The 288358-nt window shown below is 40.1% G+C and overlaps 14 protein-coding genes across 21 annotated transcripts in view; 8 read left to right on the top strand and 6 right to left on the bottom strand.

The window, feature by feature from the left end:
• The first annotated feature begins 10781 nt into the window (after positions 1-10781).
• LOC112844102 (uncharacterized protein KIAA0754-like) lies at positions 10782-12877 on the top strand. Its single transcript, XM_025903632.1, has 4 exons — positions 10782-10838; positions 10963-11144; positions 11315-11475; positions 11584-12877. Exons 1-4 carry the CDS (start codon positions 10782-10784, stop codon positions 12855-12857), a joined length of 1674 nt encoding a protein of 557 aa, XP_025759417.1. The 3' UTR covers positions 12858-12877.
• Positions 12878-14020: 1143 nt separating this feature from the next.
• Positions 14021-15030, top strand: LOC100701726 (olfactory receptor 2B6-like). Its single transcript, XM_013271397.3, has one exon. It carries the CDS (start codon positions 14086-14088, stop codon positions 15028-15030), a length of 945 nt encoding a protein of 314 aa, XP_013126851.2. The 5' UTR covers positions 14021-14085.
• Positions 15031-16718: 1688 nt separating this feature from the next.
• On the top strand, positions 16719-17806 carry LOC112844101 (olfactory receptor 142-like). The gene has a single exon (XM_025903631.1). It carries the CDS (start codon positions 16835-16837, stop codon positions 17804-17806), a length of 972 nt encoding a protein of 323 aa, XP_025759416.1. The 5' UTR covers positions 16719-16834.
• An 11837-nt stretch (positions 17807-29643) lies between these two features.
• Positions 29644-30906, top strand: LOC100702264 (olfactory receptor 142-like). The gene has a single exon (XM_013271398.3). The coding sequence runs from the start codon at positions 29725-29727 to the stop codon at positions 30667-30669; it is 945 nt and encodes a 314-aa protein (XP_013126852.2). The 5' UTR covers positions 29644-29724; the 3' UTR covers positions 30670-30906.
• Positions 30907-33658: 2752 nt separating this feature from the next.
• Positions 33659-34895, top strand: LOC100702533 (olfactory receptor 142-like). The gene is made up of 2 exons (XM_003445395.2): positions 33659-34567; positions 34884-34895. The coding sequence occupies exons 1-2, from the start codon at positions 33659-33661 to the stop codon at positions 34893-34895; spliced, it is 921 nt and encodes a 306-aa protein (XP_003445443.2).
• Positions 34896-37358: 2463 nt separating this feature from the next.
• Positions 37359-38288, top strand: LOC100702801 (olfactory receptor 6N1-like). Its single transcript, XM_013271399.1, has one exon. The coding sequence runs from the start codon at positions 37359-37361 to the stop codon at positions 38286-38288; it is 930 nt and encodes a 309-aa protein (XP_013126853.1).
• Positions 38289-42757: 4469 nt separating this feature from the next.
• Positions 42758-43899, top strand: LOC100703067 (olfactory receptor 6N1-like). The gene has a single exon (XM_003445397.3). The coding sequence runs from the start codon at positions 42897-42899 to the stop codon at positions 43824-43826; it is 930 nt and encodes a 309-aa protein (XP_003445445.1). The 5' UTR covers positions 42758-42896; the 3' UTR covers positions 43827-43899.
• A 624-nt stretch (positions 43900-44523) lies between these two features.
• Positions 44524-49809, bottom strand: LOC102082496 (GTPase IMAP family member 8). Its single transcript, XM_005451989.4, has 5 exons — positions 49622-49809; positions 48646-49362; positions 45863-47203; positions 45716-45777; positions 44524-45044 (listed from the first exon to the last, which is right to left on the bottom strand). Exons 1-5 carry the CDS (start codon positions 49659-49661, stop codon positions 44853-44855), a joined length of 2352 nt encoding a protein of 783 aa, XP_005452046.2. The 5' UTR covers positions 49662-49809; the 3' UTR covers positions 44524-44852.
• Positions 49810-51211: 1402 nt separating this feature from the next.
• Positions 51212-53165, bottom strand: LOC100701638 (olfactory receptor 142). The gene has a single exon (XM_005451992.4). It carries the CDS (start codon positions 53088-53090, stop codon positions 52155-52157), a length of 936 nt encoding a protein of 311 aa, XP_005452049.3. The 5' UTR covers positions 53091-53165; the 3' UTR covers positions 51212-52154.
• Positions 53166-56216: 3051 nt separating this feature from the next.
• On the bottom strand, positions 56217-76668 carry agpat3 (1-acylglycerol-3-phosphate O-acyltransferase 3). Of its 4 annotated transcripts, none has more exons than XM_003445320.5 (10): positions 76376-76668; positions 64493-64550; positions 64089-64317; positions 63264-63433; positions 62993-63154; positions 61371-61524; positions 61174-61276; positions 59994-60069; positions 59129-59327; positions 56217-58829 (listed from the first exon to the last, which is right to left on the bottom strand). In XM_003445320.5, the coding sequence occupies exons 3-10, from the start codon at positions 64264-64266 to the stop codon at positions 58738-58740; spliced, it is 1134 nt and encodes a 377-aa protein (XP_003445368.1). In that variant the 5' UTR covers positions 64267-64317; positions 64493-64550; positions 76376-76668; the 3' UTR covers positions 56217-58737. The 4 variants fall into 4 exon arrangements, with proteins under 4 accessions (XP_003445368.1, XP_013126894.1, XP_019208597.1 ...); XM_013271440.3 differs by lacking the exon at positions 76376-76668 and adding an exon at positions 75788-75883; XM_019353052.2 differs by lacking the exon at positions 76376-76668 and adding an exon at positions 75538-75633.
• Positions 76669-78830: 2162 nt separating this feature from the next.
• Positions 78831-90904, bottom strand: LOC100702179 (pyridoxal kinase). Its single transcript, XM_003445321.5, has 11 exons — positions 90640-90904; positions 89615-89669; positions 82965-83069; positions 81998-82081; positions 81886-81920; positions 81592-81677; positions 81374-81419; positions 81162-81273; positions 80903-81039; positions 80744-80810; positions 78831-80481 (listed from the first exon to the last, which is right to left on the bottom strand). The coding sequence occupies exons 1-11, from the start codon at positions 90718-90720 to the stop codon at positions 80354-80356; spliced, it is 936 nt and encodes a 311-aa protein (XP_003445369.1). The 5' UTR covers positions 90721-90904; the 3' UTR covers positions 78831-80353.
• A 6977-nt stretch (positions 90905-97881) lies between these two features.
• On the top strand, positions 97882-107751 carry chpfa (chondroitin polymerizing factor a). Its single transcript, XM_003445322.5, has 4 exons — positions 97882-98654; positions 102082-102646; positions 104239-104421; positions 104584-107751. Exons 1-4 carry the CDS (start codon positions 98365-98367, stop codon positions 105844-105846), a joined length of 2301 nt encoding a protein of 766 aa, XP_003445370.1. The 5' UTR covers positions 97882-98364; the 3' UTR covers positions 105847-107751.
• Positions 107752-107923: 172 nt separating this feature from the next.
• On the bottom strand, positions 107924-233236 carry asic4a (acid-sensing (proton-gated) ion channel family member 4a). 4 transcript variants are annotated; one of them, XM_025904056.1, is made up of 12 exons: positions 233113-233236; positions 230741-230905; positions 127596-127712; positions 127282-127426; positions 126767-126894; positions 126483-126636; positions 121780-121833; positions 118041-118194; positions 115593-115684; positions 115329-115408; positions 114624-114734; positions 107924-112976 (listed from the first exon to the last, which is right to left on the bottom strand). In XM_025904056.1, the coding sequence occupies exons 2-12, from the start codon at positions 230867-230869 to the stop codon at positions 112815-112817; spliced, it is 1326 nt and encodes a 441-aa protein (XP_025759841.1). In that variant the 5' UTR covers positions 230870-230905; positions 233113-233236; the 3' UTR covers positions 107924-112814. The 4 variants fall into 4 exon arrangements, 3 of the variants coding, with proteins under 3 accessions (XP_025759841.1, XP_003445446.1, XP_025759840.1); XM_025904055.1 differs by lacking the exons at positions 127596-127712; positions 230741-230905; positions 233113-233236 and adding exons at positions 114877-114910; positions 204348-204923 and having other exon boundaries at positions 112834-112976; XM_003445398.5 differs by lacking the exons at positions 127596-127712; positions 230741-230905; positions 233113-233236 and adding an exon at positions 204348-205331.
• A 37419-nt stretch (positions 233237-270655) lies between these two features.
• The window catches only part of LOC109197485 (serine/threonine-protein kinase pim-1), a 44169-nt gene continuing 26466 nt past the window's right edge, over positions 270656-288358 (bottom strand). The window contains exons 11-13 of one of the 2 annotated variants that reach the window (XR_003216921.1): positions 282275-282348; positions 271811-272001; positions 270656-271645 (exon numbers count right to left, since the gene is read on the bottom strand). The gene's annotated coding sequence lies outside the window, so the exon portion shown is untranslated. The remainder of the gene's footprint in view (positions 271646-271810; positions 272002-282274; positions 282349-288358) is intronic. The other variant, XR_003216922.1, reaches the window with a different exon arrangement.

The raw sequence follows: 288358 nt of genomic DNA, 5'->3' as shown, positions 1-288358 counted from the left end.
GAGAAGTGGGGGCAGGCAGGCAAAGAACAGAAACCTAACAAATGGCAAATCACAACAGAATACATACTCGGAATGAACAAAAGCATAAGGAAACACAAAACACTGAGTCGGCAGGCTGACATAATGTGCATAATGTAAGAAGTTTCATTCTATTAGGATTTAATGAGAATGAATTTCAGAGTACCTCTCTTCTCAGTGACTTTACTGTGATACTGTGTGATTTTGTTTTTCAATATCTCTGTTGTGCTGCTCATTGTCTTGGATGAAAACCTGCATGAACCTATGTACATTTTACTAAGTAGCTTTTGCATTAATGCACTTTATGGGTCCACAGGTTTCTACCCAAAATTCCTTTCAGATTTACTGTCGCCTTCTCAGACAATCTCCCATGAAGGGTGCCTTTTACAAGCTTTTATCATGTATTTATTTGTGTGCTGCAATTCATCCATTTTAGCTGTTATGGCCTTTGACAGGTATCTGGCTATATGTCTGTACTACCACTCTTTCATGACTAAGAGGAGGCTCTCTCAGCTGGTGTGTTTCTCCTGGCTAACACCTTTCTGCGTTTTTGCCATCAATGTTGTGCTTACAGCAAGACTCAAGTTATGCGGTATAAACATACAGAGAGTCTTATGTCTAAATTGGTTAATTGTTAAACTTGCTTGTCCTGAAGCTGACACTTTTTCAAACAACATCACAGTTATCATTTATGTTTCTCATGGCTTTTTTATTATTTGGACTTACACCCATCTTATTAAAACATGCACAAAGTCCAGAGAGGACAGGGTAAAGTTTATGCAGACCTGTGTGCCCCATCTGACCTCTTTGATCACATTTCTGTCTGTAGTTGTTTTTCAGTTTGTGTACATGCAATTTGACTCCACAGATTTGCCTCAAAGCCTCCAAAACTTCATCGCTACTGAATTTGTGATCATCCCTCCAATTATGAATCCTCTCATATATGGATTCAAACTCACCAAAATACGAAACAGGATTTTGGGTTTTGTTTGTTTTAAAAGAAAATGAAACACCTTCAGAGTTAAGAGTTTCAAAAATAAAAAGACAGCTAAAATTTACAAAAATGTACATTATTTTGTTGAATTTGACTGATAAGAGCGGGCCTCGCAAAACCAGCTAACAATGCAACATATCTTATAGAATTTTTTTACATATTATATGTGTGAATACAATAGATTTTTGTTTTTTTACTTTTTGCTTTTTCAAATTCAAATATTTCACATTTGAAATGTTGGTGCATTTCTAGTTTGCTTGTTTAAATTTACTTGTTATGTATATTAAAAGCTTAGGTTTAGTGTGGTCAATTCTTTCAGTGTTAGCTTTTGTATTAATAATATTTTGTAAAGGTTTTTATCAAGAGGAGAGATGCAACACCATTTGACCTTTAGAACTGAAGAAGCTTCTCGGATGAGAGGTGAAACATCTTCAAGCAACTTAAAGAAGTCCAGACGCTTTTCTTTCCAAGCTCCTTAGACTACGATGACCTGGATGACTGAGAACCTTCACAAACATTACTTACAAACCAGGGTTTATAGGGTAACACTAGGGTTTATCTATGTATTCCCTTATTTAAATAAGTGTCTGTGTGTGTTTTATTGCTCTCATTTTATATAAAATGGAGATGTGATGTATTAGATGCAGAAAGGGTTTCGAATCGTTTGAGCGCATAGCAACAGCCCTGCACTGGCCTCAGGATGCATGGGCCGTCCTGCTGCAGTTCAAGCTGGTGGGCAAGGCACAGGAAGTTTGTTCCTCGTTGTTCACTGAGTGCAGTTTGGATTATGACAAACGTAAAAGTGCTATCCTGGTAGCCTACGAACTAGTCCCCGAGGCTTATAGGCAGCGATTTCGGGAGTTGAAAAAGGTGCAGAGTCAATTCTACCTGGATTTCACGAGGCAAAAGTGTGTCCTCTTTGACCGATGGTGTATGGCCTGTAAAGCTGCAGGCCTAGTTTCAGAACGGGAGTTAATTGTCATTGAGCAATTTAAAAACTGCATCTCCGAGTGGATGGCAGTATATCCACGTTGCAGCAGGCTGCGACACTGGCTGACGAGTTCGCACTCGTCCATAAAGCCAGTGTCGTTAAGCATGAGCGACGCGACTCCCTAGCGAACGCTAGCGGTGACCCGGCTGACCAAGACACGAGGGGAGAGGAACCTGTGCCTCGTCCCAGGTCAGACCAGAAATGTTTTTACTGTTTTAAAGCTGGTCATTTAATGGTGGACTGCAAGGCCAACAGGCGAAGGCAGCCAGCCTCAACACCACGTAAGCCAAAAGGGATGGGGCTGATTAAAATCGCGTGCCCTGTTAATAGACCCCCTAGCACTGAGTCTCCTGATGAATGTTTTAAACCCTTCATTTTTAAAGGGGCGATGTCACTCTCTGGTGAGCCTAAAGATGACATGACTATCTTACGCGACACAGGCGCCAGTGCACTTGTCTTTGACGAGAAGACTTCCAGTGGCACTGACGTTATTGTGAGAGGCGTTGGAGTGACCTATGTGCCCTGTTCATACCTGGTCACATGCCCATCGGCAGGGAGAAGTGGTTGACTTCTCAGAGAAAAGGATGTGATGCCCTGCGTGGAGGAGGCGGGTCATGATGCCAAGGAACTGGCTGGAGAGGTAGCTTAGCCTGCTCCTGAACCTGCAGCCCCAGCCTCTCCTCATGCGGAAGGCCCTTATGGTTGCTCAGAAAGAGGACCCATCATTAACCAAATGTTTTGCCGCCGTGGATGAGAGTGATGGTCCAACAGGAGACAGGAAGCAGACATTTTTTGTGTGTGATGGGTTGCTGATGCGCAGGTGGACCCCAAAGCCTGGGGAGGACTGGAGTGTAGTCCAACAGATAGTGGTCCCGGCTATTTTGCATCAGCATGTGCTACAATTAGCCCATGATCCTTCATGGAAAGGACATCTGGGGATTACACTTCTTCTGGCCGGCAATGAAGGCAGATGTGGTGCGGTATTGTAATACCTGTCACACGTGTCAGCTGGCAGGCAAACCAAACCAAAAAGTGCCCCCCGCCCCACTATGTCCAATACCTGCCGTTGGTGAGCCATTTGAACACGTTTTGGTGGATTGTGTTGGTCCGTTGCCAAGAACGCGGGCAGGAAATCAGTTTTTATTGACTATAATGTGCTTATCCACGCGGTTCACCGAAGCGATTCCTCTGCGGAGGATCACCATGGCAAACATTACTAATGCACTGTTCAAATTTTTTACCACCTTTGGTCTCCCGAAAACAGTACAAACAGATCAGGGAACTAACTTCTTATCCCAAGCGTTTAAACTGACTTTAATCTCCCTTGGGATTTCTTATTCTGTGTCCAGTGCTTACCACCCAGAGTCGCAGGGTGCACTTGAGCGTTGGCACCAAATGCTTAAGGCAATGCTGAAAAAGTACTGCCATGACACGGGCAGGAGTTGGGATGAGGATGTCCCCTTTGTGCTGTTTGCGATACGCGATGCTAAGCAGGGCTCCTTGGGGTTTAGCCCAGCTGCCCTTGTGTTTGGCTGCGATGTGCGGGGACCATTGAAGGTGCTGAAAGAGGGTTTCCTTGGCGGGGGTGTTCCAAAAACTGACATGACAGATTTTGTGAAGACATGTAGGGATCGATGGCAGCATGCTACCTCACTAGCAAAAGAGGCCCTGTGTACATCCCAGGGAAGCATGAAGAAGTGGTATGACAGGAAGGCCGTGAAAAGACATTTTCAGCCTGGAGACAAAGTCCTCATGCTGCTACTGGTGCCCAGTTCTGCCCTTTTGGCACATTTTGCGGGACACTATGTCATAGTGAGGAAGGTGTCCAAGACAGATTATGTTATTAGCACCCCGGAATGCAGGCGGAAAACTTGCCTATGCCATATTAACATGTTGAAACCCTACCATGATAGGGAAACTCATTAGACTGTTGCCGACACAGCAACCCCCAGTTCTGTCCCTGCCGCCATGTTGAGCGTAGAGGCAAGGGCTGGCAACAATCTGCGTATACTTACTGAGGGACAAAAGTGTGGCCGATTGGCGAATTCGGCTTATTTAACGTTTATATTAACGATCCATTTGTCTCATCTTTCCCCTTCACAGTGCAGAGATGTGCTTGGCCTACTGCACTCTTACCCTTCTCTCTTTGGGGATGTGCCCTCAAATACTAGTGTCTGTGAACATGATATTAATCTTGGCGACACAACCCCAATCAAACAGCATGCATACCGCTGCCCCATGGGAAAGCGCAAGGTGATGAAGAAGGAAGTCAGTTATTGAGTGGAGAATGGTTTGTCACGACCCAGCCACAGCCCTTGGAGTTCCCCGTGTTTGCTTACGCCCAAGTCTGATGGAACCCCCCTTTTCTACACCGACTACCGGAAGGTAAATGCGGTGAAAGTCTTTGATAAGATAAGATAAGATGGCCTTTATTAGTCCCACAGGTGGGAAATTTGTTTTGTTACAGCAAAAGTGCAAAGTTATGTAGCAGAAATTAGAAAACACTGGAATGCAATAAAATAAAATAAAATAAAATAAAATGAAATACTATGTACAACAGAATAAAATAGAATAGAATAATATATACAATAGAATAAAATAGAAATACAAATACTATATACAACTGAGTAGGAAAATACAAAAACACAACTTCGTCAGAAGAAGAATTGCACATATAGCAGTCTTATTGCACATGTGTGGGTTTGTGTGTTTGATCAGCTGCAAAAGTCTTTATTGTAGAGTCTGACAGCAGTGGGGAGGAAAGACCTGCGAAATCTCTCCGTCCCACACCGTGGGTGCCGCAGTCTCCCACTGAAGGAGCTGCTCAGTGCCTTCACAGTCTCATGCATGGGGTGGGAGATGTTGTCCATCAGGGATGACAGCTTAGCCACCATTCTCCTGTCACTCACCACCTCCACTGGGTCCAGAGGGCCTCCCAGAACAGAGCTGGCCCTTCGGATCAGCCTGTTCAGTCTCTTCCTGTCCCCAGCAGAGATGCTGCCTCCCCAGCAGACCACACCATAAAAAATGGCTGAGGCCACCACAGAGTCATAGAAGGTCTTCAGGAGTGGGCCCTCCACTCCAAACGACCTGAGTCTCCGCAGCAGGTACAGCCTGCTCTGCCCTTTCCTGTAGAGGGCGTCTGAGTTATGAGTCCAGTCCAGTTTGTTGTTCAGATGAACACCAAGGTACCTGTAGCTGTCCACAGCCTTGATGTCCATACCTTGGATGTTCAGTGGTTGCAGTGGAGGATGCTTGTGCCTGCGGAAGTCTACCACCAGCTCCTTGGTTTTACTGGCATTGATCTGGAGGTAGTTCAGCTGGCACCAGTCCACAAAGTCCTGAGTCAGTCCTCTGTACTCCTTGTCGTCCCCATCAGTGATGAGGCCGACTATTGCAGAGTCATCAGAGAACTTCTGCAGGAAGCACTGGGTGGAGTTGTGGGAGAAGTCTGCAGTGTAGATGGTAAAGAGGAACGGAGCCAGAACCGTTCCCTGTGGGGCCCCCGTACTGCAGACGACCCTGTCCGACACACAGCCCTGAGTCCTCACATACTGTGGTCGGTCGGTGAGGTAGTCCAAAATCCAGGTAGTGAGGTGATGGTCCACTCCAGAGTTCTCCAGCTTGTCCTTCAGAACCGAGGGAAGAATGGTGTTAAAGGCACTGGAGAAATCAAAGAACGTGATTCTCACAGTGCTCCCAGCGGTCTCCAGGTGAGCGAGGGAACGATGTAGGAGATGAATGACGGCATCATCCGCTCCAATGCCAGGCTGGTAGGCAAACTGAAGTGGGTCCAGTGATGAGCTCACAAGGCGCCGAAGCTGAGCCAGGACCAGCCGCTCCAGGGTCTTCATCAGGTGGGATGTCAGAGCCACCGGTCTGTAGCTGTTGAGGTCCTTGGGGCGTGAAGTCTTTGGCACTGGAACAACACAGGAAGTTTTCCAGAGCTGTGGGACTCTTCCCAGCCTCAGGCTCAGGTTGAAGAGGTGCTCCATCACCCCACACAGTTGGTCCGCGCAGGACCTGACGACCCTCGAGCTGATGCCATCTGGACCCGCTGCCTTCTTGGCTTTAATCCTCCTCAGTTCCCTCCGAACCTGGGTGGTTGAGAGAGACAGGCTGGAGCCTTGTGTTGAGTGTGTATAGGGCTTTGGAGCGTGATGTCACTGGAGGTGGGCCACGCCCCCTTCCGCCATGACAGTAGGCTAGACACAGGATTCAGCTTCAGCTATGGTTCGTACGTGTTGTGTTATCAGTTGCAACGTTTGATCACACGATCGTGAAGGCAAGAAGCTGGATAATGGGCTCTCTTTTCATCGTTTTTCAACCTGGAGGCAACGTGAGGGATCCCATGTATCCGATATTACTAAACAAAGACGTCAGGCTTGCATTGCAGCGGTGAGACGAGCGGATCGAGTTCTGTGCAATCCCCAGCTTTTTGTTGGTTGGGTCTCTGCATCTTCTTTCCGGTGAGTTCTAAATTAATTCATATCACTATTAAAATGCTTTTAGTGTTATTTTCAATGTGCTGAGGTCATAGATAATGAGATAAAACATCCTAATGTGTGATGCTGCAGATTGAACCACGTCATGTCATCATGTCGACTGAGTAGCTTATGATTTAGCATTATTGCAGGCAAAGCAGCATATGAAATGGATGTAACAAATCCAGACTGGGCACCAACACTGCTCATGGGCCTCTAAAAACATACTAAATTGCTCTCATTGTACACTAATCCGCACATAACTTCCAGATGAATCACACACCTGTCATGTGCACTAATTTTATCTTACAGGCTTTTATGCAGCTGCAGAGTCTGAAGGTGTGCCCCGTGCAGAAGTAATCGATGAAGATCTGACAGAAGAACAACAACAAAATTACAGTGTCATAGCTGTGGACAGCAGTTGTGTTGGACAAGTGGAGGTTGAGGTACCACCTGTAAATGTGGACAGTGGTGATCGGACAGACAGCATCACAGAAGCTAAAGGGCAGACGAAGCATTGTGTGTGCAATGAACAGGGCAGAGCAGAAATAAACACAACACTGCTTGATAAGATTGTTAAGGTTTGCTGTGTTTTGGTGAATATGTGCCCCAGTGTGGTTGTCAAACCAGCGCCAAATGAAACTTGCTCTTGTTGAGTATTCATAAAGCTGTTGTGTTGCATGTGTAGTTCATTGTAAATAATTGTACTTTGTGTGAAGTAGTTTCAATAAAACAGAAAAGAATAGTATACATGTTTTTTTTTTTATTCTTGATCTTATCACATGTACTTAGCAAGTACATAAAAATGAAATGCAAACTATTTACATGGCAACACACAGCTGGCATCAATCTTGAACCACAAAATGAAACATTACAGGCTATTTAGAGCAGCACGTTGTTTGGAGAAGTATTTCCCAACAAGTTCAAGAAGACACACTTTAAGAAAGAAGTCTTGTGCTTGCTTTAAACGTGGTTCCCAGAAATCCACATCAGGGAAGATGCATATGACAGGTCTCTCTGTGTCCACACAACGAGGTCACAGTGCAGTTTCATTCAGTCGTTGTGAGTGCAGTACCTGAAACACACAAAAACCACTTTTAATAAAAGGTCTGTAATGAACCAAGGCTAATATAGATGGGTTGGCTGTACGTGCAAATCAAAAACTGTAACAAGGAAGTTGTTTAGAAAGTTATCATGTTCAAACCGACTTACCTTTGTCTTAACGACAACGTACAGTTGTCGCAGCGTGGAGGCATAAAGATGGACAAATCTTGCACCCAGCCGTTCGTGAATTGGATGTGGGCCTCCAGGGTAGGTCGTCTGGGTTTCCACTCCGCTTCCTTATTTCATACGGGTCCACATTACCGATGCACGCAATTTTTTGAAAGTACCGTCTCTTGGCGTCTGGGCGCAATCGGTCGCGATACAGCCCTTTGTCTGTGGAGTCAGCGCATACACAGCAAACCAGTTTAAGAATTATGCTTATTATTATTAATAAGAACCTTCAGACTCTGCAGCTGCATAATAAAAGCCTGTAAGATAAAATTAGTGCACATGACAGGTGTGTGATTCATCTGGAAGTTATGTGCGGATTAGTGTACAATGAGAGCAATTTAGTATGTTTTTAGAGGCCCATGAGCAGTGTTGATGCCCAGTCTGGATTTGTTACATCCATTTCATATGCTGCTTTGCCTGCAATAATGCTAAATCATAAGCTACTCAGTCGACATGATGACATGACGTGGTTCTGCAGCATCACACATTAGCATGTTTTATCTCATTATCTATGACCTCAGCACATTGAAAATAACACTAAAAGCATTTTAATAGTGATATGAATTAATTTAGAACTCACCGGAAAGAAGATACGGAGACCAAACCAACAAAAAGCTGGGGATTGCACAGAACTCGATCCGCTCGTCTCACCGCTGCAATGCAAGCCTGACGTCTTTGTTTAGTAATATCGGATACATGGGATCCCTCACATTGCCTCCAGGATGGAAAACGATGAAAAGAGAGCCCATTATCCAGCTTCTTGCCTTCACGATCGTGTGATCAAACGTTGCAACTGATAATACAACACGTACGAACCATAGCTGAAGCTGAATCCTGTGTCTAGCCTACTGTCATGGCGGAAAGGGGGCGTGGCCCACCTCCAGTGACGTCAACTCCAAAGCCCTATTGGATGCTGTTGTTGGGGGTGGGGAGGAGTGAGCAGGGTGAATAGAGGAGGTGTGAAGTGTCTGAGGTGTCAGAGGTGGAACAGCAGCAGTGGGGGTGGGTAAGTCTGCAGCCGATGTTGGAGACTGCCTCATGGCTGAATCAAATCTGTTGAAGAAATGATTCAGTTCATTTGCCCACCTCACATCCCTCCCAGGCAGAGAGTTCTGATGTTTGTGGCCTGAGATCGTTCTGAGGCCTCTCCAGACTTCACCAACGTTATTTTGCTGAAGCTGGTTATCCATCTTCTGCCTGTAGCTGTCCTTCCCATTTCTTATCAGTCCCCTCAGCTCTCTCTGCACCCTTTTCAACTCCTCTTTGTCTCTGGATTTGAAGGCCCTCCTCTTCTGCTTGAGGACGGCTTTAATTTCTGGGGTAATCCAAGGTTTGTTGTTGGACAAACACCGCACAGTCCTGGTAGGTACGGTGTTATCCACACAGAAATTAATATAGTCAGTAATGCATGTAGTAAGGCTGTCGATGTCCTCTCCGTGGTCGTCACAGATCACCTCCCACACAGTGGACTCAAAACAATCCTTAAGAGCCTCTTCGCTCTCCTCCGACCATCTCTGCACTGTGCGGGTGGCTGGTGGCTCCCTGCGCACTAAGGGCTCATACACAGGGACAAGGTGCACCAGGTTGTGATCAGATCTGCCCAGGGGAGGGAGAGGTGATGAACTGTATGCTTCTTTACCACTTCCTCGTATGGAGGATTGCATTGACAATATAGGTCCTGCCAAATACATTTCCAAACTGGACCTTCTTGAGGGGTATTGGCAGGTGCCTTTGATGCCCAGGGCCTCCAACATTTCCGCATTCGTAACGCCCGACCATTACATGCAGTACACGGTGATCGCTTTTAGCATGAAAAACTTTTAGGGTCTCAGCTGGTGTGTTTTCTCCTGCCTAACCTAACACTTTTTTCCATTTTCTCCATCGATGTTCTGCTAATTTGGTCATGATAGAAATTCTCATCATTCCTCCAGTTATGAATCCTCTCTATATATAATTCAGGATTCACACAGTGGCTGAGTGCTGCTTTAAAACGGTCTTCTTTCCTCAGAGGGTGCTGGTAAAAAAGAATAAAGGCCTATTAGTACTAAACACATAGACCATGTATTTTATGTAAATACAAAAAGAAATAGAAATAGAAAAAGAAATAGAACAGAATGTTTTCACCATTCTCTACTTTTATGGTCGCCACATATGGACCACAAAAAAACAACACATTTATATACGTGTGGTCAAGTTAAGAAACAATTTTTTGTGGTTAGTGTTTACTTTATAGCTTCATTTCAATACAATTCCATTCAGTTTATTTTTATGGCACTAGTTCACAACTTAAGTTAACTCAAGGCAGTGTATGTTGCAAGATAATCACCCTATAATATTTGAGAGATTGTCACGTTCCTGGGTCTGTGGACCCAGCGTTTTGAGTTTTAGTTTATTTTGATGTTTATGGTTTATTTTTTAGTTCATTAGGTTATCTAAGCTCATTTGTTTATTTAGATTCCCCTTGTGTCTTCTACCCCTGTGTTTTAGTCTCCTTTTGCCCTTTGTGTTTCACGCTGCGTGTCTTATGTTGTCAAGGTTATATTGTCTTGTCTGCGTCTCATGTTTCCTGTTTTATTTTGAAAGTCTATGTCCTATGTCAGTGCAGTCAGCTTTGCTTCCTTTGTCTCATTATGTCAGACCAGTGTCAGCTGTTTCCCCGTGTGTTTCCACTTCCCCTAATCAGCCTTGTGTGTATTTAGTCTGTGTGTTTCTGTTCATTGTTTGTCAGGTCGTCTGTTGTCCACGCCATGTTTCTCATGCCCTGCCATGCCATGCGTCCAAGTTTCTTACCTAGATTTTTCTTAATGTTTGTTTAGATTTCCCAGTTTAGGTTTGTGTTAATTTTGCTTCAGTTTGCCTTGCCTTTTGTTTGTACCTTTTACCAGCCTTATTAAATGGCTTGCTTTTTGTTAACATTCACGTTTTGCTCCCTGTTCCTTGGAGTCTGCATTTTGGGTCCTTTTGTGCAATTCATATAGTCTGCCCCCGCCAGACTGTGACAGAATGACCTGACCAGACAATGGACCCAGCAGCTCACAATCCTTCCGCTGAGCTCCAGGAGGACATGATCTACACGGTAGAATTTCTCTGCCAGGAGTGGTTTGCGCTGCCATTTAAGGAATACCAGGAGGAGCTAGCTCTCCGCTTACAACGGATGATCTCTGGACTCCCCTGGTTATTTGGCATGCTCCACCCTTTAGTCCAGGACTTCCTTGTTTCTACTGTGCATGTCTGCCCTGAGCAGCCACTCCTGTGTGAAGAGCCGGAGGATTTTCAGCCGAGTCCGCTGGAGGATTTGCGGGCCGACTCGTCTCCTCCCTCTTCTAGGAGAAAGCGGCATTCACGCCACCATCGCTCCACAGCAGCTGAGCAGACCACTTTTGTGAGTAAAAGTGACTGTTTGCCACAATCTGATTCAAAACCTTCTGTCATTTCATCCACGGTTAGTCATGCTGCTCACGAGTCAGCTTATTCTGAAACTGCCTTTGCAAACCTACCTACTCCTGTGACCACTCCTGAACTCCGCTCTCCACCACCTGTCCCGGCTCCCAGGGTGAGGCCAGCCAGGACACAGCCTACCTCCGCATCCGTACCTACTCCTCGGGTGGGGGCGGCTCGTGTCCGGCAGGTGCCTGCACCCATTCCTGTGTCCGCTGAAGGCTCAGGCGAGCCTATCCAGCCCCTGTCCTTGTGTTCTGTAGGCTCAGAGTTAGGTGAGCAACCACTACCACAATCACTACAACCTCTCATTTTTTCCATAGTTCAGTCTGTTGCTCAGTTATTAGCCAAGTCATGTGTTCCATCATCAGTTTTGTCTCCAGGTCAGGCTTCAGTTTTGTCACCCGTACCCCTTTCATTAGCCCAATCATCTGCACAACCAACCGCTCAACAGTCTGCTCAGCACTCCGCGGCTCCCACGCTGCCGCCTGTTCCAGCTGGAGGGCCCGAGGAGGCCGTCCAGCCTCATGCCTCGTCAGCTGGAGGGCCCGAGGAGGCCGTCCAGCCTCATGCCTCGTCAGCTGGAGGGCCCGAGGAGGCCGTCCAGCCTCATGCCTCGTCAGCTGGAGGGCCCGAGGAGGCCGTCCAGCGTCCTGCCACGCCAGCTGGAGGTTCAGCCGAGCCCGTCCAGCATCCTGCCACGCCAGCTGGAGGTTCAGCCGAGCCCGTCCAGCGTCCTGCCACACCAGCTGGAGGTTCAGCTGAGCCCGTCCAGCATCCTGCCACACCTGCTGCAGCGCCACCACCTGGTCCACCACCTGCGGCTTCCACGCCGTCGCCTGCAGTGCCATCCGCCATATTTAAGCTGGCTAAACGATTTGGACTTAGTGCTTCAGAGCTGATGGATCAAGTTAAGTTTTGTGTTCCACAGCCACTCATGTTTGAATCAACTCACCATGCTTTCTTGCCAGTGTCTACGGAAACTGTTCATGTGACACCTCAAAAGACTGTTTTTTCTGAGCCACCTCCTCTGCCTCCTTGTGTTCCTGCTCCTAGGGCAGCTTGGACCCAGCGTACCCCTGCACCCGTATCAGTTCCTCGGGTGAGGGAGGCTGAGGTCCAGCTGGTCCGTGCTCCGGTTCCCAGGCCGGCTGAGGCTCTGTCAGTTTCTGCACCCGTACCAGCTCCTCGGGTGAGAACGGCAGCTGCCCAGCTGTTGCCGGTGCCTGTCCCGGCTTCCAGGGTGAGGGGGGCTGTGAACCAGTCCACCCCTGCACCCATGCCGGTCCCCAGGGTAAGGTCAGCCAGGATACAGCCCATCTCCACACCCGTACCTACTCCTCGGGTGGGAGCGGCTAGTGTCCGGCAGGTGCCTGCACCCGTTCTTGTTCCTGCTGGAGGCCCAGGAGAGCCCCTCCAGGGACATGTCTCATCAGCTGGAGGGCCCGCGGAGCCCGTCCAGCCTCATGCCACTGCTTCAGCTGGAGGGCCCGCGGAGCCCGTCCAGCCTCATGCCACTGCTTCAGCTGGAGGGCCCGAGGAGCCCGTCCAGCCGCCACCTGCGGCTCCATCGCCTGCAGCGCCTACGCCGTCGCCTGGTCCAGCTTCAGCTTCGCCCTCGCCTGGTCCCGCCACACCTGGTCCTGCCTCGACCTAGCCAGAGGTCGTCGCTACGCCTGGTCCTGTCTCACCTGCCAAGCCACATCCAGCGCTCCCTACGTCCGCCGCCAAGCCACGTTCACATCCACCATGGCTGTTTCCGGGTCCTGTCAAAACAACCTGTCCACGGAGACCCACCAAACCACCCGTGGGGTCACATCCACATCCACACTACCGTAGACCGTCCGGCAAGCCACCCGAGTGGTCTTGTCTACGCCATCGACCACCAGCCAAGCCGCCCAACAGGTCTCGTCCACGCCCACATCGCCGCCGGCCGCCAGCCGAGCCGCCCGACAGGTCTCGTCCACATCGCCGCCGGCCACGAGCCAAGCCGCCCAAGTGTGGCCAGCCATACCTGCTTCACCACTGCCACCTCCCACGTGGTCGGCCCCCTGAACCATTGAACTATGAACTGCTATGCTGTTGACCTCCAGGACGGCCCCCCGAACTAATGAACTATGGACTTTTGCTCCATCATCCTCCAGGTCGGCCACCTGAACTGCTTCGCCATGACCTCCTGTTCTACCGAGATTGGGGCCGCCCTCCTGAATTATGTTCTTGGACTCCTTTGCATTTGTGTTTGGACTGAGTGCTTCAGATTCTTTGTTTTTTGTGGTTTTGTTTCCAATAATCAGGTGATCCCCTCTGAGCCAGCACTTAAGCCAGGCCTTCTGCTCAGCTATTGGTCATTTGCATTCATTTCATGGTTCAAAATTTGAATGCATATAATAATTCCTGTGAAATTTTAGCTTCTTATATCAAATAGTTATCAACATCTTTTTTGAAAAGTGGTCCATCAGCGTGCTTTCTTGCACATTGAAATCAGCTTTCCAACACAATTGCTAAGATACAAACAAAACGAACAAATAATCGATTAAACACAAATTCACAAATATACTTTTTTTACTTTTAGTAGAAACAATATACACTAATAACTTTAACCATTCTCTTGATTTTATTACATGCATAATTTCTTTTTTAATGCATAATTTATAATTATGCATTAAAAATAAATTTATTTTTATGTAAATCTTTGATTATTTATTTCTCATTTTGTTTTTCTATATCCATACACCAACAAAGGCTGAATTCCCAAATGTTTGTTTTGTTGCTGTGTCAAAGTCTATAACTAATGGGAGGTGTAAAAGGAGTGCAGACATTTGTCAGGTACAGATGCAGCAGCTCTGTGCTCTGTATGCTCACATGTTGTTACGCTAAAAAGGTAAATGTGCTCTCTGATCATGGCTAATCAGTCTATTGAAAGAAGTTTCATTCTATTAGGATTTAATGAGACGATGAATTTTAGAGTACCCCTCTTCTTACTCACTTTACTGTATTATTGTGTGATTTTATTTTTCAATATCTCTCTTGTGCTGCTCATTGTCTTGGATACAAACCTGCATGAACCTATGTACATTTTCCTGAGCAGCTTTTGCATTAATGCACTTTATGGGTCCACAGGTTTCTACCCAAAATTCCTTTCAGACTTACTGTCATCTTTTCATGGCATCTCATATGAAGGATGCTTGCTACAAGCTTTTATCATGTACTCATTTGCCAGCTGTGACTTGACCATTTTAGCTGTCATGGCCTTTGACAGATATCTGGCTATATGTCGACCTCTGCACTACCACTCTTTAATGACTAAGAGGAGGCTCTCACAGCTGGTGTGTTTCTCCTGGCTGACACCTTTCTGCATTTTCTCCATCAATGTCATATTAACAACAAGACTCAGGTTATGTGGTTTAAACATACAGAGAGTCTTATGTGTAAATTGGTTAATTGTTAAACTTGCTTGTCCTGAAGCTGACACCTTTTCAAACAACATTAGTTCATATTTGACAATTATTTTTTATATATCTCATGGCTTTTTTATAATGTGGACTTACATGCATCTTATTAAAACATGTGTGAGGTCCAGAGAGGATAGGGTAAAGTTTATGCAGACCTGTGTGCCCCATCTGATCTCTTTGATCACATTACTAGTGGTAATGATTTTTGATTCGATGTACTTGCGCTTTGGCTCCAGAGATTTACCTCAAAGCCTCCAAAACTTCATCACTATTGAATTTCTCATCATCCCTCCAGTTATGAATCCTCTCATTTATGGTTTTAAACTCACCAAAATACGAAACAGAATCTTGAGTTTAATTTATTTGAAAAGAAAATGATTTCCATTAAGGTTAGAGTTCTTTATTTAAAATTATTCAAAAACATTCAAAACAGATGCAGCAATATAAATATTCTTTCTGAAGCCACTTGATTCAGAAACATTTAGACAACCAGTTGTCTAAGGCAAACATTTATTTGGATAAATGTTTGGATAGATTATTTTTGCTAATATTTTTTCTTTTGAGGTATGACATGTCATATTTGCTCAATCCAACATGAAACTGGCATTTTTTTTTTCATTTTTTTGAATAAGATTTTCATTTTTAAAAGGATTCCACATCATTTTTGGAATATCGTTGTAAAATTCATCTATATACCATTCAGAAATCTTCACAAATTGACATTTCATTATATTGCCTTGCTGTGTCCTTATGTTCGAGATTAACTAAGTTATGTGCACACACACACACACACACACACACACAAACATACATAGGACATGAAAGATTACCTCCTGTTAAGTGCCTTGAGGTGACTGTTGTTGTGATCTGGTGTTATATAAATAAAATTGAAGGGAATTGAATTCTTACTGACTTACTTTTTTGGCAGAATTTTTTGTTTTTAAATTTATATGTACATTTCTTTCTGTACATTGACAAATTAATCAGTCCATAATTCTGCACTGTTTGAAATCTGATCCTGTACCCTCATTTCGTAACATAATGTAGTACTTACTGATATGAGTTTTGCTTAGCATATCAAGCATAAAATTGTTTTTATTTCATATTTAAGTATTTGAATCCCATTGTATAAAATTACTTTTAAAAAAACAATGCAATAGTAGTATTTTAATACTTTCTACCTCTTGTCTCTTCTGCTCCTTATCCTTCTAACCAACTCTCTGCTTTATCATATCTTCTTTCTAATAGCAGACCCTCTAAAGTCAAAGTAAAATTTATTCCATAGCACGTTGAAAACAATAGCTGTTGACCAATCTAAAATAATCAAATGACAAAAAAAAACACATGACAAGATGACAGAATTTAAGAAAGGAAGCATAAAAACAGCCACAGCAAAGGCCCGATCTCCTCTGTACTTTAATCTAGACCTCAGGAAAGCTAGGAGCATTTGGTCTGCAGACCTCAGTGATCTTGAAGTGTACAAATTAAAAATATCAGAAAGGTACTAGCCCGATAACCCTTGGAATACCTTAAGAACAATCAATAAGCTAAATCAAGCTTCAGAATCTGTTTGTTTTTTGTTTTTTTTAAGAAAAAGAAAATCAAACCTTTTTGAGTAGAGTCAGAAATTTACTTTATGAGCTATTCTGATTAAGCAACAGCAAAGCATGGATCCATCCTGCTTTCTACCAGCTGTTTAGGCCTTTGTTGAGAATCCATTCTCATATCTAGCTGCAGAAAAAATTATTTATTACTCAAATTCTCTGCTTGAATATGATATATTTATTCATGAATTCTTTTCTTAGGGAACTGATTAAAAAATTTTTTTTAATTTATTTGTTGTTGTCGTTGTTTTTTTTTTTAACCTTCCTTATACGTCTCTTTTTTGCTTTCATTCTTCCGGGTTTTTTTGGGGGGGGGGGGAGTCTTAAAAAGTTAATATAAACACTTAATGTGGGTTAACTGATTAACTGATTTGTTATATTATATTATATTATATTATGTTGAAGAAACTTTTGCCATCATCAATTCTGTAACTTTTTAGTCCTTAGAGGTCAAATTCCCTGGTGTGTGTCTGTGTGTTTTATTAACAGGAGGCGTAGAGGAAGAGCAGATATTGTTAGGGATGTAGATACAGCAGCTCTGTGCTCTGTACACTTACGTTGTTACACAAAGAAGGTTGATGTGCTTTCTAATCATGGATAATGTGTCTAATGTAAGAAGTTTCATTCTGGTGGGATTTAATGAGACAACGAATTACAGAGTACCCCTCTTGTTAGCCACCTTACTGTATTACTGTGTGATTTTAATTATCAATATCGCTCTTATACTGATTATTGTCTTGGATGAAAACCTGCATGAACCTATGTACATTTTACTGAGCAGCTTCTGCATTAATGCACTTTATGGGTCCACAGGTTTCTACCCAAAATTCCTTTTAGATTTACTGTCGTCTTCTCACAGAATCTCATATGAAGGTTGTCTTTTACAAGCTTTTATCATGTACTCATTTGCCTGTAGTGATTTGTCCATTTTAGCTGTTATGGCCTTTGACAGGTATCTGGCTATATGTCGACCTCTGCACTACCACTCTTTTATGACTAAGAGGAGGCTCTCTCAGCTGGTGTGTTTCTCCTGGCTAACACCTTTCTGTATTTTCTTTTTGAATATCCTGATAACGTCAAGACTGAAGTTATGTGATATAAAGATTCAGAGAGTCTTGTGTCTAAACTGGTTAATTATTAAACTTGCTTGTCCTGAAGCTGACACCTTTAGAAAAAACATCAGTGCATATGTAACATTTATTGCTTATCTGTCTCATTGGCTTTTTATAGTTTGGACTTACATGCATCTTATTAAAACATGTGTGAGGTCCAGAGAGGACAGGGTAAAGTTTATGCAGACCTGTGTGCCCCATCTGATCTCTTTGATGACTTTCCTTTTTGTTTTAGTTTTTGATCCAGTGTACATGATATTTGGCTCTACACGTTTACCTCAAAGCCTCCAAAACTTCATCACTATTGAATTTCTCATCATCCCTCCAGTTATGAATCCTCTCATATATGGATTTAAACTCACCAAAATACGAAACAGAATTTTGGGTTTAGTTTGTTTTAAAAGAAAATCAATCCCTTCAAAATTAAGAGTTTCTTAACTACAAAATGAAAATAGAGCAAAATGAAATTTAAAAATTGTACATTATTCTCTTGTACATGACAACAAATGGAGGACTCATAACATCAACTATAAATGCATCATCTTAAAATTACTTTTAAATAGAGTTAAACATGTTTTATAGATAAAATATAGATCAGAGTTATCATGGTTTTATATTTGTCATTTTTATTTCTTAATTTTCACTTCTTTAATTCTAGTTTAGGGGTTTTTTTCAGTTTGCTTATTTTAGTTTCAGTTTAGTTATTAAGTATTCCAAAGGCTTAGGTTTAGGTCTGTTTTTAAGTTCAGTGTTTTTCTATTCTATAACGTGATGGAGCTTGTTAAAGAGAAAACATTTGTGTTTGCATATAAAAATCCATGTACCAACACAAACACAGCTGTTTTTGAAGGTTAGGCAACCGAACCTAAGTAAACAGCATTATTGTTTAGTTAAATTTGACCAGACTATCAAAGATCTAAAGACAATTAATGCATTTTTTTCAGAGGTAAACTAAAATACATTTCCACATCTGGTTTCAGATTTAATCCAGGTAGTCTTATCGTTTGAGCTTAAGGTGTCTTAATGCCATATCTCTAACACGTTGCATTAAGATGTAAATTGGTAAACTTATTGTCTTTTACAGTAAACAGAATTATGTTTCTCAAGCATAAGAGTCATATTTTCATCTTTGTTTAAGCATAAAATGTGAGTGACGTGTTTATTGTGGCTCAAATACTAGTTTAGCAGCTTTTTGGGTGCCTCTGTTGTCTTGCTCATTGTACACTTATATCACAAAGGTAATTCAGAAAATATAACTGACATGATGTATATATTTAAAAAAATATCAGTTTCACAGTTTGCAAAATAATTCAAAGATAGAGGAAGAAAGAAGTGATTGCTTAGTAGGTTATGGATTCACATGGCTGCTGCTTTAAAACTTCTCCATGCACCTTGGAAGCAGGTGAAGTTGTGCCAGGATTTTTTGCTGTGCTGCTTTAAAACTGCCTTCTTTCCACAGAGCTGCTTTTAAAAAAATAAAGTACAATACTATATACACAGCAAGTGTGTTTGTGTTTATGAGTTGGCACCACAGATTGTATAAGGTTCAGGGGTGTAAGCACAGAATTCTGGGCCCTATGTATAAACAGTCTCTATGCGATGTGTGGAAGGAAGGAAGAGAGGACCCAAACGCAGGACTCACAGGCTGGTGAAGAATGTGGACAGTGTTTTTTGTGAAGCCAGGATGAACAGAACATGAGAAGATGGACTGACTGACAGACTAATTGAATGAATGAATGAATGAATGGTTGGCTGGCTGACTGAACTCAAAACATACAGGAGGAACAGACAGAATGACAAGACCGGGAACTGAGGGCATAAATACACAGGATGATGATGATGTTGATGATGATTAGAAGCAGGTGAGAACACAGCTAAGTCTGACTAATAACACAGAGGAAGTAGTAATAAACAGGGTACATATGGAAAATCAACAGAACATGAACAAACTGAAAACATGTGAGTGAAGTTCCCTTTCAGTCGATTCACACGGTACAACACATAAGTATGGATATCACGCCCTCACGTGTCCTGGCTGAAGAAACCTTTATTCACGCCTTTAAGGCAGATGACATGCGTGTGATGACATGCGTGTGATGACATGCGCACGGCCCCGCCTGCACATATAGCCGCACATCCACCGCCCAGTTGGTGTGTAGGCTGCCCGCGGAGCGCTAATTTCAAGTTTTTCCTGTGCAGTGTTTCGCTTTGCGTTTTGGAATGGACTCCAAACCGAAGCGAGCAAAGCAGAAATCTTCTGTTCGCCCCTGTCCTCAGGGATGTGGTTTCTGTTTGCACAACAGCGACCAGCACGATGCCTGCCCTGTCTGCCTGGGGATTGTCCACGCTAGGAGAGCGTTGACGGAGCCCGAAGCCTGTGCGTTTTGTCGCCAGCTCCGGTGCTCGACCCTGGAAAGACGGGTGACGTTTGTGGAAAAAGTGCTGGGACGCTCGGCTGTCGCACGGCATGACCCTCTCCTTTCCGAGTCTGGAGCCCCGGCTTCGTCCGAGTCCGAAGACGAGGATTTTCTGGTCGATGTCCCCGCAATTAGCTGGGCTGACCACATGGAATATGTTGACGGGTTAGCCGATGACGAGCCAGAACCATGCAGGAGCGCTGACGGGCATCAGCCTGGGTTGAAGCCCGCCAGCGCTCCCCAGGAAGACGATGACGTGCTGGACATCGGCCTGGACATCCATGGTTTGTCGGAGGATGAGCAGGAGAGCTCATTGTCGGCCCAATGTGCCGCTGCTGCTGCGCCGGTCGGCCACGATGACACCTCTCTTTTTTCCCTGTTTCGCCGCGCTGCTGAGAAGCTGCAGGTGGACTGGCCCTCTCATCCGCCAGCTCAGAAGCCATCGCGGATCGCGGGTTTTTTCCTCCCACCTGAGCCCGCAACGGCCAAAAACTGCCTTCCCATGTTCCCAGACTTTCTCTGCAAGCTAACAGCATCATGGGACAAACCTCTGTCTACCCGCGTCACTGTGCCCGGCTATGGACAGTACATGGAGTTGGACGGCGCCGAGGGGGCTGGCTTAGCTAACCCACCCCCTATGGAGCTGTCTCTGGCTGCTTATCTGGCCCCGTCCCATAACCATGGTGTCGGCGGCCCCGCAACTCTGCCGTCCAAGCACTGCAGATTCTCTGCTTCGCAGCTGGAGAAGATTTATCAGGCTCAGGCCGGCACTGCTCGCGCCATGAGCTCCGTCACCATGCTCCAGACGTACCAGGCAATGTGCCTGGCGGAGCTCGGATCACTGGTTCCTGATGACAGCCCTTTGGCACCTCTTCTTAATGAGGTCAGAGTCGCCACAGATTACATCCTCCGTGCGTCTCGCTGTGCAGCGCTCTCCCTGGGCAGAGGGATGGCTTCGACAGTAGTGGCGCAGAGGCACCTGTGGCTGACCCTCTCTGACGTCCCGGATAGGGACAGAGCTGTATATCTGGACGCACCAGTGTCTGCGGCTGGGTTATTCGGTCATTCACTTGAAGCCATTCAGGCTAGATTCAATCTGAGGAAGAAGCAGACGGAAGCTCTGCGCGACATCATCCCCAGACGTCAGCCGAAGCCCACCCCGCAGCTAGCTCTCACAGGCCCGCCGCTCCTCTGCCGACTGGCAAGAGACTGGCGCCCACTGCTGAAGTGGGTGCACCGCCAGCGAGAGCACATCCTCCGGCCCGAGCTCCACGCCAGTCGGCCTGGAGCAAAGGCCCACCCTCGGGCCCCCGGCGGGATCCGACGCCCAGGAGGAAGAAGCCTCAGCCCTCCTAGCTGTGGTTTCGAGTGGAAAAGGGGTCCAGCAGCAGGGAGACGCTGCTTTTACCCCTCTGTTGCCGCCCAAGAGGTGCCGCTTAAGTTCTGTTCAGGTTGTCAGCCCCAGAAGGCGCTGCACTTTCCTAACACAGTCTCCCAAGCACAAAACCCCTGCACACAAAATGCCTCAGGTAACTCCCTGTTCAGGTGTGTTAAATGTTCAGGTGACCACATCAAGTGTTCCCGCTGTTTTTCATTGTTGTGCCCCAGAAAAGGTGCCTCCAACAAAATGTATGAATGTACATGTTCCCATGTTACAATCAATAAAGAGTGTTGTTTATTCTCAAACAATCACAAATGCTCAGCCTGCGGGCAGAATGAGCCAGGTCAGGCAGGTGATGCAGTCCCCTGCAGACACACTGGGGGGCGACAATGCCCCGCCGACGGTGCTGCAGGTCAGGTGGCTGGCTGCTCACTTCCCCCTCTCGGTGGGTGCTGCGAACCGTTGCCATGGGTTACCAGTTGCAGTTCCAGGTCAAGCCGCCTCGTTTCCAAGGAGTCATAAACGCGACTGTCAACACCGAGGCGGCCATGATACTCAGAGAGGAAATAAAGGCGCTATTGCAGAAAAGAGCAATACGAGTGGTCCCCGCTTCGGAGACAGACAAAGGTTGGTACAGCCGCTATTTTGTTGTTCCGAAAAGAGGGGGAGGGCTTTGTCCCATCCTCGACCTGCGAGACTTGAACACGTATCTACGTACGTACAGGTTCAAGATGCTAACACTCAGACAGCTCTTGAATGCAGTCGGCCCGGGAGATTGGTTTGCGACAATTGATCTAACAGATGCTTATTTTCATGTGGCTATACACCCGAAACACAGGCAGTTTCTGAGGGCGTAGCCTACGAATACCTAGTGCTGCCGTTCAGGCTGTCGCTCGCTCTTCGCACCTTTACAAAATGTGCCGAAGCAGCGCTAGCGCCCCTCAGAGAGAGAGGCATCCGCATCTTAGCCTACCTAGACGACTGGGCTCTCGTAGCTTGCTCCAGAGAGCAGGCGGAGACACAGCTGTCACTGGTTCTGTCACACATTCAGACACTGGGGTTCTCTGTGAACTTTCAAAAGAGCTCGCTAATCCCGAGTCAGCAGATTTCTTTCCTCGGTTTGGAAATATGCTCGCTTTCCAGCCGCGCACGTTTGTCGGAGCACAGAGTGGCCGCGTTGCATCGCTGCCTCGCTCAGTTTCAGCTGGGACGCAGACTGCGTTTCCAGACGATATTACACTTGTTGGGCATGATGGCATCTATGATCGCCGTAGTGCCACTGGGACTGTTAAAAATGAGAGCGTTTCAACGCTGGACTCTCTCTCACCGCCTGTGTGCATCGCGTCACCTCCGGAGGAGGCTGCCGGTAACCGCGTCTTGCATGCTAGCTCTCCGTCCTTGGAGGGAGCCCAGGCTGCTGCATCAGGGCTCTCGGATTGGGAGGGTGTTGTTTCGCAAGGTGGTGTCCACAGATTAGGGATGGTTATTGATAAGATTTTAACGATTCCGATTCCATTTTCGATTCTGTTTAACGATTCGATTCTTTATCGATTCTCTTATCGATTCTTGTTTTTAAAAAGGAGAACACTAAGGTCGATTAGCTTAGAACTGTTTTATATCTTCTCTTTCAACAAGATAGAAATTTAGGAGTAACATGGCCTTACAAACCCAACAGTGAGATCTTAAGAGATCCACAGCCTACAGCTCTTCAATGGGGTGTCACAGGGTCCCCGGGGAAAATTGTAAACGTAAAATAATAAAATAAATATTCTTCTGTAGCAATAACAAAGTATAACATAAATTATTCTGTAGCAATTACACAAGAATATCCAGTAATGTCCCTGCCTACAATTAAACACATTCACTTACCATCTGCTGTGGCAAATGGCTGCAAGGTTTTGACCACAAACTAGTCAATGCTCGGTGATATTCGGGCCTGAAAAGAGATGCTACCGGTAGACTGCAGCGACAACTGCCAGCGAGCGCCAGCCAGACTCTGTCTGTCTGTCTCATCATGGTCACCTAAATGCACAATGGCAGGTTTTGTAATAAAGCAGATCGCGCTAACATAATATGCACTGTTAGTTGATTATTTACCTGCCGCATTAACGGGAGATGACGTGCAAACGTTACCGCTGCTGCTGCTGGGTTGAGATTCACGAGTCCGGAGCGGAATTAAAGACATTCATTTAAGTTCATCGCGTGTTTTGTGAGCAAATGCTTTTGCATATTCGTAGTGTTTCCTCCCTTAATGAAATATCCACTTTGCAAGTATTGCAAGTTGCCCTGTTGTCATCCGTTCTCGTAAAATATAAACAAACTTTTAAGCATTTGAGCTGCTTAGGCGCCGTGTTTCCTGCCAGGTACGCTCCGCAACGTGGTGACGTCATTCGGGGCGACTGGAATCGATAAGGGAATCGTTTGCAAAAATGGCAAACGATTCCAAGGAATTGAAACAGTGGGAACCGGTTCTCAACAAGAACCGGTTTTCGATACCCATCCCTACCACAGATGCTTCCCTAAGAGGGTGGGGAGCGCTGTGCGAGGGTGCATCAGTGAGAGGGATCTGGTCCGCAGCCCAGCGCCAGCTGCACATCAACCACTTAGAGCTGTTAGCAGTGTTCTTAGCTCTAAAGCATTTCCGTCCAGTCCTGGAGGGCCAGCATGTCTTAGTCAGGACAGACAATTCAACAGTGGTGTCTTACATAAACAGGCAGGGAGGAACACGCTCTCTTCCCCTGTTGAAGCTGTCTCGCTCTCTGCTGTTATGGTGCAGTGTTCATTTTCTGTCTCTGAGAGCCACCCATGTCCCGGGCCACCTGAACCTGGGGCCGGACCTTCTCTCCAGGGGGGGTCCTCTGGTGAGAGAATGGAGGTTACACCCTTTAATAGTGGCTCAGATTTGGGATCTATTTGGCAAGGCGCAAATAGATCTTTTTGCTTCCAGGGTAAATACTCACTGCCCCCTGTTCTTCTCCATAATCGACCACAATGCACCCTTGGGCTTGGACGCGCTAGCGCACCAATGGCCAGACGTGCTCCTGTATGCCAGGGGTGCCCAATCCCAGTCCTCGAGAGCTACCGTCCTACAGCTTTTAGATGCATCCTTGGTCAGACACACCTGAATCAAATGAATGGCTTGTTATCAGGCCTTTGCCAAACTTGGTGGCATACAGAAGAGGTAATCAAACCATTTGATTCGGCTGTGTTGGAGTAGGGATGCATCTAAAAGCTGCAGGACAGTAGCTCTTGAGGACTGGGATTGGGCACCCCCTGCTGTATGCATTTCCCCCCAGTGGAAATGATATCTCCAGTTCTAGAGAGAGTGCGTCAGCATTCCCTCTCTCTGATTCTAGTGGCCCCTTGGTGGCCCACAAGGTCGTGGTATGCAGAGATAATCAGCCTGCTAGCAGCGAGTCCTTGGCAGCTTCCTCTCTCAGGTGGGAGGAGAAGTGTTTCATCCGCGCCCAGATCTGTGGTGCCTTCATGCTTACCTGCTGAGAGGCTAAACTTGATTGCTAAGGGTTTGCCACCTAGTGTGATAGCGACAATTCAGAGCGCTAGGGCCTCATCTACTAGAGGCTTGTACGCTTACAAATGGCGAGCAATGGTGCCAGGACCGCCACACTCTCCCATTTCAGTGCTCTATTGTGGATGTTTTGACATTCCTGCAGGAGCTGCTGGATAAGGGCCTTTCATTTTCGACAATTAAGGTTTATTTAGCAGCTATATCTGCTTGTCATATTGGCTTTGACGGGGTGATACCAGGTGCACATCCCCTCGCCATACGTTTTCTGAAAGGGGTTCGCCGGCTGAGACCCGTGCTTAAGTCCAGTGTCCCTGCTTGGGACTTGTCTTTGGTGCTGGAGGCCCTTTGTAGCCCCCCGTTTGAACCCATCGAGTCTGTGGATATGAAATTTCTTTCATATAAGACTGCATTACTTCTCGCTTTGGCTTCGGCAAAGCGAGTGGGTGACCTTCATGCGCTGTCCGTGCATCCCGCCTGCACACAGTTTTCTCGTGATGGCCACAAGGTCGTATTGCGTCCAAATGCTGCCTATTTTCCCAAGATCATGCCTGCATCTTATAGCTCAATGGAGTTTGAGTTGCTGAGCTTTTGCTCCCCTCCTTTTGCATCTGAGGAGCAGAGGAGGATGCATTCTCTTTGTCCAGTGCGTGTGCTACGCACCTACATTGAACGCACTCTGAATGTGCGTTTATGTGACCAGCTGTTTGTCTGCTTCGCCAATCCAAATAGAGGTAGATCTCTATCCAAACAGAGGCTGTCCCACTGGATTATAGAAGCTATCTCACTGGCATACGGCACCAGAGGTCTTGCTTTGCCCCACGGGGTGAGAGCTCATTCCACCAGGGTGATGGCAACCTCATGGGCTCTTTTTAAAGGGGTGCCTGTAGCTGATATTTGTGCGGCAGCTAGTTGGGCATCACCGCACACTTTTGTGCAGTTTTATCGGTTGGACGTTACAGCCCCTTCGGTGGCTCATACTGTCCTTTCTGCTGGGTCTACCACTCGCTAAGGTAGTGGTGGCCCGATTCCGGTTCGGTGGCTGCTCTGCGGGGCGTGTATATATGTCCCATACTTATGTGTTGTACCGAGTGAATCGACTGAAAGGGAACGAATAGTTATGTCTATAACTTCTGTTCCCTGAAGGAGAGGAACGAGGTACAACACAAGGTGGCCCCACTGAGCAGTTTGGCTCGGTGAAGAGCGGCTATCGAACTGAGGGATGACTGTGATGACAGCGACTATATGTGCAGGCGGGGCCGTGCGCGTGTCATCACACGTCATCTGCCTTAAAGGCGTGAATAAAGGTTTCTTCAGCCAGGACACGCGAGGACGTGATATCCATACTTACGTGTTGTACCTCGTTCCTCTCCTTCAGGGAACAGAAGTTATAGACATAACTATTCGTTAGTGCCCCCACCTTCTTCAAATCCAACAAAAGTGATGTCAAACATTTGCGCTACGTTTGTGCTGCAAAGGTTTTCGTTTGTGCCGCACAAAGGCTCCAAACAGCCTGTACAACTGTGAATCTTACATGTGCCAGTCTAATAATAGCCCTAGGTGACCTTGGCAACAGAAGTATGACTCTTGCAATCAATCAGTACAGCTGTCAGTGTCACCCTTTCAGGTGACATTGAAAGTTACCTAAGATTCACAGTTCTACAGGCTGTTTGGAGGCTTTGAGTGTCAGATATGCTTCAGAATGGAGTATTTTATCTTTATACAACTTGCTGGTGATAGCCCACATGCTAATGTAATGTTATGTGCAAGTTGAGCATTTTAGCACCTCCTAGTGGTTGGCTTGGAGACTGCGATCAGGTGAATTTTTCTGTGGCTTGGGTTGCTTTCCCTCCTATTGGATATTTAGGGTCACATGAGTGGGGGTATTGGGAAATGCACAATGAGGTGTACCAGAAGTCTCTCTGTTTAATCCTTCAGCATTCATCTGTGTTAAGCCATGGAGAAGCTTTTTTGTAAGTTTGAATTGTGTTTCATCTTTATGGATAGTAAGTGATACATATTTTCTTGTTTTGATGCATATTTGTATTTATTTGTATTTTTCTGTAGTCTCACAAGTTCTGGAAAAGCACTGTAGCAATATATATTGGTGAAGACAAACAAGTAAACAGCCCTCAACTTTATTTTCACGTCTAAGTCATTATTCAACGCTTTCAGTGCCTACTGCATATTGTAGCGGGTCAGGGCTGTTTGGGTTTTGTTGACAGCTGTGTTCTGTTGTTTGAGGCGGCAGCATTATGTTGCCAGTTAGTGCTGCACCGAGCAGTTGGGCTAGCGGCAGTGTTCTCCTGTTGAATGCAAATAAACGGCTGTGCTCCCTGGCTAACTCTGCGGGAAGCAAGACCAAACGATACCTCTGTCTCCTCCTTGTCTGAGCTCACCACATTGGTGTCAGAAGTGGGATAGCTCACCCTCGCCGTAATGGAGAGAGACATCCAGAGGCTGGAGCAAGCCGTCGAGGACAGCATTCGCTGCTTGGTAAGCTGGCGAATGAAGAGAGAGGAAGCAAGCAGCCATGTAAGTCCCCCGACGGGTCCCGACGGCGCGAGCGCACCGAGGCAGCAGCCCGTCGCGACAGACGCTAGGACAGTGCTTCATGGGCCACCTCTGTCGACCGATGCGCCGAGCCCCCAACAGCGAGCAGTGATGCCTACAACACCAGCTAAGGTACCGAAATACAACGGGCTAACCCCGCTAGAGTCCTACCTCTCACAAGTCCGGCTAGCCACAAGGCATAGTGGCTGGAGTGACGAAGAGGCTGCTACACACCTAGCGGTAGCATTGGAAGGAGGTGCACTGCAGGTACTCCTTGACTTAGCCCCACGGGGTCTACCATTTCCCTAATACGACCTGGTGTGCTCCCTGGAACGTCCGGGCCACTTGTGATGGGTTGGTCACCCACCGACAACCAGCTGATGACGGTGACGGGGCAGAGAACTGACATGCGGGGGAAGAATCCATTGTGGAGCCGAGTGAAGGATCTGGAGCTGGTGCACGACTTCTGGCTTGCTGACATTCAAGACCAGTGCATCATCGGCCTTGATCTGCTGACCCGCTGGGGGGCCTGCGTTGACACCGCAAAGAGACTCTGGCCCTCCAGTGCAGTCAAAAGCAGGGAACGGGGGGGAACAGAGACAGACAAACCAGGCGTCAGGCAGCTGCCGCTCAACAGACTTTGGGCGCCGGTGGCTTTGGATCATTTCTACTCCCCTCAGCCCCAGCCTCTCAGCCCGACAAACCTCCCTTGACCGCGACAACCGAGGCTGTTGATGACCTGTGGCAGCGCAGCTGCGTAGGTCTCAAGGTTGACCAGCGCCAGTGGTTGAGGTGCCAATATGTTTAGCTATCTGTCACTTCGTGTAGACCCACGCACGCAGAGGACAGAATAGCTAATGTCAGCAATTTTGTTAATATTAGCATTTTAGCTAACTTTGACTTAAAGGCTACAGTTCACATACTATTAGGTTAATGTTCATTAGCATGCTAGTGGTAGCCCACATGCTACCGTTAGCAATTTTTAGCTTTTATCCTGCTGTTACCACACTAGATGGAGTAATGTAATGTTATGGAACATGGTAGTTAGTGATCTACCTCTAGCAACCTCTAGCATATTGGCTAAAAGACTTTATCTAATTAAAGCCTATTCATAAACAGATTACCTTTAACCCACACAAGACTTCACTCACATACTGAAACCACTGCGTCCTGACAATATGTACAGGGCCCAAAATTCAGAATTGTTCCTTTTGTGATTCATATTTCTGACACATATTGGTTTTTATTTAATAAATGTCCATAAGTCTATACAATTTGAAATTTCCCCATTTTGTAACATACTGTAGTCCACAATTACTCTTTGGTTAGATGAGTTTTGCTTGGAGTATTAAGCTTAGGAGTGTGTCATTTTTTTCATTTTTATATATTGATGATGTCCATAATATAAAAACTTTTTTAAAAAATTGAATCTTTGTTTTGTAACACTTTTCTAACATCTTGTCTTCTAGTTATCCTTGCCTTTCAGCCTTCATTTTCATCAGTCTCTTCCTGATCTATCACATTTTCTTACTCACTATCTGCTACAAAGACAGACCCTCTGCAAGATTGGAAAACACAGGACTGATATTTGTCACTTAACCTGTTTGCTCATACTGTTTTCTATTGGTTTAATACAAAGAAATAGAGGCCAAATCAGATCATCAATGATTAAAATTCAAAGATTTTATTTTTAAAGCGTCGCCCTTTACTTTACGCACACACATACGAAACTATGCAGTGCTCTTCTTCATATGTGCCGACCACAAAAAAATAACACATTTATAGATGTGTGGTCAAGTAAAGAAACAATTTTGTGGTTAGTGTTTATTTTTTAGCTTCATTTCAATACAATTCCATTCAGTTTTATTTTTATGGCACCAGTTCATAACTAAAGTTATGTTGCAGTGTATGTTGCAAGATAAACACCCCATAATTTTAGAAAGATACCCCCAATAATCAGGTGATCCCCTCTGAGCCAACACTTATACAGAACTTCTGCTCAGCTATGGCTCATTTGCATTCATTTCATAGTACAAAATTTGAATCCATATAAAAATTGATGTGAAATTTTAGCTTCTTATATCAAATAGTTATCAACATCTTTATTTGAAAAGTGGACCGTCATCCTGCTTTCTTACCATTTTTCTTGCATGCTGAAATCAGCTTTCCAACACAACTTTTTGTGCTTTGAGTAAGAACAACATACACTAATAACTTTAACCATTCTCTTGATTTTATTACATGTATAATTTCTTTTCTATGCACATTTTTGATTATCTGTTTCTGGAAACTGAGAAGCTACTTTTTTTTTTTGATTGTTGTTTTTTATATCCATAAACGAACAAGGGTTAAATTCCCAAATGGTTTTTTTTGTTGCTATCATTAATGGGAGGTGTAAAGGGACAGCAGACACCAGTCAGGTACAGATGCAGCAGCTCTGTGCTCTATATGCTCACATGCTGTTATTCTAAAAAGGTAAATGTGCTCTCTAATCATGGCTAATCAGTCCAATGAAAGAAGTTTCATTCTGTCAGGATTTAATGAGACAATGAATTTCAGAATTCCCCTCTTCTTGTGCACATTACTTTATTACTCTATGATTTTGTTCTTCAGTATTTCTGTTGTGCTGCTCATTGTCTTTGATGCAAACCTGCATGAACCTATGTACATTTTTCTGAGTAGCTTTTGCATTAATGCACTTTATGGGTCCACAGGTTTCTACCCAAAATTCCTTTCAGATTTACTGTCGTCTTCCCAGAGAATCTCATATGAAGGGTGCCTTTTACAAGCTTTTATCATGTACTCATTTGTCTGTAGTGATTTGTCCATTTTAGCTGTTATGGCCTTTGACAGGTATCTGGCTATATGTCGACCTCTGCACTACCACTCTTTCATGACTAAGAGGAGGCTCTCTCAGCTGGTGTGTTTCTCCTGGCTGACACCTTTCTGCATTTTCTCCATCAATGTCATATTAACAACAAGACTCAGGTTATGTGGAATAAACATTCAGAGAGTCTTATGTCTAAACTGGTTAATTGTTAAACTTGCTTGTCCTGAAGCTGATACCTTTTCAAACAACATTAGTTCATATGTAATACTTGTTGTTTATCTGTCTCATTGGCTTTTTATAATGTGGACTTACATGCATCTTATTAAAACATGTGTGAGGTCCAGAGAGGATAGGGTAAAGTTTATGCAGACCTGTGTGCCCCATCTGATCTCTTTGATCACATTACTAGTGGTAATGATTTTTGATTCGATGTACTTGCGCTTTGGCTCCAGAGATTTACCTCAAAGCCTCCAAAACTTCATCACTATTGAATTTCTCATCATCCCTCCAGTTATGAATCCTCTCATTTATGGATTTAAACTCACCAAAATACGAAACAGGATTTTGAGCTTAATTTATTTGAAAAGGAAATGACTTCCATTAAGGCTGGAGTTCTTTATTTAAAATTATTAAAAAATATTAACAATAGATGCAACAATATAAATACTTTTTCTGAAGCCACTTGATTCAGAAACATTTGGACAACCAGCTGTTTAAGGCAAACATTGGTTTGGTTTAGACTAATTTTACTAACACTTTCTGTTTAGTTAGTTTTTGTTAATTTATGTTGTAATTTATGTTAGGTCAGTCTGTCTTGTCTCTGCTAGCCAGCTAACTAGGTCTCTTAGTTAGCTAGTTTAGTGTTTTCTGTTAATTTATGTTGTAAATTTATGTTGCATGTAGCACCTTGGTTCTGGAGGAACGTTGTTTCGTTTTAACTGTATATGGTTGAAGTGACAATAAAGCCAACTTGACTTGACTTGTTTTTTGTGTATGAAAAAGGAAAGTAGTATATATATTACAATAAAGGTCTGAATATATAGAATGAAACTTGAATATACAGAATGAATTCAAGTTTCATTCCACCTATATTCATCTTTTATTGTAATGTATATGTAATATTTTCCTAAATGTCATTCCTGGCCATTATGTATGCGTACATATATGTATGTACACACATACATTTTTAGCAGATTTTTTTGTTTTTAAATTTATATGTACATTTTTCTCTGTACATTGACAAATTAATTGGTCCATAATTCTGCACTGTTTTAAATCTGATCACATACCCTCATTTCTTAACATACTGTAGTATTTACTAGTTAATAGATATGAGTTTTGCTTAGCATATCAAGCATAAAATAGTTTTTTTTTTTCAAATTTAAGTATTTGAATCCCATAGTATAAAATTACTAAAAAAAAAAAAACTAAAAAAAAAACCCAAACTCAATGCAATAATAGTATTTTAACACTTTCTAACTCTTCTGTCTGCTACTCCTTCCTCTCCTCATCCTTCTAACCAACCCTTGCTCTATCATATCTTCTTTCTAATTGCAGACCCTTTGAAGTCAAAGTAAAATGTATTTCTATAGCACATTTAAAACAATAGCTGTTGACCAAAGTCTAAAATGTAAAATAATCTAAAATAATCAATTGACAAAAAAAAACACATGACAAGATGACATAATTTAAGAGAGGAAAAATAGAAAGAGATAACCTGAGTAAGAAATACTACAAAAAAAAGTAATCTTCTGATTTAAAATTCTGCTTTTAAAGACAGAAAATAAAAGTGGGTTTTCAAACTAGTTTTGAAAATGTCTAATGTTGGGCAGATCCTGATGTGAAAGGGCAGTTTGTTCACAGTTTAGGAGCAGCCACAGCAAAGGCCCGATCTCCTCTGTGCTTTAATCTGGACCTCGGGAAAGCTAGGAGCAATTGGTCTGCAGACCTCAGTGATCTTGAAATGTACAAATTAAAAATATCAGAAAGGTACTAGGGCGATAACCCTTGGAATACTGTACCTTAAAAACAATTAAAAAGCTAAATCAAACTTCTAATATAATTCTGCTGTAATATACTATTTCTGTCAAGATTCGGCTGTGTGCAGGCAGGAGTTGGACCCAAAATCCAGACTCTCAAACACGAGGGATGAACTCAAAACCACAGCTTTATTTGCTGGCAAGGCAAAAAAAAGGCATACAATGCAACACAAAACTAAACTGGGAAAAGATTAACCAAAACGCAAGGAGACACAGGGAACCACAGGGTTTAAATAGACTGGGGAATAACGAGGGGAATGAGACACAGAAGGGGAGCACAGCTGGGAGAAATCAGACATCACGACTCCCAGGGGAAGTAAGACTTAATACACTGACATAAGACAAGCACCTTCACAATAAAACAGGAAATACACAGAGATGCAGACTGGGAAGAGAGAGAGAGAGAATACATGAAGGAATACACGAAGGCACCAGAACTAACACCACAATATAAGCACAGACACATAGAGGGCGACTATACGAGGGAAACCTATAAAATACTCAGGGAACTCTACAGAATACAAGAAACCTAAACAAGCACACTATGGAATAAAACTAAGATAAGAAAGAGAACCCTAAACATCAGATAACAATACTAAGACACAAAGACACAAAGAACTCAAAACGCTGGGTCGAGAGACCCAGGATCCTGACAGTTTCCAACCTTTTTGGTACAAAGATAAATCAGAGGTCAAACCAGATCATTAAGGACCTATTAATTATAAATATTTTTTAATATAGAATTCAATTATTTTAATCATTTTGAAAAATTAAAAACCTTCCCTGAAAAGATGGTACTTCCTTTTTTGACATATGCATTTAACAACTAAAAACACACATTTTCAGATGTGTGGTAAAAAAATAAGTTTAGCATAACATGAATGTGAGTGGAAGGAGAAACTCTATTTAAACAAGAGGAGACCTTTGGCAGAACCAGGCTCAATCTTGTGTCATAACTGCTCAGAGAGCGCAAAGTGGGAATAATTTAGCATCTAAAAACATCTGGGTGCTGTCCAGCTGTTCACTCTGGAGACTTGGTGAAAGTTGTCTGGCTCTTGGTCTGGGAGGTTCCTGTGGCCTACTCATAGGTCCAGCAGCCACTTGTCATTAGTATTGTGTGACAAAGGATTCTCCCAGATGTTCCCAGTTTGAGAGTACATTGGTTGATTTCTCTATACAAAAAGAAAGGAGGAAATTTTCAGAGGAGATTCAGAAAGAAATCCTGCTCACAACCTTGTTTTAAATAATATGATTAAATAATGTAGTAGTAGCAGCAGCCTATTACAGCAGAGACAGTGTTAAATCGATGAAAACGGTTTTTTTTGTTTTGTTTTGTTTTTTTCAGAGAAGGGTTCCATGGTCAATTCTACATTTTTTTTTTTCTTAGATCAGTAGAGGTTGAATTCCCAAAAGTGAGTTTTGTTGTTGAGTCAAAAGCAATAATTAACAGAGGATGTAGAGCGAGAGCAGACATTGTTCAGGATGCAGATGCAGCAGCTCTGTGCTCTGTACACTCACATGTTGTTGGATTAAGAAGGTAGATCATGGATAATGTTTCTAATATAAGAAGTTTCATTCTGTCAGGATTTAATGAGACAGTTAATTTCAGAGTGCCCCTCTTCTCACTCACTTTACTGTATTATTGTGTGATTTTGTTTTTCAATATCTCTCTTATACTGCTCATTGTCCTTGATGCAAACCTGCATGAACCTATGTACATTTTACTCTGTATATTTTGCATTAATGCAATTTATGGGTCCACAGGTTTCTACCCCAAATTCCTTTCAGATTTACTGTCGTCTTCTCACAGAATCTCATATGAAGGGTGTCTTTTACAAGCTTTTATCATGTACTCATTTGCCTGTAGTGATTTGTCCATTTTAGCCGTCATGGCCTTTGACAGGTATCTGGCTATATGTCGACCTCTGCACTACCACTCTTTCATGACTAAGAGGAGGCTCTCTCAGCTGGTGTGTTTCTCTTGGCTAACACCTTTCTGTATTTTCTCCATTAATATCCTGATAACAACAAGACTAAAGTTATGTGGTTTAAACATTCAGAGAGTCTTATGTCTAAATTGGTTAATTGTTAAACTTGCTTGTCCTGCAGACAAAACCTTTCCAAACAATATCAGTTCATATGTAATACTTGTCGTTTATCTGTCTCATTGGCTTTTTATAATTTGGACTTACATGCATCTTATTAAAACATGTGTGAGGTCCAGAGATGACAGGTTAAAGTTTATGCAGACCTGTGTGCCCCACCTGACCTCTCTGATCATATTTCTCATTGTAATGGCTTTTGATCCTGCGTACGTGGAATTTGGCTCCAGAGATTTGTCTCAAACCCTCCAAAATCTTTTTTCCATTGAATTTCTTATCATCCCTCCAGTTATGAACCCTCTCATTTATGGATTCAAAATCACCAAAATACGAAACAGGATTTTGGGTTTAGTTTGTTTTAAAAGACAACGAATCTCGTCAAGGTTCACATTGTTATTCAGAAATAAATCAGAGGAACTCTGGAAAATGTGTATTACTGTCTTAGACCTGATAAATATCACAAGATAAAGTAACAGTGGAACATCTTACAGTTTGTTTATTTCTACATGTATCAGTGAACATATGGAACAGAGACTTATTAAATTTCTATTAACTTCCAGTTCACTTGATCCAGTTTCGTTTTTATAAAGGCTTAGGTTTAGTTTGATTGTTTGTTCCTTTGTTAATTTTTTTGTTATAATAATAATGTGTTTTGGTGTCTGTGAAGGGGAAAATGTGAAAAAATAGATGCATGATTACAAATGTTGACAACACAATCTCAGTAAACTATACGATTTCTCACAAATTTGACCAAAGTGTTGAAAATTTGTAGACATTTTATGTATATTTTCATATTTAAGGGAAGCTAAAATGTATTTTCACATCTAGTTTCAGTGACATGGATATATGTACACTTCCCAAATACTTTCTGAAGTTAAGGTTTCCTCTGTGTTGAAACACAGTTCAGTAAAGCTGAACTGAAGGTCAAAATACAAAACATAAAAGATAAATAGTAAAAAGGATTTAAAAACTAAATAAAATTAGACAAGCAGTAAAGAGGATAAAAAAAACAACACTAGACAACAATTGGAGTCAATTTTTAAAGAGAGGAAGCGAGTTTAAACAGATGGCTTTTGAGTTTTGACTTGAACACCGGAAGAGAGCGAGAATTCCTGATATCAGGAGGGAGCGGAGCGGCTGTATAGAGGAAAGAAGTAGAAAGTACAATATCAGTTTTACATTTCAAAAAATAATTTAGAGCTAGAGAGAATAAAAACTGACTGCTTTATAAATTTGGAGTTTAAGCATTTGAACACATCTTTAAAACTTTCTTCTCTCCAAAGAGGGTGCTGTTAAAGAAAAATATAGACCAGCAAGTGATAAATACACAGAAACTATGTTTTTTTTTGCCTTGACACCACAGACTGCCTAGCACAGAAGTCTAGACTCGTACATAAGGAGCCTCTGTAACGCCCCACTCTCTCTCAGGCATCTTTTTATATTACTTTTTTTTTTTAAACAAACAACTGTATACAATAATTTGTAGTGGTCATTAGAGGAGCTAAAAATGGACAGTTTATATACAAAATTCAATAAAAATATATGATATGTCCATAAATCTGCACAGTTTTCATCTGTTATTTTTCAACATATTATATTGTACATTTATTTTTGGGTTAGATGAGTTTCACTTTGAGTATCAAACTTAAGAGCGATTTATTTATTTATTTATTCATTCATTTATTTATTTTAATATTTAGGAATCCCATAGCATAAAAAAGCTGTAATCAGTTACATAAGCCTTTTCTAACATGTTCTGTCCTCTGCTCATTAGTGGTGTGCAATACTGCATATTTTGGTATCGATCTGATACCAAGTAAATACGGGCCAGTATCGCTGATACCGATACTGATACCGATAATTTTCAATAAATAAGGTGGATGCGTCATTGAATTGCTGAATCTCAATTAATTTTCATGATCTCAGGTGTTTTTTGTGATGTTTCCATTTTATAATTAAATTAAAAAAAATGCTTATAGAAAATGAATATTATTATTATTTTAGAAATTATAATACAAAAATTACAATTAAAATTCTCAACAACAAAAACAACAACTGGTGAAAATATAAATAATATGTAAACAACTTTTAAAAAAAGTGTCCCCCAAAGCATCTAAGTCACATCACGTGACAGCACAACATCTGAACACCAGGGGGGGAGGGAGAGCAAAGTGTGCCTGCTCTGCGCTAACACAGGAGCTGCGAGTCCAGCGCCCTGGCTGTATCGCCTTTGCGAAAGCACAACATTGCAAACAAGAGCAGAACTTAAAGTAAAGAATCGATCTCACCAGGCTAGTATCGATCCAATACCGATGCCAACTTTGTATCATAACAATCAATTTTTGAATCGATCCGCTCACCACTACTGCTCATTTTTCCCACCTCTCTCAGGCCAGTCTTCATTTTCTAGCACTCTTCACTTCTGTCCTTCTCTGTCATATCTTCTTGCTCATTATCTGCTACAAAGACCCTCTACAAGAAAGGGCAATGTGGGATCTACACATGATCATTCCATGCTAAAAGCAGTGCCAACATACAGAGAGTGAGCCAAAAATGAAAAGCAGTGGACCAGTGACTGGGTCACAAGTGGTCAAGGCTCACTGATGCACATTTAGAGCAAAGGCCCATGTGGTGTGATACTACCGATGAAGTACTGTAGCTTAAACTGGTGAAGTTCTAATAACATAATAATGATATATATTAATTCAACAATAATTCCCCTTTTGCCCTGTGGGCGGTTTTTATCATTCAAGCTTGGATCCTCTGCCAGAGGCCTTTGAGCTTGAGAGTCCTGCAAATTATCTTTGCTGTTCCTAGGTCTGTACTCTTTTGCACAGAGATTTGGAGTGTTGTTCCTGGGATGTGCTGGAGCCACTTACCCAATTGGAGTGCTAGGTGCAGTGATTCCCAAGCTAGCTGAGTGGCTCCAGCAGATCCCAGGAATAGACTGCCCTAACTGTTTTTTTCCAGGCTAAATTCCCAGGTGTTTATTTTGTTGTTGAATCAAAGGCAATAATTAACAGGAGGTGGAGGGGAAGACCAGACATTGTTCAGGATGTAGATGCAACAGCTCTATGCTCTGTACGCTCACACTAAGCTGGTATCCGTTGTTACACTACGAAGGTAGATGTGCTCTCTGATCATGGATAATCAGTCTAATGTAAGAAGTTTCATTCTGTCAGGATTTAATGAGACAGTTAATTTCAGAGTACCTCTCTTCTCATTTACTTTACTGTGTTACTGTGTGATTTTGTTCATCAATATCTCTCTTGTGCTGCTCATTGTCTTGGATGCAAACCTGCATGAACCTATGTACATTTTACTGAGTAGCTTTTGCATTAATGCAGTTTATGGGACCACAGGTTTCTACCCAAAATTCCTTTCAGATTTACTGTCGTCTTCTCAGACAATCTCATATGAAGGGTGCCTTTTACAAGCTTTTATCATGTACTCATTTGGCTGCTGTGATTTGTCCATTTTAGCTGTTATGGCCTTTGACAGGTATCTGGCTATATGTCGACCTCTGCACTACCACTCTTTCATGACTAAGAGGAGGCTCTCACAGCTGGTGTGTTTCTCTTGGCTAACACCTTTATGCACTTTCTCCATCAATATCGTGCTAACATCAAAACTCAGGTTATGTGGAATAAACATTCAAAGAGTCTTATGTCTAAACTGGTTAATTGTTAAACTTGCTTGTCCTGAAGCTGATACTTTTTCAAACAACATCAGCGCATATGTAATATTTATCTTCTATGTGTCTCATGGCTTTTTCATAATGTGGACTTACATGCATCTTATAAAAACATGTGTGAGGTCCAGAGATGACAGGTTAAAGTTTATGCAGACCTGTGTGCCACATCTGATCTCTTTGATCACATTTCTGTCTGTAATTGTTTTTCAGTATGTGTACCTGCGACTTGACTCCACAGATTTATCTCAAAGTCTTCAAAACTTCATTGCCATTGAATTTCTCATCATTCCTCCCGTTATGAATCCTCTTGTATATGGATTTAAGCTCGCCAAAATACGAAACAGGATTTTTACTTTAGTTCATTATAAAACAAAATGACTCCAGTCAAAGTACAGAGTTTCTTATTTCAAAAGAAGAATGCCATTTAAAAATATATTATTGTATATATTTTGTTGTACCTCACTGATAAGAGCAGGCCTTACACGCTCAAGTAACAATGCAGCATCTTAGCGTCTTTGGTTTCTTTGGTAACTGTGTTCCATATATCCACACATACAAAGGTTTTTTGTTTTGTTTTTTTACCATTTTTTAATTTTAACAATTCATTTTTAAATAATTGCAATAACTTTGATGTGGATATGTACACTTCTCTGTGTTTCTCTGTGTAATACGGTTATTGTAGTATTATAACACAGGAATTTCTACAGACAAACATTTTAAGGTTCAACAAAAAACAGCAGATTTTCAAACCTTTTATCTTTTCAGATTTTTAAAGCAAGCAAAAGACATAATTATTACTTTCCTTTATAACTTCTGTATTAACATATATGCATATAACATAAAATTGGCATTGAAAATTTTCTCTGTGCATTTAAAACTTCACGACATTGTTACGGAATATAAATTCACTTTTAACATTATAAGAGACTCCGAGCCACATCTTGACCGATTCATTTATGTGCTTCCTATCAGTGGCGGTCCTAGCCTGTTTGGCGCCCTGGGCGAACACGCCCTCTGGCGCGCCCCCCACCACCACCACCACACACACACACACACACACACACACACACACATAAAACATATTGAGGATTACACATTAACATAAAACTGTTGTCGGAACCATACTGAATTTCGCCAGAGAAACACACACACACACACACACATATGAAGAGAGAGAGAGTATGCATTGTATGCAAACGGCTACCAAACAGCCATCATAATTTGTCATACAATGAGAACAGGACAAATCAACAATTGACAATGACTAATTAATATTAAAATCTGTAACATAATGTATTGTTTGGAGTTTAGTCTGTTACTGTTACTATTTTTACCATTTCTTCTTGGAGCAACTGTAACCCACATTATTTCCTTAGGGATTAATAAAGTATTCTGATTCTGATTGTTTCAGGATGACCTGCCATTATCCAATGACACATCTGCTTACCTGTATCTTTTGCTCATTTCTCCTTCTCTTCTTTTCTATTGTTTATAAACTGAGCACCTGATGGCTTTGAACTTTTCTTGTCCATCTTCCACTGGTTTTAATTTTCCACTCCAGTACAAATCCCCCAACCCGAGGATCACCACGACATAACCTAATAGACCTACACCTTAGTTCACAGATTCACTTTGTCTAAGGTGTATTTCTGGGATTTCACACAACCCAGGATTCAAATCATGAATACATAATGGGCTTGGATTTACAACATTATGAATGAAATGTGCTCTATTTGGAAGCAGCAGGGCTCTCCTCCCCTTTCGACAGATTGTGAGACTTTAAATCATCAAACTGTAAATTATAAATTTTAAATTGTCATTGATCCCTTTACCCCTAGTCCTAAAGTGTATATTTATTTTCTTACTCTTCTTATATTTATTGTTTGTTTTCTTGCTCTGCTGTAACTGGAGCCTGGTCGTCTCTCTATATACTGGACTGTATGTAGCGGAGATGACAATAAAGTTTACTTTGACTTCAGCAGCGAGCAGGCGCACCGAGGGCTCGCGCTCACTTTTCGTGTATAGAATTTCGAAAAAACATCGGTGCAAATTATAAGTCTGTATCATTATGTCTGGTGATTTCGTGTTTGTTGGTTTGTTTTTATTTTGTTTTATTTTGCGAGTTGGTTATTAGATGCTGCTCCAGCCAGCCAGAGAATCGTCCGCCGCCCCACCCTCTCCTCCCTGTGCCGCAAGCAGCAGGCGCACCTCGCAAACGGAGGGCGCCCTTACTCCCAGCAAATAGGCGATAGAAAACCGTTCGGTGCCTACGACTTTCCCAATATGCGCTGGCTGATGTCGGGGCAGCATGAGTACGAGCAATTTTTTGTTTTGTTTTGGGGTTTTTTTTGCCGATGCCCGTGATGCCGCCCCCCACCACGATGCCGCCCGTGTCGCCCGTATCAAAAACCGCTACTGCTCCCTATCGTCACAAACATGAAACCATAAAATGTAAGTAGGATAGGGATTGATTTGAAAAGCTAAAATCTCAAAAAAGGCGACTTGTATGAATGACTACTGTATGCTGTGTGAGCTTTTTATGTACTTCTGTAACTTTGCTCACACTGATATCAAAAAGCTATCTTAGATAAATATACCTGACATCTAGAGCTAAAGATAGAACAATATTTTCTATGAATTTGGAATTCACACAGTGGGTGGCTGCTGCTTTAAAAGCTGCTTTCCTTTTTTTCAGATAGGGTGCTGTTGCAGAAGGATATAGGCCTATAGCACGAAATCCTATAGCCAAGTAGCCAGTATAGTATACAGGAACATCTGCACTGAGTATGGCCTGAAGGTGCAAAGGTTAAACATGAAGCCAGCAGGCAGAACAGTGGTAAAATGGTAAATGGCCTGTATTTATATAGCGCCTTCTAGTCCCTAAGGACCCCAAAGCGCTTTACATATCCAGTCATTCACCCATTCACACACACATTCTACGTTGTAGCCACAGCCACCCTGGGGCGCACTGACAGAGGCGAGGCTGCCGGACACTGGCGCCACCGGGCCCTCTGACCACCACCAGTAGGCAACGGGTGAAGTGTCTTGCCCAAGGACACAACGACCAAGACTGTCCAAGCCGGGGCTCGAACCGGCAACCTTCCGATTACAAGGCGAACTCCCAACTCTTGAGCCACGATCACCCCTACCAGTGTGTGGTAGGGGTGGGAGAGGTCACGTATGTGTTTGTTTGCTGTGGTCAGGCATCATCCCAGATGTGGGGAAGTGGAGTCCCAACAGTATTCTCTGCTGTCCCCACCACTATATTCAGGAACTGCCAGTGTAAAGCAAAGCGGGCTCTTGACCAATCAGAGATGCATGTGGTCAAAATCATCTCTATACTACTTCAAAAGAGAGTAGTAGGGATGGGAAAGGTGACCTTTCCTTAATTGGGGCAAAAGACTCTCATTTACAAGAGCTCCACTGTGCAGTGAACAGGACAGGTCTATCTGTACGCCCAGGAGCTTTGTGCTGCTCGCCATCTTCACTGTGGTGTTATTGATAAGAAGTGTTATGTGATTGTGCTGGCTCATGCTCATCTCCTTTTTTTTATTCAATATTTAGTGTTAAGGTGTTATTACAGTTCTGCAGTTGGTTCACCTGCTCACTTATTCATTGATGTCCTGGATGAGACTCACTACTGCTGTGTCATCAGTGTTTTTGTTTTTTTTATTTTATATTCTTTACTTTTGTGTGAATCCTCATGCTCCGTCTGCCTGTCACTTTGCTGCTGGAACACGTCAATTTCCCTAATGAGGGACAATAAATGATTATTCTATTCTATTCTATTCTATCAGCATTCTTCACAATTTTGTTAGTGGGCCTCCTCAGGACCAGGACACCTTAACCACTGTACACTAGTGGTGCAACGGATCAAAAATCTCACGGTTAGGATCGGATCACGGTTTTAAGTCACGGATCGGATCAATTTTCGGATCAGCAAAAAAAGAAAAAAAGACAAAATTTTAACATTTACTTATTAACTTATTTAAGTATTTTTTGCCTATTAAAAACATTCAACTCAAGACTCATTCCACGCAATTATATAAAAACAAATTAAGTATAGGGCAGTCCGGGGCTTTGTATCTACCAATGAGCGGTCACGGTCACGTAGCTTTCCGTTGACCTGGAGGTCCACCCATTTGTAGCTAGGGCAACAGAAGATGCCTGGGACAGTTCAGCCATAACTTTAAACTTCCTGCTCATACATGCCTGGGTACGATCTTGTGACTGAAGTGGACGCGCAACGGGATATCATAGCGTGGCTCAAGCACGTTCATCATAGTTTAAACCCCTTGTTTTGCACAAGGGAATACGGCCTCCCATCTGCAGCTAAACACCCCAGTAGCTTTTGTAATAGCTTTAGCCCGGTTGGATTGGGGAGCAAAGGGCTGCTTAAATGCCGCAAAGTCCTCTGCTCCTCCACTTGGACCGCTAGCGCTGGCCATAACTTGACAGACTGACCACGCGCACCATACACATACTTTTTTTCCTTCTTTTTCGAATCTTCGGATCACGTGCGTCCCGAACCGTGGAGTGGGATCGGTTCGGATTACGGATCAACCGTGATCCGTTGCACCACTACTGTACACTGCAAAAATCTAATTTATAAAACACTGCAGGCCAGACATCTAGAGTTAACAGAATATAATTTTTACAAATGACAAAATAATTCATAGTTGGAAAAAATATAACTTAACAAGTTAACAATTCACGAATTCTTAAAGTGTCCCAATATCAAAAACACTCAATTATTGAAACTGAATGCAAATTTTTTATACCTAAAGAAACGAGTTGTTAGAGGACCGCCAATCTGAGTTTGAATTCCCAGCTGTCATGCTGTCATCATCAAAGCGTTTATTAATAGACGATGCTGAATGAGAGCGGAGTGAGAATACACAGCACAGTGTAGCTGCTCACTCTGCATTTTGAACACTCGACAGGTATAATCTGAACATTTGAAATTGTGAGTATTGCTCTTTGATTATGGATAATGTTTCTGTTGTGAGAATTTTCACTCTCTCTGGATTTAATGAGACAATGAATATCAGACTTACCATCTTCTCACTCACGTTAATGTATTACTGTATGATCATATTAATCAATATGTCTCTCGTTGTGATCATTGTCTTGGATGAAAACCTGCATGAACCTATGTACATTTTACTGAGCAGTTTCTGCATTAATGCACTTTATGGGACCACAGGTTTCTACCCAAAATTCCTGTTAGATCTGCTTTCGTCTTCTCAAGAAATCTCATATGAAGGGTGCCTTTTACAAGCTTTGATCATGTACTCATTTGCTTGCTGTGATTTGTCCATTTTAGCTGTCATGGCCTTTGACAGGTATTTGGCTATATGTCGACCTCTGCACTACCACTCTTTCATGACTAAGAGGAGGCTCTCGCAGCTAATGTGTTTCTCCTGGCTAACTCCTTTATGCATTATCTCCATCAGTATTCTGCTAACATCAAGACTGACCTTATGCAGATCAAAAGTTGAGAAGGTCTTTTGTGTGAACTGGGTAATTGTTAAACTTGCGTGCTCTGACACAGACACCCTTTTAAATAGTGTTGTTTCATATGCAACAATTATCATTTATATGTCACATGGGTTTTTCATAATGTGGACATACATGCATCTTATTAAAACATCTGTAAGGTCCAAAGAGGACAGGGCGAAGTTTATGCAGACCTGTGTGCCCCATCTGACTTCTTTGATCACATTTTTGATTGTAATAGTTTTTGATTTGATGTACATGCGATTTGGCTCTGCAGATTTACCCCAAAGCCTCCAAAACTTCATCGCTATTGAATTTCTCGTCATCCCTCCAGTTATGAATCCCCTCATTTATGGATTTAAACTCACCAAAATACGAAATAAAATTCTGAGTTTTGTTTACCGTAAACAAAAATAACCACTTTAATAAAGTTTAATCACTCAATGTTTTTCTCATTATTTCTTTGTCCATAGACAGTGAGAAAACAGGGTGCAACTTCATGTTTCAGTATTTTGTCAGGGATACATCCCTGAGCCCCATCATTTATCCAGGAAAATAATGGGGATTTGTTTCAGCTCATTTTTAACTTTTATTCATTTTTATTGAAATTATTTGTTGTTATATGAAGTACAAGTTGTTTTTCTGCAGCTTTATGTAAAGCAAATTGAAAATAGACACACAAACACACATGTGGAATGTAGGAGAATTAAAAAACAACTGTCTTTAACTGACGTTTTTTTTGTGTCATAGCATAAATAGAAAGGAAAAGGGTTTGAGGAACTATTTTACTATTTTATTTTAAAATGTTCTTGGAAAAACATTTTTTCCATCAATAGGATTTTTGTCAGGCATGTGTCAAAGATCAAGTTTCCTTATTAGAAGCACGAACCCCCACACGATACCAAACAACTTCATAAACACCTGAACGAGTTTCTAATATTATAATGTTATTATGACAACACCTCTGATTGTGTAAATAACAAAAAGATAATAATAAAAATAATAATGAAAAGATAATAGTCTAGATGGCATAAAAAACCTGTGTGAATCTTATTTACAAGATGTATGTATGTATATTATACTTCTCTAGTGTTTTTTTATTTTACCAGCTATTTTTTATTTTACCAGCTATTTCCGTACAGAGGACATATATTCAAACTACCAGTGATTCAAAGCCGAAATAAAGCACAAAAACTGTTGTGATGTGAGTATAATTTTGCATCTAGTTACTCAGTTGTTGTTAACATTTAGCAGATAAAAGTGTACAGCTGACATTATTTCCATTGTGGTATTAAAAAAATCAAATACATACACTTTGGGTTACTGAGTTTCAAGTACAGAACACAAAAGCAGTAGAAGCCAAGACCATATTGAGCCTGTACACTAAACATAGTCATATAATAGATCTCAGGTCTCTGGAATCAGGTCCTCCAGGGATCTAATTTATTGGACCAATAAGCTGCCCAGGAGAGCCCCAGCTGCAGCCCAGCCAGCTGACCTGGCATTCATCCCTGTGCCCACCCTGGATGAGGCCACAAAGGCTCCTGCTGCTGCTCCGAGAGCTGCGCCTCCAGCTCTGAGCCATGATGAAGTCAAGCCTGCTTCATGTCTGCTCGCTGGGTTTGCAGACTCTTTCTGTAGGAAGAAATAAAGGACTGTACTAGGCCATCTTTCAGTTATTTAATACACTGTGTGTTGTATTCCAGTACAGTATGTTAGCATACTTTATTTTTGCACAAATAAGTAAGTTGTAGCATTGGAGTAAACACACTTAAATGGATTTGGGCAGTAGTTTGGGAAAATGGAAAAATGGAAAAACAGCTAATCTAAAAAATCCTGATGAGAGTGCATCTGAGAAAAATTCTGGATCTGTATAATATTCCTGAAACTTTAAATAACTTTTTCAAGTAAGTGATGTGAATTTAGTGAAATAGTGAAATTAGTGGAGTCAGATACCTCAACCCAGCGTGTAATATTTACATAATTTACTTCTGGTTGATTGCCATTAAATTAGGGAGACACAGTGAATTAATCCTTATCGTGATTCCAAAGAATTGTCATACATGTTCCACTCTGATGCTTCAAATGATGCACAAATAAATAAATCAAACTGATGTGTTATGGATATAAATGAGGCTGAGATTTTCTATTGCACCGCATACATGAAAAACTAAGAATCTATTTTAGACAAGCTGTAAAGACCTTTGAGTTCACATAGAAGAAACTTTTTCAGCACTTAGTCTTATCTAGAGCGTTTTGTGTGTTCATCATGGTCGGACTGGCCTCTCAACTCCATTTTTACTCACCTTGTGCTGGACATTGGCACCGCCGTCCGGCACGTCCAGGCTCTTCTGCTCTGCTTCTGGAACTTAATGAGTGACATTTCAACATCGGTCTTACAGAGTATACTCATCATCCTGTAACCACACTCAGGATCACTTTCTCATACTCACGGTGGTTGATGACATGTCGATGATGATTTGAAGGTATTGTGAATGCCCATTTTGGTCTTCTGCTAAATTCCTCCAGAGACTTTAGGTCTGTCACAGTTTTGCCATGATCACCTTTATTAAAGTGCACAGTGTTCATCTTATTTGTCCCGACAGTTTCCGTCTCTTTGAAGTGCCTCTGCATCCTACTGATCATCACTTTCAATATTTTCTTTGCATCTTCATTTTCTTTTTTCAGCTGTTCAGTCATCTCTTTGAGCTCCATCACTTCTTGCCTGTGATCCATCAGCATTTGCTCCATGTCTTTTTCTTTCTTTACACACATTTTCTTTAAGCCTGCAATTTCTTGCTCTTGCTCCTTCATCTTTTCCTCAGGCTGCTCTTTGTCCCCTCCACTCCTTTGCTTTGTAGACTTTATGAAATGTCTTTTCACTACACTCAGCTCTTTTATCACCCTGTCTTTTTCCATTATGTCCTTCTTGAGTTGAGTGTTTTCAGTGTTTAGAATGCTTATCTTTTCTTCATAATGTGTCTTTAACCACTTCTTCTCATCTTCTGTTGTCACCTTCAAAGCCTGAACCTGTCCATCTTTCTCTTTAGCGATCTTGATCATATCTTCTACTGTTCTTTCTCCCTCCTCAACTGTTTTTCTCAGGACATTATTCTCTGCTTTAACCTTCTTAAGTTGCCTCGCAGTCTTTTTGGAGCTCTTTTCCAGCTTTTTGTTGCTTTCCTGGAGATTCATGAAACTCTGTACCAAATATCTGGCATCATTCTCCACCACTGTCTCCTCAATCTTCTCCAATAGTGCTCTAACCTGGATGTCTCTGACCCTGTTTAAGTTATCAAAAACATGATATCTGTTTCCACATTTGTCCACAAGCTGCTGCAGAGCTGGCCATCTTTCAATGTGCTCCTCAATGGGAGTGACTCCCAGTTTGTCTCCCCATGTGAACAACACAATACTTCGCATCCACACCCAGAGACCAAGCAAGCTTAAGTGTTCCTCCACTCTAATTCTGTCAGTTTCAGTGAAGGACTCATCGGCACGTATAACCACCAGGACAGCATGAGGAGTAGGAGCCCACGGGGATGCACCGCTAGTAATTAGATCCTGTACTTCCCATGGAGTGTCCTTGGAACAGTATCGTCCATGCCATCCTGGAGTGTCCACAACAGTTATTCGCGGTTTGCCAGCACCACCCTCCCTCTCAGTGACCTGTGATGTTGACTGTCCCACAGCAAAGACTTCACCACCAAGAAGAGTGTTTCCAGCTGAGCTCTTCCCAGCCTGCTTCGGTCCCACCAGCAGAATTCGAAGTGCTGAAATTTGAGGAAATTCTCCTGTATTGCAGAAATGCAAGATTTAGGTAATGATGTTAGCTTTGCAAATTTATATTTATAATTTAATACAATCATCCCGGACATCCTCATCACCAAACTGGTCACTCTTGGCCTCCCTCCTCTCACATGTGCCTGGATAAAAGACTTTCTCACAAACCGGCCCCAGACTGTAAGACTCGGCCCTCATCTCTCCTCCACTCGCACACTGAGCACCGGCTCCCCACAGGGCTGTGTGCTGAGCCCCCTCCTGTATTCTCTCTACACCCACAACTGCAGTTCAACCCACAACAACAATCTCATCATCAAGTTTGCTGATGACACCACGGTAGTCGGACTCATCTCAAAGGGAGACGAGGCAACCTACAGAGAGGAAGTCCTGAAGCTGGCAGCATGGTGTTCAGAAAACAACCTGGCACTAAGAAAACCAAAGAGCTCATTGTTGACTTCAGGAGACACAGCACTGACTTAGCCCCCCTTTACATCAACGGGGAGTGTGTGGAGAGGGTCCACACCTTCCGGTTCCTTGGTGTCCTCATCTCTGCTGACATCTCCTGGACAGACAACATCTCAGCATTCGTCAAGAAGGCCCAACAGCGGTTGCACTTCCTGAAAGTCCTCAGGAAGTACAAGCTGAACTCCAACCTGCTGCTGACCTTCTACCACTCATCCATTGAGAGCCTGCTAACCTACTGCATCACAGTATGGTACGGCAGCTGCACCAAGGCGGCTAGAGTGAGGCTTCAGAGTGTGGTCAAGACAGCACAAAAGATCATCGGCTGCCCTCTCCCCTCCCTGATGGACATTTATTCCTCCCGCTGCCTCAGCAGAGCAGCAAACATCATCAAGGACAGCTCCCACCCTGGTTTCAACATGTTCAGCCTGCTTCCCTCAGGGAAGTGCTACAGGTGCATCAGCACAAAAACCCACAGACTCAAAAACAGTTTCTTCCCCAAAGCCATAACCACCCTGAACTCACACATGCACCGATAACACAGCCAAGGAGGCTCCTTGGGCCAAGGAGAAATTAGTCCAGGTAATTTATCATATTACAAACATTAATATTGTAATATTATAAAAATGACTGTACCTGGTCTAATTTTCTGAGCTTCACAAGTAATAACATCACAGTTTGTGGTGGGTGGATGATTAGTCTGTTGAATGCAAGTGTTGATATGTGTAAATAAATATCACTGAATCTCTGAGTGCTAATGATTGTATTTTTTTCCCTTTCCACTAATTACATTATGCCTCTCAGGTGGTGAAGATGGCAGTTATGGGCCTGGGATGGGGGTATAATTTTAATCATTTTTATTTCTTTTTCTTTTTTCTACTTTTTTTCACATTTTGTTTTGGTCCCTTTAAACTGTCCTGTAGGTGGGGGAAAGGTCAAATATTATTATGTCTTGGAAAAAAATATGATAGGTGCATAAAGTGATGCTTACCAAGTAGAAATCTGAGGGTTCTTTTGACCATTTGCACATTCATTCGCCTTAAAGTCGCCCTCTCCACCACTTTTTTCCTTTGGCTCTCTGTTATCCTGGTCAGTTCGTCATTTCTAGTCACATAACCAACTCCTCCTGCTTTTATGTTTTCTTCAACCACTGCATCAATCTTCTCCAAAAGTTCTTTAACCTGAGTGGGATCATCTTCTCCCCAAGTGCTTGTATCTAAAAGGTGGTATCTATACATGCATTTGTCCAAAAGGGTTTTCAGAAACTCGTATTTTGCAATGTAACTCTCCACAGACATCCCTCTCAGCCGCTCATATCTCGTGAATATCACTATTGTGTTCCTCCACAGGGTGTCATTTAACTGCTCCAGAGGTCCCTCTACTGTCCATTCCCGACCTCTGTGCGAGCTGATCGGTATAACCATGAGGAAAACATGAGGTCCCGGTGGACACATGGCCACGCAGGCTGCTGTGTTCATATTTACCAGGCCGGGGTCTTGGACAGAATAGTGAATCCATCTTTCAGGGGTACTGACCACAACCACTTTAAGTCCATTGTCAAGAATAGTTTGTCTCTTAACACACATCTTCACGTCTCTGCTGGTGTCAAACATCTGACGGCCGAGGATAGTGTTTCCTGTCAAACTCTTCTCCAGCCAGTCGTGTCCCAAGAGCACAATCCTGAGCTCCTGGAGAATGTGTTTGTTCTCTGCCAGCAGAGAGGACAACATGTCACTGAATTACCACAACTCTGGCATGCAAGCAGCTGATGTGAGACGATGCCCTCCCAGTGGTTTCACAACTTCCCTCTGAGCTACGCAAAATGCTGAAATTCTCTTAACTGCAATGGAATATTTACAGAATAAAAAATAGAACTAATTGGATTTAATATACTAAAATCAATCAGCCTCGCAAATGTTGTATAGACACATTTAAGACTTATATAAAAGTATAAGTCGGGAACATACCTTTATGGTGTCTGTGAGCCATTAAAACTTTGTCATCCATCTTTTAAAATATCACTTTAAAGATGATTCACTACAGTTAAAAACCCTGTTTTCCCAAAAACAAAGTGAAGTGGAAAAACATCGTCCAGTCCCAGTGTCAGCCTGAGCTTTAATGTTTGACTCAGCTCTCTGTCTGATGAAAGGTCAAAGTCCAGCCTGTACCACTCTGCTACTGGAAGATATCATCTAATTAGCTCACACAGGTAACATTTCTGTAAGAGTATAATTACATCAAGGAGCCAAGGAAGCCAAGGCCTAAGTTCAGTGAGTGTATTTGAGGATCGTTTCTGTGTTCTTACACAGTAGTAAGTTAAACATGCTGTCAGTCCTCCAAAAAAGGTCCAAACTACTGAGGGAAGAACTCTTTTTAAGAAGTCTGTGTATGCACAGAGGTCTGTATATGTACTTTATATGTACTTTATATGTACATGTCTGCAGAATCCCAAGGTCCTGTATACATAATATATTGCATACAAAAGCCAATATGTGAGCAATTCCAGTAATCTAATGTTTACCGAAGCATATTCTAGCATTTGATTGATTACTGTGAGATAATCATTGCTGTAATTTAGCAAAATCAATACATTAAATAGAGTGTTTAATTGAAACTTGGTAAAGGGCAGTATTGTAGTGTCTCCTTGTATGTTTTCGGGTCAATTCATTTTCAAATCTGAAATCTAAAACTGTTAAAATCCATTAAACACCCTTGCTTCCTGAGTAAACACCAGATAAACCTTGTTTTATTACCTTTGCTTTACTGATGATTGAGTGGATCAGCTCTTCTGACCCAGCCCGCCCTGATATTCACGACAATGCTGTTAGGACCAGGGTGAATCATTTTGGCACTCTAGTTAAGATTTTGTTCTAAACTAAGAAACGTGAATTTTGTCTTGACGCAGAGTGTCAGTGTTCTCCAACAGTTTAACTGTCGTCTACTTACATCTTCTGCTATTCACTGCTTTCCATTTATGTTTGCTGTATATTGCACTGAGTAGATTAGACAAGAGTACTTCACTTTTTCCCTCTCCCTCATCTTCTGAGACCTTACGCCTTAGCCAATCCTCTCTCTCGCTCTCTCTTTCTCTCTCTCTCTCTGTCTGGCCTACCTTGTCATTAGAAGACCACTAAGGCAAAAAGTAAGTGGATGTTAAAAGTTAGCTTACACAAGCTGCCAAGCAACCACATCAGGAGCAGCTTGAAACTTTATGCAGCATTGTTTGATAAAAGTCAAAGCCAAAATTTTCATTTTAACTAGTTCGTCTTACTGAGATGTTTCATTGGTATGTGATGTGTCTGAGGCTGAGAGACCACAGGGCCATGAAAAACATGATTATTAGGCTGCAACAATATTTTTAACATAAGCTACTAAACAACAGTTAGCTATTGTAGTTCATGAGATTAGTGTCCAGAAAATGCATAGTTTTGCCAGTGGACCCTCACTTTTGGTTTTACTCTTAAGCTCCATTCTGTTTTTCAGTAAACCTGAAAAACACACATATAAATGCAAGTATAAGTGTTATCATAGTTTTTTTTTTTTTTTTTATTGTTTGTTTCAAATATTCAATTTAAAGTGCATAACAAATTGATTAGACCACACCCAATGTAAGGTTTAACTGATTAGATTTTTGTTATAAGTGTACAATGTAACAAGGCTACAGAAGTACCCAAAGATTTGAATGAACTAATATTCGAACCACAGAAAACACAATAATTATGACTCTAAACAACATTATCAGCTAAAATTACTTTGATTTGAACAGCATTGTACTTCCTACCACTCTACTGTAAACAGCAACACAAATTTACATCGTAATGAATGTGACAATTAGAGTCAGACACAATTACACCTTAAACTCAAATAATAAGACAGACAGGATTAAAGATGAAAAATAAATGAAGGCTCATCTATCAGTCCACTGGCCTATCTAGTTCAGGGTTGCAAGGGACTGGATTCCATGCTGTATAATTTAAAATGGATCAATAGTTAATAATAGCATAATACATTTTTTTAAATGTGCAAAGAATTTTGGATGCACTTTTTAAAAATTCTGTGAAAAAATGTATTTAAGTGACAAGAGATGATCTTTTAGCATGATAATGATCTATAAGAGCATGTCAGTGCTTACTATTGCTCTGGGATGAGCCATAGGCTTTGCTGACTGAAACATGGAGCAAATATTAACCACAGACACTGTTTTATTTATTTATCTATTACCATTTATCTACAAAGTGCATAAATTTAAAAAAAAAAAAGAAGTAAAAAGTAGAAAACAAAAACTAAAACTAAAAATACAAAACTCAATGTCACATTTCCTGAGAAAACAGAACATGGAACATTATCAATTGATCTTTGTCAAAAACAGTAAAACATAGTAAGACTTGTCCTTATAAGTCATCTATAACAGAGTAGCTCACATGGTGCATTCTTTACTGCATTTTACTTTCTTTCTTTCTTGTTTTTAAGTAAACTAAGTTTGATGTAAGTTAGGTTCTTTTAAGATTTAAGTAAAGTCATGATTCTGTTTCGTATTTTGGTGAGTTTGAATCCATACATGAGAGGGTTCATAAAAGGTGGGATGATGAGAATTTCAACTGTAATGAAGTTTTTGAGACTTTCAGAAAAACCGGTGTACTCAAATTGCACATATATCGACTGAAAACCCATCACAACTATAAATGTGATCAAAGAGGTCAGGTGGGGCAGGCAGGTCTGCATAAACTTTTCTCTGTCCTCTCTGGACCTCGCACATGTTTTAATGAGATGTGTGTAAGTCCACATTATAAAAAAACCATGAGACACATAAATGATAACTGTTGCATATGCTGTGATGTTGTTTGTAAAGGTTTCAGCTTCAGGACAAGCAAGTTTAACAATTAACCAGTTTACACATAAGACTCTCCGAATGTTTATACCACATAACTTCAGTCTTGATGTTAGCAGGACATTGATGGCAAAAATACATAAAGGTGTTAGCCAGGAGAAACATACCAGCTGTGAGAGCCTCCTGTTAGTCATAAAAGAGTGGTAGTGCAGAGGTCGACATATAGCCAGATACCTGTCAAAGGCCATGACAGCTAAAATGGACAAATCACAGCAGACAAATGAATATATGACAAAAGCTTGTAAAAGGCACCCTTCATATGAGATTCTCTGAGAAGACGACAGTAAATCTGAAAGGAATTTTGGGTAGAAACCTGTGGTCCCATAAATTGCGTTAATGCAAAAGCTACTTAGTAAAATGTACATAGGTTCATGCAGGTTTTCATCCAAGAAAATAAGCAGCACAAGAGAGATATTGATAAATAAAATCATGCAGTAATACAGTAAAGTGAATGTGAAGAGGGGTACTCTGAAATTCATTGTCTCATTAAATCCTGACAGAATGAAACTTCTTACATTAGACACATTATCCATGATCAGAGAACACATCTACCTTCTTAGTGTAACAACATGTGAGTGTACAGAGCACAGAGCTGCTGTATCTACACCCCTAACAATATCTGCTCTTCCTCTACGCCTCCTGTTAATTATTGCCTTTGGCTCAACAACAAAAAACACACAGCTGGGAATTCAATGTCCGTTGGTTGGGGTGGGGGTGGGGGTGGGGGGGGGGGGACTAGTGAAAGTTTTCCTTCTCTTTGCTGTTTATATTTTCCCATGTAATTGGATTCGCTTTAAGAAGTTTCACAACAACATCGGAACTGATTGACAGCTTCAGATAAAACCTACCAATATTTACAAAATTATAAACATGAAAGTTTCATTTTCTATGTTTCCATGCTAATAAAAATAAAAATTTATTTATTCAAACTCAAAACTGAAATTATTAAAGAAATACTTTTGCCAGAAGCCAAAAATGTCCACAAATGACGAAAAACTTGAGACGGTCGTGAACCTTTCAAGGAGTGGCCAGTTGACCAAAATTACCCCAAGGGCGCAGCGAAGACCGCAAAAGACCCAAGAACAACATCCAAGGAACTGCAGGCCTCACTTGCTTCAGTTAATGTCAGTAAGAAAGAGTTTGGGCAAAAATGTGTTCCAAGATGAAAACCACTGTTGAGCAAAAGGAAAATGAAGGCTTGTCTCAGTTTTGCCAGAAAACATCTTGATGATCCCCAAGACTTTTAGAAAAATAACTTTGTGGACTGATGGGGCAGAAGCTGAACTTTTTGGAGGGTGCATGTCCGATTACATCCAGAAAAAGACCATCATACCAACAGTAAAATATGGTGGTGGTAGTGTGATGGTCTGGGGCTGTTTTGCTGCCTCAGGACCTAAATGAAGGTAAACTGAACAATGAATTCTGCTGTCTACCAAAGCAAGACAATAATCCAAAACACACCAGCAAGTTTACCTCCGAATGGCTTAAGATAAACAAAATGTTGAAATTGGAATGTCCCACTTGAAGTCCTGACCTGAATCTGACTGAGATGCTTGACACATCAACAAATGAGTTGATCTGAGAGGACCTACAAAGTTATTTGAGGGTTTATCTTTAAAAGTGACAGGTTAAATAATAAAAACAGTCGTATTTGTAATATTGAGGTGGGTAGTTGATTAGTGTATTGCATGCAAATGTAGAAATGTGTAGTGCAGAGTGCTAATGATTGAAAATTATTTCCTTTACACTAATTTCATTATGATTCTCTTGTCAGCTGGTGACTTGGGGTGTTCTAATTTAAATCCTTCTCATTTTTTCATTTTTTCCTACATTTGGAATGATTTTCACATTTTGTTTTGGTCCATCCTGTGGGTGGAGGAAAATTCAATTATAATGTCTGGGTTAAAAAAATGGTAGGTACATTCAATGATTCTTACCCAGTAGAAATCTGAGGGTTCTTTTGACCATTTGCACATTCATTTGCCTTAAAGTCGCCCTCTCCACAACATTTTTTTCCCCCTTTGCGTCTATGTTATCATGATCAGTTTATCATTTCTAGTCATAACCAACTCCTGCTGCTTTTGTTTTCATTAATCTTCCCCAAAGGTTGTTCGACCTGAGTGTGATCGTCTTCTCCCCAAATGTTTGTATCTAAAAGGTGGTATCTATACATGCATTTGTCCTAAAGGGTTTTCAGAAACTCATATTTTGCAATGTAACTCTCCACAGACATCCCTCTCAGCCACTCAAATCTTGTGAATATTACTACAGTATTGTGTTCCTCCACAGGGTGTCATTTAACTGCTCCAGAGATCCCTCTACTTCCATTCCCAACCTCTGTCCGAGCTGATCGGTATAACCATGAGGTCCTGGTGGGCACATGGCCACGCAGGCTGCTGTGTTCATATTTACTGGCCTGGAGTCTTGAACAGAATAGTGAATCCATCTTTCAGGGGTGCTGACCACAACCACTTTACCAAGTCTGTTATCAAGACTAGTTTGTTACATCTTCACATCTCTGCTGGTGTCAACCATCTTTCAGTCAAGGATGGTGTTCAGTCATTTCCCAAGAGGACAATCCTAAGCTCCTGGAGACTGTTTGTTCTCTACCAGCACAGAGTACAACATGTCATTCATGTTAACACACATCTTCACGTCGCTGCTGGTGTCAAACATATTTTTTATCAGATTTGTAAAATTGCAAAAACAATTTATTAGTCTTGCCCTCTCAGAGATGTCTTTGAAATGTTTTAAAACAAGACAACTTTTAACAAAAGCAAAAATGACACTTTCAGCTTTGCTTCCTCAGAAACCCATTTTTATTAATTATTCAGATGCAGAGTTAATGCCACAGCTGTTGTATTGCCAGTCTGTAAGAGTCCCTGAGTCAGAATTAACTCGATTCAGTGACTGTGCAATATCGCACATCATGCAAAAAAGTAACTGACTACAGTAAGAAACAATGATTAATTACAAATTGTGAAAAATGCTTTGTAAGCATCCACTGTGAGTACAGCGTTCCATCTGTGGTTTAATTAGAAGTGAGGCATCACTGATGTCATTTACAGCTCCAGAGTGTTTAGTGTGACCTTTGCAGATAATTTTGTAAACTGCACCCAGGACAGCTGGGTTTGAATCTTCATCTGCTGTAGCAATTTCTTCACAGTTTAGTAAGCTAAACTTGTGGTGCATCTATACCTTTTCTAAAGCTGAGCATCTCACAGTCATCATTTACATTATGTACATATTTATACAGACTCGATATCCCGTCACACCTTGGACATCCGATTGTTAATGTGTCATTCAAAAGGTCTAAAGAGCAGCTAAATACATCTCTACAATATCTAAAGGTGAGCATGACATTCATCATTTGTGTTATATACATATGTTCAGTTTACACAATCCTAACATTATGTCACACTTGTGTGACTTAATACTGCATGTCAAATGAAAATTGTGGATGTGTTATGATGAATTACGGTGGATGGATGCCTGTGTGAAAGTTCTTATGGAGAAGTGATGGAAGGAGGAAATGGTTAAATCAGATCCCTGTGTGGACTCTAGTGGACCCCTCCCGTCATCTATGGTGTCAAAACTGAGTTCCTTTCACCTGAAGTGCTGCATGCACAGAGAAACTCACACAAATCCAAATAAGTCAAAGGAGTAGGAGTTGCTTTGTGATTAAATCCTTTAATATTCTCAAGTGTTTGAAATTGAAGAAAACATAAAAACAGCTGTAGAAAACAAAAGCTGAGGCGAGAGGTTCCACTAACTGGATTATCTTTGAGATTTCAGATAATCGTGCAGCTAATCTAAAGTGTTGTAAATTTTAACGTCACATTTGATGGTATTTAGGAATTAAGAAAATGGGGAGGGAAAAAAGACATTTGTAATATTTCTTTACTGAATAATAAAAAAAGCATCCAGTGTTAAACGTTTTTGCAAATACTGGTTTGCACTTCTCAGCAGCGTCTTCTGCTTTAGAATCTGATTCATACTAAATAAGAGGATTTGATGGGCTGAATTTCTATCTGGTTGTTGGTTTTGATTTGATGGAAAATAGAAGAGACAAGTGAGGATCCTAAAGCTTTTACAAATATTTAAAGTAATCTCAAAGTATCTCTGTGTAAAAATGTGGATTAATTAAAAACAGGTTTCCTCACAAGATCTGACTACATCCATGCCAACCTCCCAGCTCTACTAGTACATATGTTTATGTAATTAAAAAAAAACTTTCAGTCCTTCACTACCACAGCGGTTAGCGTCTATGTTTTCACACAAAAACATAAGCAGCACTAATTAAGGCTTGCATGAAATCTGTAGTTAACTAAACAAAAAAAAAGGTAGGTATAGGACATTTAGCTGCTGAGAAAAAATAAAAAATAAAAGAGCAAACAAAACCGAAGGTAGGATAAACACTACATGTGGCACGGGAAGGGAAGGAGAGCTCACAACATAAAAATACCCCCTCCCCATCTTTTTCTACCATTAGCTTTTATGTTGGACCTTGAAACATGGCTCAAAAACTGTACTTTACTGTACTGTAGCAGCCAACAGATAATCTGAGATATAACTACAAGCAGTCACGTTTGGGATGCTAAAATCCAAAACTGTATGTGCTTAAGCAGCTGTCTTTAACTGCTGTACACAGGATGCCTTTAAAAAAAAACAAACAAACCAAAAAAAAAAAAAACTTTCAGAGGCGAAAACTGGATTTTAAGTTGTTTACTCAGTTTGGGGGATCAAACCAAACAAATGCATGCTGCTCCACCATGCATCACTGTAATGGGAGGGAGGGAGAGAGGGTGGAGAGGCAAGTGAGATGTTGGTGCTTGTTTTAAAGGGGTGGCGGATAAGCAATCCCTTGCCTGAGCAAGCCTGACTTAAGGCAAAGGTTAAAATATCAATACTACAGTCTAAATATCAGGAGAGCAAATCAATATGCTTTCAGATGTGTGGCTACATGTTGGTGACCTTTTCCTGGATTCTGGCTCCACTGACAGGTGAGTCATGACTGATAATCGGCGTGGGTGGCATGCTGAACTTCGCCAGTGTTTGGTTCAATTAACATCACATTTAGGAAGTCAATTGAAAATGAATGAGAACATGTATGCAAGATAGTAAATGTAAAAAGACAGAAAACAAAAACTGAAACGTGTCTGTGGGTTTGGGTTCTGAGGGGTACAAATGAGACCTGTAACAGATGGTAGGTATCCTTGATAAGGACAGTTTTCACATTCAGAGCCCTTGATGTAAGTTTGACACCAGCCTTTCCAAACCAGGATGTAAAAGGGCATCATCAGAACATCATGATCACAGCACTAAGATGAAACAGGGAAACGGACTAAAAATGATGTGGAATTTTGATTCTCCGCCCACGCACATCTGTTGCTATCCCAGTACAGTCAAGGTGAACTGTATCGCACTGTTTGTGTCAAAATAATTACAAATTACAGGGGGAAAAAAGCCTTTTCGCCTTCACTGTACTGGTATAGCCGTGCTCAAAGGCATATAAGAACCATAAGTATGTGGCTGGTTATATACAGCTAAAAATGGTAAATTCTACATGATTTTGGGTGTAGTTGACCCTGTTAAGGAAAACCAGGCTGGGCCTCAAGGCACCGATTCCCATTACAAGTCCCACTCAGTGAGAAAAGGGAGGGAGACGTCCTGTATGTTACACACTGCTGTTGTGGAAATGCGCCTCCGCTGGGATGGAGGTTAAGATTAGAAATATGTATCGACTCGTGTTCTGTGGACAAAAAAGAAACAGCGTGTCACCCACTACCCATTGGCTGATGACTGTGACAGGAAAAGGAGGTAGGAAGTGGTAGTCCATGTGACCTCAGACATGTTAGAAGCTTAATGTTGGGTGTTACTGAGATTTAATGGGATCTGGATTGGGGGGGGAGGTGGTGGCTAACTGGATTTAGAAAGATGCAGGGGAATACAGTGCTGCATCTCCCCCTCGTTATAATCTGTGATACACCAGAGAGCTTGGACCCCAGACCCTCTATACTCCCTCACCCTAGTGCCACTAGAAATGTTAGCTCTGGCCTCTATAATGTTTTCACAGCTGGGACTCCTCCCCAGCCTACCAACTGACTCGACAGTAGGAGGAGAATGGAGTTGGGTTGGGGTGAGACACCGCAGGGTGGCCAACAGAAACGGCCATTCACAGGAGGGAGTGACACTTTAGTTTTGTTTCTTGGCCTCTTGGTCGCCGTAACTGGAACCTGTTTTCTTCACCTCAGTGACCCCTATGAGGCGGCGGATCGCTATAGAGGCTGTAGAGAGAACAAAGAAGAGGGGGGGGGGGGGGGACACAACAGGTCAGAAAAAAAACCTCAAGAGCTTTAAATGAAACAAGCTACATCAGTTTTCATTCTGGGCAGGTGACAGGTTGAATTATACATCCATGACTGACCAACTTCAAACAGTCAAATACCCAAAACCACAGGAGCTAAAGAACTTAGACTTTACGCTTTTTGGAAGTATAATTAATGTCAAAAAAGAACCTTGAAAAGTGCAAAATACTAACAGGACATGAGCGCCAAACTGTCTCAAAAGGTAAGGTTTGACCTACCTACGATGAGGAAGAGTATAAAGCCAATAATGAGGAGAGGGGAGCCACTGACGGCCACTCCGCAGGCAAAATTGATGAGTGGTGAAAGCAGCAGTGTTGCCCAAAACAGGAAGTTGAGCAGCGTCCACGGCCTGCGCGGTGGGATAATTGTGGGTCCCGGGAACTTGCCTTCCTTATTGTACATTTCTTGTAAAGCATCCTGGGAGTTGGGAAAGATAGCGATTACCTTTGTGCTTAATGTGATTTGAAACGACAGGAACTGCTGATAAATTTGACATCTGATTAAAAATAAAATAAAGATCAGGATACAAATTCTAGGAGAAAATAAAAAACAAATGGACCCTAGTCATGTTGTGAGAGCAGTGTGTTGATATGGTATATAGTTCTAAGGGTCGTCACCACCTGTGTTTTTGACATACAAAGTAAGAGAGCAGTTTTTCACCACCATCTTCAAAACGCCTACTGAGGTAATGTCTCTTGGAAGGATGGAGTTTACCTCGCTTTAGTACAGTCTGAGACGAGTTCTCATGACCCAACACCTAATTAAGATACTTTAGTTTATCCTTTAATTTGTCACCTGCTCAGTATCCACAGGTTATGGTGTCTGAGTGTACCTCCTGTAGCTTAATGACGTTAACAAGTTCAAGAGTTGTTAACGTTTGGGTGGAAAAAATTAGATTGGACTTGATATCAAATTAGAGAAAAAAAACTTGTCAGTGAATTCTTTCAGCAACAATGGGAAGTGGAAGGAAAATTTCCATGACACTGGGTACTAACCCCCTTCCCCCCATATCGTCAAAACAACAAAGCTGCTACCCAAATTAACAGTGATCTGGCATTTTAGGAGTCTTTAATGTCAGATTACCTTCTCCTGGTACAGTTTGTGTAGCCAGTTGGCACACTCCTGCTCATCATCTGGTATATCCTCCACAGAAAACCGCCTGGATGTAAAACAGCAAATAACCATTGGAAGCAGATACAGTTTACCTTCAGTGTCTCAATATTTGGAAACAGGCACATAATGAATAAAGTAATGAATGAGACGATATCCTGCAGCTAGAGTCAGCCACTTCAAAAAAGACCTTGCTAATTTATGCAGCATTTTGCGGAGGAATGGACAAAGCAAAAAGTATTAAATTGAACTGAAATAGAGAAGCAGGAGACAAAAATATGTAGAGTGCTGTGACCTTTACAGTCCATCAGATTTCATTGGAAAGATACACTAGATTATTGATGGCACAAAAAATGTGTTTGTTTTCCAGTTGTTTCTTTTCCACCTGTTAATTATTTTGCTCATTTGCTCGTGATTGTGGTTGATGGAATGACAGGCAGCTAATGTGTGTCTAAAGGCCACTACACATTCAGCACAACAAAAAGCAAACCACAATCATAGCCAGCCGCACCAAAATAATCACTGTTGAGATAAATCCACATAAACAGCACTCAGGCACTTTTTAAACAACCCTATCAGGTTAATTCAAAAACTTAAACATATTTGCTGAGCAGTCTCACACACACACACACACACACACACACACACGCACGAACGAGAGGGAGAGAGAGAGAGAAAAAAACACCTCAAAGACATTTGGTCTGTAGTAGCAGCTTCTTGCCACCAGGTGCCTCCCTCTTCCCAAACACAATTCCCTCTGATACATGAACATTATCATACTAAGTGATTTCAGGTCACTAAAATACCCAGTATTTTTACCCGTCTTCAGTCAACAGACCTTGAAACTAAAAACAAAGTGTCCTCCACCCTCCTGCTTTCAGCTTTATTTAAGTAAAATCACACTAGTGCTCCAATCTGTGTCTATAACAAGCGCCGAGCTCAGGGGAGCACCCTGGCCATTAAAGCTAATGTCCTGGAGCCTAGCCAGTCTCGGTGCCTCTTTGATTATTACAGGACAAAATGCAGTTGGGAGGAGGCCAAAATGCTTAAAACTCATTTATTCTAGTTTACTTGAAGAAACAGCTGAGAGTGCAGTGCCTTATTACAAAAAGCGATTGTTCAAAAGTAGAGAGCAGGCATCAGTGGTCCTTACCTTACAGACATATCAGCTTTGTACTTCTTCCCATTGACAATGCCCAGGAGGGTGGGAGTCTGGTTGTCTTTGAAATTCAGAGTCACATCATACACAGCAGTTACTGTTGAGAGAAAGAAGAGCAGGCTGTAAGCAAAATACAAAATAAAAGAAATGCTCTGAATATTGTTTTTGTGTGACTTGTGCGTGAATGCCACCTGTGCCCTTAAGACACTGCAGTGTGGTGGTGAATCCTTTGGTTCGGGGTAATAGGTGATATTTGAGCTTGGGCAGGCCTTTACTCTCTGCAACCTGCATACTGATTTGGTGCTTTTTCTCTGTAAAGCGGGTGCCCTCGCAGTACAGCAGAAACTGTAGAGAGAAAGGAGGAAGAGTTGTGTTAAAAAACACACACACACACACACACACACACACACACACACGTTTAACAAAAAAACAAAATGGGAAAAAAAAAAATCTCCAGCTTAAGGTGACCTCTTTTATCCTGACCCATCCACTACCCTACTTCTGTTAGCTGAAGTACAAATCAAGGTCAACTCAATTTAACAGTACGCTAAAATACAGTCAACTCAGGATACCCATTTGTGCCATCAACTTGTTGTGTCAGTCTGGGTTTTCTGAATCTATCCATTAAAAAGGTGCAGTTTTTGGCACAAGATAAACATCATAGCTAACAGCAAACTATAATCTTGAAGGTGCAGATTTGTTACTGCAGCCAGTATTTCAGTAGATGCAGTTGAAAACATTAGATCTTTACAAGTTTATAGACTTGTCAATAGCATTCCTCCTTAATGAAGGCAGGCGCAGACCTGACTGGAATTACTACATTGTGTAAGACAATTTTCTTTCAGCTGCAACCCTGACGGTGTTAAACAGTGTGACGATCCAGTGAAAAACAAAGATAATTAATACTTTTTGGCTGATTTGCAAATCTTATTTCACATCAAGTATTATGTAGCTATACAAAGGCATATCGAACAACAAAAGTAATTTGAAGATGAAACAAGGAAGGCATTTGTTTCCTCAACTTTATCGCTAATTCGTGGTCGTTAGGGAAGCCACAGAGTGGCTCTGCACAAGCAGGACCTTCGGCATTTACCAAAACCACCCAAACCCTGGAAATACAGAAAAAAAAAAAAAAAAAAAACGTGGAATTCCTTGCTAAACCCAAATCCTGCTTTTTACTCTAGGCCTAAGCTGTCACCAGGTAAAACATGATGGATGTGCACGTTTTTATTTATTTATTTTAAAGACAAAAGAGGCATTTTGTGGCCTGAAGCATAATGAATGCCTATTCAGTCTGTTTACGCACAGTGGATACTTGTGTTCATGATGTCTGACAGAAAAAAACCAAACATACAAACTCATGTTGAGGCACTTCAAATAACGCTGCTGTACTCAGAACTATTTGTGTATCACTGCCAAGATAAATTCAGTAGAAAGAGAAACTGGGGCAAAGGGCAGAAACTACAGCATCAGATAGATTATAGATCATTCTCTTTAAAAGTCTAAAAGTGTTTTGTTATGTATGTTCCATCTTATCTTAGTTTGGCTGTGCAGTGATTACTCAATTTGCAGGTGATAGTTGATGCTACAACTGGTTTAACTTAAATGAATACACCACCTTGTCTGAACTGTTAGAATTGCAACTCCCATGTATCTTGAAATCAGCAGCAATCCACTGCAACTCCAAGAGGATATTTCACAATCATGATTGAGCAACTGGGTTGCAATTGAGACACAAGTAGTTGTCTGTAAGATGAACTTTTACACCTAAACCACAGTCCAGGTGACGCACAAACAGTGTGACTGTACCTACCCACATATATTCAGGATAGTCTTTGAGCCTGTCTAGGCCTTTGAAGACAGTGTTTCGGTCCTCTTCCCACTTTCTTTTGCAGAAAACAATTTCTAGAAAGTACCACGTCCAGCCAATTAGAGGGACCTTCAGGAGCTCATGTTTGGCTAGCACTTTCGAACTCTAAAGAAGGAGGAAAGACATTTTTATACAACTCGGAGTTCTCACACTTAAGACAAAAGCAAATAATGTTGATAAATGTTAATCATTACAAGTCTGGTGCTCAACTGACCCCTAAAATGCCATATCTTTCACACATGGTCCATCCACACAGAAAGTCAATCTCAAAGTTGTGGTTGAGGATGATGATGACATGCTCCTTGCCAAACTTGTCCACCGTAGCCTGATCGGTGTATAGGGTGCATTCTGTGCCCGACCACCACTCCAGCAGCATCACCAGCTCTGCACAGTGACAATGACGCAGCAGGAACATTAGAAAGTTAGAGGAGAAAATTCATCACTTAGAGCATCTTCAGTGTAAACAACACATTAATGTACTAAATGGAAGTATTTGTGTTACATTATATTTATATTAATCCCTCAAAACAGTCTCTACCAACCCTGCAGAGAATTATCAGCAAATCTTTGTGCGTTTAGGATTTGTGTAATTTTAGATAATTACTCTGGAGCAAATTTAATGTCTGTCATAGGGTTAATAAAAGCAGCTGAAGTCATTAGCAGCAAAAAGCTTACTCTAGTAAGCAGCTGACAGACAATTTTAATGAGTAACTGGTGAAAATTGTGGAGGCTGTAGCTGCTTAGGACTCATTTAATTTAGCTAAAAGGAGACTGGATATAAAGCCCTTCTACACAGAAAGTGTTTCAAAAATTCAAGTGGAAAATGCAGCTGAAACCCTTTCTATGTAGGCACAGCATAATATCCAACAGATGGCCCAAACGCAGCTCATTGTATGTGCCACTATTGCCAGATTTGTAATTATTTGCAATCTGTGAATTTCAGAATCAACACTTGACACCTTTCTTGTTTACATATTTAAAGGAAAATTTGCATTTCTACATAAACCTGCAGCAACACACGAGAATCATCTATACTCACGGCTCCAGAGGGAGTAGGAGAGCCGGCAGTTGATTCTGCGATAGAGCTGCCTGTTGATCGGCCAGAGGATGCAGGTGCACAGCTGAATGAAGTTTATAATGAGGCCGCTCACCACAAACACAAAGCCCATCAGCAACTGCAAGATGAACAGGCTCTTCAGGTAGGCCAGCAGAGCCATGGCTGAGGAGCCTGGAGGGCTGAGTGGGCTCCTCTATACACTACGATCAACCTGAGGAGGGAGAAGAAAAAGAAGGTGAGCACAGCGATTGCAAAAGAAAAAAAGACATGCAGGGTACTAAATAAGGAACAGATCAGTGTAAACACAAGGATATCAGGTGTTTGTGTCAGGTGATCCTCAGGCAAACATGCTTTAAGATGTTCAAAAGGGCAATAGTGACTCTTACCACGGTGGAGTCCTTTTACAAGCCCCGTTTACACGGCCCTTCTGCCAGCACCACAGACCTGTGAACAACAGCAGAGGAGAGGCTCAGGCAACAGTGATGGGAGTCAGGCTAGACTGCAGAGCCATTACAGCAGACTTTAATAAATGTATAGTGCCCGTTTCAAACAGGGTGAATTATATTAGCTAATAACATAAGTTCTTCAGTGTGGGTGAAAGGCATATCAAAAGGGGAAGGCTATGAAACCTGGCTGACCAAACTGGGTATTTACAGACAAGTTTCAACATTGGGTGTAGCTTCAAAAACTGCATCTACGCGGATGTTGTATGTATCACAGAGCTTGTACAGTATGCAAATACGCATGCGAAACACTTTAGGACAAGTCTTGCAAAGCAATGTGTCACTATTCACACATAACTGATGTCAGAGATGACCTGATATCATCATCATCATCGTCGTCCTGATTTTATTTGTGTAGCCCTCAAATTTCAAAATTTTAGACCGGAAGCTTAAATGCAAAACAAATATTTCAACAGAGAACATCTTAAAAAAAATGTTCTAAACAAATATAACTGAACTGACAGCTTCAAATATCTTCTTCTATGGAGAATCAAATAAAAATGATAAAGTAGTTAGCATTTTGAAAACATCATCAACCTTGAACATCATTTAAGTTTACGAGCCAAGAGCCCAGACAGAGGCCCGGGTTACTGAGTCCTGTCTGGGCTTGTGAGTTACTTGTAGCTTCTCCCTTTTCCTCCAGTAGATGAAGTGGGAACATCTGATTGCCCCAAGGTCAGGGCATGATAGTTAGCTCTGAGCTGCTACTGTGAATGCAAGTCTTTATGAATACACATAACCAGTTGATGAAAATGAATTGAACTCAGTATTATTCACACAAGATGTAAATACATTAATCTGTGTGCTACCAGATGTTGTTGTCTTACATAGCGCTTTTCTACTCTGAGCACTTAAAGCGCTTTACACAACTTGCCTCATTCACCTAGTCACACAAGCACTTTTGTGCTTTCTAGCATTCACACAGTCACACTCTGAGAACAACTTAGGGTTAGTATCTTGCACAAGGATATTTGGCATGCAGACTGGAGCAGGGATCAAACAACCGACCTTGCAATCCTCTACCTCCAGTGCTACCTCATATAAAGCAAGTTAAATTAAATGTAAACATATAAAACTAAATAAAACTAACACAACTTTCTAAAGATACAATGGAAAACAATTGAATAAATAATTCCAGTGTATAACTGAAGTTAATCAGGAATCAACTAGTGAACTTGAAGGAATTAATTCAGCAGAAGTAAAAGTAAAACTCTTCTCATTATGAAAACTAAAGTTGTTTTTTTTTCACAAACATAACTATTTGTGCCAGCAACATCCACATGAGTATTCAGTTGCACAAACTAACATAACTGTGTCAGAAAACAAGCAAAAAGGGAAGCTGTGTACTGTCTGCCTGCATGCTGAACAAGGGACAAGCAAACACTGTGTGCTTGGTGAGCGTCCAAATGACACAACAGTCTTCAACCACAGTCTTCAACATGTTATCCAAAACGACTTGTTTCTTGTTCCCGTTAAATACACACAGCATGTGTAACCAGTACCGATCCTTCACAAATAACGTAGACTGAAGACAACATGTGAATCAGTTAAGAGGGCTAACAAACTATATTCTAAATTGAGTACTTCATCAATTACAACAAATTATCAACTGTAATAAAAGAGGCAAAATTATGAAGTAACCCAATCTACTGCATTAACCCCCTTCCAAGACTGCAACAGACTTCTTCAATGACCGTCACAGTGAACAGCAATCCAACCACTTTTTCACACAACCGTATTGCGGACACAAACCTAGATTACAGTGTGTAGGCAACAAGTCTTATCTGTTGCACTCACTCTCTCACACACTGCAACCATATATATAAATTTAACAGTCTGGGTGTAAAGAAAATGAAATCTTAAATGCACACCTGCAGAAGTTTGGTTCAGTCCCGTCAGACCATCAAAATAAACGTGCTTACAAATCTCTGGACATGAAATCACGCTAAACTGTTGAAACACTGTCCTGATACCACCTGAATGCTTTGACAGTTTTTCCAAGCATGCACTGCTAACTTTGCATTATGTTACAGAAGTGACCTTTGGTCATGCATACAGCATGAGAGGGAGGGTGAAGTTAAATACTGCACATTTGTCTTATGGCTGAGATGGGTTGAGAAACACTGTAGTTAATGAGGAAGTCCAGAATAAGTCACCACGAAGCATTAATAGCAACTACACAAGTAGTCTATAATAGGCTTACTGATAAACTGCAATTCAAGCTTTAAGTTTATACCTTGCCTGTGAGTGTCAGTCAAATTAGAAGCACGAAAGAGGATTTTTTTATACGATTATTCTTTATGTCTCCGTTTTAACTTCTACCTGATAATTTTATAATTGAACAAATTAAAGCACAGTGTTTTTTTTATGTGAAAATAGTGAGTCCATGTTAAAAAAAAAAACACAAACTAAAAAACTAGGTTTACAAGCCAAATCAGTACGACTTTTGTTAATATTTTTACAGCTAAACGCCTTAACCTTTTCTTGGAAGATTTAACTTTGCACACTGATAGCAGCTGATTGTAATGTTTGGCCACAAGCTGCCGATGGAGAAGTTCCCCAACCTTAATTTGTGTTGGCAACCTGCAGCGACTATGAGTGTGTGTCTGCGTTTTAGCTCAGGCGAGTTACTTCTACACACATTGTGAACTTTGTCCCAGTTTTACTCCACACACAGCAGATGTTCCCCATGCAGCACTGGAATCAAACTGAGTCACCAAAAAACTTTCACTCAACTGCAACTAGGGCTGGGCCATATTATACCGTTCACGGTAATACTGGTACAATGTTAGGCAACGATAAGAAAATGAAATATCGCGATAGAATATGGGTAAAACGCGCATGCGCAGTGCCTTTGTTTTCATACGCACACGGCCGATTGTTGAGTGAAACGGATGAACCAGAATTGGTTTGTAAAAATGGTGCAACTTCAGTGATGTGGAACTGGTTTGGTGTTTGTCCATCAGATACACAACAAAGCACATTTTTTTTGTAGAACATGCAAGCGGGCCGTCGTTATTGCCGTATTTGTCGGACTAAGGTGCTCGTAAATCTGGGAGTAACCTGGGTCCTAAACTCCGTCCGCTTAAGGTCCCAAAGTCAAACACACAGCATCACTGAGAGTTAAAAACTGTCTAAATTCTTTCATCTTTAATAAAACGAAAAGCATTGCTGCTTTACCAGGTGTTTAACATCCTGGTATCCATGAAAACAGAATTTATTACATTTAACGGAGTTAGAAGTTAGCAGGAAGCTAGCGGAAGTTAGGTAACTAGCAAAACTAGCGAGCTAAGCATGATATAGCATGTTCTGACTGAGAGATTTCTGAAAAAGTTCAAACTTACAGCTCTTCTATCACTTCCAACATAAATGAAGACAGGAAACTAAACAGCAGTGACGTTTGTAGGGTTACTGAAGTTGGGCTAGCTGATATATAATGATGTGCTATGTGATCGCTAGCGACACAGCTATGTTAGCATAACATAAACAGTGAAGCTGGAGGATGAACGCTAACTTTTTTCCACTCGATAAAAGTTAACGCGAGGGTTCCTGGTGGTTAGGGACAAATGCAATCGCATGGCAGGATGCTGTAAACGGACCAAACTTCAGTCAGGAGAACAACTTTGATAATCCATCCACAATACGAGGTTAGTCATTAATATACTGCAACAACACGGGAATAGAGCAGCTGTGATAGAATACAGCATTAATGAATCAATGGTACAGAAGTGGAGGAAGCAAGAAGAATGAGTTGAATAAAGTTTGATTTATCTGACTGCTTTGTTTCGCTTAATGTGCCTTATAATCCTGTGCACCTTATGGTCCGAAAAATACATATTTGGCTTTTTTATTTGGCACGCTGCAGTTTAATGTTGCAAAGCACCTCTTTTTAACTTCAGTGGATATTATACATGGTTATGCTCAGGATATGTCAGCCCATTTCTACAGGAAATGCCTTTTGGTTAAACTTTCAGCAAGGAATTTGCATTTGCACTGTTAAATTTTTATATAGCTTTAATGCATATAAAAAAAACAGCTGCTTGTTTAAGTGAAAATAAATGAATGGGGTTTTTTTGCGCTAGTAAAGTTGTGGAGTTGTATTTTGTCTCGCATCAATTATATCGTCAGTTATATTGTTATCGCAAATTTTCAAATGTATATCATGATAAATATTTTTAGCCATATCGCCCTGCTCTAACTGCAACTCTCGGCCATGATTCACAGGACAAACTCAATTTTACACACCAGCAATCAAAAGGCACACAGCACATTTAAGAATTAACTGGCCAAAGAAAGAAAAAAATAAAAGTAAACTCCCTACCTTTTTCTCATGAGCAGATCTTTTTAAAGCTAAACGTGTGAAACTGTATAATTTACACATTTACTTGAGAATTCACTTGCATACAGTTTTTATTTAACATTTTTATGGAGCCAATATATTGGTTAAACATTGGTAGCCACTAAGTGTTTTTCTATTGTGTTATTTTAATTTTGTGCCAGTTAAATGTTCAAAGATGGTATAAGGGAAACTTTTAACTGTTCATCATCACTAAAAAAAAAAAAAAAAAAAAAATATCTTACTTCGCTTCTACAAATATGTTATGTTATAAAGGAGATCACTCGAAACATGCCAGTAAACAAGACATTTACTGTTGACACATTTTCTACATTTTTTTCAAACACCTTTGTGCAGTGAAATTTCTTTTTCAAACAACACCATGATCATACAGTGTTCTCTGTATTACATGTTCTCTGGGAACACTGTATTCAGTGAGAAATCTGCAGAAATCTACAGATGACATGCACCTCACTGGAAATGTAACTACAAGTTAGATCAACACAGCTCACTATTGTGAGCGGAACCACCAATTCATTCTGTACATTTCTAGCTATTTTTCCACTGCAGATTTACATTCATCAGTGAAAATGTCTCTATATACAGTATAATAATCATAGCATCAATATAAGACCTCACAAAGGTCAGCATGATTCTTGGAGGGAGATTTCTAAAAGTACTAGAATGGATGTGAAACAATGTACAAAGAAGTGGAAACATTTGAGACAAATACATTTGAAAAAGAGAAAGTCACAGCACTTTATTTATCTATCATAGCTAGCACTGGATATAAAACACCAGGACACTGCCGCAAGGTAATTAACATCAGCCACATAGGTTACATTGTAGGTTCTATAAAGGCCTGAAGTCTAAATCAGGCATTACAGACAGGATGACTATGAGTCCTCTACAACATATATGTTCACTCCATTTGGACTTTTTTCTGTTGGCTACTGTAATGTATTGGTACTGCAATAAAACCATGGCAAGGCAACTCATTCTGTCAGGTGAACCGGCCAAGTGCCTGATTGGATCAGCATTCGATGTCAGCTATTTGGGTAAGTAGTTCAGTGTTAAGACTACTGCTTTAATGCTCACATTCACCCTTTCCCTCAATAGGATGAGAATCTCAACAATACTGAGCTTAAAACACCAACATAGATTTAAGTCAAACAAAACTTTTTTGTGCAAAAACCAAACATACTAACATAGAAATACTCTGGAAATTGAACTTGGTGTCATACAAGACATCCAGAAAAACACAGGAAAAACAGCTGGTGGATGTCCAGCTCCCTGAGGGTGATGGACCCACCTGTAAGCCCACACAACCTGGAGGAAAGATTAGTACTGCTGACTGTGTTAAAGCTGCTTAAGGCTGGACAGCTGCTGCTGCTCTGCATCACCTGAATATAACTTCTATACCAACAAATACCAGCTGCTTGCTAGAAGTCTTTAAAATGAGAAAAGTACATTTAGAGACACTAGTTAAATTATGGAAAAGTTCAACCACATCTTGGCAGGAACTGCTCCTCTATCAAAGCATTTTAATTATAAAAACTTACTTTGGCTTTCAAACGTCTGTGCTCCACTTACAGCAGGGAACAGCCGAATGATGCCTAGGCTGGACTTCAACAGCTACTAGTCTCTAGCAAACACCTGGGTTTTTCCTGGCACTATATTTGCCTTTGGTGGGTGAAGTAACCACAACTGATCTGACCTGACAGAAGTCTGTGCACTGCCTGTTATTTTTTGGCTATCTGATAAACATTTTAAGGTTGAGGAAAAAAAGCCCCACATTTGCTAACAATATTCCTTTGGTGGAAGGCCAAAACCTTTTTGGCGGTCACCAAAATATACCTAAAAATGGTAGGATGCATATTAAGTTGTACCATTGTAGCATATTAACATCTTAATATGCTGGGGAAACAGGACACAACACTTGTCTCACATTTAACTTACCAGTAGAGATAGTAGGCCATTGCCATGAACACCATCGCCCCACAAATCCCAGTGAAGATCATGACTGCACTCTGGTTCAGCATTTTGGCTTCTGGTATTCCACCAGTTCACAGCCAGAAAAAATATATACTAAAAACAAAACAAAGAAAAGGCCTGCAGATAGCAGAGGATAGTCACAAGCTGCCCTGCTTTGTCGCCATAATAATCCCACAGAAGGGAAGAGGGAGATTATGATGATGACAGCGAGAACACAGTCAGATCCCAAGAACCTGTTGGAGGAACTGCCTAATCAGCACAAGAGTTTACCAAGGACCAATGAACTCGCCCATGAACTCAAGAGTTATTAAAAAGCATAAATCTTCATTTAAATCAGCATAAAGTAAACACCTCAATGAATTGTTATCAGATTCGGCTAAACAATGCTAGAAGGAAGTCTAGAAAGACAGATAGCTCACTTCAGAAAGGAAGGAGTCACACATACTGTTTGCAGTGTCTTACAAGCATTCCCATCCTCTAATCCTGTGGATCAGATTAGTGCTGATTAGCAGGCTATGGGCACCCTGGATATGTCACATTCAATTAACATTAACAAAGAGAAGGCCCAGTCTCTGCCCAACCATAGTGAAGTAAAGAGAATAGCATCTGTTACGCTAAAGTAACCAATCATAATTTATTGTATTGTGATTCACCTTGCCATAAGCTGCCTGTTAGTAACATCTTGCATCATGAAAGTGATGGGTTCAAAGAAATGATCAGCAATATCCTTGAAAAAACTCTTCATGTGATATCTAGTCATGTTTTCTTATTGGTGCAAGCAAGGTTTTTTACTGGCTAAAGATGGACCCTTCAGAGGATAACTATATGTGTTACCACAATTTGCCAATGAGCCCGAGTTACCTTACTTAACAGACATCTATGAATTTTCTGGTATTTTTTGGTCATTTTGTTAAACAAATCAATATATATTTCAGCTTGAATAACTGAAATTCCACTTAATAAAACTAGTCAACTAGTTAAGTATATTTATTACAGCCCTAGTGGGTATTCTTTGATGGAAGCACAAAATTCTTTGATGGGATCTCTAACAAATGACCACAAAGCCTGAATCAGAATTCAGATTATTGGCATGCCCTGAGGTTACAGGTCCATCCAAAAAAAATGCACATAATCACCTATTGCTTATGTTGTTTCAAACAGTGAAACGTCAGCAATAAGTTACTGCTGTAACAACCAATCTCAGGCTCGAATCGGTCAACAGTAATAAGGTGGTAGTAACAACAGACAGTTTTCAAAGATGGATGCAGTTAATATTGCAACATGCTTAGTAAAAACCTGTTGATCACAAGTCATACGAAAATAATAATATCATGGACAATCCTTCTTTCTGAGACTTAGCATGAAAAACCTCTAAACTGCACTCATATAAAATAAAACATTTAGTCAATTCTGTCTACACAATGGCAAGTCTGCCCACCTGCCAAAGCTGGTTGCCCATTAATTTCATATTCAACTCTAACCTGAATATAGAGATATTATATGCGATGCCAGCATCTTCTTTCTTTGACAGTACCTTGGGTAAGGAAAGGATTTACTACAGATCTCCATTACTCACCCACACAAAGATAGCACACAGGGCTAGCGGGCAAGTTACCAAAAGGCTTTGGATCCTTGCACACAGTTAATGTTAATGTGGTCCTGACAAACTAGCAGACAGAGGCATAAATAAACTGTCAAGTGATAGCTGAAGCGAGTAGGTTGACATTACAGTACAGTTCTAGGGTCTTACCACCGGGTGTTAAAGCCAAATACCAACGGAGATAAAAATACATGGTGATAGCTGGACAATGAAGGTCATTCATATTTCAAAGCATGAAGAGCTCTCAATCCCTGCACAGCACTACTGAGTGTGTTTTAAAGCCACAACACTTACTACACCAGAGACAAATGTAATTCTTGGCAGCGAAAAGAACACTTAAAGCGCATTTAGTTTCTTTGATTATGAGCATGCACGCACAGGAAAGAGCATATGCTGGAATAATGATAAAAATAATAATAATACAGCAAGGAAGATTTAAAGGTGAACTCAACCTGCTGTATTTGCCAAAAATGTGGCTCCAAATGTGAACCTGCCAACTGAGCTCATTATCATATTAGCATATTTATACTGGTTTGTTTATGTGTGAAAAAAATAAATAAAAAAAAAACTCTCATCCTACTAATGTGTATTGGCTGTGTAGCCATGTGGGACCATTTAAAACTATGAAAATAAAGCAATCTCACCTTTGCATGGTGTCAGTATTACAATAATCACAGCAAGCTTTATGGAAATCTAGTCAAATATTTTATGCAAAGCTTCTAGATAAGGGTTTATCACTGAGGTTAGATGAAAAGCTGGCTGATGTAAAGAGCCTTGGATCATTTAAACATTAGGTCCTTCAACAAAAGACCATTTAAAGGTGGGAATATTATGCTGCTACTCCCCTTACTGTTCTGTATAAGACTACAAAGGTTAACAAAAAGAGGGTCAACTAGTAAGAGCAGGGGGAGTTATGTGAAATTCTTAGACAGTTTGAGTATGAATGCACTAGGCTGAATCTGAATGCAGGTAATGAATTCTACAAAAGTTTGGCATTGTTCACCCTGATGACACTGCTTAGATAAAGTCTTAACACATGTCTCAAAGTCCGATAGGACAATACTATGCTTGATTACTAGATAAAGGAGATCAATAGGTTACGACTTGTAAACGAGCAAGTCACGGCACTTTGGTCCAACAGCTGGTTCAATTATTAATTGCATACATACGTCAACGATGCCTTTAGGTAGATACTTCAGTATGTCCACCAGTGTAGCACTATTTTATTGTATATCCCACTCTGTTTAAACTATGAAAAGGCTGATTTTATTTTTAACTTTAGTGAGAATACACTTAACAGGTAAATGTGCCGGATGCAGCCATTTTGGATATTAACCTGCCAGCTCCCTAGCACAAAGTCCGATGTGATGTCCAACGGCTCTGATGTGGAGATATCGTGCTGGTTTTTTTGAGCATTGACTGTAGCAGTGGGCAGAGCTATATTTTACCTAGCTACCCCAGCCTTCTTTTATTGACTTACTGTCGTTATCTTTGGTAGGATTCATGGATTTCTCCCTTTTGTTTCTTTGTACCATTGTCTTAAATCCTAGGAACTAGTGTTTTTACCCTTTTTTAAAATCCACCTTTCCCCCCAATGAAATCAAATTGAGTCTGGCATTCACCTCCTGCACCATCTAAACAAAAAGCAACACTGCCTCCATTAAAAAGGAAGAAACTCATTACATTTTAGTGCAGAACTAATGATTCTTTTTGAAAAAATTTCTATAGCATGACACTGGTGCTTGTAGAAGATACACTTTTACTGCATTGTCAGCGTGTTGGGGATCATTGGTCATGCTGATAAATTACACTGTGGATTATCAGATGCTTTCCATGTGATACTGCATGGTGGATCAAAGACCTGATGGGACTTTTCTGCATTCATAACGCCATCTATTTTGGCACGATTTCCAACACAACTGGCTGACATGGAGCCCTAAACCACGACATCTTCCACCGTGTTTTACACATGTCTACAGACACTTATTGTTGCATCTCTCTCATTGACTCCTCTTTACATATTGACGACACCCTTCCCCTAAGACCATTTCAGATAAAGCTTCAATGAACAGTAAATGGCTCAACTCGTGTCCTTTGTAAGAGACCTTTCCTGTTTTTTTTTTTGTCTTTTGTTTTTTTTAAGGACATGACCTTCAGACCTATTCATCTGCTGTCTTCTATTTTTTTTTTTTATCCTGACACATCTTCTGTAAACTTCTTTATGAATGTTTTCAGCTAATAGCCGTTTTGGAATCAACTTGTTGGTGTGAAAATTCTAGGTCCATGTAAGCCTGTCAAACAATTATTTTTGACGTTTTTGTAGAATCAACTAAACAAGTGCAACTTGTTCTAGTAACAAAGTGCCTAAAGATACTACTTAAAATTGTTATACAAAACAACTTAGTACAATAAACAACACTGGTTCTTCCCCAGGCTTAGGTTCCTTTTTTTTCTTCTTCTTTTTTTAATTCATAAATGATTTGTGTCAGTGTCAAGGTACTTATAAAGCAAAAACAAAAAATAGCATTCCTCTGAAAATCATCAGGTACAAGGACTGGACTGAAAATGAGTGGGGGGAAAAAAGCAGTCAATGTCCAAAGAAAAACTGAAAGACCTGGAGCACTATTGCTCTTTAAAAACATAAATGGCAGCTCAAGACTTATATAGGATTCATTGATCTTGTAAAATTACTAAAAAATGAATAGCAGCAGTGATCCAGTCTACATATCCTCCTCTCAAGGTCAATTAAAGGCATGCATAAAAACCAACAAGTGGCCCTATATGGCAGTGTGAAGCAGTGTGTGCACACTTTACCATTCAATATTCAATATAAAAAAGTGAAGCTTTATTAACGGACTTCCTTTTTGCCCTTCTGGTTTTACTCTTAGTATGAGACCAAGCTGTCTCTTGCACCAAGCAACAACAGTCACATTTTCAACACTGGTTAAAAAAAAAAAAAATCCCCGTTCTGGTATAAAAATGCTGGGAGTTACTTGCCTGTCACGCACTGCTCGTCCAGCTGGTTAAAAGTGATGTTCAAGAATAAAGTTAGCACGGGTTAAAAGAGCCGCAGACTTCAATGAACTTTAGTAACCTCAAGAGTCGTACGAGATCTGTACGCAGGTCAACTCGGAGCCAGCTGGCGCATACGACGTAAAGCGTGACAGAGCGGGGGTGCTGTACTGCAACAGTTAACTACGAAAAATGAACCCAGTCATAGTTTACCATGAATTCTAGCATATCATACCTTAGTGTCCAAATTTTGCAGCCCTACTGTATCTGAATGCAAATGCTGAAGATGACTCTATGCACCAAATGCGGCATGGCTGGGCTGATAAATGCTCAGAGACCAACTAGCCAGCAGGTCCCTTCAATCCCACCGCTGACACGGTTTATCTTTTGTCACACATGGCTCGGCTGCGGCCGTTAAGCTAGCTGCTCTGTGAAGTCAAAGTTGCAGGCGCACACACACACACACACACACACACACACACTTCCCTCAGAAGAAGACATTAAAGAAAAAAGCCACCCCATCTGTCTCAGCTACTGCCAGTAGAGATAGTAAATGTGTGAACACTGGTTCGAATAAATGAGCCGAGCAGCACAGGAAAGACAGGTGCTAACGGTACAAGCTAGCATGCTATATAAGCAACATCCACAGCGAGGCTAAAAAATGTTTTCAGGCGACAGGGTGGCGTCTGTTAGATTGACTCTTTAGCTGCTAATCACTGCCAACTTTTCCCCCATATACCCCCCATCCTTTGTTAATAGGTACCCGTTATTATCTTAGCCAGCTAGTTAGCCAGTTCCCGTTAGCAGCCAGTGTCAGCCTTACCTGAAGATTATTCGCTGGGGACTCGGTGGGTTTAGTTACACTTTTACGCTGCTTTCCGGCCTTCTGGGGGCGTAAAATGAGCCTGTCAACAAACGCTGACCTACTCCGTCCGTTTCCAGAGACGCAATAAAAGTGACTTGAGGCAATAGGATTTGCAGGAGCTCTATTGTTTGTCGGTTAAAGCCCCACATTTCCTCCAAACCCATCTGAAGGTGGCCTGTCCTACATCCGGTCCAGCCCCTCATTCATTTTCACAGAGATGCACAAAAATACACAAAAACATGCACAGACGTACAGCAGCGCACTCCCGCCGCTGCTGCAAGTTTAATTACAGGTAAGAGCAGATAAAGGCCTATAATGTCTGTTTTTATTGATTTTCTGCTACCATTTGCAAAGACATGTTTACTCCATACAGCGCAGCAGACTAGTGCAGGGATTTCTTGTCCAATCAAATTTAGGTTTTTACCCCCTTAAATTTTCGGTTTCAGGAAGAAAATCCGAATCATCAGTTTTTAAAAAATTGATATCATACTGTAACATCAAAATAAAAGAAAGTCACTGTTTTTAAACTCATTGTTTTTTTTAACATGATTACTATTACTAACTGCCTACATTATTACATATCAGCCCTATACTCACAGTACATCTTAGTTGACTTTACAATTTTGTCCCATATCTAGCTTTTAGACACCGTCTTTTATCTAAAATTCTACCATTTTTTGGCCTTGCATGCAAAATACTACAAGAAGCTTCGTTTTTTCAGCAATTTTATTCACGTCCAGATTCCCGCTTTGCAGTGTCATGTCACCGGTTTATTCATTTCCTGAGCAAGTGTACATGCTCGATTAACTTTAAGCCTCTTTAGCCCTCTGCTGGTGCATACCCATACCTGCAGCTACTCCGCACTTCTGTGGGGATCTAAACCTTCTGTCTCACAGAAATGTCTGGAATAGTTAATATCATTTTCTTATTTTTAATTTTTCAGATTAATTTCAGTGTAAGTGTGCTCATAGCTGTTAAGTATTTTACAGTCATAGCTTCAGTATTAGTTTTAACTGTGGGGTCTTTATCAGGACAAGCTTAATAAACAGATGCACCAGAGTCCTTGTTGCATTGATAAAATGAATCAAATTCATCTACAAGCTGCCTTCTGTTTGCATTTATGTCAGCGTCCCAAAAATGGTTATCACACCTTGTTTTAGCCAGCTTTAGTCTGTACCTTCACATTTAAGTTCTCTGGTGTATACTGGCCTCGAATAAGAACTCGTTTTCTTTGTTGCTGTGATCAGGTTACGGACATGTTGGCCTGTGTGGTTATCTGGGCTAATGCTGGCTATTCATACTGTGGATTAGTGACAAAACACAGCCCTGTCACCCGGCCCTAATCACACAATATAGTAAGCACCTGCCAAGACCTGCTGACGTCTTTGCCTTTGTTCTTCCTTTCATATTCCGTTATTTCTTTTCATATTAAAATGTGTTCTCGTTGGAGCACATGGATAAGATCCAGTTCAACTGTGGTACCTGATTTAAGCTGGTGAGCAATTACCTCTCCATAATGGCTCCAGTATCCTCCTGTACTTAGACTTAACAGAGAAAAACTACACTCACTGGCCACTTTATCAGGTACGTCTGTTTAATTGGTCATTAACATTAATAAGAAATCAGCCATTTAAATGGCACCTGCTTAATGCATTTAGCCACGTGGACATGATCAAGACGACCTGCTGAAGTTCAAACTCTGCATCAGAAGGGGGGAGAAAGGTGTTTTTAGTGATTTTGAGCATAGCACAGTTGTTGGTTCCGGATGGGTTGGTCTGAGTATTTCAGAATACACTGATCTGCTGAGATTTACCGAAACAACCATCTCCACAGTTCACAAAGAATCGTCTGAAAAATGAGTGGCTGTTCAAAGCTCAAATCATTTCAAACTGGTTTCTTGAACACGACAGGGAGCTCACTTTGCAGTAACCAGATCTCAGTTCTCTTAGAACACTTAGCTTGAAACCCAATAGACAAAAAATAAATAAATAAATTAACACAAATGAGGCACAATTTCAATAAAAAGATTATTTTAATTGTTAATGTATTGCTCTATAACAGAGCAGCAGCTCAAGGTTTGGCACTTGACTTTCTAACATTATGTGCGAGAATCAGATATAAGCACACAAAAACATTCACAACCACTGTTTTGCTTTCCTAACCTTGTTAAGGCTACAGTACAACGTGGTCTCTCATAGACACTCTTCTAGAGATATGACAACAGTCATAAAAGAAAACAGTGACCATTAGTAAATATATTAAAGATCATCTGTGCAAATACCTCAATTTGAGATGCTTAAGACATGAATCTACCATGTTACACACCTGCAAGAAAGCATTGCATAATTAAAAAAAGGAGGTGACAAACTTCATTTTTAGGAAAATTGATTAAAAGAATATTTTTGACATCAGCTATTACGATTATCGTTAAAGTTGCAAGTTTTCTAAAATAGCAGAGTTGGAATAAAATGAGAACAAGACTACAACCTACTGAAACACATTTCAGCACTTATCCACTCGATCTATAAGGTGGCAACACTTGTCTTGAAATGAAGTGCATTTTAAGCACATTGCATGCATTCTTAACAGTTAAAAATCATTTTATAGTGGATTAACCCAGCATCTTTTAATGTTATCACAGATAGTCTATTGATGTGCTTATAATGCCTTGTGAGCGACATACTTGTAGTGATGTTCTAGTCTCAAAACAAGTAGACAAATGGCCATGCATGTAACACTGGTTTTGTGCGTTTTCTGTTCAGCTTAATAAATTATTTTCACTACCTTGAAATGATTCTTCAATATGAACATGAGCCCCTTTCAGACATGCATGTCTTTAGATTAATCTGCTGCAATAGCTTCATGGCTAAACACAAATGTGTATCCCATTATCCTTCCCATTTCTATAGCTTCCTGCATTTTGCCTATTTTAATATTGGTTGTTGTCACTTGTTGCACTTTTTACTTAAATGAAGAAACTTGGGGTGAGGACAAAGCTATTAAAACAGACTTTTTTCTCCTCAATATTGCCAGTTGCTTAAAGAAAGTCAATGGGTTTCTCTGTATAATTCTGTGGGTCTAATCGGTACAATACAGAGTGCCCTGAGCAGACTGTTGTTGTGAATCGCTGCTAGGTAAATAAAAATCTTTGCACCAGTTACCTTTACAAATCGCTTTGAACTTGGCATAGTTATGAATGTTTGCAGTCACATTAACGGACAGGTCTGTTAGACCAGAACTGGGCATGCCTCTCGTGCATCTCAGTGGGTCTCTCAACTCACCAGAGGACGACATAAAAAGCAGTAACATGTACATATTAATATTGTATCTAATCAACCATTTTAAATTTGCAATGAGATTAAAACATTCCCACATGATGCATTTTCACTATTCCAGAAGAGAGAGCTCTTTCATGTCTAAGAGGGGCAGCGTGAAGCTTTCTCACCAGACCCACAAATATCGTGTTCGTACCGTAGCTGTGTCTGTCACAGTCCCGAGTATGTCTGAATTCAATTGTTAGGGACATTAACTTAAAATTAACCCATGCCAGAATGCCACAATGCAATCAGCCGAGAGGCTGATGAAGCCAGTAATGTTACGCATCCTGTGTCTGAAAAGGGTTCAAAACTGGCTGATGTGTTGTTTTTGATCTGAATCAAAGGCAGATGTTGTCTTCGCTAGCCACAGAACAGACACGTATGGCAGTTATTTCAGTGTCTGTGAGCAGAACACAAACAGAAATCCTGCTGACCGCTCACGAACAAAATAAAAACAGTAGTAACGCCCCCCCCCCAAACCCCCCTCCCCGTCCCCCCAGTGATTCTGTAAGGCAGAGACACGTGACAGTCTTTGATGTGAAAATCCTATGTTTGTCTGGCGGACCGCCCAGATTTCTACCAGCTTAAAGTGAAAAGTTCACAGAGAACATTACAGTCTTCACTGTGAAGACTTTTGTAAAACCTTGGCTTCCACTACAATGGTAGGATTCTCAATGTCTGCTTTGCTCTGAACCATCCTCAGCTCCAGTTGTGCAGGGGTAGGCCTTTTCCCGGGGCCAGCCATTTCTGAAAAAAAGGGAGACATTTAAGGGAAACAAACAAACAAACAGGTTTTTGCCCTGTGGTGAACTAAACAACCAAGAACTCAAAGGATAGCCTCGTGACTGTGTATAACCTATTTGTTTCAAAATATAAAAAGCTTTCACTAAATATCTAACCTAAACCTATTAACAACACAAGCAAAAAGTGCTCCAGTAAACAAAGTTGAAGACAAAGTTGAAAAACCTGAAGACACACTGAAGTCACTGGATACACACACAAACCCTACCATTGGCATAAGTAATGGTCCTCTTAATGACATGGTGCATGACAGAAACAGTCTTCTCACAGGCAGTCTGTTAAAAAGGAAGATTAGTTTAGCTATGACTCATTTACTGAGCAAGATATATTATCTGCATTTGACTGAAAACACTTATGTGTTGCTGACCTTCAGGTCCTTGGGGTGATGATGAGTCCAGGCTAACATCATGGCAGCAAAAAGGTCTCCTGTTCCCACAAATACAGCATCGACTTTGGGGATGTCCATGCAGATTTTCTGATCTGTGTTGGTCCCATCTGGTTTCTCTGCAGTGGCGACGACAAACACAGCCGTTATCCTAATTTTATAGGTTACTCTGTTGATCCTACACGAGGACTGCATCCCCACATTTTATAGTCATTTTGACAAAGTCAGCCTGATACTTTACTTATTTTTTGGCTTCCAAGAGCCACCAGGAACTGGTCCCCTTGTTTCGATGGAAGGTCTGTACTAGTGAGGACCACGGTCTCTGGACCCATTTTATGAAGCAGGTCCATCACCTGCAGAACAGATAAAAATCCCATTTTCTCAAACTTTGTCATTCATGATGCCAAAAATTAAATCTAAACACAGCCAAACAAAAATGTTTCTGATATTCACCTCAATAGCATCTTCCTCGGTGTTAATTTTCCTCCCAGTTAAGAGCCTATGAAAAAAAAAAATGTCACAAAAAAGCAACACTGCTTGCCATGTTGCATCTTTTAATTAGTTTTTACAGCATATTTTTAAGCTTCTGTAAAAATAAAAAAAATAAAAAAGATGCAAAGGATCATTATTCTTTAATTCTTCGATGTAAAAACTGTTTAAAATGCGCTCACTCTGCTTCAAATTGGTTTGGAGTCAGGATGTCAGCCAAAGGCACTACTTTGTTCTTGTAGACTGGCAGCAGGTTCTCTGGAACATACTGAAACAAGCAACAACAACAACAACAACAAAATACATAAATCTGATTTCCCAACCTGTTTACAAGTAACAAATGGAAATTGTTATACTGTCCAAAATGACTAAACAAATCCTACACTGTAATTCAAGAGTGCACTGAAGAGCACAAAAAGAACACAACATTGTTCATTAAACTGTCAGCAGCTGGATGTGTGTGGATAACTGCTTACCATAGCACCCTGGTCTCCCATAACAGGATCACAAACTGGAAAGAAGAAATTTAAAAAATGAGGCTTAAAAAAAGGTCACTTTTTAAAATGGAAAATCCAATCTGACACTCACCGTACACCAAGCTGGGATTGGCCTTCTTCAGCTCCTTAATAATATCAACCACCGTCTCCAGGAAGGAGATGTCCCTGCTGTATCCTTTAGGAAGAAATTTTGGGTTAACCTGAACTGCAGCATTGCTACACACACACACACACACACACACACAATTTCTAGTTTCTGAGCTTCCTAAAGTTTGGTATGAGATTTTTGGACCTCGGTCACACAGACAACAACCACTGGTCATAAGGTAAAAACCCGTTGTTGGTGACATCTGCTGTGTAAGTGAACTGTAAGCTGATCTAAAGTCCCAGTAATGAAGGCCATTGAGGCCAAAGACCAAGTCTGTACTAATGAGGACCGCAGTCTCTGGAACCATTTTATGAAGCAAGTGCATCACCTGGAGAATAGAAAAAAAATCACATTTTCTGAAGCTTTGTTAATCCTGATGCCAAAAATTAAATACAAATGCAGCAAAACGTGAAAGTGAATCCCAATTTTTCTGATATTCACCTCAACAGAATCTACCTCTTCCTGGTGACTGCCAGGTTCTAGAGAAAACTCACAGCTAGGTTGGCAAGTGATTGCTGGAGGTTGCTAGTGCAAAATTGGTCACAAAAAGGTATATGCTGTTGCACCAAAAAGGTACTTTGGTTGCTAGTAGAGTGCTGTAGTTGCTAATAGCTTGCTTGGATGTCACTACTTGTCTGTAGTTTTCGCTACGACTGAGTGCAAATGGGAAGTATTTGCAGACAAGATGGCATTTTTCCATGCAAACAGTGGGTGACCATGGCAAGCTTCTATCAACCAAAGCGATCACAAGGAGGCTCCTCCCCTCTCTGACCCCTCAGTGATAAAGTCTACCTCCATCAGGTGTGCTGTAACCCAATGTCCCACCCAGCCTTATCAGATCAATGCCGCCCACAATAAACTTAAGATTTTTGTATGAATAATACTGAAAGGAGACACTCCTTAAACTCACCTGTGAGGATGTAGTCATAGTGGTTCACATTGTTGAGCTTAATGCCCTCATAGAGCACATTCAATTCTTCTGCTGTCAGTACTTGCCCCTTCCAGTGGGCGTAGCCTGGGCAGAGATAAAAAATAAATAAATAAAACAGATGAAATTTTTCCATTGCTAATCTGATTTGATTTGGTTAACTCTCTTATTTCAAGGATGTTTTGTGTCAAAGTCTAAAACCATGATTTTAGACCTTTTGAGGATAAATGAGGAAGGAGGACACACATTTGCACTACTTAACCTAATAGAAGGGCTCATATATTGCATTAGCCCTACTGTGTATAAATCAACTTAGCAGACATTGCCATCCTTTCTCTGTTTTTCCATCGACCTAATTCCCTCTGCTGAGGTCCCTCTCCCCTTTGTACTTAGCAGGGCCTCCGCAGCTACTGAATGGAAAGCTTGTATCCTGGCTGCCAGCTCTCCTTTCTTTTCCCTCTTTCACCATTAAACTAGAATAAACCCTAAAAAGCTGTTCTGACTACAAATGACTGCACACAAAATGGACACACAAACACTCCTGTATACCAGAGGAAAAAATATAAGAGCTCACACAGAGCCCAAACTTGAACACGAGCCAGCGAGTTAGCCTCCTGCAGAGAGGACTTAACAGAAAGCTCACAGCAAAGCAGAAGCTTGTGCTGTGGTTGGGGGCGCTTCCACTGAAAGTGGAACATTTCAGAATTTTAATCTTTAAACATACCGGAAATAAACAAGATGAAGGGTCACATTCAGAGTATGCTCGTATGCTCAAAACTCATCAGCTTCCCATTTGTATTGGTTCAAGTGATTTCTGTGTAGGCCGCCGCCTCCTGCAGAGAAAAGCGCATTCTTTGCATACTTCAACACATGAACCCCAACTAATAATCCCATCATCTCCGCAGGTGTGTTGATTAGGGGGGAAAAATGCCAACAAACTAAATGTGGGGCAAAGGTTATAGCTGTATGGGGTAATTTACTAATGCTGAGGAGTAAACTGAAACCTTCAGAAATTTCAACGACAAAAAACAACAAAAAACCAAAAAAAAACAAAAGCCATGTAGGTTACAGGTTTTGCAACTACCCTGGCTTGTTGCGATAGGATGCAACTGTCATCAGACTCATGTATCATGTAACACGTCCAATATCTGTCCAAATTGTCTTCCGTCTCCTCCTCAGCCCCATGATTCATGTGGAGAGTCACATGTACCCTGTTTAACTTGCTTTATCCCTCATCGTTTTCCCTTCATGCATAATTGAAAATTAACTTGCATAACCTCTCTGAGCATCGGCTTCCACGAGCTTCACTTGTGTTACATGTAGCTGGTTTCCTGCTTTTTTCCAGCATATTCTTTTCTTTGTGATAGCTTTCATTGTAATCTGCTGAAGTCTGCACCGCTTGTGACATTATGGCTACTCCTGGTTCAGTTATCTTAGGCAGCAAAAAATTGTGACAGGTTTTGCTGCAGTGTTTGTCCTGCAGTGCTGACTTTTAAAAAAAATATGGCAACTCTAGCCTTGAGCCCACTAGTGTAACTGCCATATTTTTTTTCTTAATGGCATTTTCACTGTCTGATTGTGTGACTATTGCACAATATACTTGTGAGAACATGCATGTATTCACAAATAGATTTTTTTTAAAGGTAAATGAAAAGACAGTGGTTGAAAAAACACACCAGTTGCTTAAGAATCACTCGCTTGAAGTAATCTCCAAGATCAGTAGTGATTGCAAGCAAGTAAACATTGACTTGGGATGCCTGTGGCTCAGGAGGAAAAGTGGGTCATCCACTAATTGGAGGGTTAAGGGTTTGATCATTGGCTGCTTCAGTCTACATCCCAAAGTGTCCTTGGGCAAGATACCGAACCCCAAGTTGGTCTGATGCATCCACCAGAGTGCCAGTGTTTGACAAAAAACACTTAAGTGTATGAGTCAGCCATGTCATATAAAGTGCTTTGAGTGCTCCAGTAGAAAAGTGCTCTATAAGAATCAGTCCATTTACTTTCCATTGCTGAGATTTCTACCATAGCAGCAGGAATGCTCACATTTTTGCTTTTGGGTCAGACAAGTAAAAATCGTTTTAATCTGTCAATCAAAAAGATTTTTTGATTGATTTTTGATTTCATCTAGCTGCTTAGAGGAGTCTTTGAGGATTCTACGGATACTATATGAACAACAATACATTCTGATTTTTCGAACTGTGTCTTCTTGATAGCCCTAATTTCTGTAAAAAAATTACAATTCTTATGTACAATTTATGTAAGCTTGAAAATCAGTCAATCGCAGTTTGAACGCTCTTAGGCAGCTGTCTTGTAATTTAAGTAGTCTTCAGGAATAGTCTTCCAAGCTTCTTGAAGGACATTCAAAGCCCTTCCTTGGATGCTTGCTGCCTTTTGTTCTGAATTTTCATTCATCACACCATAAGACCCATCGCCACTGATCTTCAGTCAAGTTATTGGGTAATTTGGTAATTTGACAGTGACCCTTCCACTGAGACCATTTAGTACACGGATCAACTGAAGGTCCAGATGAATCTCTCGAGTCCTGTGTCAGGTTATTGCTGGGTGTTTTTTATTTTTTAAGGCCACGGCTTTCAGATGCTGTTCAGCTGTTCAGCTTTTTTGTTTTTCCAAGACCTGCGAGTTCTCAAATTTTTTTAAGGGCACACTGTTCCTGTTAAAAAGGAGTTTTTCCTTCTCACTGTCACCAAGTGCTTGCTCATATGGGGTTGTCTGATTGTTGGTGTTACAATATAAAGTGACTTGATGAGACTGCTGATGTGAATTAGCGCTAAATAAAAACAAAAATGATTGAATTGATATGTCCATCTCTTTATCTGTTTATTAAGTGCCCAAACAGACAAAAACGGTCTGAAAATGGTCAGGTACAAGGAATGAACATGAGTGAAAAAGCAGCTAGTGCCCTTTGAAAAACTTTTTAAAAAAATCTTAAGAAACTTAAAGAACCGCTGCTCAAAACATATTTGTCAAAAAATGACAAGAAAATCTGGCTCATTGGAAGCAAAATATAAAGAAAATAGAGTGTGCCTCAAGACTTTTGTACAGTACTGCAAAAAAGAGAAAATATTTGCAGAAAATATTTGTGATTTAATATATAAGGAATACAGACTGGGGCTACCAGATATTAAGCCAATACAATGATTAGGTTTCTGGGAGAGTCCTGGTAGAAGTAAGGCCTGTGGGCAGTTATTTTGAACCTGCTCTCTAACTGAACAGTGGGAGAGACAGAAGACTATTTAAAAGTTTTGTTTTTGTCCCAAAATAAGGTTGAAAAGTTTCACCTGTGCACACTGTAAGTTGCACAACATTATAGCTTCACAAACGGCTTGTTGTTGAGTGCCAACTAGACTGAGAAGTACCATGTTTATTTACATGACTGATACAGTAAGCCAAGAAAAACAATAAGTAAAAGATATGTCAGCCGTTAAAACTGCTGTGAATCTCTACCGTCTGCATTCACCAACATGTTCCCTGTTAGGACTGTCAATCAAGCCTCTTTGGTGAGAGGAGTGAAACAACCGTCGTCTTTGCCTTTGTGAAATTCTCCCACAGACTCAGATTCAGGACTCCGAGTGCTGTGTCTCTCCTTTGTAATGCCTGCTGTGTTAACCAGCAGCAGTGATTCCTTTAAGCTCTTAGCTGTTACTTTGGAAATCCTTTTAGTGCACTGAACAGTGTCCATTTGGTCTCTGGACTGGAGATATCTGTATGATAATCAACATCTATATGGTCATCTTTACAATGATCTTCTAGATAATGCTAAACAGTCTGCAGGTACTTTAATTCCTTTCCATCCTAAATCTATTTCTGCTATCTAAATAGAACATCTTTGAAGTTTGTATACTCCACTAGTTTGTGTAGTCCACTATCTGGACTACTGCATGGACATAAAATTCCTGTCCTACAGTAATTTAACCAGAATACAAATAGTTGACAGCCAGTTGAATCGAGTCCCCTAAAGTTGTGGTCGTTGGTCAAAGACTTATTCAGACCGATGGCAACATGCTGACAATTTATCTGCATTTATAAATGTTACAGCAATTATTTACAGACCTTCAACAATCTCTCTGAGAGTGACTGGAGTCAGTCCAAGTCAGACTTCAACTGTTTGCAGAAAGGTTGCCTCCCGTCAGGAAACCTGTGCAATCCCCTTGTGATCGGAAGTGGCTCTGCAACAAGCTCAAGCTCTGGGCAACCACTTAGTCACCCAAAGTTGCAATCGGTTACATAATGTATAAAAATTGATTGCAATCAACAGGCAGACACAGATTTTACTTTTGCAGATTCAAGAAGTGTTTGTTTTATCAGCAAATTTTGGTTTTGTTTTAGTTCATCTTTAGACTAAAACATTGATTGGTTTTGGTAATTTATCTAAATTCTTTTAGTTTAGTTTCTCAGTCAACTAAAAAGTATAAAATTACAGTATCCTAAATCTGATTCCACATGTCAGCACTTCTCCTCCCAAGCGTTGACATTTTGTGGCACTTTATGACAAACAGGAAGCATGAAAGTTACCGTATTTTTCGGACCATAAGGTGCACCAGATTATAAGGCGCACTGTCGATGAACAGGTCTATTTTCATACATAAGGCGCACTGGATTATAAGGCGCAATAAGCAAAACAAAGCAGTCAGATAAGTCAAACTTTACTCAACTCATTCTTCTCTTAATGTAAAGCTAACATAGCTGTGTTGCTAGCGATCACGTAGCACATCATTATATACCAGCTAGTCCAAGTTCAGTAACCCTACAAACATCACTGCTGTTTAGTTTTCTGTCTTCATTTATCTTGGAAGTGATAGCAGAGCTGTAAGTTTTAATTTTTCCAGAAATCACTCAGTCAGAAGATGGTATAACATGTTTAGGTGGAAACTAGCGAGCTAACTTCCTGCTAACTTCTAACCCCTGTTAAATTTAATAAATTCTGTTTTCATGGATGTCTGGATGTTAAACTTAATTGTTACACCTGGTAAAGCAGCAACACTGCTTGATGGACCATTTTATTAAAGATGAAAGAATTTAGACAGTTTTTAACTCTCAGTGATGTCGCAGTGTTCGTTTGACTTTGGGACCTGAAGTTGACAGAGCTTTGGACCCAGATTACTCTGCGAGGCTCCTGACTACAGTAGCCATAATGCTCCGAAAATCCATCAAGCAGTGTGGCTTCGTAGCTTACCAAAGTCGTACTAAAACATTTTTTGACAGATTTTTGAGCGCCGTGTACCACATAAAATCGGTTCGAGGTCAGTAAGCACAACCAGAAGAAGGCACACAGGATTATAAGGCGCACTCAATTTTTGAGAAAATTAAAGGGTGCAGAAAATGCGGTAGTTGAACCCCCCCTGCAATGCTGTTTGTCAGGAGCAGATCAAATTGTGGATGTCCTTGCTTCATCTCTGTTTGGATCACTTCCAAAGTTGTCTCGCCTTTCATCACAGCTTAATTAGTTCTGATTGGATCTCATCTCTTGAAAACATTTTCATGTTGTTGACGAAAGTGTCGATACATTTCATCAAAGTTTTTGTCCTCGTGCCTTAGTTTTTATTTATATATCGTCTTGTTTTTGTAAGGAAAACAAAGATTGTTGTCTAAAACTACTGGTGAACGAAATTAAAACTGGATGCAAGGAAGTTGCTGTTCTATTTTCACTCGTGTGACTGAGCCATTCACTTGTTTGGAATTAGGAGGTAGCTTTGCGAAGATAAGTACTTTGGATGGTTTTTCGGTTGAGATGATTTAATGGAAGGTTACTCGCCAAATGTTATCTCAGGATAGTGATGCATGAGATGAGCCCTGTTGTTTGTCAGAGATTTAATAAAATATTGATATTTGTGTCCCTATGCCAATACAATATCTCCAAACAGAATACTCACAACAATCTTGTATCAATTTTTACCCCAACCTTACACAATATACAGGTAAAGGATTATAATCAGATGTAATAAGCTATCTCTATCATACAGCACCGTCACATGGATGTGCTCAGAGTTTAGATTTATCTGCCTCCTCTCAGCTGAGTAACCTGAGAGGTGAAGAAGCCGATTCTTAGAAAAACATTAACTTCTCTAGTTAAACACAGTCCCTGAGTCTCCCCCTCTAAACCTGGCTGATGGTCACAGTGACTGTCTTTCACTGAGTCGCATATAGCAATCATACAGAGTTCATCAAAGGGGTTCTGTACTAACAAGCCAAAGTACACAGAGAGAGATAATTCCCCTGTACAGCTAGCAAAAGAGTCCCAATGCATGCGTGCAAAGAAGTCTTCTTTTAATCTTTTGACCAACCAAAAAAAGTTGCATGTATCCTTAAATGAACCTAAAATGTGCATAAATTCACCTACTCTGTTAAACTTAAGCTGTTATATTTTAACCAACTATGGCAAACTGGATACAAGCGACCTAACTGGATGAGAACGGACGATTGTTTTTCCGCCCTTACAAAAGCTCTCAATAAATGATTTCCATATCTGATCCATGTAATATAGCAGCAGTGACAAAAGTTAATGGTCCAGCCAACCAGCATAAAAAGGCTGAGTTGTTACACAAGTAGAAGGAGGAGTCAATCGACTTTATGATAGCAGCACTTTGCTGCTCCATTAAAATCACTCAGCCGACCTGTGTGATTGGAGAACTGCACCGAGTTGATGGAGTCCACTTCAAAGCCCAGCACCTGGGAAGAGAGACATGAAGCAGCTGTTAAAACAGAGAACAATGGGCTCCGTATTGCACTCTGTCTAAAAGAATCACACTGCACTGCAGGAACAGGACGCCGAAGGTGAACCACTGTGAGAACTGGTCAACATTCAGTTTCAAAGTTTCTGCGCCCCGCCCCCCCCTTTTCTGACAGCTTCAACAGTTTTTCAATTTCACAAAATCGCATGTAGAACTTTTGCATAATTTCGTTTCTAAATAGCTCCTTTTGTGGACTGTAAACTCCAGTTATCAAACTTGTTTGAGATAAGGAGAACAATAAAGTGGATTATAATGTAAGATGATATTACTCAACCACAACTAAATAAGTTACCAGTGAATTCTGATCATTTTCAAGGATGCACTGTTGTAAGTGGCAAACACAGAAATTAACCAGTGAAAGTGAAGGAGATTATCTGTTTCGTCTGATCAATTTTGTTAAGAAAGACTTCGATTTCAAATAACTCCTATTTATTCATATTTCTAATAAATAACAAAAATTAACTTGATTTATTTTCAAATATCAATATAGATGGCATACATTTCCCCAGCGTGTTAAATTAGATTTTTTTTTTTTTTTTTTAAAGATGAATATTGGGACGCTATAATGTGATGTAATCACTGACAATGAGTGATATACTAGTAACAATGAGAATCATGCTAGAATATTTAAGCTCCAGTTTAACTAATATTAAACAGCATTTGCTATTGCAGTTTTAGGTTTACAGTCGTTCAGTGGGATTAAAGGGTGGAAAATGGAAAAAGGGCCTTTGATGTTTCTCAGAAAAGGTTACAAAATCTCATAAATCAGGAAGTGTCGCTGTGGACCGGCTCGATTTTCTCCGTTTTCGTTACAAGTTTGATGCTGTTTCCCTCCCAATCTCTCTCTCTTTGGACTACAGAGGGTTGTTTGAAACTACCACCTGAATGTCAGATCCGGTTCTTCTTACCTGCAGCGGGAATGTTGCCGACTTGTTCCCAACGTATCCCCTGACAACGTGACTCTGAATGGACAACACGCGACACTCCATTATAGCCGACCTGGGTTTAAAAAAACACCTGACTGATTCACTTTACCCTAAAGCAGTATTAAAGATCAGGGCAGCCTGAAGCAAGCTGAAACTTAGCATGTGGGGAATACGTCCAGCTTTGAAGGACAGCAGCTGTGCTGTCGAGTCACATTTACGGCTTTTTTTTTCTTCAGGCAGCTAGAAGGACTCCTAAGTGGAGCATTCACAGACTCACCAGGAATATAGGAAAACTGGGTTACAAACACAAAAGGGGTTCCCGTTGTTGATTGAAGTTTATCAGTGATTATTTTTTTGTGTGTGACAGGAAAACACCTTTTCCACAAAATACACGATCAACATAGACATAGATATATTTTAAGACAACTGAAACAGCCACACACAGGCAAAACAATACATTTATTTCACAATCTCCAAAGAACATTAATTATATTAATATATACTGCTGGTTGAAAGCCTACTTAAATTTTGTTTAAAACTTTCAAGAATACAAAAAGAGCCCAGAAAATGCTTGTTTAAAACATGTAACATATATGTTCAACACATGGTTGAGTGATATATGAGAAAAATGAATAGTTTTCACTGTCATTTCACTATATTATTATTGTAGGATGTATAATTTGAAAATAGCTTTTGGTTTGAATAATTATGGATAAACTAACCCCCCCCGCTTCTTTAGTTTCAATCAATAACCAATAGCACACAACTATGGAGCAGTGCAGGCTCTCCAGATACCTGTGAAACCAAACAGCTTTCATACTGTGTCTTGTACTGAGCCAGAGAGTCCTGTGATTTAAGTTTCAACTACAGTTTCAACTAAAAAGCTGACTTCTGTGGATGATTTCAGCAGCACATAGGAAATATGTAAGGCCTGACTGCCAGCTAGTGCCTTCTTCTGTAACCAGACACCATAAATATACAGACATTATTCTGTCACCTGTTAAGTTAATTTTTATTTATTTGTTAGTCCTTACAGAGAGTATAAAAGTTGGACATAGCTTCCGAGTCTGTAAAGTTAAGCCAATGTAGCATTTATTTAAATGGCCAGCAGGGGTTCATCCAGGGGGTTCCTCTGGATGAAAAAAAAGACTTGTGGGAAAGCAACCCTGAGCTCCAACATCTTCAACAATCATCCTGACTGCCTGTGAGAAGTGTTTTCTTAGGGTTTGTTTTCAGTTGTCAAAATAAATATTTAAAAAACAAAACAAAAAAGCCCATAAGACTAAATGTGCTGTCCTTTCTAAAAAGACAGCATTCATTAAGTTATCAAAGGTGGATTTTGACCAATTGCAACAGTCCACCAGAGGATTTAGTAACATCAACAAGCAGTTGTTGATCTCTCTCATATCACATCACTGTACTTGCACTTAATAACAAAACAATGTACTTCAATAATATGCCTCACAACTGTTTTTGACTGTTCACTGTAAACTGCAGACTGCTAATTTGCAACGTTTTTTCATTTAAACTTTTCAATTTTGATTTTTCAATTTAATTTCATACTTGATTCCTTTCAGTTTTATTCTCATATCTGTGAAAGGCTTTGCTAACCATAAAAAAGCTTGATCTTGCAGCAGAAAGTATTCAGTGTGTTCTTTATACTCTATATCAGTGATTTCTAAGGTCTTCACATACGCAGAGTCGAAATTAATGACAAATGTTCAAGGACAAGCTGAATTTGTGAGTGAGATACTGCTTTGGAGACTCAGTATTGCCTGGTGACACAATAACCTTACACCTGGCAATTCTATATTTCAGACTGGCTCACTTTCCAATGTAGTTGTAACTAATGTAATCATGCAGACTCCATTCTGGGTCATGACATGACTCATCTAACAAAGCTGGGTACTTTAAACACAGGCAGCTGTGCTATGACAATATCAGCTACTTCCACAGCTGAGGGAGTTATTGTGACGGTGAGGAAGGTCAGTGTTATCGTGTACAGACTGTGAACTGATTATTAAAACCTTGAGTAATGAAGATTCTCAGGAATGAGCACACAATCTTAATTCTCAACGATAAAGCACTTCAGTTTGAGCATGAAAAAAAAAGTATGATATACGTGCTTACATCAGTGATCAAATGTTCTGTTCCAGTCACTGCTGATGCCAAACAATATGCCATGCCTCCCTAGAATATGATATAACTTTCACTTAACTAGACAGTAGGTAACATCATCAGTATTGCATAATGTTTTGGTTTTTTTTAATTTATGCCAAAAAATCTAACACCAAAAATGCTCCAATCACCCTTCATTTAATCGGTAGGCTACAATGAATGCCTAAAAAGAATCAGACTAGCAATTAAAGGTCAAATTAATATATGAACTAATGCAAAGCACCAATGGTTAAATGCTGTAAATTATGTCTTCTATAACCACTGATTTACTCTTATGATCTACAGTAGATTCCATATAACTGAATTGATGACTATATTTGCTACCACCAGGGGGCCCAAATCTGGTATTTTTTGGTATTTAAATGAATGAACAGGAGATGTAACCCTGAAAAATCACAGAAGATGTAAAGCATGTAGTACGCTGAAAGAGGAGACTTTAAGTTTATGTATTTTACTTTGAGTATATTATTAACACACCCACGTGGGACTCATGAGTGATGTATTCCCAGTTCTGGTCGCAAGCCCAGATAAAGAAAAAGAACGGTATGCAGCGTAAAATCTTTGCCAAATCAAATATGTGGATCAGAAATGATACGATCAGCTGTGACAACAGGAAAAAAGAGCAATGACACGAGGTAAAGACACAAGATTCAGTCGCTGAAACCAGGCCTTATATAATCAAACAAGCTTCACCTTTTAAAGGGATACCTGGATTTTTGGTCTGTCTTTACCTATTAGCGTCTGCTCAAAAACTGGACCCCCACAGCTATGACTCCAAGAGATGATAACACACAAAGAAAGCACTGCATGCTTCCATGCAATCAGTGACACACGGACCATATTGAGTCATGTCAGGCTTTTAATCTCTTTTAAACTCCCCCATTAAAAATTAATCAGCAGAGGTCAGAGGAGGAGTGAATGGAAGTCTCAGTGAGGAGGGTGAAATCAGGAGGCAGCTGAAGGGTGGACTGCGCAGACCACAAAGCACGGAGTCTCCGACATCTGGACGAGGAGCACAGAAGCCAACAGAGAATAGCAGAACCAGGTGGATGAGCGGAAATTGTTAATAAAACGCACATGGGGTAGTGGCAGAGAGAAACTTAAGATACAGCTGGTAATGTTTTTTACTGTTACAGCTTTAAAGGCAAGCCCATATCTGTAGCATCTGATATAAAATGAGGATTTAACGCCTAGATTTGAGGGTGAAAATCCTTGTTGGTGTCCAGCAGTTAATGAGTGGTTAGTGTGCAGCTTTTAGTGAGAAGAAAAAAGGGCCTGCAGTGGCATGTAGTGATACACCTGGGTGGTATCAGTGTGCTAATGAAGGTGTTCCTGTGTTCGGAGAGAAAGGCATGAAGTTGCATGTCGTGTAAACAGCGGGGTGTTTGAGGAAGTTTATGTCCTTTGAAGTGGAAAATATTACATTGCAAAAATTCTCCATACAACTAAGTTTTGCATGACGATTTCTAGAAAATAAAGGTACATCAGTCTAATAAATGTATACTTCAGTATTATTATTATTATATTATTATTAGATGTAGAAAAATGCCTCTTGTAAGTGTTACATTTTAGCTTATTATATACATTCTAAGGCCACTTTATGCTTTACTCAAATATCTAATCAGCCAATCACATGGCAGCAACTCAGTGCATTTTGTGGACCTGCTGAAGCCCAAACCGAGCATCAGAATGAGGAACAAAAAGGCAATTCAAGTGACTTTGGATGCAGACTTGTTGTTGGAGCCAGACAAGCTGGTCTGATTATAACAGAAGCCGTTGATCTGCAGGGATTTTCAAACACAAACATCTCCAGAGGTTACAGAGAATGGTCCAAAAGAAGAGAAAATATCCAGTGAGCGCCAGTCCAATGTGCGAGAATACTTGTTGATTCCAGACATCAGGAGAGAATGTACAAACTGCTTCGAGCTGATAGGAAGGCAACGGCAATGTGAATAATCACTCATCTCTGAAACTATAACAGGTCAAACCTTGAAGCAGATGGGCTCCAGCAGCAGAAGACCACACCGGGTGACACTCCTGTCTGATAAGAACAGGAAAGTGAAGCTACAGTTCACACAGTTTCAACAAAATTGGACAAAATAAGACAGGAAACATGTTTGTTTATTTGATGAGTCTTGATTTCTGCTAAAGCATTCAGATAGTCAGGTAGGAACTTGGCGCAAACAACCTGAAACAACCTTGTTCGTTTTATTAACATTACTACTACTACTAATAATTAATATATATTTTGGCACACTTTCCACCCAGTATCACCAACTGAGCTTTGGCATCCAGAAGGAGAAAGCTCCGTGTCACAAAGCTCACACTGGTTTCTTGAACATGACAATGAGTTTTACTGTGCTCAAATGGCCTCCACAGTCACCAGATCACAATCCAGCAGAGCACCACTGGAATGTGGTGAAGATTGGCATCATCGTGCAGCTGATGCTATCGTGTCAATATGAACCAAAATTTCAGAGGAATGTTTCCAGGATATGTGCCACAAATACTTAAGGCAGTTTCAGATATAAAATTGGAACACTATATGAATTACATTAGAAAAGGTATGTTGTAAAGTAAAAAGGCCAGAAAACTGTAAAACTGTGTCTATTAACACAGCAAGGTTAACTGTTCTTGAACCTTGTTCTTTATTGTAATAACATCTAATCATTAATTAGATTGAATAAAATGATAACAATCATTGTTTTCTCATTCTTATGCCCTTAATTTCAGCTATTAAGTTTACCTGTTTGTTACTTTGGTGTAAGCAGAATTTAAAAAAGGAAGGAAGGGGGGGAGCAGTGAAACGATGACAGCAGCTGCTGAAGTTCTTTAATTTGAGCTTGTGAAAAGAGGCCATCACCTGGTCCAGGTAGACAGGACTCTGGCTGTGTTTCAGCTCCCCCTCACCTGTCTCTTACCTGTCGTCAGTCGTCACTCAGCGTGTTGTGCTGGATGTCCAAGGCGATGAAAGGTGATCTAGCCCCCCCAAAAAGAAAATCTGTACGTGCACCTGAACACAAATGGCCCTATTACAGCATGTTTCCTGTCTGCAGTCCCTGTGGCAGGTTATCTAGAGTCTTTACCTGGAGAAGGGTCACCCTGGCAACCACTAAAAGGATACCCAGTTCTTAAAAATAAAAATAGTAGCTTTAATCCTACACTGTAAAATCTAATTAGTTCCCAGAACTCAAAAAAAAATTGAGGAAACTCGTTGCCTCAAAAAAATTGAGTATCTAAAACCTGCAGGACACTGGCCCTCGAAGCCTGGAGTTCGACACCCCTGCTCTAAACTAAGTTTGGGGGATGTGATCTTTCAAGAAATGCAGACCAAACTGTTGTTGTTTGTTTACTTACACAGCATGTCTTGTAGAATTAACTGGAGTCACAGCAACAGCATAGTGCAGTCATATCTCAAGTCTAATAACAGAAGACAGGAAAAGATCAGTAAAGAAACAACTTCCCCAAACCAAAGCACAAATAAAACAATAAGTAAAACAGGCTGATCTAAAGTATGATTAAAGTTCAGCCTGATTAATGTAAATGTCACTGACAGTTGCTAATATATTGGAAAACCAAAATACTTACCACTGAGTTGATGTCTTTCTGTCCAACAACAGGAGTGCTGGTCCCGAGCCTCAAAGACAGTAAGAAGCAAGCAGAGGGAGAAAAAACAGAACATTTTTCAGAAACTGATTTGATCCTTAATGGCTGTGCAATCATTGTAACATAGAGTTTGCTTATGTTGTTAAATAAAGGCTCGATTTGACATTAATAGATGCCACAGATGTTCAAAAGCTGCCACAAAGCATGAAAAAAAATGGACGTCTCCGAAAACGTCGGAGCATTTTTGCAAACGTGATGTCTTGATAAATCCAGCAGATATTTGAACTTTACACAGCTACATTTTCACCTGAAAATATCTTAAAAGTTTATTTTGTGACCCAGAAAAAGTAATAAGTTTTTTAGCCGCGCTCCTCCGCCATTGCCGCGCACAGGCTCCGACAACCGGCTGACAAATGCATCCTCCTTTTCCCCAAACTACCCTTTCTGGGTCACAAAATAACCTTTTAAGATATTTTCAGGTGAGAATGTAGCTGTGTAATGCTCAAATATCTACTTAATTTATCAAAATATCACATATTTGCAAAAGTGCTTCCACGTTTTCGGAGAGTTCTGTTATCCACAGCGCGATAGCTGACCGGGAGGTCAAGGCTCGATAGAGTCCGGGAGCACAGCTAACTCCTGGCGTATTCTTTTCAACCCCCCTGCACTCTTTTGCTACTCAGGTTAAACATGATATATATATATATATAGTTAGTTAGTTAGTTAGTTAGTTAGTTAAGGCTATGGATTGAAAATACCCCACACACCCCACCCTACCCCTAACGGCTGCACCTCCCGAAGAATTTTGTCTGGGCTCTTATCTCACTTTTTTATTTCAAACAATCAACAGAAAATTTCACAGACATAGTTTTATATAAGGTTTTTAAGGCTGTGGTGTTAATTTTTAAGTAACATGAGCCCAGCGGCAGCAGCCACTCTAGGCTAACACTAACTAGCTAGCAAGATTATAAACCTGGTGCTAAACTAAGAGAAACCACAAAACCAGTTTGAATAAGAGTAAACATTTACTCAACAAGTCAGTGTATTGGTAAAGATCCACAGCAATGACAACAATAATCTTGAGCTGACGCTTCTCCAGGTTTGCTCAACATATTCCATAACAAATGCTGGCACCATGAACATGTGGACTGATCCCCGAGGGAGGAGGACGGTAGTCATGTGACATTTTCAAAACACATCTTTCATCCTTCCGCCCTGAGAAGCACAACTTCCAGCTTACTTAGTTTTTCTAAGTTAAGACAACTCAGATAAATTGAGTTTATCAGCATTTTTGCATAAAAAGTACTGGCAACTTATTTAAATCGAGTTCTAATAACAAATTGATAAAAATTGAGTTCAGCCTATTTAATATTTTTAATTAAACACAATATTACATTTTACAGTGTAAACTTTAATTTAATTTAGTTTCTTTAGTGTTTAACATGTAGCCAAGGAGGAGGCGTCGTTCCCACCTTCTCAAGGCGAACTCGTAATCGGATATCCGGGGTGGGTGTCATTATTTAGAAGTGGAAAATATCTATTTGGCGCTCATGGGCACGGAGATTAAAATTGTGTTCAGGGACACTAAAACAAGCGTGGGAAATCCGTGTCCCAAAACACGAATCGATAAATACGATTGGCCAATATCCCTCCGCCCCGCTCAGCACGCACACACACACATATAAATGTGCAAGTAGTCCCGCCTGTGACGCGCCAAGCAGGAGGGGGCGGAGCCAAGCATGAGCCAGACTGACACGTAAGAGTCCTGCGTAAAATTAAAGGAAGAAGCTGCATCTTTTCCTCAAGTTGTCTCTGGATGCTCCACTTCGATGTAGAGTCGAGCTGTCCCAGTCCAGAGGCCTGTTTGGACGCCTTGAAAGCGACCGAAGCGGGACTGCCGGACAGAGAGATCCGACGCTCAAGATGAGATTTTCGTTGTTAATTTCTGTGCTGCGGTCGCTCGGCCCGGTGGTGATCGGTATTTCTTTAGGCTTCACGTTGAGTTTACTGAGCGTGAGCTGGTCGGAAGACGCGTGTTCTCCGGATAGTAAGGAAGGGGAGGCTGTGTCTTTAGGTAAGGATGGACTGCTCAAAGGAGCCCGAAAGCCCAACTCTATTTCTGCTGCCAGCGATGTGACGTCCGAAGAGGATTTTCAACCAAGAATAGTCCCGTACAAACAGGTCCAACCGAGCGCCCCAAAGAAAGTTTTCAGGTAACTTGTGTTTGTTGGTTCACTTTGACTGGAGAGCACAGCCTGACAGCATGTGGCTGATACTCAATCCAGGTTACGTTGTATACACTACAGCATAGCAGACCGCTGTGTAGATCATCCCCTCTAAATGATGACTGGTCTCTGATGGTCAAGATTATGATGATGATGGTGGTGTTGAAATCACTCATTGTGTTACTTCACATCATAACGCCTGCGCGGGTAGGGTGACCAAGTGTCCTACTTTCTGTGTACACCATTGTTCCTGTGTCCCATAAGTGAAGACAAAGATCTAGGTTTGGTTGGCGCAAGTCTACAGGCTCAAGTAAAGTGAGGACAAGATGCCTCACAAGAGACGTGCACATCTGTAGATGCACGCCAAACATGGTTAACAGGCAGAAAAGCTGCTGAAATTGCAGGTTTAACAGTTACTTCAATGGAGAAATGTGATTACAGGAGTTTGCAAAGAGTGTTAATTAGTGAGGGAGTTGAGAAAATTGCATTCAGAGACTTTTTTTTTTAGCTATAAGATTATAATTGAGTATCATCATTATTAAAACTAATAAGACACAGCCAGTGGTAGCCACAGCTGATTCAGAGCCTGTTTCCTTCTACCAGATCACATATCCACAGAAATTTGGACACAACGTGAAGTCTGCACCACTTCCTCTGCTGTTTTCCAGTGTAACCCTGGCCAGAGTAGAGCTAATTTTTTTTTTTTTTTTTTTTAAGTCACTCTGTGCTACAGTATGCCTCCACGCTTGCATTTTTTCCCCCTCTCTGAGTAAAGACCTTATTTAAGTGCTGGCCTCTGCACCCACAGTGGCTAAATTTCAGTTCAATTTCAAGAAAGGGTCTTTCCTCGTAAAGAAAGTCTGCTGAGGCTAGAGATGCAAACGTACAATTGCCCAGGTTTTAGAGGCAGCTCATGCCAAACATTGGTTTGTTCAATAAAGGGTGGTGCGTCTTATAATTGTTCTTGTGAATTATGCCTAACCCTAATCCTCATGAAGCTAAATGTGGGGCAAAAGGAAGTAGGCTTTCCCACATGAGGTTGATACTGTTTTTTATTGCCGTTGTCTATCTGGTAATCCTCAGTTTTCAGTTGCATCCTAACTTTTGTAAACTTGAGCCAATTAAAATGTGAACCACTGTCTTATAATGATTTTTGGGGGGACACGGGATCGGGTGTGAGGCTCCTGAGGTCTGTACTACCAAGCAGGATTTTGACTTATCCAGGTAACTTTGGCATTAACCCAGGTTTTTCTGTACCATGAAAACGGTTCACTTTTTACCAGGGTTCATTCACTATGGTAACTTAAGCCGTGAACCTTGCACATTAAAGATCAGCAAGTACAAAGTCGCCACCTCCCGACCAATCAGGTTTTTTGAAAATAGCACCAGCCGTCTTGGAAGATATCTGACCTTGATAACAGGAGGTTATAAAGTTATAAATTTTCTTTTAATGGCTTTAATTTGACTTTGTCCTTGATATGTTTTCTCTGTTGGCTGTAAATGATTTTACAACAGTTTTGTTGTTCTGCAAGCATGAATATAAAAATCGGGAAACCTTCTTTGTACTTGTGGACTCTCTATCAATTGCATGTAGACAAAACCTACATTTGAAATCTAGACCTGAATGAATAAAAACCAAAACTGTCCTATGCAAATTTAAACATTAATTTAATGGAATACTCATTTATACCTCATCCTTAATCATGTCTGTTAACTCGCACAACTTGTTTTGTTTTTTTGGTTTTTTTTGACAGCTTTTCTTTCTGTCTTTAAACAGGCTTAACTTTGTTTATATAGTCGCTCTCTTCCAGTCTCACGGACCAAAACATTTAAAGAAATCATGTATCACTTATAACACTAAACTACTGCACAATGCTTTTCCTCTCACACTGCAGCAGCTGTTCATTCCATATTATCTGTGTAAGCTATTCATATTTTTCTAATATCATAGTTCACTCTTTCTTTGCAAAATCAGCTTCCAGTAAAATAATCAGTGTGACTGCTCAGATGTTGCCAAAACCACCCTTTTCATGTGAACACGCTGATATCAAGAAAAGGAAACTCTGGCTTAACTTAGTGAGTTGATAACCAGCTTTGTGTGACCGCTTATCTCAATCACCAGTGTTATGCTAAATTAGTCCAGATAACAGAAAGATACCCTGGGTATTTTGAACTCGCGTCACGGTACAGACCCAGGTCACCCTACAGATATCCAGCTAGCTCATGGTGATGTTCTCACATATACTGTTTGTCCAACCGAGAGTTCAAAATGCAAATATTTAATGTGGGACCACACATGTGAAGAGAACAGCTGCGAATTCTCTTGGGGGGGAAAAATGTTGTTTAAAATTTGTTTCACTGTCTCGAGTGATCTATTGACCAACAGTTGCAGCTCTAATAACAGGCCATTATTAATTCTATGTGGAGCATAACAAGGGAATGAAATCAGTTTGGCGTTGTGGTAAATGTTGAAACACAATGCAAGTTCTTACATGTTTACTTTTCCGAAGAACATTACTTGTTACTTGTGTGTCAAGACATTTAAATCATCTGATCGACAAACTCGGTTTTGGTGTTTTCTGTTAAGATGGAAATATTGCGAAAGCCTGAACGGACACTGATGTTTAGAGTATCTTCTTGCAGATTTGAAAGGGGAAGCAAAAAAAAAATTGTCAGAAATGCGGTAAAGTCTTCAGGCAGTCCAGTGTGATTATCTTTTGAGACTTACAAGTCACCACTATAGGTTGCTACATCATGTCTGTTCAGTCCTTGTTTTCTGTAATTATTTAATAATTTCTAGATGTTTAATGAGCTGAACAATAAATTACAAGACTCTACAACAGTTTTTGAGCCACTCCTCAATATTTTGCTTTACTTCAAAGGAGTCTGACATTCTTGTATTTTTTATTTTTTTAAGTGATCTTGAGCAATAGTTCTCCAGGCGTTCTGAAGGTCTTTCAAGTGTTTTATTTGAATATTGAATGTGAATTAACGAGCAGTCAATCTGATCTTTGTACTTGAGTATTTTTCAGAGGAATGTTTTTTTTGTTTGTTAAGCCACTTAACACTGACCTATGACATTCATTCATTCATTCAAGAATAAAAGACACCAAAACCAATCTTGTGCCTGCACATAACAGACAACTTGGCACGTAACCAATTTTAAATGATATCTTTAGACCCCAAACCACATAATTTGTTCCAATTTGTTTAGTTGAATTTATTAAAAAAAGAACAACAAGGTGATTCCCAAAGAGCCGTTAGTCAGATATCTGAACGCAATATCCTTACACAGTACTTTACATATGCGAAATAATATAATATGATATAAGGTCTATTTAGATCATTAGTTCTTTTGTTGGCAGTTTTCATTCAAAGCAGCATCCACTCAGTCACCGTTTGACATCTTTTTCAGGGCCAAGTACATCAGCACGGAGTTGGGGATGCGGGAGCGTCTGTTCGTCGGGGTCATGACCTCCAAAAACACCATTAGCACCTTAGGTGTAGCTGTGAATCGCACCATCAGCCATCATCTGGACGCTGTGATCTTCTTTACTGGCTCGCGCAGCCGCAAAATCCCTCACGGCATGTTTGTGGTTTCTCATGGAGACGAGAGGCTGATATGGAACATGTTCCAGACCATCAAATACATTTTCGACCATTACATCAATGAATACGACTGGTTCTACTTTGTCCAAGATGACGCCTACACTGAAGCCGACCGGATCAAAGCCCTGGTGGAGCACTTGAGTATGGATCGAGAACTTTACATGGGCAGGCCTGAGGAGTTCATAGGTGGGGCGATGGAAGGGAGGTACTGCTATGGAGGGTTTGGGTACCTCCTGTCACGTAGCTTGCTGCTACGACTCCAGCCCTTCCTGGAAAATTGTAGGAACGACATCCTGAGTGCCCGGCCTGATGAGTGGCTTGGACGATGCATCATCGATTACACCAGCATAAACTGCGTTGGTGAATATGAGGTAGGTTGAGAAGGGGATTTAGAATCCTATGACCCTATAGACTTCTATGCAATCTGACATACTGACAGCCAGAAAAGTCGCTGTCTGCTGGCTTTCAGAAGTAATACAGGTTTAAAGCACTTAAATCTACGTTTGGGACCCAGAAACGTTTATTCAGTCTTTGAAAGACCAAACACCTTTTTTAATAGTTTATTTTTTGTGTGTGTGTGTGTGTGTGTGTGTATCAAACCACAAAGAAGACTTGCACAAAGTCTTTCATTCAGAACAGCCACGTGATGGGTCATAGCAGTCATTTTTAAAAACTTTTTTTTAGTTTTTTTTAGTTTAGCCCTCACAGTACAAATCATGCTTTGCCTCTGGGAAAGCACTTAAAACTGATGGACAGCTAGCTATATAAAACTGTAATTACCATGCAAGTACAGAGATGGTATTTGTGTTACAGAATGGTTTGCTAATACCCTTTAGCCTTGCATTTTTTGCATCTCCAGCAGCACTGTGGAATAAGCAAACAGGCAAAGAAAGCACAGCTCAGAGTTCAGCTTAGATTCAATGGCGTGAAAATCCCCTGTGGGTCAACATGCTCTGCTCCTGTAATGTCATTAACATTTAAGGTCAAACAAGCTCTGTTTGAGCACCCTTTAGGCGACTGGTTGTGTCATTCAGGGCAGTCTGCTTCACCCATACTAAAGTTTTTGTTTTGTTTGTATTGTTTTCCATACATGTAAAAATCTTTTTAGCTTCCATTTACCCTTACTTGGCCTTCCCCCAAAGCAGGAAACCATCTTGTACCACAGCTGAGAGTGAGTAACTTGGCTATCTTAAGTGCCCTGAGCCAGAATAGCTCCACTAGAGCCCCACCACACTCCCACACCCCCAAGATAAGGGGGAGAAACAGAGGCAAGCTAAAAGGCCTCATATGGCTGAAGAAAACAGCTTGAACACAGACCCAGACATTTTTTTTTTTTTCTGCTAAGAAAGAGAACACTGATGACAATTAGGCTCGGCAAATGCTTCACTAAGTCTTCAGCTACAGGGTGTAAGTTGTTGGCAAACATTTCCAACAGACTTGTTTCACTGCTCAGTTAAGCATTGTCTCTGTTCTTTGTTCTTTTAATAGCTTGATCAGATTGGGTTCACTTTTTTTAATCACTCAAGCTCCTTAGGTGGTTACTTTGTTTTCGGCTTAAGTGACTATGTCTGTAAGTGGGATTCTGCCGCCTGTGTCAGTCACTTCTGTTAGTTTCCTCCCTTTTTTTTTTTTCCTTCAAGTCTGTTACTAAAGTGAGAGACACTGTTAAGAGTGCCCAAAATAAACACATCCCTAAAAATGACCAAAAGTCTAACTGTAAAAATCTCCAGTTATATAACCGTCTTGTTTTATTTAAACAAAAAAAAAATAAAAAAATCTGTCTACATTTCACTGTGCAATTATGGTCAGCCTTGCAGCAGAGACGAGCACAAGATGCTGCCTAGATGGCATGTCATGTTTGTTTGAATGAAAGCAGCGCTGCATAACAGCTGACAGCTTGGAATAACACTAGGCGTGTTTGTGTCGTCGCACCTCATGAAAGGACCTGTGTGATTCCTTTCAGGGGCTTCACTACCACCATTACGAGTTGGCAAAAAACTCTGATCCAAGCAAAGAACAGAGTGAAGAGTTTAAGAAAGCCCTGACCGTCCATCCAGTGTCTGACCCGGAGCAGATGTACCGCCTGCACAGATTCTTCACTGAGATTGAACTCCAGAAGACTTATGATGAGATTGCTAAGCTGCAGGTAAGCTGATTTTCAAGTGTTGGAAATCACCCATGGATCAGTCACAAATAAAAACCTGCCTGCTCTCTGCTTTCCTCTATTGTTGGCACAAAATACCACAATTTCAGTGTAGTACCAGCTGGGTTAAATGTGTCTATTTTAACACTTATTGTGTTTCCACAGGCAGAAATAAAGAATGTGAGTGTTGTTGCTTTTGAGGGGAACCGAAGCGCCCAGTGGCCAGTGGGGATCAATCCTCCTTTTGAACCAAAGTCTCGGTTTGAAGTTCTGAAATGGGAATACTTCACAGAGGAGGAGATTTATTCGTGCATCGATGGCTCTCCCAAGTGTGAGTTGCGCGGCATTGACCGCATGGACGTGGCGGATGTCATTGACACCGCCATAGGAGAGCTGAACAAGAAGTACATGCCCACTATACACTTAAAGAAGCAGCAACTGATTAATGGCTACAGACGCTTTGACCCCATTAGGGGGATGGAGTACACCTTAGACCTTCAGCTGGAGGCTGTTAATCAGAAAGGTCACAGCCGCTCCATCACAAAGAGGGTTCATCTGGTGCGACCTTTGAGCCAGATAGAGATCATTCCCATGCCATATGTCACTGAAGCTACAAGGGTCCACATTATTATACCGCTTACTCTGCAGGACCGGAGCTACGTCGATCACTTTCTTGAAGTCTTTGCCTCGAATGCCTTTGAGACCAGCGAAAATGCAATCCTAACCTTCCTGTTTATTTATGACCCAGTGGAGGCCCAACAAGTTAGCCAGAATGATATATTTGCCAGCGTGAAGTCTCAGATAACCGTTTATGAACGCAAATACCCTGCGGTGAAAATCCCGTGGATCAGTGTTAAGACGGAAACGCCATCCCAGATCAAATTCATGGACATCATCTCAAAGAAGCACCCCGTCGACACGCTCTTCTTCCTGGCTGAAGTCAGCACAAACATCAATTCAGAGTTTCTGAATCGCTGTCGCATGAATGCCATAAACAATTGGCAAGTATTCTTCCCCATTCATTTCCAGGAGTACAACCCCGACGTGGCTTATCACAACCAGCCACATCCAGACACAGTTGATCTGGTCAAGGACGCGGGCCTTTTTGACCGCAGGTCGTTTGATGAAGCGTGCTTCTACAACTCGGACTACATGACGACGCGCAGTCGGATGGTGGCGGATGTCCAAGAAAATGAGGAGATTCTAGAGAACATGGATATCTACGAAATGTTCGTAAAGTATTCAGGTCTGCACGTATTCAGGGCAATAGAGCCAGCGTTACGCCAGCAATACCGTTATGAAGTCTGCAATCCAAGACTCAGTGAGGACATCTATCACAGATGTGTTCAGAGCAACTTGGAGAGCATCGGTTCTCGCTCCCAACTTGCCATGCTGCTTTTTGAGCAAGAGCAAGGAAACAGCACTTAAAAATAGCGGTGAAACCTGTGCTCCTGCACGTTTGCTGAAAAGTCTTTGGATCCAGGCTTGAATTTAGGGTGAAGAGGGCAAACGTTGTCCCACCACCCATCGCTTAAACTTTTTACCTAAGTACAACCCCTGCTTAGGGGTGTAGGTGACTTTTAGTCACCAGGTCAGGTAACACAAGTGATTGTCTCTGTCTTCCTGTGTGCATTAAGGGCAGTTTGGATATATGAATGCAGTACACTCCCAATGAAACCTTTTCATATAGTTTTAATGATCGCGTCAAGCAGGCTTTGACCACTAGAGGGCAGAAACTTTGCAGTATTGACTTTATTATGGTTAAGACGTCCAATGCATCCAGTGGGATTTTTAACCTTGATTTTGGTTCGCAACACTTGGATGTAATACTTTGTATTCAAAATTGTCAAAAGCAACAGGCTTATTTGAGCTGATGTACTGGCTACAGCTGCTCAACCAAACGAACCAAAACAAGTTGCAAAAACCTTTAGTATGTTGTTGCTTTTTCAGTGGGAATGTCCTTTAATTTAATGTCGGTATCAAAGGTATTTTAAAGCGGAGTACTGGTAACCTATGTGTCCCTTCACACGGGGGCACTGAAGTGTTGCACTTTGGTAAATACTCAAATCAGTAAATATCAAAAGTGCATCTTTGCATATGTGCCTTGACAAAAATGACTCCACGAGGTAATGTACATCTATATATTTTTTTAGATTTATGAATAAAATCAATAACGCTTTGAATAAATGGGAGGTGTTACCTTTCAGTGTGCATGAAGCCTGATACAGCGGACAAGTTGGTTATCGTAGAAATGTAACGACACCAGCTATCCACAGGCTGCACATGTGCCTCAAAGCAGGGAATGGAGCTTCTGAGAAATCGCTGCTGGAACTTTTATGTAATAGTTACAGACTTTTATTTTTATGTAGGCCAGCATTGTGTTTTTAAGTTATTCAGAGGTTGTCTACTTGTAAGTTTTCCAAGAAAACTTGCTTGCATGAGGCAGTAGACGAGGGCGAGGGCTCATTATTAAATGCTTGTAGCGATTGCTCAGATTTTTCAAGAGTCCCTTTTGAAATGTACGGTACTTTTTAAATTAGAATTTAATTAGTTTAGTAACAGCTGAAATAAAGAATGTATGAAGACATTTCACCAGGTGTAGGCAGTCTGAGAACTCCAAAAGTTTTTGTTTTTTATTATTTTTAAAGAATTTCAACTGTGTTGTTAAGATATTGTAAGTCACTGGTTGGTGTCATTGTCCTCCCATGCAGTGTGCTCAGTTACACAAATGGCTGCTTTCTCCCAGTTGTAACGCTGCCCAGTGGGAGGTCTTTTCTGGTGGAGGTAGCGGTACTGGACACCATAATGTTGTTGAGTATATTATAATGTGCAATATTACAGATAACACAGCTGAATATATGTCTGATGGAGGACTTTTCATTTGAAAGCAGTGTGTATATCAAAATACTGTACGTGACTCATTCATTCTGTTTGATACGAAGTAAATACACTGTAATTTCTTATGACAAGACCTTTTAATGTATTTTCTCTGACACTAGACACTTTTCATCATCCGGTTTACTTGGAAATACATAAAATCAAGGCAAGTCCTGTTATTTAACTGTAATTGGATTTGATGTATATGTTGGAAACACTACATCCACTTTGGTGGTCCCGAAAGGTGTTTTCTGTATTGTCTGCCATGTGAACACAGACAACTGAGGTCAGATCTTTGCATTCATGTTTTCCCCCGACGCGTCTTTTTCAAGATGAGTCTTTTTTTACCATGACGGTGCACCAGCTTGTATGAATGTTCGTATTAATTTTTGAAGAGTACGATGCTAATAATGTGCGTAATTGAAAACGTAATCTTCCAAAAAAAAAAAAAAAAAAGACCACTGTGAAAGATTGCTGAAAGTGCTGAGATTACAATATGAAGTTATTGTGGTGATCTGCGTCGTCTTTGCCGTCTGCAGACACGAGAAGCCCAAAATTAAAGGAGCGGGCAGATTAATTATCACATCCGTCATCGCCGAGCGCAGTCTCTTAAGTATTTTGTCCATAATTTATTCAATCTGTCGTATCTCCTAAATTATGCAGCTTCTAAACACTTCAGCACTAACAGAGGCTTCCATGACATTTTCTGTACATCTATAAATATTTTATAGACGCTCTATTTTTAAAGTTTTTTTTTTTAAAGCTTTATTTACTCTGCAGTTTCCATGTTATTATTTTGTGACAGAATCAAGTATCTTCTATGTCCTTGTGCTTTCAAACAGAAAAAAAAAATTCACTTTTGGATCTAGCAAATTATTTAAAATAAAACATTTTTTTCTTTTTCTTTAAAAATTTCCATTGCTGATTGAACCTGTTGGTTTACAATGTTCAGTGCACATGGGTACTTGTAAAACCAAAGCAATATTTTTCAATTTAAAAAGTTCATCACATCCAAATGTGTGCTGTAATTACCAATAAGCTGTGAATTGTAAAAAAAAAACAATTTTTTAAAATAAAGAATGTTCAAATATGACATTTTGTCCTTTTGTTGTCTGGATTGCTGTGATATAACATTGTTGGCAATGCAGGAACAGAATCCTTTTTGTCCTTTAGGTGTCAGCAGAAGAACGCGTTTACCGTCAGCAGCGCAGGTCCCAGATCAGTAATGGCTACTGGCCGCTACAAGCAGAGGACTGAACGTGTAGAAATCACATTTCTAATATGAATAAGATGGTTTTAATCTCACAGAAATAAGCAGCGTTTTCTCAGCAACATTGCTGCCCACGTTAGACCTTGGGTATTCCTGATGTCTGGGTTGGGTAAAAACAGGGAAAACGTCGCAACCTTAATTACAGCTTTAGTTATTTCAAGGGTCTATATGTACTGCCCTGAGGCATGCTGTAAAACCGCATAACTACAGAGCAGCTGTGAGTTAATTGTAAGCCATTATTTTGTACTTTATTTTATGTTCAATCCCAGGACTTTCTCCTGCCATGTGAGGACAAGGTTGTTTTAAGTCCTCCAGAAAGCAGTAAAAAAATTAAAAAAATTAACCCATCACAAAAACCCCCAAACAATTCACCTTTTAACAAGCAGAATTACACATATTTTACCATCTCTATCAATAATCTGAGCTCTCACGCATCGTCTTCCAGGAGTTAGCCTTCGAGATGTCTTTATGCAACCTTAAAGGTCATTAAAAAGGAAACAAATATGACCAGAGTCTGAAATGCTATTCAACGGTGTGGTTTGTAGGGGAATAAAAAGACGGCATACAGTGAAATGGGATTTAAGAGGCACTGGTTTTTATCTAAACTTTAATAGTCATTGTATTTACCATATTTAACATTTATAAAATGTGTTCTAACAGAAGAAATAATCACAAGATCACACTTATATACAAAATGTAAGCGTTCCTTGTTACTGCAGGGATAGTCCATTTCCATTTCTGTCAGATATAGGATGAAATTTCTCCTTTTGAATTCCTGACAGCTGCTTGCATCACCCTGCACTTATATTTTTCTCTGAGGCCTCAGCTGAAAAAAATAAAATAAAACGAGCAGGAAAATGGCAGATATTCAAAACCTAACATCTGTGGCTAGTGAGATTACATTAATTTTTATGGGTAATGTAATAAGCACACACAGGGTGATTGGTAGTTTAAGCTTTTAAAAACACAGGTAGGTCCCCAGGAACCGTTCGAAAAGGGAGCTTGGAGTAGGAATCCCAGGAATGTGAGCTACATGTTGTTAAGAAGGGAAGTTGTCCCGTCTGCTACAGCACAGACCTGCCGCCCACCGTGCGGTCATGTGGCACCTCAGACAGGCTGCTGCTGTAAAGTTATCTGTGTTTTTCGATGAATGCAGAATTATCTGAAGTTGTGTTTTGCAGTGAACCTAAACACACCGTCTTCAGGATTAAAAAAGCCTTTCCACATCCACTCCAGGCTTTTCCGTTTAAACAAAACTCTACAGCGATAAAGCAGCCCTGTATTCATCTCAACACACCAACCCCTGTGTGACTTCTCTGAGGATAGCTACAATTATTGATGACAGAGGAGAAGATTGTTATGCATAGCCTGTACAGGATGCCATCAGAGACTCAGATTGGGAACCTTTTGAAAATGTCAAAGTGACACATGATTATGAATATTAAACAGCCATGTATAGCCCATGATTACTTGAAAGGAGGAGAGGATTTGGCAGATGGAGACTGGAATCTCACTGTGAGCCAAAGTGATGTATGGCAATATTGCAGCAACAGAATACACCAATCAAATTAACGGGAAAAATGATGTTGTCATTTGTTAACATGAAATTCTGTATCGTGTAACGTATTCGTGCATTTCTCAGACACTGGAGTGTCTGCCACCTTCTGTTCAGGAACGAATTTGGTTCACACTCTGCACCAGTGCATTGCGTGATACCTATTCTGACACGTGTAAGTCCAAACTACAGCTTGAGAGCACACATCTGCAAAAACCTCACTCAAGATTAAAGGTGCTTGTGATATAAAACATGCGGTCCCATGTCACCGATCTGGATTAGCATATACGCTGACCTTTCTAAAATTTCTTAGAGGTTTGTACTAGCAAAGCATACAAAAACTTGTATCAGTCCTGAATAATTCTCTCTTTTGGGTGTAACAGAATGCAATTAATTTGCAAAAGAAAATAATGAGGAGCTCACAGCTAGTCTTTACCGGCTACTTGGGTAACCTCATGTACAGCCCCCACTACTCTACTGCAGGAACTTAAGCAAAACAACAATCTAATCCCCCGGTTGTTTTCTGCTCTTATTATAATGAACCAAAAGCAAATTCCAGCCTTTAGGGTTTGCTAAAGTAAACGAAACTCAGATTTCTTTGTCACAAGATAAAAAAGTGTGAGCAGCATCTGCCATCTTACCACTGCAAGTATTTTAAGAAAGAACTGGATATTTCTGTTTTAAAATCACACTCGAGCTCCTACTTAACCATTAAAAACAAAGCACAGACACATGGCCAAACAGATGAAACGACTGACTATGATGCGGCTGACAGCACAGGACCCCATTCTGGTTGTGTTGGTCCCACTAGTTCCTTGAAACAAAAATCCATATCGGCAATGTTTCCGAGGTTGTCCATCCCATCTCTGCTATCATAAACAATTATCTACTTTAGGTTATACGATATAACATAGACGATGCTGTTGTAAGTTCCAGTTTCTTATTTGAAAAGCATGGTGCAAGAAAGAGCCTTAAATCAAATATGTATTTCTAAGTGGCTATGGGAAGTCTGGTAAGTTCCTGCAGTGGAAAAAAAGAGACTAATCGTGAATCAGTTTATATTTCCCTTTGCTTACTTGTGCTCTTAAAAATTTGTGTTGTTCTCGTTCGGTCCTTTTTTACATAAACCAATAAGAATATATATCCGGCTCTGCCACAATACCTGTTTACGTTGCTGCCACATCTGCATCTCCAGAGGTGGCTTCAGCTGATAAAACCTTCCCGCTGCAGTAATACTCTTCCAGCTTTTTGATTGTAATCCCTCCTTTTTTCATGGATCAGCTCATCTGAGCTGTGTCAGTCTAATGTGCTCAGTCATGTGTGCAAAATGTTAAAGTGCGCATGCAAACACATAAACACACACACACACACACACACACAGACACACACACACACACAGATGCTGGGTCCCCACTGTAAATAGCTGCTGCACTTTTACAGTAGTTCTGAAGGAGATGAGTTGGCAAAAAAAAATTAAAAAATTCTCTTATTGCTTATGTCAGCTTTAAGTAAGGATGCTAACCAAGATGAAGAGTGGATGGTGGGCAGAAATGAGTCGAATAGGAGGAATACTTAAAGCACAATCATGTCATAAGTGAAAACATAACCCAAAGCCCATCCATAAGCAAAGCATGTTTGTGTTGTCTCAGACATCTTAAAGGAAATGATGGATATAATAGTCACAATGCATTCAGTCCGTTCTTGTTACCTGGACGAAAGTATCGATGTCTGGCAGTCTATCGTATCTGCAGATTGAAAGTGTACAGTAATTGCTACAATCGTGATCGCTATATTTTCATATAAAAATTCTCTAAAATGTATAAATAACCAAAATTAATAGTACATAAGATATATATTAACTAAAAATAAACAACAACCATCGAAACAGAACCTTTAGAACTTTCTCATTTTTACGTTGGACTTTATGTACAGGTACAATGCTACTCTCTAACACCTTAACCACAAACCAGACAAAGTGTATCATGTGGAAAGATGCTGCTAGATCTTCTAAGCCAAGGTCATATATTTCAGCCTAAATAGTTCCCTTCATACTTTGGATGGTGAATAAGGTATGCTTACTGAATTATTGTCATCTTGTATACAATATAGAACATATAATAGTATCTCTTTAAATAATTACATAATATATTGTGTAGATGACTTGATATGGTACACTGTGTTCTCCTCAAAGTAAGAGAAACAGTTTCAAGAGACATACATGGAGGGATACAGACGGAAAAAAAATCTGAGATGCTAGCTGAATAAATAAATCATATTTTTTTTCTTTTTTCTTTCTTTTTTTGGAATATAAACTGGATCAAGGTGACATGCAGTCCTCCCCTTGTTCCCTCGTAGTGATCATGTACCAAAAAATTGGTCCTGAAATCACAAGGTGTCTTGAATCACAACGTGAAGCGGGGCGATGTTGAGTGGGATCCCATCCAGAGACAGAGAGAGAGATAGAGCAAAAAAAAAAAAAAAAAAAGGAAAGGAGAAAAAGCCGTGTCCGTTTTGTGCCTACATACTGTACGTACAAGTGGTTTGTTAGCAGCACAAGTTTGGTGTTTGACTTTGGCTGTAGCTTTTCACTGGTGACAGCAAAGGAGTGACGGAAATGCCAAGGGTCTGTTATTGGTCTCAACACAGACAGCTCTTATCTTCTGTTGTCACCAAGACGGGAAACAATGGTTGGCTTTAGCAAGCGAAGTCCTCAAACACCCCGTGGTGTCCGGCATGGTGGTGGTGAGGATGAGGATGGGGGTGAGGGTGAGGATGAGGGTGAGGGACGTGGTGGTTGGGGAGAATCGTGTTGGCATAGGCCCCCTCTGGGTGACTCCGTGGCATGTCATTGGGCTCCTGTTGAAAGCAAAGCAAAGGGGATCAGTAAGTATATTTATCATTAAATATACTTTCAAAGTCATTTTGATTTAAAGGAAAGGCCCCTTATCCCTGGGAAATACTTGCTGTTAGTCAGATCATTAGATTCTCTTGTGTCTGATCTAAGGGTGCCATGGTTACCCACCTTCTTGTTTCATTCTTGTTAGTTTTTCTTAGTCTTTTTATTTTAGCTGCAGATGTCAGTCACTCTAGCATACCTGCCTGATGTTAACCTACAAGTTGTCAAAAATGTCCTTGAACTTCTTCCCGCTTGGTGTCAATTTTCTTGACCCTTACTTGCTTTCTGTGTCCTGCGATGAGCCTTTTTCATCACAAAAGGACAGGTTTAAGTTAAAGGGGTTTATTATGCTCATTTCCACCTCCACATATATATATTTATTTGCTATACTTTATACTGGGGCCTTGATGGAGTCATTCAGATCATCCTCTGCCTGAAACAAGCTGCTTTACCTCTTCTTCTTCAAAGGCCACCTTGTCTTTAACCCAACTTTCTTCTTATGTGCTGCCCATCGCAACCATGAGGTTTGAACAGCCAGAGCTGTGTCCCTGAGATGACCATATTAGGAATATCCCCTCTCACTGAAATGATAAAGCTCTAAAAGTAGGGTAAAAAAACGTACTGGTGGCTGCCAGTGCTACTCTCAGCCTCCTGAGGGCCTCCAAGTAGATGCATCTACGGTATAAACTAGAAAATCCTGGTTGATTTTCAGAAAAGTTGATCTCTGACCTTGATCTTAATTTCAAAGTTACTGAAACTTGCACTCGCCCAAGATTTATAGTAGATGCACGTGTGGTATCAATTTCAAAATCATACGTTGCCTCGTTCTGGAGTTATCACATTCACAAACTTGGGAGTCCAGGCTGGCCTTCCGCCTGCCCGCCTGGCAGGGTGCTGACAATACCCCATCATCCTTTTACAGCTGAGGAGTAAAAACTGTCAGGAACTGGGTGTTAAGAGCTGACTGAAGCCTAAGGTTATGGATCACAGGGATTACTGGTGCATGATTAACATCAGCATCTCTTGCTGTAACAGTATAAATATTACAGAAAAAGGAAAGGAAAACATAATAGCTCCACTTTAAAGTACTTTCAGAGCTGTATGTAAGATAGATGGTTAATATCTAAGCAAAGCCAGCGTTGATTAATTTTCTGTAAGTTGTTAATGGATTTTAATGCAGTGGCATTTTTGCTTGTATTTATAACCGCTTCACAACCGCTTGTACCACTGACCTCAACAACGAAATACGATATTAGTCAACGTCTGACACAGTTTGTCATGGTTTTGGCATGCAGCGTGGATGTAAGACACAGTCATAGTCAGATAAGAAGCCCATTGTTCACACAGAAATGAGCAACTTCTAAATAAAGTTGTGCAAGAGCTAATGTGAACTCTGGGGGAGGATGTGCTTTGTGCAGTGGTTAGGACTAATTAGGAACATTACACTCTTTATTGTTTTAGGAGTGGGGGGAAAAAATATTAATTTGCTTCTCCCTTACTCACTCTTTTGTTGTTTTCTAATGCAGTTACAGTGCTGCAGGGGAAGTTGTACACTCGGCATGAAACCAGTGTAAGCATCATTTGTTACATTGCACCATGTGCTGTACCTTTGCTTTCATTTCCTCTAGACCCACTGTTGCAACAGTGCTGGCCTGCTGCTTGTTCTTCTTCTCCTCTTTCTGCGGCCTCAGCAGACGCTGTAGCCGGTGCTTGATCACCTGGTTTCGCCGAGACCACAGCGGCAGGCAGGGTGAAAGAGAAGAGATGAAGGAATGAGACAAGACACGCAGCAGTGTGAAGGGTTCATCTGAAATGACGTCTGCATTACAATCCCTGCCTCTGATTTTGCGTTATTCATACATGTTTGGCAGTCTGCAGGCAGCTGGGTGTGATGCTTAAAGGGGATACAGATGAGGCAGGAGTTCATTTCATGATCAGCGTTAGTACCATGTCCTCAGCACCGACCTGAGCGGATATTAGTTTCTCCTGCCTGGGAATCAAATAAAACTTCTCACATGCATAATAAGTGATAAGATTTGCACTGCAAGGCCTCTCCTTAAAATTTCAGGTGATTCTGTCTCAGAAGAACATACTGACATGCTCAGCGGTTACATTTGGAAATTAAAAAAAAAGGATGACAATTAGAGGCAACAATGAAGCACTAATGTGTTTTGTAAATAGTGACTGTTGGTTGGTTTCTGAAAACCAGCGGGACAATAACTGTTAATTATCGCTAATTATACCGCAGCTACTGCAGGTCTGGTTTCATATTGTGATTGGCTGATACGTGCGGACTTGCATGCACATTGTACCTCATAGATATAATCCAGTATTTCTAAGACTGTCAGGATGCTGGCTCCGATGAATAAACCCATCTGTCCACCAATGTCACCTGAAAAGAAAGGACTTAAGTAGTGAAGGAGAGGCCCAGCGGAAACAATACCCAATCTGCTCCCATTTTCTGCTAATGATAATGAAAACTAAGCAGCGCTGCAATAAAAACACCTTTCACTCGGCTCCAGCGAGAGCATTTCATATTCTGAAAATAGAGGAAAAAAGAGACAGAAATTTCTTACCCAATAAACCTGCAACATCGTATGCCTTCTTCTGCTCAATCGTTTCATAGTTCAGAGCTTCGAAGAAGATATCCAAGACCAGGAAGTTGTCTCTGAAAAAACAGTGTGAATACCATAGAGAACAGTGAAATTCACTGGTAGAAATATAACATAGTCTAAAAATCAAGTCATCTTTATGCTCACTGTTAACTGCCAGGCCTTCAGCGCTTTACACAGATCTAACCAGCGCTTGCGAGATAATGAGGTGTTACAGGGTTTAACTGAGATGAGCTGAACGTGCGCTGACAGCATGCTTAGTCACTGCCACGTCCCCGATGTCTTCGGATTTAGAAAAGCTGGTAATATTAAATGTAGTGAGGCATCAAACGCGCATTCGTTTAGCCATGTTTACTTTCTACACATCCCCAACAATTAGGCACTGAGAGGAACTGCAATGAATTACTTATAATTTAAATATTAGCAAATGATCTATATAAGAGAATGTGGAAAAGTAGTAAACATGTTTTTTCACAGCTCCGTGTTTTGATTTGATGGACTGGCTGCCCTTCATAAACTAAAGGTTGGAACAGCGGCTGGCCTCACAGGCAGAGCAGAGTTCCTGGGATGTCCGTTTTATGGATATCGGCTCTTGTTGACATCATAAAGACCCCAAAGTAACTGTCTGAATGTGAGTGATTACAGGCACATACACTGACATCATTGCTTCAAACTCTAGCCATGTTTAAAAAATGGTAACAATTGTAACAATACATACATTCTAGGAAAATGTATATATTTAAGGTTTGTCAATTCAAAGACTTTATACATCAGGATATTATTAAAATCAGGGTTCGTACGCTTTTTTCAGGGTCAAATTCAAGCACTTTTTAAGCACTTTCAAGGTCCCTTTTTAAGCTTTTCCAGCACACAGTTGCAGCAACTGTGACGTTCACTAGTAGAACTGACACACAAAACAAAACGACTACACTACACACTAACTACACAAGACAACACACTAACTTGAGACTCCAAACATGATAAACATCACAAATCTCTCACGTACCAAAACTCTCTCTCTCTTTTTCGCTCACTCGCTCTCTCCCTCTTCCCAACAACCAAATACCACATGTTGCCGTATCATTTTTTGATTGGTCGACATGGTACATTTTTCCACCAATAGGGAAGGAGTGTTTTTTCTTTTTTCACTCACAAGCAAAGCGTGTTTGCTAGCGCTCTCCATAAAAAACGTGACCTACCAACACAATTTAAAAACTGGTATATAGCTTGAAGTCCGCACGTTCGACCCAAGTTGAAATGGAGACTCTGGGTCCGTCGACCCCAGAGGGTTAATCAGAAAGCCTTAAGTTAGCTAGTTATGTATCGGGCTAATGTTTAAAGCTTTCACTTGAGTAAATTAACTCATATTACTGCTAAGTAATGTTAGCTAAGTTCACAGCATATTCCGTAATAGCGCTGCCATACTGCATCACACTCAGTGCATTTCAATCATTTCTCCAGCGAGTTTGATAGCTAGCAAAATAATAACCATAATTTTAAAAAAATAGCATGTGTAACGTACGCGTACTGGAAAATTATTTACTAGGACTCACCTATCATGCGACTGGAGAACGCAAACTCCGCCATTGTTGTTTTCCATCAAACACTCATTAAAACAGCAACCTACAGGTATGTTAGCGCACTCATCCCCGACTGTCCGAGGGAGGGTTGGGGTCACATATTGAAACAGACGCAAGGCAGCCCAGGCGGGGAAATTTTGCTTTTGCGTCTCACTTTATTTCTCTATCTGATAAGAAAACAATTCAATCAGATAGCTATTTATTGTGAATGAAATACAGTTACATTTTCAAGCACTTTTAAGCACCACATCTGAAATTCAAGCACTTTTCAAACCTTGAAAAGACGACATTAGAATTCAAGCATTTTCAAGGATTTCAAGCACCCGTACGAACCCTGTAAAATAATAATAATATAATATCCGGATATCCAAAGTGGTGTTGTTCATATGAGTGTTATTTATTTAATTTTTTGGCCAGTTAAGAACCAGATGATTTTTATTATGTCCTGATATATAAAACAACTGAAAGAGGGTCTTCTTTCTTTTTTTAAAATCATGGCTGTATATAAGAGAAAAACCAAAAAGCACCCGAGGGAACCTTTAGTCTTTAACAGACAGCAGCAATACCAGCAACAAACTTAGAATCTTATACTACAATAAATATTTCACATTGTCAGATTAAATAAAAAAAGAAGATGCATATATATGTACACACTAGTGCATGACGAGCAGTTTTCCAATACTGTACAAAATATAATTGAGTTTTGTTTATATTTATGGTCGTGGATCTGTCAGTGATTGCAGGCTGGAGGTCATTGTTTATGGCACTAGCACTGAGCACCACATCACTGCTCATAAGTGTGTTAGGTCCGGCTGAAGCTTCCCTGCCGCACCTGATGTAGTCCTCCGACTTGTCGTATTTCCTGGAGAGATAGCGAGCTGAGCCCTTGCTGGGGATTTTGACCATGGAGAGCTCTTTACCGTAGCGGGTGAGATTACAGGGCGTCTCACATGGACAGGTGTCCCCGCTATTCTTCTGTAGCTGTGCTGCAACACAAAATGGCAGTGATGCTGTTTAATAGACACAGACTGGGTCAGTTTCACTTCACCTCAGAAAAGAGATCCACAACACAGATGCCAGGTGGTAATTATCATTATGTACAGCTTTGTTCTTACTTTATAAACCACTATTTGATTCATTTGTGCAGTTTTGTTTTGCCAGAGTCAAACTGTTACACTCAGTAAGACTAAGTGCACTTGTGTGTTAATGCAGTACAACATATACTTGTATATACTGGCTGATATGGATGAATAGGCTTGTTTTTATGGTTTATTGGGTAAAGCAACGCATTGTGCCACCACTAAGCATCATTTAATCATATTAATTTCGTGCCATGCAAACTTCTCTTTGCTAATATTTCTCCCAACTGTACAGGAAGTGCTAGAGGCTACATACAATTAAATTAGTAGTTTACCTACAGCATTGTTTTCAGTAGTTTGTTGAATGCTAATGTTTTCATTTCCAGTAGAGACAGAATTAGCAATAAGTAAATCAGAGGGACAACTCAGGTTGAAAACTTTGGAGACACCGTTAGAGAGGGAAGGCTGTGATGGTTTGAGCATGTGCAGAGGAGGGATAGTGGATATACTGGACAAAGGATGCTGAAGATGGAGCTAGAGGAGGAGGAAAGGAGGAAGACAACAGAAAAGCTGCAGACAGTTGGTGCGACAGAAGGGACCATCCGACTGAAGAAGAAGAAGATATTTTGCAGCTTGTTGGTGGTTTGTAAACACTGATAGAAAGTTACAGTTAATTCAATTAACTTTTTGCCTTTTTGTGTAAGTAAATACTGAAAACTACCAGCTATGTGGGAGAAAAAAAAAATCCATTAGTACAATTCATTCCAGTGATGTCACTGTGAAAAGACCAGATTGTATGTTGTGTTTTTCCATTTCTAATCTGGATTGGTCCTTGTGAAAAAAAACACCCCCCAAAACAATAGGCTACAGTTTGTGATGTTTTAAAGTCTATTCTGTAAAAATAAACATGAGCACATTAGGGAAAATTATGTATATACAACTGTTATAGCTACTTCTCAGAAAAGGTTACATAATGTTTTATTGATGTTGGATGTAAAAAAAGATGCATGTACAAAAGGTATCCATTGAAGTGCTGATTTTAAACTGGAAGAATGTGCATAAAAATCTGTGGATGTCGCGCTTATTTCACACTGTAGTATAACCCCCCCCCCACAGATTTCATCTAGCGTGCTTTTTTTGTAATCAAATGTATTTTGTTTCATTATTATTATAAATGTATCTAGTATTTTATAGATATTATTATATATAACAGCTACAAATGTGCTCGTCCTGCTCCTCGCCCCCTGCCAGGGTCCTTTTACTCTGAACTTACAGAGCTAAGAGCATCCATACATTTGTTCTTGCTTGCTTTTTTCCTTCCTTCTTTCCCCTTTCCCTGGTCGTGTGTCTGTGATTCCAGAACTGAGATTTCCATTTCCTCTCCTCCGGTGAGTGTCTCAGTTTCACGCTGGTACATGTGAGCTCCCTATTAGCTGCTGGCTTAATTCAAACATCTAATAATTTCAGGTGCAAATTTGTATACATCCTCTCCATGGATAAAGATAGGAGTGGAAATGAGGCTCGTGCATGTGCATAAAAATCCACAATAGCCGAGATTATTAAATGTGGATGCTGCATATGCATGGATTTCTAAATCTGATGAAAAAAAATATTAGCATGATTCTGCCTTTGTGTTTACACACAGTTTTAGTCACACACTGAATTTTAGGCGTGTTGTCAGACTTCTCAGACTCGTAATAACATTGCACTTTATTAGTCTTACTGACCAGTTAGAGAGATCTAGAAGTTGCTTTTTAACCATACCTTCACACTGTGTTTTGTTTTATTCACATTAAATACTTCATCTATCTCATATCCAATTTATAATCATTTATCCTAACAGCCTTTTGTCTGTGGGAAGACAGACAAAAGAAATCATAGCTTTTAAAACATAACCCCCAAAAAGTTGGGACACTGTATAAAATGTAGATAAAAACAGAACACAATGATTTGAAAATCTCACAAACCTGTATTTTATTCACAGTAGAACACAGAAGACATTTGAGATGTTTAAATAGAGAAAATGTATCATTTTAAATGAAATATTAGCTCATTCTAAATTGGATTGAAGCAACATGTGTCTATAAAGTTGACACAAAGTCATGTTTACCACCTTATTATAATAAATGCCGTATCCAGTTTAACATTATCTTGCTGAAATGTGCAAGAAATCATCTGATTGGGAGCATATGTTGCTTCAAAGTCTTATTTACCTTTAAGTATATGGTACATTTCCAAATGCTCAAGCTGCCAACTCCATAGGCGCTAAAGTATCCCGTGCTATCAGAGCTACATGTTTAAAGCTAAGCACCGATGACAAGCTTGATGGCCCATTCCTCTTTAGTCTAGAGGATGCAGTGTCCATGTTTACCGAAACAGAATTTCAAGTTTTGATTCTTATCATCACGGAACAACTTTGCCTCAGTCCATTTAAAATGAATTTTGCCAAGAGAAGATGGCATCCGGCCATTTTCACACATGACTTATTGTCTAAACATCTTAACAAAATTATCTGTTAGTCTAATCAAATTACCTAAGAGACAGTGACTATAGTAATGGTGTTTGCAGTAATCCTGTGGCAATATCCACTTAGAGAATAAATGGTGAAGAAGGGCTACTAAGGACTTTACACATTAGGCCTAATTAACATGCAGGTATGAAATACTCGCACACTGGCAAATACGTTGTTATAGTCCTGACTTTAAAGCATCACGGTGTATGTAGGAGAGTAAATAGCTTTTCCCAGCCTGTCTCTTTAAATTCTAAATGCATTCAGTCCAGACAAAAATGGGTACGGAGAGCACTGAAAGCAGTGATTATAATTTGATGATTTATGAATTTTATAACTCAAACAATTAGGTTATTTGTATGCAGGAGCATGGTGGCATACATCATTTGTCTGATGTGGGAACAAAACATCTTTATAATATAAATATATAAATTACATCTTAATGTATTACCTTTCATGGGGGCTGAATCTATTAGTACTGTCTGATTCAGGAATATGACCCCCATGAATATGGTCCATTCTTGCGAGCTATATCTACAATTTCATTCAGCCATGTTTTAAGCAGGGTATGAGTTCAGTGAAGAGAGACTTAATTAAATTTCTGGCTTATTTGGCTGATACATGATAATTGTACTTATGTCCGCTATGGCAATAAAAAAAAAAATCTTTCTTTTACTGGAATACTCTTTTACTTTGAAATCAAGGTTCAGTATCTGCTGCAGGGTCAAGGCTGAGGGGTCCAGATATGCAGGAATGAAGGGGTTTTCATATTAAGAGTTCAACAATGGAAGCAGAACAGTCATCAAGCTCTAAAGTGACTAAATCACAATGAGGAAAAGTCATTTCAAAATACCCAGTCTACCTCCAGGTATTTGTAATACAGGGGAAAAAAAGTCCTTATCATATTTACTGATTGTGTTTCCATTTCCCTTCGGGGAAGTCTATTGTAATGAGAAAAGAAATGAAGGGAGATTGTTTCTTACCTAGCGCTTTGTCAACACAGTTGATTTTACTGGGAGGGCAGATATCTGCGGTTCCTGCAAAGGAGAACAGAAAATGAGTCTGATCAATCAGAAACAAAATGATCAGTGACCCGTGTCTGCTGCAATGAGGAAGCGTGGCTGTGAACAACACTCCACAGCTTATCATTCATCTCCAAATGAAGGCAGGCGCACAAAGGATGACTTCCATCCACGGAGTCTGGGCCATCTTGGAAGTCTGTCCTTGATTGCACTGAGAAATGGAGCATGCTGGCTCCACCCGCGAGGCATATTTAGAAAGTCTTTAAAAACCAATCAATGAGTCACTTCCTGGCAGAAAAACATGCTGCCCAGGCCATTAATGACAGGTATTCATCAGCAGCACAATTAATTAGCAGAGGTGTGTTTGTCTGTCTGTGAAATGTTCATGGGGTTAATGTTTTGTGGAATTCTCCTTCCCAGACACTAAGAAATGTTCATTAACAGGAAGCAAAATTACATCTGATGATCTGAGGAGTGTGTTTTTTACACACTTTCACAGATATGCCTCTCTTTTCCAGAAGCAGAAATATCAAAAAACGTCATTAAATATTATTCATTATTAAACATTATCCTTTTAACTGCCTTGTGTATTTTATTTTTTCAGATGTTCTGAATTTGAAAGCAAAAGCAGTCCTCTCGTCACATCAAGAACAACTTAATAGCTTTTTTGGGTGGTCCTCTAAATATAGAAGTAGACCGAAAGACTAAAATATTAACACAGATCCAAGCAAAACACAATTTTGCTTCTACGGTTCACAGTTCAAAAGTCGTGAGGTTAAAATTGGCCATGACTTGACCACCTCAAAATGCAACAGATGGTGGCCATGTTTGTTTATTTTTCAGTGATACAGCATGGTGTGTTCACTGGATGGCCTCAGCTTCCCTTCCTGAGTTTTGAACCAGCAACCCCAGAATTTAATTTAATATGCAACAATAAATGTTATTCATTATTGATAAGTGCAGTGAACTAACGTGAGCTAGCCGCTACCTTTGCAAAGCTCTCGTCTGCCTCTTCTGAGAGCAAATGGCCTGGAAAAGCTTCCACATTTATTATTTCTGACATAATAAATATCATATCTGATGTGATACATCACCACAGAAAGCAATGTGAATCTGCTGGTTTTTCTAACCACCTCTGCTCTGTCCTTCCTGTTCATTGATTCAAAGAGTTCCTTTTTCTGGTACCCCTTTTGCTTTTCTCATTCATTAAATTGTATATATGGGCTATTCTGGCAGTTTAAAAAAAGTAGACTTCATGTGGATATTCTTTGCTTTTTTACATATTTGGATGGCCAAACATTTAACATTACAAAGGCATATTAATGCATATTAATTCCCATTTTCATTATTTATTAAAATTAATAAAATAGCCACCTGAGAAAAGTAAGCACGCGCTGCATTTATTACAGCAGAAATTAGGGGCTCCAGATTTGGTGCCAAAGATTAGATACACCTCAGAGAGTGACAGGTACAACCTGTCTTATTTAAACCTCTGACACTGACAGCCTGGTGTTGTCTTTGCCAATGATGTGTGTAGTGTCATCATGCCAAGATCTAAAGAGCTCTCCAAGGCCTTTGGAAAAAAAAAATGCTGCTGAGTGCAGCATTTGAAATTCCAATGTGCACCAAACTGTGGAGATTTCAAACGATTTATCCAGGACTGTCTAAGAACCGCAAAACGTCATTAAAGGGAGCTCTTGCAGCTGCTAGTGTCAGTGCATGCGTCTACAACCGCATATTCCACAAATTAAACCTGAAATGAATCTGAGAATCTGGGAGGTTTGCCAGGAAAAGGCTTTTGTCAATGAACATATAAGCAAATAACAGGCCTGTGTGGCAGAGAAACGATTCAAAGATAGAGCTGCTTGGCCGCAGAGACAGCAGACATTTTTAGCACAGACCAAAAGAGGTCAGAACCTCATACCAGCTGTGAAGCATGGTAGTGGAAATGTTTTGATTTGGGGGTTATTTCACTGCCTCGGGAGTCGGGAAACTCATAGTGTTTCAGGTTTAAAGTTTTAAAAAAACCTGATTGAAATCCTACTGAAAATTCTGAATAGAAAAAGTGTAAAAAACAAAAAACAAATGAAAAAAAGACCCTGCAAGTGTCCTAACACAGCCTCTATGCTTACTATTCCAACAGGAGAATATTGCATCCAATAAATAATTGAAAAAGCTGTTTTCTCACAGTGTTATCCAAGTATATCACAGTTTTCTGCAGGCACATTTTTTTTCTGTGGATTTATCATCTGCTGGGTTTTCAGAGTACAGAGTGTATGCAAATGCAAATGTAAAATGTTTCTGGAACAATTATAACCAGGTTCCTCCCAAATCATGACATAGCAAGTTCCTTTAAGGCACACAATCTCTCTGAGATCAGACCACCGCTTTGGTCTTGCCATTTCAGTCTGCAAATCCAAGATTAAAATGTGTGACTGCTATGTAAATGTGTAGGCTGATAACCACAGCATCGCTCTGTCAAAAAATGTGATGAATCAGATCGGCCTCGAATCAGCTGTCTCATACTTGTTTATTTAATCGGTTTTTGAATGTCAGCTGCACTCAATGCAAAAGTGGAAATGAAAAAGAATACATGATAAGTTTCTTGTCTTAACTTTAAATGTGACCACTCTCAGCATGCCTACTTGCTAGACACATCAAACAGCCAGCATCCAGTGACTCAGCTCTGTGACTTCCTGCTCTTTAGCCATGATGACGCACACTCTGAATAAGTCCAGAGAGCTCATTTTGTGTTTCTGGTACTCAACTCTATGACATATTCTCACACTGGGAGGAAAACTGCTCAAATGGTGGCATATTACTAACCAGTGTTCTTGGTTTCCTAATAGACCTATATTCACATCATGTCTCAAAAAATTTTAGGTTTTGTACAGCCATTCATGGTCTGCTTTTCCTCCAGTGCCAAAGTTTTGGGTGAAACAACTAATTACAAGATGAACTGCTAACTTTGGCCACTTCCTATCAATCCCATTCAACAGAAACTGTCTGCAATTCATGTAGAGGGGTGCTTAACAGAGAGTCCACAGTGAACAGTGAACAGCTAAATGGTTAAAATAACAATTTTCATCAGTTTTAGTTGGAAAGAAAAGTGCAGATTTGATTTGATTTGATTTGATTTTTTAAAGATATAGCAATGACTTGATGTCTCAGCTATAATGTAAAAGCCTTTTGTTTCTTTCACATAACAGGAAGTCAATTCTGCTAATATTTGATGATTAGTCAATTAAGGTTTACAATGCCACACATTTCCAATCAAATCAAAAGAGAAACTTTTACACGTGCATACTAAGAAGCTGGTTGTTTTGACATCTATCAGGTGGGGGCTAGAAATGCTCTGCTGCTGCTCATTTGATGTGTGAAATCAAAGTGACACATGCCATAAAGAGGTTTGCATTGCTGTAACATTCCTAACCCACACAGAAGGATATTTTGCAGCAATTAGTCTGCTAAATAAACAAATAAATAGTTCATTTTGAACACGTGATGAAAATTTGAAATGAATGTTACATTTTTGGGTCCCATTTATTCTGGAGCATCTCTGTCCTGATCAAACCAGAATTCCAGAGTGAGAGTTCTCCCATTATATAGAAATTCTAAGTAAATTAATAGTCTAATAAATAAATATTGGCATGAGAGCAAAATGGTAGCTTTTAGGAAGTTTGAGTGGTATAAGCAAAGAAAATTGCACTATGGAACTATGTAGTTATGCAGATAACTTAACTTGGCTTTAGACTCTTGTTACTGGCTTAAAACACTAACAGTAGTTCTAATTTCAGCTATTTCTGAGTGACATACACATTCAGGAATTTTTTCTCTTTTCTTTAATTTTGCTAAAAAAAAAAAACTCCAAACAAAATCATACACAAAAATAACTCAAGTCAAGACCGAGTTTAAATTAGATATGTGCTCCTTAGGCAATATGCCATGATGTAAGTAAATGACCAAATAATTCAATACAAGCAGTAGTACTGAGGGCAGTTTGTAAGCCACCTACCAGTAGAAACCAAACACGACCAATAGCAGTAATAATAATCAATCATAATAATTAATAATGGCTGTGGGAGGACAACAGAACAATTCCAGGACAGATGGAGATGGATGAGCAAAAGCATTCAAACCTCATTGAGACTTTAGTCTGATGTGCCTGTAGCCAAAGCGCTGGCAGCAGAGAAGAGCATACCACTCCAGATATCAAGCATCAAGGTCAGGCATGTGGCAGTCCAAATTATATCTATGCTGGAGTGATTCAAGTGGGCCAAAAATGATGACTTGTTTTGCACAATGGGTCATCAAATCTCAGGCAAATACTGGGCAGATTGGCTTTTCAATTACAGCAGGTCAACAAGGCGAACAATTTTAAAAACAGAAGGAAATACTTGAAAATACCAACTCTGATTAGTATTTTTCCCCCCGCATAAATTTCCCAATATAAGTTTTGTTGTTGTGTGCCATATCATGACCTTGAATGACTATTTTAAGTTCCAATCATACATTTAGTCATTACGGTTCACAGTTTGGCACCTTATACAATGTGTCAGAGAATGAATTACTATTGTGTGTCCATTTGAAATGATGCACACAATCCTCTTTCCCACTGACACAAGCACCGCTCTGTGTAAAGATAATGTAGGGGCTGATCTTACCGGGCATGTGCACCATTCTGCAGTTGCACACTCGTAGGACCTCGTTGGTCTCGCAGAGCAGGCGACAGGCACTGATGCTGTATGTGTCGTATCCTGGGAACTTCTCTTTGCTGGTGGAGCGGCAGTTCCCCCAGGGCTGGGGCAGGTAGGTCAGCTAAGCACACAAAGATTTATTAGACCCAGTCTGAGCCACCGGGGTTGCTGGGAGAACAGTAATCTGGTGGTGGGTGGTGGTAGCGGGTCAGCGGGGGCAGGGATGGTGTGCTAAGATGAAGACGACCTACCCTCTGCTCCTGACAGGAAACAAAGGTCTGGAAGCCCGGAGAGACACCGAAGCCCAGCTGGTGGATGTAAGGAGGCTCGTCCTGACTGTGGATCTGAACACGGATGCCGGCCTCCAGGGATGTCTCATCTTCTCATCAGGATGAAACGGAGCACGGATCGTTGCAAAGAGAAAATACAAGGGAATTTCAGATGGCTGCCTCATCTGACAGCTAGGGCTCAGTATGATGCTAACCGCAAATCATTTATCAGTCATGTTTAAAAAATAGGCCCGTAGGGATTAATTTTATGTGACAAGTACAATGCATACACAAATCAAAGGAAGTGTACTGTGTTTAGGAATTCCCTTTTACAAATCACATTTCCAGGTGCAGCAAAACAATCAGAAAATGCATTATTTACAGTACATGACCAAGACAAATAGATGGGGGCGGTTATTGATTTAAACTGCAGCAGAGGGTATGTCACAGCATTGCACAGGATAGGATTACAATAGACAAATAGTTCTGAAGCTTACTTGTCTCTCTCCAGATTGGCAGATACTCATCCTGCTGAATATCCAACATGATCTCCAGCCCATTTCCCATTCCACCCTGCTTGGTTTTCCTGGATGTAGTCTTGTTGCCATTAAAAGTGTAGCATTTCCCATATCTGGTGTACACCTGGGAGAGAACAGATTCATATCATGAACATCACCATAAGCGTGACAAAGTCCAGATGCTGCATGTGACGCGCTCATACAGGCGCACTGAAATGAAATCAGAGATATGGAGCAAAAAATAAACAAGCCGCATCTCTGCTTGGACAAGTCGCTGTATATTACCCACAAACCTCTGGATGCAGTGACGGCTCGGTCCCTCGCGGATTTTGATAAGCAGTATTTGAATCAATTTCCAACACCCACCACACAAAGCCTGCACAATGCTGCTCAGTAGTAGCACCATCCCACTGAAATATCAAATGGCATAAGAGATTCTTTAATCTCTCTTCAAAAGAAAACAAAAGACAATAAGAGAGAGGCTGCTTTAAGTAAGATATCACACCACCACCTATCAGGGGAGCTGTCTCAGTAGGGAACACATCATCTCTTTGTTTATACCTCTCATCTAAACTGCTGCACTGTGGAAAATATCATTCTTACCAGTCATTTAACTGTTATCTGAAGCCAGTTTTAAAGGCACAATCCGTGATCCACATGCAAAGAAAATGGTGCCGTAGCAGCACCACCAATATCCAGGATTGGAAGTCTTTCACAGACACTGATTAAGGTTTGATTCTAAAGGCAGTTTATTGCTTGAAAAGCTGAGTCCTTCATCTGAACAATGATGATACAATCATAGCTTAGACACTATCACCAGGTATGGCAGGTGTCCAGCTTCGGATTTCTTCTCACGTTCAACTAGAGCGTGTCAAGCTCTAGTTCGATAGCCAGAGGGAAACTGTGAAGAGAGCTGAGGATGGCTAATTTTTGCCCTTTCCAAGGCAAAGAAAAAAAAGATACAGAGCATTTATCTGTATAAATAAAAAGGGTAAATATAAGAAACCAAGACTGATCCTACCCAAGGTAGTAATACTTGTGATATTTGGTACATTCAGTCTGATCGCACCTTTTCACATAACCATACGTACATATATTATGAATGTCAAATCTCAATGGCTTTTCATCAAGTGGCCCAAAATACACAAAATTAAATATTGTAACACTTCACACTGATCTTTTTTAACTGATGTTGTATCCATTCAGATGGATTTTAGATCCACCAGTGTGGGTCAAATCAAGGAAAACGATTGGTTTTAGGGAATCTTGAAACTGTGAAATTGTACATGTCGTGCCTGCGTGTGTGTGTAGATTCCTGCTGGGCAATCTGGCTTACTCACACAGTCCATAGACATGCATGTTAGGTTAACCGGTGCTTCTAAATTGACCGTGGATGTGAGGTAGATAAAGTGCTTCAAGTGTGTAGCTGTATGAATGTATGGTTAAAGTGTGACTTGTATTTAAAAGAGCTTTGAGTGGTTAGTAAGGCTAGAAAAGTGCTATAGAAATACAAGAACATGACATAACATTTGCACCCACAATGCAACAGAAAACTATAAATAATACAACAAATAATAATCAATTTATTCTGAGTTAAGGGAGATTAAACTACATGGGATAGTAACAGAGTTGAAAGGGGTGAGTGTGGGAAACACAAATTTTCACTAGTTTGCAGGAAGCATTTTTTTTGTGTTCTATGTGTTAATAAATGTTGAATTAATTTGGATAATTATAGATGGTAGCTAAAAGGATTTTTAAGTATAGCAGTGAGGACAGTGTTTAATGGTTTTAAAAGTTATATTATAAACCTCAACAGTTCCTCCCAGTTTCACTTGCAATAAAATATATTTAAATGTTATATTTTCATATGTTAGGCATAATGATAATGTGTTCATAAAAGTTTTCCTTCAAAAATCTGAAAATTTTGAACCACAGTCTAAGTAGATCTGTGGTTCAAAATTTAATATAGATATTAACTCCTGGCCTGAGTCAAAAATGAAAAATTGACTTTACTGCTCCGCATGCCAAAGTATCCTTGGGCAAGATACTGAACTCTGAGGTGCTCCCAATGTGCTCATCTGAGTGTGAATGTATGTGAAGTTCTTAGGTGTAAAAAGAGAGCTTGTATGAATGGGTGACTGAGACATGCTATATAAAGCGCTCTTTAAGAACTACCATACAGTGAAAGCATGACATATGAAGGGTTAATAAGCTACTTATTACAACTGAAGCCAGTGTAGAAGTAGCTCAGTTGTAACAGAAGTAGTAACTTGCATTTTCTAATAGCTAGAAGGAGGTGGACTCATCAGATTCTCATTTATGATTTTAATAAATCAGTTTTTAACTTAATTTGGCTCATCATTATATACTTGTAAGTCTCATTTAATACCACTTGTGTTCATTTAATAAATTAGGATCTCATTTAGAGTAAAGCAAGGTATGCGTAAGGATTTGGCAACCTTGTGGCATATAAGCTGTTACCTTATGAGCACTCAGTGTCTTTGGGTTCTCATTTAGATCTACGCCTCACTTGTTCAGCACTCAGTTGTACAAAAATACATTCAACTGGTATTTCGGTTTTTCCGTTAATGACATCTTTTGGTTTTAAAAGATTCAGATGGAAACTCAAGGCTTCAAACCACCACAAACCGCTCGCTTACATAAAGTTTGGCTACATCCATCTTTATATACAGTCTTTGGTTGTTTTGCACTAAACCTGTTATTCATGTATGCAACGAATAACGGGAGAATCCTTTAAAGTGACCTTTTTTTTCTAAATAAGCCAGCTAGAAACGTTTAAAAACAGTATTTCCTACCAACTCATCCAGCTGCTCTTAAATTAACCAGCTCGCTGCAGCTGATGAAAATGTTCACCACAGCTGTCATTTCATCCAGTAAAACTGGAGGCCACAAGCTAAAAATGAGAGGCCTGTCTCTGTCTACTTGTGTGAACTCAATCTTTCATGAAGAAATAATGATGGATTCAAACAGCACTAGTAATATGAGCTTTGCTGCATATGCAGATCCCTAAAAAATCCTCAGACTACAGCTTTCCCCACTGAAAAACACCCATTTGTCCGCACTCAGAGTGAGGAAAAATAATCTATGGATTCGTTTTGTCCAAACATCAAATAAAAGAGGACAGTGATGAAAGTATTCAAGCTTAGGAAATCACAGGGCAGGAGAGGTCAACAGACAAGGCACTGGAGAAATGACAGCGAAATAACAATTGAGCTGAACAGACAGCAGACATATCATTAAAGAGACAGTGATGGTCCCTGCATGCACAAAAACATAGAATGCCTGTGATCCGACTTTGATATCAGCTTGATCCACCTAATGAGTGCTGTGATGTCTAAATAAGGGACACTGGCGGAACAACACAAGCTCTCATTTACAGACCACAGGGTGTACCCACATTTGAGATGGCTGAACAACAAATCAAAGCCATGGTTGTGGGGTTCAGTCAAGTAATTCGCTGGAACAGTTGGCAATTTTGCAATGTCCACAACAGTGATTAGAGCAAGAAATGAGTAGTGTTTACAAAAGCTGTTTAGAAGGACAGCTGTATTTTATGCAGTAATAGGCCTCGGGGCCTTTGATCTGGCTCTTTGTACATGCTAGTTTGCGCTGAGTGTGTGTGTGTGTGTGTTTTTGAATGAATTTCAAATGGTTACCTTCAAAGTGCATCTTGGTTGAGGAGTCAGACAATTTTTAGACAATTACAGATCTCGGCTCGTGCTCTGTTGTGGTATAAACGGTTTCTCTGTTAGTTCTGACAGCCAATATGCATTTTTGTAAATTGCAGCATCTTCTCAGCTGGTGTGATTAGATAATGGGACGTGGCAAAGTGTGGGCGGAGGCCCATGGGAGAGACGGTTCAAGTATTCAAGTGTGACTTTTGACTGACATGTGCTATTAGGCTGAAATGGTTTAATCTCTGTTTGGCTGGTGCGGCGCGGCTGAGGAGGTAAGCTGCACTTATCATTGATTCCCCGCCCCCACCTGGGTTCATTGACACACTTAAGCCTCGACTGGCAGTCTTTATCTGATGGAGCAAGCAACAGAGGCAAAGGAGGATTTCACTTCAGAAATGCTCAAAACACCCAGACCAAGTGCCTGGGTTACGCTCTAAAACTTCAGGCTCTGGAGGACGCCGTGTGTTCACAAATGATATCCCCCAGAGAATATGAGAAAGTTTTCCCATCATCTCACCCAGGAAATGGATGTTGGCAGAGCTTCCACTGGTTTATTTCTCAGTTTCCACCTACCCCCTCTCCCTCCCCTCCCCTCCTCCAACTCCTCTTCCTGCATCCACAATGTGATTGATGGAGCATTTTTCTCTTGTTAAATCTTGCACCAAATTTAGTAAAGGTAACAGGACTGACTTGGGCAAATCCCAAGTGGGCACCTGGCACTGCTGTTGACAAGCTGAAACAGTGCAGCGGCATTGTAGTTACAAACCAGATGAAAAGAAGCATTGTATTCCTCTGAGTAGCTCAAGAGCTAAATTTTGCAGCAGTCAATGCAGCATTGTTCAAAATATCTAAAACAACATCACCTTATGTGACAGTGTTTTGGATGGTAATGAAAAATTGATCAAAACATGGACTCAGTTTCTGCATTATCCTGTCAGTTATGTCTGCAAGAAACCTAAACTTGTTTCTTTGTATAGTAGTTGGACTATTCAGAGATGAATTACCAACCGAGTAATGCGAGATATATTCTTCCTTGAGGCCCAAAAACCTCATACTCAAGCAAACTTTAAGCGTAAAGTTAAGAAATTTAGTGAAGTCACCTAATGTACTAGAAAAATACATGTTTTAATGTTTTCATCCCACATTTGTGATCAAAAGTAAATAATTGAAATTGTCCATACATGTTGCATTATGTTTACTGAGGTCACAAACCTGGACATGAAAAGCTTCACAGAACATTAGTAATGGCTAATTTCTCGGTCTCTGTGCAAAATTTAATAAAGCTATTAAGTGGAGCCTGCTGTGTGCACGAGAATACATCCATAGTACAAAGACAGCAGGAAGAATAAGGTGTCTTATCCCTATATTTACCATCTGCATTGACGATTTCTGGCTGTATATGTAACATCTATTGTCCATCCAGTACAGGAGGGATGCTTTCTGTTAAAGGTGGATTTTGCGTTTTCTTTTCTCTCTAGGATAGTTGACACAAATCTGTTTCTCTTGGCAACATAAATAAAGTTGTCTCAACTTGAATAGATTAAGCACTAAAAGTACGAATGCATTAAGATGAAGTTGGAACATAGTTTGGAAAGATTCCCGTCATCATGTCATTTGCTTATCCTGTATCTCACCAATTATAATGCATCTGCTTTAAATGTCAATTCATTATGTGTCTTTCGCCAGTGTTTTTCCTCCTAGAGTGCCTTGTTTCTGTCTCCGTCTCTCCATGCTAAATGCATTAAGAGACCAACTCCTTACCATGTAATTCATAAACCCTGGTGGGCTAAACCCTTAAACACCCTCTTTATGACTGTGATCTGACAGTCCCAACTTTTCCTTTTAAATAACCCACAGGAGTCACTTCAGTGCTTCTCCAGAGGACATCCATTTCCAGGCAGGCTGCGTGTCATCGGGTGGCTCTCTGAGTACGAGGAAGGAGGATTTGAATTCATTTACGCAGGGTGGTAGAATATGCCAGAGTGCTGATTGGCAGTTGAAAACCATTAAGGCTGGCACATGAAGGCTTAAGGTTGAGACAGAGCGATCCTTGATTTAATGGCTTCATTACAACTTCGCAGCAGAAAGACTTGGATCACAGTGTGGCATAAACGGAATATTTACATGATATTTCAAAATGTTTTTTCAGGAAAAATGGTATATGCAACAGGGCTGCCCGTTCACTGCAAAAGTCTATCTCCTTCATCCAGCTATTTAGTGCGTATTCAGTGTATATTTTCATCTATAGTTATAAAATTGTGATCAGACATTTAAATATATTGTGCGTATGAATGTTACGGTAATTTGGGGCAAAGGATTTCTTTGAACTATTCTTTTTCTAGGGTGGAATAATTATACAGAATACATCTATAATGGAAAAAATAAAATGTATTTAGGAATTTTTAAAATCCATATAGGCTCAAATATACGCATACACTCACTTAAACGTTAAATTCTCATTAGTTATCACGATTCACTACAGCTGGGAGTTTCTGGTTGCCAGTATAGAAAGAATTTGTTTGACAGCACTCATTTGATTGATCAATACTCAGAACAATAGGAGTCTAAGGAACTCCAAGGAACTCTAAGGAATTGAAAATCCAAGGAGAAGTTGGGAAGGTCTGTTAGCTGTAAGTTATTCAGCTGTGTCATCACTTTGTCAAGACCCTAAGTGTCACCCTCCGATGAGAGGAAGTTGATTATATTCCGTAACAACCAAGGCTCAAGCCTGAATTGGAAACTGTTGGAATACCAGTGTCACTGTGCACAGAGAAGAGCTTTACATCGCCATGAACTGAGAAAGTGTCAACCAAGAAAGAACCACAAGCTCCAAAACCTTCAAGACTGACTCAGATTTGTCCATGTTTGCTGACATGGACAAACCAAATTACCTCTGAAGAAAGATTTTATGGTAAGATGAGAAAGAAAGTGAGCTATTTGGCCACAATGACAAGAGGTATTTTTGGAGGAGTAAAGTTCAGGCTTTGAAACCAAACGGTCAAGAATTGCGGTGATAGCATCATGTTCTGGTTCTCATTGGTACTGATACATTGTACAAAGTGGATGCAAGAAGGAGAACTACCCTTTAAATTAAACTGCACCTCAAATCAACAGATAGACTGTTGAAATTTGGCTACAGTTTGGGTTTTCCAGTAGAACAATAATCCCAAACACACATCAAAACTGGTTCTGGAGTGGATAAAGCTGGTGAACATTAAACGTCTTAAATGGCCTTCACCAAAGCCCCGACCTCTAGCCTACTGAAAACTTGTGGACTACACTTAAAAACTGGATCTGTGCCACAAAAATCAACCAATTTGAATGGATTATACTGAAAAAGCATTCTAATATCCAACCAGAAAAATACCAGAAGGTTGTTAATGGCTACCAAAAGTCAGTAAGTTGCATCTCAACCACAAAGAGACATTCAACCAAAGTTTAGCAGGGTTTCTATGTATAAATTTGAGCTTCTTTCTATATAATGAGTGTATGTAAACTTCTATCTACAGCTTAAAATGTTATATGTTTAATCTGTTTCTCGACTTGTAAAACAGAAGGGACTAAGGAAGCAAGAATAATTTCAGTTTAAGCTGAATATGAAATCCTATTTCAATGATTTTCAGTCTAATTACAAAATGAGAGGATGAAAAACAACATTCATTTCAACCAACACAAGTTACATGTTGGTGCAGAACAACAACAACAAACGGTTCACATTTTATCACCTTCTCACAAACGCTGTGATGTGTTTTAATGGTCAAAGGCTAAAGTCATGTAGCCATTTTAAAAAGCCTTTGTGGCGACCACTCAGCTCTTTTAAAGCTGTTGTTGTAAACAGCCATCAGAAGGCAGACTAAAAATGCAATGTCTTATTCTCAAGGCTCCTTCTGAACACAGAAGAGCAAAGAAGAATGTGAGGAATGAGTCTTCAAAAAAATAAAACACAATTTACAGAGTGAACATAGCCTTTAAGTGCGGGGCACAAAGCCAGCTACCACATTTTTGCAGCATCCCATTTGTTCCTTTTGGACTTCCTACACAAAACTTTTCTCTATGAAGTAACTGCTTTCGTCTCCCACTCTCACTACAGACGGAGCCCTCACCACCAGACTGCATGGAAAAGAACAGTAAAGGGTAGTGACATATCTTTAAATTGTATGTGATCTACTTTTAAACGACTCAGAGGTAGAGAAAAAGAGATTATCGCCACGGCTTTATCACTTGTATAAGCAGTTTTCAGCTCTACCCTTCAGCTGCCGTCTTCCACTGCTCGGGGAAAAAAACACTTATGTGACACAAAAGAATTTTTCTGGCATGCTTTCCGTATTTTTCCCCCCAAAAGTGAGAAAAGGGAAGCAATTCACAGGTCAAGAACAGTGAAAGAAAAATCTGTTGTCTTGATCTTTTCTGGTGTTGGGTTAATTCAATAACAGATAAAACTACAGCCTGCTGAAATTCGTCCCCACACTAAAATTCAACGAGAAGCTCTGGAGCACCTGTTTGCTCTTACAAATACTTCTTGATGCAGTTGTACAATTTCCCAGAATTCATCATGATTGCCCCAAAAGACTTTTCACTATAGTGCAGCCAGTTACGAGAGCAATAACAATACAATGCAAAAAGTGTTGAGCCACCCCTCTTTTCTTTATAGTTTGCTTCCAAAGAGGCAGACTTGTCATTTTTAAGTGCTCTTGAGCAACAGCTTTCGAGGCTCTCCAAAGGTCTTTCAAAGTTTTTCTTTGGAAATTGTCTGCTTTTTCGCTCATTTTCACCCAGGTCCTCCTCTGTGACTATTTTCAAAGGAATTTTTTTATTTTTTCCTTAAGTCACTTAACACAGACGTTCAACATTCAAGTATAAAAAAGGCAGCTCTGTCAATGGATAAACCAGTATTGTGTGAACACATAACAGACAACTTAGAATTTAAAAATCGTTTTTTTCCTATCTTTAGGTATTTTGTTACTAGGAGGAAAACAAATAAATAGTTTGTATTTCTTTATTTGAGTTTACAACAGAAAAAAAATCACAAAAACATGAAACCAAACAAATAGCAGGCCTAAACACTGTCCACGGCACATAAACACTATCTGAAAGCCATGTCCTTAAGAAACAGACATAAAATGCAGCAAAGACCTGACACAGGACCTGAGAAACACATCTGACCCTTAAGTTGATCCATCTATTGTTCACCAAAGCCTGAAATGATCGCAGTGGAAGGGTGACTGTCATGAATGCAAACTTAAGGAAGGGAAATGGGGAGAAAAGACTGAGTTACACAAGAACTGGACTGACAATTAGAAATTTTTCATGAAAATCATCATTAGGATCTACAGACGAGGTTAAGACAGACGTACAACAATAAGGAGTCAACAGACAGACTTTAATCCACCACCCAATAGCATCTGGATTAGCACAGGTTTGATTCAAATGCACTGCATAAGCAATAATTCAATTCAAGTTTTATTTCTATAGCACCAAATCACTATAGCAGTTGCTTAAATGCACTTTATATTGCAAGGTACTAAAGACCCTACAAAAAGATACCAGGATAGAAAAAAACACAGTGGAGCACTGTCAGTCATGGATTGGCCTCCCCAGAGCTCAGACCTCAGCATTACTGATCACTGTGGGACAGAAAACAAAACAAAAGGCTACCGAGAGCTTGAATGTCCTTCAACAAGTCTGGAGAACTATTCCTGAGAACTACTTAAAGAAATTACAGGAAAGGCAAAGAGAGTTCAGGATGTGTTGATGAATAAAGATGATCATACCAATACTGACTTTCAAGGTTGCTAGAATTGCAGAAACATTATAAACTGCCTTTCCACATGTTTTTCACAGTAATTTGCAGCACCTATTTTCTTAGTTTCCTAGAAAAATATAAAGAAACAACGGCTGGCTTAAAAATGCACAATACTGTATATAACTACAAGTTAAGGAAAAACATGTTTTAATATGATTCCTTGTCAGTTATTGCCATTTCAACACATGGCACTGACATATGGACATCAAGTTTTATCTCACTGTATTTTCTAATTAATCCGAAACCCATCAAACAGTTCCATTAGAAATGCAGCCCATGTGATGGGAGTACCTTCTCATGACTGCGGCAAAGCCTAAAAGAGACTTCAGAAACCGCGAGCAAGGCTAACAGCAAGGTTGCAGAAATTCTAAACATATTTTAGCTCAAGATTAGGAAAGAAAAATGATAGTGATTTGTGGAAAAACTGACATGGAGTGATAAGAACTCACTGCTAGACCTTTCTTCTTCTCATGCGCCATGGTTAAGCTGTATAATTCATATATAATCCTCAATCAAATGTCAGACGGATTACTTTTATCGAGGGTCAGCGCTTTAAGATCTCTACATTCATCCAGTGGGGAGTAAATACTGGCCCCATCATAACCCCCCTTTCATTTATATATGAGGGAATCACAGCTTGACTAAACAGAGGCAGAGCTCAGACATGAAGCCCAAACAGTGCTGTGGTATGTGAAACGCACAAGTTTTGCATCATTAACCTCCATCTCAATGTCGGTCTGTAAACGCGCCACCAGAGACACCGCGCTCGCTTGCAATTCGACACATTACAGTTATTGTGTATCAATTCCAACCTTCATTACACAACTGAGTGCTGAGATCTCAATGGTAGTTTAATACAGCCATTCAAGTGAGGTAAACACTGCTCAGTCATCATGGTTGGGCTTACTCCGTGGTTGGGTCGAACAGCATGTTTTATAAATGTGACAAGTTCTGTAAAGAAATGCAAATGAATGTTTGATAAAAGGAATTTGTGGGATTTCAGATTACCCGCTGTGTTCGCAAACACCGAGGTAGGTTTACGTTATAAACTAATGATCTTACTTGATCATTTTAAGTAGTTTGCCTGCATCCTTTGCCCTTCACTTTGACTAAAGAACATAGATTAAAATGATGAACTGTGATGCAAACCTGTGGGGTTTGTTTCAGTTATTAGTGTAGGAGTTCTGACTAATCTCTTCTCTTTCTTTGCTGCCCTCCTCTTTCTGGTTGCCTCTGACAGAGCATCAAAAATTAGTTGAGCACCTAAGCCGGAGCTACGCATTCAGCCACCCCCCCCCCCCCCCCCCCCCCCCCCTCCACTCACCCCACTCTGCAATTCTCCACATATCCAAGCATACTCAGCTAATGGAGCGGTGAGGGATGCTCTTGAAAAAGCGGTTGAAAATGGACAGGCTCTCCAGCACAATACAGCAACTCGCAAACAGAGCAGTCCACAACATCCAGCACTCTCAGAGACATGAAAGCTTCCTGTGAGTACAGTCTGCCCTAACATCACAGCCATGGACCCATAAAGACCTTGTTTTATAAATGTGATTAGAAAGTACTGTCATAATGGGAGATAATTCATCTGGATCACCGCAGTGAGACAGGTCCCTAATCAGTCTTTACACGTAATTATGAATCATTTCCTGCAGCTAGAGCTTGTGCCTGGGTCCCACAAAAACAGGTACTTCTTGTCCTTAAAAGTCAAATAGGACCTATTAATTGTGCTTTCCTGGGAACAGTTATCGCTATTTGAAATGCATCAACGTTAAAATGGGTCAGCCTAATTGATGACATTTAAGTCACAACATGTTTAAGCTCCTAGGAACTTGGCAAGTTCGAGGTGTCCTGCAAAAGTCGTCTGAGTCGCTTAGTGTCTTCCTCGTCACACCTTAAACGCGCCTCTGCTTAAGCAATGTGTTTATTTTTTGACCTCCGGTGAATTACAAATTCTAGGCTTTATATTTCACTGCAAAGCTCGAGGGCACAGCTCAGAATAGAGGAGTAGAGTATAGTCATACTGAACGTGAAGTGTAATGGTGCTCTCGAGATGGAAAAGGACCATACTGCCCACTATACATGAGCCGAGTGTGCTTTACTTTTCCACTTCACCTCATATTGCCCACAGCTCGGATCAGTCATTCCTGTGTGTTATAAATTGATAAAGCCGAGGAGAAGCCTGCTCTGGGCACCGCACCGACACACAGTCCCGCCTTAGGCATTTGTCTAACTGTCGACTTTGTTTTTCTGCAGTCATTTAGATATTCAGGTTTAATTAGGTAACTCTGTCATTAACACATGATTTAATTTCCGAAGCTCTCAATCTCACGCCACTCTGCTTCTCTCAGACTCTGGCACCCACTCCAGAGCACAAACACTCCCACCCAATTGCCACTGAAGAAACGCCAGCACAGTTCCCTGGCCTACCTTTTATTTAGTATTCATCATAACCAAGACACCTGCTTGGTTGTTTTTCTTTCCCAGCGACTCGGGGGAAATGATATCTACTGGATTGGAGCCACATGTTGGGGTTGATGAAACTTCCGGAAAGGAGAAGCAGGATCTACTATCTCTTGACGTGAATCATCAATTTAAAATACGGTGTCCCTTCGGGGATATGAGAGTGATGCCAATGCAAATAAATATCAGCTGCTAGCTCTTGTCAGTTTGTGACAAGTTATTCATAACCGAGCAACTATATGAGCATACACAAATATTTGTGATTGCACATGTTTTATGAAATGTGGCTTATGCATGAGGTATTTTTTCCCTCCACCAGTGTGACAAGCCTATTGTTGTCGAACCTTTAATGACATGCAACACTTGCTTCATTCACAAGATGGTGCAATAAGTGCACTTAGTCACTTCTACTACTTACTGCCTCACTTATCTAAACCTTCTCCTTTTGTGTGCGCAACAGTGAAACAATATTTGCCTTTTCAACCGTGTAACATTTATGAGCATGGGAATTCAAGTTTTTCATGCTACATAAATCATTCAAGTAAACAAGTCTGATTAGTGTTTTTGCTCGGGCGAAAGAGCTTGTTCTGAGTCAAAAGCAGATCTCACAGTCCATTAGACTAAGCTGGCTCTAAAGCCGGAGCCCAAGGAAGTTTGGCAGACACAGAGTTTTAAACTGCACACCTAAACACACCCGGTTTAATTTGGCCTCTCAAATGGCTGAGTTAAGGAAGGCGATAATGCAGCAATGGAACAAAGAGCAGGCAGATCAAAGAGGAATTGAAAACCTTGGACCATGGATTCTGTCCTTGACTGCATCTGATCAAAGTAAAAGTCAGATTTTTTTTCCTTTTCTTTTCTTTTTTTTTTTTTACATGACAAAAGGACCATATTTCTGCACAGTGGACCTGCAGGGCACTGATAGAGTTAATGATTAATTTCAGCGAATTAATGATTACAATTGAGGTGGTGACATTTCTGGCATTATAAACTCGCTTTCTGCTACTTATTCTATTCTGGAATAAAAACTCCACAGGCACATTTAACCACCCACCCACCCACATGCACACACAGAGCAGCACTGAAGTACAAATGAGCACCAACGACACATTTCACTCCTGAATATTAAACACGTTCAGAAATAACATTACTCCGCAGTGTGATTATTTCAGTTTCCATCACTTCTTCTTTTGACATTTTTGTTCGATCTCTGATCGGTTAGTTCGCTTGCCTCACTATCGCGTCCGTGCCTCGGGCTGATCTATCGTTGCTGCTGCGACACGTTTTGTTTGTCAGTGGAGGTCGATAAAGATTACAGATGATTTGATGCTCTTTTTAAACCAGGTTATTAAATGTGAGTGCTGAGAACCACAGTAATCCCTGTCTGCACATCAAAGACAGGCAAGATATCTGGCTTGCTATTAGCAGAGTGGCTGGCTGCCACCTGCCCAGATGTTTGGCATGCGGAGTCCAGTTATGCCAAATGGGGATCAAGAGACCACAGGATGCCTTCCAGGAAGCATCTGAGGTTCCCAAACGTCAAGGACAAACCTGTAGTCACAGGTTTTTTTTAATGCAAATAGTTGCAATTTTATGGAATATTCCAATTTTTTTATACACTTATCAATTTGAAATGGATCTTTTTTTTCTTTTCTTTTTTTTTTTTTTCCATAAAATCAATTTCACATCTTGCTAACAAGCTAATTTACTTTGCTCCTGACACCTTTAAAAGGTTGATGACATGGCTGCCTCACGTTTACGTTTTTAATTTTCTGTGAACTTAACAGCCTCTCCTGATATCCTGCTTCAGGGACCACCGAGCTCAGCGTGGATTAGAAAGAGTTGATGTTGGGCTCTGTATATCCCACAGTCGTGACAATCCCAGGCCTGCTGCCTGGGCTCTGACTGTCAGTTAAAGAACTTGCTTGTGATAGGACCTCAGAATATTGGAAGGCTTCCTGTGGTTAAAGCCCTGACTGTCAATGCGCATTTGATTTCCAGGGAGTTTATTCACACTGAAGTTGTTTGTTGTTATTTACAGCCAAAGCCTCAGAGTAAGTCTGTGCCACCCAGCCAAGCAACGGTGGAGGTTGAGGTGATTGCTGCAATTATGTGGTGCATTACTGAAACACATTACTCAGTGTTAAAATTAGAACAAAGACAAACAGATATGCTACATTCGACACACAAAGTGGACAGATGGCTGCGGTCTCGAACGGGAGTTCTCGGTTCTGTATGTAATTCAGTTTTAGAGTCAAGGTTCAGAAGGCTACACTTTCTGATTATGTTCGGAAGGAGCTCCACATGGTCTCCGCCCCACTGACTTGTACAGTGTGAGCAGGGAAGTTTACTTTCCCACCATGTCGGAACGCTGATTAAAATGCACAGACTGGACTGGCTATGAGCATGTTATAGCTAAAAAATAACAACTGGTGAGCTGCCAAAACATTTTAAGATTTCTATTCTTGGAGTATAAATATGTGCACATAAACAGACTTTTCTGGCAGTAAACATTTGGAACCAGGAAAGCCACAACTTGACCAAGTCTGGGAGAAAGACAAAGACACTCCTACTCTTACACGACTGTAACATCATCACGCTGACAATTACTGAAAATGTTCAACTTTTCGGTTAAATATCTGAAAACATCCCTCGCATTTAAAAGATGAAATTAGCCCAGTGATGTCAGTAAAAGTTTCATCCGTGCTGGAATCTCAATTAAGTGTCTATAGATATGTACGACTCTCAGAGAATCTCCTAGATCAGATCCACTGAGTCTTTCATTAAAGTGTTTCTAGTTTTTATACCACAGCATTGGGTGGGAAATTTTAAACCCCCTGTTTAGGAGCGTTCTCAGTGAGTCCAACAAGTGCAAATGTTTTTACGAAGAAAGCAAATTCCTCTTACTAAGCGTAAAAACAGGAATTAAATATGACTAAAACATGTTGTAACATCTGCACTACATGCATTAAGAAATAATGCATGCAGTGCAATGCATTCATATATGAATGAGACATTCCCTGTTAGTACAAACCTAAACTCTGTCCCTGAGTTTTGGTCCCCAGAGGCAGATTTTATGCATTCATACACTCAATTCTTTATTTAGCATTTTAGAACTTAAAACAAAGCGACGAGAGTATTCTCCCATTTTAAATATTGCTGAAAGTACAATTAAAACCAAATAAATACTTCCACAAGACATACAACTATATTACTACCACTACCACCATGATCACTACTACTACAATTACTACAACTACTAGAAATACTAATAATAATCACCATCTCACTATAATACACCAAATCTCTGTCCGTGTGTTTGTTTCTTTGTCCGCCAACTCCTCCTACACTGTCAGAGGTTGAGCAACAAAACTTGGCACACAGATATATCATAGACCCCTGGGGGTACCTATCTACATCAGATGTTATGACATCATCAGGTTGCCGAGCAACCACCTACTCTTTTGCCTTTATGCATCTAGACCATCTTTGTGGAATCATCATATCGTTTTAATTTCATGATAGTAACGTCCTATTTATATCCACAAAAGCTGAATTATGCATGATATGTATGATGTCATCACGTTGCCTAGTGACCTGTAAATGCAATGTTACGTTCTCAGTTTACATAATTTAATAGTTATCCAAATATTTATCTGCGGTGGAATTTTGTTAAAGTCACCAACAGGCTAAACATTGTTAGCAAGCTCCTGTGCTTTTGAATAGAATGATAATAATGATAATAATAATTATCATAAACAACATAATTCATCAGAATAACAACAGAATAAAGTTTATCCAAAGGTTCTAAAGGGATCTCCTGGCATTTTCAACTTTTAGTTAGGAGTTCTTTTTCAGCTAAGAGATAGATGGCCATGAAATTTGATTTTGACATTCCTGTTGCTCAATGAATCTCAGTGATTGATTCTATAGCTTGGTAAACAAAACCACTAACACTCATAAACACTGAAAACATGATTAGTCTATTTGTGCATATATGACAACCACGGATATGCAATTTATTATGACCTGCATACTTCTTCACACGTTTAATCAGCCAGCACACTATCAGAAAACACACACGATACACACTAAAAGGAAACTGAACCTAAAAATGCTGACTTTAAATAATCTGATTACATGTAAATTTTTACATGTAATGTTGTTACATGTGTACAATGTAAAACTAAATGTAATGCAATCTGATGGGAATTTTACTTGTATTAAATATATTCAGGTCATATCAAGAACATTTCCAAATGATTAATTACTGAAATAAATAAAACTCTGATAATATACATCTCAGTTGCATTTTACTCAGATTTATTGTTTCATGTTTATGGAGGGCAAAGAATGTTTGTGATTCAGACACACAGAGACAAATAAAAATGACACTGACCTTTGGCCATTTGTTACGCAGGCTTCACTACGTGGCCGAAGATCCAAAATGATCCATTTCATTGTTCAGGTAAACAATCGTTTTGGTGTTTATACTTATTTATTTAGTCACTTGGACTGTGCTGGGTGAAAGACTGAAAATTACTTTATTTTCATCCGTAATAAAAACCTATATATTAGTCATTAAAAAAATTTATGTATCATTTCCAGTGAAAATTGAGGTATGCCTGCTAAATTGCTAACTCAGAGACAGGAGACTGATATATTTTTCCCCTCCATGTCACAGGTGAATGTGGCTTCAACATTTATAATACAAAAATATCAAGAGGCATGCATTTTTTAACACACATTTGCTCCACACGGATGAATCGGTGTCAAATCAATTTCAAAGGTGGTGGGCTCGACTTTGACCTTGTCCCTAGCTGCTCAAATTGTGACTGAGTTCCATTAATACAACTCAGAGCAATTTCATTGGATTTAACAGACACAAAGCCATCCCGAATGCTTCCAGTGACAATCACTTTCACTGGCAGGACTGAGGTGACGCACTGTAAGCATTTTACATATCCATCATATCTAGCAAGCAGTGGATTTAGAAATTTACCAGCTATGTGAATTTAAGATGCAATTAATTCAGCTTTTACATTTTTATATTAGGTCAACAAGCGTGCAGAATTATTTATCTTGCTAGAAGGTCATTTGCACCCTTCCACCAAACACACATGCACACAATCAGCTTCATTACCTGAAGGTGAGGAAGCAGCTGCAGCGCGCTTTGCTCTCGTATTCTGCCTCCAGAGTATGTGTTATCAGTTAGATGCAAGTCAGGCACACTGAAAACCTCTTTTTTATAACAAACAACAAAGCCGTACACCAAGAAGAAGAATTGTGACTTTTGCAACTCTTCTGGAGATCTATAATTCACTCTGACAGATGTCAGAAACGGAGCATGTTTATTTTAGCTGCACTGTGACAACAGGCTGCAAAATATACCTCTGAACACATCAGAAGCCTTAGCATCTTGAATTCTGTGTTGTGCATGACTACATCATTAGTGAGAAACTGCTCCAGTGAGATGACTAAATTATGATTACAAATTGAAATGAATCACAGGCTCTTCACTGTGACAAAAGAGGGAAGGCCCACCCGACTCTAGATGCCTTTTTTCCCCTTCAGAGACTCTATAGAAATTTTAAACACGAGCAGCAGATTTTAATTGAATGACAGAAAGTGCAACAGAGAGAATCGGGCCTTACTGTTTGCGCCTGACACCCTCAACATAATCACACTGGGTGCCGTAGCTCGAAGAGTAAGTCAAAGCTTCTTTTCTAAACCGACTCCGACAGCATTTCACAGACAAACACAGAATAAAGTCGAATTTTTCCTCGTGAAAGAAACAGAAAAGATCAGAGTGCTACAGTAAAAAAGAAATTAATATGGCCTTTGAATGGTGGCATAGTTTGACACAATTCTGTTCTCATCTTTCAGCTCCACCAAACAGAAACAGAATGTCTCTAACTGATCAGCATGGCAGTCAATACATCAGCGTGTGCATTGGGATGAAGAAATCAATGTCAGTCCACTCCCATGGCGCTTCCATCTCTGCCAGAAAGCCCTCATACAAAGACGGAAAGCCATCAACTGAACCTACCCAAAGGGGATAGCACGCAGCTGATATTGATGTTTGAAGGAGTGCGCCGTGGTGCCAAGAAAGGCCCTTGTAAAAGCCATGGTAAAGGATTACCCAAGCAAGCATGTCCTCCTTCGGTGCAGACGAGAACACTAGTTTCCACCCTTGGTACCATTTTGAAGGGTCATTTTTAAACACAGCGAGGGATGAAACAAACAACAAGGGAAGCTAGGAGGAGCCATCCATCACTCCTACTTGGCTCTACCCTGCTGTTTGTTGAAGGGGAGATAAAGTTGGCCTTATCTTCAATTAAGCTTGATCAAACATTGTTAAAACCTAATCTGAAATGCTAAACACAACAAATAGGCTCACAAGGAATACAAGACATTTTTATTGCAATATTGATTAACAGACAATTGCCACTTTATTATTCTGCAGTGATGAACATGATGCCCATAGAATTCAAAAATCAAATAATGAAATGATAACAACTGTACACAGTAAGGCTGTTAAGATTCATTCATGTCCTCTGCATCAGTCATCGTGTTAGTGCTACTATCGATCATCAGCTTGTTCCAGTTTTCCTTACTACTCTATGATTTATGATTCGACGGGGGAAACGGTTTCCAACATTTGTTGTTGTTTCAGCATGCCTAATATGACAGATCTTTAAGCAAGACGGGAGGTGAGATGCTAAAATCATTCAAACTAAAGAGGTTTACAATGTTTGCTGTACTTCTTCAGGCCCTGTGTCAGCTGAGAGGTTTTTGTTGAGATCTGGGATTGTTGCTTGCAGCTGAGCAGATAAGATTGATGTGCCACAGCTCTGCCAAACAGACAATGTAATTAAAGTCATGCAACCATGGTTTGTACCAGAACTGAAGCATGTGTAGCCACATCCTTCTTCTCAGGTTCTGTGCTGACACAGACTTCTAACATAGTTTTGTTTCTAGTGTGTCTGCGAATACATGCTTGTGTTATCTCAACATTTACAGCTAATTACCCCCCAGGAGACAGTGTTTTGAGTCAGTTTGTATCCATCTATTATTTAGCCAGTCAGCTAATGTGAAGTTTAAGGTGCACTAATTAAAGAGTTTTAGAATTCATAGCACATAGTTTGTTTCCAGTACACTACAACATTAGTAAAACCAGACTCAGTATAAACAGTAACATTACGAAGGAACAAGCTAATACAGGAAATAAAAGACTGGAGTCACTATTTAAAGAACAGATTAAATTACTTAGTTAACCACATTAATAGCAAATGTATGTATTTAATCACAGACAAATACAAGTAGCAATAATAGCAGCAATAGTAAAAAAAAGATTATTGCTTTGGCCACTTGGGGCCACCACAACAAGCTTTAATTTCTCATTTCTTAATTTTGAATTCCGAGGTTTCTAGGGAAAGATGTGTATTTCCCATCTGCTGGATTTTCTGCAAGTCGTAAGGTAAAACTGGTCATAAAGATATACTCTTTATACAGCACTGAAAACAGCCTTGCAATTGCTTTGGTTGTTAGCAGATTGCTGTGATTGCCTGTAGTTTGCATGGAAGATGCCAACTTGTCCACAAACACTTGCCAACTATTCTCAGAGTAATAATGAAACTGTAGTACAGACAGAAAAGGGAGACCATTCGCCTTCAAAATAAATCTTTAGCAGGCAACATGTTTCAAAAGGCACAACTTTTACTTTGACGGCGAGTATTCAGGGTTTCCAATTTGCATTACACTCTTAAATTTCACTAAACTTGGTGAGTATTTGAACACAAATACACACTAACATACAAACTATGGCTGACAATAGCAATTGTTTAGCAGCCAAAAAAAAAAAAAAAAAAAAAAAATCACAGGGAGGATTTTGGTGCAGCACACCATTTACAGCAACATAAAAGGTGTTCTTATTTCAAAAACAGTTCTTAAAAGATCCTGAATAAGCTGTACGGTTCTTTACAGAGGCTGAGGCCGATAGCTAGTAGCTTCTGATACAGCTATTGATGCGTCTGTCAAGTGTGTTTACATTCATGCACCGAACTGCTGCACTAAAAGCTCTTTTCTCTTTCTATTATGAATCTATTGGCAATGTAATGTGAGAGCAGTGGTAACAGTGTAGGCAGTGGGTTGTGGTCAGAGTGTAGCTGGATAAAAGGGTTCAGAAAACTGAAAGAACAGCAACAGGATTTGCAGAAAAGGAGCATTTTTTGATATTGTTTTGTTTAATTAAGGGCAATATTAACCCTCGTGCAGCTCAGCTTTGCTATTTGCTAGCTCCTGAGGGAAGTATCCGTCCCTTTAGCAGGTCACTTGTTATTATAGATCATATTATATCATTTTCTGTTGCCTGCTGTGGCTGGAAACAAGGAAGCACTGATGGGAGCAGTGAGAATGAACCAAAAGTCAAGTTGTTAGGAATTAAATAAAAAAGGAAGGATAAAAGAAGCAAATGGAGCCGACAGAGTCCGCCTGTAATGCTCCCAGGATTTGTCATCACAAATGCCACCTTTCACTTTACAGACATTTATTTGTTCCATTGTAGATATGAAAACACTGATTAGAAATTCTCTAAAAATGTCACTGAATGTAAATCAGGCTTTTTTTCCCCCCCCTGAAATGCCCAATATCAATGCTCTCTCTGGCATCAATGTTGAATATAAACAACCAGTTAGGTCAAGGCTGGAAACAACAACAGCCACACGTTTAGTCTGCAAATCTTCAGCAGAAGGACACAAAGAAATGTTGCTTTTAGTTTTGTGAAAGTGCAGGTAGTTGATGAGGGATCATCGATGCAGCAGAAATAAAGAGAGATTCACAGCGATGCATGCTGCAAGCCTCATCAAAACGACTCTCACTGCACACCTTCCTAAAAGGTTAGCTGGTCAGATGAGCTGATGACATTACAATCTGACAATTATGGCCCACACAGCAGAATTTTACACAGCGAATGGAGCGTGGCCCACAGAAAAGCAAACTTCGTCAGATGTTTCTGTTCGATGCACAGCTTATTTTTATAACCTTGTGGTTTTAGCTTATTGTAACACATAAATAATCTCTGTATCACATGTGACAACATCCACATGTTTGTTTTACCCATGAGCTGTGACCTCAATACACCAAACAGTCTTCACAGAGCACCAAACCATGGATATAAACAGATAAATATGAGAGGTTGACCCTACTGAAATCCCCAGTTTAATTAATGCCAGGTCCCCTCTCTGTAATTTGAAGTCTCCTTTATTAGAAATTTTAAAAGTTCTCTCCCGAGGGATGTTCTGAGTCACAGGGAAATTGTGGCACAATATGTTTTTAATTTCCCAGGAGGTCCTTGCACAGCAACTATTTAACGATGGAGCAGCTTGGCTGAATGAAACTAAAAGGTATGCTTTTTTTCCTATTGTCATTATGACTGACCTTAGCATGAAATAATCTGCCTATATGCACAGTCCTCACTTGGTCTTCTTCGAAGCTCTGCATGGGATAAGCGCCGGAGTGCTATTCTTAACTCTTTTAGTCTTTTATTCATGCAAAAAGTAGGTTTCATTATTTAAAACAGGGGTGACATGAAAAAAAGAACATATTTGGTTTCAGATTTTCTTAAATAACCGCCTTAAAACCCACAAAATAAATCAAACATACTATTATTCAATTTGTTTATTGAATCTTTGTGTTCTTTGTAAACAGTAGTTTTATAATGATCAGCTACATTCTTAATAATGCCTTTTAAAAATCTTACCTACAGTGCACCAATCACCCTTAATAATCCCTTCAAAACCACCAAAAGAGGACTGATCCCTTCAAATTACGGATATGAGACCTCCGGGAATGTTCGATTGGGATCCCCTGTGTGTGCAGCATCAGGCTTCTTCTATTGAATCCTGAAGATGCTCAACCAGATTGAGATCTGGGGAGTTTGATGGCTGGGTCAGTGCCTTGGACTCTTTGTCATGTTCTCTGGGATGTTGTGGAGCAGACAACATGCACTGTTCTGCTGGGGATGTCGCTCCATGTGGCGGTGCTGGGTGTGCATTTGGTCTGAGACGGTATTAAATTAAATATTAAGTTAAAGTAACATCCAAATGGATGACAGGACGCGAAGTTTCCCAGCAGAATACTTCTTTGTAACTATATAATCAAGCCTGTTCATTTCATATGTCAGTGGTTTTAATGTTGTGGCTGATGTATGTATTCATAGAAAATTCACAAGTATTGTTTCAGTAGCGGTTTTCATGCATTTTCATGCCGAAATATCCAAGCATAGAAAAATTGTCTCATTTATTTGCATAATGTTTTGTAATTTACAGTTTATTCTGTTTTTGCTGCAGAAAGCAAATATCCCCAGCTCACTTCATTATTCACACAACTTTCTGATCAAGTGCCAGGTCAAATGTGTTAACTCTGAGGCATTCCATATTAGTTATATACTATGTAGTATAAACAGGCCACATTTTGTCAGATAATTCAATTGTTTTCTCCTGCATGTTAATGTGTGTGTGTGGAAGGTTAATGAAAATGATTTATAAACCTCTATTTACGCTATCCCATAAATAGTTATACTGAATTAACATCCAAGTCTGCGTTATATCAACTAAAAAATCCAATTAAAAAAACAAGCAAACAAACAAACAAACGAAAAATAGGTTTAAAATATAACTTTCATGACTGGCAGATAGTTCCAAGTTTCCAGCGTTCAATATTCTTTTTCCTTTTTGAAATTGTACTAGTTACAATGTTTTCAAGCGTTTCCAAGCTCTAATAATGTAAAGCTAAAGGAACAGGTGCGCATTTTCATACTGAACTTTAAAGTAATAAGTGGCCTTAGTCTGGTGGCCTTGAGTTCCCTCAACTTGGTCATAGTGAAGAGTGGTATTGTTAAGATTTTTATATTTGAATGTTCAGACCATTATAATCCTGATTAATATGTGGAGAGAGATGTGTATTTTAAGTCTATTTCCCAGAAGTTCAGGCCATGAACAGACAGCTGAAAGTAAAAAAAACCCCAAAACAAAACAGAAAAGGGTAGAGCTTTTATTTTCCACTTCAAGGTTTCAGTTTGAGTATTTGTTAAAATCTTTTCAAGCCAATAAGAAAAACAGCTCAAAGACATTCAAGGTTAGTCACATAAGTGCTTTCCAGTTAATCTGGTATTCATGCTGGTGTCATTTCCAGTGGAAGCTTTGTTTGGGGCCTTCCAAGGTGCTTACTTTAATATCACTTCCATTTTTTCATTTTGCATTGCTGATAATGTTAATAAAGCTGCAATCAATATAATAAGCAACAAGAAAAAAAAATCCGCAGACATTTTTCTCCTTTTCTGATAAGACATCTTAGATTATTTTTCCTTGAAAGCTTTAACACTGATGCTTCGATACCGAGTCTGTTGCTCTGTCGTTCGTTCACACGTCAAGTTAGATCCAAAGGATAAGGGTTCATTAGGGTCCTCACGCTGTGACAGTATCTTTTCTGTTTCATTTTCAGCTCACAGTCTGAGGACACATCCATAATCTGTTACTGCAGTGTGATGGGAAGCCTGCAGCTGCTGCTCTCAGTCCTCCTCACCCCGTCCACAATACACGTCTCCTCAATGTCACTCAAATATGAGTTCAGCTCTCACATCTTCATGACAGCAGCAACCAATAAGAACCACCTAAAATTTACGTCCTTACATCTCCTCTTCAGTGTCTGACCTTTGCTTGTAAAACCATTGACCTAAAAGGATTTATTGTCCTTGTCGTTCAATTACATCAACAACACTGTCATGCAAGAAGGTTCAGGTGCTCATTTAGTAAAGCGTACACGTCAGTGCTAAGGCCAAAATCCGCCTGACGAAGCAGCAGCTGATGAGTAGCTCTGATCAAGTGTCTTGACAAAGACTTTAAATTAGTCTGTGATTCACAGGCTTGAACTAGATGATGTCCATCATGACGGAGGTGAGCGATGCACTGCATCTGTTCTCCATCCTCTGAAAATAACCCAGAAGGTCATGTACTCTTCTCGTTATTATGACTGTTCAGCCTTTTAGATTTCTAGTCGAAGACGCTGTTCTTCAAATGGCTGAGACTCTAAACTGCACTTTTAAACCTTTTCCTGCAGAACAAAATGCAGGACAGTGTGCAAAAACAATTTAGTGTTTGCATCCACTACCTCAGCCAAAGCTCTTGCATTAATCTACATTAGCATCGGGGCTGGTCTGCTTGCATGATATTTATTTATGGTTAGCAATTTGCGTGTTACAAATTATACAACAAGCCAGCGGGATACTCCCTGTGGTATGTATTAGTGCACAATATGCATTATGATAACAGCCTTGAAATTGAGTTATGTGTGTGTTCTTCAATGATAGTGGCTGTTAAAATAATATCTTAAAGACCTTTTATTACCATATTATCCCAATAGAACACTCAGCCTGCATCCTTCTAGTTCATAGAGTTTCCAAGAGTAGAATGGGAGCCAGAGGCTTCAGGTATCAGCCCCCACTCCCGTGGAACCAGAGCCCTGTTTGGATTCCCTGTCTTTAGTTTTAGTTTAAGTGTTTGTAGGTGTGATCTAATATATCCCATAGTTTACATCCTCTCAGCTTTTTCTCCTCATCCCTAACCAGCTGTGGCAGATGTCTACCCCTCGCTGAGCACACAGGTTTCTTCCTGTTAACAGGGAGTTCTTCCTTCCCACTTTTGCCAAGTGCTTCCTTACAGGGGGCTATTGTTGTCAACTGGAGCCATTTGAATAAAAGTGGCTTAAACTGAATGAAAATAAAAAGCTTTAAGCTGCAGCTTGGATAAGGACACACATCGTTTAGCTTTATAGCTAACCATCACATACTGACTTTGCTATAGTTGGCTATATTTGCACCACATCAGCCTCTGTACTGATGTGACATGCATGACAGGTTTAACACATTGCAGAGTCAACACCCTGTCAGGCCTTATAGTTTTTCACTGCCCAGTGGGATATTGTAAGCACACAAATCACTGACGATTGCTCAGGTAGAGCAATGGCCACTGCAATAGCACTTTCTTCATCATCCTACATTCTTTTTTTATTTTATTTTTTTTAAAGTTAGAAGAGTTTTTGTTATCTTGAGCTTTATAAGGAAAGCAAAGAAGTCCCCAGCTGTTCCTAGTAGAGAAAAGCTTTTCTTTTCTTTTGTGGCTTTGAGTTCTAATGAGATCACATTAATACATACCTGTTGGGAAGAAACACACTCAGCAAATCAGTAAGCTTCTAAGCAGCCGTTTGAAGTGCCCCTGCCTCGTTCCCTTTGCTTCACATTTTAATGTGGGGAGATACTGTCTTCTAATGTGCTGTAATATACTCTGCGTTCCTCATGATGACACAAATCAATAGATATACTAATCCGGGAGTATCCAGTGGGGCATTCTCTTATCCTGCTGGATTTTCACACACTAACTTAAAACTCTGTTGAGTGGTCTTTAGAGCAAGTTTCTTATTCCTGTCAGAAGCAAAAGGGATTATGTACGATACTTAAGGCTTCACCCACTTAGAGCTGAACTTTTTTTCACATAAGTCAAAAAGAGAAAGTGAAACAGAGACCAGTTTTATATTTGCTGACATCGTGGGATGTGATAAACAAACCTAAAAAAACACGGGTGGTGCAAAGATTGCCCTGTCAAACTGGCACATAAAAATGCCCTTTGGTGGCTGACATTTTCCAAACTAAGTGGTGAAGATGGGTGAATTTCTTTAGCTGTGAAAGTGAATACACAACAAGCCAATTGTGGCAAAGAAGGGAAGAAGACACGCCGAGCGTAGCGATGTCAGGTGGAGGAAGCACCGACTGTACAGCTCCACGTTTTTGCCTGTAAGAACTGATTAAAACAGCATCTGCTGCATCTGACTGTGGCAGGCTGCTGTGCAGTGGTGTTAAAATCATATTTCAGCCGTTTATTAGTGAGCAGTTGAAGCACACCTGAGCGGCGGCGGCAGCAGCAGCAGCAGCAGCAGCAGCACACTGCAGCCAAGCAGTGAGCTCAAATTGTTTTAGAAGACTGTCTACTCCCTGTTTAATTACTGCGTAAAACATATGATACGCTAACCGGAGCGCAAGTGAGTTCTTAAAGTTCAAATCACTACGTCACTCTAAGTTTAACATGCTGCTGTGTTTGCCGTTGTGAGCAATCATTGTCTATTTACTTTAAGCGTCACCTACAATTCACAACGCTACTATTCTGGGTAACACTCTGCTTTTAACTGACTTGTAATTATACTTACAGAATATATTTGACTTTAATCCACTTCTGTGTTTGCTTCAGTGATCCTCTTACCAGAAGTTATTCCACATTAAAGCTGTTTAGAGTTGACATATTCCTGCCTGCTCCCTCCTTCCATCAGTCTGCAACTCCAACGTGGCTGTTTGTTGCTATTTTAAGAGTATCCGAAGCGGATAAAATGAGGCACCTGACTGATGGTAAATTATCCCCCCACCAATCCTTGAACCGAGCGTCAAAGCTTAGATTTATGACTCAACTTGCATTTAAGAGAGCTTGCAATCTGACATTGTCACAGAGTAAAGAGATGGCGTGTAATTGAATTGAAAAGCACAAAGCCAGTGTTGGATCACACTGGAAATTCCCAAAGCCTGCAGATTTGGAACCAAGTCACGACCCTGGTAGCCATAAGTGCCATCCAAGTCAAATCCCAGTTGCTTGCATGTGTCTCTCTCTGTCACGCGTAATCCAAAGTCCCCCATCAATCGTGGTGGTGGGTGACACGATCCCTGACAACTTTTCACATCAGTCTGGGGATTAGAGGCATGAGGTTTACGCTGGCCTTGCCAGAACCCAGGATAACATTTTTTGATTCAGCAATTTAAACTAATTTCAAGGCTGGCTCCGCAGCAATTTTCTGGATCAATGGAATGTCATAGCTCACTTGGTCACTAGCCCTCTTATCGCAGGTACCTAACACAGGGGGATGCTATGCTAATTGCCTGGTTTGGAGAGCTGGGATCTACATTTCCTCCATCGTTCTGAGCCCAAACCAAAAAGAAGATCTGATATGACCGATGATAGTCATTGGCAGCCGAACAAAAGGCTAAAGGCACAAAAAGCGTTAACATATCGAGTTATGAGCATTCTTTTATATTTTGAGTAAACATGCATTCATTATCATGACAAAATGTCCAGGCAAAACGCAGAGCATACCAACTATCTCATTTCCCTTTGAATAGCTCAACTTGGAACCCACAGGCTAACCTGGGACAAACAAAGAAAATGAATTAGATTAGAAAACATAATAACTCTTGTGTAAGAATAACAAAACTATTAGTATTTCAAATGTAGTTTTTATATAACTGAAGTAAAAGCCGTGGGCAAGGATAGTTGAGATGCAGTCTTCTGAATGGATACTGGGTGAAGCAATACTGCGCCGTACACTTTATGTAAATATACACCATTCCATTTTAGTGGACTCGTTAAACATATACACTTTCTGATTGCTATCCAATAACCGTAAAGTTTGAGAACCGGACATGTTTTGTGAGAAGTGTGGCTGGAGCCCTGAACACTGGAGCATGAAATAAATATCTGCAAATCGTTTCTGTAGTGTGGCTTCAGGGTGCCACTGCTGAGGACATTATCTGTTGGACTATTTATTGGTGCTTTCCTTACTCCTTTGAACATGATAACTCAAAAGCAGCAATTGAATCTTCAAGTTATTAAGTCTGGCTCAAAGAAAAGACGCAGAAACTGACAAAAATTGACAAAATTGCTGTAATACGCGACATTTTCAGCAGATTCTTCCTTTTCTCCATATTCCCGCAGACGTACTATTTCATGTCTGGCTTGGGACGAGACCAGAAAGCCTTTTGGGGCAAAACAGTAATGTTTTTTTTTTCCTGGCAAGGCCTGCTCCATTTTCTTATGTTTCAATTGGCAAGGACAGAGCGAAGCCACATAGGGTTAAAAAGCAATTTCCCACATCATGACAACTGTACAAATGTATGGTGGCAAATGTTGGAGGAGAAAAGGAGGAGGTGGGGGGTAGATAAGGGGGTGAAAGACACCGTGGTGGCAGTGGTGGAGTAGAGAGGTTAATCCTGCTGTTTAATCTGTGGAGGTATGGGGGACCTTATCTCTGCCGCCTGCTGCCGTTGCGCTCTCCTTCAGCATCCAGCATTCCTGACTGTCTGACATCACTCAGTGCTAGGTGGTGGGGATTTGCTGGGGTGAAGGGGGAGAGGGAGCGCGAGCTAACTGCAGCAACATTAAGAGACAGCGCTACCACAAGCACACGCCGTGCCTCCCACCCTCCCTGTCGTGCGGCTTTGTGACGACCACAGAGAGCCCGATGTCGCCAGTTCTGCTCCTGTGGGACTGAGCGCCGACAAGCCCCGTTTTCACATTTATTTGGTGAAACTGTAATAAGGGAAAAAGTCGACGAAGAAACGTTGGAACTCGCTGGCCTGTTATCTGACAGCACTGCTGGCAAACCAAACAGCTGTCAGCTATCCTCAGGCAGCAAAGCAACCAAAAATATCCCACATGGGCTTGCATTTTAGCCAACTCAAACATGGATATTCATGTTTGACCAAAAGCATCTCACCACAATTTATCTCAGCTACTACTTCAGGTCTGCCGCAAGCTCATCTCCACAACAAAACAGCACGAAACAACTGACCTGCCTTCAGGAAGAGTGAAAGGAACTCGGATCTCAAAATCTTTTGACGATAGTTTCCACTTGACCTAACAACCACCATTTCGGCTTCAGCAGACTTTTCTGGAGGGCTCCAAATAATAACTGGATCCTGGATGGCCGCACATGGAGAGAGACCTTATATTGTTTGCCTGTTTGGAAAAAATCACCAACAAGTAACCCTGCAGCTCTTTTACATTCAGCTCATAGATAATTAATTTGTGGGAAAACTAAACTGTTGAGTTTCTTTTCTTTCTTTTCCTTTTGCATTCCAAAGACCAACTCGATTGGGATCTCTAGCAATTAGTAATAAATGCGCATGTCGTCTGTAATCTCGTGTGACTCTGCCATCTACGCAACTTGTTAGTAAAAATCCCACAACGGCTTTTTTCCTGCGTCTTTCCAACATGAGCTACGGGGGCTGCGTTGGCATTTATAAATGAAAGTTTGGACAGCAATTTGGGTGCAAATTCAGGAGTGTGCAGATCCATCTCAGAATCTCAAATCTCAAAAGATGATGAGATGGATAAGATGCATTGCTGCACAGGGTGTTTCAATTGCCTCGACTTATTATGTCGCGGTCTATTTATAATGATTTTAGGTCTGTGGCAGGCGACCATAGATGTAAATAAATTCAACTGGGTTCTCGCTTGTGAGTGCGGGACACAAATTGTGACGGTTTCCAAATCACATCAAGTCTCCTGGTGATACTAATCCTTTGCCAACAGGGCTTCAAAGACTTCTTAGCACTAACCATTAAAATTTCTTCACAATTTTCTGACGCTTGCATGGGCATTGCAAGACTAATGCCAGAATATTTCTGTCATGCCATTTGTTGTGATTGAGAAAAGTATTTTCTAGTTTTTCTTGTCAATTTAAGGTGGATATTATATTGTACAACTCGTTTCTGCAATCCTTTTTCTTGTTACCAGTGATATGACTTCGCAGAAGGTAGAGAAGGTGGTTAAATGGGCAGCTTCTGACACAGTCCAATTTTGAGTCTCAATTTGTGACTCTTCTTCTATCTGCAGGAAATACTGGCAGAAAAAAAGTCCTGTTTTGGACATTTGGACCTAATTAAAATGGCCTGGCACTTACCCTTTTCAAATGGTATATTCATGCAGAAAATGGGCGACCCTTAGCTATGATACTGAAAGAAACAAACAGACCAACAAAACAAATCTACGTCCAAGGCCTCAGGCAACAAAAACAATTACCAGAAAATCCATTAATACACAGACAGCTTGCTATTCTTTTAATGACTCTATTAATGATAACATTTCATTGACTGGCCTTGGTCCCGGCTTTGTTGCTGCCCCCCCCGTAAAATGGTAGAAAACATTGTTTTGGCAGAAACTGTGTTTACAGACGAAACTGCAATTAAAACAGAAGTTGTGCATCAAAATGTCTGGGATTTGGGAAAGCTGAAGCCGGTACCGGTTTTGTTTACACTGATGACTTGTCTGTGTCATCTAAATGCCAGAATCAGGAGAACTGAGTTCTGAGCACAGAGTCATCTCCGAAAACAAGAAGAACAAAGCTGGAAAGATTAAAAACACTTTAAGGCTAAGACTGCAGAAAAATGAAAACACAGGCCATTCAAATACTCTAATGCAACAGAGATAAAAGTATTTGCACAGCTGCGATGCATCATAGGAGGGAAACTGAGGGGGACGAATAGGGTGTTCAAATCATGGGACATTGAAACCAGTGGTAGCTTATGTCTGATATTCTACCAGTTCGATCGCCCAATTCTATTTCTTAATGTTTATTTGAACTTGTCTCCAAAAGATTGCATTTGCATACAACTGAACTTTATTCTGAATTACATTTTATGTAAAATTCAACTCCAAAGAGCTCCTTATTCTGCTGAAATCTGCATAGGGAGAAAAATGTCATGGTGGTTGCACAAAAGACAAGAATTTCCTCCAGAAAAGAAGGTTGAAGTCCTTTGTGGGATTATTAGATGGGTATTAATTGACATTAATGCAGAACATTACAATCTTCTGCCTGTTCTTGGTTATCCCCATCCCCACTGCATGATAGGTTGCTTTAAAAGGAGCAGCAGTAGGAGAACAAGAGCAAAAGTAGTAATTTTAGCAATTTGTGAAAGATGAATTGTTGGACCTTATTTTGATAGGCAGCAAGCCATTTCCCCTTCATCCTTTCTGTTTCCTGAATGAAGTGCATCTCCTGCGACCCCAAATTGTTGATGTCTTATTGGGTAAAGTGCAGATTAGATGAATTCAAAATGACCACTAACAACCAGCAGTGCAATCTAAATAAATGCATGACGTCGCAGTGAAGAGATTTGCTTTGAGATCAGCGCTAAACCATTTTTCAGCATCTTCTTTGTAATAAAAACAGTTTTGTGTTTGCATATTATAAAATAAAAAAATAAATAACTTGAATTACATAATCACTTCTATAGTCACTTTGCAGATAAATCAATTAACTTTACTGAGCGCACTTAACAGTGCACACTAATATACAGACATGCCGACAAATTTGGGATGATTTTTTTTTGTTTTTTTAATTGAGGCAAGACTATTTCTTCCTCTGTAGTAAGTCCCGGCTTGCAGTGTTAATGCACAGTTGATGGCTAATGACAGGTGTATTAAGTGATCATGGGATTTTAATGGCCACTTATCCCTGACTGTCAGAGGCAGAGTCCACAGAGAGTTGCTGGGAGCTGCAGAAACTCTGTCTGCCAAATGGGCGGCTTTCTGTTCTTTCCGCTGTTTCTTTTTGACTTCGTTCTCTTTGTCCACTGGAACAATGTCCTCATTTAATGGCGAAGACTATCTAAAGAACACGAAGCCACTACATAATTTTTCTATCAAAGTGGTCGCAAGAAGCCCGACGTTCACTCTTTCATGGCATGTCAATGAGAGAGGACTAACATGCTTTCAGCATGCGGTCAAGCAAAATGCACATTAAGCTAATGAAATGCATTAATGCCCCTTTTTGTTCTTATCAGGAGTTATCTCCCTCACAGCAATCTGCTGATAAGAGCTGTTTTCAATAATTATGAATGACTACAAATATAACAAGACATCACTGTATTTACATTTAAATAACTTAAGGTTTTATCTAAGCAAAGCAAAACATTGCGGTTATATGTATGAGACTCTCTTATAATACTTCAGAGTGAGAAAACAAACAGAACGTGTGCCTTTAGGAAATGTATATTTGAAAAATAAACAGGTGGAAATAGGCATTAAGCCTGAGCTTGGTCTCGGCTGATTCTGTGTCATTTATTTGCAGAGAAAGACCAAACGAGTGTTTGCGTCGCATGCATGCAGATCATTGGTTTTATATGGCACAAACGTGAAGGAAGCAAGAGATAAGATGTTTTATTTTTGTGTTTTGACATAGCAAGAATGTTGTTTGTTCTAAAATAATGAGAAAGTGGGATGAGGAGGCTGGCAGCTCACCTTTGAACTGTGTATCATGGAGCAAAGAAGTAGGAATGCATTTTCTCATACCTTTCCTTCGGCAAAGAACATTTCTCACCGTGAATCTCATGGGGGACCATCTAAAACACATCCAACACCCACATAACGTCAATTTGGGATGTGTATTTTAACTAGTACTATCATAGACTAACATTTTAAGGGATCCTGGCCTAATGTTTTTCCTCCTTCCTGATGGTTATTTACCTGTTATTAACCCTGGGGCACTGGTCCTCCATGTCTCTTGGTTGGAATTCCCTATGGTAATATTTAAAGCTGGGACTTGACTTTAATGATGTTTGGACGAAGGTGGCCTAAAGGTCACCAAGCTCCTGCCTTTGCGAAACATTATCCAGTGCCAGCAATATTCACGTGATCAATGTGTTTCTCCCAGAAACTTCCGACATCCCATCAAGTCACATTTGAAACGCCACTGATATCATTGATTTCCATTAACACAGTTCACATCCCATGGGTGAGGCCATAATCAGTCTGGTTAGGATAGATACCAGTGCTTTTAGACATGAGTAAGCATACTGTGTCATGGTGACCTTCAGTGCTCCCTTCTCATAGGAGTCATACTACACATTACTTTATTATGTCAAGTTTTAAAAGAAGCCAATAAATGTAATTTATTTCTTTGAAAACATATTTCCCCTTGTTTTTACCCATATCTTATGGTATATTAGGCACTACAAATGCTACAGTAGGTGCCATTAATGCACCTTTAAGCTGTTGTTCCATCTCGATTAAGAGCAAAAAGGAGAAGAAGCCGTTACTAACTGTCACTGTCCAATCAAATACTGCAAACCTGTAATAATTTAATATTGATATGTTAATTAGTGACACTTAAATTGCAATAGACCAATGACCTGTACAATGCCTCTGTGGCAGCTGCACCCCTCAGCTAGATAAGTGGTGGTCTATAGACATGTAGGCTATATATTTTTGCTCATTTGTTTAAATATGTTTTTTTTTCCCCATCATACTCTAGTATAGTTATTTTCTGCTGTTGCAGCACACATCTCTCTCTTTGCGTTGGTGTATGTATTTGTTTTTGTGAATCAAAGCCAGACTTTATGTTGATAAATGCCTCAGGGTCATTTTTAGGGGATTGCTGTGACTCCAGAGGCAGACTGGGTCGCCCACCCATTGGAAGGTCGGCTCAATCTCTGACTTCTTCAGCCTGCATGTCCTTGGGAAAGATACTGAACCCCTAAATGCATCCAGAAGTGTGTGCATCAAAGTTAGAAATCGCTAAAAGGTGTTGAATAAAGATCTGATTGAATGTGTGACTGATGCTTGTGAAAAGCGCTTTGAGTGCCGAGTTAGAGTAGAAAAGGACTGTATAACAGGACACTATATAACTACCAGCCCATTTACTAAATGGACCACATGTGTTGGAGAAAATATGCTTAATGTGAAAAATATACATTCATCTGTTCAGAAGTGGCTGGAATTTTTGTCATGAAGCAAAAGGACAGAAAAATCATATTGTACACATTTCTACATTATGTTTTTCTAATAATTTAAATAATCATATAATTAATATACTTTTAAAAATTACAGTCACAGCAACTACTAGCTATAAAACTACTATAAACAATGATAAAAATATAAATAATTCCTAAATTGTTTTGACGTACTTCTAAATATACTAGTAAGAGTTCTCTTTAAAACCCCAAAAGTATAACAGTCACACAGTATAATTCTGGGGCTTTTATTGTGAAAGGTAAGACCAAGAAGAACTATATTTTGTAAGTATGTCTAGAACAAATCAGGTTTCAGGTAAATAATTCCACTGAAATGTGTGGGGTGTGGTGAAATAATGCTGTAGAAACAACAGAGAGAGAGAAACTGAACATAAGCTCCACTGCAAACCCTGACAGGTAAAGCTAGCATAAGCAACTGTGCACAGTCATTTGAGTGCTTTTGGGAGGGGCGGTGGGGGTGGAGGGGTGAAACATGTGTTTGTTTCCCACAGTGACATTCATTCACACCTTTCCACATACCTGAGTAGCTGAGTAGCAGCTCTGTGGGGACACTCTTGATGCGACAGTGAAAAACCTAAGCTCCATTTGAAAAGAAGAGACGATCGGTTGGTTCCCTGTAGGACAGCGGAGGGAACCGAAGAGCTGGGCCTCTTCTGGCACACAGCACTAAGAGCCATTCGATGGTCGAGGAGACATACTCGATGTCATGTTGGATCACATCACACATGCTGGGAGTAAGGTCAGCACTGAAAAGCACGGAAGAACTGAACAGCTATAAGGATGGAGCTGACTCGAAGTGGGGGGATTGTTAGAAACAGCAGCTTCCCAAATATAGATGTACTCAAAAAGGGAAATTCTCCACTTTCACGGCTCAGTTAACAATACACAAATTTGCAAATACAAAAAATACAGTCAAACATTCACATTTCTTGCAATTATCCTGATTGCAAGACAAAACAGGGCTATTCTGGACCATGCAGTTGCTGCATGACTTGGTGAACGAAGATAAAGTCATACAACAAAGAAAGCAAGAAATATGAACAAACGCTATAAAATAATTTTAGTAGTATAGGACTGACTCATTACTGGGTATTAGTAATCCAAATTTGTATATTTTGGTTAAAAACACAACAAATTTTAGGTAATTCATTACAAGCACCCTGTCACCCCCCCCACCCCCACCCCCAATTTCTTTACTTAAATATACAAAGAAAAGAAGAAAGAAAAGAAAAGAAAAATGCAAAGGATAACACAGTTTGACTGGCATAGTAATATTTTGCACCAACAAGGTGATTTCCAAAGAGCTGTTAGCTGAAAATATGGCATATTTTCAGGCACAATAGTGGGAATCTACAGCCATCTTTAAAACACTGTGGACTCCCTGTCATGGTTTGGGCCTGCATGTCGCCAAGTGGTGTTGGAGATCTTATTAAAATTGATGGAATTATAAACAAAGCAAAGTATCAGCAGATTTTGATCCTCCACGCAAAATGACCTTGAAAGCAACTTAATGTCATCATGAAAATGATCTCAAACACACGTCCAGTGCAGTGTTAATTAACTGTTAATCATGGATTGGTCTCCACCTACCTCAGACCTCAGAATTACTGAAGCAGCGTGTGATAATCTTGACAGAAAACAGAAGAAAAGGCAGCCAATATCCAAAGAAGAGCTTTAAATGTCCTTCAGGAAGCCTGGAGAAGAAAGTTCAGGCTGTGCGAAGCCTAAAGGAGGCCCTACTAAAAACTAACTTTCAAGCTTAACATTCAATACATTCAAGGAAACAGTTTTAACCTTATAAACTATAAATTGCTGCACGAGTTTCTGATTTTTTACAGTTTCATATAAAGAAATGAGGGGAAACTCAAAATGTTTTTACGGTACTGTACATGAGGTATATGAGGCCTTTGAAAAAATTTCAGGAAAAATTTCTGACTAATGATTTACAGGCCTGAAACGTCCCCGAACAAACTAAACAGTATGCAAAATAATAACGATTAAATGTAAATGTGCCAAATATTTATTGGCCCAACTACATCAATTATAACCCAAGAAAAACCTTGACCCTTGACCCCTACATTAAGAAGTCCTGTGGCGCTTTTATGCTGTGTGGAGACATTTTGCTGGCATTCGTCCCCTTAGAGTGAAAGGGTCACTGCAAATCAATACAGAGTTGTTCTGAGTGATCACCTTTACTCTATGATGAAAAAATTTCTATTCTGATAGCAGGGGCCTCGTCTAGGATGTCAGCGCCCCCATCCACAGGGCACACGGGTCGCTGAAAGATTTGATGAGGATGATAATGGTGTTAGTCATATGCTGTGGCCTTCACAGTCACCGGATCTCAGTCTACTAAACACCTGCGAGACTTAAGTAGAGCTCCAGAGATGCGTACGATCAATACCAGATCATGCTGGGGCACGGCATGGAGAAAATCAACACTTTCTGTAGCTTTTTCGTGAAAGTTTTAAATAAAAAACACTTTTTGCAGCTTTATCTTTTCCAGCAGAAATATGTCCCATTAATGTAAACCACAAAACTGCTAAATCAACAAAAAATCCTAGCATGGTGCCTTCGTATCACCTGGTTTGCTCCTCTGACCGCTTGTGTGATGATCATGCCTCTGAGCTGTCAAGATCAAACAAAGAGCTATACGTGCCTCACCTTCCAAGAGCATTACTGGGAATGCTTTTGTCAGCAACATGAGCACCTTCACTAAATGTCAGCTAACAAGGCTAAAGGAAAAAGCAATGCTTGCACACACAAGCTCATTAAGACGTGCTATGATCTCCCTGGCCTCCAGCAGTATCACTAGGTAGTTGTAAAGAAAATTTAGCTGGGGAGAAAGTCAATGAAGTGATGATGAAAACGAGCCCCCAGATGCAGCTGATTGATTTTTTTCAGTGAAAAATGGCAGGTGCGTGGGGAGTACTTGTCGGCACTACACGAATCGCAGAAGGAATGGGGAATCGTTTTCACTACGTATTCTCATGCTACCTGAATTTATCATGGAGAATGAGGGGAAACTGTAAGCTTTGAGATTTCAGGAGCAGAAGTGGTTTGACCTTGACTGAAAAATCTGAACCAGTCACAGATTAGAAAACACACACAGAGAGGCAATTCTTGCTGGAAAAACAGAACTTAAAAAAAGGGAAAAAGCCAGAAAATCATTTTTGGAGAGGTAAATGTGTTTAAAGTGAGACGATGATTTAGCCGACAGCTTCAGAGCTGAGAAGAAAAAACAAAATCGATATAGAGAGTGCGGCACGAGCAAGGGTTAACTGATGCCTGAGTAAATACAGCACACAAACAGCACTTATGTGATGTCAGCCTCAACTGTCATAAGACTGGTAATATCAGGACAACAAGTAGAAAGGGGCCACGTTCCAGCAATGTGCAGCTGATTCAGGTGCTTCTGAGATGAAGGAGAGAAAACTTCACAAGGAGAATAAGGAGTGGAGGGCATTCATTGATTTCTGGTTCTGCTAGTTTTGGCTACACTTCTGGGTATTCATTATACACAAAATGCTAAAAAAATGCATAAAGAAAACATTAACTTTAAACAATTTCTCACTGTTTGAGCTTTAATTGAGTTCCTGCTCTGCTAGCAGCAGGGCCCGGAGAGGGACAAATACTGAGTGCGTTGCGTAATGCTGCTTCATTTCCCATCAGCACACTACACACAACTCTCTATACAAGACATAAAAAAGGTGCATTAAGCTATTTGGAATTCCTCCGCCAGAAAGTGGAATGCAGATTTTAAAATGATTGCCTTAATGCATCTCCATTTTGTTCCTACGCCTCAAGGTAAAAGAAGATTTCTGTTGACAAATTCAAATCCAAGTCTCAATGGACCCTGATGACATCACTATTACGTCATTATACAATAGTTATGTTTTTAACCTTTAGATTCAGGAAAGGATGTAAGCTTTTTTCTGCCACTGGAAAAAAAACAATAAAATTGCCATGCATATCTTGAAATTTTGAGTTACTTTCTAACTACAATCAGGAAGCTCCGTGAATGACATCATCCTTGTTACCCAGAAGCAGACTGCACAGGAACAGGTGCACGCAAAATCAGGTAGAGATGGCATCAGTGAGATACCAATGTATAGTAAACATGAACAAATTGCTGTTGTCCAGATAATGCCACACGATCCACCTAGTTACAAGGATGCCATCATTTGTAAATCCACGCTGAACGTGCTCAGCAGTTTACTAAATCATGGCCAGCAGCTGTCGCACTGGGATCTGATGTCTTCTACCTTCTGCTTTCGGGTAACAAGGAAATAAAGTACCTTCACAGAGATTCTTCATTGACAGAGTTAACTTGAAATTCTGACTTATTAACTCGAAATTTCAAGTTATGGATGGCATTTTTTTCTCTTCAGTGGCAGAAACAAGCTTCCATAAAATATGTCATAGCACCGTTTTCACGAGCTGACTTTTACTGCTTGTGGTGAGTTAAATAAACATCTTTAAAAGACTGAAGTTTCTGGAACATTTGGGCTCTCAGACTGTTGGCAGTGTCGGGTTTTAAGGGAGCAACAGTTGCCAAAAACTACTTTTCAAACTGACGAGACATTTCAAAGACATCCAGTGTCCAAAAGGTCGTAAATCCCAGTGAGCATCATGTCGCATTTTACACATTTACTGCTTGTCAGGCTGTAAAATCATCAAAATGATCAGCATGTTTTGAGCTGCCAGTCAGCTACATAACTGAGTGAAAAGATTAAATGCAACGCAACACATAGAAAGCGGCTCTAATGGCAGCATCTACGAGCATCTTTCCAGCTGTTTCTTTCACTTGAGTGGGAGATGAGAAGCAGGAGGGGGAGTGGGAAGCGATGAGGAGGAGTGGTGGGGGATGAACAGATGAACTGATGGCCTTTTGCTGTGTTTTACAGGACTACAGCCTGGCCAGGATTGTTCGCCGCTTCCCAGAAGACAGCAGTCAGATTCTGGAGGCTAATGTTAATTAGAGCCTGTCAGCAGAACAGCCTTTAAAAAAAGGGTCAGAGAAAAGGTCAGTGTGCTACTTTATAATTATTTAACATGTTGAAACCAGAGCTTTTTTTTTTCTTTTTTTTTTCCACAGGAATAAGACACCAGTATGATCTGATACAATGGAAGCTTCACCACCACTGACTGCTGATAAAGCTCCGCGATTCATTATCTGAATCTGAAGAGGCTGAGAAGCTGTTGTTGACTGACTTGTCTCATGCAGCCATAGTGATTGATGCCTCTTCAGTGAGAGTAAAACATTAGCTGTATACCGATACACAATGGGATTCATCATTTATTACTCCACTGATGGAAACTTATTATTCATTTTATTATCCTTAAGAGAAAAACAACAGCATTCATCACTCGTTCAGAAGCCCCGATATAACCTGCCTCCAGCTGCCATTTGAAGCATGACCCTTGGCAGTTTGGAGCAAAGGCATTTTCAAAGCGTCACAAATACTTGTAGAGGTCAGGAGGGTAAAACCCAGTGAGAAGATCAAAGATATTAGACAGCTCTGCAAAAAAAGATAGCACAGGCCCACTACAGCATGGTTAATATAAGGGAGAGATGGCCATTATAGCAAGTAAGCTCTTATTTTAAATGCAAAGCAGTAGGTTTATCCTAACTGGTGGTTAAACAAAAACCACCAATAAGTGGTAATCTACCACTTTTGTTGCTCTAAGCAAACCCTGTGAACAGCTCTATCCCAAAATAGCAAACTCATCCCACCTCATCTAAGTGTAAAAATGACAAGTTGCTATTAGCAAGTGCTTAAAGTTTCTTGTCATCAGCTGAAGCCATAAACCAAACTTGCTCACCATGTTTCTTATGTTAGACCACTACGACTTTAGTGGTCAGAAGATATCAGCTGCAAATGCCACACTTAAAGGTGCAGAGAGAAGAAATATAAGCAACAGACAACATAAAAAACAGCAGAACTGAAAGTAAAGAGCACCTGGAAATAACAGGTGGGGAACTTAAACAAGATGAAGCCCTGTGATTAGCAGCCAGCTGAGAACCTGCAGGTTCATCTCCTCTCTGAGATCACTGCTTTTGTGAATGATCCTCAACCATCATCAGTATAAATCAGCAATAAATAACATGACTCAGTGTCACTGTTGACCCTGAACCATGAAACAATTACCAAAACATGTAAAATGTTAACATATATAATAGTAATTAATAATTAAAAATACATTTATGACTTTTTAGTTTCTATCATATTTGCCAAGTCAAACATTTTTTACTATTTATTGCTAAAATAAAAATAAAATAAAATAAAATAAAAAATCACGCTGATGATGTTTCAAAAACTATGACACAACAGGCATTAAGGGGTTAAGTGTTGAAAACCAGCAGTCATATATCAGATGCATCCCGCGCTGTGTTCGGCCGCTCGTTTCAAAGCTGTGAGAAGTTTAACTCGGGACCTGCCCGCTTTGTGCTGCCAGTGGATATTTCACCCAAAGTCGCTTGAGGTCACCAAATGTCATTAACTTTCAGTGGTGTCTGGTTGCCACATTGCTGCTGGTCACCTCCTTTATTGGGTGAGCAAGATGCCTCCTTGGGTGGCCTCTAGCTAAAAACAAGCCCAGAGTCCTCTTGCAGCTCCTCCCTATATAAGCCCCTCCTACCAGACCAGCACGGACATAATAAACATCGGCTGTTTTCAGTCCCGGCAAGATGTCGTTTTTACTGTTAAGCATTGTGCCAATGACTGAATAAATGTAATCAAACCTTAAACACGAGCTCACAAAACTGATGCTACATTGAGGCTGACAAGTGACAGAAACATTTACTCTCAGAAGCACAGGGTTGTTTTTTTTTAATGTCTTTACCATATGGCTTAAAACAGATTATTTAATAATAGCCAGATGAATGGGTAAATTACTGCCATCATTTGTTGTCTTGTTTTCGAGCGTTGCAGCCTGGACAGAAAATCAGTACGACAGGATTTCCTAGAATCAGTCCCATAACATCAGAGGCATTCGGAGGAATTCAGCTTTGTTTCACTGATGTCTCTGTTGTGGTCTGAGCCGATGGCAACATTACTCGGAAGCTGTTAACCCACAATACATCAGGTGACACCTGCCTGTCCTGTGCCGACCTTCCTATTTTGTTCTCGACCCTCTCCTGTCCATCCTCCCTGGCGGTGTCAGACAGAAATCTCCCAGGGCCAAACCGTGCCATGTTCGCTCACCACTTCCGCCCCGTCAACCAGTAAACATCTTCAGATTGGATTGCCTGACACCCCCTCCCCCAATGGCTAAATAGATTTCCCCCCTCCCCCTCTGCAGACAGGTGGAGACAGGTAGAAATGTGCGTCTGTCTCTGCTGGACATTCATCACACCTGCTTCCCAATGCAGCAGAGATAATACAGCATTAGAGTCCTCACCTTCATCATGCTGACATTTGTTACGCCTCGGCAGAGCCGCTGTTTGAACCAGCACATGTTTCAACATCACATCTTTAATCTGTGTAAACAAGTCAAAGGCCAGCGTGGCTTAGGAGGCCGAGGATGGAGAAACATTATTCAGGCTGAAGCGTGTAGCACGCCGGGCGAACCCTAACGGAGATTAGAGTGTATAGTCGTGTCACCAGGAGTCAAGACAGTCACGTCCTGTGTGTGCTCAAGTGAATGTGGCTCCAGCAGGTGTTTTCTCTGTGACATGCAAGTGAAGAATCCTTGCTCAAATTCCTGTGTGCGTTTCCAATCCTGGGCTGTATATCACAGAGCAGAGGGTGACGTCTGAAATTGACATTTTTAATCTGCAGTGCCTCTCCCAGTGATGTGATCTACTGTACTGTCGACAATAACTGAGAGGTAGGGGAGACATTAATCTAAAGAAAACACATTTAGTTCCCATCATAAAACTTTTTTTCTTTGTCCAATATATGTAAGTGATAAAAGAAACCCAAAAAACACAAGCTAATTCACTGCTTCTATGAAAAACATGCCAATCTAATGAGATTTTAGCATGTAAAACACACGCCACAATAGATTTATAAAGAGGAAGCCATAAACATATCACAGCCTTTACATGCAAACGGATTTAATTGGTCACAGAAAGTGTGACAAATCATTCAGGGCTCTGGATGCAAGAGAAATATGGACAACACATTCTTCATCACACTGCCGGCTTCCATCTCTGTAATGTCTGTTGCCAGCTATTGTGAGCATTTGTCTATGATGACTAATGCCATGGATGTTGATAACAGGCATCACAACAAGCCATGATGCATGGGGACTATTATACTCTATTATTACATTTGTTCTTTAGTCCATTTTTATTTGTTTTGCTCTGCATTTGACATTTTCTTACAAGATGATGGGCTGATTATTATTCTCAAAAGTCTCAAGTCAAAGCTGCAATTACGCACACAGTCAAAATGCCACAAAGAGCTGCTTCATTGGCAGATTGGTTTCAACCTGCGGTTCATCCGTCCCGAATAGTGCCACGTTGTCTCTGTGTGACATTTTGCTTCCTAAAATGGAAAAACAGGCTGCGAAGGCCTCACGTCCCCAAGAGCTGTGGAAACTCAGTGCAGCAGGTAAAAAATAAAACACACAGAATCGCATGTGCGCTCAAAATGAAAGTCTACAGCTGCACCAGATCAGTCGGAGCCCTGCTGAGAGTTAACATATCTACGCAAAAACACTCACAATTTTTCACTGACCAGAGATAGAGTGTGCATCTTTCACTGAGCAGGACGGTGAGATGAGAACATCAGTCAGAGCAGAGTTTCTATTTGAGGTTGTCAATTTGTACAAAGTAAATAACAGGCTCACACACCGCTAGCTCCAGCGTTTAATGTGCTGCGGCTTCGACTGAAGCCGGATCCTTCCCGCCGCTGAACATGTAATCATTTCAAACAATCACAAAACAGTGACCTTTATTAAAAGACTCACAAATACATTTTATTGTCGGATAAAACGAACCTTTAAAAAATGGTATTTTGAAACTCATTTGGTCTATTGAACCAGGAATTCTCTCTGGACTCAAATACCTCTGTCACATATTGGACAGATCTCAATGAAATTTTCCTCCAGCTTTCTGCGCTGCATTCAATTTGTGTTGAAAAACAAAGTTTCACTCACATGGAAGGCTGTATGAGCCTGTTCTCCTTCTCAGTAGCTGGATTTGATCTCTGAAAAAAAGATCTCCACAGTGTACAGTTATTATTTAAAGCATCAATAGGTTTGTGTAACTTTAAAACATAAAAAAAACTTCCAGAATGCAGATTGGAAACATAATTTCAGCTGCTAAAAAAGTCCTAAAAACAGCTTGTTTTGCCTTTGGATCATGAAAAGCAATTTGGGAATGTCAGCGTTTCATTTCAGTTTTATGAGTTTCCATAAAAATCAAAGATTACACTTTTAACGTAATTCACTGTGGAAAAAAAGCAAAATAATAAAGTACGATTGCTGGGTAGGACATACTAATTAGTATCACCATATTCGTTAGGTAGAGATCAAAGAAGGAAAAGCTGCGTTGAAGCTTCATCACTTGGTCTGAAGGCTTAACTGAGAACATGAATATCAAGCCAGAGTAAGACAGTTTTATGGTTTGTTAGTAAAGGTCAGGCTGGCACATTGATGATGTGCCTATTATCTGTCTCAGCGGCAATCTGTTTAAAATTACCTCATTATGTTGATGACCAAATCAAGTGCACCCCTGGGTCCCATGCACTCTTCCTTAGATACTGCTTATGCCAAGTCACGGGTAACCAGCGCTGTCATGTTAGACTTGATTGGAGCTGTAGGGTGCTTAATACAACATGTATGCCAGCTACGCTATGACATGTTATTAATTAAGTTAGAGCCCTTTTTTGTCAGGCTGCCAGATCGCCTTATTAGGATCACAAACAGGTGAGGCTTCAGGCTGCTTCAGCCATTCTGAGCGTGGAAAGGTGAGTGCAGTGAGCTAATGTATTGAGCTTTATGAAAATGTCACTATGTAGGGGATTAAAAAATGACTTAAATTAATTTAATTCAAAATGCAGCAATTTTGGGACTTTAAATGTTAAATTACTGCCATAATGAGCCCAGAATCCAGACTTCTGTTTGCATATTTGTGCCACGTAATTATTGTTTTTGTACAGTGTTTTAAATCAGGTCAACACTCAGGAGTGCAGGTGAAACCGCCAAAAAGAACATGCAAGATGAGTAGAAAAACAAACATGAAGGGTAATGATATTCCAATTGAATTTCGGTTTCTTGCAGCACCTGATAGCATCCAAGCCGCGGTACGACTTTAGACTGAGAGTTTAAAAGACGAGCCAACGCTTGATGAAAGCATTTCTGGCAAATAGACACGGGATGAAGAAATAGAAATGAATGCAGGATGCAGTCTTTCACTAAGACTTCTGCAGGTTACATTTCCATAGGTTATAGTGAACTGTGCTGCGCACATCAAGTCCAGGAAATTGCTGCTTTCTATAAGATTACCGTGAAATGGCTGCACTGCAGTCTCGATCTGGTCTATATTAATTAGCGGAGTCTTTTAAGCCAGCACGGCCTGGGAATATTAAAATGCATCACAGAGTAATAAAAACTTCACTATTATCATCGTCATTATGTCTTGTGGTAATCTGACCAACACACAGGCACATCTCGCCACCACAGAGAGACTGATACTGAGGGAACAAAAGGCAAACAACCACTTTATCTGATAGCAGACTATGGAAAAACGCCTGGAAGGTCTTTTATACCGTTATTTGTATTATTTATAAAAACCTTGCATAAGGAGCACTTTATAGACTTGCTCACCTTCCAGTAACACTTGCTGATCGCGCAGAGTGAAGTGCGGCCTGAAGAAAAACTCACATCAAAATCACATCAAAGGGCTTTCAAGGCATATTGAATTCATATTCGCAGTTTTTCACCTGCAGGATCGCAGCTGTTTTTTTTTTTCCTACCAAAATTCATTCAATTCGTTTGGTGCTTTGTTTTCAAAGAACTGTAGCCGAGTGAATGGCTTCATGTAGAACATGTAAGTGGCCACCCAAGTTCTTATTGATTAGGCAATAGCGTACTGAAACACCAGACACTCACAACGCTTTCACAGAAATCAAAGACAGTCAAACCTTGACACTTTGCCCACAGAGATCTATACTATTAAACAGGCTATTTGTTTGGCTGATAACATCTGGCAAACACAGCAAGAACAATCTGGAAGTGGGCCTAAAAATACAACTGATATTTAAACAAAGTAAAGGTTAAAAATGGCCACACAAACACAATAGGGACACAAACGAGATGCACACAAAGCGGTCAAAAGCGAGTCTGCGGGGTGTAATCACACAGCAGCCACATTAAATTCAGGATTTTTAGAAGACTGTGCAGAGAACCACCCAGGTAATTCTGACCATCATTAACCTCTGGCTAACCCTATTTCAGCTTCACAATCCCCCGGATTCTGAGGATTAATGCTACATTTAAATAATTAGGGTCAGCGATGGACAAACACCACATATATAAACCCTGAGCTGATATGACTGCTATTGAATTTAATAAGACTGTGCAGCCACAATGAGCTGTCATCCTATATGGAGCTGGTGGATAAAAATGAGGTAGGAAACAACATGTTGATTAGGCTCTTTCTGCAGCAAGCAGCACTCCGTTTTATCACGATCCACAAATACTGAATCCCATTAATATACAAGTGAATGTTAAAAGGAACACAATCTTAAAGGTGTCTAATATGATAATAATTCAGCGGCAATGCCTTCTATTTATCAGACAATAACTTAGCAGCAGAACACAAGCAAAAGGATTGCTTTGTTATTATAATGTGAATAAATGAGTGCAAACCTTTAACTAACAACTGGTGATGCAAGCGTGGTAGACAGCAAGTAGACAGCAGTTAATGATTTAAGAAAACAGCAGCTAAAGTGGTCAAAGAAAGGCAAAAAATATAGTCAGTGTTTTGTAAACTGATCAAATTAATGCTTAAGCTAAGCCAGAGATTGCTACAAGCAAGCTGGGCCCACCTACGAGTCTCGGTGACAAAATTTAAAAAGATCGATTTAAGCCAATAGAAAAAAAAAAACTGCAGAAAAAAAACACCAGCACTGTTTCTAATTGTGCAGCCTACAGCCGCCTCCGAGCTACCCACTGTTTACCCCTTCTTCCCCCAGAGTTTGTTTAAGCAGCACACACAGCTCAAGGTCCCACTGTTCACGAAAAATCACACATCTGTCTCCCTGTTTGCCCACCTATTATTTCTACAGGCGTTCCTACAGAGCTTTAGCTTCTTTCAGCTAATTATTTTGGCTTTATTGCTTTAACTTAACGGCTTTGGTTAATTCTTACTGCTCTCTCGTGTGATGTTTCTAGAAGCTGAAAACGTTTGGCCAGCTGGTGAAACATTTAATAACTAAGCTGTACAATTAAAAAGTCGAGCCCATTTATGTGTTTGCATTTTTTCTCCTGTTTTCAGCATTAAAAAAAAAAAAAAAAAAAAAAAGCGTTACAGGACATGAGACAAAAATCAAATAGACACAAAATAAATAAATGAAATAAAAGGAATGTAAATATCTGCTAATGTCATAAGCTGGATGAGTAAGAGTTCTGAGAACTAATTCAGCACATCAGCATATTTTATCATGTGATAAAACGTGTTTAAAGCCTCGGATGCTGCACCCATATCCTGCCTAAATATGCTGTTAATGCAGGTTAAAAGCCCTGTGGAGCAATCGTTTTCTTATATCTCGTGCACACACGCATCCTCTCACGCCCGTCGTTCGTTTGACGCATTTCCACTGCAAGGTGGAGGTGGAAATGTGTAAGTAATACACGACAAATGGCAAAACATGGAAGAAGGGCGAGGATGAAGAAAACCGCTAGCAAGAAATCATGGATGTAAACAATCGCTTCTCCTAATTTGCTTTATTTCACGTTTCCTTGCTCCTCGGGTGGCCTGGAAATCAATATGGTCTGCTACAATGAGGGATGTCTCCATTTCCAGTCCTGTGAGAGGCTGGCTGCTCGAGTGGAGGCGTGAGTGAGAATACAGGAGACCACCCTTTGCAGAGGTCTTAAAAGAGACCGAAACCGCCATTTTTAGTGTCATTACTAGCGACGCCGCAGCAAAATGTTGAATGTTTTTCTTTTTTAAATAAATTGCACTCCCCCTCTCTTACCGAGCACTCAAAGTGCTTTTACACTACATATTCATTCTATGCATGCATTTAAAAACATCTCAAGAAACTGAGCTGAGAGAAAAAACACAGCCTTGCAGGTTTATGTGTTTGACTTTGGTTTGGTGGCTCTTTTCATAACATTAATACAAAACACAGATGCTTGTGAAACTGCTTACTTAGGAGGCAACATGAAAACACATTTCCCATTTATTTATTTTTTTCCTTGTTGGAGGATATTACTGCACTGTTGTGCTGGGAGTAGTAACCAGGCGCTTACAATATTGTTTGGATAGTACACTGTATTATGTGTGCAAAAATACAAACTTCAGGGCATTCAGAGCTGCAGCTGTGCTGTCGTCATCAGAAACAGCTCAGTTCAAGTAGGTGGGCCCGGCAATCAGCAGCCAGAGTTATACTGGCTTTTGAAAAAAGTCTCCTAAGGGTTGTAATCTAGGAAAAGAAACTCCTTTTGGATTCATACAAGTCACACGCAGTGAGGCCACACTGTTTAAATACTAATAATATGCCATAAATCCTTTTTTTTAAGACTGATGCTACAAAATGTGATTTTATTTTCCTGCTTCAATTATATGTCTCCTCCCATGTCAGGACCTACAACAACTATTAATTTGTCATTGTCCTCATGTATATTCTCCATCTTTTATTGGCTATTTTGTTGTATTTTGTCTTCTCTATGGAGGCAAAATAATGTTGTGTATAATTTTGTATAATTTGGCTGTCCTGTTTTAATTGTACACTAAATATAGACTGTGTTTTGTTCACATGGATGCCTTTCCTTCAGGTCGAAAGAGTGCGCTAATAAAAATCTGTGTGTGGACAGAGTCTGCTTTACCTCTAATCATGAAGCGGTTTAATGGACAAAAATTAAAGAGGAAGGAGGCAACTGTCACGTAAGCTTAAACCTCTCATTTGAATTTATACCACTGGCTAAAGACCAACATACATTGAGCAGACACTGTAAAACTGACGGTATGGCACGCATAAAATAACCTCCTGCATAACACAAGCCGATACCTCGGTAGCATTCCTCACACTGAATCTCATTTAACACCTGCAGGTGGTATTTGCATCAGATTGATGTACAGCATTAAATTCCACTTTCAATGTAGCTAATCAAAACTACACAATGCGAGGTGCGTGCGTCGGGGCTGGGCCACATATTCGACTACAGTAAAGTTAATGCAAAGTTAAGCAGCCTTTTAAAAGACTACGATGCACAAGGTGAAATGGCACTTCAAAGAGCTAACTGATCCACTCACTGGAAACCATAATCTAAAAAAACCTGACAAGTACTTCAGTCTTCTTTAGATGTGTTAATTAAGAATATTGATTCCATATAACAATATTTAAAAAAACAAAACCAAAACAGGCTGCAAGTCTCACACCATATAATTTAGTGTGAAAGTGTGCCAGCTCACCAGTTTTGTGAAGGGCATTTTCTCCCTGAAAGCCTTGATGATATAACGCCTGCTTTGTTTGTGTGTGACGGGATGATTAGGGGGAGTGGAGTGGGTTGGTAAACATTTCTCCTCTCACTTCTATCTTTCCGTCCTTCCCTCTTTGGTCACTACCAATGTCTTTCTAACTATTTAAGGTTAAAATCAGTGTAGCCTTTGGGTCTAATAGCCAAGTGAGTGACAGGTCAGTGACAGAAAACAAATGTGAGGCTTCATCACACCAGGCATCCACATAAACACTCGGCAACCCCAGGGCCACGCTCTGAATTGCTAATTTGTTTGTGATGAGGGCGACGGGGACCGTGTTTTGAGGCGCGGGGGGGCCATATGGGTGTCACAAAGTCTACCCCAGCTTCCATTTACAAAGTCATCAATTCGGTGTGTTTTTCACTTCACCCACTGCTCCCAGACAGAATGGACAGTTTTCTGTTTTCAACAACACTGATCAGCCTCTGAGCTGCTGGGACCGAGGATATTAGAGGGAAAATGATCAGCTAGGCTTGGAGAAATGGCTCACTGCTGGGAGGCTTTGATTGACTTCCCTTGGGGAGGACACTGACTTAGGACTACTTTGAGGTCTCTGTTTATATACTGGTCCACGATGCAGCTGAAAGCAGGTATATATTTTTGTGTGTGCGCGTGTAATGTTGGAGAATAGGAGTAACAAAAGGCCAACACAGGAGAAGGTGAAATGTCTGGCCCACTCTGTGTGGGATGTAAACGAGTTTTCTATTCTGGGTAGAAAAGGAAAGCTGCCATGTATTTCATTTTTCAGCTCAGAGCTCCAACATGGAAAATAAAGTGTGTACAGGGTAAAGAAATGAACAACACAACGTGAACAAAGTGTAAGAGCCAATGCAATCCAAGGCTTACATATCAGGACGGCAAATTCATCTGAGAAGCCAAAATCCACAATGTTCTTTACTCAAACAAATGCACCATAACTCTTTTTTATAACATGCAGTGATACCACAATGAAGTTTTCAGACTGCCATATGGTTGCACAGTGAGTTGCAGCGAGGGCAACAAGACATGAGACAAAGATATTGAGCGAAGGAAAAAGAACAGAAGCCTGCCCGCCTGCCCAAATGCCACAGTTTGCCTCAGAAACTCGGTCTGCTCTGAACACTCAGACACGATACACATTGTTTTACTTTCCAAGGATACTGTTCTGAGAATCATTCGATTGAAAAACATTCAGTCCTTCTGAGAATTATCTGGTTTTAAAGTTTTACACACAGTGTCTGGCCTAGCTGCAAGGCAAAGTGATGCACTTGTCTTTGAAATGAAAATCCAGTGGTTCTTTAAGCACCAGACCAGCAATTAGCTGTTGCTCACTTTAGCTCCTGTCCATCATTGACTCCTGACTCCTACGCCATTTTCACACATGCACAGCGTCCTGAATTACTCTAAACATTACCCACCGTAGGTGCATATGAAATCTGATGCAGTTAGATTGACATTAATGGATGTTTAACCTGGCAGCTTTCTATGTCCAAAATCTGTGTGATGCCAGATTTGTGCTCATGCGACAATAGTGTGGTGTGTTCACAGGGAGCGTGTGGGAATGCCGCCTCTGGTCTCCAGGTAGCTCTCCCTACAAAACCCAACAACGTATTTCCAGTAGTGAGAATGAGTCTCTCTCCACTTCCTGATTCTCTAAAGACCGCCAGGAGTTCATGTGTGAAAACAGGTTTAGGAAGCTCGAGTTATGACATCACATCCAGGCTAGAATCAGTGGTTTCAGTGGTCTTAATTTTGTTTTTTAAAAGTGGAGCATCTTCCTGAAGATTACCTTCCACAGACAGGTCCACATTCATTTGCTAGAATTATTTTAGAGGCGATGATGTATGAATATTTTGTGTTTACCTGAAATTTAGCTTAGCATCTACTAGCAGAACAGCACAGGTATCACCATAATTGTTCATGTCCACATCTATTCACTCAGGCCTGCAGAGATTTTAAACAGCATACTTGTCGATTGCCATGAACACTGAATTTCTCACCTAAAGACATTTTCCACATTTTTAGCTCTACTTTCTAAACTTAAAAAAAAAGATAGATGACACATTATTCAACCTGTATTTTCACTTTAATAGCAAAAGTCTCTCTCTCTCCTTCTGGAAAAGGTTCACACTCTATAAGCCACATATGCATTCATCCATTCAAAACAGCTTGATTAATCCAACAATTGACAAGTAAACTGAGGAAAGTGCACAACCGAAACGCTGCAGCAGGATACGCTTAATTCATTATAAATGACTCAATCCATGATCTTTGTATTTACTGAGCAGAAACAATCTTAAGATAGGCCAGCCAAATTAATGAACCTCGCTCAAATGATGCATTTGTCACTTTATCTAGGAAAGGCCATCACATTGGCATCTCTGTTAGTTTATGTTCCTGTCTAGCTCCACGGAGTATCAAATTACGCCTCTGAATGAGGAGGGACTCGGGATGCAGTGAGGCACACAGTGATTTTGGACTCCCAGTGCCCGACGAGTGCTATGTGGAAGCATGATAAGTCCTAATGAAGCAGAGAAGAGCGTTTTCCAGGCTTTTGTCAAAATTGAAACTTGTTTTTCAGGAAGATTTTTGCTCTACTGATGCGTGTCGTTTCGCTGGATGCCAAAGTGGAGTAAAAGGTTGTGCTTAACTGTCTACTTCACCCCAGATGTGTGCATAAAATCAAAGTTTTTAAAATTACATTAGATCCCAAATTACATTTTTTAAAGGACAAAGGACAAATCCACTCTCCATACATCCACCTGTGTTCCAAAGACCAGGTCCCTTCCACCTTCTGCTGTGATCAGTCGATTTGATCTTATAGAATAATTTCTTTAAGCTCCATTTATCAACTGAACACTGATCATGTTTAACTTTTGGTTTTGTCCCTCTCCCTAAGGGACTCATTTCTTTTGCGAGCTTCCAGAAAGCTTCCACGAGCTAACACAGAACACAAAAATGCTACCATCTTCCTGATTCAGTGGCACAGTCGAGCCTTCATTTCCACAGATTTCATACTGAGAGGTAAAGAGAAATGGAAACCAGTCTAAATGCAGATGTGTCATTACTCGCTAGCCAATCAACCTTTGGTTTATAATGACATGTTAAAGCAAATAACTTTCCCAGTGCCAGCTAAACATTCAAATACCACTTTTATTTGTATTGTTTTGGTTCTTTTAATCTGCACAGGCACAAAAGTCGCTCAGTTAAAAATTCACAGTGTTGATGTTTGTGACTAATTTTCCCTTCCTGATCTGTTTTCCGTCCCAAAACGAAAACTCTTGATCCCTTAACGTACGTATCTATATGTGTCTGCATACGTAAATTTGCAGGTCTATTCATTCTCTCATGCTTTTATTCTCCCCCTGAAGGGAGCTTCTAATCATTTCAATTTGTTGTCTGTCAGTCTGTTTGTTAGCAGTCTACCAGGATATCATTTTCTAATTTTGTGTGATTGAAGATACCAATAACAGCTTCAGCTGATTTAATTTTGTTGAAAATTGGGTCAAAGTCAAGGTCACACAAATGTGAAAATCAGTAAAAACGTCATATTACCCACAATTTTTTATGGAAAGTCTTCGAACTCCACACCAATATTACTAGGACTTGGGAGACACGAATACCTAAGGTGACTAAGCATTTGACTTCGACCTTCATCGTCAAAAGTTCAAAAGGTCAAAAGTTGGCCTTGAAAAAAATATGAAGAAACCATATCATATAAAAGGACATGCAGATGTACAAGATGAGATAAACACACTTTTTATTTTTTCAATATAATGCCAAATAATGTCACAATGATGCCACAACAATCTGATGTCATCATACTGTAATAAAAAGAGGCTGAAGTCAGCATGTTTTAATAAAAACCAGCGTAAAGTTTTAGTAAAGCCATTGCCCTTCGGGAGTGGCTTTCTCTGACTGCTCTTGTTTATTATAGTCACAGGTTCCCCCAGAATTCAATAACATACATAATATGAAAATGTACCGTTTTCAAAATAAAACTATTACAGTTAATTTGATGCATAGGAAACAGATTCCTCCAAGTAACCTGTCACTCTTTCTGTTTACACATGCACACACAAATACACATATTATTATGATTATAATTTATATTTGTGCATTAATTTAGACACCATTGTTAGATTATAAATGCACTAAATCCAAACATGCCACAGGGTTGCTGCATATGCTGCATCTGTATGTGTTTCAGTAAATGGGCCTTTGTCAGGTTTGCGTCCATATTTAATTGTTGAACAAATACTGTTTATTGTTTTATGCCTGGTCAAAATTAGATACTGAATGCAATCACCAGTGGGAGTTATCTGACACATTTTTTTCTTGATCTAAAGCACCATCGTGGCTGTAAATCAGCCTATTTCCATTCTACACCAGCTCTCTCATTCTAGACTAATGGCGAAGGATCCCTGGTGGTGCTGCATCTTTTTCCATCTCACTGCCAATTGTACAGGACATCTTTCACATTCTGTCTCTTCTTTGACATTGTCCCTTTGGGGTTGCCAAAGAAAGCAAGAAATGCACAATACATAGGTGCAAGCTGGGCTGTCTGACTGAAATACATATTAAGGAAAAGTCTACATGTAGAATATATTACCTTGACTTTAATATTAATACAGTTCTCGAACACAGTCATTTGTATACGCACACTGAAAATGAAAAACACAGTGATCCTGTTGCATGTAAAGGTTGAGGGGGTGTCGAGTTCTTATAGTTTTGTATATTTAAATAGTTTTTTGTTTTAGTTCAGTTTAGTTTCCAAAGTTTAAGAAATTACGAATGCAGAAAAGTACCATCAGATTTTGGTCCACCATGCAATATCATCTAGAGTGGCTTCATTTTTCAGCATGGCAATGATTACAAACACAAGCCAATGCAGTAAAAGCATGCACACACAGAGGAACACTATTAGTCCTGGATTGGCCTCCCCAGAGCCATTATTTGAGCATTATTTGAGCAGTGTGGGAGCATCAGAACAAAAGGCAGCCAACATCCAAAGAAGAGCTTTTTGAATGTCCTTCAAGAAGCCCAGAGAACTATTCCTGAAGACCGTTAAAAGAAACTACAAGCAAGCTGCTCAGAGAGATCAGCATGTGCTGAAGAATAAAGGTGAACATACAAAATATTGAATTTTAAGCTCATAAGAACTCTAGAAACTCAGTTTTTTGCCTTTTTGCTCCATATTTGTAGTAAAATATACAGAAATGAGGGGCGGCTCAAGACTTTTGCACAGCACTGCATATGCATATGATTAATGACCCTATTCATAAAGATTAAAACTAAAAGCATGTGCTTTATATTTCTAATTCATCAGTATATATGTTTTACTGTTAAAGTACACAAAATTGTATCAGGTTTCAAACTCAGTTTTAGTCAGTCGGGGTTGTGGCCCAGCTCTGTATCAGCAGATGAAATGCAGGTAATGCTGCATTCAACTGTTTCCAAGAGGCATTTTAACTATCCGCATGCAGCTGCTGACATGGTGCAGGGAACCAAACAGAATGCAAAAATAATCAAGCATCCACTCCCTCTCACTCTAATCTCCATGACTTTCTGCACTATGGCTGATAAAGTCCATTAGAGTGAAGTTAATATATCGAGACTTGACACATTTGGCCTCTGAAGTTAAGGCACCGCATTTCACCCCACACATCATCAGCGAGTTGACGGCAAGAATAATGTGCGGCACATATGGGAGCAGTCCAGTACACGACACAGTAAACAGGCTCAGTGCATGATTCTGAACAAGACATGTCTGTAAGGGGTGTAGCGAAGGCCAATCTCATGCGAGTAGCTGAAATATGTTATAGTGTGTTATTTACGCTTCGTGACAAGAGGTGAACGCAAATATTTTGCTCTGTCATACAGAAAGCTGGAGATTTACATCAGTGTCCATGACGACTCGTCTGACAGGGGCCGGATTGTGTAGAATTCAAAAGAAGCTTCCTCCCAGTAGACTGCACCTTACGTCAAGTAAAGCCCTGTTAACATTCAAATCATGAGCCTCTTGGCTAGTTTTAAAAAAGAAATGTCAGGTCATTATAGATCGCAATTTTTGCCAGGGTAAAACGAATACATGAAACCTTTATTACCCACAAGGCAGAGCAGCAACAGAGAAAAGACACCTTCAGAATAATTCCTTTCTTCTCCTGGTTTACTGGTCATATCATATGCTCTCCCAGCCCCCTCTCCCCTTCTCTCCACACTTCTTTTACAAGTTGCTGGGCCAGTCATGTCAGGGTCACTGCCTAATCACATTAGAGCTTGATCAAAGTTGCAGGAGCAAGGAGGAGAGGCGAGAGAACCTCATTTCTCACAGAGCCGGGGATTAAACCTCAAGCAACATCTCAGGATCATCGGCACCAAGCCATGTCCCACAAGCCCCACAGAAGGCTTCAGCTGAGCAGTGGGCGGCAGACAGGCTGCTGAACCTGGTGTAATCTGGAAGACGGAATACAGAGGGCAAATCCAAGCTCCATGTGCCAGGCCAAGATAGATGATCGGCCGGATAAAATATAAAATAAAATACAGGGAGTAAATCACTGCCGGGGATGTCTCTGAGGTGGGTGATCAAATGATCTTAACTTTCCAGCATGGGGAGACTGTTGGAGTAGCAGTTCCCAGACACACTTATCAATATTTCACAGGCGGATGTAGCAGCTTTAAGATTGAAACAATCTCACCTGCTACATTGATCCCACCAAAGTGAGGTTTGAAGATTATATTATATTTTATATATGCAGACCCTTTACACAATTCTACTATATAATAATAAATGTTTAAAGATTGTGTTCATTTTCAACTCCTGCATAAAAGAAAGAGAGATATCACAAACGCAGACAGTGAAATGTCTTTCAGCTCATTTAGAACCTCCATGCTGTTGCACTGTTGTTTTTTTTTCTTTTCTCTTTTTGGAAACACAAATTCAAAAATGTCTAATTTTTTTTTTCTAGCCAATTATGGCTAATCATGACCCTAAAAGCTCTAACTGGTGTATCTATTACCGCTTGGTAAAAAGAACAGCAGCATTTGAATGTCTCTGTTCTCACTCTTTGTTCTCGCCTGCCTCCATGCACTGTCTGCTAGTTACATCAAAGCAAAACAATGACTCCGAGTGGCTTTCTATTATTCAGTCCATACAAAACCGCAACGTTTAAACTTCTGCTTTTCCACCGGCTGGTTTTGCTCGGCAACTGGAGCCTTTTGGTTTCAGTTCCGTCCCCTTTGATAATGTTTCACTGTGCCTGTGAATCTAAAAAAGAAATTACATGACTGGCCTCGGGAGAGGATGATAGTGCCTCCCACCACTTTCCCATCATATGATCATGGCCTTTCTCTTTCCTTTTGAATTATGACAATAATACATTTTCCAGCTAGCATGATCCCGAGTAATACTAACCACATAAACAAGCGGAGAACTTCATTATCATCGCTACATCTCTGATGGCACAAATATTAGCTGATAAAATGGGTGGAATAGTTACAAGAGGCTGAAGGCGTTCTTGATTCTTACCTGAGATGACAATTATTATTAGTTTTACACTGTAATTCTTCTTCTTCAGAACTTTCTTGCATTTACAGGAAATCTTACAGATGCACAATTTCAATGAAACCTTTACGCAACCATTTATTTTTTCATAAAATAAGTGCATCTCAAGAGACTTTAAATGAATAATTACTAACATAATAGATAGTTCTAGGTAAGGATACAAAACAGCAGAAAAATAGAGCAGTTATTAAGAGATGCTTATTCCAAGTATAATCTCCAGTATTTCCATGATGATCCTGCAGTATTTGTCAGATATGAAAACAAAAACAAAAAAGATGAAATTAAAATTGGTAACTGGTTACTTGCTGCTAGTGAAAGAGGACATAAAAAACAGGAAGGCAGCATTCAGCTATACTCATCAAAAAGATACAAGACAAAATACATTTTTAGAAAGACAACTGATTATTTAAAATGCTTAAAAAAACTCATTTTCTATCTACATGAAATGACGGTTACAGATGTAATTCAGATGAAATTATTCTGACCCGACACTGCTAATGTTCAACTTTAAAGCACAAAAACAATTTGGCTGATGTCAAGGCGCCCCAGTTAAAAATAAGCTGACATGACACAGGATGCAAGTTGTGGTTTTCATGTCACAGATGTAAGCTCTAGTATGTTTGCCATTCTTCCTCGAATACCACAGAAGATTAATGTAGCCATAGAGTGCAGGCTCGCTGTCACTCACCAGAACAAACTGTGTTTTCTGCTTTTCCTGCAGGTCCTAACAGAGCGAGGTGATTAGTGACCAATACTATCAAATGAAAGAGTTACCTGCAGTCTGCGCATCTTCCTGTCTAGCTCATGTGGTCTGTAATATGTCGCTATGACCCAAAAAATGGACACAACTCAAGGACGACAGTGCAGCCGCCTTCTCCGGTGGCCAGAACATTTACGGACCTTTCAGGCTTTCTGTTTCCATGGCAATGAAGGATCCACTGGGTTCCAGAGGTGAGGTGGAATAATTCGAATAGGTTCTGCCACGACACCAAGTTAGGACATCCCAAAACAGTGCAGGATTTCTAATTCGAAATCTGTGAGACTAAAACAATTGTGAAAATGGAGGGATGTAAAACCGCTGCTACACGGCTGACTGCTTCCACTCAAGACAATACTTTTCCACCAGAAGTGCCACAGCGTGTCCTGGAAGTGCTCCAGAAGCAGCTCTCTGCTCTGTGTCGCTAAAAGTACACGGCGAGTCTATTAATCTATTTTTGATAGGAGATAGGTCAGACTGTACAAAGTAGACGAGGAGAGGAGGAAGTCAGGAGGAGGAACGGCATGGAGAATGTGGTCAATTTTCTAAATAAAAGACCCTTTCCGGACTAAACTCTCAGCTTCGGAAATGCTCCTGCTTTGATACAATGAATGAAATAAAACCTTGGCATCAGTGTGCATGGCAAATTTTGTGTTTTTGATGGCAATTATTTGAGAAACCAGCAGTCTGCTATTTTTCATCTTGTTTCTGATATGCTACTGTTTTTTGGGTTGTTTTTAAAAAAAAATAATACAGCACAAAGTCCTGCTTGGAAAAATTTCAAGGCTGTTTAGGAGCACTTACGCTGCTGTGGGTACTTTTTTCTCCCCTGAAAACAGCCTTGAACGGGCTCCTAGGAGCAGTCCCTGCATCACAGCACCAACCATGATGCAGGGAAATTTGCTAAAACTGTCTTTGGTGAAAAACAACTTATTTTGAATCTTTGTTCCAGCCCAAAGAAACCAAACAGAAGAGACAAAGTAAGAGCCAACGTATCCTGAACATCTTTTTTTTTTTTTTTCACTACAAGGCAAATAAAATGGCACACATTTTTAAAACCCCACATATGTCTTTTCCATGGTAGACACAGTAGTGTGTACACTGCTGTTCCAGTGTTTTCTGTTATTCTGGGGGGTTTTTTGTTGCCACATTTGCCCTTTTGTATCAGCTTCAAAAATCTTTAATGGACTGCTCACTGGGTGCTCAAACAAAACCCTTTCCAACCCGTCAGCAGGAGGGGAGGTTTAATATTTCTCTCTGTGAAATCAACTCGTGACATATTTTAGTAAATCAAAACAACTGAAAGCCTACTGTTCAGTGAACCATCGAGTACAAATGTCATATTATTAAATTAATGTCATCTCTCGCTTAACACTATTCCACTGATTACCGTTCGTGGCAGGTCTGACACATTAAATTATTATGGGAAAATAAGTGAGGAAACAAGTGATTATGCGAGTGTGTATTAAAGCTGCGCTTCAAAAAGGCAAAGAAGTTGCAGGGTGATGTACTTTGATGAAAAAAAATATAATTATTTTGCCTGATAAGAGGTGGTATTCTTGGCAGGTAATTTTTTTAGTTTACAGCCTTTGGAAGTGAGCAAAAAAGTTAATTTCAGACTGCCTACAGGATGACAAGAGAAGGCAGTTTAACTTCAGTAAAATTCAAAGTATGATTCTTGTGCTGCTCGTGGTGACATAAAGATTTTTATGATACTGTTGCACACTAACGAGGAACAGTCCTCACAGTTTGAAAGAGATTATGGCTCTATCAACAGCCAGAGGTAAACATGCCGTTGCCATTTCAATCTAAATACGTGCTACAGCATAGAGTGCTGTAGCTATCGTTTCCCCTCAGATATGAAAATACATGTTTCACAATCCATATGGGACAAAACCCCTCCAGTTAAATCTGCTGCACGGCACACCTGGGACTTACATGCTAGCATGAACCTTCTTCTTGCACTTTGTTCCATGCAAGTCTGCAACATTAGCCCGGCCATGTAAAACTGCAAAGTGCTGTTTGTACTGCAAAACTGAGGTGGTGTTTGGGATAGTCCGGGCTGTCAAGGCATTTCATATTTCATTCATATCTGTCAGGTATAGTAGATCTCTCAGAGACATCTAGGAAATCAGAACGATATGAAAGTTCTTTGCTTCGTAATCTGCAGCCATGCAGGAAGAACAAACTGACAGCAAGTTTTATCTTAATAAATGAATCCTCCAAAAAAAATAAAACTACGTTTACTGCCGGCTGACAATCCGAGTACCTGAAATCTTCTGAATCTCTGTGAATTAGGGTTTGAATTTGTCTCTTCAGCCAGATTATTACTACTGTCTTTTGAATGCTTGTCCTTTGTAGTTTACTGCTCTGCTGAATGTGTTTACTTATCCGTGGGGAGTACAATCAAGGAGAAATTGCATGTTCATGGCACAGATAACACAGACTGGCCACCAGCAGGAGACACTTTTGCTGAGGCCAATTTATCTCAGAAGCAAACTGTCACCAAGTTTTTCAGCGCAAGTATCAACTAGATTACACTGTCTTCTTAGCTGATTGGGTTTAAGCAATAATCTTGCACTTTTAAAGAATGACAAGGGTGAATTTTCCTTTTGTGAAATTGTTCGTACCCCGAGCCAACAACTCTCCCACAGCACTTTTGAAATAATGCAGCTGGTATAACAGAACAGGAGATCAAGCCTCTAACAAGCTCGACATAAAAATTTGATCTTTTGCAAAGACACTGGCACAAACAGTCTCTTTTTCTCACTTCTTTGTCCACGTAGTGCAAGTGCAAGTTCCGTCTAATGAGATGCTAATCCGGGAATCTTACACTCTTGTTTCAAAGAGTGAGGGTTTTATTTATTCAGTGGCATCTACTCTGTACAAAGGCGATGTCTGGTGAGATCAGACCAGAGTCTGGCCACGAGAAAGAGCCACAGTTAAAGGTGACCTCTTCCGAGGATCATCACAACCTCTGTGAGGATCAGGTCTGGTTCATTTTTCCACACCGTAGCTTTTAGGAGTGCTGATTTCAATTATTCAGAGACGTAGGAATGAAAACAGACTCTGTTGTGGTCCCATTAAAAAAAGAACTTTAAGGTTTGTGTGAATGGAATTGATGGACTTTCAACTTTACTGAACTGTAGCATCAAACCGTAATAATAATAATAATAATAATAATAATAATAATAATAATAATAATAATAATAATAATAATAACTATAATAAGAACAAAAATAACAATAATAATTTCTGCATTTAATCATTAGTTATTATTAATTTCTGGTTCTCTTTCATAGTCTGTCTTTTTCCTGTCCTCCTCCCTTCACTCACAACCAGTTGGACAGATGGCCCTCCCTCCCTGAGACTGGTTCTGCTGGAGGTTTCTTCCTGTTGAAACGGAGTTTTTCCTTCCCACTGTTGCCAGTGCACTTGCCATATGATTGCTGGGGTTTTCTGTTTTAATTGCATTATTGTAGGGTCTTTACCTTACAATATAATGCACCTTGAGTCAGCTGTTGTTGTGATTTGGCGCTGCATAAATAAAACTGAACTGAATCAAATCTGCAGCACAAACTTGGGTGGGCTGTACCACACAGAAAGCCACATATTAGTCTGAAAATCAATTAAAAATGCTTCAAAATAACATAAAGATGAAGCCTGCTCCAGTGACTAGTCAAGTTAAATAAATCAATTAGGTGGATGATTTATTTAAAAAGAAATAGCCCAAGTAGAGATGTTATAAAAGGGGAAAACTATCAACAGAAGCTAAAACTATATTTTTTACCAGGCTGTAAAAATGCTTTAAGCTATATAGTTGCACAGTTTTACATAGAAGTCTATGGAGCTGACTTTCCTTTTTGCGCAGCTTCAACTGGCACCTAGCCACTGCAGTTTTTGCTACTTTCACATTGACTTTGTTTTTGCAGCTCTGGAGGTTGGTCCTTGCTTACTACACCTACCTACTGGTGCTATACAGTAACATATAGTTTCGCTTGCTAGCTTTGCCTTCTTACTGCAAACGCATTTTCTCGTGATGCTAGAATTTGCATCAACTCAATGTTTTGAATTGAATTTCCCAAAAATGAGACAAAGAATCACTGATTTTGTGAAAATCTCCATTAATGGAGAGCTGAAAATATCCACCCGCATCACCATTTTACACTGGTACTTATCGATAATCTGCTGCTGCTTCATAACAAGACAAACTGAATGACATCCTGATATCCCAGCGTTATCTGCTGTCATCCAAACTACACATCTGCTAATGAGTCTAAGACGCCTTATTGTTACGTATAGGTTAAAAGCTACTTTCAGCTGCTCCCTTATCCACAAGAGGTCATAACAACACATTCCACAGCTTTAATCTGGCAGATTTTTGTATCAGATGCACTTCCTGATGGAACTCCAATTTGTGACTCTTTCCAAGATCGACCGGGGTTTTTTTTATCTAGCTAGATAAATGTGTAAACCACTACATTATGGAGTCATTCAGTTAGTATCATAGGGAATAAAGTCCACGGTAGTTCTTTAGGTTCAGTAACAGTGTTTTGATAAGAATTTATGCATTTAATGTTAAATATCAAGAAATCTTCCAGCCACATCACCAGCAGATAATTTTGCCAGGGTTCTGCATGTCCCACACTCAAAAACATCTGCAAATATTGCACATTTATAGTGTACGTCTGGTTTAAATAAGCCCAGGTTTGCAGGTTAGCGCCGTCCATTTTGGCTGATTGCAACCTGTTAATCAGTGGCCTCAAAGCAGAATTTTGAACACCAACTATAGTTTAGCAGTTTTTTAAAATCATTAGAATTCGGCTGAGATACTTTTTTTCGAGGCATGACAAACACGAATCGCATTTATTACCCAGACTTTAAAGAACAGACTTATCCTGCTGTTTTTCCTGTTGTTTGTAGTTAAATGAGTGTGCTCTGTGTTGCCTTTAGATTTCTTTCAGACTGATCTTTCAGAACAGTCACATGTCATGCCACGGGGTGGGCAGCTGACTTACTTGCAAGCTGAGTCAGACAGCAAGGAAATGAAGCAAATAATGGCTTGATTTGGAACACTTGAGCAGCATACGGCAGGTGGAAACAAGGGGGGAGGCTCTAATTCTGCTCTCCAGCCAGCTGGTCCTAAAGCAGGGCTGCAGCCAAGCTCGCTGACCGCTCTGTTTCCCACTGAGCTTTTTCAGCGGAAGGAACTGTGCCAAGAGGTGTGGTACCTCTCTTCAAATCACCTCTCTCTCTCTCTCTCTCTCCAGTGTATAATCGTAACATAATCATGCCCACTACATCTATTGATCTGTTCACAGCACACTTCCACTGAAGCAGCCAAATAGTATCCTTAGGCGAAGCGCTTGCCAAGAGAGATATGATGACACCAATTAGATTACACTGATATTCAAATACACAATGGATTTATGTGGTGTGGGCTCACGTCTTAGGCTTATTTAGCCGATCTTGGAGCTTGGTAATTTATCTAGTTGTCGCGCTGTCCCAGAAGTCCCTCAATGTCATACTAATTAATTATTTATCATTACCTAAACGCACTAATTAATTGTCAGTTTAAGGGCATGCTTTTATGGAAGACATATTCAATCTGTCTCTGGGGATCACTTTCATATACCACATACCAATTATTTATTAATATCCTGCTAATTCTCTTTAGAGTAGACAAAGTGAAGGTCAAACAAGAAGAAAAAAAGCACGGCGATTTCTCAGTGAGGCCCACTGACATTTATCCCTTCCAGTGGACTTTTAAGATTTGTTTAGAAGGATGCTGTTACCCCCTCCTCCCCCCCTCTCAAAGTGAATGTCAAGGACATGCATAAACAGTGATGCCATAGTTCATTACTGGTCATATTTATTCTAAGACGCTGCCCTTATCACAGTGTTTATAATTAAACAGATGAGATCACAGTTAAAGAAAGAAGAAAGACAACAAAGATGTGTCATTTTCTTTCTCCAAGCTCCTGGGGTTTGCCTAATAAATAAGCTATTTGTCTTTTTCTGCCATGATGCATGTTACATACGTTTTGTCGCGTTGTAAGATCAGACAATCACATTATGAGTGGGTGTAATTATCGCAGCCTCCCCTGAGTTGGCATTAGACTACAGCCGCACGCAGACATCTGGTATTCAAATAATTGGCACACTTAGAAAGGGTGTGTGGCATTTTACAGATGTTCTCGTGAACCATTTAAAATTTGTCGAGACACCCATTAGTTGGATCTGAGATGATTAAACATGTGAAAAAATCTATTTGAGAATTAAAGAAATCCTGGTCTGCAAATGTTCAGCCTCCTTTTTAACCACACCTTCAATTCCACATTTCTGAAGCATAACAAAAAATAGAGAAAGAAAAAAAAACAGAAGAGTTTACATTATAAACAAATTTGACAATGCATAATCAATTTCAAAACACACAAAAAAAGTTCCCAAAAATTAATTACTTTTTCTGTTTTTGACCAAAAGGAAAAAACTGGCTCTGTTTTGTCAAAACCAAAATAGAGCTACAATATTTTTTTTTTCCTTCCAAGGTTTTGTTTCTGCTGATTATATTATTTTCATGTGTACAGTAGATGGGCTTTTGACCATGAGTGTATAAAATGACCTCAGCATCAACAGGACTCAGTACTGAGCAGTACTCATTCAGTTTAATCTATTACTCCGTGTATGAATTTTTCCTTTTTTTCCCCCTTCTGGACACAAATTTCCCCTTTTTTCTCTTTATATGAATGTTAGCAAACTGTAAAATGGTATTGCTACGTGTTCTGCGACCGTGTGCAATAAACCTGCACTCTTGTTGTCTTTGAAATGCTTGCGTTGAACACGGGGACCGGGTCTCCAAATATTCACATTCACAGCTGATTTCTTTAAAGCAATTTTGTCTCAGTCAGTCATCATCTTGACACACCAATCTCATTTGCAGAGTCAATTAGACAAATACTTACAATTTATTTTTGGTAATATAGTGATTAGCTGCTATAAATAAAACAAATGTGTTGTCATTTACACAGAAAGTCACATTAAGGTGCTTGGCAGTCTCATGTTTACATATAACCAAACTACAACAAGTTGGCAAGCAGCTGAGTGCATTATTACAAAGAGGTGCATCATAGATGAGTGATGCTCGTCAGCACAGACTGATTCAGACCTATTAAAACATGTTTGTCATCTAATTTATAAACACAGACAGATTGCTGTTGTTTGCAGACCTTCACCAGTCTGTTTGAGAGTGACTTCGAGTTGGGTCGAGATCGTCTGGTGACACATTGCCTCCCATCAGGTAACCTGAGCAAATGTTCCCCTAGCGGTGCCTCTTTGCCTATGGTTGCAAAAACTACCTGGAATTGGTCACTACATGCAAAAATAAATAAATAAATAAATAATCAACGCAATCATAAGGAAACCACTGATTTTTTCCTAGTCCCACTGTGGTTGCTATTCTGTTTTTCCTCTGAGCCATTAGGTTTATGTTGAGCTTCCTACTCTGACTGTGAGGATAAGGCTACACCAACTGTCAGACCATCCCTGTGTTGGTGTTCTGCCTACAACGTTGTAATCAGTGCTGCCCCAGTATCATCACTAAAACTGATCAGCCATGCTTTTGTTATAGCTTTGAAACCTGGTGGAAAAAAAGACTGCACACGCAAAGCCTTCAGGGCTCTGTGCCAGAAGGCCAAGCCAAAAACACTGTGGATCTCTCTAAACACAAACCTTTTCATAAAAAGTTAAGTAGTTTTTTGTAGCTATGCATAACTAACATGTGTCTGAAAAATGAAAATATTTTTGTAAGCAGAAAATAAGGTTCACTGAGTCTAAAATATGAATTCCATCTCTGATTTTGGTTTCAAATGGGAAACACACCCTAGTTTTGAAGCTGGTCAGGTGCTGAAGCAACATTAATATGATTTTGTAGGAACAACAGCAACATACCGACACCAGACACACATGGTAGCACAACAGATTTTTCAGAATACACACGACTCCCAATGCTACAATAACGGCATGGTTAAGATTTATATGTGTGCGCCAGAGTAATCTTTAAAACACTGTACAATCAGCAAAGATGTCATGCTAACAGATGAGAAAAATAATATGGGCTAAGGTATTACCTGGAAATGAAACAGAGCTCCCAGGGATAGCCAAAAAGGTTGGTACTCGTCTTCTACATCCATAATGCTTTGCACTATTTGTCTCATAAATAAAAGCATTTTATATGGTCTAAGTAAAATCTAGGACAGAGGGCTATTAATGGCCAAGGGACTCCTCTCCTGGGGCAGCAGTGTTAATCGGAGCAATAGGTCTCCTTCCTGCTGGATCAATGTCAGCACAAATTTCAGATTGCTTTCCTGATGCGCGCCAAGTTATCTGTGATTCAACTTTAATAGGATATTGAACGGAGCCAGCATTTAGGGAGCAGAGCCGTATTTCACTTTATTGACAATCAAATGCACACAACTTTCTCATTAGCATGCATTAAGAAAACAGAGAATTAATCTTGACAACACCATCGGATAACATGACGACAGTTACATGCTTGTTTAAGCAAACACGCCTAAGAGTGACTTGGTGATGGCGAGATGAAAACGTAGGTAAATGCAGCTTGACAGACATTATACTGGACAAAAAGCTACTACTGTGCCAACTGAAGGAGAAGCATAAATTTAAAAAAAGGGACGAGCACAGGCAGCGATGTTTCATTTATATTTAGAAAACACGCCATCCACAATATCATCTTCAATGTTTCAAGACCTGAGTGCATCATGGCTTCCCCCTCTGTCATTTTGGATAAAATCACGCGTTTCCGCCTGAACGCCACTTCAAAGATTTGTAGTGCATAAATCTAGTGTCTCTGTCGTGCTGGGAAAAAAAGAGGTCGAGATGTTTCAACATTTACTTGACTTACAAATCATCAAAGCTACCAGACAATGTGAATTGCATATCCATCATCGTGTTCTTTAAAATTACACGGAAGCAGACGCATAAATATACAGTAACAGCTATTTAAATGCTACGTTGAAATGATGCCTTTTAAACAGGCTTATTTCACTGTAATGCATTTGCTCTGACACTTGCAAACCAAAAAGCAATGCTTGGATGACAAAACGAGTGGTGGCAATTCAAACTGGGCGTGCTAAATCAGATGACATTTTGCCACACCTGAAGGTCAAGTGTTTTGTCAGCAAAGGACAGACCCAGATGATAAAGCTGCCAACATCAGGTGAAAGATTTGATGTCCTCATATTATCAAAACAGGGGCGTGAAAGTATTGTGTTTAAGAAGAAATCCTGGCTGGGTGACGGCTGCTTTTTCTCCACTGAGGGAAAAAGAAGGGGATGCTCAAGGTACATACTAATGTGCAGCATGTACACAAGTGGAGAAAATGTTTGAATGACTGTATTTTTGCCCTTTGCATTCACAATTTCTTTTACATTAAATTGGCAATGCCTTGTTTTTATACTGAAACTTGCAATTTAATTGTAATTTAAGTGTCATTACAAGTTAATAGCCGGTGCCTGAATTGACCATATTAAGGACATCCCCTCGCTTTGATTTCATACACATATATAACTGATAATAGATATAAAAGAAGTGTTTTTAGAGAACGGTTTTTGGCTACCAGCCCTCATTATTTGAAACTTCGTCCATGTTTAAAACAGGCATCAACCACTGTAATAGTAACTGTAATTTTATACAAATCAGGTGGGTCACACAGGTAAAGAAATAACCTTAAATAAATAATAAGAATGAATTAATATAATCCCTTTTTAAAAATGCCACAGAGTTTTGGGAAGAAGGCATTATCATTTTATTACCAACATTTTAGAAAAACAGTCTTTTGAACTTTCAAACATTTTGAATCCAGTGTGCTTGTTCCATATTGAGGCTTTCTTTAAATTAACAAAAAGACTGATGTGGGCTACTGCAGCCACTGCAGGGGACAGTGAGGTGTTTAATAACTGTGCAACATTTGGACAAACTGCTGTTGGTAAAAGTAAATATTGGAATAGCTATCTAATGTCAATAAAAGAGCACTCTATATATATATATATCACAGTTTAAAAGCACATGTCAAACAATAACATGCACCAAACCAGGCTTATATTTGTAACTCATTTTTGTGTTTGTCTTTTTTTTGGATGCGTGGTAATGGTTTTGGATATTGTAGAGTTTTGTATAGCCTGCCTTGCGATCTTATTTTCTGCACGTCCATTAAAGCACTCTGTTCCTGTTAAAAATAAGGACACATGTTGTTTGATTAAAATATTGTCAGTATCCTGGTGCATGCATTATAAACAACTGGATAAAGGCAAAGAAAACAAAGTGATAAAAGCTGTATCTTTTCTGTTACAGCATACACAAACAATGTAAACAACATCGATCATGGCCTTACATATATTATGGTTGAGCAGCAAGCAACCAGCTTGAGTTCCCAAGTGTAAGTGACAGCTGAACTGTGTTGAAAATCTCACAGTTAAATTTTTAAAAACATATCCTTCTTTCATCTCCTCTTAAAAGTTTTGAATAAGGACTTCCAGGAACTGTGAAAAAGCTTCTGTCAGTGTGTGAAGGTAACGCCAGCTCAGCCGGCTACAGTGCAGACCTGTCAACAGTGAGTTGTCAGCAAAACCAACAGTTTTTCCATTATGATATTCAGCAGATATGGTTCTATAATGCTACATTCGAAGGTCGTGAACACGGAAGTTGACCGATTGGTTTATACAAGATGAGCTTGTGAGGATCTGAACAGCAATCATGGCGTTTTATTTGATCCTATTCAGGCAGAAATAAATTTAGTTGGTTTAAATATGTTGTTTAATACATACTGTGCATGAACACAGAACATATTTGCGGTCAGATAATTCCCACTCGGCTCTGTAGCTGACTGGACAACCAGGGTACAGATGAATTCTTCTCATCTCTGGATATTATGAATCGAGTGGCTCTGTTTTAGCTGTCTAAGCCGTGTCTACAGCAGTGCAGTTGCTCTTGAACAAGGTGATATTGGTGGAAATTTTTTAATCCTTCCCTCCAAGCTGTAGCCTATAAAACTGCATAAAGACTTAACAAGGGTCCCTCCACAGCAAATGGCCTCAAAGATGGCCACCAGGAGCTATTGGCATTAGGAAAGCATTAGCTTGAATAATTCAGCATTTTCTATCAGAGCATACTGTTCTATAAGAAGGGCGTACATTATTAAGCTATATACAATGTAAGGAACCGATATTAAACTGAGGGGAAAAAATGCATTTAGTGCTTTTGCTGGAAAGCCAGCCCTGAAGCTGTTTGACAAATCATTGCTCGTGTCTCCTGAGAGGAAGCAACAAGGTATGCCAAAAATCATCATACAGGAAGGCCTGCTCAGGTGGTGCACAAAACAAACTCACAGATTCTGACAAAATATCACACCTGTCATAACACCTTAGCGTTTATGTACTAGACTTCTAACCTCGTTTGCATTAACTGTAGCAAACAGTAATGAGGGAAACTGAGTGTAGAATAAAAAAGAAAGCAAAAGGATATTAATAAGCATGCTTGTTGAGAAAACATTGCATATGTGGACATAAACTCTAAAAAGCAGCAAGGGGCACAGCCAAGTGTGTGACATTAGACATAATTCAGAATAAGGGCCAAGTGTCCAGCCAAGCGGACAGACAAGGCCCTCATGTTCAGACTGTGCCAGGGGTAAATATTCGGTATGACATTTGTGCTGCGTGCGATTTCCATCGGCTGAATTGTAGCCGACTGACATTTTCATCCAAGTAACGCTGGCCACGATTTCTCCACTTCTGTCTATTTAAAATATCAGACAGAAAGGAACTGCACACATCGAGACCACCTAACAGTAGAAGTAGCAATGCAACAACAGCCTCAGAAACAGTCGCAGTTTTCATTTAGTATTTAAAGATTTCATCTAATTCACTTTTTAGTTTTCCTCCTTTGTTTTAATGAAGTTTTATTTTGAAAATACATCCGTTTTACTTCATTTTGAAGTCAGGATGGCTTTAAACAGTAAAACAGTTATCAAATTATATTAAAAAGTAGTTTTGCCATATCTAGGCACAATCATTTGACAGTGAAATAGAAACTTTGAATAGTTTTCAGTAAAAACTGAATTGCATTTCTGGTTGAAATACCATCCATACTTTAGTGGTAACATTAAACCAATGCACCAGTGTGCATTATTTTATATATTCTGCTAGACATCCATAGTATACTATACAGAAAGTCACTACAGCAGTTTTCTGTCTTGTCTTTCCCCTCCTAAAATCTTTTAAGACCTCATTACTGGGGGAGTGGGGATGCATTTAAAAGATGTTATGTTAGTCTTTCAATTTAAATTACAATCCACAAATGGTTGCCAGAAGGCATGCTCTTATGTTTGATACAAATTTTGGTCCATACTAAAATTATCCCACAAAAATAAATTCTTTTAAACCTTTACTTTGGTAGCTCAAGTCCATGATCTCAAGTAGGGCTGGGCCACATCATACCGTTCATGGTAATACCGGTATAATGTTAGGCAATGATAAGAAAATGAAATATCGCGATAGAATATGGGTAAAACACGCATGCGCAGTGCCTTTGTTTTCATACGGACATGGCAGGAAAAAGCATGGCGGCGACAGAGAATTAGAACGGCGAAAGCGGATCGTTGAATGAAACAGATGAATCAGAATTGGTTTGTAAAAATGGTGCAACTTCAGTGATGTGGAACTGGTTTGGCTTTCGTCCGTCATATACACACCAACGCATATTTTTTGTTAGAGTATGCAAGCGAGCTATCGTTATTACCGTTATTACCGAACCGATTTTATGTGGTACACAGCGTTCAAAAATCTGTCAAAAAATGTTTTAGTACGACTTTCGTAAGCTACAAAGCTGCACCGCTTGATGGATTGTCGGAGCATTACAGCTACCGTAGTCAGGAGCCTCGCGGAGTGATACGTACTGTGCTGCATTGTGTGTGTAACCTCTTTTTAAGTTTTGTGGATATTATACATGGTTATGCTGAGGATATGTCGGCCAATTTCCACTGGAAATGCCTTTTTGGTTAAACTGTCACCAAGGAATTTGCATTTGCACTGTTAAATGTTTATATAGCTTTAATGCACATAAAAAAAACAGCTGCTCGTTTAAGTGAAAATACATTGATGAGGGTTTTTTTGCACTAATAAAGTTGTGGAGTTTGTGCATTTGTCTCACGTCAATTATATCATGAGTTATATCATTATCTCAAATTTTCAAATATATATCGTGATAAATATTTTTGGCCATATTGCCCTGCCCTAATCTCAAGTAATATCAGTGCTATGAGACATTTTTTTCAATGTTGTTAGGATGAGGCTTTAAAAGAACAAAGAGAAAACCAAGATACTTTTGTCTTGTTTATTTTACCACTGTAGCATTGCAGTTTTCATAAAACCAATGTTTTCTTTTTCAAAACTCTACTTTAGTTTCTACTGATTAAAATAATCCCAGTGTATAAAACAGAATTACTTTGTAAGGTGTCTCTGTTTTTTTGTCCACCTGCATGTGCTATCTCTCTCAAAGTAATTAAATCTTAGGGGGGGGATGAAGAAGCACCAACCCATTATGTGGTGGCCTAAAAGCAAGCTTGGTTAATTTTTCAGAGGAATTTCCACTAATGTATTCAGAGACCGGGAAACATGACAAAATAAAAGGCTCACATTGGCAGCTAGGAAGACAAGTGTAGATTTAAAGTGTCTCGGCCAAAGACTTTCATAATCATACTTATCTTCACAGTGAATGCCATTCATCATTACTGAAAAGTATTTTAAAAAAGCCTTATTATGACACATGTGCAAAAATACTTCATTAAACTTTACTCAAGAAAATGCATACTTAAATAACTGATTAACTTTTCCCGAAATCACTGCTTAATGAGGGTTCTTAAAAAAAAAGAAAAGAAAACCCAGAGGAACAGCAGCAGCAGTGCTGAGGACAGTGCTATGGTTAAACTGTACGGGTCTATGGGTATTTGGACAGTGACACAATGTTTGTAATTTTACCTCTGTACACTACAACAATCAGTCAAGATGCGATTCAAGTGCAGACTCCCAGGTTTAATTCGAGGGCTTCAACAAAAGTATTGCATCAACTGTTTAGGAATTACAGCTACTTTTATACACAGTCAACATTTTCAGAGTCTCTAAAGTAATTGGAAATTTTTGGCGAGGCCTGTACTCACATTATTCCACAACAAAATAAGCAGACAAAGAGCAGGAGTTTAAGTGTTGAACTTTTGGTAGCTGGAGCTCCAAAAACAGATGTTGATGCAAATAAAGGAAGCATTATTAGGCTGGAAAAACAAGAAAACAAACAAACAAACAAACAAACAAACAACTAGTGCTGTCAGCGTTAATCTCGTTAAAATGACGTCAACGCCATAACCGCATTAACGCGGCAAATCTCCGTTAGCGAGTTAGCCCGGATCGTACGGCGATAACGCATTAACGAGCTAACCGCGCTAACACGTTGACGCTGTGCAGCCCCACGCACGGGGCGATCCATGCTAACTCGCTGATGGAGATTTTCCGCATTAATGTGGTTATGGCGTTAACGTCATTTTAACGAGAATAAAGCAAGTAATGCACTAACCAGGTCTGCAAAACCAAACCTGAAGGACCATATATTGCAACTAAAGTTAATGATCACACAATTGTTTCCAGGGTTAAGAAAACCCCTTTTTAAATACAGCATGTTTACAACAAGGTGCAAACCACTGGTTACACTGACGAACACAAAGGCCTGAATAGATGATGTCAGAAAACATCTAAAAACAGCCTGGAGATTTCAGGAGAAAAATTCTTTGAGCGGGTGAAATCAGGAACAGCTTGTATCAGATTTAAAAAAATAGAATAAAATTTTAAAAAGTATGGAGAAGGAAAGGCATGGTCTAACGCATACCTCACTGTCAAACATGGTAGAGGTTGTGTTATGGCATTGGTATGTATGGCTTCCAGTTTAATTGGGCCACTAGTGTTTATTGACTGCTGATAGAAGCAGCATACTCTCTTGCCATGTTCAAACGAATGCTATAAAACTAATCTGACAGACCCAAAGCATACCACGAAATCAAAGTCTGCATTTGAATCATATCTTGATTAACTGATTTAAAACCAGTGCGGTGCTGTACTGAGGAAAAACTACCCAAATTGTGGCATTTTTTCAAAAATCTATGGTCCAAAACATGTTCATATTGCAGAAGAGCTGCAAGAGAAACTTTTTAAATTGGTAATGTGGACATACCCAACTTGAAAATATCACACCTGCTAATATGGAGAACATCTGCGATATGAAAATTGGGTAGACAGAAAAAGATGTTGCTTAGATGCTCCATCACCTGCACAACGTGTAAACACATGGTTTATTTTTCAAGAAAAAGACTTCCATTTAATCTGGTGGAGCCTGAGGAGCGATACACGTTTAAGACCTGTTTGTAGGGGGGAAAAAAGTCCAATAGCTGTATGAAAAATATGCATTTTGACTTTCAGATCTGTCTGTAAATTTTATATTGCTTTGTCAAAACGCTCTTTCCTCCTCATCTCAGCTCTAGCCGTGAGTCATCTTATATTGCTCGATAATTTCAGCGCCCTTTAGGGGAAAGGTAGACAGTGTATATTGATTGATTTGGGTTGGATATACGCTAAAACAAACAGATATCTTGTTCCAAAGATCAGATTCTTCACTAACTCTGGCAGCATTAACAAATGCAGCTGAGACTGGGCCCAAAACACAGGCACAAGATAATTAGTCACACCAGGCTCGGAGTAGGAAGGGCAGGGAAGCAATCTGACTGAAGGATGTATTGATCCTCCAGAGAGGGAGGGGCACCCAGTCAGGAGTCATGATCAATCTTGCAAGCCTACTCTCTCAATCTGTGATGAGACCTGTGTGTGTTTGTGTGGGGAAGTATTCTATCTACACTATACACCCTTTGGTACACATGTTTGTGTGCGGGTGCCTGCGTGCATGTGTGTGTTGTGTGCAGCCACATTAACACTACCAACAGCTCGGTGTTATGACTTGTCAGAAAGAGACAAATGTCTGTGTGAGTAAAATACTCCCAGGGGTTAGAGAAAGGGGGTTTAGCTGTACCACAACATCGGAAGCCTTTATCGTCGAGTTAAAAGCCACCGCCATCCCTGAGCCGCAGATTCTCCTCATCACGCCGAGCGTTCTAAACCGAGGCACAGTTAGAGGTTTTAAAACCAGCTCAGGGAGCGATGGAAAAGGTAAATCTTCCCAAATATAAACAGTTTGCATATTGGTGTTATCCATTGGCTGGTCACAGGTGGGTTTAATCTGATTAGACAGTGGTGATGCATATCAGGAGGAGCAACGGACCAAATGCACTGTAATTCATCTTCCTCTGATACACTGGAGGAGGAGGAGGAAGAGGAGGAGAAGGTGGGAAAGGAGTGCAGTGGCACTGAAGTGGGTTGCAAAAGCAGTAGTCCTCCCTTTAGCCTTGAAAAGATCTGGGATCAGCTTTTTGTTTCTTTTCCCTCTCTTGCATTTTGCAAGAAGAGTAAAAGATGATAAAAAAAGACAAGAAAAGAGTTGTTTGTTTATGGGTGGTGGAGGATGTAATAACGCTCACCGCTGGCCTCTAGGGTTGAATCCGATATCAGACAGCATGTTAAGCTGCAGGGACTCCCACAGCAGTGGAACTGTAGATGGCTAATTGACAGGCTGTTGAAGACGAAGCCAGTCCAGATAGCCAGTCACTTTCACGCTCCCACACTCCTCGCTCTCCACCAGGAGGGAAGACGGCAGGCTGGGGGAGAAGAGTGTGTGTGTGTGTGTGTGTGTGTGTGTGTGTGTGTGTGTGTGTGTATGTGCTGTTACACTTTGGAGCCACTAGGGAAGCGGATGTCACTCTCACAGTTATCTGCACATATACACAGATTTTCACACGCGCGCGCTAACGCACACACACGTATATATAAGTGAGAATGAAATCCTGTAACTGAGTTTTTGCAGGGCTCAAAGACAACGCCAAAGGTCAGAGATGTATTTCTTGTTGTAACATGGAATGTCACACTCATGCAAGGGCTCAGGAGCCACATTTTGCACATCAGGCCCAAGTAGGAGATTGCGGAGACGGTGTATGGCTTCAGCATATCAGAAAAATGTAAAAACTTGTTTTGAAAGTCGGCTCTATGTGAATCCACGCCAGCTACATATAAAACTCTGAGTCTAGGTGTATGCCAGTTCTGCAGCTTGTTACCACCGAGACTTAAATTCGCATCCCTATTTACGCTCTCACTATAATTTTTCATTGCCTCCCCCCTTTCTCTCATGACCCACACAGGAGCAGGAGCAGTTATTGAGATCAACTCCCAATTATGTCTCTTTTGTGCCATTTTCTACATTATATTGATTTACATTAATGCGGCTTCGGATTTTGCTCTACTATGAAGGATATGACGGGGGAAGGGGGTGAACATCATCTGTGGCTTACACCATTAAACATTCAATTATCTATAAAACACACAATGGAGGCTTCAGTCAGTGAAATGACAAATTGCAGGCAGAGAGCTCTTCAGTGTTGTCCCCGTTAACCCAGGTTTTTATAGATCACCTCGCATGCCACCCTATAGCTGTTTAGTTATCTCCATGAATATATGCAGAAGGGATCTGTCCTTGCTGAGAGCAAAATCTGATAATGCAGCAGCAAACACAGCTGAGAGTCAGAGCAAACCAATTCAGAGCTCTGTTTAAAAAAAGCCAAAGGGCTCGCTGCTCATCTGTGCGACAGCACCACACAATAGATGAACAATTATTCAGAGTTAGACTGGAAGAAAAATATTAATCTATTTATTCATGGCTTGTTGAATCAGCTTTATCTTCTGTGATTAATCCAAGTCAATAATGTAATCTTTAATTATAAAGAATGGCCTTATTACCTACGTCAAATAATCATGCCGGTCCACAATGCTGGAAAGAGGAAAACAAATTTCTCTGCTACGTGATTATGTATTTTTCTGCCATGAATTAAAGCAGCCAGACCATTTTTTTTTTCCTGGCCTTGAGACTCATATTTATTTGACTCTTTCATCAGTGAATGCACAGAGGGCAAGTCATGATTTCTGAAATAAACAAACTTAAAAAAAGAGAGAAAAATATTGATATATTTTTGAGATTTTAGTGTTTTTCCAGAAACCATTTCAGTCACTAAATTTACCATGCATGGCTATTTAGATTTGGGATTTTATAGTAATTCAGATTAAAAAACATAAAAGATATAATAAAGATTCCGAGTGAAAAAAAAGGAAAACTGGAAACCGGAGGTCTATTACACAGAACATGGTCTGGTTACAGAAAAGCTCAAATGTCAGAAAATGTCACAATTATATTTCATCATACAATTTTCCCAAGAGTCCCGCATCCATGAAGCTTTTACCAAAATATAACATCTGGAGCTCTCAGAATGATCAATCAAAAGAAAATACATTTCGATCCTGAAGCAGGGCCCTAAGAGAGGAAGAATAATGACCGGTTTGTGCAGGACTCTTGTTTTTTGAACATGCTTGCATGTGATTAATAGCACATCACCTGTAATAATGGCCTTCTTGCTGCACGCAATTTCTAGTTACAAATATACACATACACAAACAAAAACAGAGGCACGCATACACGTGACTGAGCTTCACTGGCATTGTCCTGTTTTTGCTCACCAGTCTGATCCCACAACTCCCAGTCCTTCCTCTCCTTGTACTCCCAGTGCAGATCCCCACCAGGACTCAAAGTAAGTGATTTTTCATGCGTGGCGGCAGCAAGTAGTCTGTAACAAATCTAACTGACAGCCCCTGAAAATGCAGATCACATAGTTGACAGAGAGGAAACAGCAGCTTAGGGAACTTCCAACAGGATCCTAATCTGTGATGAAGTCACCCAGTGTCCAAAGAGAGCTACAGGACGTTTCATCGACATGGAACAGACATTTCCTGGATGTCAGAATTGTCTGCTAATTAATGTACTCGGAGAGGAGTGAGTGTCAAAGTGTCAGAGGATATTGCCGTCAAACGTGCCAGAAGCACGTTATAAACTCGCGATGCCGCTTCAGACTGAATACTGCAAAACTTTTTGGGTACCCTGAGGAGCACAACATTTTCTTTTGCTCGACAGAACAACTGAGAACATTCTCTGGAGGGGAATCCACGCTCATGTCACAGGTAATTTTATGTGTATGTGTAAGAGGCTGCCTTGCCAACAAAATAAAGAAAAAATAAATACCGTGCTAGAGTGTCGGAGAAATCAAATGAGAAGCAGAGAGACGTCATTATTTCTTCAGCGTAATTTGGCACATCAGACATAATGTAGTGCCATCTCTGTGATAAGACAGAATCTTCAGGTCTCAGAAAGGTGAGCATATCAATGTTCAACATACCCTATTAAGACTTGACACCCCCACTTTATCATCACTAAAGCAATTGCATATTCCTATTCCTGCAGGAGAGATGGGGAAATCCATCTCCTGCAAGGACAGTGCCTTTAATAAATAGTGCACAGAACACAGGCACAAACTCTCCCTCTTTCACCTGATCCTCTCTCTCTTTCCATCTCTCTCTCTCTCTCTCTCTCTCTCTCTCTCACACACACACACACACACACACACACACTTTCCCTCTCATGGAAATTGTTTCATTCCTTTTAGTCAATCTGGCTAATGCAAAAATCATGTATGTCAGTCTTTAAATATTTAATCTTAACAGCAGCGAGATTGAAATACAACGTTGAAGAAGCATTACTCCTTCCTTCCCTCCTGAAAGGTACAAGAGCCCAGCGAGAGGGAGAGCGAGAGAGAGGCAGGCAGCTGCTCTGCAATGTCAGGAAGAGAGAGTGGAAGCGACAGGGAGAGATGGAAAAGAGAGGAAGAAGAGACTCGGCTATTTTTGATGGCAATTTTGTTGCCATGCACTCTCAGCTAGTAGGGTTGGAGGCAGCACTAAAGCACAGTTTGCCTTGGAAAAGTCTACAACCACATACAACAGCTCTCTGTTTTTCTTCTTTGGGAGCAGCCTTTGTTCTTTGACATAATAGATTCTAGTGGAGGCACGGCTGAAGAGAAACACTGTTGCTGCTTAGAACTTAGTGAGAAGAGATACAGCTCGATGACTGAACAAAAGACATGAATCTTGCATGCAGAACTGTACCGTGGGAACCACATGGCCCCAAGAGATGAGTAGAAACACAAAGAGAATTTAAACCGCTCTTGTCTTAACGTGATCCTACCGCTTTCATCCTTACAGGTAGTTTTGTATGAACAAGGACATTGTTAAGTTACACACTTGTGGCCCCTTTAATGTTTCAAATACTTGTTTAACAAGGTTGTTTTTGCAGGAACAACAACAACAATAAAAGTTTTTCTGAAGCCAATAAATCACGAATGAGTGGTGTCACTTTGTAAGAGTGAGCAAAACACAAAACTTTGAGAAACTTTTACACTCACCACAGTGAAGTCCTCGGCTGAGCAGTTCTGTCCACTAAAATTGCAGCTCATGAGCATCTCTTCTAACTGATGTCCTGTCCTGTTGAAAATGTCCTGCATGTCAGGAGCAGGATACATTAAATCAGTGGGTTTGTGCCCGTCCCTGTTTTTGGGGGGCAGACCTGTCAAGTTAGCCAGGTGGTAGATGTCAGCATCGGTGAGCGCTGAGAAGCGAAAGCGGTTTATGTTGCAGATGGTCACAGCGGGGAAAACCATCTCGGGGGTCGCCTCTTCATTCAGAGCTGTGACGTGAGGGTGCTCCAGGTAAGAGATGGCACACTTAGCTGCTTGGTACAGAAAGAGTGCCAGTGAAGTCAAAAAGGCAAGAGCCCAGAGAGTCTGCCGGATGCCCAGGCGACCAGAGACAAAGATGTGGTTAATCCCATGAAGGGAGCAGGAGTTAGCAAACCCGGCCAGGTCCTTGGCGGGAGGTGTGCAGCTCTCCTCGATCAGGCTCTCCTTGTCCCCATCCTGCTTGCTTTTCTGCTTCTCATCCTCCTCTGCAAATTTGATTTTGCAAACAAATTCGATAGGCATGGGGGCAGCCAGGTCTGCGTTTTGGTTTTGTTTTTGATGACAGCTATAAGCCCTGGATCACTTCTCTCCCACTTCCTCGCCTTTTGTCGTCTGAGCAGGAAACAACTCCAAAAAGAAAAAGACGGGAGAGAGTTTGTTGCTGCTGCTGTCGCTGCTGCCTGTGCTGTGACTGATAGTGCTGCTGCTGCTTCTGCTGCCACGGCTCCTAGTGACTACAGCGCTGCTGCTGCTGTGCTGCTAGTGCTCTGAACGCTTGTCTCACTACTTGATCAGCTCACACAGTCTCGCTTATCAGCAGTAATACAGCTGTCAAAAAAAATAAATAAATAAAAAAAATACCCTTGCACACAGCCTCAGACCCACAGATGAAAATGCAGCATTTTGAGTCGGGCTAAAATAAGAACAGGGCACTTAATAATTCATGAGGAGGTAACATTGTCATTATTTCCTCCTCACTGGCGCGAGTCGCAACTTCCCCCGGTCATCCCCATGCTTCCCCGCTGACAGACCACCTCCTGCTTAATCCACTTGTTTGGACGGTGCTTTCACTTCTCAACCTGAATAAAGTTGGTGTCAGAGGTTCTCCTGGCAAACATCTGGTGTTTGATGTGAATTGCAGGGGGTCACGGCATTTTCATGCCACACTGAATAAGGTCTCTAGAGAATGCCTAATTGAAACAATAATGAGCGGTGCAAGCAGTGGAATTAAGCACGAGCTAACCCCTGGCAATCAATCTTGTCTTTGCAACAAAAAAGTAAAAGACTATCGATCGAGCGAATGTGTCTGTCAGAGATTAAGAGAGGCAGTACAACGGTGTTTCCTTATCAGGAACTAATAGTAGCATCACAAGACTCCAGCACGAATTTGAATTAGTGAATGCATCCTGATCTGGACCCGGATGCTGCTAAAGACGTTGAAATCAAGTATCGATCTGCCTCCATCCCTACCCTTTACAGTGTGTGTCTCAGTGCTGTTAATGGCCCTTTTCCAAGTTGCCAAACAAAATTATGCAAATGGAAGGCAGAAAAGTGAGAGCCCTAATGCATGTTATTCCCCTTTAAATGGAATTAGTCATGCGGGTCACATCACAAGGGGCTGGGACCTCTAGAGAAAAGGCATATTTAAAAGTGAATTCAACCGCTCTAAACACACGTGCCAAGTCAAGTCTGAAAGAGCACCAGAGACCAAAAGGAGCAAATAAGGGGACTTAAAAAGAAAAATGCCCTGCATTTTCTTAATCAGCCTAAAGATGTCTCGTGATTCACATAATATGTGAAAAACAACAGAAGAATCATTTTTGGCATAAGATTCTAGAAATAATCGAAATAAAATTGTCTGATCTGTTTGGCTGGTTATAAAAAAATGTTCCTCAAACAAAGTCAAGAATTTCCCAATTTTGCCATTTTCTCTCTTTATGTCTTGTTTTGTCATTTCAGATCTTTAGACATTTGTTTTTATTGCAACTGTTTATTGGTGTTGTGTTTTTCGGCTAGATAAACAGATATATGTAGGATATTGCTTTTACTTGATACAAGTTAAGCATCCACAGTTTAGCAATGCCTCTGGCAGGCACAGAGCCCTTCTAACCACAGAGTGTTTTATGTAGTCACTCCCAGAGGATGCTGGGGTTATTTACTGTCTCACAGAGGGAATGAAGGCTCACAGTCCACGCCATGACTAAATACCAAATGTGAATAAAAAACATGCAGACACATCTGGCACATGAAAACCATTCAAGGAGTGGATGGCATTACATTTGTCATGATGTTTGTCAGAGTCAATTACACTCCAAACCCCAGGCCTGCTTTGTGTCTGATGCCCTAAAAATGAGACACAATGGATTAAATGTCACTGACCTTCAAGTTATTTTTGACACTATGAATAATGTCTCATTTTGCAACAACATCAGCGGGGGCTTTTTGTAGGGCATCACGGTCAAGTCATACACAAAGTGCTTTTTCTCTTTTTCAAACACAAGGTACAGTTGAGACAGAAAATGCTTCAAAATGGCTGTTGAAAATCGCTCTTTTTGGTCTGTTTATTGAGAAATGAAAGCAGTTTGCAGAGCTGTAAGATGTGGATACATGATGCCTTCCCTTAGAGAAAAGGCTGACAGTTTTATCATTTTGTCCAAAAAGCTCCATCTATTGGATGTCTCTGTACTCAGTGTTTGCTTTGATGTCAACTGAGTAACAGAGTGAGAAATGTCCAAATCATCAACTACAGTTTTAAGAGGATGGTTTTGGGCAGTCAATCCAATGATAACCAAAGAAAAAAAACAATTAACTGATTGTATTTGTATATAAAAACTACAAATGTTTAAATAAACAACATTTGGCACTGAAAACTTCAGCACTTGAAATATGTTTTCATATTTGCTTCAGACTCTCTATTTCAGGTACCGTGGTAGGTGGCCAGCTAAGGATCCAAATCAGGAATACAACACATTAGGTGTTGGAGAGCATTTACCGCAACAATCAGTGATGGACTCAAAAATGACGGCATTGTTCGCAATTTTCACAATCATCGAAACGGTATTACAGAGTTGTTCTTTGCAATTTCCTGTTGTGTGGTTCACTTTTGCAAATGAACAGAACAAATCCACAACAAATGAAATGACAAAGTTTTCTTATTCCTGACTCACTTGTGTGCTCCCTAAATGGACATCCTTTTCTTGTTTATACTCACCCTGTGTATCTCACGTCCACTCAGAAAAAACCATGGCTTCCATAGTTTTTGTATTATCTATATCAACATGAAGTAAAATGGGCTGAGTTTTATATAAAGGCAAGCTGAGAACAGTGCATAGGGAGCATCGTGGAATGGGTTTCCATGGCCGAGCAACTGCATCCAAGCCTTACATCACCAAGCGCAATGCAAAGCGTAAAATGCAATGTTATAAAGCATGCCACCACTGGACTCCAGAGCAGATGTGTTCTCTGGAGTGACGAATAACGTTTCTCCATCTGGCAATCCGATGGACAAGTTTAGGTTTGAAGGGTGCCTGGAGAGTGGTACTTGTCTGACTGCACTGTGCCAAGTATAAATTTTGGTGTTGGTGGGATTATGGTCTGAGGTTATTTTTCAGTGAAGTTCTAGTGAAAGGAACTCTTCATCAAACCAAGACATTTTGGGCAAATTCATACTCCCAACTTAGCAGTTTGGGGATGGCCCCTTCCAGTTCTACCAAGACTGCGCACCAGTGCACAAAGCAAGGTCCATAAAGACACGGACAAGCATGTTTAGTGTGGAGGAACTTGACTGGCCTGCACAGAGTCCTGACCTCAACCCAAACTGATACAATATTTCGGATGACTTAGAGCCACGACTGAAAGCCAGGCCTTCTCGTTTATCATTAGTGTCTGACCATTCTGAAGGAATGGCCAAAAATTCCCGTCAACATACTCCTAAACCTTGTGGAAAGCCTTCTCAGTGTATATTATCAAAGTGCTTACTATTAACCGACACTGACAAGTGATGGACGAATGTCTTTAGAACTGTTTAGAGCAATTCACTTCACATTAAAGTATATTACTGGAAAACTGTACATAAATGATGAAAATTATGAGCATTTATTCTGCATAAAAATGATTCTGACTACTGAGAAAAAACTAACATAAAAATTTAGTCAATTTTGTAAATCCTGGTCATATAGGATAATTATCTGTGTTATGCTCATTGGCTTGCTCATTGACAAGGCAATGCACAAGTGGTTTCACATTCACACCCAACCATTCTCATCACATCCTTTTTTTTCCCCCCTTTTTCTAACCAAGATGGAAACAGTCAAAACACTAATCTCAAGTCTTTGAAACAAGACTTCAGAAACGAATCTGTGACATCACGGTAGCTATGCTCACTTTTATACTGTCTATGCTACTTGGCTTGTAAAGCTCAAGCAAGTGTAAAGGAGACATGGTCAGTCTCATCAAAACAATAGATACTACAAATTTCAGCAATCAGAGTCAAAGAGAATTAATCTTGCTTCCTGGGAGAACAGCCAACACTTCCTACGAGATGGCAGTAATTTAATAGATGGATGCAAACAAGCTAAACGCTTTATGAGAAAATACTGTTTGAGATGCACGACGAAAGACTGCTTTTGCTTTTAATTAATGTCTGGTTGTAGATTTCACCAGACAAGTAGCACTTTCCTTACACTACAAATGTGTAGATACACTGTAGGAGCTGTAAAGTTTGGTTGAGAAACCAAGTAACATTTACCTATGGAAAATTCTCCTTGACACATCTGCAAAGCCTAAACCAGCTCCAAATGTGAAGCTATGGTCGTTGTAAAGTTTTTTACCATTCAAGATCGATTATTACTAAATTGTGGTTTGAACCTCAACTTTCACCACCTTAAAGCTAAACTACAGGCAATCTACAAGCTCAAAATTTACACTGGATTAGACTTAAACACTTGGTTAAACTAAACCAAACAGTGCCCACCTGTGTGAGCTGATGGTCTTGTATTCCCAGAAAGCTGTGGGGGAAACGCAGAAAATTAAAAGTTTAGTCAATGATGGACTGAAAATCATTTTTAAATTTAAAGTATCCAAATATGAGGATGCATAAAATGCATACACAGAGTGTGAATTAAGGGAGAAACTAAAAGAAAAGTGAAGACATTTGCATTATTTTGATCTAGACTGCTGAATGTGAAACCTGTGGGACTGTTCAGTTCTTTTCAAGTTAAAAAGACACAGCTTTCACCCTGCGAGTGACCGCACTAATGTACTGTAATTTTACAAGACCTAAACTCTAAAGCCTCACTAGCTTTCCCAGGAGGCTGCAGTGTTCATTAAACTTTAAAGAGATCTTTCAAATCAGATGTATTTATCTCCTCGAGAGCATGAATGTTTTCAGCAAATTTCACTCAGTTCATTCATTTGTGAAAGTTCAGACTCACAAATGACTGTTTGACCGTAACTATGGTGAAGAGGATCTGCTGAAGTTCAAACCAAGTATCAGAAAGGTAAGAAAAGTTGCTTTGAATATGGCATGGTTGGTGCTGTAAGACAAAAAAAAAAAAATAATTGGGTATTAATAGATAGGGTATTCTTCTTTTCTCATTGTTTTTAATAATAATTTTAGTGATAATAATAGTAAATAAAATAGTACATTTACATTTTAGGTCAATTTCAAAGTTAAAAAAACAAAATTGACATAAGCTAAGAATCTCTAAGATATAATGTCTATAATAACATTTACAAGAAAGCCCTATGATATAAATCAGTCTTTAACACTGACTTAGAAGATGACAGTGAGTGTGAGCTGGAATCCTGCAGGTAGAGTATTCCACAACCAAGAAGTCCTAACAGGAAATATTCAATCACCTTTTGTTTTTAAGTGTGCAGTGGGAACAGTTAACACGTTTCTGAGGATCGCAGGCTGCACAATGGTTGATAATGGACTTCAGTTCCAATATGTATGCCAGAGCCAGACTGTGAATGGCTTTAAAAGTAATGAATAAAATCTTAAAATCAATTTCAAAAGTAATGGCCAGCCAGCGTTGAGTCAATGAAACTGGTCTAATATGTTCACTTTTTTAAGAAGTCTATTTATCGATTTATGTCCCCTATAGCTGGGATAGGCTGCAGCCCCCCCACGATCCTGTTAAGGATAGGTAGAAGAGGATGGATGGGATGGATCTATTTATTGATACCTATTACAAGCAGGACCAGGTGATCTTGTTAATGTGTTTCTCAAAAATTAGATCAGAATCAAATAGCACGTCAGATTTCTAAAAAGTGATTTCAAATAAACAGATGAAGGACGAAGAGAGGATATGACGCTTGGAGGCAACTTGTCTAAACAATTGTAAGGACATCTGTTTAGCTGAGGTTAATTTAATAAAAATAGCGCACATCCATTTCTTAATATTGGGTAGAGGTTTTATGCATCTGTCAATTTTAGTGGGAGCTAGAGCTGCGTGTCATCGGCATACAAGTGGAAGAAAATGTTATTTCTCAAGATTGGAGATCGAGATTTATAAAGATTCATACAGACCTAATAAACCTATTTTGTAATTTTGGCTAGAAAATAATTTTTAAAAAAGAACCACGTGACATTTTTACCTCACCCAAAATGGTTGAGGAGTAAGGTCACACGAAGTGCTCATGGTAAAATATAGGCAGACCTTACTCTTTCTGTCTGTGTTCACATTGCAGTACTTTATGCCTTGTGCTACTGTGATACATGAATTTCTCCATAAAGCAAATTTTCTCTTCTTTACGAAAACAACTGTAGTTTGTCTCTAGCATGTGGTAACAATTTCAAGAACGCTTGTAAAATGTTTCATCTTAAAGGGTTTAAGAACAAAACATTAGATTTTCCATTAAACTGACAGACAGTTAAGGCAAATGTATTTTTTAAGAAACTAAAAATTACTAAATTCTGTAACACAAGACTGTTACCATGACCACATTTGATGAAACATACACTTTGTGTTTCTCCCTTGATTAACTTTCTTATAAGTACTGTCTGCTAAAAAGACTTGCATTCACTGGATCGCCTAATAATACAGTCGTTTCTTTAAATGTAGATGCATCATGGATATTGTGAATCGCCTGTATTTACTTTTTGTCAGGAAATGAAGACAAAGCACAGATGCCGATTGTTATTATAGATCTATTCTGCTTATGCCTATGGTTCAAGGATTTTTTTCTCTCACTAAAACTGAATGAAATAAAAATCATTTTATACACTGCAATGTGGAGCCAAAAGATATGCCTGTGCACTTTTTTGACATGTAATGTATTTTCTATTCAGATGAAGAGCACAAACAGCCTAGCTCTTAGACTTGCATGTGTGTGATTTGTATTTGACATATATTAATGTGCTGATAGCAAATAATGAAGACCCAGTGCAGCAGAGGCTGCTCCTACCTCAGCACCAAAACGGCCAGGTATCTGTGGTCAACAGAAAACCCTGCTCTGTGGAGCCGGCAGGGGAAATGTCATATTTGCATAAATGCCACAAAATATTGTATTTCTTCTTTTTTTATATAATTCATATTTGAAGATGTAGAATTGTAGAGGCCGCAGACAGCGGGTTGATATTTGTTCTGTTTTTCCTTGTGCAAACATCAGAGATCTCTGCTCAATGAGGGGGAAATTTAGATTGAACTGTTACAATCTAGGGAGGAAATACACTGAAGGGTACTTGAGTTAAGTTACTGAAGTCTGTGTTCACAAAGCTTCTCATTGTGAGTTTTTTTACTGCATCCCTCCTGACATCTGGTTTTAACCTGGACTCACCTTTTTTAAAGCCTCTTTTTTAAGGATATTCTGTATTATGCGCAACTTCTTTCATCTCTAGAACTGATGTAACATTTTCATTAAAAATCAATGTCATAGTTTTTGTAGTTTTACCTCTTCAGTCTATTTTGTGGGTAGAGCTTTATAAACTGAAGTGTATTCAGTATAATTATGTTGTGATGGAAATTTCCGCTGTTTCTGAGCCTTGGGGGCTTCAACTAAAAGCAACCAGTTTCAGTCTTGTTCACAAAAAAATGTATTTTCACCACGACGTGCATAAACAAGCTATGATAAACAGCACTGCTCATGCAAAAAGCCATCTTCATCACTGTGTGAGGAAAAAAAATAAGAGAGAAGGGCATCCTGAAAGCCCATTTATATGTGACCCATGCAAAATCACAAAAAGATCAGTGGTGATGACAGCCATTGTCAATGCAGACCTGCACAATTATATTTCAAAGGATGTTATATAGACAGCTTGACAAGTCCACCTGCTTTGAATGTTATCATCCTTTTGAGTGACTGTTATCATTTGTAATCACTCACATAGATAGTGGCTAGTAGGTGCCCTCCTGCACCTACCTCCCTAAAGTCGTGTTGTGGTGGACCACTAGAGGGCTCCACTCACACCCAGTGTTGAGGAAGTGTGTTCTTCTGTTTTGTGGCGCGATATGTCCAGTTGATGTTGGAGACAAATAAAGAAGGAGTGTGAACTGAGAGCTCTGTGTCGTAATGCTTACCTCCACATTGGTGACCCCTGACTCGAGCATGCAACGGGCCGCAGATAACGCAGACTCCGCTTTGGAGGCATCGGCGGCCGCCGGACCTCCGCCTCCTGTTGCAGCTACGTTCGCTGTGGCGCTGAAACTGCCGGACTTTTGGCTCCATGACCCCCCGTCATGGTTCGTGCACGTGGAGGCTCAGTTCGCCCTTCGCGGCATCTCGGCTGACGACACGAAGTATCACCATGTGGTGGCCTCACTCGACCCGCTGGCCACCCGCCGCGCGATGCCGCTCCTCCGGGACCCACCCGCCCAAGGGAAATACGCCGCCCTTAAAGAGCTGCTTCTTCGGCGCTATGCCCTCTCCGACGCTGAACGAGCCGAAAAGCTCCTCAACCTGTCAGGCTTGGGTGGCGGTACCGCGCTCGAGCTCATGGAGAACATGCTGTCGTTGCTCGGGCCGGATGACGGGGGATTCCTCTTCGCCCACCTCTTCCTCCGCCAGCTACCGGCCGCCGTGAGAGCCGTCCTCGCAAACTCCCCGCTTCTGCCTGCGAAGGATTATCGCTCCCTGGCTGAAGAAGCGGATCGCATTCTCCTGGCTAGCCGCACTTTCAACGTTCACGCCGTGGCTACGGACTCGCCGGCGACGCCTTCCACGCCGCCACCTGCCTCCCCCAGAGCATCCGCCCCCTTGCTGACGGCAGGGATTGCTACACGCCGGCACGGCGGCAAGAACATCTGTTTCTACCATCAGCGATTTGGCGACAGAGCGCGTCGCTGCCTGCCGCCTTGCGCTTTCTCGGCCCAGGGAAATGGACCCGCCAGCGCGCCGTAGCAGCCGCGACCGCTGGCAATACAGAGAGGCTGCTCTTCATAGAGGACTCGCGCTCCGGGAGACGTTTTCTCGTGGACTCCGGCTCCCAGAAGAGCCTCCTTCCCCCTACCGCTGCCGACGGACTAGCAGCGAACTGTGGGCCGCAGCTCATGGCAGCTAATGGCTCTCCCATCAAAACGTTTGGGGAAAAGGTTGGTGACTGTTTGTTTTCATGGCCGGGATTTCCAGTGGAACTTTGTTGTTGCCGCTAGCTCTGTACCTATTTTAGGTGCTGATTTTCTGTGCGCTCACGGACTGCTTGTCGATGTTGCTAACAGATGTTTAATTGATGCTCTTTCGTTTTCTTCGCTGCCATGTTTTACACGGGCCGCCGAACCCCTACTTCGGGCTAATGTAGTGACCTCCGGGGATGCTTTTCAGCGTTTGCTTTCGGAGTTTCCATCGCTGTCTGTCCCTGATTTCTCTGGCGCGGTAACGAAGCATGGGGTTGAGCATTATATTCCCACGGTCGGGCCCCGGTGTTCGCGCGCGCGCGCCGCCTCGACCCCGCGAAACTGTCCGTCGCTCGGGAAGAGTTTGCAGCCATGGAGCGCCTTGGCATTGTACAGCGTTCGAACAGTGCATGGGCCTCTCCGCTTCACATGGTGCCCAAATCAGACGGTCGGTGGCGGCCGTGCGGAGATTTCCGCCGTTTAAATAATGCCACGGAGAATGACCGTTACCCCATCCCCCACATTCAGGATTTTTCTGCCAACCTCGCCGGAATGTCGATTTTCTCTAAAATTGACTTGGTGCGGGGGTATCACCAGGTTCCCGTGCGCGCCGAAGACGTCCCTAAGACCGCTGTCATTACCCCCTTCGGCTTGTTCGAGTTTTTGCGCATGCCGTTTGGCCTGAAAGGTGCCGCCCAGACCTTTCAGCGGCTGATGGACTCAGTTTTGCGTGGGCTGCCGTTCGTTTTTGTTTATCTGGACGATATATTGGTGGCCAGCTGCTCAGCGAGCCAGCACGAGTCCCATCTGCGCCAGGTTTTCCAGCGTTTGGCAGCGCACGGCCTGATCATCAACCCTTCCAAGTGCCAGTTTGGGTTGCCTGTTCTGGATTTCCTCGGGCACCGCATTTCCGCTGAAGGTGTGGTTCCGTTGCCCGACAGAGTCCAGGCCGTTTCAGCTTTTCCACGCCCCACGTCGGTTAAAGCGTTGCAGGAGTTCTTGGGGATGATAAATTTTTACAACCGCTTTCTCCCCAGAGCTGCCCACCTGCTGCAGCCACTCTATGCTGCCTTAAAAGGTAAAACAGCCAAAGATCCGGTTGACTGGCTGCCGGAACGCATCCATGCGTTTTCCGCAGCCAAGTCTGCGCTGGCTGACGCCGCCCTGCTGGCACACCCGCTCCCGTCGGCGGAGATCGCGTTGACCACCGACGCGTCCGACGTGGCAGTGGGTGGGGTGTTGGAACAGCGGGTTTCAGGTCTCTGGCAACCGCTCGCCTTTTTCAGTCGTACGCTCCGGGATGCCGAACGCAAGTACAGTGTTTTTGACAGGGAGTTGCTAGCCCTGCACCTCGCAACACGGCATTTTCGTTTTTTCCTCGAGGGTCGCAACTTTACTGCGTACGTTGACCACAAACCTTTGACGTTTGCGATGTCCAAGGTCTCTGACCCATGGAGCGCACGCCAGCAGCGCCAGTTGGCGGCCATTTCGGAGTTTACCACAGACATCCAGCACGTGGCTGGTAAGTCCAATCACGTCGCTGACTGTCTGTCGCGTGTGTTGGTTTCTCCAGTGTATGTCGGTGTCGACTACGCTGCCATGGCCGCCGAGCAGCATGCTGACCCGGACATCCTGGCGCTTCAGTCAATGAAAACGGGCCTCGTGCTGGAGGACACCCCGGTGTGGGACGGCGGTCCGCGCCTTCTTTGCGACGTTTCTACCGGCCGCCCCCGCCCGGTGGTTCCCCTTTCGTGGCGTCGTCGTGTTTTTGACTCGGTGCATGCCCTCTCTCATCCCGGCGTCCGGGCCTCGGTCAAGCTGGTCAGCGCCAGGTTCGTTTGGCCGGGCCTTCGCAAGACGGTGAAAGAATGGGCGGCGGTTTGTGTCCCATGCCAACGCTCAAAAATCCACCGGCACACGCAGGCACCCCTCGAACCTTTCCGTATCCCCGGTCGGCGTTTCGATCACGTTCATGTGGACCTGGTTGGTCCCTTGCCGCAGTCACAGGGTTTCACGCACCTTTTGACTGTGGTGGACCGCACAACCAGGTGGCCGGAGGTGGTGCCACTGGCGTCCACGACAGCGGCGACGGTGGCCAGAGCGTTTTTGTCGACGTGGGTTTCCCGTTTCGGTCCCCCTGCTGACATTACCTCGGACAGGGGCCCACAGTTTGTTTCTGAGCTTTGGTCTGCTATGGCTGACGGCTTGGGGGTCAAGGTCCACCGCACCACAGCATACCACCCGCAAGCTAACGGGATGTGCGAAAGGTTTCACCGGTCTCTTAAGGCCGCGCTCCGGGCTTCCTTAACAGGTGGCGACTGGGTCGACCGTCTTCCGTGGGTTTTGCTGGGATTGCGTAGCGCGGTTAAAGAAGACCTCGGGGTTTCCCCGGCTGAACTGGTCCTCGGCCAGCCCCTCCGGGTCCCCGGGGACTTCTTGCCTGAGAGCCCTCCCCCATGTTTTGATCCCTCTTTGTTGCCTTTTCGCCCCCGAAAGGCTCGTTTCCTGTTCCTGGTCCCGTGCACCACTGCCTGCCTGACACTTTTGTTCCGAGTTCGTTGGACTCTGCTCGTTTCGTTTTCGTCAGGCACGATGCCCATAGGACTCCGCTGCGTCCCCCATATGACGGGCCGTACAGGGTTCTTAAACCAGGCAACAAACATTTCATTTTGGACTTTGGCGGTCGGCAGGAGGTTGTCTCTGTTGACAGACTTAAGCCTGCACATGTTATGCAAGAGGATCAGGTGGTCCCGGCCCAGGCCCCTCGTCGCGGCCGCCCACCTGCCACCGGGCTGCTGGATTCTGTTTTTTCCCCCAGGAGTGATCCACAATCACCGGAGTCCAAGTCGTCTGCAGCTTTTTCTGACCGCCAGTGCCAGCCTCGCTTCCGGGCTGGGTTGCCCTCTGTCAGTTCCCCACCCCCCGGTTCAGCCGTTCCGGCCGTTTGCTTAGGCCTCGGGTCCTGGACTAGTTCTGCTGGGTGTTCGGGGGGGCATGTGTGGTGGACCACTAGAGGGCTCCACTCACACCCAGTGTTGAGGAAGTGTGTTCTTCTGTTTTGTGGCGCGATATGTCCAGTTGATGTTGGAGACAAATAAAGAAGGAGTGTGAACTGAGAGCTCTGTGTCGTAATGCTTACCTCCACAGTGTTATCATTCACTTTAATCACTGATAAACAGAAAGAAACAGAGATTATGTAGGAGGCTCCTAGAAGTTGCTAGAATTACCCTAGAAATGTATAAAAACCTGAGCTTCGTAACGTGTTGTGTTGTCAAAGGCTGGGTCTTAACCCAAAGCACCATCTTTTACAAACCCTAACAAAATGCTTTCACAAGCAAGTCTCACAACAATAGCTTGTTACTTTGAAGCCCTAATGTAAATGAATAGGGAGAGAGACATTATTTTAGTTGTAGTGCTATAAAAACCACATCTATTCAAACATTAGAAAAATCCCATATAAACCACCTTTTTCTCCCTAATACTTCTACTATGCATGCTGGTATGAACCTCTGTTGTTCACTGTAGTTGTCAATGCAGCATGACTGGTTAAAATTTTGACTCCTCTCCTGTTTTGACTGATGATTGGCTCTTTGGGGGCAGTGCTATGTCTATTCCTGAAATAATGTTACTGCCATAACCAAATATTTGTGATGCCTGAAAATAACTGAGCAAACAGTGTGTCAAAACAAAACTTGGATTCAAAAATGTGTCTGCTAGTTCATTTTTCTTTAACATGTTTTTCAGTTTTTGGTTGCAGTGTTGTTGGATATAGGAAAAAAAAAAAAAGGCATAGATGTATATATATAAAAAATAAACAGTGCTATTACACAATGTGTGGCAGAATACAGTAATGGCAAAGTAAAGACCTTCCATCCTATTTGTCATAGATCTTACGCTCAAGTTTAGCAGGTAAAACTGATAAAATTGCTATTCCTCCCGTCCCCTTAAGCAGACTTTAGTTTCTCTTTTAAAACTCTGGGGGCAACATGGCCACCTTAAAATGAGGTGAAAACTGGGTACCTGAGTGGTGGAAGAGGTTGCATACTGACGATATCTATAGGAGTGATTGTAATTGATAACAGCCATTTAACTGGATAACAACATTGAAAATGGGGGACTAGCAACAGCCATTTCAAGGAAGCTGCAACATCTGCAGCATATGTTGTGTTACGTTAATGTTTTTCTTCAGGTTTATCATGAATTTCACATGCACTGCTAAAATGGCAGCATGTAGAGCATCACAGCAGTAACTGACTCTGACCACTGTAGAGCTGCATTACTCTCATTCCCTTAAAGTAAAAATATAGAAAAATCAGATAGGGGACAAAAAAAAAAAGCTCTGCCCAGTTTCCCATACCTGCACTAAACTGGATTTTTTTAAATACATATACATAAAACTACTCAAACTAAGGTAGCAGTTATCAGCGTTTAACAGTTTGTGTGGAAAACTGAATATAAATGATAATGAGCGTGCTTTTCTCCTGTACATGAATGTAATGATGTTGGCAGATGGGGGGGGTGGAGGAGTGTTTTTTTTCTGCTGTAGCAATTCTCAGCATTTGATCATGCATCGGTGCATTGGTAGAACTCCTGGTAGAATGGTTCTTTATGTTTTCCCAGGAATGTCATGTTCATGTGGTAAGTGATGGATGGCATGTCTATTTATTTATTTTTATGTGTAAATACTGAAAGTTGAGAAGCAACGGTAAATGCCACTGACAGCAATCATTCAGCTGATTACACAGGCAGCACCAGCTGCAACTCTGCAAACAGTACAATTAATTGACAATAACACAAAATCAGCTCTGCAGATCTACTCCTCTACTTATTAAACAAATTTGGGGAGTTTTTTTAACCATAGTTTTAAGGTTTGTGCCATCAACTTGGTTTGAACATAAATCATACTGAAAATGTTTGTGCCTCACATAGTTTGCACATCACTGCACTGGTAATATTTATTTAGCCAACTGGTCGGGTTTTGAGCCTTAGAAATGTTTATTTGATGGGTTGGTTCAATTCAAAACTATGCCGCTGCAGTGTAGGGAGTGCACACAGATGCTGAGCTTTGCAGTGGTGATGCTGGTGTGGAAAACTGGAAACGTGCAGAAAATTAAAAATGCCTCTGGATTACAATTAACATTAGTGATTGTATGTACTGCAGAAAAGTTCTGCTGTACTTTTTTATATAAAGATTTATACAGGTGTGTTTTAAACAGTTATGATACTTGATAGCTGCAACATGCCTCTTGTTCTAAGAAAAAAATTATTTTCCATCATTGCCCCCCGTGTTTTTAAGAGGTAGGACAGATCCATTATAGCAAACCGAGTTCAGTCAATCTCCAGACGGTGTGAAGACTATTTTTGACACTGCTTGACATGACCTACTAATAAAACTATGACTCATGAGTTGTGCTTCTGTTTTGCATCTGCCTTCTAGGCAGCTGTAGCAGCACTGATGCCTCACAGAAAGAAAGTCCTGGGTCCCCAGGTGTCGCACAGTGGCTGCCCATTGGTCCTACTTCACATAGGTAACAGCAGAGAATAAATTTCCCTGAAGGCATTAAAGAGTATTTAATCTTATTCTATGACTTGTCCTTTATATGTACAGATATTTATATAGTTGTGTTTCTTTTTATTAGGTTTTTCTTACTTTGCTTTTGTTTTGCTTCATGGCATAAGCAGTCTTAGCAGAATGTGCAACCACCAATTTTGCTTTGGTTAATTCATTTTGCAACTGATTATTTTCTATCAATTCCAGGTCAAGATAACGGCTGCGTTAGCTTAACTTGCTGTCTGTATGCTTGCTTCATTATAAAAAGTTAAGGTGGTTACCACAAGCAGCATTGCAACCCACCGATATTTACACTGAGCAAGAGTCCCAAAGTAGATCAAGCAAAACATCCTCCCAGTTAAGAGAATGTAAAAGAGGAAGGCCGTGGATTTTGTTTAAATTGCAGGATTGGGTTTGGCATGACTCCTCGCACAGTGACGCAAAATGATCTGAGCAAAGCATATTGTGATCCTTCGAACTCACAGAGTCTAAATGTCTGTTCATTTGTTCATTTTGGTTTAGGCTCATTTGACTGTGCATCTGCAAAAGAAAATTTGGAGCCATTTACTCACCACTTCATTACAAATTCAGAACACTTGAGTTTTACTGTACCTTTCATCTCTGAAAATGCTGAAATGACTGGTGTAGCTTGCTAGGTAACATATCAGCTTGCATTAATGCTGAGATTGGACATGGTGTGGTTCAGTAGCTTAGTTCAGCCTTTGCGAGCACAAATTCTGCTACCATGTAATAATAGTAGATGAAAGTCAGAGGTTTCACTGCCTAATGAGAGCTCTCATTATTAAGGTTGTACTATCTACTGAAGGACCATATGGGTACTCATATTTCTGTATATGTAAGAACACACTGCCCAAAGGGAAGGGAAAAATATGGGAAGCTTGTGCAGTGGACTGAGGAATTGCCATGCTTTGCACATGAGTGCAAGGAGCAGGGTTCAGTGATTTTTTTTATAGCCCTGAGGATCACTTCTCTTCAACTACAAACAGATTGCTGTTCTATGCGCCAATGCAACACAATGCTCAAAGACACCCTCAATAGTTATGTGCCAAAAAAAAAAGGGAAAGAAGTTAAACATTCAGTTCAACCACAGTGTCATTTGCATCAGTGTCTCCACTGAGTTGAATGTTGAATGCACCAACTTGTCATATTCCTGGCACTAAATATACATCAGCGCTTTCTTCTAAATGATTGACAACTGTTCCCAGGACAACAATAAATACACAAGTAAAAGTAGTTTATTTCAACAGTAAATACAAAAAAAAAAGACAGCCTTTGTCAAAGGGCACCAAGTAATCGACTTGCAAAATAGCAGGGAGCTACCTTCATAACTGAAGGTCATGGCAGCAAAACAGGTAACTGAGGCGAGCCTCCGCCTCCTGCTTCTAAAGTGCATTTGTTAGTTCTCTAAACTGACCCCAGCATAAAAAATGAAAGAAATCCTCTTTCCTATAAGCAAGTGGAACAAAAGCTAAATGTCACCGCTGAATCTTTTCTGACTGACAAACCAGCGATGCGAAACATCTACAATATATGAAGTTTATCGTAAATAATAAATGAACTTACTTCCCAACAGCCTGTTAAGAAAAGCACAGTAACACACACTTTTCAAAGTTCATGGTGTCAGATATCTTGAGTCGCTGTGGCAAAAGGAGGAGCTGGAGCTGGGAGAGAATACAAGCTAATTTAGTTGGTTGTAAACGAGAACAAACCTAGAAAGACAATTAGACAAGATGTAGGGTTTTTATGGTCTTGGAGTCAGAGAAGAGCTTGCTTGTTTTTTGCTTTACTATTCTTTTTGAGACTTAAAAAAAAAATAACAGGAGGTTTTATCCACGTAATTTATGTATACCAAGTACAGATCTCGCTGGTTCTATCCAAACTAAAACCATGATCACATAGCAGCTATTAAACTTCCTAATTAACATGTCCCATGTGTTTAATGCATCCACTAACAGAAATGCAAAAAGGCAGCAGGTGGCCACAGTGACCGTGTAGCCTTATCAATCGTCTCAACAAATAACAAGTGTATATCTAAGAATATCAAACTACTTGTTCTGAGTCTGCACAGTTCTGAAAAAAGAAATTCTTTATTGATGATGTGACTGCTGATAGAAGTATCAGGATGTGTTCTGTACAGGGCTATACTCTCTGCTCAGATACAGCCAAATGCTCAAAACTGGTCGGATGGCATTTCACATTACAAATGACCCAAAAGCACACCGCAAGGGAACCTAAGAGCTTCTCAAGGCATAAAACATTGGATATTGTTTAATGGCCAATTGAGTTACCTGATCGCAACCCAAAGGAGGATGCTTTTTAGTTATTAAAGATAAAACAAGCCAACGAACAAACAGCAATTGAAGGTGGCTGCAGCAACGGTCTAGCAGAGCATCTGAAGGGAGGAAATGTTTGGTGAGATTCACTGGTTCTTTAGACAGTCAATTACTGCAAACAATTTTCATCAGTGTACAACAATAATTCTATTTAAAATGATATTAGTTTCTCAAACAGACTGCTGTGTGCTGTGTGAAAGGACGGTTTGTCTGCTTTTGAGTCTCTGAAAACTTTAATTATATTGTTTGTAGTTTTCAGAGGCAAAACTACAAAATAAAATGTGTTATTGTCCAAATACATGCTGTATATGTGCTTGCCTAAGGTTATAGTCTTTAAGCGATATAATATTTTGTTCCACTGCTGTGCAGATGACTCACATGTTAATATGCTTTCGAGAAGGTAAAGCCATGACCTATCTGAAGGCCTTTTTGGACTGCCTGGAGGACATCACAACCTGGATGGTACAAAACATGCCTAATCTCAATTAACAGATGTGCTGTTTCGACCCCCTAACCTCTACGCCATCCTAACTGATATCATCGACCCCTAGGGTTATGAAAAGCCTTGGTTTTACAAAGAAAAACAAACTGGAAGTGATTTGCGAAAATACTGTGATACTTGATAAACAAATAACTGCATTTGAATGCGCCAGTTTCTTTTAACGTATCTTTTTTAAAGCTTTAGCTTTTTGTGTTCTTGAGCCTTTTATTTCATCTTAGCTTGACTACCCCAACACAGACACTACAGGCTTTAAACAGTCTGCTTTCTCACCCATAAGTGATCTAAAATGCTGTCGCTCAGTGCCTAACAGGCGCATTTCACATGAGCTTCTCCACATTGGCTCACTGGTTTTATTTTTTAAGTCAATGAATGGGATAGCACCCACCCCCACACCTCTTTGATCTTTTAACGTTGCACACTTCCACAAGATCACTGAGGTCTGTCAACCAGATGCTCCTCGCCGTTCTAAGGTCCAGGCCAAGGCTGGAATTATACTCGCTTACAAACACAGACACGGACAGCTGCCGTGGATGAGTAGCTGTTCCTGCTGTATTATTTTCAAGTTCACTTAGAATCTGTGTGAAGGATGCATGGGTAGCTGGTGCATTGTGTCTCATGGACAAGTTCACAACATGGTGGCTCGCGTTTGCCCTTTGAGGATAAAATTTGCATCACTCGTGCCCAAGAGGTCATGCCCGTACGCTCAGACATGGAAACACTCGTGTAAAGCAACTACGGCACAGATCCAGTCTCTGCCCTCCAGATCAGAGCCTCAACAACACAAAAAGAAAACGTATTTGAAAGCTTAATTTGATTTTAATTTGGTCTTTAAATCAGGCTGACTTTGAATATTTATCTTGTACTTTAATTGTTTTGTCTTTTTTAATTAACACTAGCAGGATTATGAAATATTATGGCTTCTTTTTCTAGTGCTTAGGAATAACTATAATAAAAGATAACTGTGGCTTCCTCCCTTTTCTTTTTGGTTGTACAACACTTTGATCAGCCTTTAAGTGTGCTTATTAGTACATGGTCTTGACTAAACTGAGTGAGTCTAAATAATTATAATCATCTACCTGTTAGCATCTGATATCTTGATGCTGAGCTGGGAACCTCATTACTGGCCAGATGCTGACTTGTTATTCTATGCACATCTTGTCAGCGCGGCACAGATGGGATGGGGGGACAGGATGGGTAGCCTGGGAGGTACCACCGACCCCCTTCCCCTCCCCATCAGCTGCACCAACAACATGCCACATGCTTCACGGGTCCGACCCATCCTCTCCTCTGACAGAAGCTCACCTGCCCTCCAGCCCCTAAGAACAACAGAGTGAGCTTGCCTGCCACCTGTGTTGAACAGCCTGAGCTACTGGCTCACTGAAGCCTGAACAAATTCTCTGTTCGCCACTGGGAGACTTCCCGTTCATTAGGGATGTGACATTTTATTAACCATGGCATAAATATCTATTATTGGAAAAAGACTGCAAGGAAAAAAAAGGGCTGATGGTGTAAAGGAGTATCATATATATTTAAGATAAGCTCATTTAATGATACATTTGATGGAATAATAGTGATAAACTGGTGTTTGTCCACTGAAGGAAACATAATGGAGCTTTTGGTAGTTCAGGCAGGCACAGAAGTTGTTTTATAATCACGTTACACTCTCCAGTCATGCATGTCCGTGACCTCTCCCTCTTTCCCTCCACTTCCTCTGCATCCTTTTGTATTAGCATTTAACGCGTTTGTTCATGTTCATTAAATGTTGTGCGCTTGTGGGTTTAGGGACAGTCTGTGCATTTTCCCAAATGCTATTTCAGTGCTGTTTAGGTCATAGGTCTACTGAGTAACTCACAAAGTATTTTAAAAAGAAATAATACTCAAAGTTAAATCAAACTGGTCATATTTCCATCTCGGAAATAAATGTTGCATCAGTGCATATATAATTTGTACATAGAGCGTGCTCGCTGTCGTGAACGGGCCGCGCGAGGTTTTAGTGGTACACCGATGGAGCTCTCGCAGACTAAAATGCTTCAGCTGCTCTTCAAACAGCCTTAGGCATCATATGGTCATTTCTAATTATTTATTTATATATTTTTCAGAGCGAAACCCTGAAATTGTTTACTGTCAGCTCTGCAGAGCAGCCTCATTCGCTGCCCCGCTGAAACCTGAACAAATTCATTGCTTGCCACTTGGAGACGGTTTGATTTTGTGTTCATTACGTTTCTGAGATTTTCTAAACAAATGGAATAAGTACACTAAGTAAAACATCCGCATGTAGTCAGAATGTCTAATGCAACACAAATTAGTTTCCCCAAGTGATGAATACTAATGTTATTTTGACAGGTTAGATTGTCTTGTTTTGGTTAAGGCCTGTTTTTGTGAAATGGAAAACTGCTTATCTGAATGCTTTAAATTTTTCCATCCACAGAATGCAAATTATTCCAATAAAACAAGAGATAGAAAGCAAAAACATTCCTCCATCAACAATATAATATGTTAGCTTTCAAGCTGTGCCGGGATTTATTTAAATAGTTCTTCTCTCTACTACCTTGTCTGCCTCTTGCTTTTGGAAAAAGTGAAGCTGTAGGCTATAAAGAGGGTGTGATACTTAGACAGAAGATGAAAGCACACTGGGCCTAGACAGCCGATTCCCAGAGGGCAGTCCTGACGCAAGACATTAGAACCCAAATAAATCATGTAATGTTGCTGTATCATCCCTCTCTTGATCAATCTCACCTGATCAATATATCAGTCTTCAGGCACAATATCTGAGCGACAGTACAGCCGGCAACTGGTCATTAGCATCAGGTGAATAATTGGCTGACAAAAAGCTTGGTGGGGGTGACGCTGTTATATCAAGGGCAACAAGGGGCGAAAAGCAAAACACACTAATAAGAAAACTCGCTGTTACAAATAGAGATGGGTCATTTTACTCTATTTGGTCTGTGCATCAGCCCTGTGCAAACTTTAGAGAAGGTTACTGTGTATTATTTGTTTGAATAATACACTACTCGAGGTCACTTGTTAATAACAAAATGTGGCCATTCACAGCATGATGTTCAGTTATCTGACAACACCCCGTATTGTTCGGGCAGGTTATGAATGCACGTCGATTCTTATTTTGTTCTGCGGAACAAAGATAAAGAAAGCAATAATCCTGTGTATTAAAAGTATTGCCGTGGCTCCTTCAGTTCATCAAAGCACTCTGTGAAATAACAACACACTGTGCTACTAGTTGCCCATTAATTCATGTCACACTTGCTCACAGCAGGAACAAAGAGTCTCACTCTGAAATCTTATTTCCTTATTTTCCTCATTAGGGAACATTTTAACTTTACGGTGAATCGTTTTGCTTTTTACTGAATACATTGGCACACTTTGCTCAATTCAGGGGCTTTATACCTTTTAAAAGGCAATACTCTGAGAGGGTTTATTTTGTTTGTTTGTTTGTTTCTCCAATGACATCTTAAATTGTCATCAGTAATTTGTTCCTATCGCTCTTCGGAGAAGATATTTTGACAAGTCACAGTAGAAAAATCCCAGGTTAATAACATCAGTATGGGAAGAATTCCATTTAGCTGCTTCAGTTTTAGATTCTGTTATTGTTAATGTAAGGTCACTGGCACACTTGGGCAGAACAGAGCCATCACTGATCAAATTAGTAACACCTATGAGTGTTTACAACTGTGAAAGTGGCCTATGACCTTTTTGTTCCAAAAAGTAAAAGTTCAACAACACCTGGTTGTTTACAGAGCAAGAACTTTCTATTTTGTAAAGGCAAACGTCTACCTTGAGCATGGATGGATTATAGTTTAGCCACTTTTGAACTGACATGAATAACAGACTACAGGCATGGAGGAGCGAATCCTGATACATGACTAAGAAAAAGGGCCTAAAATATGTATTCTTCAGTAAAAGTTTCAGTTATCCATGGAAGTGTTGTTTACAGAGCTTGAAACCCTAAAAGCAAGACGCAGACTCTACAGGCTCAGATAGCATATTCATGTAAAATCTCATGACAGTACAATTACAAAAATAGAAAAATACTGAACATATATAGGTTGTTTGTAAGAGTTGCCAGGAGACAGCCTCTTCTCTCTAAAAGCAGCAGCACAGCTTAGGTTTGCAAAGTTGCATCTCAACAAACCACAAGACCTCTGGAACAATGTCGTTTGGACAGATGAGACCAGAGTGGATATGTTTTCCTATAATGCGCAGTAGCACATTTTGGTTTTCACCAAAAACCAAAATTTGCCAGTCAAAGTCCAGATCTCAACCCAGTAGAAATTCTGTGGTGGGATCTTACAAATGACTGCAAACCTCAACGGACTGAAGCAATGTTGTAAAAAGAGTGGGCCAAAACTCCTCTCCAACAATGATAAAGTCATACAGAAAACAAGTACTTCAAGTTATTGCTGCTAAAGGTGGTTCTGTAAGCTCCTAAATCATGGTGTGGACTTTAAAACGTTTCTACACATATTTCTGCATTTTGGCCAAGATGTTGTTGAATAATAGCTCTGTGTAATATGTCATGTGTTGGTCATCTACGAATGTATAATGTCCTGTATATGTAAAACCTTAGAACTGAATGAGTGTGTGCTAGCCTTCTGACATGACTGTATGTCTACCGACCATTTGGTTAGATCAGACAACCAAAGCTACTTTGCTAATTTTGTTGTTGTTGTTGTTGTTTTGTTTTGGGGGGGGCTCTTCACAATGTTGAAAATTTTTGCTAAAGGTTATGCTAAAACTTGACGACAAGATGTCCTGACAGACTGTCCGTAAGTGTTGACCAAGGGCCTTTGCTCTTAAAGGTCATTAGAGAGGGTTACACCCCCCTTAAAGTCCATGGGATGAGGGAAAGAAATCTAAAAGTGCTCCAGAAAATAAAAGAAGACAGCAGAGTTTTATTATTGAATTACTGAGAGAGCTTCAAAAATGCTTCTAAAAACAACAAAACAAAAATACTGGTCAAATGAGGGTCGTGCTTTGCCCCAAACACGCTGCCCTGTACTACACTGGCCCTAGCCGTCTCATGTGCCTCAACTATATGTACCCCCCAGGCTATTGACTGAGTCGAGTCAGATTTGGGCAAACCACCAACCCCACAGGAAGAAGAGTAGTACCTGAGAAAACACAGGAGAGATAGAAGCACCACACACGCCCACACAACAGCCCAAAGTAGTTAAATAGAGCTATATCAGAAACAGAGGCCATGTTACATAACCACAGCAGCCCACTGACCATCGAGCTTCTCCATCAAAGAGTATGCCTCTAAGCGCTCACATTAGGGTTATTATTTCTTTTTAAACAAATCCAGTTTAAATTCCTACTTTAAGAAGATACATCTGTGTAGCTCAGTAAAGAAGTGAATGCAGTATACACAAATTACAAGTACGGCCTTGTTGCCAAGAATAAAAGATTGATTTCCAATAAAGAAATTGAGAAAAAAAAAAAAAGTACACAGTAAGAACAAATGGGTGGACAAAAACACAATGTTCATGCATTCAAGGACCTTAGCAACATTGCTGACAGTGTAATTATATTGTTGCCTTAACAGTGATATTATTAAGTCCATTATACAGTGTTACTTAAATAAAACAGGAGTGTTTCTCTTTGAAAGAGCCCTTACTTGTTTTCTCAAAAGACACATTTCTCCTCATGAAATGAAACCCTTATTATGATTATAGCATTCAATTTATTCACCTCGCATAACCCTAACCCTTATAAATTATAATTAATAGTAAGTATTCCTGCACTACATTCAGAGTCAACACTGCAGTGTGTAGTTTAATCATCAGTTGGCAGACATTTTTCAGAGTTGCAGCTCATACAAGACTCCGTCCAGTCTATCACCCTGAACCTAAACACTATGCACTTTTTGCTGCACTAGGATAACGTGTTCAGACAGAAAGTAAAGCAAAAGTTTTAAAAGGTGCACAATTATATTCGTGAAATGAGCAAAAACATATTAGATTTAATATGAACGGAAAAAAGTTAGCACATATCCCAGAAGCACATGCAGTTTCTAAATGCAGGGAGACAAAAGCAAAGAACGTCACTCGATTAAAAAACAAACAAACAGCTGGAATCCCTGCTAAGTTCAGTCTCGGGTAAAATAAAAGTCGCTTCTTCCGGCTCATGTACTCTGCAAAAACTGACACAGTCTCACAAACCGAAGATTCTCTCTGATTTTTATTTATTTCTTTTTTGTAGTATCCACCTAATGATGCATAGTGATGGATGCTGATCTGGGATAATTAGTAAGCAAAGTAGCTGGAGGAATTTTATTTCAATATTTTGCTCAGCTGTTTGGCTCAGTTTGTGTGTTCTGCCTTGCTGACATTTACTCCAACAGGATTTAGCCACGCAGTCGGACTGAAAGTCGTCATTCCAGCATGATAAATAAACAGCTGCAGGCCGATAGGCTCAGCTTAATATTCAATTTAGCAGCACCGAAATCCAGCCTTTTATGGCTGATAATCAAGATAATTTATATTTGAATGTTTAATGTACATGTTAAAGAAGTCATTAATCAACAGTTTGATATTTGTAGGTTAATAATAAAAGAAGACTATACTTCACACGCACAGCTACTTGATTTAGTGTTTGCTTATATTGATAAAATTCCCACAAAATTCTTATAAAGAACGATGTGTGGACATAGGAGTAAATTGCTCAAATATTTTACAGTGTGTACATCACTAATTTGGTAGATTTGCCTTTTTATTTTAATTAAACTGCAGAAGGTAACAACACTTTATGGAGAACTGTGTAAGTGGTTGAGAGCATTTACTCGTGTTTCCAGTGAACGATGAAATGAGAAAATGGCGTTAGAAGCTAAAGAGCGTGGCGTTACTCGTTTCACCAGAGTAACCCACGCTATTGCAAGAGTGTTGTGACGTGCATACACTGCACGTGGTTGAGTGTAAACTTAAAGGGTATATTAAAATAAAATGTATATGTCACAGAAAATCCATCCTCATTAATTGTCTGCTTTTGTCATTATTATTAGTAGTAGTATTTTATTTATCTTTTTGCATATATTCATTTATTTTTATGTTTTTTATATTTTCAGATTTTTATTTAATTTTAATGACCTTTGACACCTCACTGAGTGAGAAACCCTGCTGCTGCGGAGAGGTGTGCATGTAGGAGCCCAGTCCAATGAAGATGCTGTACTGAATTTATTTTTCTGTAAAACAGCTCCCGGGAGAATAAACTCACCTCAGCTGGGATTCCTCTCTCCATTCACACAGCAGCACCGAGCGTCAGACCAGCTACGTAAACAGTGACCCAGCTTGTTGGCATGGCTATGGCCACTACAATGCAACTATGAGCAATACCGCCAAAGACAGTCCATACAAAGATTTGAAGGAGCTGATGAATGAGTTCACAACAGATTCTGACAGAAGAAATAGAAAGTTTCAGTCTGAATGTCACTGAAAATATCTTCAAGTGATTGATGATAACAAGAAATTATTGACAGGGTAAGACAGTGAACCAAGCTGCAGAGTTCCTACAGAGCTGTTTTACAGCCAATCTATCACGAGTTGCCCTGATTTATGACAAATTGTACGCATTTATGAACACAGACGTATTTATCATACATAACCTAAACATACAACGACTCTTTCTATGAAGACGTGCATTTCAACACTTCAGTTTTAAATCAAAGGCTTGGCATTTCTGTTTCTTAAATGGGCTTTTATTGTGAGACATTTGCTGGTAAAAACATTTTTCCCAGCCTGTATTTGAAGATTGACTGCTTGTTTGTGTCAGCCATGACCCAGGCATTATTAGAGACTCGGCTTTTAATTGACTACTGCTTTTATTTGAGGAAACACATATTCATATATATTTTTTTTTCCTTTCTCAAATTGACATTAGCACTACAAAGAGACAACTATTAGGAGGTAAGTGGGCATAAAAAGACAAAATTGAATGGGACTCTCTCTTTGACTAGCAGGTCAGGGAAAAAAAAAAAAAGATTTTCTCACCTAAACAAGGCTGGCTTTAAATCAAGGAAAGACGCTACAGTTTAATCCAGGAAGTATTTTCACTATGAATTAATGGTGGGTCTTTTGATGGACTGCTGCACTAATAAGATCAGCACAATGCATAATGGCATGTGACCTTTTGCTGTACTTTTGGATTCACCTCCAGATTGGAACATTTAGCTGTGGCTGTGGCCAATTATTTCACAGGTACCTCCTGTTGTGCGGGATAATAACACTTAATTAGCCGGAGAATGCAGGGCGGGCTCTCTCTTTTGCCCCCTCATCTCCCACTCGCTCTGTCTGTCTGTTGGAACGCAGCTCTCCAACAGGGTTTGCAGTGAGAGTCAATCATGCCCACTCTACTGCCTCAACACTCACCTGCACAGCGAGGGGTCGTGGGCCTGTGCAGTCTGGCCTGGCCATAATCAGGGTATTCACAGGTATCATGCTTTCAAGGGATGGTGAGGTCAGACCAGCTGCGGGCAGGAGAGAGGGATGAGGGTCCATCTGCCTCTATAGCCCCAAGGCTCCTCTGATTATCATCTTTATCATCCAGCAGGGAAGAAAAGTAGGAGGAAAGATTAGCCAGCAGCCACAGAAATATGTTGTATGAAATCTGTTCCAGAAAACTGTGCAAACTAAGGTCGTAATCAAGATAATGGACCAAAGCGGGTTGAAAATTAATCTTCGGTGCGAGTCAAAGGAGAAGTAAAGGATCGTAGAGAAATGCTGACCGATTTGAATGCACGGGATAAACCAAAATCCGGTCAACCGATGAGCATGTTAAGGCCACAACTCCCATAAAACTCAGGTAAACAAGCATCTAAAACAGCCATTGATGTGCAGATTTAAAAGTAACCATTTACAAGCTGCAATGTATGTTTACTGAAACTAATAACTGACACAATATTAATCTCTTATGCTATAGCAGTGCACATATTCCCTGGGATGATTTAAAACTAACTTCTGCTGGAATACCGGAAAATTTACGCACGCCCTGCGTAAATAATGATAGTGACAGGAAACTGACACATTCTCTCAGCAGGTTTGTATTCATATGTGCAATGACAAGCATCAGAGGCTTTTAAATATTTAGTCTCAGCTTGCGAGTTAACATCACCTCCAACAGTTACTTCACAATCTTCTCCATGGCATTTTCCAAGCTCGTCCAGCAAACGTAGAGTACGATTTAATGAATCAAACTCAGTCACTGACTGTCTGATTTGTTCACACCTTCTGGTTCACACTGAGTTTACTTCTTGTTACTTTTGGCACCCAGGCTACCAGAGGGTCCAAAGCTCTACAGTAAGTGGACAGTTTAAAAAAAAAAAAGGGATGAGATTCATTTCTTTTTGGGTCAATGTGCAACAGCGTGATTATTTTACAAACAGCCAACCATCTGACTCACTTAAAACTAGTCAACATTGAAACTTTCCTTACAATAAATTGAGGCTACGGAGAAACACAATCTACCGCTAATAAGCCAGAAAGACACTTGAGCATGAGGCAATTACACTCAAGAGAATGTGTGCTGACACAAACACAGAGTGGATGGACAACTGCAATGCAAAGTCAATATAAGGTCTTTCAGTTAGCATTGACTTGAATGCATTATTTCTAAGCTTTTCTCTTATAAAGTTTATGTCTTGGTGCAATACTTGTTGGCGATTCAGTTCATTTAATAAGAAGTCATGTCAGTAAATGCAAGCCAAGAATTCATTAAACTGAGCCTTAATTTGGGGTAATGAAACAGTCTCTCTGAAAATCTCACAAAAAGTTTGAAGAATCTTTACACCCTCTCTTCCTATTGCTTTTATTATATACTGTAATTGTTCTACAGAGCTGAAGACGTAAATGAAGCTATAAGATTACATTACATTATTGCTGCTTATTGAGAGCTCCTAGGGTTAATTCAACTGGCCCTCCTAAAATAGCAGCTGCTCCCAGTCTGACACCTGTAGATTAAATGGGCCACAGAAACCTCTGGTTATATTGTGTAAGTGTGATTAAAAGTCTCTTGTGCAAATTATTGCTTTATAGCATTAAGATTTAATTAAGGGACTGTATAATTCACCAACCTATTTACGTCACTTCTCTCACAATTAACTAGGTACTCTAGCTGTCTCTGCACGTGGCATATTTCCTATATTTCCTCCTCCATTAGTCCTCAAGACGAAAAAAAAATGAATGTGGGCACCATCACCTCACCCACTGGTTTGTGCAGGCATATTTGGATTTCATTAATTCAGGTATGTAGTTATGTATGTAGGCAGAAATGCCAAATCATCAACTATAGCAAGCAAGTCTTGTTATCAAGCTCCATCCCAAAGCTGTATGGCTGCTTGTCAAGTAGGATTCTAAAACAAAACTACAATTTCAGACACCAAAATGGACGCTCAGACTTTTTTGTATGGACAATTAACCAACAACAACATGGTCCAGAGCTCCAGTTCAGAGACTCCAATTACCTGAGGTGGCCTAGCTGACACCCACCTATCATTCAAAATAGCCATGCTCCTTAATCTGCATAACTTCAAAGAGTAGACTCTATAAAATATGGATGTGATGCCAACCATTACTGGTTTTGGACATTGATCTTTTTTTGCATTACTATATTAGATGAAAAGACAGAGTGCAAAGTTATCGGTTAACTCCAGCATACTTGGTTTGCAAGCTGCATGCATAAACTGCATAGTTGCAACACAACACTGCTAAGAAACGGACCGATAAAATACTCGAGTTTTACTCACCAAAACATAAGGACAAAATTATGGGACAGCTTGTTCCACAAAGCAAGCCGTAATATTTGTTATGGTACCAACAAACACAATGAGGAGGTGTGGCCTGTGAGGCTACAACTACCTGAAACTCCACCCCTAAGCCCAGTATCCAGGTGGATGAGTTATACAAGTTTCACCCCCCTGGAGCTATTATGAAGACAGAAATGATGGTTTTGCAGCTTTTTAACAAGGCTGTAAACGTGTTTTTTAATTATGTAAAGTTGAGCATTTTAGCAAGGTAGTCTATAGAGACTGACTGATCTCTGGGGCTAGCAGCTAAATGGCTTTTGACAATTTAACCTTTCACCTCAGGTTACCACTTGCTTAAAAACATACAATTTACTGTAAATAGTTTAGTATTAAACATATATATATATATGTATATATGTATATATATATATATATATATATATATATATATACATGTCTACTGCTGCATAATTTCTATTCTTTATATGATCAAACTAGTTGTCTCTCAAAACCTCACCCAAACTTGGGTGCTACAGAGACGCATTACATTTGTAAAATAAAATATGAGGGACCTGAAATGCCACTTTCAGTATTACAGCATATATTTAGCCATTAACAGCAGATAAGACAGTGACCTGACACTTTTGTTATTACAAATTTTGTTTAATACTGCAGTGCAGACCGAGTAAAGCTTTAACAAATGCTTCCTCGCTGCAAGAGTTGATGTGTCTCGTAAAACTCCCACCTGAATCAGATCGATCAATTATAATTCAAAACAGAAATAGTGTGTCAAACATATCCTTACACTAGGGACAATGCTTCAGTGTTTGGCTGCACTTTTCTCTGTATGTGTTTGAGAGTTTTCACCACATTAGAGAAATTCAACATTATTCACATCTTTTCAGCAAACCCTGGGCTAAAAATAAGGCGTAGATAGCGGAAATTGCTAAACGGGGCACACCATTTTGCTTTTGATGTGGCCACAGTGAAAGTCAAAGCCGTAGCCAACTAGCTGATGTCTGTGGTCTCGGCCAATCATTGTTAAAACGGCAGACAGCAGGACTGTGATCAGAACAAAAGCACAGACGGTCACTAAAGGACTTCAGTCAGTCAGTCATCAATTACCCAGAAGACTATGTGGGAAGTACAAAAGCCACCTAATTACATTTAATCTCAACTCTAGATGTAAAACAGGAGGTTAACATAATATCACTTAACCATCTTCATGGTTCAGTGATGCCAAATGACTACACTAATGAAAGCCAGTCTGCCTCACTAACACCCTCTGACTGGTCATTTTTTGCGAGACAAGGCACTCTTGAAAATCCAATTTTCTGTGTGCTTGGTTTCTTTTTTATGTCTGTTCACTTGTCGTGTCCTGCGTCAAAGAGATTATTATTTTATTTTATTTTTTGTGCAGTTTTTCTCCCTCTCTCTAAATCTATCATTTACAGCAGGTACAATACTTGGATAGGGCAAATCCTTTCTGCATGAGCTCCCCTTCTGTGGCGAGGACTTGAAAGGGGATGGAAACTGTTGAGCAGAAGGAATGAGTTCTGCGGTTTTGAATATGTCATTGGCTTTATAATCTCAGGAGGTAGGGCTACGCTGTATAGGGGGGAAAAAAAATCTCAGACATTAAGAATTTAAGTCTTTGGGGGTTTAAGCGGGAAAACACTCTACAAACTGAACCTTAAAGAAGGAAAATAAACAAAGCTTTAAAACCCACAGTGGGAACATATACATAAGCATAAAACCTAACACGCCTGCACACGTTTCACGTGTCTCATTGGTTGTTATCTAACTGTCATAGATCACGAGGAGTTACTGCACTTGTAGCTTGTAATGGGTCTGTACAAGTAATGGGAGAATGGCTTGAATGTGACTGACAAATTGCCAATTTTCTTCCCAAACGCAGAGGGCCTCTAATACTCCCCCCGTATGGTTTGTGCTCTCTAAAAAGCACCAGAAAAAGGAAGACGTATCAAGAAAATGACACATATAAAATGGTGTTGTTTAAAAAAAGAAAAGCGGGGGGAAATAAATTGACATTAAAAAGCATATATCAAAGTTGAACCTGTCTTATTCAGACAATTACCCCAACAATGTTTACAGACTCTGTCAGCGTGTCGAGGCAAACTCTTCAATAACCTAAGGCACTTACAACCAAACTGTATAACAAAGTACATGCACAAACTCTTAAATTAAACTACTGTAAACATGTTTCTAAATAAGTACCTTGCCTAGAAGCTGACATTGACAGCAGCCAGTGTACTGATTCAAATTAATCTAAATTAGGTTTTCAGGCAACAACAGGTAGGTTTTGGGGGGCATTTTTTAAAGATGTCAGCTTTGTAATCGGTGGGGGGGGGGGCAATGTTATCAACAGCAATAACATAAATTCACAATATGTTGTACTGTATGTTGTACTGTAGGAGAGTGGGCTTGGGAGATGCTGTCCCAAAAGAGGGAGTTCAAGTATCTTGGGTTGGGAAGACAACATGCAACTTGGACCAGGAGACTGGAGAGCTGAGTCGAGAGGCAAACCTTTCAATTTACCTTTGAAATACATAATTCTAACCTGTATCTATGGTCACAAGATCTCTAACCAAAGCAGTAAATGACCTAAATGTGCTTTTTACTTGAGGTGGCTAAGCTACGCCATAGATATAGGAGCTCAGACATCCTGAATGATGTCATACTAGATCCATTGTGCCATCATCTCAAAAGGAGCCAGCTCTGGTGGTTCAGGCATCTGGCTAGAATACCTCCCTTTGTAGGCTTTCCCAGACACGTAAAACTAGGAGAAGACGGGGAGGTAGACCCTGAACTCATTGCAGCTCACCTGGTCTGAGAACATTTTGGGATCCCGCAGGAGAAACTCGGAAGTGATGCTTAAAAAAAGGACATCTGGAGTACCTGTATGACCCGACTTCAGATAAGAAGAATATAATGGATGTATGGATTGATGTGTAAAATTTATATATTTATAATTGTAAGCAAGTTACTGCTTGCTAAAACAACTTGCACATTTTGAAAGACACCGATCCGGTTGTGTGCAGTTAAAACAAGCACAGCAGCTTGTTATCTCAGTTTAGCACAAAGATTAGAAAGGGGAAACTATCTGTAAAACAGAGCATTTAGTGTTGCCTTGAATTTTATTTAAATGTGTATAAAAAGTTAAAAAGGTCATGCTTTACAGGTGTTGGTTGATATGTTTTTTTTGGACAGTGTCACGCTTAGTATTTACAATCGCAGAAAAACATGTAAATCTTAAAATTGTCAAACTATGCATTTAAGAGACTGGCATCTCATTTAATTAAACACAAAATTCTCTGATAAAATTAACCTCATCATTGGTATAAACCCTCTTTCTTTTGATCCTCTTCCCCTTTTGTCTGTTTTCCTCTGATAACCTGAAATTTGTTGACCTTTTGTGACAAAAAATCTCCTTCTTGCAATTCAGATTCCACCCCCCCAAAAAAACAAGATTAGAGATTGAAAGAGGGGTCCCTAGACACCTTCTTCCAATACTGTGCACCAGCTGTGGGGTAGTTGAAGCCTCTGGGGTTAATCTGCTATTTAGCAGCAAACAAGAAGACATTAAGTGGATTTCCACTCAGCACAGTCCTCTGCAAGAAATGTTCCACAGGACTCTGATTATGCTCAAGGGCTTACATTACGCTTGAACAAAAGGCCGCCTTGTGCCAAGACTCCACCGATTTTCATTCAGAGAATTATGCCATCACTGGCATTGGGGCAAGAGCTCCTTCCCTTTGCACTCGTGTGTTGAAGTGCTCAGCTTTAGAATAAGCTTTCCTCCTAATGAAGGACGTTGTGTTTTGTAGTTTTCCCTCGTGTGACATATGTGTCCAATATATCATAACAATGTTCAAAGCCTGAATTCCTTTATTGGTCTTTGCAACATCCTTCGCTACATGAAGGATACAACCTTTTTTGGACATCAAATATATTCGAACATTATGTTATTTGAACCTTGCGTTTAGAGCTTTCTATAGGCCCCTAACAAAAGAATAAATGAGCCTTAAGCCTGTTGTCCAGTTGTCTGTAAATTATACTAACATGCACACACAAATAACATAATGTGGTCTTCTATATAAAGCTTGGACCATTACACGCTGTGTAACATGTTGTGTTCACTGTAGCTTAATCGTTCCCTCATCATTAGCCGTGTCACATTATTGACAGAAAATAAAAGATTAATGTGCTCTATGGCCATACCTTCAGCATAAACCTCTCCTCTAATCCAATGTCCATTGCTTACAGGCAATTGTACATGTGAGCAGAATACTAATGTCACTCCAAGGACTTGATGGCTTTGAAGTGTGCTGAGAAGCTGAGAAAAGAGTAAAAAAAATTAATCATATATTTATAGGAAAATGATCACGCTTACAAGGCAATAATCAACATCTAATGAAATGCAACTCTCGCACATACTCTGACTATTGGTTACATTTTCTGTGAACGTGTTTTACACTGGCTCTGCCCTTTTTCTTACACTATGTTAAAGACAGTACCCACAAGAGGCGACAAGCAGCACCCAGAAACCATGAAATGTCAATGAAATTCAGTGTCTTGTGGAGATGAAGTGACAGGCAAAATAAGTGTTAGTGACGTAAAGCAACAGAGAGCGGGATAAATTGATCTTCACTTTGAGGCGAGAAAATCAGAAGAAGCAAAGGATATTGTTGACTAAAATATGAGAGTTACTGTACAGTACATGCCCAGCCTGTAACATCATCTATGGGGCAAACAGGGGCCAATGAATGGCTTTATATGTGGACAGAGTTTTACTGGGTTCAGTGACTGCAAATGCTTTAGCTCTAAAATATGCCATTATTAAAAAAAATACAATTATAGCAGAATAAATAGCTTAAAGAGCATCCTCATGCCTTTAAAGCAGGTCCAAACACATATTCACAAATGAAAAATAAATAATAAAATTTTAAAAATATTATAAATAATGATATAAATAATAAAAAACATAGTAACTTTAGACACAAAGACAAACCACATACCAAAAACAGCATTACAGAGACAAAACTGTAAATACACAGAACAATTAAATAGTGAATAAAAAGCAATAGCAACAATGTTGCTATTACTAATAACAAAAGCAATTCGTTATTAAATTAAAAAATAAAACAAAACTTTAAAAAAAAAAAAGTACAATGATGACAAGGAGGTGATATCTATGGAAGCCCGTTTCCGCCACTAAAAAAAACAAAAAAAACCCCAAGTATCCATAACTCAAAATCTCGAGTTAATAACTCGAAATTTCAAGTTAGCTCTGCCAATCAGTAATCTACATGAATGGGGTCGCTTTCTTGTTACCCGGAAGCATATGGCGCAGAGTAACGCACACTCAAAACCGGATCGCAACAAATTGGCGCTTTCGCGAGTATGTTTGCTGATAGTAACGCCATGTGATTCAGCTAATAACACAAGGATTTCATCATTTTTGAAGCCATGCTGAAAATACTCAGCAATCTGTGCATTCATGACTGGATGTAATACCGGTAGGTTAGCTGTAGCATTTGTACCTGAGGGCTTCAGCTTCCGGGTAACAAGGAAATGACGTCATTTACATAGATTACTGATTGGCAGCGCTAACTTGAAATTTTGAGTTACTTTTCTCAAAATTTTGAGTTAATAAGTCGAAATTTCGAGTTAATAAGTCGAAATTTCGAGAAAATAAGTCGAAATTTTTTGGGGGGGGCTTCCATAGATATCTGAAGACAAGTCATTCATCCATTCCTCCAATCAGAGGAAGCCACATAAAAAAAGAAGCACAAAAGTTTTATTAACCAACTTTATCTCACATAAAAGGGGACATTAAGGAGAATCTGAGGATCAGAGCTTCTTAGTGCATAATAAAGCACAAGGAACAAACATTGTTCAGGCTATTGCACTGGAAAATGAATTGGCACCAGTTAATAAATTATTGTAATAGTGGTTGCTCGCATTTTGGTGAGTAATTTGAAATACTGCTAGACCCGATGCATGTTGTGTGGCTGTGACAGGATTGTTAGATTAACTAATTAAAGTACCATTATCCCAACCGCTTAAGATTATGACAAGATATAATAAGATATCCTGTCAGAATATCTAATGTAGGTGATACGTGAGATGGCTGACTGTCAAATTTAACTCCAGCAAGAAGAGCTTGCTACCTTCAACGACCTGAGAGCTCGGGGCTATAAAAGCAGAAGGCTGCTTTTTTTTATTGCATTGTTCTCACTGGTTATCACTGGATCCAATAATGGCAATACCGTGTTACAGCAAGAAGAAAAAAGGTGAAAAACAGATTCTGTAGAGCATTATGGATTTGTAAAATCTAAATCTATATTTAAATGGTGCAAAATAAGTGATCAGATGTTTACTCAATTCCTAAATGTGCAGCCCCTTAAGGCAGCTCTGCAGTACAACCAAAAGAAGCTATGTGTGTTTAGCTTGTTGCTCGCTCTAAGAGAAAGGTAACGCCCATCTATCTCTATCGCCTCTTAGCGGTTTATTTTCAGGAGTGCCACCTTTAAGGATAAAAACATTTGTAATCAACACCGCTACCATTTCATCAGCTCAGTTATTTCATTTTTTTATAGTCCCTGTTTGTCATCTATTCCTGTCACTATAACTGTCAGTTTCTTCCTTCCCGAGTTGTTTCTATACCATATATGTTAAATTAGGCAGTATACTTTTGTAGCGATTTTTCAAATTGCACTTGACAGATCGTATTTGTACTCAGCCTTCAACCTGAGTACAAATACGTGCTCTGTTTTCAAGCCGTTATTCCTCGTGTTCTCCTATTTTTCCTGATGTATTTTATGGCTATGTTTGTAGTATTTTTTTTTTTACTTTAGCCCCTTTTTTTTTTTGGGCACTTAACCTTTTTGTCTGCCCCTTGCGGGGATTGTTCAGCCACACTGACTGATTGCTTGTGTATGACCATTGCTTGGTGATTAAACATTTGGATTTTACTCTGCCTCCGGTGTGCTCCATTTGGTTCCTCTCATCCCGTGAACCGTCGCAACAATGGGAAAGTTTAGGAGTGCACAAAGCCCCAGTCGATGATTTTGAAAAATTCAATTTAAAAATGACAGGCTAACAGTTGGTGGCACCCTCCTGTCCTCTGTCCTCCTCCCTCTGCTGCTGATGCGAGACTCTCTGTTGGAGGACAGCATGCTGCTGGTAGAGAGGAGGAAGGGTTGCTTTGCCTCAGTCTCAGTGAGAATTCATATATATTGCTAATTAGAAACCAAAAATTTGCATTTGTTTTCAGTTTGTTCACATCAAACTACTAAATTTTGTACAACAAGCACCCCAGGGGGTGTGTAAAACATACCGCTTCAGTGGCAAAGAAGTGATTGTGTTCAGCAGGTACTTGATAAGTAGTGTCACCATTAGTGGAGGCTTTTGTTGGCAATTTTGTTGTTAATTTACACCACCATCACAGTGCAAAGTAAAACAAAGTAATTTAATTCATTTGCTGTGTGAGCACCGCCTCATTTTTATGGGATATACAGTATGTAGGACAAAGCATAGGAAATTCAAAGGCAACAATCCATGCATCTGAACCAGGGTTGAAGTAGCTTTATTAGTTCAAAGCATGAGCTGTATTAGCAACTCACAATTATTTTCGTTATTGAGTCATCTTTTTTTTTCCAGATGATCGTTTGGTCTATAAGACATCGACAAGACTGAGTGAAAATGTCCATCACAGTTTTCCTGAGGCGACTTCATAAACTGTTGTGTTTTAATTAATCGACTAATCAATATAGCCCAGTTTTATATGTGAACAGACTACCCCACCTTCTTACCTCCTGAGGCTATACATTGTGCTTGTTACTGGTTTATGTTTTGCACACAAAAAAATAATATCCACATAATTTCTAGAATAATTGTATGACAGAAGTCACAAAGCACTTTGGTTAAACTTGGGTAAAGAAAAAAGGTCAAGGTTCATGCTTCAAGTCAATATTTTACTAAAAGTGTAATCGTTGTGGATGTCGAAACAAAATATAAAAGGTGTAGATAATACTTTTCTCGACGCTGCAGAGATAAAAAGTATAATTACTAATATTTTAATGATTAGGTATTAAATTTATACATTTAAATTGATATATTTGGGTCAAAGATGTAAAATCACTGCAATCAGATGCAAGTGTAAGCAACTGTTCAAGGTAAAATCCAAGCAGCACCGGCCCTTCGATAAATACAGCTGAAAATCAATTTTGTGTGGTTAAAAAGAAACTGTTCAGACTAAGTGAAAAAAACCCAAACAAATATGATTTTAAAAACAATGTATCTGATTTTTTTCTTTGTTGGAGTTGGAACATTTATATAGCATGCTTTTAACTGCTCACTTGAACCTTGGACAGTTATCCAGGCTTTCAGCATGTTTTCCTGTGCAATCAGTAGCCACTTTACAAAATATCTGAAAACAAAAAAGCACTTGTTCATAGCCTTGTAATTCTTTCTTTTCTACATTAAAGCTTGAAGTGGATAGAAGAACAGAGGAATGACACATAAATCCCTCTGCATTCTCATTAGCACACAAAAGGCATCTAATAAAAGGCTGACCTTCACACCATGTTTTTGAGGGAACCTGCAGTTTTAAAGTCAAAGTCTTTATGCCAGATAAGCAGTAGTGCATTTTAATCCTCTCTCTGCTGAGTGGGGCATCTGGTTAAATAACTGCCTTTTCACCTCTTCTCTTTGTAGTGGGGATTTCTGTTATGGCTGCGCTTCCCTCCGCAGATCCCCAAGACCTCAGATCTACCCATTGTATAGGCACATTGTGTCAAGCTTAAGCTCCCAGTCCAAATAGCCTTCACAGGCTAGGGCAGCATATTCCTGTTCGTGGCATTACCCAATCCGCATTTCCAGTGAGTTCAGATTATAAAACTTTTTTTTCAATATTTCTGTTTCCGTGCTATGTTTACAAAAGCTGCTATTGGTCAGCTATGGTTGAATCTCAAAACCAATTAACTTTTTTCTGCTCTCCTCACTGAGCTGATGCTCCTTCCAACATTATCTGCTTGGTGCTTCCAATCCAATGTTTCCAAGGCAACAAGGCATCAGCAAGATGCTGGTGGTTTGCCATTTCAGGCATTTTGAACTCCACCACTTCAGCCAGGCTAATTACTTACTAAAGATTTAAAAAGTGCATACTGACATGGTCAATACATGTAGTGAGAAGTGGGTGGATTCCTGTAATGAACCTCATTATTCTTACCATGCGCTCCACACCCTGATACGAAGCATGTGAATATGCGCCCTATAAATATGCATGCTCTGAACGTTTGACTGTACTACCTGGTAGGCACTATGTCCAATCAAAGCTGTCTCCACTCCATATCTGAAAGATCACAGGAGGTGTCAGTGTATGACAGTTTCTGTGCTGCTGACTTTGGTGATGCTGTGGTGATCTCCCCCAGGCAATGGATTTTCAGCTAGCTCCTTCAGAGCTGATATATGACTCTTGGAGATGATGCAAACTGGTTTTGCTAAGTGGCAGACAAGCAAACTGTATTCGGCACCTCACCTTGCTGAAAAGTCCTCTTATACTTAAAACTTGAACTTCCTTTTGAAAGTCTTTGTGAAATGTGATTTGAGAGAACTAAATACACAAAGTGCAAAGCAGTATCCACAAAATAAACCACATACGGGCAAATTATTACTACGGACGACATATTAAAATTGAACATGAGGTGGGTATTAACTTTCTCCCGGTTGGTATTACACTACATGCTGTATGACGAGGGTGCATGGCCTCATTCTCTGGTGGCTGGCAGAGTAATCTCCTTCTCTGCAAAGACTTTGATACGAGGCAACCCTCGGAAGGATTTGCACACAGATTATTTTCCTGTTCTGACCATCCATGTGCTTAAGTTACTTGATAGCTGAAAACTGAAATTTCAGTCATACTGTTCAATAATGTTGCACATAGTTTACTTGGTCAGGAAATGTAAGACAACCCTCAAATAGTGGATATAGTATTGTAAGAAAATCTACATTTTGAGTAAATTTTTTGTTATTCACTTTTATTATAAATTAGCAAATTATGCATTTAATTCAGTGCACTAGAAGCATGAATGTATGTAAGACATGAAGTCACCACAAACATGGTTTTGGTTGTGATACACAGTGCTGTGGGTTGGAGGAAATAATGAGGGTACCTATACTGTTAATGACAGCACTAACAGAGCCAGGGGAGAGGTCATACTGTTCTAACAGCTATACCGTAATGGATATAGGGGTGACTGATGCAACACATAAACTGAATGCCTGACCCACAACAAAGGACTACATCAGAATGGTATGGTTTTAAAGGCATATGGTTTCCATTTCCACAACACCGTTTATTGGATTCTAGACTTTGATTCAGGTCTACACTGTGTACTGTAGATTTCTGATGATGTACTTTGAGGAGAGCTTTTTGAGTATTTATGCTGCTGGATAGTTTGGTGGTGATCTAGATTCATATCCAACATATTACAATTAGATGGATCTGCAAGCATGTTTATAAACTGCTTCATTCGATTATTTTATGTAGGTTTGTAATTAATGTGAAGATTAGCAAAAATGACCAATCCAGTCTTTGGACTTTAAACTAGGGATAGGCATTTCAGGCAAAAATATGCATGCATGTAAATGGTGTGAACAGAAGCACGAATGGTTGCCTGCGTCTGGGCATTGACCCTGTGGTAGACAGGTGACCTGTCTAGTGATAGCTGGGATAGACTCCAGCCCCACCGTGACCTTGAAAGTGGATGGGTGGTCATAACAATAATAAAAATAATTAATATTTAATGGTAAATCAGAGACATGAATGAGGACTTTTACTCTACTTCTTGCAGTCCCTTGCAAAAAATGTTGGCCAAAGATGCACTGAATTTTTTTTTTTTTTTTTTAAGAACTATGCCAAAGCTCGGGTAAAAAGCAGCCATAAGCAAACCTGAGACAAAGTGATGGTTAACCAAACACAATCAGTAGTAAATCCACTTACACTCCACTGAGTGGAATAAAGATTTTTCTCAAAAACAATCTATTCTCGCCGAGCTCCATCTTATACACAAAAGAACAGCAAAAAAAACAACAACAACAACAACAACACAAAAATAAAGCACCTGTTTTTTTTTCATGCCACAAATGTGTACATCACCCTTTGAAGTCTCTCTGAGAATAAATAGGGACCCTTTCTGTGGCGCTCACAGCCCATCGTTTAGAATAAGTGTAATGAGAACTTGTGAGAAATTCCAATTAACATTTTAAAGCGGCGTATACCTCATTGGTAATGACTGCGGCGCCTTGGTTCTGTATGCCGATGCACAGCACAAATATTTAACAAGGTCTTTCCTGAAACTGATGAATGTAAAGAGGAGGTCGAATTGAATGTTGAAGACATGAAGACATGCCATGTATTTCATTGGTGATGTTTAAAAATATCGATCTTCACTAAGAAGAAAAATGAGAACATTTTGAGCAGATGAGAGGAGATCCTGTAATGGTAGCAAAGATACACGCAACAGTGTGCCAGATTTCTTCCTGGAGCTTTCAGAAAAACAACACAATTCCAAATGCTCATAAAGGATGAGTGTATGGAGCCCCCTACAGATCACAGTGAGATAAGCGATAAGATTTGTGCTAGCTCACAACACTTTTGCACTTTGATCAACAGAGAAAGGCTGAGCTGTACTATAGCACCATGTAACATTATAAACTACAGAGAGAGTCACTGTACGCTCAGCTGTGGTTGCATGCTTGGGCGCAAGTCTGTACCGTTGCATTCAAAGAGAAGAGGAGCTGTTACAGATACTCACTGACCACTGCAGATGCAGACTGGAAACATGGGATGACACAGCTGTCAGTGATTGTGGCCACTGCCATGCGGTGCTTGTTACGATTATGGCTGTGACATGTTTTTTAAAAGGGCGTAAGTTTGACTTCAAGCAACAGTTGTACGTGCGTGTGTGTGTGTGTGTGTGTGTGTGTATACATATATATATAGTTGTGTGCACAGTGGTGTGGTGTGGTGGCTGAGCGTTGTATTCAGTACACTGTGTTTTAGGAAAACATCTGTCACAGAAACACCGCAAGTTCAAATAGTGTGGACATTTCCTTAGCAACATGGCTGAAGCACAGCAGCAGGAGAAATTCGAACACTAAACACTTCCAGCCACAGTTTCATCTGTCACAGCTGCAACAGCAGCTGTAACTATGCTCACAGCCAGGAGATTGTCTTTTTAAAATGAGTAATGAGCACTAAATGCATCACATAAAGTGTCACATCATCTTTCCATGCCACGGTGTTTGCTGTCCTTCCCTTAAAGGGCAGTAACTGTACTGGACCAACAAACCGAGGATTGCAGACGTGGTCACCGTCTTGAAACAAACCAGGACAATATACTGTAATACCACACAGCCAATATCAAAAGTAATGTACTTCCAATTTTGTAATTAATCAGGGCATGTAGTGTGAAAACCACTTACATGGGTATTCTGAGCTGATGTGGGGCTTTGCATCAGTCAGGTTAGCAAACAGCACCAGTGGCACTGCAATAACCTCCAAAGATGGGATGTGTAGTATTATTAATAGTTTTTATTAATAATGGCATTGTCATGATAAATAACAGCCAATCTGACCCATCTGTAATTTGTAAAGTTACCTGAAGTAATTCCAAATGTATTTTGCTTATGGAATATAAATTCCTGTTTGACTTTCATCTCCTTCTCATGGAAATAAGGGCAGTGCTGTAATCTATAAAGCGATGCATTTTGCTAAATGGGAAGATGACAAATTATAAAAAGGAGAAGATATATGAACTGACATAATCTTGCTGATCCAGTGAATGGTGCTCTGGAGCTTCCTCTGTGATTGACACTTCAATGCTAAGGCCTTACTTTTGGGCAGTACTGATGAATATGAAAAGAGTGCAGTCAAAGCAGGAAGCACAACTTTATGATTTTGGACCACTTGCATCCATCTTGTTTGACAGAGGCATTTCCAGTAGAGTTCATTCCTACATCAGCTGTTCTTTGATGTCAACAGTGAGAATTAGTTCAGTAAAACGTAAAGTTTTTGGAGGAGGGTGAGTATCCTGGGCCTGCTGTCCTTCATTGCCCATTGTGAAGGACATTTCCCTCTCCCTGACTGCCCAATCAATCAGCCTCCTGCGAGAAGAGGGAGCTTCCTTGTCCCTGTCACAACAAGTGATTGCCTTGGCTGCACTACTAACAGAACGCCAAGCTCTCAGCAGCTCATAATCGTCCTTACCTGACAAAAACCCAGGTCTCAGCGGATGAAGGTATGGGGCTGAATGAAAACAAAGTTATTACCAGATATTTGACTATGTTGGTTGAATTCTTATGTGTCAGAAGGCTGATTATTTTTCAGATTTTAGAAATACAAAACATGCAGTACAGAATCCAGATCAAATGAAACTAGGGTGAGACATAAAGTACCGCAACGAGCAATGTGTAGAAATGATTTTTTTACTTTAATTTACCTTTTATGTTTTTTTCAGATTTCAAATCACTGCAAGACTTGTAGATAGTGGGTATTTTGCCTTTAGTATTTCTAGTATTTTGCATAAAGCTGTTACCCAAACCAGGGACTGCACAGCTCGCTCAAGAAGCCACAACATGCCAGACACTGCCTGGTGCCCATAACAGCAGACACATCCAGATCAAACAAGTAACACGAAGCAGTCAACCTGTAGTTGCACTTCTGGCAGGAAAACACATTCGAATGCCACTGGAGTACGATGTTAGCCAAGTGGAAGGCTCAGACAGCAACACACAAGTGCGCTGACTCCACACGTGTGTTGGTTTTGTGAGTTTTCATAGAGACTTGTGGGAGCTGCACAACAAAACAGGTCGACCTTGGCTTCAAATGGTCCTCTTCGGCAAGAAACGTCATCCAATGAACTGCTCGGTGTTAGATCCAAGAATAAAAATGTAGACTGTGGAGTGGCTGCAAAACAGTTGACTTGCTCTTTCCCCCTCGCAAGGTTACAAGAGGAGTTGGCCCATTCACTCTAAAGCTTTTTGTAGACTTGGAAAGGGATTATCGTCGTGTCCCAAGAGGTGTCTTTTGGCCATCTGCAGGATTATGGTACATAGATGTTGGTACAAGCCATCCAGGCCTTATATTATTAGATAAGAATAAGAATTGCTTGGCCTGGAGAAACATTTATGGCAGCATCAGTAATATTTTCTGTTTCAAGGTCACTATTGGGACTATGAATACAACATCTGACACAATTAATTTGCAGCGTTTTTCCCAGATGATTTTCAACAACAGTGCTTGAAGCTGGGAAGTTTAAAATGTTTCTCTTTAGTCCTCATTTATTTTGTGAATAAAAATAGAGAAAAGTGAATCCTTAAATGGCAATTTGGGGGTATCAATTATGCACACACCCAGCATTAATCAGATTAAAATAAAAAAGGTATAACAAGTCTGAATCACTGAGCAGGCATGGCGTATTTTCTATAGACTCTTGGCTTTTAAAAAAACATTAGAAAAAGAAAGGAAAAGAAGGTGCAAAAGGATATTAAAATAAAATCAGACCTTGTTTTTCTCAGGATTATAATGAACATATGTAATAAATTCACTGAACTGCTAACCTGTAAGATTACATTTTTTGTAAATTTCCACTGAGTGCCTCAAAGTTTAAATGACCCCTGGCTATAATGTGATGGTGAATAGCCTTTTGGGAAATGAGACACAGGGTGCTCGGCTGCCATGAAGGTAGCCTAACGCGAGAGACAGGGAAACAAAAGAACAGTTACAAAGTGAGAGTGGGTGCTTTTAGTGCTATTTCTGTCCTTTTTGAATCCAGGTGAGTGATGTGAAGCTGTTGCTTGTCTGCTCTACTCAGCCTCAGGCACCATTCGCTCCTTTCTTTCTTTCTTTTTTTCCCTCTTTTACACTGAATTGTCAACTGAGGCCTACTGTTAGAAGCAAAAGCTTTTTCTTTAGAAATTGCAGCAAATAATTCCCCAAAATAATATGTATAAGTGCAAAAGCACACAGATGTCCTGCAAAATATAAGACTGGTATTTAGAGGGAAACATTATCCCATTCAAATTTGTATTTATCCCCGTTCCACTTTCACTGAAGTAAATCTGTGAAAGTAGTGTGTTGCGAGAAAGCAGTAATCTGACGGTTTGTGCAGGCTTGCAATTATTATCTTTTTTTTTTTCCAGCTAATGTTCCTCTATACTGTGTTTGCTGCGCAGGGGTGGCTAAAAGGGTACCCTAAAGGTTTCTTGGAATCACCAAGAGGTTTCTTTTTCATTTCAGACCAAAATGCATCAGAGTTTTGTTGTGCTCACTGAAAAGAGAATTATGGTCACATAAGTGCAGCATGTTCGTGGTGGTCATAATGAAAAGCAAAGCTGAAATGAGTTTTGGGGGGAGAAATGCTTTCCTGTTTTTGCTTGGCAGTGCATGTTATACAGAAACATGACTGCGATCCAGATAACCTTTAGTACGTATCAGACAGGAAATCCTCTTTCATCAGGATAGAGGCAGTGGAAGGCGCATGTCCCCACAGATGCCTCCATATCCCTGCGATGATGGGTGGATGGAAAGATCGGGGATAAAACAAGCCAGTCCGAGAAGTAATATTTCCTCAGAGGCTGTAATATAATGGCTTGGATCTTAGCTGTGATAGATTTTGCCTTGACATTGGGTAAAGAAAATTTCCACACTATCCAGTTTCCATTTGTAAGTGCAAACAATGCTGAGATGGGTCGCCAGTTTATTTGTTTCACGTTTGTTCTGTGCTCCCTGTGGGTAATGGTTTGCAGAGAAGTGTCATTGAATAAAACAAACATTTAAGCTGAGAGCTGCCCTGACTGTAAAACAGTCTCTGAAATCAGCTGTATTGATTTCTTGTCCTGGGCACACAAACACAGTAGCAGGGTAGAGTACCACCTTTATCTCGACTTTTCATCGCTACCGCGACTGATAGGAGAGGCCCTTTGCTAACAGGTCTGTCCTCTACATACGTGGACAGTTCAGATCAGCTATACATTGTCCTCTGCACACACCCTGCCAGCACCCTGAACCAGCAGTTACAGTATTTGACGAATGGACTGATGCTATCTGCCTCAACAATACTCTGACTTCAACAAAAAGCAATTCACTGGGACATTTCGGTATTTATAAATGTCAACTTCAGTGAAAGCTGAGGTCTCCCACTGCAAAGGTTTTGTAATTAAAGGTCAGCATTTGTGATAAAGTTGTTTTTTTTGTTTTTTTTTTCCAAACTATTCCATTTTCTTCTGCCGCGCTATGGGAAAGGCGTAAAAACAATCTTAGATTAGAGTTAAATGTCTGCATTCAAGCAAGACTTGGGAAGCATAATTTTAGGGTTTTAGACATAAAAGAAACACATATCAAACTGTGACAACTACACAAAGCATTTAAAATTAACACAAATGAAGGACGTGACTAAGAATAAAAAACACTTTACAAGATTGAATATATACGGTGACAGTCCCTATGTGAAGTATCTGCACAATTTCTGACGGTGACCTTCTGAGTAAATGTCATCTCCTGTATGTGTGTTTGTCTGCTGCCCATCAAGCTTTTTGACATGCCCGGCGCTGTCACCCACTCAGGAGAAAGCACTTGTGGGAGGACCGACTCAATCCATGAGAGGGCCATGTGCAGTATCAAGGCAAAAAATAACTAAATAAATAAACAAATAAAGAAAACCTGGAAAACATCAAATGAGACACCTGTTTCCACCCCAGTAATGCAGTGACAGGTAAAAAGGGATGGCCTGCCTCGGCACAGGGGGCCACATAATGATGACATAACAACATGTTACCTTCAAATAGAAACAGCAACGAGCTCACATGCATAAGCTGCAGGAGTGGCTTTTAAGATTTGATTCAACTTTATTTATTCATTTATTTTCTCTTTTAACACTGAGATATACAGAAATAACGCAAGTCTTCTGTTTCACAGTCATACATGCATGTTAGATGATGTCTAAGCAGTCTAAGTAAAAACTGATACCCAGTGACCATTTGTGCATTTTCATCAGACATCACATCATGTAGTGAATCAAATCAAATTATAGAAAAAAATAATAAAATTATGGCCCACATATCTTCAAATAATCGCTGAGGCTTCCAACAACAAATAGCAGGCTTGTGAATAATATATAATAATATATAATTGAAGGGTGCATTGTCATTTATTGTATTTATTTATTACCAACAGCAAAAGACAGAAAACCTTTTTAACCAAATGTTTTGTGTAATTATTTGTTTGTGTGCTATTTGTGATGCTTTTAAATGACTAAAACCTGAAAATTACACTTTTCAGTACAAACAATCAGGCTGCAGATTTTTTATTTTCCATTGTGTGCACGTGAAAACAAAGACGCCAATGACCGGTGAGAAAGGACTGCACAAGAGGGATGTCGAACCATTTGATTGGAAGACTAGAAGGAAGCTGACGTAGAAGGGTTTGTTTATTTCCAGCTAAATCCAAGATATTTAAAGCTTTTAAGATCTCACTGGTTGTGGCAGATTTAACATTGTTCCCGACCAAAGGGAAGTACTACAGTTACAGTTTGTGCATTCTTATTTATTTATTTTGCTTTGAATAGGAAGTGTGATCGGGGAGTGCTGGGTAGGCGTCTGTTAAAAAGGGATTGGGAGTTACTGGGGAGGGCAACATAAACAGTTCCTCAAAAGCTAGCCTTGAATCTATGGGCTGTGCACAGCAATTTTGTTTGTTATTAATTTGAGCCAAAAGACTGTGATTAATCATAATATTCATGAGGCTGCGGCGACAGAGTGGGAGTGACCTTGACTTCTCTCTCTCTCAACATGCTTATGCAAGCCCCGGAGTCAAGGAATATCAAAGGGGACAAAGTCCTCGAGATCTGGGGCAGAGACATCACCCACATCTGTCACGGACCTCTGGGCTAAACCAACACTCGGAAAGGCTGAACCACATTCTGGTTAAAATATCAGGCTTTAAGTGGTCTTCCTAACTCGAGCTACTAGTTAAATCCGAGTAGAGGAAAGCAGTGTGTGTGTTTCGTGTGTGTGTTTCAGCAGTGAGCCTATGAAAAATAAGATGAATGGATAAAGCTGGGCAATAAAATAATTTGAAAAATACACCACAGAATTGTTTCCTTGATTAACGAAGTTCATATTAATCAAAAGTTTATAATTAATGTGATTCTCTGAGTGTATTTTTTTCTTTTTTTTTAATCATTCAGCCAATCAAGCTGAAGCCAATCAGGATACAGTTTGTTCTGTGCAGGCAATCAGACTTTAGTTTGCTTGTACAGTGTCACCAATGCATATGAAAATTAAGTAGTCACTGACTGAAAAGGCAAACAAGAGCGATATATGATCTCTTCATGTAATTTTGCCTCTGTGAAACTAAAAAAGCACAACCAAATTTATATGTTACACCCAAGTTTTAATGGAGGCAAGAAGAATAACTAATTACCTTCCTTACATTGTGCAGATACCATGCTAGTACATTAAGGAAGATTCATGTTAATGACGGTACAGTAAAATCCTTGCTGTCTCCTTTCATTCAACTTGTGCTCACCGTCTCTGTCTCTGATTGAGAAAGGCACAAGGTAATTATGCAATCAGTAAGTGGGCCTCTTAACAATGTGCATTTTATGAGTGAAACACCACTTTAAAGATGCTTTTAGAGGCTGGAAAAAAAGTAAGCTCAGAAAAGAAAAATGAAAATTCAAATCGGAGCCATCTGAATGCTAATGGTGTTCATTTAGACATAATGTATTTAATTCTAATATATAAAAACACTGATTATTTTTCTGATCACAGAAAGAAGTGTTATACTTAAAACCATCATTAATTTGACTTGATGCAACAAACTACAGCTTGGATTTGGTTCAGGCAAACAAAACCACTGTACGGGATTCTGACGAAGCCCCATATGTTTTGTGTTGTACTATTTATGTACCAATTTGGAGCCTCATAGTGTCACATTTAGAATCTTATTAATAGGGAGTGTTCATTTAAGCTATCTCATCTATTCTGGCTGTCTCCCATTTCTGTCAATTTATAGCACTCCGAGGGAGGCACCTGATGACCAGATAGACCAGCTCAGCCTTTCTCGAGGTTCACGTTCTGCAGCGCCAGCATTGGCTGTCAGGGACATTTAACAAAGAATTTGCATTATTTATGAGGCTACCTTTGAAATGCTTTCTTTAATTATGTTCCAAATTTCCATACAGGAGTCAGAAGCGTGTTCTAGCTACTTAAAATGTCCTCAAAACACACACCTACCTCAGCAACTGGAGGAACAACAGCTTAGCGTCTCGACAATTTGAGTTGTGACACAAGTCCTGATTGATCATGTTTACTTCAACCATCTTGCAACTCGCATTACAGATAAACTAATTTTAACCAATTTACAACACTTAAAGCAGTATGGTTTCCTTGGTTACTTTTTGGTCCAATCACGAAGCACAATGCCTGTCCTCGCCCCCTCCCTACATGTCAGCCTATAAATGGCAGATTAAGTTAGGGGACTTGGATAGATCCATTCTAAATAGCCTTGGGTTACACTAAAACAAGCAAAATAACGCAGGAACTAAATTACCTTTGTTTGTGCCTGTGAATGATATCACTCAAAGTCACTTTAATACAGTGTATCGGCGACTGTGCTGTCTGTCTGAGGGTGTGTTTTATGATGCAAAAATATTACATGTTGATTCTGAATGTAGATCAACCAACAAAAAAAAGATCGCATATCAATTGTTTTCTGTAGCATTTTTATGCTTTCAGTCATAAAATCTACCCACGTAATGAGACAGACACATAAAAGAGTTAATGGGTGACACTGAGCGTGTTTACAGTGTGTCAACAGAGACTAAAGTAGTTCTGCATTTCTGCATATCTAATACAATTGACTGCATATGAAATATTGACATAGTCACTGCGACGCCTTCCATTTTTTTAAGCCGTGTATGAAATGTCACTGTTAGCATTTTGGCCACTGCTGTGGTGTTTTTTTGGAGCCATGACCAACCTTAGCTAGAATGCGTGCTTTCTTACAGGGTGTAGCTTGGGAAGCAGAGCAGGCCATCCACAAATGGGAAAGTTAGTGGTTCAGTCCCTGACTGGTGACTGAACCACAAGTGTTCTGTGATGCATCCATCAGAGTATGAATATCTGTGAATGTTAGACAGAAAGCACTGCAGCAAAAAGCGCTTGGGTGAATGGATGAATGGGATAAGCATGAGGCATCTTTGAGTGCTCCACTAGCACTATATAAGAGCCAGTCCATTGAATAAAGCACAACTATAGACTATATTTTTGCTAGCGGCTAATTACTGCATAACAAATTTGAAGAATATATTTAGTAGCTGTATGTTTGTGCTTAGCTGTGTGTGACTGTGGGGATTAATTAGCTGTTAGAGCCAGTCTGAAGTGGCCACTTGAGGAACTGCATTTTTACTAGAAGCTGTGTTTACTGTCGACTGGTTATAAACAGGCAACAGTGATGTTTACAACTAAAACCTGCAATTTATATAGTTGAATTCAACATTATAGCGACTTATTTATAACCAGGGATTAAAATGGGCCCGAATGATCCGGAACAGCATTTCAAATTCTACCTTTTATATGATATTCATACTGCCTAGACTTTCTAAATCAGCCATGATGGCTCAAGTAGCATCTACGTATATTTAGCTATATTCAGCTGGATAATCCACAGAGACATTAAATCTCAGAGCAGCAGCAGAGGCACAGGTCAGCTGATTACAGCTTGTATGCAAAGAAAACACATTTACTGGAGCTCACAATACAAATTATTATCCAACTTCCTAAGTTATTCCTTTCCCCACACCACATCATTGGTTTCCTCCACCTTCTAAATCCTTTATAACCTTTATTAAATAAATTTAAATGACTGTAGCAATAGACTTGACATGATCCATGCTACCTCCTTTAACCTCCTTTAGCCTCTCCTCTGCAGTAGACATATATTTGCTTTTCCATGTTTTCCTTCCATTAGCAAGTGTAGTCATGTGAACAAAGTAAGTGGAAATTGTTAGCTTTGACACATTTAGTCAACCAAACCTTTATTCTTATTAGAAAGTGTTTACAGATGATGAACAGAAACAATGTATAAAAAAAATGCCTTTTCAACAATGTATTCTACAGCAATTTTCAATACATTGTGAATAGATCAATAGATGTAACACTTATAGGAGAAAAAGCTTTTTGTGGAAATTGTTCACATTGGCTTGTTGAAATTTTTTGACCACTTTTCTGTGTAAAATACCTTCAGTGTTTTCTTGTACGTTTCAAATTCCCCCATAAGTAGGAATCAAACGTCCCCTTTGACTTGACCATTTTCCTCTTTTTAATCCTTTTTGGTGCATTTGCTTGTGTACTTGGGCTCATTACTGTGTAAAAAGGTCCACTTGTGGTTTAACTGAAATTTTTGGAGAGATGGTTGCAAATTAGTCTGTACTGTGAAAAGTATTCCTTGTCAGTCTTCAGATGCTACTCTTCAGATTGTATTCTCAATCATTAGGGTTTAATATGATGTCAGCCAATCCTTTGCAGCTACAGTAGCTTCAACTGTTGTGGGAAGGCTTTCCACAAGGTTTAAGAATGTGTTTATGGTCATTTTACACCACTCCTCCAGAAGCTCATGATAGACACTGATGTTAGACTAGAAGGCCTGGCTCGCAGTCTCGGCTCTAATTCCTCCCAAAGATGTTCTGTCAGGTTAAAGTCAGGACTCTGTGCAGGCCAGTCAAGTTATTCCAAACCACAGTAGCTTATCCATGTCTTTATGGACGCTTGCTTTGTGCAAATGTTTGTAGAAGCAGTCTGCATGCATAGATGCTTGATTTTTGTAAGCCTGATTGGAATGACTGAATTCACTGAATTCAAACCTTAAGTGTGTATCTTAAAAATAATTATCGAATATGACACAGAATTTATAGTCAAAACAATCACTGAAAGATGCTCAAACAATTCCAGTGTCATATTTCACAGGTGGCATGAGGTTCTTCTTCTAAAAAGCTAATTTTATTCTTTTCCAAATATCTTATGGTTTCCTGGGCAGATACCTTCCTTTTATTTGTCCCTGCGGATCATTTTTTCCAGCTTATCGTATATTATCAAATTGTTATTTTTCACAGATTTTCACTCTTTAAAGAAAAAAAATCTTTATATAACCCCTATCTGCATTTTTATTTCTGTAAGTTATGATAATAATGACAAAATATCAAATAAATATATTGTAGACTTGAATACCGTATAGCTGTGAAGGGGAACTTCAGCATTAAAAATAAATAAATAATGAAAAAGGATAAGATACAACAGCGTTTTTAGGTTCTTTTAGAGTAATGCTTCAAGCATAAGAAGCTGAGACCTAAATTGCACTTGCATAGTAATTTGAATTGAAAGAAAAGCACCGAGAACTACACAAACATTTTCGCTTATCAGTGTTTATTAATCTTCTTTTTCTAGCAGAAAGGATAACGAGTTAAAGCTGATATTTAAATGACTGCAAATGTTTCGTCACTGCCAAGTAAAACAATTTGAGGCTGCAACACACAGCTCACAGCAACACACAATTGGGGAGAATTTTAAGATAAAAATTTGCTGTTTTACTTCAGACTGCGAGCAAACATGTTCAAAATGTGATGGTAATATTTTGTAGAACAGATGCTTAAAAACGACGGTCATCAAAAATTATAGAATAAATACAAGAGAAAGATAAATGGTACTCATGTGGAAGAATATTTGACAGTATTTCCTGGATGCATGACTAAATAATATCTCCTTTCCAAGTCACAGAGAAGTAATCAGGTGCTCCTTCAGCATCTGGCAGAATGATGAATTCCCTCATCGGATCCTTCAGTGAAGTGTTAACGTATTTAACAAATTGCATTCTATCACAGAGACACTGTGGGGAAGGGGTGGCAGCTGGGTAGTTGTGTTGTGGCCTTTGAGCTACTTTTTTTTCAATTCTTTCTCATTTCTGTTACTATTAAGCCAACAGCAAGACATATTAAAAATATAACCTGATATTTTTTTCTTTTAACATGCAAATGCAGTTTCAAGAGATAAATCCCATATTTATACACGAGGAAACTCACACAAACTCTATAGATGCAGTTATAATCACACAATAAACGATAGTATATTTAAAAGGGTTTATGGATGAAATCAAAGCGGTACTGTGGTACTACTCAGCATATACTGTTTAAACAGTTCATGTATAAAAGTATAAGAGCTTGACCTTGATATCACGGCCTTTGCAGCATTGACATTGGCCAATATTTCTAAAAAAAAAAAGAGAAAATCCTTATGCGTAATGGAGTTAGAATATTATCCTTTTAAACAACGTTTACCCTGAAACATGGAAAGTTTGACAAAAAAGAAAGTAATGGAAAAATGTTAGAAAATGTTACCAGAAAATATTGAACTTATATGTTCATTAAACATACTTTTTCACCATTTATTTCTGCAAAAACTCTTTCAGTTTCTGAGACTGTGCTGTTTAATTCTCTCTCTCTCTCTCTCTCTCTCGCCTTAAATTCCAGCTGTGCAGAAAGCCCAGTCAGCCCTGATTGGTCAGCTCCCACAAGTCTGTGCAAAAACCCAATCTCTCCAATAAGGATATGTTAAGCAGAGCTGGATATTGCACTCGTATATGGTGCCCACTCACTTGAATATAAAATTGTAAACCTGGCACATGAGCCAAAAAAAAATCTAGCCTCTGGGTTTGCATCCACATTGCGTGGCCCACTGCACAACAGGCATTAGTGTTTCCCCCGATGGCCCTGCCTTAATGTTTCCACTCAGAGTTTAAAATGGAATCTATTATCTAAGTGCTGGGAAAGTTTTACAAACATGAAATGTTCATGAATTAAAGATTCATAATAGAAAGACTACAAACTGACCTCGTTTGCAAGTGGAGGTATACACAGCTTTCTTTTTTTTTCAGCATAGTGTTTTTTGTTTGAACACTGTGAATTATAATCCAGCAGCTAATCCAGAAGCTAATCCAGCAGCTAATCCCGGAGCGAACAGGAAAGGGAAATGGATTTTGAACTGCAGTTTATTAAAGTGCAATTCAAAAATGAATTTACAACTGCAGAATTTATTCTACAATTCATTATTTAAGCACAGAAATTTTTATTTCGATGCGCGTGGCTCTTGTGGTCCTCCATAGTGAATGGCCATGGGAAGCAGATAGCAGCAAGGGTATGTGAATAGCATCATAATAACCACTTGCAAAATAAAACCTTCACAAAAGCACATGGGCCCTGTACTATGAATCAAATCCAGTATGCCCACGATATGTTTCTTTTATCTGTCCTCACTTGCGCTAAGATCAGCAATCAGGCTAAGTGGTCACACGTCAGTGGTTATATACTCAGTAGTTTAGCCCAGGTTTTCCCACTCCAGCTACGAGTGTGTTCTCATGTAAAGTGGTGTTGGTAACATCTGACCAATCACAACCATGGATAGGTTTATTTTAGCAGCAGAGTGAAAAAATATAAAGAGGTTAAAAACAATACAGCGTGAAAAACAACATGGACACTGCAGAGAAATTAGTGCTATGTGTGAATATAGCAGGAGAAGAAATATACAACAGGCTTGTATTAAGATAAGATAAGATCTTTATTAGTCCCACAGTTGAGAAATTCACATTATTATAGCAGGACAGCCGACACACCAAGAATAAATAGATACAGCACAGCCTAACAGCAATAATACAACACAAAAACCGTAGCTCTGTAATACGGAAAGCTACCAATATTAATAAAGTTTAGCCCACTTGATACTAGAAAGAACTGCTTGCAAAAATATTGATTGTGTTAACAAAGCTATGAATATCACAGCTCTATCATTAAGACAGAGAAAAATCTGACAGATTGCAATTATTTTTACATTAAATTAATATTTAGCTGTGTGGAAGATCATAATATAATTTATATAATCGAAGTGTAAATATAAAAGAAAACAATTCAAACACAGGCTAAGTCTGTATGAAAATTCAAATAATGCAAATAGGAGTCCTGTTTTATTGTCACGTATTAATAGTTATAGAACAATAAAATTCCTGTAGAGCTGTTTATAGCAGGGATTTAAAAAACAAACAAACAACCAAGGCATTTGCATCTAAGAATTCTTATTTATTACTGATGCTAATCATGAAAAGACTTTAAATGCTATTTAAAAACAGATCCTAATATCTGTGTACAGATGTCCTGAGATCCAAGACTTGGATAAGCCCAAATCCTGTTTTTAACCTGACTTGACCTAAGGTGGTTTAGCCTGGTAAACTGAGTCACCTTTGTGACACACAAAACTCTGGCTTTAGGGTCAACATAGGTCACTAACCCATTAATTTGACTTTGTAGTACAACCATCTGCTGTCCAGTCAGCCCTAAGTGTATAAATAGTCCTGTCTTGCTTTTGTCAAAGTATCTGTTCTGTTCACCATTAACATACTCTGTGATCTCCAGTTTTGCCTTGCTTCCCCTGTTCTTTGGATTATTACTTTTCTTTTTCCCCGTACTCTGTTTGTACTTTATTACCTGTGCCATAAATGTCATTCTGTTTCTAAACACGATAGCTCGATTTTGTAAGGGTGTAGAGGGGGTCACACTAACAATCCATTAAAATTTGGCATACATCCACCAAGATCTTCAAGGTCAACTTAATTAATTCACAAAAAGACGTAAAACTTGAAAAAAATCTAGGATTCTTACAAATGTGGGTCTACTGTCAATGTATAAAAAGTACTGTTTAAAGATATGAAATATCATATCGCATTTGTCCTCGTATGGGGATACTAAATATCACATTATAGTTTTCCAGACATGTTGTTCCCACCAAATTTAAAATCATGTTTTTCACCGAATAGTAAACTGTCCCTTTAATTTCTATGCGTTCTGTGTTCAATTGTGAATAAAATATATCTTTTTATGAGATTTGCTAATCATTGCATTCTGTTTTTACTTTTACACAGTCTACCGACTTTTTGGATTTCGCAACACATCATCACATCAATCTATGCAGTTTTAAACAATATAATCTGATCCTTTATATGTTTTTGAAAGATATCAATATATGTATATTAAAAACCTAATATATCACCCTGCCCTACACATGCAGTATCCTTTATTTATTTTTTAATTTGTCTGTGATTTCTTCAATATGTGACATCCTGTGTGAGTGGCAAAGACGTGTGGACGACACCCAAACAGATGGCATGATGCATCCAGTCTTTGAGGCATGTTCTTAGCTTTGTCATTAGGCCAGCTAGTTTCTCATCACATGGACTGACTGCAACCCCTCTTCCACGCCGCCTTTGCACATTTCACACATATTCACTAATGACAGCCTCTTAACAGTGCAGCTTACAAAACGGGAGGGGAGACAAGTAAATCAACTCAGAGTGGGTGGTATGACTTTACTTTGTGGGGACAGAGCCAAAGATGTAGTGAGGATGTGGGGAAGACACGAGGTGCAAGAGAAGCCTCCAAGAAAATGGACATGGACAGAGAGAGAGAGAGAGATTTGGGAGATCTAAAATAACAGTGACATTGTCTCTAGACAGCACTCATTATTTCTCTATTCAGTGAGCCCAGTGCTGAGGGGACATGGCTGAAATACAACTTCAGAATACATTTGACAGCAGGAGCAGAGATGAGGCGGTGGATTTACAGTGCCATACAGTATCAGCATAATATTCAACTCCTGTCATCACAAATCACAGCGCACAGCACACCAGATAAAACCTACAACTTATTTGCAGAGAAGAGATATTTTCTGTTGGTTTAAAAGGAGAGGTAGGAAAGATAAAGCCCATTTGATTTTGTGCTACAAACATCACGCCAGAGTATGCAATCTCATGCCAAATGATATGTGGGCCATCATGGCACAGACACCTCTCTGAATTTGAACTTACTTCAACAACAATTTGACCCGAGAGTTATCTACATGAACTGCTAACTCAGACAGTGGGCATAAAAAAATACAAAAAATGATATCAAAAGATTTTTAAAGAAAGAAAAGAAAGTCTTGTTTAAAGATAGCATCTAAAATTTTTTATTTTCTCCACAGTCAGCATGGTCAGTCATCTGCAGCTCTGCACTGCAACAGCTACAATGCTTTAAAATAGTCAAGAGATGCTCTGCTCCACATACAGGTGACCTTACACGGGTTATGTGACATGGATCATATAAATTAAAAAAACAACAACATATGACTAACAAAATGAAAAATAGCTTTAGGACTAATTCCTATAACAGGCTCATGCTTCTGGATTAGTAACCAACAACTGTAGCAGTAGTGTAACTCTATACAGTGGCACAGTTTAACTCCAACCATGAGCTACATCTTACCTGAAAACCAAGCAGTTTTTTTGGACAAAATGTAAAGAAATGTGGCTTTTAATTTTTAAGGTCACCTCCACTCTCCCTGTCTCCTGGATGGCTGGAGAGGCATTGAAGCGGTCTTGTCTTCAGAAGTGCTTACATGGATCATTGCAGTACAAGTGTTTTACCAGTTGGTGGTTGCAGGAGTACTTTTCTATGCTGTGGTGTGCTGGGGGAGCAGCACAGCAAAGAAGGACTCATCCAGGCTGGAAAAACTAATCAGGAAGGCTGGCTCTGTGGTCGGCATGAAGCTGGACACTCTGGTGACAGTGGCAGAGAAAAGGACACTAAAGAAACTGCTGGACATTATGGACGATGCTGGGCATCCTCTGCACACGGTCGTAAATAATCAGAGGAGCCTATTCAGCGACAGGTTGCTTCTCCGAAAGTCAAGAAGCAACAGACTTAAAAACTCCTTTGTCCCACACGACATCAAACTCCTCACCAGAGGGGAGAGGGAGGGGAAACAGGGGGACAAAGGAGGGCGGGAACAACTGAGCTGTAGTGCCTTTTTTCACTGTGCAATATTCGCAATATTTGTTCTTATATTCACCTGTGCAATAATCACTCGGCAATAGACTCACTCAAATGTGCAATCCACTGGTATTCCTATTTATCCATATTATATATTCTGTATTTATATGTGTGTATATGTGTATATATGGTATATTTATGCTTATATTCTTACTCTCATTCCCCTTTATTGTATCTGTAACATGCAACTTCTGTCGGTGTTGTGCTACTGGAAACTGAATTTCCCTGAGGAACCCACCCGAGGGATTAATAAAGTTTCATCTAATCTAATCTAATCTAATCTAAATACAACAAACATGCTTATTGAACAAATGACTGATATGAATATTTAGTTGGAGGACCTTATGGGTAGGCAAGCCTTAGATTTACTGATTTATAATTAAAGATGATGGTGATGCTCTTTGTGATTTTCATTTCTTGAGCCATGACCGTTCTCTGACTCTGCTTGCAGTTGCTTCTTTGTATTTTTCCAGGAATATATGTGTTTTCCCTGTTTTGGCCTTACATATGTCAGTTACGTAATCCTGTTGTAGCAGCCTGAGAGACTGACTAGGCTGCAGATGAGGGCTGACCAAAATAGGACTCGATTACTGTAAACATTTTTCATCATTAGTTTGGTATTTTTTTTCCCAGTAATTATCAAGACTGTACCATTAGCCAGACCCAAAACAGATCATGGCATTTTTAAAGCCAGGCTCCTTTTTTTCTACTTGTATGTGAAGGTATTATACCCTGGCCTTTTTTGTCTTTTACATTTGTTGTCTAACTTAAACTTGTATATTTAAGTTTGCAGTCTTGCAAATTGCAAACTATAAATGATAAAAAATCAAGAAAATGTATGCTTAAACCTAAAATAAACCAGGATGAAGAGTTTTGCAGGTACCTAGAACATCCACAACTTCTGTTTTCATATTGTTATCCATCACAAAAATAAATACCAATATATTCTGACCAGTCAGCATGAATATGATAACAGTGACAGCCAGCTGATCTCAGTGCTTTGCAGGAGAGCTGATCTAATTAGCACCATCAAATTACAGCTGATGTTTGTCAGGCTGCTGTAGAAACGTCTCTCATGCTCTTCCAGCTCTGTCAGTTTGTCAGGTCTAGATTATATTTTAAGATTGGTCAGATACTCGTTCTACACTTCTGGTGTAGACAGTAAGTTGAAAGAGAAAATTATAGTGGCGCACTTCTTGTCTGAAACACATTTTGGGCTGCAAGTAATTACTATTTTCATTATGGCTTAGTACAATGATTATGTTCTCAATTAGGTAATTGTTTGGTCTATTAAAGACGCCAAAAAAAAATGCTCATTCCAGTTTCCAAGCGTTCAATGTGATGTCTTAACACATAGTGGTTGGATGCTTCGGTTTATAGATGATTCAAGCAAATATTCAACAACCAAAATTGCTGCTGATTAATCAAATGAACTACTTCTTTCAGCTTCAGGGTCGTGCACGAAAAGTAAATGCAAGCTTTTTCCCTCAATATAGCAGAGGGCCTCAAAAACAAAAATCCTTCTAAATTCAGTCATGCAGCAAAACATGCATGTTGTGCTCACTAATACACTGTCTTACTTCCAGTTATATGTTGTGCAAACCCAGAAAGCTATTGTCCTCTTAGATTCACTATTGTCTTGCTTCATCTTTGTGTCTTTCTTGTAAAGAAGTACTTTGATTACACTATTATTCCACTGATTTGGGATGAAAATGAATGTCACAGTCCGGACAGTAAATATCACTGAACTATTGAACGTGCCTCTCTGAATGAATAACAATGAAGTACGGGCATAAGATCAAGGAGAGTAGCACTCTGTGAAGACATGAATAAGTAAGTAAAACAAATCTGTATGCTCGAAATGAGTAGGCCGTATTAATCAACTAAATGACTGCGTATGAGTTGCCCTTTAAAATCACATCTGTCCCTGGGGAAGTGCTAGCTGTTAATATTTAATACATACATGTGTAGTGTCACAAATCAATCTGTCATACAAATTAGTTCAAATTAATTCAATTGGTGGTCAAAAAGCCATCTGATTAATACGAAGTGCTGACGAGTTTTTCTCGTTTTGTAACATAAAGCAGTTTTCCCACTTTTCTTTCCAAACTACACCGTGATGATGATGAAGTATGGCATTTCTGTGCTACCTTAGATATAAACGAAAGGGCAAAGTCATTTTGTGGTTTGTTAAAGTTAACGTGGCACAGGCACTATTAGTGCCAATGGATTGTTTTGTTCCGGCTATACTTTGGTAAGCACCTGAATAGGCCGGGTGTTAAACAGATATTTCTAGCTGGCGTTTAGGTGGCAGCACATCATAAATATGTATGTACCTGAGGTGCTCATGGAAAGCAATAAGACATCATCATCACAGAGATCACCCTGCTGTCACTCCCTTCTGCAGGGCCCATTAATAAACACTGACAATCGGAGCCCTTGACCTGCCCCTGCCACCCTGGAGGGTTGAGTGAGAGGAGCGGCCCTATTCCCCTGATGCCCCTAAACACTCCTTTTAGGGGTTTGGCTCCAAGGTTCTTTACATTTAGATTAAATTTCTCTGCAACAATTTCTCTGATGCCCATTACCAATTTGCTACAGGAATATATTTTGATGATTATCATTACTTAATAGTTACTTGTGGCAGTCGTGCTGAACTAAAGCGATCGATCGATAGCGAGGTTTTCCTCATGACTTGACTTAGATTGACAGATTTCAGATAGAGGATTAATGTGCTAACACTGTTCCAGGAATAAATGAGAACGTAGAGACAATTACACACACAAAAGATAACATTTAAGCACTGTGTGCGATTTACAGATAGTGGAGAGACACATGGAACCCGTTCCATAAAGTGTACTTTTTTAAAGTACACTTTAAAAAAATCCCTTCAGTACACAGAACTATTTCTGCCATCTGTGTCCACAATTACTGTAATAACATTAGCTTCTCTTTGGCTGATTGGGAAACCTGTCAATATATTGTTCATGCATCAAAGACAAAATCGACATGTCAATGCAAACCAGCAAATACACCACACCTCCATGTCAAATCAGCATCGGACTAATCGGAGTCTCTTTGTAACTTTTTTTCAGACAAAGAAACTTTATTTCAGACATCGTGTTCCATCTTCATATAAAAGAAAGAGTAAAAGCAGCACAAGGATAACACAAATTCCAAAAGCAAGACTAGTATCTGATTCAGAGCAAGTTCAGTTCAGGGCATCATGACCACATTTTCAGAATCCCAAAAGGTTGAATCTGTTCATCTGGATGTAACGTTTTCAGTGGGAGAAACGTTCATCCAAGCGACTTCTTCAGTCCCAGCTGACTGCAAGTTTCCCCAAACTTATAAACAGTACATTACACAACAACTGAAACTAGCCCACTGAATGAACAATGGGCTGTGAGGTCAGTTCCTTGATCATTAATATGCAAATTATGATTTGAGCGTGCATCAATCAGTGGATGAGCAAATAAATTGATGCATAACATTTAGGAAGATGAATAGTTAAAACATGTTTTCATGAGATCCTTGTTTTTTTTTTCATTTTTACTGTATTATAAGTGCTGTATAAAGTCAAGTACAGTAGGCTCTAAAAAGAACTATTTCACCATCATCTGCACACATGCAGAATTTCTGGGTTATAATTTTTTGTTTGTGCATACAGTTTACTACTCTGGTGCTGCACATCACCATCAACACAGAGATCACTCCTGGTGATGTGACTCGAATGTCTGACTTTAGGTTTAGAAGTTGATCGCTCAAACATAATGAGGGAACAATTTGTTTCTGATCCTTCTTAGTTAAGGCGATCGTTACGGCACTCTTTTGACAGTTAAATACATATCGTGCTGAAATACCATAAGTTGAGGACACCCTAAGAACTTGATACAAGCCAGCACAAAACTATCCCCATATATCAGGTCATCTCCCCTCTTACATCAAGTATTCTTCTTCTTCCTGAATGCTTTAGAAAAAGCATCCATACACAAATTGAAAAGAACCGACTCTCCTTAACAGTGATGCTATTTTTGGATTAATTTATATTCTTTTCTCGGTCCTCTGTTCGTTGCCCTTTCTTGTTTGGCCCATTGACCCTCTGCAGATTTTCACTTCTTCTTTTTCTTCACCTCATTGCTTGCTGTTGGTTTTTCCATTTCCTCTGACATGTTTGTTATGGTCACCTTCCTTTTCATGTTTAATACAAGCCGGGAAACTATGCTATGACTCATGAACACCACCCCCTGCTATGGAGTGCGTCATTGGTGTCTTTGCTTTTACATGTTTATGCTCAGTTGCTTGGGAACACACATATGATCGTATCTCTCAGCCAGCACATCCAGAAAGCGGTCGCAATCAGACCTGTCAGAAAAAGTGTAATACAAACTAAATATTGGATTTAAAAAGATTAATTTTTGTATGTTTTGTTTTACATTTTAAACATATACATTAATTTAACATACAATTTATTTATTTATTTTACCACTTTAACCCACTTTAACTGTGGGTGACTTTATGATAGAGGCAGGAATAATGTTTGAATTCCACAGCAAAATTCAACACTGCATTTCCATTCACTCCAGGGCAGCAAGTGTCTATCCAGGTTTAAGCAAGTAGCCTTTATGACGAGACAGGCAAGATTTTGCCTCTAGGTAGCAAACGCATTGGTGAATGAACAGGAGGGCTGTCACACCTAGCTGTTCTCCTCGGCCTGTCTAAGAGGATTAACCTTTGTTTATCCTTACCTCCACTCGTAGGGCTTCCACAGCAAGCCAAGTGCCCCTGGGAGCACTGTAAGCATCATCACCATCTTCCTCATACCTCCACCTACTTCTCACCATCTCTACAAGATGTTTCGTAGATGTGATTTGTGATTAAAATTACTGCAAGTGGATTAAAGCTGGATTTTAAGTTGTCTAAACATAACATAAGTAGTTGATATACACTACATAGACAAAGGTATTGAGCCTCACTTTTTAATCTGTGAATTCAGGGGCTTTCGGTCTCATTGCCACAGGGATACAAAACCAAACACCTACTAATGCAGTCTGCCTTTACATATATTTGTGAAAGAATGGGTCGTTCTAAAAAGCTCACTGAATTTGAGTGAGGTACTGTAACAGGATGCCGCCGATGCAACAAGTCAGTTCATGGAATTTCTTCCTTGCGAGGTATATCATGATCAGCTGTGGTATTAGCTCAGTATCAGCCAGTAAGTGTCAGACCATGTAAAGTTACAGAGCGGGGTCATCGAGTGGTGAGGTGCATAGTGTACAAAAGTAGTGAAAGCTTCAAATCTCCTCTGACATTAACATCAGCACAAAAGCTCTGTGCTGAGAGCTTCATGCCATCGTTTTCCACGGCCGAGCAGCTCCTGTTCTGTATTTTTTACTTAGTTTTATTTATTTTGCTGTATTTGAACAAATAGTTGATTCTGTTTGAAACTGTGCCCACAGATAGTTTATGGTTTAAGATTAAAATCAAGATAAAAAGAAAATAAAGATTTTTTTAAAAAGAGTCCCAAGTAAGGATTTTCCCACTCCACATTAGGAGCCAGTTAATTCCCTTTAAGGGGTGTCACGAGAGACTTGTCACATTTAAACCTCTAACGTTTAGTGTGGGATTCTCTTTGGCACTGAAATATATGGAAAAAATCTAAAGAACTCTTTAAGGCCCTCAAAATACCTAAGGGATTTTAAAACACCTCCATATTACTTTAAATCAACAAGTGCTAATAACGGTCCAGCTCCAAAGTAGGCCACAACAATCCCAGAATATCAAACCAGTAACTGCTGATATCTCTTCAAGCTGTTGCTGTCAAAGCGCATGAATCTACAGTCAGAAAAAAGACTGAAGAAACTTGATCTGCATGTGAAATGCAAGAGCAAAAAGTGCTAGCTAGCCTAAAAGAATATTAGAGAAAAACTCCAGTTTGCCAGTGAAAATACAGGAAAAAGTCTTTTCTTTTTTTTTCTCTTCAAGTCTGTCAATGTACTTGTTTGCAAGTCTACAATAAACTTCCTTTAGATTCCCTCAGCTTGCCTTTTTTCTAGCTGTATGACTGTACAGAACAAGATTTAGTGCATACAATCAAAGCAATTTTATATTTTAAGTTGTAAAACTTTGAACAGATATCAGTGGTTAAGTGAATGGACCAGAGCTTTTGTTTAAGATGACTATTTCCACTTCAAACAGATGGAACCACAAAGAAAGATAAACACAGAGAGAGATCTCCAACATGATAAAAAAAAATACTATGAAAAGTAAACACCAAACATTTACCATGAGGTGCAAAACCTCTGCAAGGAGGAGCTTTGTGTGCAACTGTATGCACCTTTGTTTTGATCGTTTTTAGAGAGATGGTGGATTCTTCATATGTTTGAGACAGACATCCATTGTCTAATAATATAGCCATGCATTTTATCCATAACTAGCCACACTCACATCCATAACCAAGCTGGAGTCAGCAATCACACTAATATGCAGGTCTCCTGGAGGACACCCGAACAGGCACAGGAAGAATGTGGAAAACCCACAGAATCTCCAGATTCCAACCGAGACGAGGCGCCAGTGCTAACCTTTGCACCATCATTCCACCCAATTACATAGGCATGACTAGTTTTAACAACAATATCAGATTAAGTATTTTAATAATGTTATAAATCCTATGAAGATAAAGCCGTAATAAATATTTCCTACAGGAAGACCCATGGTACAAAGTCTTAGTGCTGCAGCTGTAAATTACTACATAATTAATGCCACCATATAATGCTCACTTAATTTTTAAGTGTACTGCAACCCAGATAAAGACCTGAAGTAAAGTTGTTGGTGGGCAAGTGTGTTGATTTAAACAAAAAAAGAAAGAAAAACATGGAAAAATTGACTTTTTTAACATTGCTTTGAAATGATAGATTCAAAAGAACAGGTTTTGTGTAACACCTACAATTTCACGCATTTTACTATGAAAATATGCCAACCACTACAAGTTATCTTTTATGAGGGCTACTACATCCACTACATCCGTGCTTTACGAGTCTGACTAAGATATCTGTGAGGAATTCTTTTTAATGAATTAACTAGCAATGGACTTGAGACGACAATTCCACGGAGGTACCACTTGTCTTTTAGCTTCAGTTTGCTCTCGTTCCTATTAAGCTGTGATTTATAGGTTCATAAGCATAATTGCTGAAGGGCAGCTGCTCGACTGCATGATTCAACTGAGTTTTCAGGGTGTCAACTGCATCACCTGCTGTTCTGCTTGGAACTAGACATCACAGGTAGGAGGCTTCTGATGAATAACATAATGCACAGCCTGGCTGCAGTTGAGAAAAAACACAGCACGGAATGACTCGAACTGAAGAGGAAGAGGAAAAAAGAAAATCACCAGAGCGGCTGCTTTCATTTCATGCAAGTCATCAAATATGAAGACTGGACCCCCTGCTTAAGCTTTGTGACTTAAAGAAGTAATTAATGAAATTGCTGGATGCGTTCTAATAGTAGGAGCAGAATACAGGAGATGACAGCCTGCTGCGCGTTGTCCTATTAATACAGGTGCACATTTAGAAACATCAAATAGGACCTTTGTGTTAAGGTTTGCATTACCTTGCAATTGCTGGCAGCTCAACGGCCTTAAAATGTTTGCCTCGTTTTGCATTTCAAATGCAATCATGGATAATTCTGTCGCAATTTATTTGAGTGACAGCATGACGGTGGAGTAATGGCTGTGAAAGAGCAGTTCATCACGTCGTATCTTCATATTCCAAATTACAGACATAATCCAGAAATCCAGAGTGTGGCGGTCCAAATTTTGGATCTTTTTTTTAATTTATTCACTGTTTTGATAAGAAATCTTTTGAATATTCCAACAATTTAAGGGTGTACTTGCAGCCAAACTAACAATTGCAAACTAAATCTTCAGCCTGTGAACTTGATTCTTTCAGCTCTTTTTGACCAAAATGATAAAGCATAAAAAATAAATAAATAAGAAAAGGAATACCACAGAGTTTTTTATTTCTTGGGCCAAAAATAAATGGAAGAAATTCAGAATTACGAGATGGTTAGGTATTTATATACATATAACTTCTTGAACATATTGGCATAGAGTTACTTTTAAATGACCTTCACGTGAGAGCTGTAAACTTGTGTGCTCGCTGCCTTTTTTCTTGCATTACATCAGTTATAGCACGCAAAACAAGAAAAGGTCATTTTCTGTCTTGCTTTTTCAGTACACACGAGGACTGCTAAGAAAAGCTTTGCAATATCAGTAAGTAGTACCCACAGTGTAGGTTTTAAAAATGTATCTTAATGCAGAATTTAATTTAATTTGGTAAAAAAGACAATAACCATGACTACTCTAATGCCACATTCATTCAGAACATCTCCAGTCACCAAAATGATTACCTTATTTCAGCTTATAGTAGTTGAAGTGATGTCTACTTAAAAGTTAATTAATTAGACAGATACTGCTATTGTTTCAATGGCGAGTCAATTGGGATAATATTGGTATACTATATATATACACCTACAAAGGTCAACTGCCTATCACAGAGCTAATACAGAGAGACAGACAAGTCTTTCATGACTGTAGGAGGAAGCGAGAATGCATGGAGAGAACCTGTGAAGACACGAGGAGACAACACAGGGGCCCCAGCCAGCCAGCAGATTCAAACGTAGGACCCATGACAGTGCTGGAGCTTAAATGAAAACTGTGAATTCATCTAAATTCTTCATGTGTACTCACCAGCCACTTCATTAGGCTTACCTGTTTGACTTCTCATTAACTTAGATATCTAATCAGCCAATCAAATGGCAGCAGCTCAATGCAATTAGGCATGCAGACGTGGTCAAGATGACCTGCTGGCTTTCAAACTGAGCATCAAAAAGGGGAAGAAAGGTCATTTATGTGACTCTGAACCTGGCATGATTGTTGGTGTCAGACAAACTCATTCGAATGTTCCAGAATCTGTTGATCTACTGGGATTTTCCCACACAACCATTTCTAGGGTTCACAGAAAATGGTCAGTAAGAGAGAAAATATGTAGTGAGAGTCAGTTCTCTGGGTGAAAAAACCTCGCTGATGTCAGAGGTCACAGGAGAATAAACTTACTGTTTTAACCTGTTAGGAAGGCAACAATATAGATAACCACTTCAACAATCCATGTAATTGGAGAATAACATCATGGATGTGCATCAGCTGTATATGCACCAAAATCTCTGAGGAATGTTTAGAGCACATTGTTGATTCTACGACACTTCTAAAGACAAAAGCCGTCCAACCCAATAATAACAGAGTGTACCTGGTGTACCTAATGAAGTGGCCAGTGACTGTATAAACTTCTGAGAGTACTAAAACTCCAAGTCAACTCCACTTACTCCAGCACAAAGAGCATATGAATGCTTATGTAGTTATATAATATAAATAACAGCTTTAGATTTGCTGACAGAGATAACAAAGGCATGTTAATATCTTGCACACAGTTCTGGATCCATTATGACAGAAGTTATTTATCACTGGCAAAAGGATAGCAGCACAGTACTGCAGCACATCTTGGAAAAATAACAATTATAATAGTTTATTCAGTGAAGTGAAAACAATAACGACTGCACAGACACAAGAAGAGAAACGGGGTACTGTGAAATGTGTACATTTACCAGCAACAGCACTGCACGATTTTCCCTTTCAGTAAATAATTTTGATTTCTGAAGTTCACAATTTATTATTTAATGACAGCAGTCTATTAGCATCGGTGATTGTTACTAGGTCTGTGTTATTTTTGCAATCCAAAATAAGAAAAGGGGAAAAAAAAACCCTCAGAATTGCACAGAGCATCTTCAATTTAACACATCTCATCTATTGATTAGTGGACATCAGAGCCTTGTGTTTAAACAATAATTGATTTGTTTCCACACTGTGTGTCTGGAATCATTGATTTGAACACTTCGGCAGCTGCTATTGTACTGCACTAATCGGTTTGCAGTGTGGGGGTGTCAAAATGTTATTATGAATGAAAAATCAAAGGAGGATAAGCTGCACGACGCTTTCTGTGTGATAGCCACTATTTTAACGATGCCATTTTACGACGGGAGATCTGAAATGATGGATCCGATACTCAGACTTTAGTAGGTGGTGGTAGTGGTGGAGGCCAAGTTATTGCTTTTTTCCTTCATGTCAAATGAGAATTGCCATACTCAATATTATATTGTGATTTTTCAAATGGAAAGCTTTTGCTGTGTGCTGTCCAGTTTTGTCTAGATCGCTGCACTGACTGTATTCTGACTGGATGACATTTTTCCATTTCCTTTTAAATATGTAGTAACTCAGATCTTTTATCTAGAGGTAACAGACCTATTGCTGATATTGTTAGGTTGTAGAAACAGGTAGTCAACAATGAGTTTTAAGGGGTTCGGAATCTGCTTCCTCTGGTTAAACATGGTGCCATAAATACAATAGTTCTCATTCACAAACAGTGATGCAACACATCTGTATGTAAACTCAGGTTACCTTTCTTGATAAGCATCCTCTGCCTGACATGGCACTGCAAGGTTTAAGGAATAAATAGTTTTAGCAAAATTCCAGACAATTAAAAGAACAATATTGATCACAGATCAGTTTTCAATGCTTAGCATAAAAAAGACAGACATACAGGAGTTTCTTATTGAATCATTCATTAGGTTACTTCCATCTAGATGATATCACTTACAGTCTAATTTCAATCATATGGATGCTGGATGTTATGGATTTTTTTGTCAGCAAAAGTAGTGAATCTCGTCTCGGTCTGATAGATTAGGTGCTGCTCATCCTCCGGTTGATTCCTTTGCTGGTCTGTTACAGTTTCTGGAAATATGTGTCTTTTCTAGCCTCCTCTTTAGACACCGTTGTTTTTGTTTCATCCTGTAAATGGAGGCAGATTGAAAGATCGAGCATGAGTGTAGCTGTGTGTAATATTTCTCTGAATATACTAGTGAATAATGACAGTGAACAAAAACAGTAAAGAGAGAAAGCAGCTGTCATACGATCAAAAATGTTTAATTCTTGCTTGCATATGCAGTTTGCATTCACCTTAGTGAACATTCAAAAATTACTTGAAAGTTCTTTAAATAAATCTTAACCACATAACTCCGTTTGGACGTCATCAGAGTAACTAAGTTGTGTATTTGGTGATGGAAGAGAATTGTAGCAGCTGTGAAGACCAATAACAGTTCACAGTGTTAATGCGCACAACTTAAACGTGCAAGCTGGCATTCAGTAAATTAAACATTTTGAGTCATAACTGAAATAATCTCATTAATCTTGAAAATAAATTGATCTTGTAATCAATTTTCAGTGTTGTAATTCTTTCCGTCCCCCTTTTTTTTCATTTTGAAATGTCACACAACAGGCTGTTATTACAGCTCCACTAAATTACACTCGGCACAGACACTTCAGTCACTGTTGTAATATTTAGACACACAAGAGTGCCTAAGGTTGTATTTTGCACTACAGACAAGGCCGCCCGATGAGTGCTAAAAGTGCTTCATTCATTCATCACATGGACTTTTTGGTAGCACGATGCTGCACAGTGATATATAAAAATACTGTGCAGCATCTGTCTGTGACTACTGTGATTGGATGGTTTGATGCTTAATTAGAAACAGTTTAAAGTGACACTCAACCACCGAATTTGTCTTTTATTTGACTTAAAGAAACCCATGAAAGGCAAAACTCTTTGACATGTAGCAGCAAATCTTCCATAAAATTCAGTTTGATCAGATCAAGTTCATTTCTGTGATTTTCAGGAAAGAAATCCTCTCAAACCCAAACACTTGTACTCAAAAGAAAAGATGGCCATATTTTACATAAAATATGCATTTGAGTCTACTTGCATGTCCGTGTTTTGACAACAAAGCTCTTCATCCTCTCCAAGCTTACTTACTGGCATGCAATTTAAAGAAGGATAGTTTAAGCATTCTTCGTCTGCCCCCAAAATATATGCAAACATTGTCTTATTACCATCAAATTGTCATCTTATTCTTGGAGTAAAAGGGGAGTGCCTGATAACTAAAGAAGGAACAACTTAAGAAAAAAACCCATCTAGTAAATTATATTTTATCCTACTTCTTTAATAAAATGCATGTTGTGGAGAAATTACACCATGTACCACTGATTCCATCGGTATGAACTTGGCACTTCTGCTGGTTTACAGTTGTAAATAATGGAGTTAGGATGTCCCTGTATTATTATCCCTGTTGTCAGCTGCAATCCTGCCATATATGATGCAACAGACATAAAGCACAAGAAAGGATGAATCATAGCAACACCATGCAATTTGTGTTTGTCACTTGTGTTTTAATGACTGACAACAGTCTGGATTTTAAAGGTTATCTGCTGAGTTTGACATCCAGCCTATGTATATATGCTTTCCTAAGTAAGAATGCCCCGTTATGCATCAAATGTTTAAAATTCCAATCTTACTCTTGCAGACGTCCATAAAATGAAGGGACATCAAATACTTGAAAGTAAGTGTACCATTTAATTTGAAGCTCATGCTTTTGATGACCAGTTCCTAAATTTCAAGAGTGCTTTCTGTGACACTGTGAAGAAACTCAACATTAAGAGTCTTCCTCTGTCACAATTTAAAGCACGCTGGAATAGCTTTCCTCTCTGCTCTTGCCAGTGCTCTGTTCTTTAGTTTAAATTGGAACATTTTCCACAGAGATCTGGCCTTTGTGGAGCTGAGCCCTGAAAACATTAGCTGATTATCAAACAGGATTGCGGTGCAAAAATGAACTAACTTCTGAGGTTAACCTCGTGAAGTCCTGCACATCTTAAATGTAAACCCATCAGTCAAGACTTAGAGTAATGTGACAAATTAAAGGAAAACCCCGAACCTTTGACACTAGTGAGGTGGATCCTTTGGCTCTGCTACACTGTGGAGGTCATTTTTACTGGCATGGTTTAGGCCCCCTAGTCCCCTTTAAGGAAGGGTCACTGGAAATCAATACAAAGTCGCTCTGAGTGATCACCTTTATCCCATCGTAAAACCTTTCTATCTTGACAGGACTGTTCTCTTCTATGATGACAATGCCCCCATCCACTGTGCACGAGAGGGGCAGGGGATGGCTTGATGAAAATGAACCTGAATTATATCCAGTCAACATATCTCAACCCAAACAAATGGTCACCATCATCAAAACACCATGTGATTAACATATTCATAGCTAGTTTTAATATGCAGGCCAATCACAAAAATACACCACTAGGGGTGTAAAGCTTTACAAGTGATCTACTAACAAATGCTAAATTATACAATAAGATGCAGCCGGTTTTCTTAAATAATGACGATAGCAATCTACCAAGACCAACACAGCTTAGTGCCAAAGAAAATGTGACATATAACTAGCAAAAATATGTTTCTACACAACAACAAGATGCTACAAGAAGATAAATGAGAGATGACTGACCTGTATGGTGCACAAAAGTAGGGTTAGATGTTATCTACCATCAGATCCTGTCCCAGTCACGCGCTCTTTTTGGTAACTGTGCATTCATAGATTCATGTGTTGGTCTTATTTATTTTTCTGCATGTTATATGAGGCTGCAGTCAATATTACAAAATGCAAGATTCAGAAAGTCTAATTGGCTTCAGATCCATCCTATTTATAGCTGCATTTATACAGGTATTGGTCTGTTAGTCCAAATGTATTTGGAAAAAAATACATTTAGAGCAAAAGTCCAAGGGAAAACTATCACAGACACTCACACAGAAGATAGAGACTGGTTAGTGACCCACTGGCATCCACAGGTCTCTAGAGGACAATGTGTATTCCCCATTTAGTTGGCGAGTTGTTTCTGGAGGTTGCTGTCAGACGAATGGTCAGAAAAATGTATGCACTGCAGTGCAGCACCTAAAAATCTCCTTGCAATTCCTTGCCCAGTGCTCGACAAGAGGTGGTGAACTTGAAAACATGTGATGCAAACTATGAACTGAGACCATTCGTCTGAAAGGTAAAAGTTGCTCCTTTTGAAACATGTTGATTTGCAGCCATTTATGTCACATTTTCAAGTTTCACTACTGCTCAGCGAGTACTCTGCTACTGCAGACAGGATTTCTACAGGGCACAGATAACTTAGTGCATTCATAATTATAAGACAATTAATAATGGGCACAGAGCAATTTTCATATCACAACGAATTTCCATGATAACTGATGATGTAAGAAATGTTTGCGGCACAAGTGTTTGCCCTGACTACATTTCAAATGAGACTTTGAACGTCAGGAAGAAAATTCATTATGTTTTAAGTGAATGACACATTGTTTTGCCAAATTTGTGTCATTAATGACAGGACTGCTGATTAGCAATTACTGCAATGACAGCATTTACACAGTCTTCCATCACTGCTGCTCAGGGTAACGTGGTGAGACTTCGTGAATGTAAAATGTAGCTCCTCTTAGCCTCTGTGAGGAGAAATAAATATCCATGCTTATATGGTCTCTTCCAGTTATCTCTTGTTTTATCTTAAATGCAACATTTTTGACGTATTAAAGCCAATAATTCAGTTTTCCATCCATCCATCCATTCGCTTCCGCTTATCCTTTTCAGGGTCGCGGGGGGCGCTGGAGCCTATCCCAGCTGTCATAGGGCGAGAGGCGGGGTACGCCCTGGACAGGTCGCCAGTCTGTCGCAGGGCTAACATACAGGGACAGACAACCATTCGCACTCACATTCACTCGCACATTTACACCTAGTGGCAATTTGGATTATCCAATTAACCTATCCCCACAAGCTGCATGTCTTTGGACGGTGGGAGGAAGCCGGAGTACCCGGAGAGAACCCACGCAAACACGGGGAGAACATGCAAACTCCACACAGAAAGACCCCGGCCTGATGGTGGAATTGAACTCAGGACCTTCTTGCTGTGCGGCAACAGTGCTAACCACCGTGCCACCGTGCTGCCCTAATTCAGTTTTCCTTTTTTTTTAAAAGTTTGGATACTCAAGAGCACACATGTCTACATTATCCAAGCAAAGTATCTAAAAGAGAGATAACCCCAATCTTGATGTTGGGTTTGACTATTCAAAGGGTTTTATGAAAGTGGGTTACAGGGATGGTTGGTATAGCCTTAAAAAGAACGTGGTGTGTTTAGGGTTGGTTTTTCTTTTACCCAAAGAAGTCTTTATAGCCATCTCATGCAGTTTCTGCTGTTTGCATTTGTTTGCAACTGTGGAAAAAGCCAAATTAACAGATGAAAAAGACTATTTCATCATACAGCACTGCAGACAGCAGCTCTAAAATGACTTAACTGCTTTGCATGATGTTAATAAAATGTGACTGTCCCTGAGCTGTATTTTCACAAATCACACACAGCTATTCCGAATTTGAGAGCACACTATATATTTTTCTTTGGGATGCTCCCAGTGGCATGTTTCCATCGCCTTGGCTGTGATCGCTGCATTCCCCTGGCAGCTGGGGATTGTAATGTGCTTACTTTTTGAGGACCAGAGAGTGTACAAACAGTCAACTGCAACCTGCTCTTAGAAGGGGAAGTCACTAATTTGCAATGAGCCAAAAAGGATGTGCATCTTGTGTTGACAAAACGCATCTGCACTGCAGAAAGCATTTGTAATACCATAATTCAGGCAAGCTGTCAGGTCAACAACTGAGCAAAGAGCACAAACAGTATGCAGCAAATTTCTGGCAAAAAATGTTTATACAAATATGAGTCTAATTCAGACTTGCATAGATAATTTTCACTTGTGTTGTATTTTAAGTGTTCTCTATTTTGAAGCTTGTCAGTTTTTCCTGTGGTAAAAGCCTATTTTGTGCATTTTAATGCAGCCTCGATGCAGCAACAGTGCACTCAAATATTTGAGCTGATAGGAGAAAAAAAACAAAACATGTTTGGCCTTCTTTCTGTCATGCAATTCCACTTATTCTAGACCTTGAAAAAACATTTCAACACAAACACAGTTATTAGTGTTTTTCAAGACGGGCATTATAATAGTTTGAAAATCATCTTCAATGACACATAGCAAAGCAATGCAAAGATTCCAAACATTGAGTAAAATTAATAAAAATACACGCTTAGACAAAGAAACGGGTTAGACAGACACACAATGCCGAAATAGCTGTGAGCACATCAAAACAATGAAAAAAAATCTTTTAAGCTTAATATAAGCTTATATATCTCAGAAAACTACAAATGTTAAAGCTACCAGTTCAGTCAATTCTTAGGATTCAAAGCCTCATGTCTGAAGTTTGCTCTGATACACCTGTAATCATCCACCGTCATTATCAGCTTAAATCAGGGTACTTTATAGAAAAGAAAGCTTTAGTGCTTTTAACAACTGGTTGATCACAGAGTGATAAGCTATCAGAGATAAAAACCTTTCTCAGCACTTTACCTCATGCCTAGGTGTTGCTTCTAATATTTTGTGATTTTATTTCATTTTCAATTTCTAGACCTGATGTTCTCAAAGTGTGTCCTGTGGTCCAACGGCAGGCTTTGGTAACTTCAGCACAACAAGAAAACAATCCTCAGACTTACGTAAAGTGATTGGAATTTTGACAACTCCTGTTCTGGACAATCCAAATAATTAGACAGCAACAGGTCATTTATTATTGATGAATTTATGGGTTATCTTTACATTAATCAATATACAAAGTGTCACTGTTTTGTCACTTTAAATTGCTCTTTGTGTTAATATTAGAAAGCCCCAAATCACAAAGGTAATCAGTTCATATTAAAGTGAACAAAGATTCAAATCGCTGTGGGTGAATTAGTATTGATCTGTAAAAGTAATTTCAGCATGAACGAACAGATAAGAATCCCTCCAATACCTGATCCTAAACATGCATTTAAAAGACAAAGTGCACCGCTGAGGTAATCTCAGTAAAAACAGGAAAACAACCAAATATAGCAAAAGCGAAGCCACCCTAATCTCTGAAAGCACATTCAGGTTGTTCATTGTTAGGGAGCTAACTCTCGTTGGAAATGTACAACACAGCAGTGAAGTTTTTTAAACTTTAGTACAGAAGATTCAAAGGCTCAAAAATAAAGAGAATTTCTGAACACAAAGGTGATCCAAAGTGGATAAAAGGCCACCTGCACCATTAACATGAACAAGTAGGAAGGATGGCCACAGGCTAGCCTGCCAGCACCACTTGAGTTTGGTGAAACGGTGGAAAAAAGCTGGTGCAGTTTTAATGCTTTTTATTGATTCGCTTATCTTTAATTACACTTAATAACATGAATTTGGGAAAATTGTTGTTGGCTCAGGTGTAGGATTTAATTACTGCTCAGTCAGTCAAATCTGGGTAAATCCAGCTTCATTGCATCAATATTCATTCACACACAACACTGCCGCTATTAGATTACTGACAGAACTCAATCTTTGACACAATCGTGGACTCCAATTAAAATAAATAAAATATATAAAGATGACTAAACCTAGTAAAATGCTAATTTTACATTAATGCAAAATGACAACAGTTCATTGTCCAAATCTTTGTCGATTAGATTGAAATTTCCCAATATTACATGCCACCACATAAGTTGCCCTTTGAAGGCCGTAGTCTTTTTTTCATGTACTGTATATCTATGAGATCAGGTTGGTTAAGGGTTTGGTTTGTTGGTGCTCCATGTGTTATCTGTTTGTCGTAATTCAGCGCATTATAACCACTCCCTGAAAGTTTAATGCTGCCAAAGTCACTTAGAAATGGATTTGGATATAATACTTTGGTTTAGGTGCCAATATATTTCCCTTTTTTTTGTTCCGTGTGATTTTCTACAATCTGAATTAATTAAAAAATGTTAGACAGTTGAAAGCCTTGTTGTATTGAATCAAGGTCTACAGAGGGATTTCAAACTGAGGTTCTATTAATTTAATTGACAGGGACAATTATTTTTACAATTATTTTGCTAAAAGCCAAAGCAAACTCTATCTGCTTTTAATGAAATTACTTCACATATTTCTTTTCTGGATTAAGCAGAGAATGAGTCATAGTTTCAAACATCTAACAGCACAGGATGTGCTTGATCTGTTTGGGGGGGGTATGTGCACAGGATTAAAGTCACTGGCCAGTGGAAGCAGTATTAAAAATCACAAGGACTTAGCTACTGAAAAAAATTCCCAAACGGACGAATCTTAAATGCAGATACAGGTGTTAAAATTTACACTTGCTTTCATCCGAGCAGACTACAGGTCAGAGAGAAATCTTAAGTAAGCAAGGAGGGGAACCAGTCCGAGCTGTAATGAGTGAGCATATGTCTGTACATGCATCGCTGGTCATGATGCGATCAGTGAAATTAAACTTGGAGTCAATAGACATGATCAAATTGTCTCTAATCTGACAGGCTCATTCATCACCCAGTGGCACATTCCCTCCCGTCAGTGCCAGCCTTTCAATCTGTTCTGCAGCACTGCACTGACTGAAATATGACACGTACGGGACGGTGTTTAGTGCAGGCATTGAGACTTTTTTGATCTAAATCACAAGTAACTTTGTTTTGTTTTGTTTTTAAAAAAAATCTCAGTATTTTAAGTATTATTTAGTTGTTAACTTGAATTTACGGAAGCCTTTTCCTGTGATCCGTCACGGTTATGTAGAAGCACTGACAGGGTGACAATAAAAAATTCATGAAGAATTCTATTTAATTGACTTTTATTGATTATTTTATTTCATTTACTTGTGCCAACAGCAAATAGGCCACTTAGGCAATCCTGTTTGCTGGGTCTGCCCCAACCTGTAACAATTACAAGAAGTAAAATATGTATTAGTGAGCTAAACGGTAAAAGAGCTATAAATTATTGAACTGCCCTAATGATAATTTCTTCCACTTACAGAGAATTAGATTGTCTGCCGTCATGCATTCGGTTTGTGCTTTGGAGATTAATTCCTAACCCAAACCAGGTGACGCAAAGCTCCAAATAAACAATAGTTATCAAATAATTTACTTACACCCCTTATATCCTAATTAGGGATGTTTACTTTGGCAATAATCATTTTCAATTTCACGCCATTTTAACTTGAAGTTAATTAAAACAAGGTTGTTCATTAGCATGGTTCCAGACCCTTCCCTAGCCACTGCACCTGCACCATAATGCAATGCAAATAGGTAGCAGGGGAAAACCTAAGTGCTTTCACATTTCCTTCAAGGAAATAATGAAATGGTCAGAACAGAAAAGGGAAAAAACAAACCATTAATTCCACAAATGCTCTCGCAGATGGAAAAACACTGGTTAATTTATGCTCTGTGTTAAGTGGCCATATTTATAAAGAAATAGCGCTCGGTAATGCGGCTCTAACACGAATTTTCTTTTCTCTGCTGTAGTAATAAAAAAATATGCTAATTTTTATGTTGCAACGCAGCACACTTCCAGCCCCTCAGTTCACCACTGCCCTGGCGTTACAACATCATCATGCAGATGACAGGCACAGGAACAATCGGCTGCTTATCAACATTTTAAATGAAATACTCTCCAGACAGTTGTGTTTGTTCCATGAAAAATAACCCAATTAAAAGAGGCTTGACAAATGACCTTTCTGAAGGTAAAAATAATGACTGGCCCGTAAATAATTCTACCGAGGTACAACACTAAGGTTCCATGACTTCAGGCACCACTCATATTAGTTCTGCTTTTAAATGACAAACCATGATACGGGGTATAGCTGCACAGTTTTCATTTCAAAATTTAATACTTTCCTGACTCACATCTCCACACTGTTCAACATCTGCGTACAAGAGACAACTTACTGTAGGTGATGTACTGTTTGGTGGAAATAAAACCAGAATAACACCTTTAAATTTAAATTTCACATTTTAAAATGCCTGCATGTTACATTCTAACTATTTCTGGAGGATTGAAGCTGTAAAATCAAAATAAAACAGGAAGCATGTTATATTTTGCTTCCTGTTGCTACCTTTTCTTCCATAACGTGGAAACCATGCCCCCACCCACACACACTCTCATGGAAGCTCTTCCAATCTCTTAAATCCACCTTGGAGGAGATAAGGAGAGTGCTTCTGGAGGGCCTAAGAGTTAGGGAACATAGGTATATCCTAAGCTGAAATCTTTTATCGAGTGGCATGAACTGCGTATGCTGCACATCCACACGTAACACAGTTTATTCGCACTGTGCTTGCATGCGGGGTCATATATCGGGATAATTGGCAGCTTCAGCCCTTGCTTGTACCTCTTTCTCACATCTACACTGGTAGGCGCTAAAGCATGATTAAGAGATGCAAGTGAAGGAAGTGGAGAAGCAAGCTAGCACAAAAAAGCACCCTGTACATAAAAACACGAGACAGATATGGAAAACTGATGTTCTAGGCAGCTTTGGTCTAAATTATACAAAGCGACTGAACCTAAACTTTTATAGCACAACATTTTCTTCAAATTGCAGAAATTGTGAGCAATCCATGAAAAAGGAACATCTCTCCCTTAAGTGGAAGTTAACTAAATGATGCTACTATTTAGTCACTCTGGAGACATTTTGCTAAAAGCGTTGTGTGAGTATGTTGCCTTTGCAGGAGCTTGAAGAGCGATGTGGTGGATAATTGTGTCTGGCCTGGCAACAATCTTTATGCTTCTCACACATTTTTGTCCTTTACACCATAAATTCTAAGAAACGTACACATCTCCACACACAACTGCACAGTTGTAGCCCACTCTGTCATTTTCCAGTACAGACTTAAGAAATAACATAAATATTTTATCAGTGAATGAATGAGATGAATGTGATACTTTTGTGTATTACAGACAAATGTAATGGGATTACAGCAGTGTGTCACTTTGTTAGGTTTCCCCTATATTTCCTTTCAAGCTAATTTGGTCGCTGATGTCTGGATTTGGTCTTACTATAAGGAATCTGGGACAAAACTCAGCGAGCAAGGCAGACGCAAGTAGGAGGAGAGGGCGAAATGGTGAACAGGCAAAATGACAAAGGACAACTAGAGAAACAAAAAGCTAATTACACCAGAGCAATTGGGAACTGGTAGAAATAATAAGGGGCAGGAACAATTAGAAGATGGCAGGTAAGACACACAAGAAAAGTTCAAATAAAAATACCACAGGAAGTGATAACGAAGAGGGATAAGTGAACTGACACAGAGGAGATCTTTGTTATATAAATGACACTTTCTCTTGTTACTTCTATTTCCATTACACAGACGTCATACTCACACATAACTACATGAAAGCGCGTCCTTCTTCTTACTGGTCAGTTGCACTAGAATAGGACATCAACCTCCTTGCAACTAGAAGAAAAAAGAAAACAAATTAGTGGTTGGCTGCGTATAGCATAGGTTTTTTTTTTCCACATTTGGCGACAAATTGTAAGTAGTTGGAGGGTCTAACTGGTCAGTCAGACACTGCAACATCCTCAATGTTCCAGTCACAAGATGATTGTGGAAGTCGCCTGGTGGGAGACAACTTGTCTCCAAACAGTTGCAGTCTGACTCAGATTCACTGGCAAAGCTTTGCAGATAACAACACAGACAGACTTTGAACACCTTCTGATCAATCTTTGTTGATAAGTGCAACTCATTTGCAACAAATCTCTTTGCAAAAAGTCACTCAGCTGAACTGGTTGTCAACTAGTTTTATTCTGGTCCATTTAAAAAAGCAAGGTTACTAAGCACCTGTGTCATTTTGTAGTTAAATTGCTGTCCCTCAAAACATTTGTGCACAATGTGAATCTCACATTCATGTGAATGTGGATGTGATACTATGAATGTTCTGTGTATAGACAGATGTCTCATTTATCACATTTAATCACCATATCATCACAAACAGATTGTATGTACTTGCCACCTTGAGCCTATTCAATCTCAAACTGAAAGCAGACTAACTCAGTTGTATTACTGAATTATTACCACCGTGCCGCTCTGAAGGGAGCTGTTGACAGCGAGCGGTTGCAGACCGGGTCCCTGCAGCCTTTAATCTCTGTTTTCCAGAGTGTGACTGTAGCAGAAAATCCACCTTGATGAAGTCAAGGAGAGAGAAGGCTTCTGGACTAGCATAGCTTGAGAAAGCACAGGTGTATCCTACAGAGGTGTTTTATCAAGTGATGTGAACTATATATGCCACAGCCATGCATGTGAGACTGTTTATTTTCATAGTGCTTGCTCTTAAGGTTGCATATATTTCTCATAACTTGGCTGGTAGGTTCTCAAGTGTGACGAAGAGACACAAATGAAGGCAGCGACAAGTCAAGCCAGCATAATGAAAATTATCCATATGTGAAAAATCGGAAGTACGGAAGACAAAGGGGAAAAGAGAGAAACAGAAGATAAAGAGTTATGGTTACAACAGTGACATTAATATGTTTTCATCACTGTCTTTTTTTCCTCTCTCTTTAAAATTGTATTTTTACACAAAAAGATTAACATATTGCAATGCTGACATCAGAATAAAACAAAGTTTTAGGGGGGGTTGTGCTCTCCGGGTGCTCGTTTTTGTCCAGACATGACCTTTTCCATACTTTTCCATATTGTGGAAGAAACCTAATGAAATGAGCTCCCCTCAGTTCTTTTAGCTAGGCTGCAGTGAAAGACAGCACAAAATCCAATATCTTCAAAAACAAATTAATATTTTATGTATAGTTTGTTAAGGTCTCTTAAAACCTGAGGTGTCTATACAGTGGGAAAAGATACCTGACTGGATTATGAAGTACAGTAAAGTACTCTGAAATACTTGTGCAAAATAGATTTGCCAGTAAGGTTTAAGGCCTTTATAAGTTGGTAACAGTGATGCAACAAAGGCTGTTTGTTTCTTCAACAACTTCATATCTTCGCATCATATCTGACTCGAGACGATCTATTGATTGATTTTATAACATCCCTATTCTCTAGTGTTAAAAAACCCCACTTCTACACAACAATGAGGATTTTTTTTAGTATTTACAGCTAAAAGAATTGACAGAGCCATAATGATGCCTTTTCAATTCAACATATCTAAGAGTTGAACATTAAAAGCTTTTTAAAGTAATTACCTTGTGGACGTGCCTTTTGTAAATTAACTATGCATGCATGCTACCTGAATAAAATTTAATCTTATCCCTGCAGTGGGGTTCAGGTTTCCATAGCAGGTTGGTTTACTGTAATCTGGTCCTATTTGAAAACAACATAATGAACTGTCACCCCTCCTACGTTTGTGATAAAGTGTGTTTTGGTGCAGCCGAGGAGAAGAAGTGAGGACACCAATGGACACTTCATTATTACTTTATTTCAGCTTGCACATGTTTTGTCATATACTAGCATTAATCTTCACTTTTAGAAATAGCACTGTGGCTGTAATACGGCCCATTTCATGGCGTGGTGTGTGTTTCTTTGGAGGGGCGGTAGACCGTCAACACTGAGTTGTGGTTTGTGCAACGTGCAACACTGCTGTCATCCTCACTGTGATATGTTTCTTTTCTATGTAGCAGCCACGCATGGCGTCAATGTCTTCATTAACGGAGCAAAGGAATCCTACTTCCCTTTGAGGCAAGTCTTGTTCACAGTGTGAAGAGTGGGGGTGGGGGACCTCTGGTGTTTCACAGCCCATGGCTTCACAGACCATGCTCCTTGATTGATGTTTTTATAAGTAAGACCTTGCACTGCTTTCCCCCTGGGCTGTGCCTATGCTTCCTGGCATCAATCACATATCATTTCCATTCTTGCGCCTTTGCCTGACAGAAATACTGTAAAGGTGATCTATGTGTGTGTGTGTTAAGTAATTATTAAGTGTCCACCTACATTAATAAATCATTCACATGATACCACCACCTTATTTCCAACCTCAATTCTATGCCCCATTCCCCACTTGCTTCTTTACATTTTCTCCGCTGCCCTCTGAAACAATATCAAAGCTGCAAAAGAGCTAGCTATAGTATGATCCATTTCTCTTTTTCTGGAGTACAGTTGGCTTCTAGGGGACTTCTAATTGCAGTGCAACTGCCTGAGTGAGGGAAAACGTGTCTATTGGACATGTTAGGAGGCCTTGGACTGCTTTGTTGTTAATGAGATGGCTACCATCAATCAAGAGCTGTGGGAGATGACTGTAAATAAGGCTTTAATCACGGGAGCTGCATGTTGACAGGCGGGTTCCTGGCCCACTTTACTTCCTCACATTTGAGTTGTGTAAACACATGTCAAAGTGACAGAGGTTAAGGTTTGGGGTGAATTTGGCTGTAATAATGTTCTCCTAACAATGACTGCAGAGAGATTATTTTAGCAAATTCTGTTGCTTGCTTCTTTTTGGAGCGCCAAAGCTGGAACTGCAGCTCAATTGAGCTTTTGTTATTCTATGTGTGATATCTGCTGTCAAATTTGCATCAAAATGTAGATAAATGCACTGTTCACATGTATGCTAATCTATGTCAGCAGCTCTGTAAACATGTGTAATATAACAAGGTTCAAGGTTACTTTATTTTACACCCGTAGGTAAATTTGCTTTGCAGAAAATGATAGCATATAACACCCCAAACTAAACTCTCCTATTGGTCCACCTCATGTACTTTAAATTATAGAAAGAAACATTCTGGGTTTTGTTTGGTTTGGGTTTTTTAAGCTAACAAGTCTTGAATTTCTGATGGTAAATTATTTGATTGATTGATTGATTGATTTAATTTGTACAATAACCCCGGCTGATTCTTTGACGCACCTCGCTTTTTGCAAGATCAAAACACAGCTGTAGCCGAGAGAAAAGACGTCTCGCTCTGTCAGGGTTGTTGGGACTAGAAAAAGTCTCAGGCTACTTGAACTTTAGTGGAGGGTTTCGTAAGTGGCTACCGTCATTACTGTTCAATGCAATTAGAGGCTCCCTGTGCAAAGCCAAGCTATCATTAAAGAGAAAAGAACAGAAACAGAAAGGATAGGATTTTTTTTTAACAATCCATTAACGTTTGCCTAAACACCAAGCATTAGAGTTATTTCAGGACGTCTAGTCAAATACAATGTATGTGGTTAAGCTATAGCTTTTTATTCAATTGTCTTATATAAATGTGCATTTGAAGCCTACTCATAAACATTGTCACTTCACTAAGTAGTGCTATTCCCAACAAAGAAACTGAGGGTTAGTACCATGACTACTGCTGAATTGGACATTTTAATCATATTTCTCATTTATTCACCTCACATATCTGATATAAATACTCCACTATTGAAAATGATGATTAAAACAGTGAGTGTTATTAGATGAGAGGGGATTGCTTTAAACAATAGAGAGGAAATCTTATTACTCCAGATGGCCAGTCCATCCCTGCTGTCAGGTCTTCAATGACACTAATTGTTTTGTAACAATCGAGCATTCAAAGTTTGGGGATATTTTAGATTTGGAGTTTTCAAAGTTATGCTGAAACCAGGGGGAAAAATGTGTAACTAACAGACCTGTGCAACTTTGACAACAGCTATTTGTTCTCGACTGAAGACTGGGTCAGTGCATCTCCAAAAATGGCAGGGCTTGTGGGATGCTTCCAGTCAGCACTGGTGAGTCCTCCTTATCGTCATCCAGGGAGACATGTTGTAAGGTTTTATGCACTACTGAATTTAAAGGAACTGCTGCAAACATCTTGATACCAAATCAATCAGGGCACCTTAAGAGGTGTTGTAGAGCCCATTCCTCAGTAATTTGGAGTTGTTTTGCCATCAAATATTAAGCAGGTGAGGTCATTATGTTTTGGCTCATCAGTGTATGATTTATAGCTGGAAACAGCCAATGTCCAACTCCATTTTAAAGGCTTGTTCAATATCACTACTTGAGAATGTGTTGGGGGTTTTTTCTTATTTTAAAATTCTGCTACATGAAAGTTGCAAGTTTGTGTCCAGATATATTTATAAAAAGAGAGATTGTGACCCGAACTGACACTTTGTCTGCACCTCACACCAGGGGGGACCTTCGTTTTCCTGTAACCACATGCTTGTTAGCTATCTCTCTTACTGTCCAATAATGGCCTTTGAGACTTAGTTCAGATAGGTCACCCACAGCAATTTCTGTGTTGCAGAGCCCAAAAGCTTGCTGTAAAACAGTCGCCCATATGCTTACAGCACTCAGCAGTCCACTCATTTTTGTTATTCAAGCCGCTTGAGAGTTTCACTGAAGTTTACACATTGCTGCTAATTTACTAGAAATTTTAGAGACAAAACAAACTAATCTTGTTGAGGTAAGTACAGTCAAGTGTTGGAATGGACTGTTAGGCAGGTGAGTGGACAAGAACACCATGAATACTTTTGTAATATACACTTAAATCTCTACTGCAGAGGATTCACATTTGCAGTTGTATAAAGAATCAGTGTGGAAACAAACTGATCCTGATGAAAATGATAATGACTTTGGGTTTTGTTTTTTGTTTTGTTTTTTACAAATCAACACCTTTGTAGCTAAAGTTTTTGTTGTAAACATTTGTTGTACTGTTTAATCACAGAGTCTTTTACAACTAAAACATGAATACGACAACTTCCTTTAAAAAAAACAAAAAACTCCATAAGTATCAGACTGAGAAACTGACTGTAGCATTAGTTTGACTTTTCAGACACTGCGATATTTTCCATTTTTTAAATTCAGTACTTGCTGAAAAAAGAAAAAAAAACTGTTCATCCATCTGGTTCGTCTGTTAAAATGAAGCGTGCATGACTCCCATGGGGGACAGAAGGCACAGAAGATGTCTGTTTACTTCTGTATTTATGACAATATGCACAGAAACACTGTACATTTCAAATTCTCAGCGATCAGCTGGCATCTTTTAAAAGAAGCAGTTAAACAGATCTGCACAGAGGCACCCCTGTAGATCACAAAATAAATTTAGAATGATAGTTATGTTGTTTAAGTCTTCAACTTTTCTTAGGTTTCAACTTACAAAGAAAGAGAGAGCAAAAAAAGAAAAGCATGTTAGTATGAAAGCCACTACAGAGACCTGTCTCACCAGTGAGGAAGTGCCATCACTCATGATCTGATGCAGAAAACCATTTCGGGTCCATTATTTCTCTTCCTTACTACTAAGACTACAGTCTCCACCTTCACTCACCTGAGAAGGCCTGAGCGCCAAACCAAGGATATAAATCTACTTCTGAGCCATGGCAGACAAGGTGAGCGATGTGATACTAATAACACAAAGGGGCTGAGAGAAGAGGTAATGTTGGAAAGGTTGTTGGGCTTTAGTTGGGCTTCATCTGTCTTGTCTCCTCTTTTTGGAAGACATCAACCTAGCACAAAATTGCACTGTTCAGCACTGTTCTGGAAACTTCCACTGTTAACGGTGGGATGGATGGCACATTTTGCGGCATAAGA

This window comes from Oreochromis niloticus, linkage group LG16, assembly GCF_001858045.2.
Source record: "Oreochromis niloticus isolate F11D_XX linkage group LG16, O_niloticus_UMD_NMBU, whole genome shotgun sequence".
In the NCBI taxonomy this organism is placed as follows: domain Eukaryota; kingdom Metazoa; phylum Chordata; class Actinopteri; order Cichliformes; family Cichlidae; genus Oreochromis; species Oreochromis niloticus.
The sequence above is the reverse complement of the archived record's forward strand: the minus strand, read 5'-3'. Positions and strand labels throughout refer to the sequence as shown.

Bases quoted from the DNA above. Each gene is read 5' to 3' on its own strand.
- LOC112844102 (XM_025903632.1), top strand. From the start codon at position 10,782: ATGGACCCAGCAGCTCACAATCCTTCCGCTGAGCTCCAGGAGGACATG. The intron at 10,839-10,962 runs GTAGAATTTCTC...TCCACCCTTTAG, and splicing joins AGGAGGACATGATCTACACG to TCCAGGACTTCCTTGTTTCT. The intron at 11,476-11,583 runs GTGAGCAACCAC...TTTTGTCTCCAG, and splicing joins TTCTGTAGGCTCAGAGTTAG to GTCAGGCTTCAGTTTTGTCA.
- LOC100701726 (XM_013271397.3), top strand. From the start codon at position 14,086: ATGTGCTCTCTGATCATGGCTAATCAGTCTATTGAAAGAAGTTTCATT.
- LOC112844101 (XM_025903631.1), top strand. From the start codon at position 16,835: ATGTGCTTTCTAATCATGGATAATGTGTCTAATGTAAGAAGTTTCATT.
- LOC100702264 (XM_013271398.3), top strand. From the start codon at position 29,725: ATGTGCTCTCTAATCATGGCTAATCAGTCCAATGAAAGAAGTTTCATT.
- LOC100702533 (XM_003445395.2), top strand. From the start codon at position 33,659: ATGGATAATGTTTCTAATATAAGAAGTTTCATTCTGTCAGGATTTAAT.
- LOC100702801 (XM_013271399.1), top strand. From the start codon at position 37,359: ATGGATAATCAGTCTAATGTAAGAAGTTTCATTCTGTCAGGATTTAAT.
- LOC100703067 (XM_003445397.3), top strand. From the start codon at position 42,897: ATGGATAATGTTTCTGTTGTGAGAATTTTCACTCTCTCTGGATTTAAT.
- LOC102082496 (XM_005451989.4), bottom strand. From the start codon at position 49,661: ATGGATGACAAAGTTTTAATGGCTCACAGACACCATAAAG. The intron at 47,204-48,645 runs GTAAGCATCACT...TCTGCAATACAG, and splicing joins AACCCTCAGATTTCTACTTG to GAGAATTTCCTCAAATTTCA. The intron at 45,045-45,715 runs GTGAGTAAAAAT...TTCTTCCTACAG, and splicing joins GTGCCAATGTCCAGCACAAG to AAAGAGTCTGCAAACCCAGC.
- LOC100701638 (XM_005451992.4), bottom strand. From the start codon at position 53,090: ATGTGTTCTCTGATCATGGATAATGTGTCTAATGTAAGAAGTTTCATT.
- agpat3 (XM_003445320.5), bottom strand. From the start codon at position 64,266: ATGGCTCTGCTGGCCTACCTGAAGAGCCTGTTCATCTTGCAGTTGCTG. The intron at 61,525-62,992 runs GTAGGTACAGTC...TTCTCTCTACAG, and splicing joins ACTATCCTGAATATATGTGG to TTTCTGCTGTACTGCGAGGG. The intron at 61,277-61,370 runs GTGGCATTCACG...TTCTCTCAACAG, and splicing joins GCAGTGTCTTAAGGGCACAG to TAACTGCTGTGTATGATGTG.
- LOC100702179 (XM_003445321.5), bottom strand. From the start codon at position 90,720: ATGGAGTGTCGCGTGTTGTCCATTCAGAGTCACGTTGTCAGGGGATAC. The intron at 89,670-90,639 runs GTAAGAAGAACC...CTCTCTTCCCAG, and splicing joins CGGCAACATTCCCGCTGCAG to GTGCTGGGCTTTGAAGTGGA. The intron at 82,082-82,964 runs GTGAGTTTAAGG...TTCTTCCTAAAG, and splicing joins CTATGACTACATCCTCACAG to GATACAGCAGGGACATCTCC.
- chpfa (XM_003445322.5), top strand. From the start codon at position 98,365: ATGAGATTTTCGTTGTTAATTTCTGTGCTGCGGTCGCTCGGCCCGGTG. The intron at 102,647-104,238 runs GTAGGTTGAGAA...GATTCCTTTCAG, and splicing joins ACTGCGTTGGTGAATATGAG to GGGCTTCACTACCACCATTA. The intron at 104,422-104,583 runs GTAAGCTGATTT...GTGTTTCCACAG, and splicing joins ATGAGATTGCTAAGCTGCAG to GCAGAAATAAAGAATGTGAG.
- asic4a (XM_003445398.5), bottom strand. From the start codon at position 204,923: ATGCCTATCGAATTTGTTTGCAAAATCAAATTTGCAGAGGAGGATGAG. The intron at 126,637-126,766 runs GTAGGTCGTCTT...TTGTGTGCTTAG, and splicing joins TTTCCTGTCAGGAGCAGAGG to CTGACCTACCTGCCCCAGCC. The intron at 121,834-126,482 runs GTAAGATCAGCC...TCTCCTTTGCAG, and splicing joins CAGAATGGTGCACATGCCCG to GAACCGCAGATATCTGCCCT.